General features: G+C 35.6%; 5 protein-coding genes across 28 annotated transcripts in view; 3 read left to right on the forward strand and 2 right to left on the reverse strand.

The window, feature by feature from the left end:
* Positions 1-18,522: 18,522 nt before the first annotated feature.
* LOC106057397 (MKRN2 opposite strand protein-like) lies at positions 18,523-33,322 on the forward strand. Of its 8 annotated transcripts, none has more exons than XM_056007913.1 (7): positions 18,523-18,653; positions 19,532-19,777; positions 19,923-20,025; positions 20,171-22,657; positions 23,632-23,681; positions 23,798-23,951; positions 24,535-33,322. In XM_056007913.1, exons 4-7 carry the CDS (start codon positions 22,440-22,442, stop codon positions 24,746-24,748), a joined length of 636 nt encoding a protein of 211 aa, XP_055863888.1. In that variant the 5' UTR covers positions 18,523-18,653; positions 19,532-19,777; positions 19,923-20,025; positions 20,171-22,439; the 3' UTR covers positions 24,749-33,322. The 8 variants fall into 8 exon arrangements, 7 of the variants coding, with proteins under 7 accessions (XP_055863888.1, XP_055863890.1, XP_055863887.1 ...); XR_008774302.1 differs by lacking the exon at positions 19,532-19,777 and having other exon boundaries at positions 18,544-18,653; positions 24,535-24,815; positions 29,947-33,322; XM_056007915.1 differs by lacking the exon at positions 19,532-19,777 and having other exon boundaries at positions 18,544-18,653; positions 20,171-20,254; positions 22,317-22,657.
* Positions 33,323-37,165: 3,843 nt separating this feature from the next.
* Positions 37,166-80,946, forward strand: LOC106057399 (activated CDC42 kinase 1-like). 3 transcript variants are annotated; one of them, XM_056007719.1, is made up of 16 exons: positions 37,196-37,317; positions 37,466-37,696; positions 43,350-43,473; positions 44,234-44,363; positions 44,596-44,781; positions 46,644-46,796; positions 47,394-47,579; positions 48,192-48,283; positions 48,947-49,073; positions 49,528-49,674; positions 49,836-49,930; positions 50,609-50,703; positions 66,896-66,992; positions 68,196-68,275; positions 69,580-69,775; positions 70,197-80,946. In XM_056007719.1, the coding sequence occupies exons 3-16, from the start codon at positions 43,358-43,360 to the stop codon at positions 72,457-72,459; spliced, it is 3,963 nt and encodes a 1,320-aa protein (XP_055863694.1). In that variant the 5' UTR covers positions 37,196-37,317; positions 37,466-37,696; positions 43,350-43,357; the 3' UTR covers positions 72,460-80,946. The 3 variants fall into 3 exon arrangements, with proteins under 3 accessions (XP_013070020.2, XP_055863694.1, XP_013070021.2); XM_013214566.2 differs by lacking the exon at positions 37,466-37,696 and having other exon boundaries at positions 37,166-37,317; XM_013214567.2 differs by lacking the exons at positions 37,196-37,317; positions 37,466-37,696 and adding an exon at positions 40,074-40,476.
* Positions 80,947-86,696: 5,750 nt separating this feature from the next.
* On the forward strand, positions 86,697-139,271 carry LOC106051222 (uncharacterized). Of its 2 annotated transcripts, XM_056007699.1 has the most exons (29): positions 86,697-86,940; positions 87,355-87,507; positions 91,484-91,634; positions 111,997-112,077; positions 113,166-113,329; positions 113,819-113,904; positions 114,199-114,285; positions 115,403-115,502; positions 116,069-116,135; positions 118,866-119,041; positions 119,244-119,322; positions 119,699-119,805; positions 119,922-120,075; positions 120,215-120,326; positions 120,485-120,542; positions 120,996-121,084; positions 121,258-121,358; positions 123,430-123,509; positions 123,792-123,868; positions 124,460-124,666; positions 125,224-125,330; positions 126,002-126,183; positions 126,874-126,987; positions 127,841-128,001; positions 128,934-129,059; positions 129,968-130,080; positions 130,327-130,471; positions 131,008-131,307; positions 132,148-139,271. In XM_056007699.1, exons 3-29 carry the CDS (start codon positions 91,537-91,539, stop codon positions 133,462-133,464), a joined length of 4,488 nt encoding a protein of 1,495 aa, XP_055863674.1. In that variant the 5' UTR covers positions 86,697-86,940; positions 87,355-87,507; positions 91,484-91,536; the 3' UTR covers positions 133,465-139,271. The 2 variants fall into 2 exon arrangements, with proteins under 2 accessions (XP_055863674.1, XP_055863675.1); XM_056007700.1 differs by lacking the exon at positions 126,874-126,987 and having other exon boundaries at positions 86,701-87,507.
* A 1,816-nt stretch (positions 139,272-141,087) lies between these two features.
* LOC129922456 (contactin-5-like) lies at positions 141,088-167,973 on the reverse strand. Its single transcript, XM_056008575.1, has 11 exons — positions 167,194-167,973; positions 161,040-161,204; positions 159,618-159,772; positions 157,452-157,575; positions 154,347-154,510; positions 153,724-153,850; positions 152,751-152,864; positions 150,892-150,988; positions 149,252-149,373; positions 144,075-144,152; positions 141,088-143,967 (listed from the first exon to the last, which is right to left on the reverse strand). Exons 2-11 carry the CDS (start codon positions 161,188-161,190, stop codon positions 143,924-143,926), a joined length of 1,176 nt encoding a protein of 391 aa, XP_055864550.1. The 5' UTR covers positions 161,191-161,204; positions 167,194-167,973; the 3' UTR covers positions 141,088-143,923.
* Positions 167,974-203,767: 35,794 nt separating this feature from the next.
* Positions 203,768-288,358, reverse strand: part of LOC106057400 (rap1 GTPase-activating protein 1-like) — a 508,422-nt gene continuing 423,831 nt past the window's right edge. For 10 of the 14 annotated variants that reach the window (XM_056007676.1, XM_056007682.1, XM_056007688.1 and 7 more), the window contains 21 exons: positions 276,646-276,733; positions 267,910-267,993; positions 227,115-227,207; positions 219,913-219,960; positions 216,546-216,746; positions 213,475-213,575; positions 212,810-212,885; positions 212,171-212,224; positions 211,604-211,687; positions 211,382-211,482; positions 211,119-211,248; positions 210,616-210,771; positions 210,052-210,123; positions 209,821-209,907; positions 209,257-209,514; positions 208,549-208,640; positions 208,260-208,367; positions 207,945-208,122; positions 207,582-207,672; positions 206,983-207,074; positions 203,768-206,203 (listed from right to left, as the gene is read on the reverse strand). In XM_056007676.1, the coding sequence (XP_055863651.1) occupies positions 206,060-206,203; positions 206,983-207,074; positions 207,582-207,672; positions 207,945-208,122; positions 208,260-208,367; positions 208,549-208,640; positions 209,257-209,514; positions 209,821-209,907; positions 210,052-210,123; positions 210,616-210,771; positions 211,119-211,248; positions 211,382-211,482; positions 211,604-211,687; positions 212,171-212,224; positions 212,810-212,885; positions 213,475-213,575; positions 216,546-216,746; positions 219,913-219,960; positions 227,115-227,207; positions 267,910-267,993; positions 276,646-276,733 (2,338 nt within the window). In that variant the 3' untranslated portion in view covers positions 203,768-206,059. The remainder of the gene's footprint in view (positions 206,204-206,982; positions 207,075-207,581; positions 207,673-207,944; positions 208,123-208,259; positions 208,368-208,548; positions 208,641-209,256; positions 209,515-209,820; positions 209,908-210,051; positions 210,124-210,615; positions 210,772-211,118; positions 211,249-211,381; positions 211,483-211,603; positions 211,688-212,170; positions 212,225-212,809; positions 212,886-213,474; positions 213,576-216,545; positions 216,747-219,912; positions 219,961-227,114; positions 227,208-267,909; positions 267,994-276,645; positions 276,734-288,358) is intronic. The other 4 variants (XM_056007677.1, XM_056007679.1, XM_056007681.1 and 1 more) reach the window with 4 other exon arrangements.

Raw genomic sequence — 288,358 nt, forward strand, 5'->3', positions numbered from 1 at the left:
GATAGCGCAGAAGGTGCGCACTGCCAGAAACTATAGACTAGGAAGGATGTTTACATGAACGATTTCCGCCCAAGCCTAGAGCCGAGATGAAGATGCTGTGCTCAAGGCAGATGTCCTATGTGTTTGTCATGTCTCCATGTAAATAAACATGTATGTCTCGTTGAGTTGCCTCCCTCCAGTTATTACAATATTTTTGCATTTAAATTACCTTCATTTGTGGAGAGTTGGTTTTTTTTATTTTATTCTTAACTAATTAATTGTAATACCGTGAAACGGGGTGACTTGCACACTTTTCAACTTCAAACTTAATTTTCACATATTTAAAGTACACTTAAACTGCTGTAAACTTGTTTTCCTACAGAGTGGATGCCTGTACTTTAATGAAACCATTAAATAAAGTCTGTATATTATATGGAAAATACTTTTTTTAAGGCTTGAATGACATTTTTTCCAAAATGGTAAAACGGGGTGACTTTGCCTTCCAATTTTATTTTCTTAATAAATGTATTTTAGAAAGTCAATAGATAACAATTTATACAGAAAAACATTTTATATGATTATCACAACAATTTAAATATAAAAAAGCACAGAAATTTTAATGTTTTAATACCAAAATTTATTTTTAACATGAAAAATCAACTTCGAAAATATTTTTCGAACACTTTTTTTTTTGCCTGGGAGGTAGCCACTCATCATCTGAATCAGTAATGATTTCTTCGCTACTGGCATGTGATGAATCAATGCCAGTACCAGTACTGGTACCTTGAATTTCATCTACCGGTACCACTACTTGTGTTACTGGTTCAACTGATGGTGTAGATTGTTGCCTCCTGGTATCTGAACTTGCATCAAGTTCTTCCACACTGATAGATTTGCCTGGTGGAACATGTATCTTTTTTCTTGTGTTACCAGTACTTCTCCCAGTGCCAGCTCTATAGACATTAGGAGAAAATTTACAGTTTTGTAAGTAGTTAAGAACTACTTCTGAAACACTTTGTTCAGTCAGGTTTTCTGCGGCAGGAATTTTTTTAAACACTTGATGTGGATCAAGTGGATGAATGCCACAGAAATTAAGTTTTGCGCACACCTCATCCCCATTCCATCTATTAGAGAGCCAAGCATTGCAGGAAACATTTTTTTGTCAAGTGAAGTGGATGAAGGATGTTTCACTTTATGAGATTCTTGCAATCTTCGCCATTCTCTTTTCAGAGGAGCGAAAAATGATACATCCAGGGGCTGGCATTTGTCAGTCGAATTAGGGGGAAGCAAGATGAAACCAATATTGTGTTCTTCACATTTCTTCAAGACTAAGTGACTGATATGTGAGCTGAGAATTAGGTGACTGATTTTTGCTTTCATTTTGTTTATTTTAGGTGAGATTTTAATACTAAATCATCACTTACTACAGCACGGCCTAGGGGTTTTTGAGTTAAAAACCCTCTACCAGGGGGTTTTAAGTTTAAAACCCCCTACCTAGGGGTTTTGAGATTTTAAAAAACCCTATCAGGGGGTTTTAAGATATAAATCCCTCTACTAGGGGGTTTTGAGTTTAAAACCCCCTACCAGAGGTTTTTGCAGTTAAATCGCCCTCTTCTATAAAACAAAACAAAAAAAGGAAACAAAAATCCACAAATTCCAACAGCACAGTTAAGGAAAATTTTGATTTTAAAACCCCTCCAAAATTTACGATAAACCCCCTCTTCAATATAAAAAAAAGCAAATTACACACTCAAAATTATATGAGCGTAGCCAAAGGGGTTTTGAGTTTAATTCCCCCCCCCCTCCAGTTGGGGTTTGAAGCTAAAAAGTACCTATTCAATATAAAAAAAAAGCAAATTACACACTATAAAATCTATGAGCGTAGCCAAAGGAGTTTTGAGTTTAAAACCCGCTGCCAGCTTGGTTTGAAGCTGAAAACTACCTCTTCAATATTTGAAAAAAAAAGCAAATTGCGCACTCAAAATGCTATGAGCGTAGCCAAAGGGAGTTTTGAGTTTAAACCCCCCTCCTCCAGATGGCTTTTCTTTAAAGTTTAAAACCCTTCCAGATGGTTTTGAGTTTAAAATTCCCCTACAGAGCGTTTAGAGTTGTAAACCTCTCCCTTCAATATTATTTTAAAGCAAACTACAGTCACCAAATTCTATGATCGTGGGTAAATGGGGTTTTGAATAAAAAAAAAAAAAAACTCCAGAGATTTTTTAGTTTAAAACCCCTCAACAGATGATTTTGACGAAAAAATCTTTCCTTTTCGATATAAAATCTAAAGCGAAATACAGGCGTATAATTCCAGGAGCGTAGTCAATAAAGGTTACAAATTTCTATCAGTGGCTTGGGCCCCATTAATAAAGTGTGAATAGTCTTCTGCCGAAATTGAAAAACACTAAATGTGGCTCAACAAAGATGGCTAAGACAGATTTTAGGAGTCAGTCATAGAGATCGGGACTAAATCAAAGAAATCCTATGCCGAACTGGAAGTCGACCCCTTAGTAAGGTTGTGACAGAGCGTCGCATGAGTTTTTGCGGGACATGTTCTCCGACAAAATGAATTACGCAAAATAAGAGTAGCGGAAACAGCTTGCCGGAAAATGCGCCGAACGTCGCGAGAGGGTCTAAGTCAGTAAGAATAGCACATTAGGTTTTTGAAATAAAACTTTTTAACAGCAGGTAAATGCTCTGTAGATACCTCAGAATATGCATTTTTTTTGCTTTCAAGACCAGAAATAGTGCTCGGCGGCGGGGCTTCGCCCCGCGCTGCGGGAGCGCTGCGAGCTCCCCTAGACCCTAGCAAGGGCGGGGAGTCTACACGTTTTCCACTAATTCCGAGAAGAATCTATTCTAGGGCACATTAAACGTCTTCTGAAAGGGTCAGAATGTAATAAAGATTAATATGTACACACACACACACATTTTTTTTCGCGGGGGGGGGGGAATAACCCCCAACCCCCCCCCCCCCCGGAAAAAAAATCCTGGCTACGCCCATGATATATATATATATATATACATATAAATTTTATTTCGAAAACGGCTCTAACGATTTTCTTTAAAATTTCAAGGTATGTGCATGTTAGTGAGAAAAAATTCTCAATTCATTGGCCACATCGGGAAAACTCGAGGTCGACCGTTATATCGGTTTGAAAATGCCTCATTATCGAAAAATTATTTATGGCTAGAATGTTTTATGAATGAAAGTTTTCCATTACGTAACGGGAAAAACGCTGCTTACGTCACAAGGCTTACCGCAGTACACTAAAATATTTCTTTGCAAACAAGAACGAGTTTTAAAGAATCAATAGACCTAATTAAACATTTGCGCACCATCTTATTGTAGATTGATTTATTATAGAACTATGAAAGAAAAGTAATGAAATTAAATGTGCTGATGTATGATTAGTTATTGTTTTTTAAATTGTTTACACTTTAATAGAGTGGTGTAGATACCTTTTACTTTGTTGTTTATTTTGCTGGTGACCTCCAGCTGTCTCGTTCTGAGGCCGCATGCAACCAGGTGCTCTCTTCTATGTCAGATAAGGCAAGCTGGCACCTAAGCTGGTCTTTTAAGCATTTCGGTGTTACCTCGACCACTTTTTAGCTCACTTTGGCATGCGTTCGTCTGAGATTCGTCTCCCATACAGGATACTGCTCTGCCCAGCGTAACTGTCGGACTTAAGGAATTACCTCTATTCAAAGCAGTGGCGTAGCTACCAATGTGCGGGTGGTGCGGGCCGCACAGGGCACCAAGTGGAGAGGGGCACCAAAATTCCCCCAGCGTGTATTAATTTCCTATTTCCATGAGATTTTCAGTAAAAACGACTAATTGTATGGACACGAACAAACATAAACTACTGTATTATAAACATGAACTAACGATTTATAAACTAGTCATGTCGCTATTTTGTTTCATCTCCTTGACAATTTTTTCAATACAATGTAAGCTATAGAACAGTTTGAATCTAATTTACTAGATTTATTTAGGACACACGGTACATGTTGTTACTTCACTGATCAATGCTTTGTTTTCTACGAGTTTTTTTAACTAAGTAGTTAATTGTAATACTGTAACGTAAAACAAAACGATGAACAGTGCTCAAGACTGACTAGTCTGGCTGGTGCCTCAAAACCCTTTTAAACTCAGACGGAGAAATCGGCATCTCTGGTTCTGTCCGGTCTGGGTAGACTATAAGGGCCCCATACCCAGATCTATCGGGGTTCCTCATTACCGACCCATTGGTATAGCAGAAAATGGCATCTGATGGGTAGGACTTTAGTGTAGCTGATGCCAAGCTTTGGAGTATGGCAGGCGTTAATCGCCTCTTGGTGGCTTCCTCTAGGCCTATAAGGGACATGTTTATTTGTGGGGCCGGCAATCTCCTCCACGTAGGGCAAGTACTAATCCTTCTAATTGGGATTCTGTCAGTGGAGAGCCCAGCTGATTTTGACAAATTGGCCGCAATGTGGAGGAACGATCACATTTTTATGCGGTTCCTCTCTCACCACTGTTGCACTAAGATTGTGGTGGGTACTGGGTAACCTAGAGTAGCCCCTTTGTAGCGCTCGTAGGCCGTAAGTACCGCCCTCTCCCTCCTTAAATGTAAAGGGGCCATGTTTGTTAAGATTTCAGCAGCGTTTGTTGGGCTTGTCCGAAAGGAGCCACAAATGAACCTTAGTGCCTGTAATTGTACTCGGTCGAGTGATTTGATGGCAGTTTTACTAGCATATACTTGTACTGCATAGCTGTACTCAATTTGTGATCTGACTGCCCCTAAGTACAATGTGCGTAGCATGTAAGCTTTGGCACCCCACTTTGTGCTAGCCAGCTTTCTTGGTAACGCTAACTTCTCCGAGGCTTTTCTTTCAACTTCCTGGACGTGCTGGAACATTGACAACTTTCTATCCAGGGTTACCCCTAGATATTTTGGCGTGTTTTCACGTTGGAGTCGCAGCCCACCGAGTTGAAGCTCGAATGGAGACTTAAGAATGTCGATCCCTAGGCTGAACAGGGACCAGGTCGTTTTGGTAACGTTTATCTGAATCTGTCATTTGTCGCAATACGAGGAGATGGTTTGGAGGTCTGCTTGTAATGCCGCCTGCATTTAGTCGGCTTTCTTCCCGGTTGACCAGAGGACAATGTCATCCGCATAAAGCAGTTTCTTTGACCGCAGTGAGGTGCGTTTCTTAAATTTCTAAAGTCTAAAGAAGCATCGAGACAATTTCAAGTCACATCATTGCCAGAGTCCATCGACTATAGGCGAGCTGTTATTGGGTATGAATTAACTGAACAATTAAAAGCAACAAAGCAAGATGAGACGGTTATCATTGAATCCAGAAAAAAATGATGAGGCCGTCATCCTGAATGATGAAAAAAAAAAGAAACTACTTCAATACCACAGGTTCTAGAGACTAAAGGACAGCCAGCACACAAGCATGTTTTTAGCACACTCCTCAAACATTCCTACTGAAGAAGCTGAACCATCAGCACAGTGTACACAATACAGTCATAATTAAACAACAGTCTCAAAGAATAAAATATACTAAAACATTTCAAAATTTGCAATGTAAAATCATACAAGATTACAAAGAGAGTTTGTGTTACACAAACTCAGAGGCGGCCCCCGTCGAAGTCGGATCCCTGTCGGATCTGCATATTCGCAAATAATATTCAAGAGGTGATTTAATTTTGATGTAAAATGTTTTACACGTTTCGGATGTTCCTTCAGAGTTGAAGATAATTACTTCCTAGTCCAAACCTCCCGCAGGGGATGGGAGCGGGCAGGGTTTGAACCCTGGGCCATCCATAAATCTGAACGACAGTCCAGCGCGCAAACCGCACGACCAGGCAGCCATCCGATGGTCATAAGTAATAATGTTTCAAAGATTCATTTGCCGTAAATTTAAATTTAAATTTAATAAAAAAAATAGTAGATTAGTTTTAGTATATTAAAACATTACAATATTGATCAAAACGTTTGGAAATGAAAATCTACACTTTTTTTTTACACTTTAAGTTTAGAAATTGAAATTCTACATCTTAATCTAGTCTATTTTAGTCTAAACTAGATCTAGAAATTCTAGATCTAGACTCTAAAATAATTTTAATTAGAATATAAATCCAGATCTAGATATACTGTAATAAAAATCTAGATCTAGTTTAAAAAATTTAGATTAGATCTAAATCAAGATATCATTCCTTTTTTAAACGCGAGTCACATAACGAGGCTTAATAAACATTACTATACCGAGTTCTTTTTTCATTTCATTTGAAGAATTAATTCTATATAACGTCAGAGGGAAAAAAAAACACTACGTCACACGGCCTAGCTAGACTAAAAATCGCCTTCATCTATAAGAGCCATTTATCGAGTGTTCATAGACTTTGGTGCACCGAGTGCGTTCTTTAAGCATTTCATTTAAAGAATTCATTCCATATGACGTCAAAGGAAAAAAAACACTACGTCACACGGCCTACCTAGAATAAAAATCGCCTTCATCATTACGAGCCTTTTATCGAGTGTTCATAGACATTGGTGCACCGAGTGCGTTCTTTTAGCATTTCATTTAAAGAATTCATTCCATATGACGTCAAAGGAAAAAAAAACACTACGTCACAAGGCCTAGCTAGACTAAAAATCACCTTTATCAACACGAGCCATTTCTCGAGTGTTCATAGACATTGGTGCACCGAGTGCGTTCTTTTTAACATTTCATTTAAAGAATTCATTCCATGTGACGTCAAAGGAAAAAAAAAACACTACGTCACACGGCTTAGTTAGACTAAAATATGTTTTCATTAATACAAGCAATTTTTTCGAGGGTTAATAGACATTGGTGCACCGAGTGCGTTCTTTTAACATTACATTTAAAGAGTCCATTCATATGTGAGCTTGTTCTCCCAGAGCTATATTTTTATATATTTTATTTTTATAGGCTAGTGCCAAACTTATTATTTCTACTTCCGCTTTTTGTGTATAAAAAGTGATGCCACGCTGTTTTAAAAACAGTTCAGTGTACAGTTGACCAGTGGTCAGTACCATATCTGTCTGTGTGACAGCTGAAGATATTTGTGGTCTGTCGTCTAATTATATTTGTATTCCTGTACCTGGGACGACCTGCTATTATTACTGCTGTGTTACTGCTTTTAACTGCTGCTTTTAGCTGCTGAATATTACTGCTTATAGGTCTAGCTGCTGTTTATAACTGCTATTGATAGTTTGTTATTGTTTCTGTAGATCTATTCTAGATCTAATTCCAGGGAAGCTTAAGCTAGTGTTATTTTGTTTCTTTATTATCGCCTTAGTAAACTTAGTTATATTTATAGCCTGTTTCTCAGTTCTGTTCTTAGTGAATAGTAAGGTACTGAGCGTAAGGATAAGATATTCTGGTTTTAGTGTTAGTGTTATGAGTGAAATAGTAGGATATTGTAGATCTAGACTAGTTTATTGTAGTGTGTTTATTGTAGATCTAGGTCTAGTGTAGTAGTTTTAGTGATTTAGTTAGATAGTTGTTTTGATCAGTTTGTGTCAGATAGTTGGTTTGGTTAGTTTGGTAGTGTTTGTAGTGGTGTAGATTTAGAGGGTAGTTTATAGTGGTTAGTGTATATATTATATTTTATTATTATTTGATTCCATGTAAATAAAGTTTCATTTTGTTTATTTATACTAAACTAAAGTTTGTTATCTTGTTTCTATTTAGTTTAGTTTAGTATGTTTGGTTACTTAGGTGACTCTAGCCCCTTGGTCGTAGACTGAGGTGTCACAGATGAGCCCACCCAGTAGCGCAAACATCTGCCTACTGTTGGTAAATTTTAATGTTGAGCAGCAGAGAATAGGCCCTCTCTCTATCCACTCGCGCCTGCCTGACCTGCTCACACATATGACGTCAAAGAAAAAAAATTCCATTACCTCACAATAGGCTAGTACCGGTACCATAAAAAAAAATGTCTTTATTTACACGAGATATTTAACGAGGGTTCATAGACATTGGTGCACTGAGTTCTAATAGATATTATTTAAAAAGGATCAAAGCCACATTGTTTTTGCGTTTTGTCTGTCAGTCGGTCTGTCCGTTATCTTGATATAAAAAAAACAACTAAAAGTTATTAAAAATTGATTAACCTTTATTTTACGTTTCAAAACATCGCAATAATTTTTAGGTATGAACACAATTGAAAAGTTTATATAATAGATTGTTCCGGATGTTTGTATAAATAGTAAAAGAAAAAGAGAATTTCAGATAAATGTAATACCGTTAATTAAATTTTTTGGATGGTCTCGTATAAAAATTAGATGTACTACAGCCACGTGGAGAGATTTTCATACCTTACTTTGGTGTTTGGATTCTGTTTTCCTTAAAAATCGGAACATATTATTAACGATAATTAGATTTTTTAATGTTTTAGGTAGAAAGTTAAATGTACTGTAAGAGAGTAGTGAGTTAAAATATTTTTCATAAAAATCCGTAAAAACATTATTTCGTAAATGAGAAGATTATTTGTTTATTAATTAGAAGAGGGAGTTCAAACAATTATTTGGCGTTAGTAGATTTTTAAATAAATTCGGAAATTTCTGGCGACGATTTGTAAGAAACAAAATCCGGAACTTTCTTTATCGATTACAAAACTTCTATGTTATGTTTTACAAGAAAATTAAATGTCTAAAAAGTAATTTTCAGTAATCAATTCTAGTAAATTACTTTTTTTAAAAGCCTTATGCGATTTCAAACAATCATTAGGCATAATTCATGTTTTATAAAACAATATCCGGAACATTTTTACAATTAATGAAATATAAGTCAGTATAGAGATTATGATTTAGCATTAATATGCTATTTACATAAAAAACGGAACAACATATTATTGATAATGTGTTTTTGCAACGTTTAAGCATGGAAATTGAATGTAATATAAGTTAGAAGAGCAAACAAACATTTGTTGGCGTTGATTAATTTTGCACAAAAAAATCCGGAACAATCAATTTTAGATACTTAAAACTATTGAGATGTTATGGGAGGAACATTAAAGGGTAAATCAGATTTTCAATAGCTTTTAGAGTTCTAGTTTTTTAAATCTAATCGTGACGGACAGACCGACCAACAGACAAAACGCACAAAAATAAGCTTCTTTTATTCGGATGGGGGCACTAAACAAAAAATAAATAAAATCTGATTTTTTAAAAAAGTTTAAGGAATTGGTTTAGCACCTGATCATGTTGCGACGTTACGCTACTGCACGAAAATCGCTGCATAAAAAGTCCATTTAAAAAAATGTGCGTGATATTTACATACAAAGTGCATTATTAGCCTTTATAAACAAACAGAAATGTTTTCTTTTAATTTTAGCAGCTAGTTGACCAGAAAAAACGTCTTTAACTATTATTTGTATTTGTTGTAAACATTTCCTGTACATTTTAAATATATATTTGACTTAGTGATACTGAAAATACACAAAAATTGTCCATCTTTGTTAGCATATTGTAACATTGCCTCCCTTACATTTACGTAATTGTTTTAGAATTGGTGTATTTTTATGAAAAAATCGCTTGCATAATTAATTTTATAAATTTAACGGTTTGCTTTTAGAAAACCAAAAGTAGCCGTTGCACCTAAACTTTTCAAGCCGGATTTAATGATGAAATAATATTTTTCATATCTCTTCTAGTTTTCGAGATCTGAGTGTGACAGACGGACATTTTGCACAAACCTAATAGCGGCTTTTTCTCCTTACGGGGGCCGCTAAAAATGCAAAAACATAAAGCACTGAATACAGATAACTTGTAATTCATCAGATTATTGTAATGTATCAACAATGAATCAAATAAACCTAAGAGCATAACATCATCTCAACCTTTCCCACCAAAGAAAAGAATGTTATTAAACTTTAGGCCTTGTCATTTTTTGGTACACTGGACCGTTCACACTCCTTTTTCTCAACTTCAACACACCGCTGGGATATCCTCATCAAAATAACCTGAACTAACCTTAAACGTTTAGTTGAGACCCGCTGGAGCGCCAGAGGAGAAGCCGTCAAGATGGTTAGGGATAAATTTTCTAAAATTAATATTAACTCTGGAGACATTAATTAGCATAGATGAATATTCATCGACTAGATCTGAAGCAGGTGGATTATTGGTTGTTATTCAGTCTTTTAATTTTCTCTCCTATCTTGGATTTTGGGCTCCTGTATTAACTGAAATTAATGATGCGCAATTCTACCTTCAAAAACAAGGATTGTTTATTTTTCAAGACTGCTCACTCAAACTAAAAACATTAGAGACATTTTTAAGTATTAATCGAGAGGACATCGCTGAAGCCAGCATTACCTTTGCCGAAAGCGTGTGTTCAGATCTGAGAATCAGTACAGAACCTCAAAAACGTATTGGTCATAAGAAAAAGATGCCTGGTGAGAAAAGTGACTACTCTGTACTTACACACAAAGAAGAGCTACGAAGAGAAATTTATTCTACCTTGGACAGGATTGTTCAAGAAATAATCACCCGATTCGAGCAACTTCATGATGTAGCAGATAGATATGAATTTTTGTCGCCTTCCCAGCTATTAAATCCTCAGGTCAAAATCAATCTCGATAGTACTACTCCGAACTTCCAAAACAAGGACCTGTTGAGCTCTTGAATTTTATAAAAAAATATCAGCTAGATGATTCAGTCCCGAATATCGTCATCATGATTCGCATATTTTTGACTATTGCGGTAAGCGTCGCTACATGAACTTAAACTGATCAAGAATTACTTGCGATCAACGATGACAAATTTACGACTCACTAATTTGGCCATTTTGTCCATTGAACAAGAGTTGGTGGAAAAAATTGATTTCGATAAAATTATTGATACTTTTGCCAGCAAGAAAGCGTAAAATTCATTTGTAGTATGTTTATGTAAAAGTGATTTTTTTTGAATTAACATTATTTGATTAATGAATACATATTATTTTGAACAAAAAAGTAAGGTTTTGCAATGTTATTAATTAGTTAGTTGTTTTTTTTTTGGGGGGGGGGGGGGGCATCAAGATGAGGTACCGCACCAGGCATCATATACTCTAGCTACGCCACTGATTCAAAGGCTGGGGATACACATTTGAGACCAAAAGAAAATCTGCTGCCGAGGACAGACGCAGACGCGAAAAGAAAATCTTAATCGACCACTGGCGGACAATGGTTATGTTTGCCCTGCAAGTGGCAAAATATTGTTATGACTCTACATTGCACGTTGTCATTAGGTGTGAGACTGCGCACCATGAGACACAGGACAGAGACAGGAAATAAGTGTGGAAGTCAAAAGATGGCTGATGTAAACAAGTGTTGTTATTATTCGAATGTGTAATTGTTATCCGACTATTAGTCTATTATTAAATTGCTGTTTTTACCTATCACTTTCGTTGAGGTTCTTTGGGCTTGCTGTAGGCAGAGCTACAGCAATATGTAGGTCACAGCTTGGGCTGCGTGGCCACGGGAAATACTGCAATCCTTATTTATCTTTGGTCTTTGGACTCAAAGACAAGCCTTAATATTATTATTATTATTTTGCTGGTGAATTATTACCATGTGTTCATGCTTCGGTGTCTACTGTCCCGTACCAAAAGAAAGGAAATGGTCATAACACAGCTTCTCCACGCCTTACTTGCTCACACTGAACATGATATCTGGCTAGCGGTCAACGAGTTTGCGTACGCTGCAGCCTCATTTGATTTAACTATAAAATCCAATAAAAAGATTGGGGTTAGGGAGTGGAGACCGAAGGCCCAGGAGAGATCTGAATGGAGGGATGTGTAAAAGCAGGCCATATCCCTCCACGGGCTGTAGCACCACTGGGATGGATGGTTGGCAAAAGCCGGTATAAACTTCTTATAGTCCGACTGTCAGGCTGGTCAGGGCACGTATCCCATATGGTTGACGAACATATTGTTCGGCGTAGCAGAGGTGCCCCACGGATACGTTTCTTTAGAAAACTACTGCAATGATTTAAGTCTATTAAGAAAAAAATGCGCCATTTTACTTTGTCACAAAAAGTGCCTGTTTTACCCTCTAACGTAGAGAGTTACTAAAGCCATAATGAATATACTAATTCCATAATTAAATGTCTAAACGTAACCATCTGAGAAGTTACACTACAAAGACTTTCTTCCAAGCCAATAATAATAGGCCTATAATAGTTTTACGCAAAAAAATGGATTGTAAAACTTTAAGACGGACGTAAGCTGTGGTTTGTCTAGACTGTAGGAGGACTTAAAGACTATATATTTAATCGCCATGTACAATTACATTTAATTAGTAGTATTTATCTGATCATTTATTTTCGTAATTACAAAAATGTTCCCTAAATGACTTCGGGTATAGATTTATAACCTTCCTTACGAAATTATTTAACCGAGCAAGGCTCGGCCACCTGATATTAATTGTAATACAGTACTGTAATGTAAAAAATATTTAGGGCACTGCTTATAACTGATAAGTCTGCTGGATCAAAGCACTCCGTGGGCATCACGAACGAGTTGAAGAAGAATTTTAAAGACAAAATCAATGTATTTTTGCAGAATTTAAGTCATTGGTTAACATGCATGACGCATAGGGCGTAACCATCTTCTTTTTTTAAGTAACGTCTGTATTATATAAGATAAGAAGATAATTTCTTGTGGAATAACATCCACTCATGAGAGAACATGTGCTTCAAACCAAGCTAGTATGTAGGCCTACGTATCTCAACAAATACAAAAAGAATTTATTGTAATATTGAGTAATTACGTTAAAATAATCATACCGCAACTAAAACAAGCCAAACGTTTTGGCAGTAAACCTGAAATCTCAAAGCAAGATCAAACTTTCCAAATTGTACTGTATCATGACTATGTTGTCTTGGATATAAGGACGGGGTAAACATTCGTGAGTCTTTCATTGATTTCATCTCAATTCATTGTCTGCTCTAGTTCGTCCGACTTGCAGAAATAAGAAAATGATCTTTCCTTTACTTCGTCCAAACTTTTGAGCGAAGAAGAGAATTAGATAGATAGATAGATAGATAGATAGATAGATAGATAGATAGATAGATAGATAGATAGATAGATAGATAGATAGATAGATAGATAGATAGATAGATAGATAGATAGATATAACAATGGGCGCACGTAGGGGGTGCATGGGGGTGCACTTGCACCCTCCTGGATTCTGAGTAGCCAAATTCTAGCCACTTTTTTGCACCATCAGGTCAATTAAAATCTAAGTAACAACTGAACAAGTAGTGCTTCCACTGGTGACTGAAGTACATTTGTAGTAGGCCTAGGCTTATCAAGCATTTTCTAATATCAACAACCATTACTTTGATATTTTTCATAAGTATTCAACGTACGGATTGTTGTGAAGATATGGTCTACATATACCTATATCATGGGCGTAGCCAGGGGAGGGTTTTTGGGGTTCAAACCCCCCTCCCCGAAATGAAATCCCCCCCCCCCCCCGAATGGGAGATCGGAATTTAGTGACTGATATTTTGCTTTGATTTTGTTTATTTTAGGTGAGATTTTAATACTAAACCATCACTTGCCCAAGCACAACCAAAGGGGTTTTGAGTTTAAAACCCCCTACCGGGGAGTTCGAGTTTAAAACCCCTACCAGAGGGTTTTGAGCTTTAAACCCCCCTACCTGGGGTTTTTGCAGTTAACCCCCCCCCTCTTCTATAAAACAAAACAAAAAAAAATGCAAACGAAAATCCCCTAATTCCAAGAGCACAGTTAAGGAAGATTTTGATTTTAAAACCCCCTCTAAAATTTACGATAAACCCCCTCTTCAACATAAAAAAAAAAAGCTAATTACGCACTCAAAATATTATGAGCATAGCTAAATGGGTTTTGACTCAGTTTTGAGTTTAAATCCCATTTCGGCGGGGTTTGAAGGTAAAAAAAATACCTCTTTAATAATAAAAAACAAAGCAAATTATACACTCAAAATGTTAAAAGTGTAGTCAAAGGGGTTTTGAGTTTAAACTCCCCTCCAGTGGAGTTTGAAGCTAAAAAGTACCTCTTTAATATAAATAAAAGCAAATTACTCACTCTAAAATCTATGAGCGTAGCCAAAGGGGTTTTGAGTTTAAACCCCCCGCCAGGGGGGTTTGAGGCGAAAAAAATACATCTTCAGTGTAAGAAAAAAAGCAAATTAAGCACTCAAAATGCTATGAGCGTTGCCAAAAGGGGTTTTGAGTTTAAACCCCCATTCAGAGGGGTTAATGCTAAAAATACCTCTTCAATATAAAAAAAGCAAATTACACACTAAAATTATTCGAGTGTAGCCAATCCAATCGGGGGTTTAGAGTTTAAACCCCTCTTCTACAGATGGCGTTTTTTTAAAGTTTAAAACCCCTCCAGATGGTTTTGAGTTTAAGATCCCCCCTACAGAGCATTTTGAGGTGGAAAACCCCCAACAGATGATTTTGACGATAAAACTTCTCTTTTCGATATAAAATCTAAAGCAAACTACAGTCACTTAATTCCAAGAGCGTATTCAAGAGAGGTTACACATTTTTACCAGTGGCAGGGCTCCATTAATAAACTGCATTGAATAGTCATCTGCCGAAATTGAAAAACACTAAATGTGGCTCAACAAAGATGGCTAAGACAGATTTTAGGAGTCAGTTATAGAGATCGGGTCTAAATCAAGGAAATCCTATGCCGAACTGTGAGTCGACCCCTTAGTACGATTGTGAGAGAGCGACGCATGAGGTTTGCGGGACATGTTCTCCGACAAAATGAATTACGCATAAGAAGAGTTGCAATGATATCCTAGTACAACTTGACGCCACTCATTCATGGAGGTCCTCATGGCAGGTGGGAAGAGGCTTCAGACTATACCAGTGACAGATTGTTATAGAAACAGCTTGACGGCAAATGCGCCGAACGTCAGTAAGAATAGCAAAATAAAATTCCCCTACAGAGCGTTTAGAGTTGTAAACCTCTCCCTTCGATATTATTTTAAAGCAAACTACAGTCACCAAATTCTATGATCGTAGGTAAATGGGGTTTTGAATTAAAAAAAAAAAAAAACTCCAGAGATTTTTTAGTTTAAAACCCCTCAACAGCACATTAGGTTTTTGAAATAAAACTTTTTAATAGCAGGAAAATGCAGTGTAGATACCTCAGAATATGCATTTTGTTGGCTTTCAATACCAAGCCCCGCGCTGGGGGAGCTCCTAGCGCTCCACAAGACCCCCTTGCTAGTAATGTCGGGGAGTATACAATTTTATGGAAACAGCTTGACGGCAAATGCTCCGAACGGCGCGGGAGGATCAAAGTCAGTAAGAATAGCACATTTTGTTTTTGAAATAGAACTTTTTAATAGCAGGAAAATGCACTGTAGATACCTCAGAATATGCATTTTGTTGGCTTTCAATATCAGAAATAGTGCTTGGAGGCGGGGCTTCGCCCCGCGCTGGGGGAGCTCCTAGCGCTCCCCCAGACCCCATTGCTAATTATGGCAGGGAATCTACAATTTTTACACTAACTCATGGAAGAACTTTTTCTAGGGCACAATAATCGTCTTCCGAAAGAATGAAGGGTCAGAATGTAATAAAGATTATGTACACACACACATAAATACATATAATTTTTTGCGGGGGGGGGGGGGGGGGGGGGCCGGGGTTCCCGAAAAAAATCCTGGCTACGCCCATGACCTATATATAACATTTTTGTAGAATCAGACAGAAATAAATCTATATAAATTGTAGATCTATAAATTAATTATTATAATTTAATAAACGTGACATTTTCGACTACACGTATTCTCTAGCTCTCTCTCTCTCTCTCTTTAATTTCCATCCATGGAACCTCTTCTTGTTTTCATAATTTGGATAAGACTCTTTCCTGCTTATATACCCCCCTCCACCCTCCCCCACACACACACTGCCTGCTAAATGCAAAAGGTTGTGACAGTACACCAGTGTTTCTCAAACTTTTTTGTCTGGCGGCACAGTAAAAAAACTAAAAAATTTCGCGGCACACTACGAAGAGCAACAGTTCTTTTATAATAAAAAAGAAAAAAAGATTTTACCTGTTTTTAAGTATACATTTAATGTGAAGGGTGTGCCTGTTTTTGAGAACAAATGCGATCTAATAGAGGCTCCAGAGCCGACAAACAAACTCGCATTTCATCGTCTATTGTAAGAAGTCTCTCTCTTTTCTTAGACTTGATTTCAGTCAGTACTGAAAATCCAAACTCACAAAACTATGAAGATGAAAATGGAAGAATTATTTTGATTGCTTTTAAACTGATTGCAGGATATAACTTGTTAAATTGAAATCCAAAACACATCCAGGCTTTTCTCGGCAAACTTGTTGACTTAAGAACTGCATCGTTTTTTAAATCTATGAGCTGCTCTGCTTCTTCAGTTGTCAGATTTGTAGCTTCATTGTTTCCAAACGGATAGCTGACCCATCTATATTCATTACTTCCAACTGTTGGAAAGTAATGCTGCAATGCTGACTGCAGGTGTGTCAAAGTAACTAGAATTTCGGAGGTGATTTCTTTATTTGAAGCACGTTAATTGTAAGTAGGAAAGCAGTCCTTTCGAGATCTTATTTTGCCACAAAGACAATTTTTCCCCAAATGATTTCAGTTTTGAGGATGCAATGATGATGGTTTCCGATGTTCCTTGAAGACTTCAATTCAATGAATTTAATTTGTCAAATAATCAGAGAGAAATGTCACCTTAACCCACCAGATCTTGTCATGAACAGACAATCCATTTGTAGTCTGAATCCATTGCTTCACAAAGCTCTGAGAAAAGTCGGGATGCAAGCGGTCAAGATTTAATGAAGTTAACAACTGACGAATCCCTTTCTATTTCCCTGCATGGAAGGACAGTCATCGGTGGAAACGCTGACACAGTTTTTCCACTGTAGTTTGAATAGCAAAATGTTTTCGTTCACCACTTTGAAAATATCTTCGCCTTTGGTCGTAGTTGGTAAGTCTTTGCAAAATAAGAATTCGTTGACACATTTTTCATCCTTTATGAACCGAATAAAACCCAGCAGCTGGGCTTTGCCACTAACGTCAGTGGATTCATCAACTTGAAGAGACCACAGAAGAGACACGTCATCGTCAGTCACGTCGAAGTGTTCGCAGATTTGATCTTGTAAATCTGACGATAAGTCTTCAATTCTGCGTGAGATAGTATTACTTTTTTAACTTTTTCGGCGGCATCGGGTCCAAGGATAGTTTCAAGAACTATTGCTAAAGCTGGTTCAATGACTGATTGAGCCTCTGTGTGTGCTTTCTTTCATTTTGCTAATAACTGAGCAACCTTATAACTTGCAATCAATCCCTTTTATGGATGCTTTAGGTAGTTCTTTAGTTTCTTAACTTGTTTATTTTGTTGAGCCCTGATGTTTTCCAAGTATTCCTTCGGTTGCGCTTTTACAGCTGGATGTTTTGTTTCTTCAATTTGATTGGAACAAGCGCCTCATTCGATAGAGTTGCATTGCAGATCAGACAGAAAGGCAATGGAGATTCTTCAGGTCCCGAAGATATGAAACCATATCTGGTGTAATTTTCTTTGTACCTTCGTTTGGTTCCTTGCTTTTCATTTAACACTTTCGCAGTTTCATTCTTACTAACGTATTTCTCCATGGATAAAAATGAGAAAGGCTTAGTGATAATTTGTTATTATTAGCATACACCTAAACAATTTACATGAAACACATCGCTTATTATTATCGTTACCAATTCAAGAACTGCTGTGCGTCTGCAGGCGGCCTACATTTGAGTCATTATAATAATATATGTATAGAGGACAATTCCATAAACTGAAGAGCTAACAGCCCTTTCCGTCACTATGGAGCGATCCACTTCTATTACTGGTCTTTGTAAGTGGGGATGTCATCGCAACGTAAAAAAAAACATTTAATAGTAGGCAGACTTGTGTGACGCTGCATATGTTATGTTCTGAAAACTCCCGCGGCACACCTGCAAATCTTCGGCGGCACACTAGTGTGCCGCGGCACACAGTTTGAGAAACACTGCACTACACGCTTAGATCACCTGGTGTGATGACCTGCAGAAGGCATATGGTCTCTGGTTTCTCTGGCAGCCCGCACATTTTTCTTTCAGTCATAAATTATATATTCTAGATATCTCGATCAAGGTCATGTTTATTCATTGAACAAATCATAGATTTATTAATCCCAATAATATTTCTAATTACGATTTTGTTGTGTTCAGGGAAGAATTCTGAGAAGTTTGAGTTAAATTCATTATCATTTGCAGAACACCCCCTTTTTATTTTCTTTAACAGCTAAGAGTATAAATGTGATTGAAATGTTTTTCTATACATGAGTGGAAGCTTATTTTGATATGCCCCATCAGCCTACGATATAACAGGCTCATTATTCTCCTTTATATGAGTGTGAGTTGCCGGAGGAGATTAAAACAATAGCTTTAGAATTTAGATCTACATAGATCTATCTACATTCTACATGTTTACCGAGAATCTAAAAAACTGCCATCTGCTTTGGAAAAACGGAACAAAAATACAGGAACTTATCTAAAATTGGACATGCGCAGTCCCGAAACGTCGATTTTTTATCCAAACATAAAAACAAATTGAAATGAATTAGACTATAAACAAAAAAAAAAAAGCGTGAAAGTCTAGTAACTATTATAGATCTATGTAAGGCAGAGAGTAAATAAAATAGATGCCTAAAATAGTTCTATCTAGATCTAGATATTCTAGACTCTATCAAATTTTATTTTAATGTAGACTAAATCTAGTCTATATTATATTCTGTAATATTCACTATGTGACCTATGTCGACTATGAGACTGTCACTATGTGACTATTGACTAATCAACTAATCACTATTAACTATTTTAGTATTTAGATTCTAGATCTAGAACTAGAATAGATCTATAATCTATATATATATTATAATATATAATAATTATTATATATAATATTATAATTATAAAATATATTATTATTATAATATATTTATATATAGATATAGAATAATAGATCTATATAATTATAATATAATATTATTATTATATACTCCATAATATATTATTATAATTATATGTTATATGAATCTAGAATATAATTATTAATAGAGAGACAATATAGAGTAGAGTCTAGTCTAGACTCGACTCCAGACTCTAGTACAGTACTCAGTATGAGTAGTAGACTAGTAACTCTAGTTGATTGAATCAGATGATTGTTATTGTAAGTTTTACAAACTTTTACCCCCCCTCCCCCCCCCCCGGCCGTTAGAACTAGATTTTACTAGAATTTACTAGATCTAGACTCTAGACTAGTAGATTACTAGATCTAGAATCTACTAGTTGGTAAATTTTGTTTGTAAGAGCAAGACCATTTGAATTCAAAATAAATATATAACAACAGTGAACAGAAACTAGACTATCTAGATTCTAGTTATGTTGAGCTTACTGTGAGGTTTACATCACAATGATACCAAATTTATCTTTCTATGACATATGTAAACTTAAAGCCAGATTATGATAGATATTGAATATTGCCTCCTTCAAAAGGGATGTGACTTCTTTGCTGTTGCAACAGAGCAACACAGACGTTCTCAGCAATTAGAATTTTCTTGCTTGAAAAAGTTGCTAGATAGCCATGCACCTCTTGTCACTCGTACAGTCTCAAGCCATTTGCATCCTGGATGACAGAAGACATAAAGACTGCCAAACTTATTCGCCGACATGCCAAACGTACATTTAAAAAAAACAGGTCTGACAATACATCGACAAATATACATCATAGAAAAAAACAAGGTTAGCCTATGATTAGAGATGCAATTTAAGCTAGTCATATTCAACAAAAAATTGAAACTTCTGATTCTTCAAAGGAGTTATTTATGATCACCACTGAAATGTTAAGGGGAAGAAAATAATGAACGTTTGCCGTCATCTATTCCAGTATCTGAACTCCCTGATTCCTTCAATAGATCATGGAGTGACTTCATTTAACATCATCAGGATGAGCCCAAACTTGACAAATATACATCGTAGAAAAAAACAAGGTTAGCCTATGATTAGAGATGCAATTTAAGCTAGTCATATTCAACAAAAAATTGAAACTTCTGATTTTTCAAAGGAGTTATTTATGATCACCACTGAAATGTTAAGGGTAAGAAAATAATGAACGTTTGCCGTCATCTATTCCAGTATCTGAACTCCCTGATTCCTTCAATAGATCATGGAGTGACTTCATTTAACATCATCAGGATGAGCCCAAACTTGCCTTAATAAGCTGAGTTCCTTTTATATTTTGTGTACCTAAGTAGAGAAAAAAAAGATTTCTAACACTACTCTATAATAGAAATATTAATTATAACACTATAGTCATGGATTGTTATGGTAGTAATAATTTTTCCACTTTCCCATTTCAAAAAATTGTCTAATTTGGCATCATTTATAACTGATAACAGCATGTTAGGGTAAGTTTTTTTTAAATTTGGAGACATTTGTTGACAATGTGGTATCATTTAAAAGCTTAGGAATCCTCCTTTAAGATTATCACAAGGGTTTTTAAAAAATGAAGCAAATGTAAAAACAACAATCAACCAACTAACACCATGGGTTTGGAAGTCTAGCCATGCTGTTTCAAAACTATATAGCAGCTAGTCTAGCAATTTATAGGTCAGTAGAGTAAGGATGTCAAAGTACCTACTAAAAGTTAAAAGGTAGATCTAGATTCTAGATCTAGAAAAATAGGTAGACTAGGATTAGTAAAAATAATAGTGCGAAGGTTTCTGTCTTACCAGGTCAGAAATTCTCGGGTCAGTCTTTGAAATAGCACAACTAATTATAATGTCATTTTCTGCATTGAGTCTACTTCTGCATGTGGACTTAATAATTAACAAGTTGAAAAACCTTGTTTCGCTAAGATTTGTTCTTGGAAATGGAAGAAGATGACGCAACACATTTTCAGACTGGACGGTACATGGCAGCAAAACACTTTGGTTCATCCAGAATCGTGCAACTGATATTGAAGAGAAATCATTTTTAGCTGCATGGCTATTGATGATTTCTATAAAAATTCCTCTTGACACGTCTCTGGGACATCTTCAACTTAAACTGTGAATGTTCCACTTGCTATCTAAAAGTACCCCTGTATCCTCTAGCAATATCTCCATGTTCCTAAAATTTCACCCCCATTTATCATTATATTCAATTGACATTTGACGATCATTTCATAAATCATCATATGGTATGGTAATGTGAGCAATGTTCCTTGTGTTTATTAGAAATATTTTGAATACCAACTATTGTTCAAATATGCTTTTTACAGCACATTTGAATGAAAAAAAACCCACCTTCCAATGATGAAAAGACAAAAATCCCAAATTTCCTGAGGTCTTAGGTGACCCCTAACAATTAGTAATTCGACTTCCAAGGTGGTCGCGATCTACAGGCTAACCCCTGCTGTAGTTCTAGTTATTGTAGTGAAATAATTATGACCATACACAATCTACAAAAGAAATCTATAGATCTAGACTTGGATTTTATTGGAAAATGAAATATATATGTCATTTCTCATTATTGTCATTTAATTCAACACAGTTTACTCTGAGTTATTATACAAACCATTAAAATAAAAGACACTTAAATTCTTTTTCATCAAACACAAAATATATATATAAATATATATCTCTATATTATTCTATATATATACTATATCTAGTCTAGTTTTATACCAATGCAAATATGAAATAACATATAAATTAGATTATCTAGGAAGGGCTCAGCATGATTATTTATGATTTATATAATTAATTATTAGTATATAAACCTTTTTTTTTACAAAGCTTATTCAAATTTGAATATTATTTTTATATCTGTCTGGGTGGATTCTTTTACACTTTTTCTTCTTTCACTTGCCATTCTCAGATCAAGTTAAAAATTGCACAATTATATATAATATTATCAATTGTCAATGACAACACATGAATGAATTTAAAAAATAATCAATTAGTTAATTAATTAGTGGTAATTAATCGTGTTTCATATCTCAAAAAGGATGGGGATACAAACCTTGAAATATTGAGAGATATCGCAGCATTTAAACAGTGATCTCCCTTCACTCAATAAAAGCTTTGTTTTTTTTTTAATGTATTTTTAATATTTTGCTTTGTTTAAAAAATACAAACATCCATATAGATCTATGTGACAAGACAGTAGTGAGCCATTTTCTAAATCTAGAAAAATTGATCTAATAATAGATCTCTATATTATATAATAAGTAACACATTATGCGCCATTCATTTCATGTTGAAAAATCAATTCATTACATAAGTAGTATTTTTTACAGATAAATGTGGTAAGCCATAACAGTAATGAAAGATTGAAGAGAAGTCCAAACTACACTACATCATGAATCATGGCAATTTTTGAAGACAGCATAAGCGTGGTGGTTAGAAAGAATTAAAAAAACATGGCCAGCTCTTATCAAGACCTCCGAAGTTTCCAGCATTGTAGAAAAGATGTGGACCTTGTTTGCTTCCTTCTGCCAGAGTATTGCCCCTTGTGTCATCAATCAACCGCAACAACAGAAAGTCGTATACCTCCATATGTCTTACCATCTCCATTCTGTTCATCTGTGAACTTGAAGCGTTCTATTGTACTTAAGCCAACACATGGAGACTTCATTAGGTAATTTTTTAAAATTTAAATGAAAGTATCCTCGATTTGTTCATCTCTGAACTTGAAGCATTCTGTTTTTCTCAAACACATGGTTCATAAGCCAACACATGGTGACTTCATTAGGTTAATTTTTAAATAAAAGTAGCTCTTGAGACTTTCTAAAGAACTCACTTCATCTGAAGGTACAGTTTGATTTATTGTATACATAGATCTATGTGAAGAGTTTCATGGCAAGACAATAGATGTATATCAAGAACTTCATGTCAAGACAAGGTTTTGGTTCACAAAGTAAATCGCAATAGATTTAGGTTTAAAGGTTAATACTTCTAATAAGTTAAGATAATTTATTACATGTGGTAAAAGTTTTGTCTTTTTCTGCTAATGTTTCCACTTTTTTTTTTACAAAGCTCATATTAACTCACTCCATCTGTCTATCTGGTTGGAACATTTTTCACACAATTTCTCCCACTTCCCATTCTCTGGTTAAGTTGATAACACATGAATCAATAAAAAAAATATTTAACAAATTAGCTTATCAATTAGTGTGATTAATTAATTTTGTTTTTTATATAAAAAATGTACTGAGCTAAGGGAAGATAAGCCTTATATAGAGAATTAGGTTGTTCACTACAAATTTTAAACCAACAATAAAACTTATTCTATTTTTTTAAAAAATATTTGAGTAGCTCAAATAAATCAACCATCCATCGTGAAGGCTAAATATTGGATTCAGAGACATAGCAACTTTTTTTTTTTTTTTTAAATTACTTTGAAAAGGCAGCCCAGATACCCTTTCCCCAACTGGTCCATAAAGTGATGGATCATAGCACACAGAATATGCTACAAGCATGAAAGTTGTGCTAAACAAAACAATTAATAAAAATATTTCCTATCACACAAATTTATTATTATTAGTCTAGATTTTTCTAAAAATTAATTAAATGATTGACTGTCTTTGAAAATGATTTTTTTTTTGTTTTTAGATCTTATACAAGAGCATGTAATCTTCACATAGGTGTCACTGATGAAACAGGTAAAAAACTATTTGTAGTTTTAGAGATCTTAAGCTTTACAGGTGTACAGACATAAACCTGGTATCAGCTTTTCCATAATGGGCAACTTAAATATTTTTTTTTAATTCTCATTTAGGTCAAGTTTATGATTTTGATGAAAAAGGTTTAAATCAAAGGTCTGTTTGGTCTGAATGTCTAGCTGTTTTGACCTGCAACATGGGTCAAGCTTTTGTTTGGGATCAGACTTTAGACATGTTATCTCATCAAATTCATTTGTGGGATAATAAAAGGTTCAAGTAACTTTTTTTTGTAAGCTTTTTTTTTAATGCATTTGATTATATATGATTTTTCTATGATTAATTTACATTTATGTGTATACTGTATATAAATCAGAGTTTTTCAACCTTTGGGGCATGATGTTCCTACAAGGTGATCATTTTTCAAAAGAATAATGTATTAGTATCGTAGTTTATAAACCGTATATGAGTACATGGGTATTGATCAAGTAAAAATGACATTATTACCAATGTTTTTTCCTCTTCTTAGACATTTTATATCATTTCTGCAAGAGGCATCCGCAACATGATTGGTCTTGAGATTGAAGAATACATTTAAATAAGTCTCAGCCAACCATATTTTGTCTTTGTTGTGTTTAAACTGCTGAGTTTTTCCCAAGCACCATACTATGTTATAACTCTGGTGGTGATGTGGCTAGGGGTAATTGTGTGTGTGTAATCAGCTGACTCAAATTACACAGGCCAGCACTAGAAAAATAAATTGTTGAGCAACACTGATATATACCATATCACATCATAACATAAAAGTTTGTTTTTTTCATGTTTTTTTCCCCCTCCCAAATTTTTTTTTTTTCAGATATCATGAAAATCAATGGAACTGCTTTGATTTTGTTCTGACCTTCTTGTCACATCTTGACCACTCTGACCAAATTGGACCAGCACCATTGTCAAAAGAGGAATTTTGTGAGAACTTTTTAGTGAAAAAGACCAAGAAAGCAGAGCAGTATATTCACCTCTACAGGCTAGCATCACAAAATGGTTGTGTGACTGTCCCCAAGAAACCACCATGATTGATGCCAGTTATGTTATCATTGTGCTTAATCTTATTCAATTACCCCATATTTATGGGAGAAAAATGTAAGGACTTAAAAATGTTCTGCTCACATATCACTGTGAAAATGTATAAAAATTGTATCTTGTTCCACCTTCTGAGCTAACAGAATACCAAAAATTAGCAAAAATATGAGTTGTTGTCTGTAACTGACAAATCAGCTGTTTATTAGGAGGCCATATTAGTTAACAACAACAGTTAAAAAAGGGACGTTACTCCCCAAAACTGAGTAGCATAACCTAAATGATTCACATACTAACATTCTTTCCTTAATAGAGCTATAAAATATTAACTTAAAAAATAATCTTAATAATTAACATAAAATATAATAAAACATTAATTTTTTAAATTATAATTATAAAAGCTAAAGATAAATTAAATTTCTTAATCTAATATAAAAAAATAAAGATAATAAATTAAACTTGATAGTTTCACATATAATCTGATTCCACAAATGGCAAGGATAATTAAAATCAGACACTGGAGCTCTTAGAATATAATGTACATTCTTTTCTAAAATTGTTTTTTTTTTTAGTGCCAGTCCTAGTTGATTTATTATGTATAAGTGTATCTGACTGGGTTGTGTTGCTTCTTGATGACATATAGTCTAACAATTTAGTCTATCAGTATCAGTTTCAAACATTTGCATCCTAAACAAAAATTGTTCCTTGGTTGAATGTGCTCTCTGTTGCAAATATAATATCCTCCATTTTATCCCTTGCTTTTATAAGATCAGAAAGTTGTTCTGTAATTATATTATTCCAAGATACTCTCCTGCCTCTTATGGGTTTCTATAATATATTGATTGCTCTAGATGGAAAATCATGAGTTTGTTTGTTTAATGTCTCTTTACTGGTCCTTTATATTTCACTTGCATAATTGTTGCAGCCTTATGTCCATAGCCAGTATGTATTGTTTGATATTAATGACTTCAAATTCTTTTGGAAACACTTTGGAGCTGGACTAAGTCCAGTGCCTTCACCAGGAGTGTTTCTAAGCTCCAGCAATGCTTCATCGTTCATCCCTATTCTGATTGGTCAGTATTATCAAATTTTTCACAATTTTTAAATCGGCTTCAAATTTAATTAGCTCTTGGATAACCAAGATCTGCTTTAATATGAGCAACACTCCATCCCTTGGTAAATTCATAGAATACATTTGAAGTAAATTGTGAACTTCTGTAGTGCTCCAACCAAGACTTATCAATCTCATGCAAGTCCAAACAGCTGTTCGGCTTCTCAGATGCTCTCCAAATAATTGAATACTATCCTTATTGTCACTACTTCTATCTTATTGTCACTCGTCTCTAAGCTTGTCCTATTTTCTTATTCAAACTTTAAACAAATGTAACATATGGAATACATTTAAATGCACAAAAATCTTACAAAGAAAATCATCAAATGAGCTTTTCTGCCAACCTGCCAATCTCCAGTCAGACTTAAACTGTTCTTATGTTTCTATTCAAACCATAGCACTCTGTCTACTGTGTGCCTCTTCTGCCCTACCTAATGTTCAGAACTACCTGAGTTTACATTAGCATGCCAAAAATTATTCTGTCTACTTTGATTAGGGAACCCATTTTTTCTTCTTTCTTTACTATCCCAATAGCTTTTCTGTTATTTCTCATTAGGAATTGCAATTTCTCACTCACTTGCTTTATGTTCAAATTTAGCTCAATTAAAACATCATAGTGGTTCACTTCTTTTTCTTAATGCTGCGCACCATGCCTCTAGCATTATTATATTTAAACCTTTGTTTAGCTTGCCAACTATCTACCTCACTTTGGGAACTGTTCTTAACCCCTACTACTTTTCCCATAACATTTCCAGTCATTGCATTACACTCAATAATTTCGCCTTTCATTAACTGAATCTTCTTGGTGTATCAAAGAAAATCTTTTTTATTCTAACAAATCACTTCTAATTACCACTGTCTCATGAACCAACTGAACCGGCTTTTATTCTTCACTTTCCATAAAAAAATACTTTATTGGGTCTGCCTTCAGTTCTATGATGATTAACTGCCATTTTACACTGAGCTGCCTCATGACCCTTTCCTCTACAGTTGAAACATATTACATCTCTCCTGATCTGTTTGGGGATTTTTCCTCCTTGTTAGCGCTTCTATTTCTTTCCTTGCTATCTTGTTTATATCTGTCACCGTATTATGTTCTGACACTATTACTGGTGAGGTTTATGGATGTAGGCACGGTGACATTGGGTTCATATTATGAATGTTAAGATAAACACTTCATGCGATCATACTTCACTTGCAAATGAGGAAATAACTCCTTGTATAGCAGACGCAAGTAATACGTTTAATATATACAACAACACCACATAGGGAATATGATACACAATTCAAGAATAATCAGTAGTAATCCTTTATAGAACACTTGGCAAATAAAAACAGTAACTGGTACAAGTCTCAATTGCTTTATAATAATAACTCCATAGTGGCTGCTTACAATAACTGACTTCTACTAACTCTTACTCATACATACTGTTCTTACTGCCTGTATCAACTGACTGCTTCAAAGCAATTCTATCAACTGACTATCACCAACTCACTGCCCTAAACTCTGGTTAAATAGTGGTTTAAAGTGTTCACCTTACTTGTGAATACCATTCATAATATTAAAATGGGGTATACACTAAATGGCACCAACTTTGAGGTGGTGACAATATCCTACAAAATCAGTCTGTTTTTTATCCTGATTAGATAGAGATTTGTTTGGTTAGGCATTCTTATATGTTCTCATTATCTCTACTATATCATCAATCACTGTAGGTCTTCTTTTTTTTTTATAAAGAATTGCAGTTGAGAGTGGCATTTGTTAACATAATTGTCAATTAATATAAAATTACGCAGTTCTTAATAAATTTGCCCGACCTTTTTGCACATCACCCATTTTGAAAAAAAATCTTTATCTACATTAATTGCAGTTTGAGGATTAGTTGTGTTAAATATTATATCCTGAATGTGGAGGCAGAATGTCCATACACATTTAACAATTCTTTCTTCAGCACTTAATAACTATCTGGTTGTCTGTGATTATTATTATGGCATATGGTTAGGGCCTAACAACCATTCTGCCCCATTTACCTTAAAACTAGATAGTTAAGATTCAAATCTCTTTACAAAATCATCTTTCTCTTCTTCAAATGCTGGAAATTTTTTCTCTAAGCAAAATTGGTTCCCTTGACTCCCCCTATTACTGTTATTTAGATAAGGATTTGTATGCTCTGCCTCCAAGCGCATTTTCTCTTTAGCCAACCATAGCTATCTTTCCACATCTTTCCTGGTTATCCTATCTTGTACCTCTACATCCTTATCCCATTTTTCTTCTTCCTCCCTCCTTAACTTATCCTTTTTTTCTTCTTCCTTCCTCTTTAGCTTATCTTTTTCCTTTCTAAATGTATCCATTTTTTCCATCCTCAACTGATCCTCTTTCCTTCTATATTCTCTGCTCCATATCATCCCATAATTATTTTCCCTTTAACTTAAAATTAGTTTTTCCATCTTACGTAATTATCTTCCTCAGCTTTTCTCTTGGCTGTCTCCATAGCTGTAGCTATGTTTATTACTGTCAAGAATGTTAAGGTGGCCTCTTGAGTCTTCTTTGTATGCTAACATCTCTTAAAAATGCCACAAACAAATCTGTCTCTTGGAGAGCTGGGCCAAAATTGTAGTGCTCCAACAGAGCTTTCATTGCTGTTATGAATTCATTTATTGTCCTCATTGTCTTCCTGAATTTTATTATGGAATTTGAATCGTTCCATAATCTATTGAGGAGGGCTATAATAATTGTTTAATAACTTACTTACATTATTATTTGTACAACTTTGTGATGGGTAACTCTGCAGAAGCCAACAACCTTAAATAGAGCAGGCGCCTATTGAGGCTAGAAAAATAGCTGTCTTTTTTCTTTTTTCCCCATGGAGTGCAGTTAGCAGTAAAATAGACACCTAACCTTTCTATATACCGTAGTTTGTAAAAGTTTCTGTACCATCTATGAAAGTGTCTAGTTTTCCCCTATTTGTCACCAGTTGTGGTGTTGTGAGCATTAGACCTAAAACAAATATGCCAGCATCAAGCAAAACTTTTAATTTAAAATTTGAACTTAATTAAAGCTAATATAAAACTTGATTAAACACTGAAAAAGAAATTTTAAAAATGTATGCTTGACACAAAATGTAAAAATACATGTACAACAGAAAAGAAAAAGAAATAAATGAAATGTTTTAAGTTGTATCTCAATTATTTATTCAAAACTATTATCTTAGAACTTTTGACTGGGGTTTAAAAAAAAATGTTGGACACAAGCAAAAATGGCATTTAATAAAAATGTAAATGCGCCTATAAGAGTAAAAATAAATCCATTAAATCTAAAAGCAAAACCTAGTTATCAACAAATCAGTGTGCTTAATGAACATAGCTTCTTTGAAAGAAAATACAAAATAAATTTAAAGACAATGTTAATTATAAATCTATAAATTTACATATTCAGAACTTACAATCTCCCCCATACTTGCATTTATTAACATACATCAAGGATACAATACAATATTAAAGTACAATAAAATAAAAAAAAAACACAAGCAAAATTTAATAATTTTTTTGAACTAAAGAAAAAAAAATATTTATACGTTATCAAAAAGTCATATGAATTATTTAAAAAAAAAAAATTATCTACAACATCAAATAAAATTTTTTTAAAAAAATTTAATATCAAAAGCTGAAAAATTCATATTATCACACTTGAGTTGTCTCTCTAATAGCATCTTTAAAAACAAAAAAGGAAGATTATGAAAATAATTTTTTTGCATATACAAATACTCATAAAAAAGAATTGACAAGGAAATTTGAAGCTAAAGCCTCAATGAATCTAATACTGTAAAGTAATACAATTGTTTTGACATAATTTAATACAAATGATTTTAATAAAATTGCCATATCTGTCTCCATTCTTCTACCTCAACCACCGTGCCTGTCACTTGCATTCCTAAGGTAAACTTTGATGCAAGAAAATATTTCTTCATCTGTGCTTGCTTCATAGTTTTTTTTGTGTGTTGAACAAAAGCTGAAACAAACAAAAATATTTTTTTTTTTTTAAATTTTATGACTTATCTCGGAAGTCATTAAAATATTTTGCAGGCATCCTGCCTAGAGAAGAAGCAATGTCATCAGCTATTTTATGTGAGAAAATTTCTACTGCTTATTAGATACAGGTATTTACTTAAAAAATTAGTGTTTAAATTATAAACTAAAATAATACTTATACTCATAATAGACTAAGCAATTCTTTACAAAGAGTTATTACTTTTTCTAATTAACTGACAAAATATAGCACACTAGATGAGTATTACACTGACCTGCAATTCCAATGCGAAGTTGACAATGTCGGAACCCTCTCCTTGCCACTCCGTTCCCTTTCCAGCCTGGTTTTCCTGCCCAATGGAAATCACATTGCATTGTTGTTGTCATCACATAGTCCAAAATTTTTTTATTACATGCTTCAAATTTATGCCATCAAAATGTGACAAAATATTTTTAAAACCATTTTCTAGTCTTGACTCCCCCGAAGAACTTAGTCTTTAAGAAACTTTGGTGGTAAAGATGCTGTGGCTTTTATTAACCATTTTTTTTTAATGGCTTGAGTTTCTTCATCTGAGCTTGAGAAAGTCCTCTTTTTCATTCTGGAGCAAAATAAATACATACTTTTACACACACACAAATATATAGACTATAAGTGTCTAATAAACTATTGATGGATTCTCTAAAAGCGAGACATTGCTTATAATAATTCATTCCATTAAGCATTATTTGGGCTGCTTTTCAAAATCATGCATTCTTTAAATGTTACAAGAGCTAAATTTTTATTTTCTTTATATGTTCTGCATTATATTTGTGTCTTTTCAGAATCAATATGACCCTAATCATTTAATCCTTTTGTAACCCGGTAATGTCTTTATTTATTTATTTCAAAAACAACCGACATTGACCATAAACTGCAGAATAAAGTGACTCGAAATACAAAAGCCATTGACGATGAAAGTATTTCAACGTTCAACTTTGGTAATGATTATCACGATTGTATTTTGGAGTTATCTGCATTCTCCCCACAATCATCTGACAGACGGATTCAGAGGTGCCTACAAATTTACCCAACACACCAACAGGTCAAAATGAAGCAACTCAGCGCTGAATATTTTTATTGAGTTTAATACAAAATACAATGACATGAAATACATCACATTAAGGTAATGTTTCTCAAACATATCCGGGTGGCAATCCCCTAGATTTGAGCCCCCCTTTGAAGCTGGGGACTTGAGGAGCGATGTAGGCTCCCACAGTTTGAGGTCTGTGAGTTTTTTAAAAGAATGTAATGAAAAATAAAAGAAACTTAGCCATAATCATAACACAATTTTTAGGTTTTATTTTTCATTTATATTAATTTAACGCTATGTATAGAATCCAAAATTACATAATGAAATTTCATTAAAACGAATCTGGGTTCTTTTTGGGTTTTTTTTGGGAGGGGGGGGGTTAGATATCGTTTTACCTACATAATTTTGTCAAAAAGTTCTTCCTGGAGATAGAAATGAAGGTGTTGCAGGTACTATTGGATGCCTAAAATTATTATTCTAAATAATATTTGTTGTGATGTCGTTTCCAGCAAAAAAATATTTTATATTACAGTAGAAGTGGTTGGTCTGCTGGAAATATGAATTAAGTGTATGTCTAAATGAATGCCAGCGAAGTATTAGGGTAAAGTGGGGCTAAAGGCCCGGCCCCTCTGTAGACTTAAAGCTAGGTTACTCATCTATCTGTAGCTTAAATTTATTTTTCAAGTAGTGCAATATGTCTATTATAGTTTGTTTTAAAAGTGATTTTGTGTCAAAGCATTTAAAACAATTATTCATGAAATTTAAAAAGTCTTACCCCAAAACCTTATATATTTTTATATTTATGTGTATAAATTCATACATGTAATTTTGTTTTCAAATAATTTAATTTGTAAACAAGATTTATAAAAGATAATTTATTACAAAATTATGCTGAAGCAAAATTAATGAAAATTAAGAACCTTTAAGATTATTTAATTCAGCGTTTTTCATCTGAATGCATCTTAATGTATTTGTGTATGTAATTATGTAAATATATGAATTTTTGTTTTTAACTAAATTTAGCTTGTAGTAAACAAGATAAATGATAAAAACAAATAAAAATGTAACAAACAAATTTGAAAAGTATAAGTGAAATAATTATACATGTAATCTGAGTTAGTTATTCATCTTCACAGCTGATGCAAAAAAAAAAAAAAATGATCCCACAAATTTTTCTTCTATGCCTTGGCTGCTATTATGGAACCAAGGATGACAATTGAGACATTCAAAACCAACTTTGTCCACTAGTTTCTTCATACTAAGTCTCCAAGGAGCTACTACAATGAGTAACAGAGCTTCTAAGGTTTTGTGGCAATGGTACCCAGCCAACAAAATTATGTACCAGCTGTCATTAGGGTTGGGTTTTACAAATGCTTCAACCATTTTAAAAAGAACTAGTTCCTGCGCCTTTGAAATCCCAGTTTTATCCATATTCCAGATTTTTTTTTCTGTATTAAAATTATGAGAATTAAGAAGATTCGTTTATCTATATTGAAGAAATCATTCACTTGTGGTCTGTTGAACCCGACGTCTTGAAATGGAGAAAGCCTCGAGAGGTTTGCTGTAGGCGTCTATTTAAAAACCTGTAAAGCCGGATCTCTTCCAGACATTTTGGCTTCAGTGTTTAATCAGTGCGTAATGCATAATTTTGTAGCGAAGTCGTAGGCTAATTTACGGACGGCAATAGTGCTTAGTCCGAAAAGGGATTGTTCCATTTTATTTGCCTAATGCTTTCCAATTCCTTCTCTTTGCTAAAGTTACTTCTATAACGGTCAAGTAGAATAGATACAGGCTTTAAACTTTGGCGCCTCTGTGTCGCCTTCATGTTTTGTATGCAATGTTGAAGTTTTGTGAGACTCTTTTTTTTAAATCGCATCCCACCAGCGATAGCTGCTAAAACTTCTGTTAGGTTTTGTTGTCCATATGAGCCCCTTTGGAGACGCGGTGGCTGAGCGGTAAAGCCCTTGGCTTCCGAACAGGGGGTCCCGGGTTCGAATCTGGTGAAGACAGTTTTTTTTTTTTAATTTCGGTATCTTTGGGTGCCTTTATTATGGGAAGTTATTGTAATATCTCGAAGCTAATTACTACAACCTTTTTTTTTGTTTTACTTGATGTGTAATTATGAGTATCATCTCGAATTTAATTTCCTACAAGTAAGTTATTTATTTAAGGCGTACATCACTTGACTATATATATGTGTGTGTGTGAGGGCGTGTATTTAGCTTTGTGAGTGTGGAGGTGTTGAAAGGGAACTAGTATTATTGTTACCTTCGGATTTTCTTTTTGTAATCGTGCACTTTATTTTATAAATATGTTATCATTGCAAAGATTATCATTAGGATAAAATAAATATTAACAATGGATTACATTTGTTCATTCTTCGTTTTGTTTTTATTTTTTATTTTTTTTTCTTCATTCAATTAGATCTACTACTATTGTAATTACAACCACTTGATAACTCACTCCAAGCTTTAAAGAGTTTCATTATTTAATTGATCACTAATTTGCTCTTTTATATTTAAATTTATGGAGTCACATAGGGGTGATATAACAGGACCTAAAGTAAAAAAAAAAAATTATTACATTTAATGAATCAGGACATAAATCTCGAGCTATAACAAATTCTTAAGCATATGAAACAATTGTCACAACAAATATGTAGGCATACATATAATTACAAAACTTATTTTGCAAGTTAAACATAGTTCACTCACACAAACAGATCGGGTCTAAATCAAGGAAATCCTATGCCGAACTGGGAGTCGACCCCTTAATAAGATTGTGGAAGAGCGTCGCATGAGGTTTGCGGGACATGTTCGTCGACAAAATGAATTACGCATACTAAGAGTTGCGGTGACATGGAGGCCATTACGAGGAACGCGCAAACAGGGACATCCTGGTATAACTTCACGTCACACTTTCATGGAGGTCCTCAGAGCAGGTGGGATGAGGCTTCAGACATTGCCAGTGACAGATTTTTTGGAAAAAGCTGCCGTCCAATGCGCCGAAAGGCGAGGGAGGATCTAAGTCAGTAAGACTAGCACATTAGGTTATTGAAATAAAACTTTTTAATTGCAGAATAACGCATTGTAGATACTTCAGAATATGCATTTTGTTGGCTTTCAATATCGGAATTAGTGCTTGGCAGCGGGGAGTCTACAATTTTTCACTAACTCCAGGAAGAACATATTCTAAGGGCACAATAAACTTCTTCCGAAATAATGAAATAATAAAGATTACTTATGTACACACACACACGCATACATAGGCTATATATTTATTTTTTTCTCGGAAACTCCCCCCCCCCCCCCCCCACACACACGAAAAATCCTGTCTACGCCCTTGCTCGCAGTTAAGAATGAACATGTCCCAAACTTTCTTAATTTAATTCTATTTGACTTGTTATCTTCCTATTATGAAAAAAATAATAGCCTGCGTCGTAGACGCCAGGAGAAACAGTTTTTGAAGCTCGGAAATGTACAAAAAAACGCTTGGCGCCCGGATGCTTCTCCCCGGATAAAGAGCTCCCTCAAACATCTGATCTGATCAGTTGAGTGGCGAACGTAACATTTTTTATTGTAAATGTTGAGAAACATAGAAATAAGTCCCTGATACGCCTTTCGACGCATAAGGCTGCAAGTTCTCTCCACAGAAATCAGCTAGGCGACTTTCACAGCCACTTTCCTTCTAAAAAGGAATTGATTAAACGTTGACGGCCATGTTTTTGCGTTCCTCTTTTCGGCTTTCATGTTAAGTCTGACTTTAGGACTTTAGTAAACGTGTTTGGTCTTGTCTAATGATATGTCTCACAAATGTCACTCGACGTTCAGTCGCCTCTTACCTTAGATGGCGAATGCCTGTGTGGAAATGATTTCTTTATTGGTAACATTATCTCGGTAAGTTATTCGTATGTTCATTCTCAGCCATCACTGATCAGCCTCTTTTCAACTTTCCACGTCTCGAAGCGCAAGTGGCCGTTGGGACAATGATTGTATTGAGTTGGTGGATTTTAATCTCCATGCTACTTGATTTGTTTGTTCAGATAGGCCTTGCGTTTTGAAAGACGGCTCCTGCTTTCCAATCCGACTTGCAACACCATGATATACTACTCGATTGCTTGTTATAACGCTGCCTAAATAGGTTAACATTTCCATTTGTTCAAGATCTGTATGACCAATGTTGATGGGGAACCCTAAACCTAACCCTAACCCTGCACCCAATATGCATAACTTTAAGGGCGTCTTTATCCGTCATATCGTGAATATATTTAATTGTAGGCCTATTTCGAAGTAATGCAAAGTCGTTTGCAAAATCAAACTCAGTTTGGTTTACGCCATGGGAACCCGAATGCAGCCTCTTCAATGTATTTCTATGACATCATTGTCAATGACTGCAAGAAAGAGAAATGGGGATAAGATAAATCCTAATCTCATATCCGTGTCGTGTTGAAGAGCTCCAGCATCAGTTGTGACACAACAGCTTGATTAGCTTTAGACATGTCGCTGAATCTGGACAAATTGTTGCGGGATGCCTTATTCTCTGGCTATTTTCCATTGTGATTCCTCTGGACGCTATCAAACGCTTCAAAACTGACTAACATCATTTGTTATTTCGCAAGACGTAAACCTGTATAGTGCTTAATTTGCTTTTTCGAAAGCAGCTGAGAAACACTAGTATAATTAAAAACCTTTTCGGCAAGGAGCTCTTAAATAATCTGTAGGCTTATTAAAAATGTTCCACTCAATGTTTCTCAAATCAGTTATTTTAAATGTATGTAATTAGCCTACTTTTGATAATATATATATATATATAAATGACATTTTAAAATACAATCGAAAACCATTTTCGGGTGTAAACAATCAATTAATTAGCTTACAGTTTTATTTTTCAACATAAAGAAACAAAAAAAAACATAGTTTATTTTTTCCTTTGGGAGGAGGGGGGGGTGACACCCTGAGCTTACCGCATCGGGTGACACCGACACTAGTGACGCCACTGATCTGGGATCGTGGTTCTCTTGAATCCTAGCGGAAATAGGTCCTACCCAACCCTGTCCCATGCGAAAACGTGCCAAAATTTGCTTGATCCTTTCTGTCTAGCTGCCATCATTCGTCCTTTCTCTTTTGGGCGTTTTAGAAACTTTCCGTCCCGTGCCACTTGGACTTGACCCATTCATAAAGCCTTGCTCTTGCACTCTCGTGTGTTTGCAGCTCATTTGGTGGGTTAAGAAGTGTTCCTACCTACTGTTGACCTTCTCGTTTCCATTGATTCCACAGTGCATCACCAAAGTACCTTGTGTTTTTCTTCTAGGCGCTCCGCGCACGCCTTAGTCTTTTCCAGTGAGGTAGGCCACGTCTCTCGATAGCTGGTAGGCATGAAAGTGAGTCTGTAAAGAGGATCACGTTGGGAGGAGCCGCCGTTCCTTCCTCAACACGTTGCTCTAATTATCTTATCTTTATCTTTAAAATTAAGGTCGGTATTAAAGAGTGTCTAATTTTCCTGCTCCTAATTATTCGTCTTATAAAAAAAGTGTCCAATTTACCGGTGCCTAAATTTCCGGGTTCCTAAATTTTCGGGCGCCTTAAAGTCCGGTGCCTACAATTAAGTCCAGTGCCAGACCAGTATTATAGGGCCTAAATAGATAGATTTTAGCACAATATCAATAGCTTCAGTATCTACAGCCAGCTAATTTATACCATAATGCAAACCGGTTCAGTAGTAAGAAAATGAGCTGGACATCCAACGCCAACAAGCGGCTTAAGCTCAGATTTTCACTTGTGGAAAAAAAACAAAAACAGTATTTCCTTGCCCCTGATGATGCCTCCAAAGTTTACACTGGCATTGTTTCCTGTGAATGCAACACACTTAACTAGATTCTAACTAGACCAATGAAAAAAGCCGGACATTTTCACACTCATAACTCATAAAGGAGGACGTGGCATCCTTTTGCCGGACGAATTGTTAACCTTACTCATACATAAATTTGAATTTTGAAAGTTTGGTAACAAACGCATTTTCTCTTGGTTAATAACCAATCATGGATTTATAACTGCAATTAATTTTTTTCCCCAACAAATATAAATTGAACGCCACTGCTCCACACTTCTTTAACAGAATGTGCCCCCCCCCCCCCCATTTCCCAAGGGAAGGCGCACTACACACCCCCGCTGATCCACAACCTACATTCAGTATTAACGGAAGTGAACCTACCTGTGTTGTACTTACATGAACTTTCAATACTTTTTTTTTTGGTTAGATCTAAATTCAAGATGGCGAACAAATGCACAGAAAGATACAAGTGAAATGTAAACAATAAAAAAATAAGCAAGACATTAACCTAAAAAACAAACAAAACCAGGTAATAGAGTTGAGATCTAGATCTAGATCTAGGTATATTTAGTCTAAATTTAGAAAAAAAGTAAATCATAAATGATTAAATGGGCCAAATCAAGGCCAATCATTTGAATAATATTTAAATATTAATAAAATACATCTCTGAATCTCAGTCTGAACTCTCACTGCTCTGTGACTTGTGTGACTGTGTCTCAAGTCAGTGCTGAGTGTACACTCAGTGTCAGAGTACTCAGACGACTCAGTCTTACTAACTCAGTTAGTAGTCTAACTGTATGGAACTCATGGCTCATGGATTTGTGTGGATGGTCACGCCAGTCACGGTGATGAACTAAACTTTCTAAAGTTACTAAAGTACTAAAGCCACCTACAGAAGAAAACTGAAGGTGAACCTGTTACTAAGTCGTCTTTAGAAGTGTTACCTTTACCTGGTCCTGAGTAAACTTTAAAAAAGTTAAATTCACTTTAGTCACTTAGTGACTTTAGAAACTAGATAACTATTTATTCTATATTAATTATTATATATATATATATCTAGATCTATAAATACTATGACTTACTATGACTATACTATTATAGGTTTAGATATAAATAGATCTAGAGTCTAGAGTAGGTCTAGTTAGTATGTAGACTAGAGAGTAATGATAGTAAATCTAGATCTAGAAATTTTATTATATTTATATTTTTAATTGTATAGTCTTAGTTTATTTTTATACTCATGATCTTAGATCTAGAACTAGAGTAAAGCATCCATATCAAACATGATCCCAATTTTGAATACCATATTAAATGATATTATTATCGGACATCTCACCTTATAACTTATAAATTTTTATTAATGCGTCATTATTTTGATCGTTAGTACTGAGTACTGAAATTGTGGTAAAAACTATTATGGTGCGTGATCCATTTTTCTATTTGTTAACACATCTAGTTTTGTATACCTGTGCAAGATCATTTTTCTACTAGGTGATAAAGTACACTGGTATGAAAGCGTGTTATTTTGACTTCATACACATAAATGGGGGCACTTCCAAAACTAAGGCTAAGGCTACTCAGTAGACTGTATAGCCCAAACGTGCATTAGCCAAGCAAGATCTATTTATTTGGATTCAAGATTGAGAGGAGAACTTTTATATTACACTTTCCTTACGTTCCATTAAGCCTATCCAGAGTTATAGGGGGTGTTCGATGAGGTTTACCATTTTAGTAAATGCTGCAATATCGAACTTTTATGTTCTGAGTGTTCATGTATTTTTATGCAATGTTTACTTTAATGTTTAAAGCAAAAATAAACAATCAGTAAATTTTTTAGTATCTAAAAGACAACACACAAGCAATGTTTATTAAACATTATTTTGACAAAAAACAAATTTTATTGGTACTAATTAAAAAAAAAAATTTTTGCAGATTTACTTCCTTTGCCCCCAAAATAATTTATAATATTAAGAATGCTCTCCCCTGCCATTGCTAAATCTATTTATAGCTTTGACTTTGACTAAATTTTGAACTATCTCTGTGACATGTGTCTGGCAAATAGTCTTTTCTTTTCTTTTGCACTTGGTAGTTCATCTCTTGCTTGACCAGAAAATACCCGGAATGAAAGAATTAGATGATTAAAACATTTTTTAAATGCATGTTGTCTGATATGGTTTACAAGGTGCTCGATGTTGTAGTCACTGAAAAATTTTGTCTGATGAAGTTTACATATTTACTTCCCCACCCTTCTTTGATTTTTTTTTAACTACGGAAGTTGAAACTGTGCAACAGATCTAATTTTATAGACCAATGGATGACAAGTTTATAGATGGTTTCATTTTTTTCTCTAGGTCTAGCCAATATGGTGCTTCGATTTGGCTAACTTGTTTGATATGGCAGATTTACTCTAGATCAAGTCTATATTATCTAGACTCTATATCACTATCATCATTCTATGATAAATCTAGATCCAGATTCTAAATCTACATATAAAAATATATAATTTTTATAGTAATATGTTTCTTACCTTTTCAAACAAGTTACAAGAACATACAATTTAATTCAAAAGTAAATTATTAATGTCTGTCTAAATTTTAATACTTTGTAATTTGTAACAATCACATCACAAATTCCTTATAAAAATGAATTTCAAACATTGATTACTATCACATCCATTCACTCATCCCAGTGGGGTGCCCTGTTCTGCTTTAGTACATCTCTCCATTCTGATCTATCCTGTGCTCTACGTCTCCATGCCAGAACTATTAGCTGTTGTAGATCTGCCTCTACATCATCAAGCCTTTGTACTCATGGTCTGCCTTTGGGGCGCCTAACTTTTGGGTTTTGACGGTGAACAATATTTGCTCCTCCATTCTCTGGTGACCTACCCAATGTAATTGTCGTAATCTGTAGCTTTTTATTTCCATCACTATGGAGGGGTCTATATATAGTTGGTATATTTCTTGGTTGGTTCGAATCCTCCATCCATTTTTTTTCATGTATGACATTGATTGCTATCACAGCTTACACACATATTGCTCTATGCATAGCAACAAACAAAATTTAACACACAGTAGGTCTACAGAAATAATTAATGTTGAAAATTTCATTTTGCCATAAAAATCTGTTATCTGCCTTATATATCATATAAACTTATAAAATACAACTCGCGCTACTTAAAAAAAAAACAAAAACTAGATGATATGGCCCTACTGGCTTACAATAGGAAGACTATGTTGTGTGACGTCAGAATATTTAAAAAGAAGAAAGAAAAATTTGAATGTAACCTTCCTCAGATATTGATCTAATAGAGGCTTTCTAATGACAAGTTGAACAACATAAAAATAATTACTTTTTTAGTTGTACACGCAGGTAAATGCATGATCTAAAAGATTTTAAATTTGAGATGATTCCAGATAATTGCAAATCAAATTGCCATTGACTTTCATTACGTTTCCTGTTAATTACGGGTCGAGTATTTATGAATTTGTTAATATATTAATGGTGCTAACTTGTTAATTTAATTTACTTTTGTCAGCAAACACCTTATTGAGTGAACTATTTTATGATAGTCACTAGCATACAAGAATGTTGCCATGAGCCAGAAGCTAGTCAGTCTGATTGTAGTGCCAAAGGCTATACCTTTGTCTATCCATATTGTCTTGAGTTTTGAAACTGTGAAATTCTGGTTAGTAATTCAGTTGTTTGCTTTGTCTGTAATGATGGCTCCTAGTTATTTAAAACTTCTGCCACTTGCCACTTTTTGCCTCAACAATGAGGTTGTTCCGGATTTCTGACCTACTTTAACCAAAGTCATGTTGAACAACAAAGAGGAGAATGGCCTTATCTTCCTATATTTCCATTGCTGTTGCTCCTCTAATTTTAAAAGATTTTACATTCACAAACATTTAAAAATATACAGAGTACATCAACGAACTTCATGAATGTTCAAATAATTATAAGAATGTTTTAATAAAGTGCTAAGAACTGTGTAAGGATGGGTTTATCAGTGATATTTCTGTATAGTCCATGACAAGCGTCAATGCATTGCCGATGATACATTCACATACAGAAGATGTTTTTTATAAATGTTCTTGCAAGATTTAAAAAAAGGCTTGGTGTAAACTACACAAACACACACACATATATATATAATAATAATATATATATGCAGAATTGGAGAGGAGGATCCTAGCCATGGAATCGAAATGTCATAGAAGGTTTTTAGGTATTATCTATGATAACTATACCTTGCTACAAAAAACCTTGCTACAAGGAACAATACCAGGGAAAAGAGAAGAGGCTGAGAGAAAGAGATGGGAAGATGACATCAAAGAATTGCTGGGCCTGTCATTGAAAGAGATTCTAGTCATTGCAAAAGATATATAGAGAAATGGAGAGAGACGGTTGACAGATCATGTGTGGTGCCCCAATAATCCAACAGACTTAGGGATATGTGAAGTTGATGTAGTTTATCTTGAAATTTTTAACCACTTCCAGTATCAATATTTCCTTTCCCCTTTTCTTTGATCCCTAATAATGGTCTTGTATTCACAGTTGTGGAGGCGCAGTGGCTGAGCGGTAAAGCGTTTGGCTTCTGAACCGGGGCAACCGGGTTTGAATCCTGGTGAAGACTGGGCTTTTTAATTTTGGGATCTTTGGGCGGTTCTGAGTCCACCCAACTCTAATGGGCACCTGAAATTTGTTGGGGAAAAGTAAAGGCGGATAGTCATTGTGCTGGCCACATGACACCCTCGTTAACCGTAGGCCACAGAAACAGATGACCTTTACATCATCTGCCCTATAAACCACAAGGTCTGAAAGGGGAACTTTACTTTTTTTTCACAGTTGTGAAAATGCAATTAATGTGTGACTGTGTTTTACATAATCCCATAATGTGTGAGTGCAACTCATAACTCTTTCTAGATTGTTTAACACAAAATCCATTGTCACAGTGTTGTATGTAGGATTTCATGTGTGTGCGTGTGTGTGTTAGAGAGAGAAATGTTGATTTAGTTTAGTTTAGTTTCTCATTGTTCACTTACATATGAGACAAGTCTGAAGTGCAGATCTCAGAGCAAATAAATTAATTCAACTCAACAATAAGCACTAATATAAAAATATGCTTTAAAGCTGCTTTGTTGTTTTAAAAAATGATACTGGCAGTTATGATAGTACCCCTTACATATAATTATAACCTTTTCATCAGGAAATGACTCAACCCCTCACTTGACCTCATTAAATGGCCATCCATTAACTTACAAAATAAAATAGCCTGTTGACAAAATCATTGAAGTGTTCTTGTTGTTAACTTGATGTGTAGACATTTAAAATGTTTCACAAATTAAAAAAAAAGCATCAGACATGTATGGCAGGCAAGTTTCAACCTTTTTTTTATCAGCAAAAGTGGTTTAAAAATAATAGATCTTTTAAAAATTCTTTTTGTATTCTTTGTTACCCTTTTTGAAGTTGGTTTTATAAATTCATTGTAAGTAATAAAAAAGCTACAATGATTTAAACTATATTTCCATATATATATATATATATAGTAAATAAAATACATTTTGTGTGAAATTCAGAATTTCTAAGTGCTATGTACTTTCAGCTCTAATGAATACTTAACAATAGTTAGGGGAATGGTGAATTACTTTGATTGATTTGCTAGCATGACACCTCTTTACCATTTGCCATTGACCTATGTCAACATCACCTGCTCAAAAAGCACTTTGCTTTTAAAAATATGAACACAGTTTACTCTGGTGTGTATCTGTTTTAAGACTTGCAAAGCTTCAGTTTTAACTTATGTAAATAAAAAGTACTTGATGTAAAAAGATGTGTTTTGTATTTGATTTTAAGTATAAGATGAACTAAAGATAAACACTTTATGCATACATTTAAAGGGCAATGTAGAGGTGTTCAAATAAACATTGTTCTATTAATTTTAACCTAACATTTTCATAGTTTATAGTGCTATTTATTTAAACCTAATGTTATTTTCTTTTGCTTATGTATTTAAACCTAATCTTGTTACCTCTGGGTTTCCAATGTCCTCTCAGCTTCATCTAGTACACTGCGTCGCCATCTTCTTTTTGGTCTTCCTCTACATCTTGTGCTTTGGGGGGATTCCACTCTATGGCCTGTCTAGCTCTGTTGTTGGTATCTTTTCTAAGGATGTGAACAATCTATCTCCACTTTCTAAGATCTGCACCTCAATATTTCTCTGTCCACCCATCTCCCACAGTTTGGTGTTTTCTATTTTGTTGTACCAGTGTATTTTTAAGATATTTCTCAGAGATGCAGTTGTGTATATTATGAAGATATGGAAGTAAAACGTTGCAAAGCTCACTGAACTTAAAAGAATACATGTATGTGTGTGGGAATATATTTTAGTTTTCTTTTCCAGCATTACTAACAGTAATTAAAACATGAAAGTGGTTTTAATATCTTAAGCTACAAACAAGGGGATGAATTTTGAAATCCTACATATTGTAGGCTATTGCTATTTAATTTGTTAAAAATTCGTTGTATTGAAAATTTAAAAAGCCCTTATTTTCTTTTCAGCTATCATCATGTCTGGGTCAGGTTTGGAAGAAGATGGTGGCTCAGAATGGCTGGTCAATCTTCTTAATGAGATACAGCTTGGTCAATTCTACATCAAACTGCGTGATGACCTTCAAGTCACAAGGTATTAAAATATTTTACTCCTAGAAAAGATTTCCTTTCTTGAAACAAAATTCTATGTGCCTCGTTATCTATTAATTTTAACAGTAAAAAGTTAACTTTTACTTAAGTATTTCGTTTATCTAGTTATCAGTGTTTCTTGCCAATGTTATTAATGTTAACATTTTTTTAAAGTCTTATGTTAATAATTTTACTGAATCTTTGTAAGATTTTATTGTATCAACAAATTGTGTATTGATCTAAACATGATTCAATTTTTTTATTATTTTTTTTTTGCATTGAATTAGCAGGGGAAAATGGAGTTAAAGGTCAGGGTTCTTTAATGGGCATAACAGTTGTTATGCTCATTAATTTCCTGACAGATTACTTCTAAAGTTGCTATTACATTCAGAATAAATAATTTCATGAACTGGTAAAGCTATGGTTACAAGTTTAATATGATGGACATTTGTGCTATGAGTTAGATACATGTAAGCCACATATAGGCATAATGTTTGTATGACATAATGACACATTAATTACATTTATGCTCATTGCTAGTAATGCAGTAAATTATATAATTCTGAACTCCACAACTTGTGACCAACACAGACCATGTCACTGACACTAGTATAAAACTGGTTGATAACTGGTTCCCTCTTAAGTAAAAGCAAAGTACTTGTAATTTTTGTAGTAGGCTCAGCATGAGATTTCATGGCAAAGATAAGTTCAAGTTAAGAATTTAAAAGTGTATTCCTCAACAAAACATGTCATTTTTTGTCCAGACTTGTTCACTTTGATTATGTAAAGACTGAAGACTTGGAAAAAATTGGTATGGGAAAGCCAGCTATACGCCGCTTGCTGGATGCTGTTAAAAAACACAAGTCTATTAGGAAAAAGAGCCTCCTTGATAAGGTGATCTTTTTCATTGTTTGATTTTAACAATATATCATTGCACAATAAGCACACAAAGAAAAAAACGTAAACATTTATTTACATAAAATTTTGAAAATAAAGAATTAATTTTATTCATATATTTTATCTCCCATTCAGATTAGACTAAGGAATATACAATTCACAACACATAATGTTTATATATTTTAAGCTTGAATTCTTTTTCAATGTGCATTTGTTCTTCTTCCCCTAGATCCTACCCAAAACTGGCAATGAAAAGGGCCCTCCGCTTCCCAACTCACCCACCAGTCCTGAAATGGGGGACATGGCATTAACTTGCCTTATAGACAAAAAAAGTGTGTTTCTGCTAGAGAAGATAGGAAATGGATCTTTTGGTGTGGTCAGGAAAGGTGAATGGCTGACACCAACAGGGAAAAAGGTAAAAACTTTTCTTGCAACACAGTCAAAGTATATGCTCACTTTATGTGAACAAAAAAATGCTTTCCAGTGTGTGCATTACAGTGTTTCTTCTTATTTGAGAAGTACTTTAAAATTGCTTTAAATCCAAACAATTAGGGGACCTATTATTTCATTAAAGACTTTCCATTATTCTTTAGAGTATAATGAATGTATGTATGGAAAGGTGTAAAACTTAGCACTGAATTTATTATTGATATGTGGGCTTGTGAACATATAAACGGCAAAAGCAACAACATGAACTGCTTAGTTTTTACCTATTTCTATAACTAGATTTAACATTAACTAAAACAAGTAACATACACATTTTTCTTTGTAAAATCAACCCTCTTTATGAAGCAGGATTAGATTTGCCAGTTCTCATTCTATTTATTTCTTGTAATGCTTCAATATTGCAAGGAATATTTCCACTGAGCTTTCACAATCATGTTTTTGTAATAATGTTTAGCTTATTTCTACGTAAGGTGGTGTGCAAAATGCTCATGATCATCTATTTATTTATTCAACTCTTTATTGACTACAAAGAAACATTTGAGTTGCTGTAGATAGCCAAGTATAACTTTAAGATGAAAATAATTTGAAAAATTATAATGGTCAAACCAGAGTTTTCACTGTGTGGGGAGCTAGTTTTCTCACATAAATTTGTCCGAAAATTGTTAGAACCATTTTTAAAATCCATGTCGACCCATGAGGAGTTTGTACACTGTTAAGAGAAATAGTTATTAAAACAACTAAAAAAGTTAGAAATAATTATGCTTTGTATTTTGCTAATTTTGTAAAATAAATCAAGATTATTAAAATTTAATGATCTGTTCTGTTCTGCCCTTTACTCTGTTAGACCTTTGGGGCACCATACATACTTCATTGAAATGTTGTTGTTTTTTTAAATGTCATTTAAACAGCAGGATTTAATACACTTCATATATAACTTATTGAATGAGTGCAAGACTACCTTCTACTTTTACTCTTATCAAAAAACAAAAACTAAAAACTATTGGTTACAGCCAAATTTAATACAGAATTCTTTTTTATGAGCAATGTGAATAAAATGCCTTAGAGGAGCATTATTGATTTATATTGTTGTAACTCCAGTGGCGGACTGAAAGGGTTAATGTGTGTGCGGCCTACTGATACACACGACTCAGGCCAATCACACAGGTCAACGGGTCAACAGCTGTCGATAGACAAGGGACAGTACTGCTAATAACCGAAAGTATGACCTGTGTCCTGGTCATGTGATCAAGAGCCTTCACGGTCGGGAGACAGTGTGTTTAAAAGGACAGTTGAGTCCAGGACAGCAAGGCAGTAAGGACATGTGGTACTTTTGAGTCCTCGAGAATGTAGCTGTACGAGCTAGAGAGACTAGTAATGTTTAGTTAGGCAGTTCTGTTAAGTTCAAGAAAGCATTTGAATTGATGTAGCCAATTGTGCTGAATTGGCTGTCGATGTATTTGTAATTAAACTGCCACTTTGTTACTTGAAGCTCTTGTTGTCAAGTTCTTGTGTTAGATGTGCTGTTGTTTGTTTAGCAGTGTTTGCAGAAGGCCTGATTAGGAGGGATCGTAACAATATATAAGAATTTTACTTGTGTGAAAAGCAATAATCTAAGGTATTGGAGATATTAAAATAAAATGTATAATAGATGTAAACACCAAAGCTTTATAAGCTCTTTCTGCTCTGAAGATGCAAAAGTTTCATTTATTGACCATTTCTTTAGGAGGAGGAGAGTGGAGCCAAATAAAGTATTTTATTAAATAAATCTTTATCAAAATATGTAGATTTTACACACATTCAAGCTAAAAATGGACTGATTTTTGTGCACAGAAACAAGTAGCTGTAAAAATACTACGTGTTGATGCCTTGTCCCAGCCTGGCTCTTTTGAGGATTTTGTGAAGGAGGTGAATGCTATGCATACTTTGAAACACAACAATTTGATTCATCTCTATGGTGTGGTGCTATCCACTCCACTAATGATGGTAGGTTTTCTCTGAAGGTTATCTTTAGTTTAAAAACATGTGAAACAAAAAAATAACCTCATTTGTTTGTCTGCCTAGTAATAATTCTAAGTGAATAAAAAAAAGTTAAATAATTAGATTTGGATATTATAAATAACATGATGTCTTTAACCTTGGAGGTAGTTGTCGGGTGTGTTAGACTATAAAGATTTTTTATTAATTTTTCTTAAGATGTTTCTTAGCCTTAGAGTTAGTTGGATGTGTTTAGACTAAATTTTAAAAAAATGTTAAGAAATTTTTCTTAGATGTTTCTAAGCTTGTTGGGTGCATTAGACTATACATTAAATTTTAAAAATATTTTTTTCTTAAGATATTTCTTAGCTTTAGAGGTAGTTGTGGTAGTTAGACTGTATGTGAACATTTTTATACATTTTCTTGTGTGTATTATTTCTGTGTGGCTTTTCTAGATTGAGAGTTCAGAACTTGTGTCCTTGTCATAAATTTGTCTTATTATTATCAACAAAATTATGATCTCCTGGAGCTGTTTTTTTTTTGTTTCTTGATTGTTTTAGATAAATACCATATAAAAATGCATCATATTTCAATGCTTTTCCCCAGGTGACAGAGCTGGCCCTACTTGGCTCTCTCTTAGACAGATTAAGACAGACTGATCAACCAATTCTGATTTCCACACTCTGTGACTATGCCATACAAATATCAGTGGGCATGGCCTTCCTTGAGTCCAAGCGTTTCATTCACAGGGACCTGGCTTGCAGGAATGTACTTCTGAAAACTAATGAATTGGTGAGTTGCTCGCTCAAATCACTCATATTGGTGCAAAAAGAAAACTTAAAGTTCTGAAGCATTTCAGAAACATAATAGAATGGAAATTGAACTAAATCATAATTACCATTGAACCAATTCCATTCTTGAAATGAGAAGACCAAAACTTCCTGTTTGTGGCACACAGCCAATGAGAATCTTTTTCTTTTTTTAGGTATAAGAAACAAAACACTGTATGGAAACAAATCCTTGAGATATTTTCTTTCAATCTATACCAGTTTTAAATTGATTTCTAGAGCTAGACTTCTGTATTTGCTAAAATTGATATTTGATTTTCTACATTTCAACTTAATGGGTCATGTCCACATTTGAAATCTACTAGAAACTCAAAAACAAAATAAAACAAAAAAATTGCTTGGGTATCTATTTACCATAATGTTTCCTCCTTAAAGGTTAGTTGAAATTATATTGTGCAGACTTCAATGACAATGATAAAAGTTAAATATTGTACAAAAGGAAACAAAATTGTGCTTAAGTAATACAATGTTTATTTATTTTCCAGAGTGTTGAAAATAAAGCTAAAATCAGTTTAAAAACCAAATCAAAAACTGTTTTTTTTTCTATAATTTGCAGATAAAAATAGGTGATTTTGGTCTGATGAGAGCATTACCTAGTCAAACTGATCACTATGTTATGTCTGAACAGAAGAAAGTACCTTTTGCTTGGTAGGCAACACAAAGTAGTAACAAATTTGATTTGTCACAGTTTCAGCTATTAACCAAATATATTTTTTCTGTATGTGTTTGTAAGCTAGACATACTGTTATGGACAAACTTTACGGAAGTATCTAGATCTCAATCACGTCTGAGATGCACTTGTTTTGCTCTGTTTTAAGATTTTATTTCAAATCAAAGTACATTTCTTTCACTTTAGTCTATCTTTTGTAATTTTAAAAACTGTATTAAGCTATCTCAGGGGAAATGCATCTCTTTAAAGATTGCTACGAAATTGTTGATTAAGCTTTTGCAGATAGGAAATAAAAAGTAAATGTGGGAGAAATGCTTCTGTTACATGAAGTTTTCTTACTGTGCAGAATTAGAATATAAATTCATGTATATAAAATAGCTCTATAGTCTTTTTAGTTAAAGGTTGATAATAGATATTTCGTTAAGCGAATTCTTTTTCTTACAGCAATATTTTATAACAAATTTTGCAATTATAATAAAGCTAAAAAATTAGTACTGTAATCAGAAGCATAGTATTAGGCTCAATAAAACTGTCTCTGCTTTTCTTTGTAAGAATTGTGAGATACTTGTGAGATTGATACTTGGGTTGATTACACTTCTTAAATTTATGATAACTGATGTTGGTTTTCTTACCCTCTCAAGGTGTGCCCCTGAGAGCTTGAAATCTCGACAGTTTTCTCATGCTAGTGATGCCTGGATGTTTGGCGTTACTTTGTGGGAAATGTTTACTTATGGACAAGAACCATGGTTGGGTTTCAATGGATCTCAGGTAGTTCAGTGTGATATGCTCCCTATCAGTGTACATTTCAGATTTATAGCTCAAAGCTAAAAAAAAACCCTTTTTTTTTTAAAAAATTTATTGTAAAAGTTCTGCTATATTATATTGAGATATTTCCTTTTTACTGTCACAGTAAATGGCTGATTCTGAGCACTAAGGACAACTTTCTTTACTTTTTCTAAATTTATCCTACTGTATTTTAATGTTTGCACTTAATACATAATGTTCCCATAAAAGAAATGCTATTTAGTTTTTATCTGCCTTGTAATATGTCCAGATTTGTTAGTGCTTTAGTAACATCAAATTTTTTTCTATTTAAAAGTATTATTTAAAAGAAAAATTATTTGCTGGCATCAAAAGTGTTATGTTAACATGGAATATAAGTAAAATATTTCTTATTATTAGTCTTAGTCAACATTGTATGTTGAAATTTCAACATCTTCAGATTCTACATAAGATTGATGTTGAGAATGAGCGTCTGCCCAAACCACATGACTGTCCCTGTGACATTTACCAGCTGATGATGCAATGCTGGGCTTACAAACCTCAAGACAGGCCATCCTTTGTGGCCCTCAAAGATTTTCTCTCTGAAGTAATTTTATTTTTCTTCACTTAAAAATCAAATTTTTAGCATATGTAATGTACATAATAAAAATCATTGAATGGTCCAAATATTTATGTATGCGTATGTGTGATAATTACATTTTCTTTGATGTTTTGTTTGTTATGCAGTTTTTGTCGTCAATGTTTCAGGTGATTCCAGAAAATGTGAGAGCCACCCGTTCACTTAATGAAGAAAACAGGCTTAAGTTAGAAGAAGGGGACTTAATCACTGTCATTGATGGGAAGTGAGTACATAGTAGAACAAATGCAGTTAGTTAAACTTACAGGTTTTTAAATTATTTTCTAATTACATTTTGTTATTGACGTTTCATTTTAATTGATTATGTGTTATTTGTAAAAAAAATAATTCCAATGGTTTTGTGTCCATTTATATATGAAAACTTCACTTCCAATAATAAAGCTACAACAAAATCAGAAATAATAATTTAAAACATATCCATTTATAGAGCCAGTAAGAATTATTATATACACTAATATTATTGAATAAACACAATGAATTAAATTGTTCAGCCAGACAGAGAGATTTAGTATTGCAATAACATTTTATATCATCAATTTACAAACTCAAGTAACCTCAAAATTACTAGAATGTAAATTTCACAAATCTTTTAATCTCCTACAATTATTCTCAATTATTCTATTTGTTACAAAAAAAATGAAACAAAAGAGTGAAATGGAAAATCTAGTTCAGCCTAGAGATTTTTCTTTCAAAATTTCAAAATTCATCTACGCAGTAGACTTTTTTTTCCCTTGACAGTCACAAGTCAATAGCAATTTTTTTAATGTGACAATCAATTAAAATCAATAAATTAACTAAATTCAACTTGACAGTTAAGATTTATAATTGAAATGTCAAATGATTTTAAATTAAAATGTTTTTTTAAACAAATTGCTACTTACAGACCAGATTGTTTTTGGTGGAAAGGACAAAATAGGAGAACAGCTGAAGTTGGAACTTTTCCCAGGACGATGGTGGAAGTGCAGAGGAAACTTGCAGGTACAGTGAAATGAAAACATCTTAACAGTAAAACTTTTTTGTTTTCTGATCTACTCATAGACTTGGATACAAAGATAGTTATGTGAGAAATGACTTCACAAGAAGATAGTAAACAAATCTGTGCCAAAGGTTTAAAAAAAAAAAAGCCATGAGTTTTTTTTGAGGTTTAGCTTTGAACAATAAACTTCTTTACATTCTGCATCCTTTGTGATGCTCATAGAAATATAGATATTATCTTCTAAGGTGAAATTTGTTTTTTAAATATCAAGTGAAACACGTGTTCACTGCGCACTATATACATAGCAACATTATCAAACTACGAGTATAATTTTTCAAAATGAAGTGTTTTATATGACCTCAATTACATTTTTTAAAAAACGTTATCTTAAAAAAAAAAGTAAATTCAAGTTTTATTTATGTAAAAATAAGAATGATATTGGACATTTTAAAACGTTTATGCAATAATAAAACAAGAAAAATAAAAATTATATATATAATAATATAATATATTTCTGCACCCCATTATTTATTAGTTGACAAAAAAAAATTAATTGGTTGATTTGTAAATTGACATTTAGTGTCATACTAAACCATGATTAAAAAAAAAATAATATGGAAATCTAATTGTTCGGTACTTATTCATGCTATTCTGTCAACTTTTATGTTTTCCTCTTGTGCTACTTCTTCGTCTTCTTATTGGTAGTGGACCATCCTTGTAGTGTCCAATATTATATACAGCATCTTTAAAAGGACAATCTATATTTTGATGCGTAAATCTATATCTTCTTCAGCGTTGCCTACAAGTACGCATCTTGCTTATTTTGTACGCAAATGGACACGAAAATATTTGAGTAGGGTATATCATCTGAAAATACGCATTTCCCCCTCTAAAGCAAAAAAAAAATAGAAAAAATTAAATTTTAAAAAAGTTCTTCTTGCTATTCATATATATAGATCAGTGTGTCATTGCCTGGAAGTAGACTATATTCTTATTATTGATTTACCACGAGACAGCTGTTTTTTTGCACGTGCTGCCGCACGAAAATTTAAATGTTTACTAGCTCTACATCTTACTGATCTAAATTAAGCGGGGTTCCTTTCAGTGTGTCTGTTTATATAAAGTCTTCAACCTGATTGGGAATTAATTGATTGATTAGTTCTAATTCATCTAGCATCTAGACTGGATCTGTCTGGAACTTGATCTTGAGATATTTTACATTGTCAGCCACCTATAATATAATTTACATGAATCTAGATTTAGAATTAAGATCTAGATCTAGACTTAATCTAAATTATATATAGATTATTCTAATAATTTTAGATTTAGATTCTAGAAGTAGATCTAAATCTAATTCGAGTCTAGACTAGATCTTGATCTAGATGTGACCGTGTGTGTAGGCCTACTTGACTTAGATTCACTGGCGGATCCGGGGGGGAAGGCGGTAGGGGTGATTCCCCCCCCCCCCCCCAACTCGCCCCCCTTCCCAGAAGGGCGGGGGCGGACGAACTTTAGTATAGAATTCACACAATTTGTATATATGAATTCATGACTTATGTTAATAATATATACTAATTATTTATATTTCAACCTATTTTTAGATTATTTTGCCCCCCCCCCCCCCTCCCACTCTAGTATGTTGGCCGATTTGGTGGGGTCGAGAAGGGTCGATGGCATCGATCCCGCCCCCCTTCCATAAACTTTCAAGTCGGGGGGTGGTCCAATTTATTTGTAGAAATCACAGCTTGCTAACAGAATCAGTTAAATATCTATATGATTAAAACTTGTTATTGGTGTTTAAACCAATCTTTATATTATGTTGTTCCCCCGTTGGCCGATTGGGTGGGAGAGGGCGAATACCTCTACTGCCCTTCCCACCTAAACCCATTGATTGATGGTTGGGGGGGCGGTCCTACTTTCATGAGGAAATCATAGTTTGTGAACAAAATTAGTTGAATTAAAATATAATTTTTATATTATGTCACTCTCCTTCTGGTATTTGCCGATTCAGTGGGCTAAGGGGGGGGGGATTGCATCTACTGCCCTCCCCACTCTAGCCCTCTGAGTTGGGGGGCGATCCTATATCTAGGGCTATATCTATATAATATAAGCTACGTATTGATCTGTGAACCCATTTGTATATTATGTCACACACATACTCTAATCTCAAATTTTATCATCAGTAAATATGAAAAAGGTTGTGCCCATCGAAAAACCAAAACATTTTCTTTTTGAATTATAGTTAAGAAATTACAAAATTAAAAGAAAAATCTGTCACTAATATAATTTATATATGCTATAAATTAAATTCTTATATCGAGTCGCCCCAGCCTTATTCTTTAAAGCCAAATGCAATCATTAGCAGAAATTATAAAAAGGAGCGAGGATTAATCGTTTTCACTCTACCGCCCCTCCCCTTTTCAGATGAAAACAGGATGTTTTAGAACAGAATAGTCAAATAAGTCGACAGAGTTTATGTAATTTCACATGAATTTATCATAATTTTTTAAAGAAAGACTTTGCTTTGGAAAATTTAGAATTCATACGAAATTTTTTGATATAAGAGACAATTGAGATGAGTTCTGAACCCAAATATTCTTTCTTAGTCGCCTTTTTCCAACCTCTACTCAATCTGCTAAATCTTGGTAAATAAATTTCGGACTATAGCTCATAATTCATGCTTCAATCCTAAAAATGCAAACAAATTTAGTGTAGAATCTAATTGGTCCACTTTATTTCTCCTCCCACTTCAGAAATTTTTTGTTAGAGCTTAGTTCTGTAACAAAACAAAGTTACAAACATGCCTATTGAACAAAATGTATCACTTGAGATGAAAGTGAGAATTGCAGAGGTTTTAATAGGAGAATTATTCGTTGAGCTTAATCTCTCTCTTAGCATGATAAAAGAAATCAAACTGATGTTCCCTGACTTGCAGAACATATCTTCTGTGGTAGCTACTGTTATATTCACTAGCGACTAGCTAGGTTCCATTACTTATGAAGGCCTGAATTCAAACAAAGAATTATGCTGACAAAAATTATTATATTCCTTGCACCTTCCTTCAACACATTTGTTTGTTTTATAAAACCACTTCAAGCATCAGAAACCAAATTGAATAGGCATAGCTCTATCTTACAAATATTCAGCAGACTCAATAGGCCAGCTTTTTTTTTATTAGAAACAAGTTCAATCACTAATTAGAATTATCTGCCTGAAACAAAATGTTTATTTATTAGTGACTGTAGAGGATGCCAAAGCTTTCATTGCTAACTCTGCAAAGAATTGTCTAAAATAAGAAATTATGAATTCTTTCAAAATGTTTCAAATATTTCCAGTGTCTGGATAGTTTACCTTGTAAAGAAATTTTCCTATAATTTATAATTTATTTATTGTTTATAATAAACAAAACTACTTTTATAGAATTAGATGTCACTGATCCAGCTAAGCAAACCATTACATCTGGTTTAAGTCTATTTTCATTTATAGCAAAAATCTCCATTCTTTTGAATGAATTTTCTGTTGCCGCTGTTATGTAATGTGGATTGCACTAGAGGCATTATAATCGTAAAATCATTGCAAAATGATAAGAACGGCCTCATTCTAACATTAACATATTCTAGAAAAGTCTATGACAAAGACAAAACGTGTAAATATTTTGACAAATGTCATAACTTTATGCTGTGTTAACTTTAGGATTGCTGCATTTCATGTATATTACGTGCTTGAATGATTTTTTAGTCTTTCCTGAGTATATTTCTTTATATTTAGGAAAATACACATTCGCCCCTCAAAATACACATTTCCATGTCTGGGAATACATACTTCCAATTTGGCATGTAGGCATCTCTGCTTCTTTTGTAATTCTATTGTAATTCTATATTGATTAATATCATATTCAATGTTGAATATATACGAAATCTGAGAATGCCCGGTAATTTTAGACATCTTTGCTATTACCTGCTTTGCTAAGGTATTCTATAGAATGACTAATACTTGTTCAGGCAATGCTTGAAATGTTGATTGATAGTATTTTATAAACAACATACATTTCTCTGACTAATCTATTCTCAATATTCTGAACAGTTTGGCTTATTCTTAAAAAGTGTAGAGTTCATTCTGAGTGTGTATGTGTCCCTACCACATTTTCATTATGCTGGGTACATTGTTTTGTATGCAATGGAATGATGTTGCCAATGTTAGGGGATGCATGGCTAAGTGGTTAAGCGCTTGGCTTCCACACTTGAGTTACTGAGTTTGAATCTTGGTGAAGACTGTTATTGAGCTGGTTTTTTATGGCACCACTGAGTCCATCCAACTCTAATGGGTACCTGACTTTAGTTGGGGAAAAGTAAAGGCGAATGGTTGTTGTGCTAGCCACATGACACTCTGCTCAGTAACTATAAATAACAGATGACCTTAACATATCTGCCCTGTAGACCGCATGGTCTGAAAGGGGAACTTTACTTTTTACCAAGGTTACAAAGAAGGAACCATGGGACTAGATCTTAACCTATAAACTGTTGAAACATGATGTGATGATAGTGGAAAACAGGAGCAAGCTCATTTATCCTGCCAAAGAATGCTTCAGTGTCTTTCAGTTTGAAATTGCTGCACAATTCACATTCTTATTGTGAACAATATGACTATTAACTGCTGAAATGTTTTGAAGTCATACTAGTGGAAAACCAAATGCAATTCATCATGTTAAATAAGGCATCGTTGTTTTGTAGTTTTATATCTGACATATTTAACATATTAAACAACACTCATTATGCCATTGAGGACAAGATAGTATGCTGAGAGCGCTTGCACCCAAACATAAAAACTAGTCCTAGAACTATTGAATTTTCTTGTGGATGCAATGCCAGGTGAAACAAAGAGCCATATAAAAACAGAAAATGTAAATAATATTTTCTGATTTTAATTCTTGCTGTTATTTGGATTCAATCTACTCTTGAGTCCAATCTTGATCTTACTATCTCAAGGCGTGCCCCATCTTAGTTTGTGGTTCTCAAACCCCTTCACACATCAAAAATAGTCTGAAGCTAGATTTACATTTATTACTTATTTGAGGGCTAACAAAGTTCATTTTATGAAAACAGTGGTCAACAGTCTGAAGTATTGCTGGCTTTTTAAAAATATTCTATAAGGAAAGCTGCATCACTTGCAAAGCCAGGGCAGGAAAAAAACAAGAAGAAGATAATGAAAATATGCTTAACAATTAGAGGCAAAAATATAAACAAAACTGTCTGCTGGAGTGAGTGAAAGGGGTTTGTCCTATATATGATAAACAAGGCATTTTATTCTTGTATTAAGACAATATCATAACATTTAGTCTATCCCAAGATATTTTGTAAGTTGCACAGACCAAAGCAGAGCAGGAAAAAGTTGACCTCTAAAGTTTATGGTCATTATTTTGTATTACACTTAGTAGGCTTAGTAGAAATAACAAATGAACTGTTTTTGCTGTTTCTCTGCTTCTGACTAAAAGGGTATAGTTGTGGCTCTTACTGGAGCAGTACTTGTGCTGAGTAGTGAATGTTTCCTAGTTGTTTTTTATTTCACAACATCATTGGTATAACCTACATATATTTTTGGAATAGGATAGCATATGTACTAAGAGCACAAAGGGGTGGGCTCTTATTTATATTACTTATCCTATATTCAAAACTGATTTGTCTTTGATAGTTTATGCGATGGCAGTCCTCGTCTCACCAGATACACTTTTATTTCAATTTCTTGTAGTGAGCAGTTACAATTATTATTCAATAATTCTTAAATGAAATTCTTTGTATTCCCTCTCCCCATTACCAATATTAAATGTTGCTGTTGTAAATCAATGGTGCCATCGTCACTGTTAAAGAATCTTAAAAAAATTCCTTTTGTATAGTGTAGATTTCATGATCATTGCACTATGGTTCAATCTCTTTTCTTTTGTGGGCCTGAAAAGGTGGGGAGAAATTTAGGAGAAGGTGCCATTGGGAACTTAGCAAACACAACTTTGCTTGAACTTGAGTTGGATTTGAACTCTAGCCCTCTTAATTTGTTGCCAAGCAATGTATACAACTCAGCCACACATCCAATTTGAACTATTGGTGTTGTTACCCATTCCTAACCTCCTCAGCAATATTCTTTGATCTATTGCCATTCCCAATGTTCTTTCTGATTCACTTCATCATCATCTTTGTCTCATTTTGAATTCATCATTCCATACGCTCAACTTTGCCGTTCCCACTGCTCATCATTTTGAACTATTTCTTCCCACTGTCTCTGAACTTGACCTCATTTGCTCATTTCCACTGTCACTTTTCATGACTTCACAGACTTGTGAATACTAAACTTACAAGGATTTCCAAAATTGAAATTATGAAAGTATTATAGGGTTCCTAGGTTAGCTACGAAGAAGTTCATATTGGTTTGGAATTGTAACCCTGACATTTTCTATTTGTACTCTTTCAATAAATTCACCTTCATTTTGTTACATTGTTGCAGTTGAGGAAACTATTGCATGGTTTATATTACACTTTGTGCTCAAGCCAAAGTTTGAGTTATTCTTTTAGCTTCAGTGTTTCATTAATTTCTTTTGAACCTGCACTCAGATACAGGAAAAATCTACCAACTCTGCCCATCTAATATGATGTACATTTATATGGTTGATCTTTCTTTTTACTTGTTTTTTTTTTTAGAAAAATCTCAGCACACACTTCCCCCACACCAATGTGTGGGGGAGTATTTGAGACTACTACAACTTTGCCATGTTGTTTCTTATGTTATAGTGAATATCATAACTTCAAAGTATTATTTTAATTCTTATTCATCCTCTTCCAACTCCTTAAAATATAATCTCTCAAATTAGTCTCATATTTGTTTCCTGTTTCATTTTGTTTGAAATATCTTCATCAGCTCCATATCTTATCAGCTCCATATGTCATCAGCTCCATATCTTATCAGCTCCATATGTCATCAGCTCCATATCTTATCAGCTCCATATCTTATCAGCTCCATTTGTCATCAGCTCCATATGTCATCAGCTCCATATCTTATCAGCTCCATATCTTATCAGCTCCATGTGTCATCAGCTCCATATGTCATCAGCTCCATATGTCATCAGCTCCATATGTCATCAGCTCCATATCTTATCAGCTCCATATGTCATCAGCTCCATATGTCATCAGCTCCATATCTTATCAGCTCCATATCTTATCAGCTCCATATGTCATCAGCTCCATATGTCATCAGCTCCATATCTTATCAGCTCCATTTCTCATCAGCTCCATATCTTATCAGCTCCATTTCTCATCAGCTCCATATCTCATCAGCTCCTTATCTTATCAGCTCCATATGTTTCATATGAAATAAATAATTCTGATCAAGAAATAGCATTGGTGTCCTATAAAAATGCTGCCTGTAGAGAAAATGACACCAAAACAATTAATTGATTATTAATTTCAAGTAAATATCTAATGTTTCATTTGCCATTTTATAAAAAAATGTTTAAAATAATGTTAGTTCAAGTAAGTGCATTCATTAAAAGTTTTAGTAACTAATTCTAAGGGTAAGGGCCTAATTAGGCTTGATATTTTTTTTTTCATAAATGGAGACAGCACTGTAATACTTAGATTTAATATCTTTCCTTATACATTACTGATACAGTTTTTAGGAATGGCCATTTTTTATTCTCATTTAATTTTAAAAGAAAATTTCTGGTTGACTTGCTACTATTGATTGCACTCTTTGCTCCTGTGAAGTATTTGCAATATCATAAAGTATTTCAGGTTTTACTAGAGCTGTACTTTATTTAACCTTTTGACTTGTTTAAAATCTAACACAAAGAAAGTTTGTTGTTTTTTTTTTTCCTTTTAAAAATGAAGAGAATGCTAGCTCACAGGAAGCTCATGAAGTGTATGTAGGTTACTTTATAGGCAGTTCACTTTTCAACATTTTTTATCATGACGTAGTTGTAAGTCCAGGACATATCACATAAATTGTGAAGAGAAATAAAAACAACAACCTAGGTTGGGCAGTTGTTATATTTTAGGCATGGCAGTCTTTCTATTGTGTGCTGTAGCTTCTATGATGTAGGCAGGGCAGACTTTGTACCAAAAGTACAGCTGTCTTTATATCATGGGCTTGTCTATTCTTCTCTATAGGAACTAACTGGTATTTTTGGCTCAAGTTAATCGCCTGTAACATTTGTCATGGGTTTGTAGTAGAACTCAAGACCTTTGTCTGGCATTTTGTTTCTTGTAAAATGTTTTAATATCAGCTTAGAGTGGCGCTAAGATTGTGTTTAATGAAAATAAATACGTGTGGTAATTGTGAAATAAAAAGAAATTTTAACTACAACCAATTGTGAAAATCCCAAACACATCTTATTATTTAGATGACAAAGTTTTCAATTTATTTATACTGTTATTGTGTAGGTATTTTTTTTCTCCAAATCTTTTAAAAATTTCTTTGTCACGCTTGACAGAGCACTAGCAAATAAACAGCAGCCATTGGTACACCCAAGCCTTCTTTCATTGTACTTGTACACTTATTTCCCCCAAAACATTGTCAGAGAATTGAATCAAGTTGTAGTTTTGTTACTCCCCCCTTGTTATCCTTTTGCTGCCTGCTGCAATTAAGTGCAATAAAAACTGCAATTTGTTGTAATGAAAATGTTCTTTAAGCTACATAGGAATCAGAGCCCCCCTCTAAAAGGAGGGGATTATGAATCAAAGAATAAAGTATGAGTTGGGTAGTGGTAAAGACGGGTAGTGATGAGGCTATTCTACACCAGCCCTAGATGTCAGTGGTTCTGAATTCTTCATGCTTTACTTCAAGTTCCTTGTTTAACTTCTGGTGGCAGTTTGCAATCAAAACTATTTGTTGCAATTTTATCATGAAGAATTTGATGCCTAATAGAAACATTAGTTAAAAAAAAAAAAAAAGGCCATGTCCTTAAGGCCAATAAAATGCTAACAAAACATATACTTAGGACCAATACAAATATTATTTTTAGACTTCAAGAAAATATGAAAAGCCTTTAAAAAAAAACAAAAAAAAACAGTGAATACTTTACACTTGACAACAGTTATACCTGAGGAAAATCTCTAGACTACAAGTCACTCAAGGACAGATGACACTAAGATGTAAAGTAGTTATTACACACAAAACAGTGTGACACAATAAAAAAAAAGAAAGAAAATAATAGCTTAATAAAATACTCAGAAAGTGGATGTTTTGTGTAGTAGAACTAATTTAGATAAGAACTCATTCATCTCAAGTGTTACAAGTTTCTTGAATCAGCCAGGAATACTATTGACTTAAAGGTGCTTAAATTTCTAATTAATGTAAACCAATTTGTATGGGATATGTGTAGGATGGAGTAATAGTTTTAAATGAATATCTTTAATTTGCAAGCTTCAGATTAAACAGCTTGCAGATGATCTAGTGGAGTTTCCAATGAGCAGAAAATAATCTCTTTCGAAAGATCTTTTGTTTATTATTTTTATTGCTGTCACACAGGGCGCGGTGGCTGAGTGATTAAGCGCTCGGCTTCTGAACCTGGGTACTGGGTTCAAATCTTGGTGAAGACTGGGATTTTGAATTTCTGGATTTTTAGGGCGCCCCTGAGTCCACCCAACTCTAATGGGTACCTGACTTAGCTGGGGAAAGTAAAGGCGGTTGGTCATTTTGTTGGCCACATAGCACCCTGCTTGATAACCATTGGCCAAGAAACAGATGACCTTAACATCATAGATCACAAGGTCTGAAGGGGAAACTTTATTTTTTACTTTACACAGCTGGTGTGTATAAACAAGTGCTTCTAGGGTGTAGAATGTTGAGAGTTGAGTGTTAGATAATGGTCATAGTTTAAAGGAACTGTTTTTATCAAACCCATTAGAGCTTGTATAAATAGTCAAGATTAAAGATTAATACTGAAAATAAACAGGAGACATGGTGGCTGTTTAGGAAATCACTGATCTGATAGGCAGACATAAAAGTGCAGGATAAGACAGGACTATTTTCTTGGAATTAAGGATTTTTCCCAGTTGTGGTGGGCACCAGATAATACAGTTAGTTGTGCATAGCCAGTGAGAGCAAGTAGCATGTATATTGTGTGCCAGTAGGCATGCTTGTTAGTTCTGTACTGTGCAAAGAAAAAAAATAATGTTCAAAATACTTCTTTAAAAAATATTCCAGACTGTAAGCTGGTCAAACTTAACACTAATAACCAGTGTGCCTGTTTGTCCAATGGCTGTCTGGTTGTGTGGTATGTGCCTCAGACTGTCACACCATGGTCTTTAGCTCAAACCCTGCCCACAGCCATCACCTGCTGTCCTGCAGGAGGTTTGGGCTAGGACTTAACAATCAACATCTCTGTAAGAATGTATGAAACTGATAAAACAAAACAAACTAATAAACTATTGGCCACAAAAAAAAATGAGGGAATCCTACTGCACCTGCAATTGCTATGTCCTGTAAACGGAGATATTTTCTGTTATGAACCATCCCTGTCCATGGCACTGCACCTTTAGAGATGCCCCCCCCCCCCCTCTCCGCTCCACCCTGTAGTTTAGATCCACTGCTCTATGTTACAGTTGTAGTGATAAGTGGTGAAGGGAAGTGGGGGATTAATTTCACAGATGGCTGCCCTAAGCTGTATTAGGTTATACAGAACCAATCCTGCCATAATCTCTCTCTCTCTCTCTCTCCTCCCACCAGCCACCTCTCCCCTTCTGTCACTAACCAGTGTGACACAATAAGCTTGTTTCCAGTCCAGTGTGAATGAAGTTTTAAAAAAAAATGAAGACAACAAAGGGTGTTGTCAGGGAGGGAGCCAACCAAAAAAAAAACAAAAAAATTCCCAGTTGAAGAAAAAAAAAAAAGATAACTGAGAAGAAACTAAAGTCAGACGAGTGGGTGATATTGTGACCTGGCTTGTACTGCAGAATATGACCTTTCACCCATTCAGTACCTAGTAGACTACACAATGGGTTAATTTTGTAAGTGAACAAAATACTTTTGTCACTGTGATCTACAACTCTGGGTGGCTGTGCATGTGTAGGAAAGAGGGACAGATAGAAAGAAGAAGAGAGGGAGACCAGTTTTCAGTGTCTTCATTAATTATACATGGTGCTCTGCACACACACACACACACAAAGAAATAATACATTTATATGTATCTCTAGTGTAGTGTGGTGTACTAGGCTTCAGGGGGAGAAATCAATAGTCCATACCTTTTTTTTTTTGTGATGACATCTGTGGCTGTCTCTCTCTCTCTCTCTCTTTCCCCTTTAGTCTCTTTCTTTTCACTATTCTGAGGACTGTTAAGTCTTGTGGGACCATATCTTGTTCATCTGGAGATTAAGATAACTATTGTAAGTTTTCACTTTGTTATAGTCTAATTTAATTCCAGTTTTAGTTTTTTTTTATATGTGCTTTAAAATTTAAAAAAAATTATACAAAGCCCATAAAATATTTTATGTAACTTGAGTGCTTTTTACAAATAACATTGTAGACAAAAAAATCTTTGGTCTGTAAGAATCTTTTGAATGATAAATGATAAAAACTGATCTGTGTGTGTCAGACATTGGAATAGTATATTATTGTTTCATTTATTATATTAGAAAAAAAAATTAACCCTCTAAAATGTTAAAATATAAAGCATTTTTTTTTATTTTGTTACTTAGATCTAATAGGTGTAACAAACAACAATTATAAAAAATAAGATTTATCTCATAAAAAGCTAATCATTATATAGTTTCCCTTGTGCATTTATGCATTCATCAATTGTGTTCCCTATAAAAAAAATGTTTCATTTAATCTGTCATCATTTATGTTTGTTATCAGGGAATGGATCAGTTAGAGATCATAAAACTGAAGGTCTTTATATGACCATCTACTCATAAAATGTATTGTGCCATTAACTCTTTCTCTCCATTACTATTTTTCCAATTTCGAAGGAATTCTTCATTTTGCTCATTACTATTTCGCTCCCCTGTTATGATTAAACTTCAATGGCTTTGTTGTTTGTTATCAGAAAATGTTTTATTTGGTATAGAAATAAAGGGAAATGCATACTCTTTTTATATAACACAAAGTCATGCTTATAAAATTAATAATTAATTTAATTTAATGAGGTCAAATCAACTATGGTATGATTGATTAGGAGAGAAAGAGTTAAGTTCCTTCATCTAAGTATTTACTGGTATTCTTAGTACTTTTATTGGTACAAATAATCCACACTAAGTTGACAGCTAGTTGTCTGTCCACTCTACTGACAGCTACTTGTTTGTCCACTCTTTTGACAACTTAGTGTTTGACCACTATGTAGACAGCTATTTGTTTGTCCAGTAAGTTGACAGCTAGTTTTTTTTTTCCACTTTTTTTGACAACTAGGTATTTGACCACTGTGTAGAAAACTATTTGTTTGTCCACTGTGTTGACAGCTAGTTTTTTGTCCATTTTCTTTTACATCTAGATGTTTGACCACTGTGGTGACAGCTAGTTGTCTGTCCACTCTACTGAAAGCTACTTGTTTGTCCACTTTTTTTGACAACTTGGTGTTTGACCACTGTGTAGAAAACTATTTGTTTGTCCACTGTGTTGACAGCTACTTGTTTGTCCAATTTTTTGTTTTACATCTAGATGTTTGACCACTGAGCTAGTTGTATGTCCACTCTATTGACAGATAGTTGTTTGTCCACTGTATTGATGGCTACTTGTTTGTCCACTTTGTTTGTCAACTAGGTGTTTGACCACTGTGTTGACAGCTAATTGTTTGACCACTGTGTTGACTAGTTGTTTCTCCTCTGTGTTGACAGCTATTTTTGTTGGTCATTGAGTTGGCAGCTTGTTATTTCTCCACTATTTTTGATAGCTAGTTGTTTGTCCACTATTTTGGGAACTAGTTATTTCTCCACTATTTTTTACAGCTAGTTGTTTGTCCACTATTTTTGACAGGTGGTTGTTTGTCCACTATTTTTTGACAGAAAGTTGTTTGTCCATTGTGTTGACAAGTAGTTGTTTTTTTTCCAAACAGATATTTACCTAACATCAGTTTGTTGTCCCTCTGTTATTTCTTTGATATATCATTGCCCTGCTGGCTGTAGCTTAGTTGTCTTTTTTTTTTTGGTTGGTGATGTCACACAGTTGTCCAGTGTTGGATTAATACATCAAGGTGGGGATAAAGTTAAAATGGACCAGTTTGATACTAGGCATCATTGTATATATAGTTTGTCTATTGTGGTTTGATGATGACCACTTTTGTCATCCCTCAGCCCTGTGCCTCCTCATGTATGTGAGCCCGGAATGTTCTACTGTACACTGGGCAGGTTATTCCAGCTGGATCTTGTGTCATTGGCCTTGCTTTTTTTTCTGACGCTTTTCTTTACCAGCACTGTTCTCTTGTCCTCTGCAATTTGTGTGCTAGTTTTCACTGTGCCATGCCATGATGCTCTATCATTGTAATTGTAGATTTGTTTAGTAAGGTACTGGAAAATCAAGGTTGTCGTATTCAAGAGGGGTCTACTCAACCTTTATTTCACTTTTAATCTTAGTTGTTTGTGTGGGGTCACCTCACAGCTTTTATCTCCTGTACTTTCTCTCCCATTCTCTTTCTAGTTATTTATTCTTTGTTTTGAAATGAGTTAAACTATTTGTTTACATTAATTTTATTGCCTCATTTGCATTTACTAATGAGCTTTTAATAATGTCAGATATAAAAAAAATATATATATGATTAGAAGAAATCTTTAGAACAGCAGATTGTATGTTACAGTTTGTCCTGCACCTTCAAACGCTGACGCATGAAGTATTTTGTTATCATTGATTGATTTGACATGTTTCAGATGACATCAGCTGACATGGCAATGTGGTAGTTTTTTTTTTTTTTTTGGTTCCTTTTTTTTTTCTCTCCCTTCATTGGTTATTGATTTGTTTCCCCACTGTGGAAATATTGACCGCTATCGGATGACCCTGGGCACAAGGCATTAAGTACTTGTCTTTTATATAGGGGCACACAACAGGGAGTTATCAGGTGTCATACCTGGTCTTGAAGAGTGTCACTCTAGAACAGTACTTGATACTTGGGTGTGAATGAAGACAAAACTGGAGATCAAATCTCATTCTTGTATTGGGGACTCAGTTTAGTTGTTATATACCTTCATCTCATATTACATTAGATACATTGGAACTACCCAGATGGCACACCTCTTTGCTCAGTAGTTTTAATTCTATGAGTCTTTTAGTTTTGAAAGAATAACTATAATATCATTTTTTGTATTTACTAGTCCAATAAATACTAATACTTGTAACTATTGTATTATTCCAAACTCCAGGCTCTGACCTATTTCAAGACATTTGATGACATATTCATTTTTCCTGAATATTTTTTTTTTACCCCTACTTAATTTGTCTTATTTTTGGGTGAAGCTAATTTTTTACCACTTTACTTCTGAGCTGTGCTAACTCAAGATCAGTGCCATTCTTGTTTTGAATCTCCATTAATAAAGTGCAACAAAAAAAGCATTAATAAACAAGAGAACCTGATAAATGTCTATACCTGTAAATACGAAGTTTTGTTTGAAGATTTCTTGTGAAATTCAAAAAGAAAAACTAAAGAAGCATGGTGGATTTCAGCATGGTGTTGCTAAACAGACATTCTAATGTAAAGGATCAAAGTTGAACCTTTTTGGGCAGATCCACCCAATTAAAATTGTTTAAAAAATCATAAAAAATTAGTGTAGATTATCATTGAATCTTACTTAATGATGATTTTTCAAACTCTGTAAATTGCTTCTACATAAATGTATTGTTTTATGAAATACTTTAGTGGAAAACTTTTTTATTATGAAATAAATTTCACTTGTTTATTTTAAAACTTTTTAACAAATTGAAAGTCCATTGAGTATTTTAAAATATATTTCTTTCCACTACATGATTTGTAAGTGTGCATATTTTGAAAATAAAATACTGTACAACCTAAATTCCCCCCAGTTAAATTAGTGCATTCATTTTATTTCATGCATTTCCACTACTGTCACTCACTAATACATTAATATTTTTTTTTTTCAAAAGGCCTAATTGCTTTAATTAATTAATACTGACCACCTTGACTGATTCACATTTAATCATTGTTGCTTATGTAAGGAGAAAGGTTTTGTGGGTAACATTCATTGAGTATAAAGAAAAGGAGAAGCAAAGTTAGTGAACAAACACTGTGACTTTGTAGATCCAGTTTTGGCCAGCCTGTATTTTGAAAGTTACTTAATTGAGTCCTTTCCTCTTTTTTTTTGTGTGCATACATCAGCATGGCAAGAAAAAGTGTAACACTGAGATTCTTTCTCAAACAGATCTTCTAGCATCGTTACAATCCTCAGAGACCACTTGCACTGGCTTGGTCATATCCTCCGTATCCCAAAAGTCATTCTTTTGCAACTGGCTCAAGAAAACTGGTTGTCCCCATCTCTGATATGTGGATGTAATCAAACAGGACCTCAATATTATGGTAGAGTGAAATAAACATTGTTATAAAAGCTACGTGCTTATTAAATAATTGTCAAATGATATCTTGCGCCAAAACGTCCCGTTGCCAAAACGGCTTGCGCCAAAATGGCGGGGCCAAAACGTCACGTACCGAAGCAGTGAACATTGATGCTGAATACTGGGAAGACATAGCCGTGAACAAGATAGCAAAAAAGCATTGGCCTCAGCTCTGGAAGAAAAGCGTGTCAAACCAAAAATGGCTGGCTCCTATACCACCAAAACAAATGCCACCTTAACCTGCGATACATGTGGATAGGAATGTCTCTTGAGAATAGGGCTCCTGTGTCGCATGAAAAAGTGTTCTACCAAATGATTTATAGTCATACTATAGCTGAAGGAGGCCAACTAATCAACATAAAATGTGTTGCTGCTTGTATATAATATATATACATATGTATGTAAATTAGTTTGCTGAAACACTTTTTTTTTGCTTCTTAAAAAAAAAGGAAGCATCATGTTGGGCTATTAAACATTTGTATTTTGCCTTTATTAAAAGGTGTTGGGAAGAATTAACGAAGTAAGACAATTTGAACCAATTGACTGCTGATAGTATCAAACTAGAAAAGTACTTAGTTGTTCCAGGTATATATATACATATGTATTGTATTTCTCATCATGTTTATGAACGTGTTTTTTTTTAAATTTTATTTTGTATTTTAGGTGCAGATATTAGTGTACCATTAAAGAACAGCTTTATACACACTGGTCATGGCGACATTGCAGGCAGCACCTGGGGAGATCCTGGGCAGATTGATGAGTGAGTTTCTTGTGGTGTGCTGCTTTTAGTGCTTGACAGCTAATGTAACAGTTAAATTCTCTCATTCTTCAGTCTTGGGGCATACTTTATTGTAAACATTATGTGACTTTTTATTTGATGGAAATTGAGATACATCATATTGTTCATTCTTCTCTCTATCTTGATTCTATTGTTTTTCTGTATTATGCTTTTTACACACTCACACTTAAAGGTTGGTTTTCTAGCTGGCTTCCATTAAATTGGCAACTTTGTAACAGTGCATCCATTGATACCATATTGGGACTACATAAGTAGGGTGAGGGCAAAGTTTTTCAATAAATTTTGTTCCTAAAGAAGAAAAGTATAGAAATAATAAAAATAAAGCAAAAAGATTAATAAGGGAGAAGGTTTTTTTTATTGAAAGGTATCTTTTTTTAAATGTTAAAAATAAATACAGGGTGGCCAAGTTAAAAGAGGCCCAGATTGCCCAATCTATCTGCTTGCGATTTTTATTTGTGGGGTAACTTAAATGGTACAGTGTATTGTAGCAACCTGCCTGTGATTAAAAAGTTAAAAACGAACATTCACAATACTATTGTGGAAATGACAACAAATGAACTGACAAAAGTTTTCCAGACCACATTGAGATGTGCTACTTTGTGTATCAAAGTTCAAGCTGTGTACTTTCAACATCTTCTATAAAATACTTAGTATGTTGTTATTGATAATATTCTGTTTTTACTGTTTGTATATAAAAATTTTAATATTTTTAAATTAACCTTTCTGTAAGTATCTGTACTCCTGTAATAATACAATGCCACTTTTATCTAGGCCACCCTGAAACATTATATTAATTAATGTAATAATAAATTTACAAATACCTTAAATGTTGATTTAATAACATTTATGTGTAGTGAATAATGAAGAAGAAAAAAAAACAACTAAAAATTTAAGTTTATCTAGTTTCCACTATATAAGCAAAGTTATATTTTATAAAGAAAAAGTTATATTTAATTTATTTTTCTTTAAAACCTATCAGCCAAGTGTGAAAAACTTTGTACACATAAAATCTATATATCGCAATCTAGCTGCATCAGAGTGCTATGTACCCCAAAATTTAAATCTTTAGAATATGCCCTGTGCTGTTATATTGAATACAATTTTTGTGTGTATTTGATGTCTTTAAACATGATGATCCAAAGTACTTTTCATTTTTACTTGCAGAGTCTACCTTAGAAATCCAATGGACCCTCCGGATCTCTTTGAAGAAGATAAAGGCCTAGCTAATCAGCTGCGATCAAAAAGTAATCTCCCTTTTCAAATAAAAATAAATAAAATGTAGCTTTTCTTGAAAAATAATCTTACAGTGTTTCATTATAAAGAAAATTAACTCCAGTCTACAAAGTTTTACTACAATGCCCCAGGGCATACTTGACCTGATTCTTACATTTGACTGTGTATTCCCCATTTAGCCTCCTGCTTGGTAGAGTCTGAAACTCTAAACCATGTCTTTGTATGGCTGTCACGGAGGAGACAAGATAGACCATTAATTTAATCTCTATAGGAACAGATGTGCAGTATTTTGTTATTAAAGGCTAGTCAAAACATTCCAGTTGTCTGATTAGTTCCCCTTTGAGACTTCAAAAGCCCTTGTGCAAGGGAATGTACTGCTCTCATGTTGTACACCATCAAGCACTCATACAGAAGTCATTTTGGATAAGTAGTCACCTACCAGTTCTCTTCCATTGGGTCTAAGAAATGTCAGTTACACATCATAATCAAACAGTAGCTATTTATGTATGTAGTACAAGATTCCTTCATTTCTAGCATGAGATGTTTTAGTGTCATGTTAAACCTTGATTTAGAACTTCACAATTTGATTAATATAATCTTATGCATAGGAACACAACTTGAGAATTTTCAAGGTATTTAAACTATTGAGAAGTATCATTTGGAATCACCTTCTAGAGTTGAGTCACTTCACTCCTAAATCTGACATTCCTTGGTTGAAATGTTGTACTCTGTGTAAAACACCACAGTTAATTTGTACAAACTGGTGTATGGTAGGCCAGTATTTCTTTCTTTTCATTAAATGGGAGAATTGCCATTTCAGAAATTTGATAAATCAATATTTATGGTTCTGTCTTTTCTATGGAGCTAGAAGAGATATTTTTCTATGACTAGTAAGTTGACATTTCTTGTGAACATGAAGGACTGGATGAATACATGGATATTTGTAGAACAAAATGATCATCATTGAAGCAGCATTTGCAGATTATAAAGCTTTAAAATTTCTTTTCAACATTTGATGTAATAAGTTACTGGAGTATTATTGGCTTATAAATACATCAGAAGTCTAAACTTTCATTAGTAATAATAATCATATTGATTATCCATGACGAAATTTCTTGGTAGATTTGTTCTTGTTACAGTTATTAAGTGAACATTGTCTGTGATATCAATGTGGTCTTTTCTATATGCCTGCATCCTGTCTGCATCCTAGATTAACCTGTAGAATGCAGTGGTGTTAAATATTGTTGAGAGCCATATGCAATACATATTGATAGTGACCTTGGTTTAAACACATTTTTTCTTTCATTTCTGTCAGTCCAATCCAGTAGTTTCCAGTTCAATTACAGTAAGTTGAAAGGTGATCCTGAGCAGAAACGTCCCACCTCTGATCCTATTCGCCAGCGCACACAGTCTCAGCGTCAACGGGGCACTAGTCAGAAAAAACAACAGACGAAGAGAGCATCCACCTATACCGTTAGGAGTGACACTCCATCAGTTGCTTCTAACATCAGGTAAAAGGCTCATTTCTCCTGTATGGTCTGTTGAGTTAGGCTTGCTAACCATGCTCCGTTTTTTTTATTATTTCACATATGTTTTGATAATATTAGGTGGATTGTGGGCTTTTTGGCTGCTGAGAAGAGAATGGGGATTTTATAGATTTGACTTGAGATTTGTTTGCTGAGTGCTTTAAAGCATCAGGAAACCTTTTCCAGTTATCCCCCTTCTCCTCATACACAAAAAGAGATTGTATGAGAGTGTATATGGAAGCATGTTGTCATTTATACCAAAAAGTGCTACTAATAATAATAGTCAACAGTTGAAGATAAACTAAAAAATCTTAACAATCAGGTAGAAATTTACTCAATTTTTTTGTTTAATATTTACAACTTAAAAAAATGTCAAAGAAATAACTTATTATGTTGTATGTTGCAGTGTTGAAATCAAACAAGAAGGCAAGTCAGATGCTCTTCTTATTGACTTGGCCACCTCACCTAAAGAAACTGCACCAGAAGTAGCTAAGAAACCCTCCAACTTGGATATCTTTGACTCACTGTGTATCTCCACTGAACAGCACTATGGCAATATAGATCTCCCTGAGCCCCTGTTTACCACGAAGGAACCAGATCCTTTTGATGTCAATGCTCGCTTCCATTCTGTGCCAAATAATGGGGTCATTAACTGGAACAGCAATAAGGAAAGTGTTAGCTCATCTAGCTTCGTCTCAACAGAAGATAGTATTAAGAACCTGAATAAAGCCGCAAGTGGTATAAACTTGTCATTAGAGGCCCCAAGCACACCTTCGTTTCCACAGTTGAAACCCCTTGGGAGCGCTGTGACAAACAGCCCAGTAGGGTGTGAAAACAATCTAAGGGGCAAGCAAAACTCTTCTCCAGTCAGTCAGTCTGCAGCTGTTGCATTGCTTCCCCCAAACAGCAGAGTGACACAAAATAGTGACCAAGCAAAAGAGTCTGCCTTTACTTCCATGAGTGGTGGACTACTATACTGTGAGCCTCCATGTGAAGATCCATCTTATCAACCAACTAGGTCTGTGACAAATGGTTTTGTTGGACAGAACCACAGGTTTAACTCCCCTGCACTTCCCAGGCCACAGAGCACAAGTAACAAGCTGAACAATTCTGAAAGAGACCTCCAACTTAAGCCTGCTGCTGGTCTTAACCCAGCATTCAGAGAACGGCTGGAGAATGTGGTACAAGCCAATGCTGGTCAGTTGTCCAACAGCAAAGTTTTAACGCAGCAACAATCTCCCCAGGCCCTGCCTTCTGGAGACTTAAAAAACTTGCAACAAAGCCCACGCAATCCTTTTCTTCAACAGCCCCCTGTCTCATCACACAATGTTGTAAAGCCCACTGCGAAAATGAGTCAGCCAGACCCAGACAAAATCAAAACAGAAAAGGCATTTGACTGGCTGAATGAAGCCTTAAAGAGCAATTTGACCATACAGTCACAGAAAATTATGACCAAAGACTTCCAGCTTGTAGGGGAGACAAGTAAAAAGGATCAAAACTACTTGACACATCCAAAGTCTGACTCTTTGTCACAGCAGAGCTCCAGCGGAGATGAAGGTGTCAGTTCATCAAAATCTTTGAAATCAGATAAAGAGATACGCTCATTTGACAAAACTTTGAATGCATCACGTTTACCTTTATATGATGATGTCCCTGCAGAGGCTGCTTGCCAATCAAGTCACTATTCTAACTTGGCCAATGAGCAGGAAATATACCAGAACAAAATGGCATCATTTATTGGCAATGGTAATGGTGCTGTTGGTCAAATGTATACAACAGAGCACTATGCTGACAGCTCTGCTTTTAGTGATGCAGCTTGGGACGATGAGTTTGATGATGATGAAGAAGAATTCAATGAGAATATTCTGAAGGAACTAAATGCCGAAGATGCTCAGTCACCTTCTAGCAAACCGCCACCTCTACCCCCCAGGACTTACCAAACTAGTGTACATAATAGTAGATCAACTACAATGTCAGATAAACCTTATATTCTGCCTTTAAAACAAGATGGACACCAGTTGAGCCATACGCACTACTTCCTAATACCATCAATAAATGAGCAGGATGTCTCCTACAAACGAGAAAAGTCTCCGCCCCAGAGAACAACAGCTACAGTGAAGCCATTTTTGGTCAACTCTGGCTTCGACATCAGTGATGAGCGCAGCAATGTCAGAGATTATCAGAATGTGAGCGGCCTGATGCGACAGGATGTCATACAGAGGTCTCTCTCGAACATGTCTAGCTCATCTTCTAAATCCAGTGGTGGGAGCTGCGGCTTAGGGGAATCCCCACCCAGATCACATCACCAGTACCATAGATCACAGTCCTCGCCTTCCAAACCACGGCCTATACTCTCTCAGCGGAGAAGTGTGGTGGACGATAGCCGCTACATGGGGACCTCACCTCAGGACCGCATTGCCCTTGTGCAGAGCCGTGTCATTGGTGTCACGGATGATGAGTGCTACACTGCGTTGTCCACCACACATTGGGACGTGGAGTCAGCCATTAAGTACCTAAAAGTAGAACAGTTATTTAGACTGGGTGTGGCATCCAGACCAATTTGCCATAGGCTCTTAGAGTCATTGAATTGGAACCTGGAGTTGGCCAGCTCAGTTATAATTGATGAAGCAAATAACATGAAAAAAGCACGTGTTGAAAGCACTGTCTAAATATAGCTATTCATTTTGTGCATAGATAAAAAATACTTTCAGTATGTATCTATTTTATGCATTTATAAATCATATTTATGGTAACGGGTGCAAAAAATGATGAGAAAGATTTGTTGTAATATAGAAAAATTGTATTGAATTTGTTGCTTCAACTAAGTTACTAGTATATTACTAATACAACTGTAGAAAAAAAAATCTGCCACATGTGTGTAAAATCTCTACCTAATTGGTTAGAGAAATAGTTCTAAAATATCACTTTGGTCAAATATTATGTTTTGTCAATTAAAACTATAGTTCCAATACAGTGGACTATGTTTTGAGCTTGGTAAGCCATGACCTTAGCCATTATATTTCAAATATGATTGATCTTTTTTTTTCTAGTTAATTGGCATTTGTGTTTAAATTAGTATAAAATTCAGTTGTAAATATTTGTTCATATCTTGTACCTGCTAATGTATAGATTTCACCTATCCGTCCATACAAGTCATAAGTTGAAAGTCATACATATAACTTGTCTTACGTCTAAGAGATCTACCCCATTTCTACATACTAGGAAAGTACAGAAAACAATTGTAGAATGCTGTGTCATTGGTGTCACAGATGATGAAATCGTGATTATTAAGCTCAGTTATCTACAAAAGTTACTCACTTGACCTGGTATCATATTGCAAATAATTGCAGTGTTTTTCCATGACAAAGACCAGTGACTATTTTTGTTTGATTCGCTAACACTCTTATTGATGTCTCCCATCTACTGGAAATGACTTGTTTATATAAATATTTCCAAATCATTTATTTTTGTTTCAATGAGTGTCAAGCAAAACAAAAAGCTTTAAACACAATTGTGAACAATCGGCATGTTTTGCCACAACTGCTTCTATCATTGAGCATTATTTGTATTTGTCTTCATTGTCATGTTCTTTCATGGACAATGTGAGAGAATCAAGTTGTTGTTTGCTGTGTCACAGTCAAGTGGAACTCTGATTGTTGCTGACGTGTAACATAGGTCACATTGTTAGGATAGATGATATATAGTGCTCTGAAAAATAAATAGCTTTATCACTGGCTCACTCAGCTACTCTTTGAGCATGGTCTAAGGTAAAAGTGTATCACAAAGTAGTTTCATTGAAACATTTTCTCTCATCAAACACACTCATGAATTTGTGTACACTTGTACTACCAATTGTTGTGGGAAGTCATATAGTCTTTTAGTTAAACTTCTGGTGTAATTAACATTTTATTAGATGCTCATATTTGTTTTAAAACCCTAGGGATTCCAGGCAAACTTTATTGACACAACTTCAAAGAACTGTTTGATTGTTAGAGGGAAAATTGTAATACCTTGAATCTATCTACCCCTGACACAAATCTAGGACAGAAAAATAGCTAGAGATTTTAATATGAATTCCTTCTATTTTGTGATTGGATATTCATCACATTCTTTTCTTTTGTTGACATGATTATTTTTTTTTTCAAATTTTCTTTTATATAGCATAACTTTCATCTATTTAAAAAAAAAAGGGGGGCTTTGACCATCCTTTCATGTGTGTTTGTCATTAAAATGATTTTAATGGTAGTTTCTTTAAATTTGATAGAATAGCTCCTTGTGAAAAAGAAATTTTTTTGTATACTTGCAATTGTTGGAAGTGATTTGTCAATCTGTGATGTAATGTCAGATGTGCCTCTTCCTAGGTTCAAAGGGAGTTTTAAGAGTTCATGGTCTAGTTCAGATTCACTCTAAGCGCTACATTAAATATATACTAAGATTACTTCAAGCTGTAATTCTTTTATTATTAATTGCAGTTAATTTCTATCCCTCTGTGAACTTTGAATAATAAAAATTTTAAACTGAGACATTAAAATGGTTTTAAAAAATTTATAAATCAATTAATTGTCACTGACAATACCTTGTACCGGTACTTCTAGAAAAAGTCTGGACTGGTATTAACCAGAAGTATTGTCTTTTATAAAAAAGAAAGTAATACTTTGACTAAAAATTCATTCGCAATAGTTGAAACAAAACCCAAAAATTTAAATTTGAGAATGACTTTGCTTTGATGATTTTTGCAAAATGACTGGTTTGGACAATGACTTTTCTTTCATCATTTGTGCTATGTGACTTGTTTTGACACTCACATAGAGTGAATGGTATCAATGACCTCCAATAGGGTCAGTTGAATATCTGTTATTATAAGAAACATCAGTGACCAGCATTATCACTCTGTGTTTCAAGTTTGTTAAGCAAAAAGATCATGTTTCAGTTCATCTATTTAGATATTTTGGATCATTTTTCTTCTTCATTCTGTTGTGTCCTGTTCCGAGGCAAACAAAAATATTTGTTGGGACATAATAGGCATAGATTTTCCTCAAATTTGGATGAGAGCTGGTCCATTTTTGGTTTATTCTACTCTACTTTCTTTTTAGATCATTCATTTCACTTTCTTTAAGATCAGCAGTACAAGGCTCTTTCATTGCAAGGCTTTCTCTTGTGCTTCAGGTGAAACTGGTGGCTGAACAAAGTGATACTGTATGCAACATGTTGAATGTTATTGTGATAACACAGACTGCAAAAAAAAACTTGACTTTCTCTTGTGGTCAAACTGTTTCTCATTGTGATGCCATTGTTGAATCATTGATAAATGTTAGTGGCCTTTAGAGTGTTTGGTGATGTACTTATTCTTATCACCTTTAAACTAATGTATCCTTTCATTTTGTTTGTTGCATACCGGTACCTATATATATATATATATATATATATATATATATATATATATATATATATATTAAAATAGAATCAACAATTTTTGTTATTTTAAGCATTTTGGAATGTTAAAATTAGTTTCTCTTTAATAAGAAATACATTGGTATACTAATAAAAATGTAAATGGATAATTTAAATCTAGCTGTAAATGTATTTTGATTTTTATGTTTCTAATATTTCTTTGAAAAATGGAAGAATAATTATTTTTTATAAAGATTGGTAAATTTGATGTTTCCATATCTTGACTTGTAAAGTACTGAATACTGTATCATCTGGAAATACTCTGCATGTTTTATTTATTTTTGACTAAATCATTCTGTATTAATTCTGAATTTAGTTTCCTTGGTTAGACAACATTTGAACATGTAGAATTGTTTATTCATCCATGACCAACAAGTGTAACACATTGCTAGTCAGTGTGAACAAAACAAATAGCATGACCATCCATCCAACAATAACCTGGTCTACTTTCACACATGTTCAAATAAACTTGCACCAGAATGATATTGTCAAAATGATCTTAACCAATACTACACATATTTATGTTGCACTATCCTCTATGTGTCTAGATTTGTGTGCTGAATATCTTTTTGTTGAATGTGGTTGTGTCTAGCATCTTTCTGCATTCATAGATTGTAGGAAACACTAGTGTTTTGAGTAACTCAATCATTTTTTGTTCACCCTATTTGTTGTGTACCCATATACAAATGTATCAAACATATTTTCTCTATCATGTTGTGACTAATAAATATGATTATTAATGATATGAAATGGGATTAATCATTTATTTTTGGAAATACACATCAATGTATCTATCTATGTAGCTTTATGAGATGAACAATTTGAAAAAATCAAAATTTGTATGTTGACTGTATTTGTCATTTGACTACTATTAGAATCAATGAAGATCATTGTAAATCTAGTCACCAAACATAAGATTTAGAACATAACTAAAAAATACATGGAGAAAAATGGAACATAACTAAAAAATACATGGAGAAAAATGAGCTAAGTTCCTTTCAGTGTTTGAATTTTTTAGTCTAAAGCATTATTCATGTGCTAGGATTCAATTTTCACACAACTTTTTTTGAAGAAATGTATATACCAATCATGCCTTATTTAAAAAAGAAATATTCTCAAAAATGTAAGCAGACTCCAGCATCTCTTTCCCCCCCCCCCTTTTCCTTTTGTTAACCCTTGTCTCAGTTTCACAGCTCATCTTCATTGTGATGTTGTTAAGTATATGTAACACAGAGGTCATAACCTTTAACCTTAATACTCAAAATGTTTCATTGCTAATTATTGCATTTTTAAAAATATATTGTGTCTGCTTGTTGTTTCAGTGGAAATGCACTGGAGATGAAAAAAAAGGAGGGGGGGGGGGGAGGGGGGATAACAACTAAATAGATGTTTCTTTTGATTTTTGATTAAACTGACCTATCACGAGTTAAAAAAATAATTTCAGACCCTGACATAATTGTGTAATGTCATTGTATACTGGAACATCATCAATCAAATCAGTTAGAGATTAAAAAAAAAAGAAACAGCCTTTGAAATACAATAAAAGATCCTCATTTGGAAAAATCACACCATTTAGTTTATTTCATTCTGTTAATTTCAAATTTTGCTATAATTTATGAAACAACACAAACCTAAAACTGTAAATATATTTTTTTTAAGGACATGGGAAATGGCTTTTATTATTAGAATGTCTAATGCTAATTGCTTGATAGAAAAGATACTTATAGTATAAAAACTTTAAAGTAAGGTAAAAGCTAGACAGTCCTAATATATATATATAGTTTAAAAATCACACTATATTTGATTCAGTTCAGAAATAGTATTCTAGTGCAAAAACAAAAATACAAATGCATAAAGAATATGTCAAGAACTATTTACAGCATTTTTCTAATTTTCTGTATATTTTTCCTGTAACTCAAATGACATTTAAACATAATTATCACCATCAGTATCTCTTTTTATTTGTTTCTTTATCTCAGTCATAGGATTTATTTTCTTATAACTATTTTGTATGACTTAAAAATAAAATCTTCTAAATACTGTATATTTTTTATTTTTTTAAAATTGGAACAGCTTTCTTAATTTTTGAATTTTATACTGCCAGAAAATGTTTTTCTTGCGATATTTTATTAAATAATGGAAATATTTATATTCTGTGTATTTTTTTCTGAGACGCTATCTTATTATGGTTTATGGTTGTAGCTTTATACCTTGAAACTCAGTTTTTGTCTTGCTTCCCTTTAATTAATTCTCCATTAAATATTTGCTAAAGCACTATATGTATTTTGAAACTTTATAATTGTTCACTTTTGCATTGATGTAAGTTGCACATGTATGTTAAAATGTTGCTTAGAAATAAGCCAAAAGTTAATTTTAATTTAATATAAAAAAAAAAGCATTAAATTATTTCACCACTACAATTTTTTTTTTCTGTTATTTCATTGTTTTCTATCTTCAGTAAGAATCACTTGTCTGAATTTATTTCACTGAATATGTTACAGCACTGTACACTGTACTTTTCAGGCAAAGTAGAAAATAAATTCAAAGCTTTTAGCTGTCAAAATGTTTTAGTGTTGATTGGATTTTTTTTTTTTAAAGGCATCTAAGGCAGTTAGTTGGTTTTTAAGGTGCAATTATTTATTGTATAGGCTAGTTAATGCTATCTTTGAATGCCAATGTTATTCACCTTATTCTCTGATATATTTTATTTATAAAAACAAAACAACGTGAATATTTTCAGCAAATAATTTTAAACTGTCAAAACAGGGCATAGTGTAAAATGTTGTGTTACAATATAGTTCACTTGTCTCTTTTAAATGTCATTTACATTTTTATTCAATGACAAAAGTGATCACACCTTTTTTGAGTTGAATCATTTCAACTTTTTTTCTTGACAATTAATTAAGCCAAGGACAATTACAATTTATATCTGCTATTATTGTAAAAAGGAAATAGATCAGACAACTTCAGAGCCCCATTACATTTACCCACACACACAAGAGGCCCTTATAATCAAATAGCACACAATTTTTCCTTGGCACAGTCTTCAAAAGAGCTGACAGCTCAGCAGCAAAAAGCTGGCTAGAAGAAGATAATTAATTGTATAAAATTATGAGCAGAAGGATGGCTTCCTGGTTGTGTGGTATGTCCTCTGGACTGACTTTTGGTGCTCTCGATGATCCCAGGCCATTCCCTATTGTCCTGTTTTGGGCACAGATGTCCTTATTTTCCAATCTGAAGGAACATCTGAAACATGTAAAACAAAACATTTTGACTAGGACTTGAGAAGGCTGAATGAAACCTTCCCTTATGTCAGATAACAATATTTGAACAATGTAAAACATCTGCTAGTAGCTTACTTGATGCTAAATGAATTATTAAAACCACTTGATCATGGACTGAATATACAAATTATCATTACTCTCGTTCTCTTCATATTGTTGTAAAAATAGATTTAGACTTCTCAACAATGTTTTCCTGTTAACTTGACAGTAGTTTAATGTAGCTGACATCTATTCTCCTTCAATAATTCTAAATCTATATTTACATTAACTCTGGTGTTACGGTCTAATTGCCTGAGTAGAAAAAAATTGACCTTTAAAATTATGTGATTTATTAATTTTTGTTTGTTTGTTTGTCCTTAGATATATGTGGTAAACACATGAAACTGCTTTAAAATGTACATATGTTTATAATGTACTATATATATATATATATATATGGATTAAATGTTAATAACTTTATACATGTCTTAAAGCATGATGTAGTCAATGTAGAGAAATAGTTGACTGACCAGTGCTAGTGCAGTGAGAATGCGGCTGTGTACTACAAAGAAATGATAAAATTGAAACTAGGTTGCTTATTTCTTTTTGATAGAATCTAAGTCTAGATATAAATTTAATACAAGTTATCTATATCTTTCCTTAAATATCTAGATTTAATACAAGGTATCTATAGAATAATATATCTGTCCTTGGAGATCTAGATTTAATAACCAGGTATCTATAGAATAATAAATCTGTCCTTAGAGATCTAGATTTAATAGCAGTTACATTTATCTATAAAATAATATATCTGTCCTTAGAGATCTAGGCATGGTCTGAAAGACATATAAATGGTGAGTTTGGTCTTTTGTGGCCTTGTGATATGCCCTTAGGATTGTCATGAAGTAGGTTTGGACTAGGGCAAAACTTTTCTTTCAAGAAATATCTGAAACATTTTTAAAAAGTCCATGGTAGATACTACCATAGTATAAATAAAGGCTTGGTATCAAAGTGATTGTGCACCTTGTTAGTGAACTGATAGTTTTGGATGTACACTTGATAGGTTTAATCAGCCCCTGAGTTTACCATAATGCTTAGCAGAGGAGAGTGAATATGGATGTTCTACTCACAAATGTTGGTCATAGAAACTGATCAATTCGAATGTTCTTCCTCTGCTATCGAACACATAGAAGAAACAGCCTGCATTCCTATGTGTTTAAGTATAAGCTGTATTGTGCATGCAACTTTCCTTCAGTTGATCAGGAAATGGAACAAAGTTGTGTCTCAACATGATCTGGCTGAGGTCTTGAACATTCAGTTAATGACATATCTGACTGGCTAATTTTGATTCAAATCTTTCAGCCACTGGTCTAGCTTTCTTTTTTGGGTATGATGTGTAATGACCATATTTGTATACCTCCAATAAAGACTAAGTCATTGCTTATGTATAATTATAAATACTAATGATTCTGAGGGTGCAATGCTTGTCGACTTTTTTTTTAGCATTTTATTGAAATTTAATTAACCTTTTTTTTTCATTTCTAGAAAGGTAAAAGTGTCCTTTCATTTTCCAAATGGGTGTATCTTCTATGTACAAATTGTTCAAACATTTCGTAACTCAAAATCATTGGTAAAAAGAGAAAATGTATAGCTACATTAATGTTGGTTCTAGTTATGTCAATATATTTTGTACCCTATCTGAATCTTTATAAAATTATTTTCGCAAAGTTACTTTCAAATGTGAAAAAAAAAGTTATTAGGTAAAAATTCTTATTTGTATTTTTGTCTTGTATGTGTAGGTCTATGTGAAAAGTTTATGTACGTGTAATATCATCACTGGTAACTTTAGAATTCATAGTACAGAGATGGTTCTAATCTTATGGGCTGTATTTGTTCTACTGATCAATGAATGAGTCACTATTCACCCTGGTCAAGTATTACTCTCTATGACCCAAACCCAGTCGGCATGCTCGCCAAGCAGACAGACAACCCATTTTGGTTTTAACTTCCTTTACTAACCATCACTAACTTCCCCTGTCTTCACTGTTAGTAGTAGAGTTGAGACGTGTACTTGTAGAATGAACAACAAAATATCAAAATAGTCATATTTAAATATTAAATGTAGTTGTTTTGTTCCTATCAATTACTTAGTAATTTATACATTCGTCACTTGATGGCTTGAAGACTTTGGATAGTCAAAGAGCCCCCCCCCCCCTTTTTTTTTTTATAATGATTCTTACCTTATATATGTTAGCTTTATCTTTTTAACAAAAATATCATGTTTTTTTTTTTTTTTTGCATAACAACAGTCACTTTTCGATTTATTATTTTTTTTTGTTTGTTATCAGCATTCATAACAAACATTTTTAGTACGATTACTAACAACAATATTGTTAAACCGAACTTTTAGATGACAGAAATAAAATTCAGAATGTAGGCCTATTATGGCATTAGTTATTTATGTTCGAGTGTGTGTGTGTTGCCATCCAGTGATGGTTACTTTTTGTTGTTTTTGTTTCAGCAAAATAATTTGGACTAGTACGAACATGTAGGCTATAAAATGTAATTTTTTTAAAGGCACAAAAAATACTGTAATTGGTAAATTAGAAAAGAATCTGTCTGGTTGATGCCGTATGCAAGACTCAGCATTATTCTTTAAAATATTAAATTTAAACAGGCTCTGGACTGGAACCCACAGGTGAAGAGAAAGGCTGGGAGACGAAGTAGGCGAAGTACTGTTGCGGCCATATGCTCCACTGGGAATCAAAAAGGTCGCAGGATAATTTACATACCAGCAATGAAATGAATACACCACTTTTTCTCATCCCTTGTTATTTAATGTACAAAGTCAAAGTAAGCATTTATTACCTCAGCTTGGACTAAACCAGCTAGTTCCGTTCAGGTGTTCCCTTCATTTGCAAGAAGATCTGCCGATATCGTCATAAGGAAATCAGCATTAGAATTTGTGTCCTAAGAATTAAGTTCTTATTGATTCTTTCTAAAAGCGTCAATTCTTTCTTTTCGCGCTTGCCGTATTGCCAGCACTTGGTCAGTGTGAGGTCACGGCACTCGTCCTGGCGAACATGTTTTGCTAATGACCTACATCAAAACTGACCTCTAGTGGCCTAATTCGTTGCTTAGATATCGGGAGTTCAGGAGGGATTCAGCAGAGACCTTCTAGCAGACTCCAAAAGTTTAGAGTAACTCCATTAGTAAAATCTCTAAAATTCCAGGACTTAAGACTAAAAAGTAAAGTAGCATATACCTAAATCAATTCCAAATACAAAAGCACAACCTAGTAAAATACAGAGAAACAAAATAAAGGCACATTTCTTATTCTTATGCTAAGACGAATTCTTACGAAGCTTATATCAACTCTGTCTGTCTGTCTGGTAAACAGTTTGTACACGATATTTCTCCCACAACCAATCTCGTATCATGATGAAATTTTGCACAATTATTTCTTGCATCTAACAAAACAAGAATAAAATAATAATAACCAATTAGTTAATTAACAATTGGTTATTAATTATTTTGTTTGGTATCCAACAATGGAAAGAAATCGTACTTGACAGATGCGGTGGTAGGTCTATAAGTTGAATTAGTCCCCTTGAGGAGACTTGAGCCAAGAGTGAACAAATTATTTTTTTTATGCTTTCAAAAAAACGATCTTTTTACACATCATGTCTCCAACCAAGACGTTTTGAAACGACTACGCTGGCTCGGACATGTCAATCGCATGCAGATGGAAGAATCCCCTAAGACATCCTATACGCTGAACTTACGAAGGGAGTCAGACCCAAGGGCCGCCCAAGACTAACCTACAGAGATGTCTGCAAGTCTGCAAGCGAGACATGAGGACCACAGGCATCAACCAAAGTATATGGCAGGAGTCAAGACAGCATGAAGACAGAAATTTCGCCGAGAGCAAAAGAAACGAAGCTACATCAGAAAGCTGCCTTGTGCTAGCCCAAGGACAAATGAATATACATGCACGAACTATGTCAAACTCTGCTGTTCTAGAATTGGCTTGATCAGTCACTCCAGATTTTGCCCGTCTCAATACGAAACCAATTTTAAGCCAGTGACTCATCTGGGCGCATCCATATATTTAAATATATTTTACACAGATGCCCCCCCCCCTTATTCTGTTTTCCCAACTGGTCTACCATGGAAAAAACTGTGGAGATTGTGAACAACTATATGTATTCACAGTAACAAGAAAAAAAAAACAAAACGTTGCCAACTAATCAGTGGCGGCTTCCGTAGATAGATATTTAAAGCCTGAAGAATTCATTATTATTGAGAGTAGGTGCTCTACGAGGCAGTAAGATGCAAGAATTAGCCAAGGTTAAAAGTGTAGACTTTAGCATCCTCGTAGAAATGTCTATGAGATGAAATGGATATGCGAAGATGGAAAAGATAGGCGAAGAAACCATTAACTCAAATGGACTTCCACAGTGACTACAACATTTCACTTTATGCGAAGTCATCATGGCTAGCTATGACCCTCGACCCATTCATCATACCGTTCCTCCCAGTGGGTAGGTGGGTGGAGGTTGCATGCTAGGAATACAAAGAACGCCCTCGTGTGGTTCGACATCCGGGCTCGCCGAGGCATGCGGTAAGACGTGATTTGATGAGCCACGATCCTACGAAACGGATCTGATTTAATGATAATCTAGTGGATGGGAGTCGATGAAAAGAGACAAGCTAGCATTCTTGGTCTATAGTAAAATCCTTTCCTTTGATCGAGGATCAACGCGGCTCAAATATTTTTGGACACACTGCAAAGACAAACAGGAGGAGCTCTTCCACGACGCAAAGAGACTGAATCTGGCATGTTTAAGTCACCATCATCATCATCATAAGACTCCATTTGAATGAGGGCTTGAGAGGCTCAAATCCTCTCTTGCAAAAGCCTTGGATAGAAACCCTGCTGTATTGCGTAGTGCATACATGTCACCATACAGGTCGAGAATTTTTGGTTTCCCAGACCTGTCGAGACGGGGATCAGCATATGTTTGTAAAATGTTTTACATGTTTCGGATGCTCCTTCAGAGTTAACGATAATTACTTCCTAGTCCAAACCTCCAGCAGGACGACGGGGTTTGAACCCTGGACCATCGATAAATCTGAACTACAGTCTAGCGCGCAAACCGCACGACCAGGCAGCCAGTCTGGGGCAGTCCAACAGAATATGAGGCACGGTTTCCTCTTCTTCCCCGCAGCGGGGGCACCGTGAGTCGAAATTCGACCATAGCTTTGAGAAATATGTTTTAGTCACAATATTAGACACGTCTCACACATTTTTTTTTATTCAAGCTAACTTAAAGAAAACATGCACATGAAACATGAAAACATATACAAAACAAAATGAAATAAAAGTAGGACTAATTTCTTATTTTGGTAGACGTAAGGGATACTAGCATTCAGGGTCAGTATTCATTGAGAAAATTGCAGTGCGAAAGATGCGAAACAAAAAAGGTAATAAAATACAACTAAAAACAAAGCGATTTTGTAAAGCGCATTTTTCATGCTTATAACAAATTTCATGTGGACCAGTGGGGAAGGGAGCATCTGGGAGAAGGTTATCTTGCTTCTTTTAGACGCTCAACAAACACAACTAAGCTGATTCGAACTCGACATCTTTAATAGGTAGAGCCCATAGACATAAATAAATATAGACTGGCCGATTAAAGAGTTTTATGAAACGAAAATTTGTGAATTGCAATTTTGTGTACTTTATTATATAGCATTTATGTGCAGTATAAAAGTTAAGTGCTTTTTTAGCGGCCCCCGAAAGGGGAAAAGACGCTATTAGTTTTGAGCGAAATGTCTGTCCGTCTGACCGTCTGTCCGTCCGTCCCGTTTAGATCTCGTAAACTAGAAAAGATATTGAAAAATCCGACATCACAATATTTTAGACCATTCAAAGTTCTGATGCAACGGCTACTATTTTTTTTCTTAAAGCGAAAAATCTAATTTTTAAAATCAGTTATGCAAGCAGTTTTTTAAAGAGAAAAAGCTAATTAGTATGCATTATAAGTTAGACCTAATTTAAATCGAATAGTAATATAAACTCCATTTTTCTGAACATTTTTTTTTTTATTGCAGATATACCTATTTAAGGATTCGAATAAGAGATTGAGCTTTTCAAAACAATTAGATCAATTATAAGACGTCAGTTAGGCCAGTGGAGGCGCGGTGGCTGAGCGGTAAAACGCTTGGCTTCCGACCGGGGGTCCCGGGTTCGAATCCTGGTGAAGACTGGGATTTTCAACTTTGGAATCTTTGGACGCCTCTGAGTCCACTTAGCTCTAATGGGTACCTGACATTAGTTGGGGAAAAGTATAGGCGGTTGGTCGTTGTGCTGGCTACATGACACCCTCGCTAACCGTAGGCCACAAAAACAGATGAACTTTACATCATCTGCCCTACAAGGTCTAAAAGGGGAACTAGTTAGGGCAGGTTCACATCTAACTTTACATTCACTTACACCTATGCTTTGATCTGCGGGACCGTTGGGGCACTACACAAGATCTGTTAACCTTCTTTCTTCATTCTTATCTCTCATTTGTCTTTGATATAATTTTATTTGGAAGTTCTTTCTGAAAATATTGAAGCCTGCCTGGGTGGACCTCTTCGGGGGCCAATTTTGAGTTTGTGTTTCCACACAAACTGTCTATTGTAACCTTGTTAACTTTGTTTTTAATATACACAATGATACTCTCCTATATATATATATAAATAAGGAGGCAGTGTAGTTTTATTTAATCTCTAAGAATGAAGATCATGCAACTTTTCATAATTCGGAAATCCGAATACACTAGATGTACATGTTTTCAAGTTACATGAAGTTACTTCCTTCGGCCAGTCTATATTTATTTATGTCTATGGTAGAGCCTAAATACGATTAAATAGCTGCAAGTGTATTCGTGTCAAAATGTCTACAAAGAAAATGAAATGTACCTTTGACTTAATATGAGACAAGAGGTAGGCCAACTAGAATTTACGTGCAAAAAGTATGTGTCTGTGTGACTGTGTGTGTGTTTGGGGGCGTTATATAGTATTATATAAGATAAGATAATAAGACCCATTCCTAATAGAAAGATAGTGGAATTCACTGAACACATGTAAGTGTGGGAGAGCGTTAAAATGAGTGCTGTCATACTGGAGGTGAAAAAAAAAAAATTGGGGCCTGTCAAATATCGATATAAAACTGAATTGAGATTATATAGGTAGGATTTTTTTTTTTTGGGGGGGGGGGAGGCGAGGTAGGCAATTAAATGATACTTGTGTGTGTGGGGGGACCATGACCGGAATTAGGCCACTGCAGCCTATGCAGTCGAATTGGGCCCCGCACTTTCATAGGCCCCGCGCTAATTCTAGGTGTAAATTATTAAATTAAACCATTGTAACCGGGTTTCCGCTGCCTCACGATTTTTAGGGCCTTCTTAAAATATACTGTGATTGTAAAAAATATATCGAAAAGTTCTGGAAATCTCCTGAAATTATTAAAATCTGATAACTCATAAAAATCTCCTGAAAAATAGACAATATTGTCAATTTGGGGCATTTTGGGGTGCCAATCCTAAGCGCAATTAAAAAAAAAAGTCATTGTCCACTTTCATTTAATACAAAATTATTGCAAAGACGAATGTATATATTCTAATACAAAATCCTTAATTTTGACATTATGCTTATCCCTACCCAGACTAGGCCCCGCGCATTCCATTTCGCATAGGGCACCGCAATTGTTAGGGCCGGCCCTGGGGGGGGGGGGGCGTTATAAAGCGGGCCGTACATTCCAATGCAAAGTTAACAAATACTAGAATTCTCAGGCCAAATGTGCGGCGGAATGTTAAAATGAAGGCCGTACTATTGGACGTGAAAAAAAAAAAGTAGCTTGGGAACAAATCGACGGGCGTAACCGGTGGGTAAAGCTAGTTAGAGTGTAGATTTAAATTGATCTGTTTACAAACATAGAACTCGTTAGTATATACAAAATACAACCACGTAAAATGACAAAGATTTCAGTAAAAAGAAAAAATCAATGCAGTTAGTATTTCCGAAAGCCCACGAACACGGAAAAGGCCGAGCTCTTCCGAGTTTCTCACGCTTTTACGCATGTGACAGAAAATTCACATTCACAGCAGGAAAAGTGGGCCGAATGTAGGTCACCGTATTATTAGTTCCTCAGTCAATATACAATCTCCATCCGTAAAATTTTATCAACAAGCACTCACATTCTTTATGTATCAGCATTTTCCAAATTGTTTCAACGTATTTTTTGTTCGCACTTGGACTTAAACAATTAATAACATACACCTGAAAAAAAAAATCGGTACCTTGTCCTGCCATTGGTTGTGACGTCACATGTTCCTGATGTTGCTATTTTTATTTATGTGATGTTGTTGTCGGCAGCGGTTTCAGGTGGTTTTATCTGTACCTGTGTTCTAATTATATTTCTTCCAACATTTAGTGTGTAGTTCTTCTGATGCTTAGAGCTGTTTGTTTGTATTGTTCTTAATACTGGACTGTGCACGGCATCGTTAAGCCCACCATTCATTATAATTATTATATTATAATTATACATTATTATTGAATATTCATATTTCATTTGCTTCTTGTCTTCATATAATATTATAAAATAGATCTACTAGAATTTAAGATCTATCTTAGTATCTTAGAGTATCTAGATTTAGATTTGATTATAGAAAAGAAACTAGCAGATCTAATATAGAATACAAGTCTCGTTCTTAGTCTTGGCATAGACCTATAACTATATAGTCTACTAGCAGAGTACCTAGATTCAGCATCACATAGAATATATTCAATATCGTTTAGAATCTCGAAGAAAACGATGTCTATGTTCTTCTATTGGAGTTTGAGAAATCGAGTTGAATTAAATTGCCAACTCGGTTAAAATCTTTAGTTTTTGGCTGGCTATTTTTTTGATGTACAAGAAGTTTCAACAACAGGCGAGAACGATTTTGTAATGTAAGTAAATCTAGTTTAGTAAGCTTATTATTATTATTAGGGCGGCCTAGAATCTATTCTAGCTAGAGTATAGATTAAGTCTAAGAGTATAGATTATTCTATATTTAGATCGGGTTGTAGAAAAGGCCTACTAGGCTCCTACTCTAAATCTAGATCTAGTCAATCTAGACCTCTAGTAGAATTTTTAGCTAGATTCTAACTTAAGTTTATATCTAGACATTCTAGATACCTATATTTCTATAGATTAGATTGATTAGATTTATTACCATAATTCATGATAATTGGCATAAGGCATATATATATAGCCTATATATATATCCTATATATCTAGACTTGATCTAAAGAATAATATAAAATATATATCTTTAATTATAGATCTAAGTGCAGACTACATCGTACATGAGTCATGACTATAATCTAGTTATAGATATTAATTAATATAAATTAATTATGCAAAGACTAAATAAGTAAGATACTGGTATTTATGAAAGTTATGTGAATTTGCACACTAGCCACTAGCATATTAAGGGAGTTCCCTTACAGTTAACTTGTTCTGTTAATTATGTTAATTAAAATGTATTGCAGTTATTTTACATGGTGTAAGAAGTGATCTTTTTTTTTTTCATTTATGCCGTTTATAAATAAAAAAAAACAACATTATTATAGGCCTACACATTTCCAAATTTTGACAATTCTATATAATATAGAAGTTAATGTTTTATCATGTTTTATTATGCATTTTATTTTAAGATTGTCTTTAATTATTTTTAAGTTTATTTATTGTATAGGTATATATATATAGTTCAGATTGTTTTTCACAGAAATACAAATCTGATTACATCTACTTTATTTGATTTATTGTGCATCTTATAATATATTTAGATCTCAATCTCTCTCATATATATTACAGTTCAGATTGTTCGTGGAAATAATCTAATTTATATTATAGGATTTAGTTGTATTTAAGCTTTTTATTTTTCACATTTGTAAGAAAAACAACTTTTCTTTCATTCTGCAATCCCATCATTTTGTTTGATTTTAGACGTTTATTCAGTTCAGGTTTAGTATAACACCTACAAGAATACTTTTTGGGTTTTACTGTAATACCCTAAGTCGCATGAATAAAAAAAAATTTGTTTGCAAATGTATATCCCAGAAGAAAAGAAAAGGTCTCCATATTTTGAGTGGGACATTCTTCAATGGTTTATTGCCATTCACCTGGATGGCAGTAAGTTGAGAAAAGGAAATATTCACACTTGATGAAATAATTTTTTGAGGGGCTCATTGACAATCCTGATTACTTAACCTTTGATAATTGGAAGCAAAGTGAATTGGTTGGCCCCAAATGAAAAAAAAAAAGAAACAACTTTGAATTAGGCAATTTATTAAAAACTTGTAGTCTATTTTTGAATTGACAAATAACTAAGGCCAGCCCTGACTAAGCAGCAATGATTACACCTGAGTTTCCTCCTTCCTAATATGGAAAGTAAATGACCAATATTCATTGAATTAACAAGTGTCAGAACAAACTGCTCTATCTATACATATAAAATATGTTTTTTTAGATTAGTAGATGACTCTTTCCTTCTTCCTGTTGTATGTTAAATTAAGAAAAGAAATTAAAAAAAAAGTTACAATATTTTAGCAATTAGACATTCTCTTTTATAAGATTAGAAGTTATATTATCTTTTACCTTTCATAGAGTCATAGAGGTGTAATAGAGTTTTGGGGACAGAGAGGTGCAAAGTAGATCTAGTTTTTAATTCTTCTTCACATTACAGAAAATTAATCTGTACCTTATTTATACACGCAAACACAAAGAGGCATAGGATTTGTTAGGGGTTTATATATATATGGCCTTGTTACTTGTGCCCTGTTTTATGCAGGTTTGGATATCTGTTCAAAACCTTTTTTTTTTTTATTAGTTTGTCATTTTAGCTCTCGTGTTTATGTTTTGTTATGTTATCACAGCGCAGAGCCTACATTATGTTTGTTAACAGCGTTCTATACATTAAATTATTTTTAATAAAATGACACCGGAAGAATAAAACAACTGGAACTTTAGGCCAACTTAGTTTAAACGCTGAGCTCTACAGTTGTAACATAAATATATTAATCAGTTTATTTTAAATGATTCTGTGATGTAATAAAATGCAATTAATTGAGGGAAACTTCATATTAGTATCACAATTAACTGGTTACACTTAGACCTAATTATAAATATATTAATCAGTTTATTTTAAATGATTCTGTGATGTAATAAAATGCAAATAATTGAGGGAAACTTCATATTAGTATCACAATGAACTGGTTACACTTAGACCTAATTATTTCTTCAATGCCTTATACATCCATAGCCATGACCTATATAGAAATCTCTACTTTCATAATCTTGACACCAATATGTTTTTTAGCTTTTGAGAACTTTCTGCTATTCAGAACTAGGTTGATATTCCACTCGCTTTTGCCGCGTGAAGCTCCTACTATTTACTTAGCAGAATATAGATTTAGATTTAGTATTCATTTTGAAGGACGATCATCTGACATAACTGACATAACATTTGTTATAAGCTACCTTTTTACATTCAACATTTTAGATTCATACATTTTGATTGTTAAGATAGCATTGCGCCTAAATGACATTAAAATAATTAAAACTATAACAAAGAATCCTTTTTTTAAATTTAGTATAGAAAGATGTTTATAATATTGACACGAAAGGAAATCACACGTAAATTGTTGTGGTAGGCGAAGCTATAGCTAAAATTAGCTAAAAGAAACATTAAGTTTGAATTGACGTGATCATCGACCATTAAAGGCTCTCTCAGGGGCGTCGTAAAATCCCTCAAGCTCAAAATTCCATGTGTTCACAGGGGCTCCTCGCAGCCACCACACCTCTATAAAGACTAAAGAAGATGTCAAAGCGCGGAGGGTTTCTGTACCATGGTAGATCATTATTGCTGCTCTTCTTTCTTTTCAGTTTCGTGTTTTCCTTCATCATTATGTCCTACTCTAAACCCCCTGCAGGATGGTTAGAAGCGGGCAAGATTTGAACTCGGGACCATCGAGAAAACAGTCCAAAGCGCGTAACTCACAACTAGGCAGCCATCCTTGTAAACCCTACACTTGTTGCTAGTAGAGTTAACAGTACTAGGATAAGGCTTGGGACTAAATTGTAGAATTGTATGGTCATTGCTTATTGTACTTTAAGAAGCTCAACTGGTCCGAAGTACTTTACGTTTTATAGAACGAAGGCCGAGACATTGAGTTTTTCAAAATGTTCTGACACTGTTTGAAAGTCTGGCATTGAAAACCAAGTGGATATATTAGGGCTTTTTTTTCACCTCTGAAAGCGTGGCCCTTGTCCATGAGACCAACTATTTCTAAATGGATGAGAAAAGTAAAAGCCTCATTGTCCTGGCCATACAATACGCTGGTAGTCTACTTCAAGTACAAAGCAGATCACATATAGTCTTATATGGACAAACGTACTAATACTTCTTCCATTCTAAACTTTGAATTATGGAACCATGTGATCAATACTATGTTAATATTACGATACATGAACATTGTTTTAAAGAATACGCACATTTGAGTCTCACTAGATAAAGTGTAATTGTAAATAATCAGTAGTACCTACTAATTCAGTACTTTATTTGGTGTGGTGGCCGAGTTGTAAAGGGCATGGCTTCCGAACCTAGGGGTCTCGAGTTTCAATTCTAATGAACGATGTGATTTTTGACTTTTAAGACACGCCCCACTCTCTACTAGATACTTTACCTACAAAACTGAACTGGGCTTCTAAAAGAAAGCTTTCAAGATGCGTTTATATAATTTTATAAAGAGTTGAAAACTAATAACGATTTTGTTGAATAGGCTTATACGCTCCTTTGAAAGAGAAGATTCCCTGAACTCTTACCAATGTTATTTCCTTATCAAGCTAATCTAATGTTCAATCATTGCCTTTTCTTTTCAGTTACGTTAATGAGTCAGTTTAGTCAGTGAGTTGTAAATCGGCGAGTTGAACCCATGGAACAACAACCACCGGAGAAAAGAAAGAAATTGAAGCAAGACAAGTCTACACGGTTAAACATTCATGATTCCAGCTATGGGTCAATGATTACTGGGTAAGTCTTAATAACGTTGTTCATCTTACTTGCAATCTTTAATGCACCGTGTGAGTTGACGCCCTTGCACAGATAAACATATCCTGTGGGTTGTACACCATCATTAAGTTGTAACATTTCATGTGGCCAATGTATGAAATCTGTGTCTGAAAATGTCAAGTAACAAGTCTCGATAATGCGACCCATAAAAAATATTTTTGGACTGTGAAACGATTGATTTTGCTATAAAACGACACACGGCCTCTTATAGATCTGCTTCCTACTGCAGTCACCTGACGTGATGTGGCAGAATACAAGAGTCGAAATAGAAAGATCTTTCATTGCAGGTACCAGCCAGTCTCTAGCATGCCATAGTATATCCGAGCATTATAAGATCAAAAGGGCCTCATAGTGACGTGGAAAGGCACACAGTTTCCTTGCGAAGCCTTTTCCCTCTGTGTTCTAGAAGTGGTCTCAACGAAAACGTTATCCATTCGAAAACAGAGCAAGAAAAATTTGTCTGATTATATTGGGAACGAATACAATACAATAGTGTGATATTCTAAGGTTGACCATCTGAAACAATAACAATAGGTAGGCCTCAACACTATGTGGGCAGTGTGTTGTTGCCACTTGTTGACTTGTAGCACTTATACAATTGCTGGTAGACAACTAAATCAGTGCAGGCGTATTGTATTTTAACTCGTAAAGCTTGAATAACTTCTTTGTGAACACTACTATGTATAGCGTTTAGAGTATAGAGTATAGACACATTATTTTAAAGTAATAATATAGAAATTATATTTTCTACAAAATCGAACTCGCTACAAAAAACACGTCTTTTCACTCTGACACTCTGGAGTCGATTGGCCTACCTAAGATAGCTTACGACAATGCCGCTAATTTTGCAGTATTCAGGCCTTCTGTGACCATTGGTCTCGTTCCAAGCGCAAGTGTTGGGGGTTGGTTATGGAGCGACGTACTGTACTTTTCTAATATTTCAACAAAAGTTAGTTAATACTTTAAAAAAAAATAAAAAATGTTCTTTTCAGACTTTAGCTCAATCTTAACTATTGTGTTGGGCGGCTTTAAAAAAAAATCTCTGGCGCTTCGGCCAGCGCTGTTTTCTTGTCCTATGCAAATTTTGCGCCAGTTTTTACAGCGCAGTGCCAGGATGCTCTATCATGTGCTTCCGTCTCCCAGGTTGCAGTGTCAATGTTGAAGGCTTTCAGAGATGCTTTGAGCGCGTCTCCTTGCAGCTCTTATGAACATGTTTTAGAATGAAGTATCTGGGAGAAGGCTGCTCCTTTTAAGTGCTCACCAAGAAGGGAGCTACATCTAAAAAAACAACCTAGTTGCCATCCCATTCAAACTCAAGCCCTAACAGTTTCGTAGCAATGCGGCTTATGCTGTTCGGACAACATTCTTATTTCTCATTCATATTTAAGAGACATTTTGAAGAATTTAAATAGTAAACTCTCATTGTTGATTGAGAACGCATGACGTTTTGGGGGCCCCAGTCTGTGAATATACCCACACAAAATCGCTCCCCCCCCCAACTTCTCCCAGAGCTTCAGAAAAAGACATGGGGCCGGGCGACTTTTAAGATGACCTACAGGACAAACGTATAAGAATGACTTGCTGACTGTCGTAATTTTGAAAAGGTTGAGTCAGGGAGACATTTTGAAACAACTGGCTGCACAGTGGATGCATGGACTAACGAGCTATTCTATTGCCCTAATCTGAAGATCAATATCGTGTTGACAACATTGACACGTTTCCTTTCGTGACAGTCAGGGAGATGGTATCCTAGTGGTTCTCAAACTGTGGTACGCGCACTCCCAGGTTCTACAACACGACCGAAAGGGGTCCGCAGAAAGATGAAAATTGTATTTAATTATTAAAATAACTTCTTCGTCAAAAGCCAGTTTATTTGATGGGATAATTTGAATAACAATTAACTCGCCCCTTACTACTTTTTACTTTGTCTATTACGTACTATTCTATGATGACCTGTTGAAAATGTTGTTTTGAACAGTTTTGTGCGTGGATAAACTTAGATGCCAATCACAGATGAATCTATTCTAATTAAAGAGCAGATTATTGAAATATCCACACACGAAGAAATTAAACCAATGTTTAAACAAGGTTACCACAAATTCTAAATACAAAAACATATTCGAAATCTATATCCTGAATTATTAGTCATTGTAAAGAATTTGTTGACCGCTTCAAGTCTTCTTGTTTGGTGGAATGTGGATTCAGTGCCGTCATGAACCTCAGCACAATTAAAAGAAACTGACTAGAAATTTGTGCTTGTTGAGCCGGGTATAAATACACTCATAAAATCTCACCAAACTCATCCAAGTCACTGTTTTAAAAAATAGTTATAATCTTAAAAAACACCTTGAACAAAAGTATTTTTTTTTAACCATCTGTTACTTATATAATATGTATTTGTCTACTATTTGTGTAGCTTTTCACTTCGGGGTCCGTGGGCAAGTTTGGACTATATAAAGGGGTTCCAGGGTAAAAAAAAAGTTTGAGAACCTCTGTTCTAGAAGATTCACTTGTAGACAGCATTAGATCTAATTAACTATCCGATAGTCCAAGTAAAAGCCTCTAGTGTTTTAAGAGCTTTTTATTGGGTTTTCTAAAGTAATGATTTTTTTTAAAATCACTTGGCAACCCTGGGGCTAGAATTTTATAAAGATGTGCCATCCATTTGTAGCCTAATAACATGGGCATTTCATCTTGTTCGTCCCGTCGCTTGTGTTGACTGAAAGATGTAGGCCTATAGGTAGTTAGGTCGATAGAATATCCAAACTGATGTTAATATTGACATTTTGCTGAGTGACCTACTAGCCTGGTTTTCTAATTACTTTGATATGATTATTTATCTTTTATAATAGTCACACTGCTCCCTATTATCTGAAATAATTGCTATAAATAGATCCTTTCTAATATTTTTTTTACTATATATATATATATATATATATATATATATATATATATATATATATTAAGAGAGACGTGTTATCGTTAAGCCAGAAGTATACAGTACAAATTACTATCGCGGTAGAAATAAATGGTAGTTGCAATAGTGCCGCGTGTTATCAAGGCGAGAAATTAATCACCAATTGATTCATAGTAGGCTAGTAGGCCTACGCATATTTATTTGTAAATTAGCATTAAGATTGTTTTAAAGACTGTTGTCTCTTTGAGCTATTAAGGGAAGTAACCCTTGTGGGATTATGGGCACGTCGACATGGCCTAAATTGTTCCGATGTCCCGAAATAAAGAAACACTAGAAGTGCAAGGATATTTAATTATTAATCGGGGAATCATTTTGATGCTTATGTTATTTAAGCGGTCTCGTAAGAGATGTGAGAGAACGTAAACAAGGAGCAAATGGAAACACACACAAACATTGTATATATATATATATACTAGACATATGTTACCCGCGACCCGCGGGTCTTTATTTGCGCATTACTGTCGATATAGTCACTGAGTGTTTTGTAAACAACTAAACGAAATAATAATGTAATAAGTAAAGCGAATGTGTCAATGTAAAAATAGTGTGAATGAAGCTATCAAATCAAAATAGCTAATCTTCTTAAATCCATTTTTTCAAATTAAAACATTTGCTTGTAGGCCTACATATATTTGATTAAAATTTGAGATGAATAGACTTAATTTTGTATGTTCATGCGTTAAAGTATAAAGTAGATCTTGAGTTAGACATAGATCTAAATCTACACTAATCTAAAGTTAAAAATTGGCTTTTATACAGTTCATTCTGTGTTGCGCATGCGTGACCTTTTTTCATGAATGAATATTAGGCCTATCTCAACACGGCTACGCAGCATTAGCGAACGAATGTATTAAAAATGCTTTAGAAAAACAAATTTGAATGTTAATTTGATTAAAATATGAAATGAATGGACAATAATTAGTATGTTTATGTGTTAAAGCATAAAACTATCTTTGCGAAAAGAAGTTTTATCATCTTAGAGTTCAATAAGAGTTTTAGACTTAGGCCTAGGAATAGACTCAGTAGAGAGATGTGTTAATGTGTAACCACTTGGTAATGTCTAATGAAAGAATGTTCGCCAGGAAATCTGTAGTCACAGATATCAGGAACTAATTTATGTAAATAATGCTTTTGAAACACAAAATTGAAGGTTAATTTTATTATGTAATGAAATCAATGGATCTTCTTTTGTATTTTCATGTGTCAAAGTAAAAAACTATCTGCCAAAGTGTATTTCTTAAAATTAGATCTAGGTCTAAATCCTTTCGATCTTTTCTCATGTCAACATTGTTAACCATGGCCTAGATCCATAAATACTATAGCTTTAATAGAGTCGGACAACTTTATTTTTTTTTTGAGGGTCTTAAGTTTGTTTTAGGGCTACAATACATACACTACGGTCTAAGTTAGTACCCAAGGAACATTCCTGCCTAGTTTTATCAAGATTGGTCAAGCAGTTTTGATGTCTATAAGTAACATACATACATACATACGCCTCACATTCTACTTTATAATATAGATATATGGTAGACAGGTCTATTTCGTCTTTCTTTATACAGTATGCATGCCTAGTGCTGCATTTAGACTTCAAAAAGCCATAAGCTATTAGAGATATGGGACTTTTATAAGTCCATATATTATATTTCTCGAGGGGCCCTAAGCTATAGCATGAGTGGCACATAGGTGAGGTGAATCAAACCATGTGTCATGTTCATAATAATAATAAATACGACAGACGACATATCATTCTACATTTGGTCTTTCAAAGTCCGAGCCAATCGTCTAAAAAATTCAGATAAAATGATTAAAGTGAAAGCCTCACACGACATCGACTTTAGCAGCTTCACTAAAATTAAGTACGGACCTTTAATCATCACAATGGCCTTTTCAGACTGAAGCTAACCTTGTCGAGTTTACTAGCTAGCAAGCTACATGTTTTAAAGGCTCATTATAAATGGCAGACAATAAAAAAAAATGCCACCGAATCATCAAATGTATTTATTTGACTAATTAATCTGACAATCACTCTAGTACTAAACTTAGCAGTACCCCAAGTTGACTTAAGTACCAAAATACTAACCCAGCTTCTAAGACGAAAACTATCGGTACCGGTACATTTGAAACCTTACTGTAATACATTATAACTTCAAATAGACATTCCTATGTTCAATTGTATTATACAGTCGTCCCGCCTCCACAGTTTTTGTTTTCTCTCTGCGTTATGTAAACGGATATTGATCGCGTGAAGAAACAACGACAAAACCATCATTGTAAATATAATAACAAAATATAGACACTCAGTCCAACACAAAATAGAAAGTCTTAATAGTTATCTAATTATCCGGCCGGAAAAAAACAAAGGAATGATGGGCGAAAAATAAAAAGAAAGCGGAGGGGGGTGACAGATACTAAATTCCGACAGTTAAGATCTAATAGTCAAATGGAAGCGTCTGTGACCTCAAGTGGCCGCAATACACTGTCTTACGAGCCGGATATAACCAACGGGCCATACTTTAGGCATCGTTGTTATATTACATCACTATTGAAATAGGCACTAGTAGCTGTTTGTACACTGCGTTAGAAAATTGAAAAGAAAAATTTAGCTGAAGCAATTTCAACCCATTCGTCAAAAAAAAAAAAACAACAAAAAAACAAAAAAACAACACAAGCGTTCAATTGATGTATCATTAGCTACTCCAGGGACAGCTGTAGAGTGATTGATAGTCTCGGTTTGAAACCATTTACAACGCAACGGCTTTCATGTTCCTGGCCTTGCTTGAATTGAGAGAGAAAAACATGCGCAGAACTTTCTAGAATGATTCTATATATTTAATTGAGAAAACACATTTTTTTTACCCATTATGCGGCGTAAATAGTGATGCACAAAAATGTGGCCGTATTCATCGTATGAAACAAAATATTCGATACAGTTTCTACGTAAAAATAGTATATATATATATAGACAACACAAAGCAATAGACGGGCCTGCCTGAGGGGGATTCTGTCCAAGGCAAAAAGAGAGGAATGGAGAAGGACGATAAGGAAATCTTGTATGGTGCCCCAACGGTCCAACAGACTAAGGGGTAGATGAAGCAGGTGAAGGCGAGTTTTTGAAAGCCTTGTGGTCTATGGAGCAGATGGTCAAAGCTCACCATTTGCTTTTTAAATGAAGCGTAAACGATGGTCTCGCGTAGCCAACACAACCACCAACCGTCTATACCACTCTCTTGTTTACACAATCCTTCTCACCCATCATCATTCATCTAAGTATTAGTTCAGTGCCGAGCTGCGTAATATCAAGATACCCTACCCTTCTACCCTACTCTCTGTCATTTAGAATTTGTCTCATTTCGTTTTTATTAATCATGCTTTAAAGTTTTAAGCACAAACGAGTCACGTTTGATAGTTGCTGCGCATGTCTTTGATTACATAATAGATTTAAATGCAGAAAGGCTCTATAGAAGAAGACATTGTTTACAATTCGTAAAACGCACATCCCAGAGCACATTCTGCTTTAGTTCTTGTCCATTATCAAAACTGTGCGTAGCTCTTTCTACTTTCCATTTCCAATGCAGACGACATAACAAGAAATAATTATCACTAAAGTTACATAACTCTGGAGTTTTTTAAATTCACTTCTTACTGTTTTGTTTTTACTATTCATTTATTCAGTTAAATGGTTTACATAATCTTGTCTCTTTCTCTCTCTCTCTCTCTCTTTCTCTCTCTCCTTCTGTTCTCAGCTATCGACGTATTCAAAGATAGAACATTGTTTATATAATGACAGGAAGAAAATAGTTTCAGTGACGTAAATATCGACTTGGTGCTGGAAGATTTTATGAACATAGCTCTTGAAATAGAACGCTTCTATGATCATAGTATCGCGTTCAGTCATTTTTTGGCGGTTAACTTTTCTTTTTTTTAAACGATCTCCGGAAAGTAAAATTATTGGTTATTTTTACATTCCCCAAAAGCAGCAGTTTGGCATAGTAAATAAAAAAGCGTAGACCTCGTCTAAAAATGTAGGCTATATTGTCGGAGATAATGCAAGTAGTTTAAAAAAAAAGTTATTTGGACAAAAAAGGTAAGTATTGACAGACATCCATTGATCCCTGACAATTTGTTTCGACATTTTAAAAGAAAATAACACTTCTTATTTGTATGCGCCGTTTAGTACACTGCCGCCATGGCAACCTTGCCGAATATACTGCACGAGTATAATTTGGTCCGTACCAATGTGTCTGGTCTCCCTCGATACAAACTGGAATTGGTGTTAGTTTACCAGCGTCCTTTGTGATACTTATTTGACTGCAGTTACGAGCAGTGCAGCTAAAATCTAAACAGTGATGCCCCCAACAGAGTACGACAAAAAATTATATTAATGCAGATTGTGGGAGGGGGGCAGCACAGGAAAGTGCAACGTAAATTTTAAATTAAAGAATTGAATGAAAATCGACCGCTGGGCATCCCGGTCTTTAGAACTTGATCGCTGCTATGTTTTGTTAAGTATTTTAAATGAAATACTTCAGTAGTTCGACAAGCTAAATAATAAAAAAAAATACATACTTTTTATTTTAAAAAAGAGCTTATCTAAGGGAAGAAAAAAAACAGCCACATATCTCAATACTGTTAGATTTATTTCCCTTTTTTGATATCAAACAAAATTACCACTATTTAATTATTTTTTGGTTAATTATTTAAATAGATTCATGTTTTGTTTTAAAAAAAAAACAATTGTGCAGAGTTTCAGCTTGATCCGAGAATGGGAAATGCGATAAATAATGTGTTCAAAATTGTAACAGTCAGACAGTTTTGTAACAGCTTTGTCAAAAAAAAAATAATTGAAATGTCAAGGACATTGAATAAAGTATCTTATGGGCGATGAGCCAATATATTATTCCTGGCCTTTGGGAGAAAGGTTTTCCAATAGTTAAGGGGATATGCCTGAGTCAAATTATGGACATTTTAATTTTGTGTTTGATATAGAGTCATTTCAATGTCATTGTTTGTTGAATGTCACTGTGTCTTGTTGTTTTGAACCCACACTCACCACAAGCCACTTGTCACCTTCAAGTGTGTGCTTCACTGATTGGCCACGACGTAACATATTACACAATACATCTGGCGGCCTGCGTCACGATTCTTGCCCACTCTCCTCTGCCTCGTTCTAGAACGTACTATCGACCTGTTCTCCCTGTCTTGTTGTTCAATGTGATCTCGGTAAGCATGCCACCCTGGCATCGGTTATGTCAGGTGGTGTTGGCGCACTCGGCTACTCCCTCGGGGTCTTGTCTGACACCTCCAGCAACAGACAGTTCAGTTTTGATTAAAATGTCTTTCAAAAGCACGAGGCTTCTCAAAGAAATGTTTCATATATTTATTTTTAAAGAAATTAGATGTATTTGAAAAGTATCACTTACCTCAGTTGCAGTCATCATACATAATGTATTGGGTATTTTCACAAAAAGTGCACACAAATTATCACATTCTTTTTGTTTTTTTTTCTTACACCAAAAGATTGCTGTTTATAGTTTTTCAGCTATAAATGAACATCTGTAATAAGATCCTACTTTCAAATGTATTGCAAAGTTAAGCGACTAATATTTTTGTTTTGTTTCGCCAAACGTTTGTTTAACTTGTGTTGACAAAAGATAATTTTTGAAATCAAACTACATGTAATTAGGTCAGCACCACAATTGGACACAATACAAAGCTTATCTCACATAGTTCTCTTATCAATGTTAATTTCTCTACAATACTTTACTACTATACTCCTCCTTTTTAAAAAAAAATAATTTTGCTCTAGCATTTTGTTTGCTTAATATATATCCATCCCAGTGGCGCTACAGCCCATGGAGGGGGCCCTGCTTTAACAAATTTGAACATACTGATCTATCCTGGGCTTTACATCTCCATGCCAGGACGTTTAGCTGTTGTAGATCTGCCTCTACGTCATCAAGCCACTGCACATCGTGGTCTGCTTTTGGGGCGCCTGCCTTTTGTTTTTTGTCGGTGAACAATCTTTGCTCCTCTGTTCTCTGGCATTCCTTCTAGGTGACCTGTCCAACCTAATCTGTTCCTATTTATTTCCGTCTCTATGGAGGGTCTTCATATTGCTTAATATAGAGCGAATCACATTATTTATTACGTAAATGACAAAATCTCAATCAGCAACGGACTGACAAAAAAAGGCCGAATTTTTTTTTTTTAGTTATATTCTCATTAGTTATTAAAAAAGTGAACTTGTTCAGACTGAATTCAAGAATATTAATTGGTCTTTTCAATTGGCTTCCCCCCCCCCCTTTTCCATTGAACGCTAGCAATCACGTGATCTTGTGCTCAAATGTTTTATTATTAAGTCAGAAGTTTTTGTTAATGTTTTTCTAACTTCTGGATACTTGATATTTAAATACAAAAATTAATAGTTGTCATAACTGTGATTAGTATTTCCCCATCCCACCCCATCTCTTTCCTTTAAATCAGTGGTTCCCAAACTTTTTCCTTATCGGAACACTTCGCACTTTCAGAGTATTTAGTGGAGCACTTTAATTATTTGAGGTTACTTCACGTGGTGGCCTACTATTCCAGTAGTTCGTGGACACACCTAGTTAGGTCTCGCGGAACACCAGGCTTTGGGAAACACTGCTTTAAACGTATAGGTCATTGGTTGCTGGCCACTAGCCCTGTAATGGTGTCATGAGCTCCACTTTGAGATGCTTCCTTTATGTCAGTTCATGTAATAGCCTGCATCTATTGTTGGTATTAACTTTAGAGTGCACTATGGTAATTAGTGATTGTAATGGAAGAGAATTCAATCAAAGAAAATGGAACCACCGGTTTGGAGTTCGTTGACGACATCATCTGAAAACACAAATGTCACGTTACATTATCAGGCCAATGGCCGTGTAGGCGCGTGACTGCGAGAGTGTTGCCATAACTTCTGCCCGCTACTGCACCTGTCACTTCAATCCCTCAATTTCCACGAAAATGGAAATGTAATGACACAGACGCAAAGAGTTTCTCATTAAAGGAATTAAGTTAAAAACACCTGTTTAGAATGGGCGCAAGATGGTATGGAATGTTGACCCAAACTTCTCCTAATGATTAAAGCTATACGGCTGCAAGGGAAAATGTGTGCAAATGCTCATTCTTCCTTAGTGCTTTTAGAGTATGGAATGAGTTGTCTGAGTCAGTCAGGAAATCCAGTGACTCGAAAGAGTTTAATCGTCCAAAAATATTTTGTGTTCCGCCTTTACATTTTGATATTTATCACTCTTACAACCAAAGAATTTAGTCACATTTTTCAATCATGCACTTTAAGAAGCGACGATGGCCTTTGATGACCATCTATGTTATCTACATAAGCCATATTTATGGACAACTCATTTGAAAAGGTCTCACAAATCTTTTCTTTTCGTGTTCTTGCCGTCTGCTCCTGACTTCCGCTTTGACTTTTCTCAAATGTGTGTCCCACCGTAGTCCCACGACTGTGTCAAATAGCATTTCTAAACAAAAGAATTTTAAAAAATGAGTTGTTTTTTTTTATAGTTCAATGGTTTTCTCTATGCAGATAAAATGAAACGCCATTTAATATTTCGTTTCTGACTCTGATATAAGTTCAGCATGCACCACAATGTGACTGAAGTGTAAAACAACACTGCAGGGACGTCAAAGTGCTACTGAGATCAATTGTTTAGTTTCTTCCGGTTAGTTTTAGGTGGATGACCGTTACACACTATCTTATTTAGTTCTCCCTTTCGATAAAAAAAAAAAATTACCAATATTATTTGACTAATTGGCTCATTTTTTAAAATGCATTCATATTTATTATTATTATTTTATTTTTTTGTTGTAAATGATCGTGGCAAAGTCTCAACTTGACCCGGGAATGGGTGTGGGGGAAAACAAAACGTGTTTAAAATGTGTACCAGACAGACAGAATTGATATAAGCTTTGTAATAAATCTAAAATCACTGAATGCTCGCAACAAGAAGTGATATCATTAGCAAGCTGGACTCATTTTTTAAAAAGACTACAGATACATGGGCACCTGTTTGGACAACCTTATTAAGTTCTGTGATGGACAAATGTCATATCCGTTTGTTTTTTTTAACATGCATATACTAACTTGTAAATACTCTTCGCTATGTTCACAAAAAAAAAATAAATAAAAAGTCGGTTCAGAGATTTTCTTTTACGTAAGTTTTAAAAAAGAATTATAATACTTTAAAATAGTGGTTCTCAAACTGTGGACCCGAAAAGACCGCTAAGAAGTTGAAGAAAGATGAAAACTGTATACAATAAAAATAACTTCTTCAGTGAAAGTCAGTTTATTGGATCGGATAATTTGAATAACAATCAACTCACCCCTCACTACTGTTTAATGTGTCTATTACGAACTATTATATGATGACCTGCATCAAAGTTTTGAAGACATTCTTCACTTGGATATTCTCCACTGGGTTATTAAACCTTTTACACGTAGACAAACTCAGATCCCAATCACAGATGAATCCATTCTAATACAGCAGCAGCTTATTGAATACAAAAAATGAGGAATTGAAAACCAACGTTTGAACACACTCTGGTTTCAAAAAACATATTCCATTTTTGTATCCGGCATTATGGGTCATCGTAGAGAAGCTGCTGATTAATTTCCCATCTTCTTATTGAGTAGAACGTGGATTTAGTGACGTCATGAACCTTAACAAATCAAAGAAACCGACTAGAAATTTGTGCTCGTGGAGATTTGTGGTTGCTATTTACAAACATTGAGTTGGGTATAATCTAAATACATTCATAGAAACTCATCAGGCTAATTCAAGTCATTTTTTTTTTAAATTTTATTTAAACACTCAATAAACACTCTTTCAACATTTTTTTTTTTTACATTTATAATTTATATACTATGCATTTATGTAGCCTTTTCAATTATGGGTCTGTGGGCAAATTTTGATTATTTAAAGGGATCTCAGGGTCAAAAACGTTGAGAACCTCTTTTTTTAAAGTGTATATGTTGTTTATTTTGATGAACCCATCTCTTCCTCTAACTGCAAAGCCTCCTTCTCATGTTTCGATAGGAAGTAATTGTACCTCCATCTACTTACCCCTACCCCATACACACGATGATTTTCTTTGGTTCTTCAGTTCTTGATTCTAGATAAATGTTAACAAACAAACAAGAAAAAAATATAAAAAATGCTTTTTTAAAATAAATTTTACGGTCCCAATGAAGTTTTAAAGTTTTTTTGTTTTGCTCGCCTCCATTCGCAATGATTCCCTAAGTACAACTTTTACCGAGAACTGATGGTTTGTATATTTGTATATCTACAATTTTACCCTAGGTCTGAAGATCTGAAACTACACTACACTATTCAGCCTTGGTCATTAAATCTTATTCTTTCTTTATTGATAGATTTTGTGTGTCTACGAAGTTATCAACGTAGAACTATTGCAATAATGGTTCACTGGTATGTGGACCAATGCTCTTCAGACGTTTCGTTGTATACTACAAGTCAGGTCCCGCCTCCTGATTGTAATCGCTATTGATATCTATCAGAGTCACTGCTGCATGCGGGTGTTCTCAAAGTCGCTTGCCAATAATTTCACATTCGGATAACGATGTCAATGACTGTAGCCACAATAATGACAGGAGCAGAGAACGTTACATAGCTTGAGAACCTTTGACTTTAGATAAACAATTGTAGAACTACGTAAACAAAACAAATGGCCTTGAATTGTTGTGTATGCCAGTATTAATTTATTTCTATTTCATCATTCAGTTTGCTTCATGGGCCTCTCTCTCTCTCTCTCTCTCTGTCTCTTTCTCTGTAGTATGAATTCAATATATATATATATTGTTATGGCTCTTCCGCGGTGTTGAATGTAATCAATGCAATGATCATGAGGTAACCTTCAACTAAATCAGGAACACCGGCGAAATGCCAAACAATCAATATAAGTAGTCGATGATAGTATCAAACAATCATAAATACTTTAATTACTTAAGAAGGGATCCGTCCAATGTCTTTCAGTAAAGCCGTTTATCTATTATTGGTTATCTCTACTGCTCCACACAAAGCGTCTTCTTTGTAGCGTCACTTAGAGCGTTCTTAGTTTTTAAATATCTGTCACGTCACTTGTCGCTAAGTAAAACTTTCCCCATATTCCCGAAACAAATACTAAATTCTAATCATGTCATAACAATATATATATATATATATATATATATATATATATTTATAAAATACAGTGTCTTCCTTCAATAGAGAAGATAACGCGCCAAGTGTATCCGCCATTTAATCTAGTCGTGCATGTTAATTAGAAACTTTAACTCTGCTTTACCATATGTTTTCCTGGCTGATTCAGGCAACCCATTCCATGCTCTGAAGGCAATAGGGAAGAAGGAGCACTTATATGAATTTATCCTAGCATATGGAATAAGAAAAGTGCCTCTATCTTTGTGTCTCTCTGAGTATTTTATGTTAGTGTTTCTATATTTGTAAGTTATAGTTCAGTGTTTTATGTATTATTGCTACTTTAAGACAATGGTTACATTTTCGTCACATTGAAACGTATTGGTGTGGATTGTCGTACAGTTGTTCCGTGAAGTCAAATATTGTTTATTGTATCATTTATTTTTGTAGTATTCTATTCTACAACAAACCGGACAGCAACTCATGCACATTTTGTTTGACGTTTTGGGTTAAATTTAATTTGAGGACTTGAGACGTCGACCGTGTATATATATCAACAGAATTAATTTAAAAAATGTTGATTGCAAAGAATATAATGTGTTGTTTATAAATGTCTAAAACTGAAGATTAAAATTATTATTTTTGGGGAACGGGCAAATTTACCAAATCCTTCGCGACAGTTAAAAAAAATAAATCTAGATCTAGATAACAGGAGTGAATGCAAAATCTTTTCGAGTTCGTATATTAATATGCCTAATGGTTTTCCTCTTTGTAGACCTTTCATTTTTTTTTTTTTTTTTTGCATCTCGACGCCATATACACTTATATATTTAACTAGTACTAAACTAGTCAACCAAAATCTAAATGCCCTTGTCTGAACTCTGTGACACATTAACACAGAACTGAACACAACTGTAACGTTACGTCTCAATGCCAGTTGAACACGTCATCTTTTTATTCAATGAAGTTGTTTGTTTTTTTATCATTTGGATCGAAGTCGAAATTAGGAAATTTTTGTAGGCCTTCTGTCTCATTCTTTTCTTTAATTGCTTTTGCTTTCATTTGTTACCTCTCTCTGTCTCTCTCACTCTCTCTCTCTTTCTCTCCCTCTTATCTTTGTATGCCTCTTATTCTTTGTCTAGTTCTGTATGCCTCTGCTTCTTTTGTCTATCACTTTTTGTCTCTGTTTCTCTTTCACAAACACACACACACACTTAAACCAGTGATGCCCAATCTACTTCCCCGGGCCATATCCGGCCCTTCAGTTGTGGCTAATTGGCACCCAACACCAGTATGGTAAACTGGCCCAACTACTCAAAGACTTTGACACCTGGACGTCCTTGGAATCTGCGAGATGCGGTGACCGTTGTTAAAAAACAACAACTTTTATTTATGATGCATAATGAAATATAATGAATCTACACAGGGTTGGGTTTTATTTATAGATGCGGTCCGTGACATATGTTGAAATTGTGCGTGCCCCCAAGGCCGAAAAACGTTGACCGCCATATGAGCTTTCTTCTTAAAAAAAAAAAAAATCTTCCCAGAGTTAGTGACAAACTTTGTTGTAGTGACCATCTATTAATTAGGCCTAGGAGTGTCCACACACCCACTGATAGTCCAAAAACTAACTAGACAAAAAAAAAAATCTTATGTCGTTGCCCTTCCTTCTTGTTTCTAAAGCGGCCCGCACCCATTGGAAGACTCAAAACTTGAATCTGAACTTTACTCTTTTGACACTCTCATTAAATGCCCTCCCTCTCCTCTCTTCATTCATCACATGTAGGTCTACACGGCGACGCCATGAGCACTCCACAGAAGAAAAAAAAAAGCTAATTGTGCCTGAATGTAACATGTGCCTTCAAGAAATGCGTGGGCATGTAAATTAGCGCAACCAGTTTTGTTCCTTAATTTGGTTAAAACTTAGTCACGAGAGCAATGTGGGCGACCTTCAATCCGGTAACACACTTTTGCTGTAGATTCCGCACTGATGGGATGAAATGACATCTCACTAAGCCCCGAGACAAGCCAGTCTGAGATTTGGCCTTGGGATTTTTTTTTTAAAAGATCAAATTGTGTAATGTCAATTTATTGGCCGCTGTCTAGGGTTTGATCGTTCTAGATCTATGAGAGATTTGTTCACTGAGTTAATGAGAGATATCCTTTCTTCTCTGGCAAGGTTTTTTTTAAGGCTTTTTAATAGGGTTCCCTAGTTAGTAGGTTTACCTTATCTTATATAATACAGACGTTACTGTCTATTGTTAAAGTATTCTTAAGTATTTCGAACATTTCAAACTAACATGATAACAATATTAGTTGATGCACACGTTCTTCAGATTTCTATCAATCTTGTATTTGTTGAGTTCATAATTATATTATGTATATATATATATATATATATATATATATATATATATATATATATATATATATATATATATATATATATATATATATATATATATATTTGAATGAGCTTCGGTCTTCGCACCGAAAACTGAGCGGTTAACCTAATTATTGTTATTATTATTATTATTATGCTAAAAATGAACTAATATTCATTCTGTGGCACTGCCATGGTCGAGCTTCTTTAGGAAGAAACAAAATTCATTGTAGTCCCTTTAACATTGTTCACTGAGAAATTTTCTGATGATGTGGCAGGTCGGCAGCAGTACCGCCCTCTGACAGGCAACAAGAATCTTCTTAGGGAAGTTTAAAAACTTGAAGGTATATGTAAAGTCAGTTGTTATTATCCCCTCAACTGACATAACAACAGGGTGTATTGTTATTTTAAACAACTTCCATAACCGCTAAATGTCGAAGCTTAAGTTCCCATGTTTTCTTTGTTGTTCCATTATTATTATTGAATTACTGGTTCAAACTTAGACGCATTGATTATGTAAAACATTAAGTATTTGCATGGAGGCGTCCATTCCATTGGGTATAGCCTATTACTAGATGTTTTCGTCCGTTAACATAAAACAAGAATAAACACACGAGTAAGACTAACTAATTGACCATTTAGACACAGTCTAGACCTGGAGGAGGGAAACAGTTGAAAACTCGCCCCCATTCAGTACAAAGAAACATAAACCAGATATCATAGTGGGTGTTATTTAGTCTTATGGAGAGTCACTGTTGATTTTTCAACAGTGGATGATGGTAGGGGAAGAACAGTGAAGGACAAGTTCGCTAATTATGTAGCCACGAATCTAAGAATGTGACAGAGGGGCTAGGAGACAGAAATAACTGTTTGAGTTTGTTTCAAAGGAAAGATGTGGGCTATATACTGTAGCCCTACTCGCCTTCACCCTCGATGTCCCTCTGATCATTACCGATTCATTGGCCAAACCTCCTCAAATTGTGTTTCCTATTTCTGTTCTGTCTGCTTGATATTTCGAATATCCCCTACCCCATGCCCGCTACACGAAGACATTACTCTAGACGTCGAGGTTACTGAAGGAGTGGTTGGCTATTGATTTTTGTGTCTGTTCTTGGTCTCTGTCGCTGTCAGTTCCAGCACTGCTTGGCATGCCAGGCAACGTGGGGAGCCTTTTCAGTTGACGCTATAAATGGAAGCCCTCCCGTGCTCTGGGCTTTAGGCCTCTCCATTTAATTAGCGAATATTCCTTTACAAAACGGTACTTTTGTTTTCCCGCTCCCCTCTCTTGGGTATCAATTAACGCTTAGTAAATGCGAACTTGAAACTCGTCCTTGTGATGCTGTATCTGAACAGATTGAAAAGAAGAACAAAACATTGTGACAGATTTAAAAATAATCTCTCGCTTTCTTTCTTGCCTGTGTACGTGCGAAGACACCACGTGGTCCACGTGCTCTGCTGTCGATGTAATATGCATAATGAGCGAATTGTCATGTGGGACTTTAGCGACCATCTTGGATTTCGTTTTTTTTTTTTTTAATTTTATTTTACTGACACAAGGGGGCCTTGAAACCACGACCATTTCGCATCAACACAAAAAAAAAATACTCCTAAAATGTCACGGTGTGCGGGGGGGGGGGAAGGTGCATTGAAATATGCTCGATATATTTTTTTTTGACATCTAAATGATAATTTAAGGATAAAAAAGTAATAGATATGTCATCGTTTGCTACGATATGTCATCAATTGCTACTATGTAACATGGTAATAAATCTAATCCATTAGTGCTCCTAGCGAGAACTAGTGCCACACTAGGCCCTTTACTATTTTGTAGTGCCACACAGGGCCCTTTACTATTTTGTAGTGCTACACTGGGCCCTTACTATTTTGTAGTGCTACACTGGGCCCTTTACTATTTTGTAGTGCCACACAGGGCCCTTTACTATTTTGTAGTGCTACACTGGGCCCTTTACTATTTTGTAGTTATACACTGGGCCTTTACTATTTTGTAGTGCCACACAGGGCCCTTTACTATTTTGTAGTGCTACACTGGGCCCTTTACTATTTTGTGGTGCTACACTGGGCCCTTTACTATTTTGTAGTTATACACTGGGCCTTTAATATTTTGTAGTGCCACACTGGGCCCTTTACTATTTTGTAGTGCCACACTGGGCCCTTTACTATTTTGTAGTTATACACTGGGCCTTTACTATTTTGTAGTGCCACACTGGGCCCTTTACTATTTTGTAGTGCCACACTGGGCCCTTACTATTTTGTAGTGCCACACTGAGCCCTTACTTTTTATAGTGCCACACTGGGCCCTTACTATTTTGTAGTGCCACACTGGGCCCTTTACTATTTTGTAGTGCCACACTGGGCCCTTACTATTTTGTAGTGCTACACTGGGCCTTTACTATTATGTAGTGCCACACTGGGCCCTTTACTATTTTGTAGTGCCACACTGGGCCCTTTACTATTTTGTAGTGCCACACTGGGCCCTTTACTATTTTGTAGTGCCACACTGGGCCCTTTACTATTTTGTAGTGCCACACTGGGCCCTTACTATTTTGTAGTGCCACACTGGGCCCTTACTATTTTGTAGTGCCACACTGGGCCCTTTACTATTTTGTAGTGCCGCACTGGGCCCTTTACTATTTTTTAGTGCCGCACTGGGCCCTTTACTATTTTGTTTTCTATTGATTAACGTTGTTGGAAAACAAAAGAAAAAAATTGTAAATAATTATATAATGAGTCCAATGTCAAGGTGACAGATGAGCAGATAATTAGATCAGTGTTTCTCAACCATTTCCACGACAAGGTACCCTTCAAAGGCTTTAATACCCCCTGTCAATCCAACATCCACAGTTGTCTACCCCCTCCCCTATTTTATTTTCACACACAATAAAAACAGCTGATCTAGAGAAAGCCATTGCCTTGAATGATAGTACTGTAATAGTACATGTATTATTTATAGAAAACTTTGTTCACTAAGGCCATAGAAAAGAGAAAATGGAAGAGGCAGGGGATCCCATTGGCTGCAACAAATTCTCCTGACTTTTCAGACCACATAACTACCACTACATTCTTTTGAAAACTTAAACATACTAAATTCATTCTGGGGTACACACTGAAGTACATGGTAGATTTAATCTCATTTTCATTTTTTTTTAAAAATATTTAACATGAATATTTTTTAAGGTTTTACATTTTGTTTTAGTTTGTGGAGGTTACTTTGATGCCCTTTGTAGCTGCGCTGAATGTAATCTTATTTATTTAAAAAAAAAATACATTCCTCATGTTAATCTACTCATGAATTCAAGATAGCGGTCTTACAGATGGCTGGCATAAATGATGAAAAGAAAGTTTAAGTAGACCCGCCTCTGCTTTATCTGCAGTAGATTTTGCTAAATATATAGGTCTCAACTGTGACAAACTGTAATCATCCTTAATTTTTTTTTATGGAAAACAATGCCTTATGCCAGAGACTTAAACTCAAACAAACCATTGTTTTTTTCCTGCTGGTTTAAGCAAATGATTACCATACTCTAATGGCACTAGGGAGAAAGACCACTTGTACTAATTAGACCTAGTATATGGAATAATCAAGATCTACTCTTGGTTGCCTAATTCTGTTTTCTTATGCAGATTGAATCTGTCTAATTTCCAGCAAGTTTTACTTAATAAAATTTGGGGTTGGTTTTATTGGTTAATTAAGTAATTAATCAAATAATTTGAGTTAATTTCTCTCATTCCTTTGTTATGTTGGGTTTAAATATTGTGTATATAAATGAAGGTACAACTTTTGATCTAGAATCTAGAGAATTATTTTTTACAACTAAAAGCTTTAAAAAAAACAACATTTGAATACATTGCTTTCATTTTCCACATTATTTACTTTGAACACAAAAGTACAATGAGCCACCTAACCAAGTATGTTAATCGATATATTTGAGATAAAAAGCAAATGTTTATTGTGGGGAAATCAAGAAGGTTAACTGTCATTATTTTCTTTGAACACAGAAGTACAATGAGCCACCTAACCAAGTATGTTAATCGATATATTTGAGATAAAAAGCAAATGTTTATTGTGGGGAAATCAAGAAGGTTAACTGTCATTATTTTCTTTGAACACAAAAGTACAATGAGCCACCTAACCAAGTATGTTAATCGATATATTTGAGATAAAAAGCAAATGTTTATTGTGGGGAAATTAAGAAGATTAACTGTCCTCATGTCTAATGGTATAAAGCAAAAGTGAATCTCTTTTGTGATTTCATCTATTTCTGTTAATTATAGAACTGATTTTTGTTCTTGCCCTAATTTTCATCAATCTCTCTTTAAATCAATAAACAAGTACATACTTTGTGACTGGATTTTATAAAATGCTTAAAACCACGTCTTTGAAATATTTTGACTTTGTTATGGTTTTCTTTCATTATCTGTTTTGAAATTATCACAAGAATGAAATTTTTTTTTCCCCTATTTTTGCAAAAGTTTGAACACAGTAACTTGCCCCTCACCATCATTTGTAAAGGGAAAGGTCAAAGGTGGCTGGGTAGCTTTTTTCTCATCATGTCTACTTTTCTTTTTGTCCCCCTTGAACTTGTAAAAATTAGTTGACACAGTTCTCATATTCACTTTCATCTGCATAAGTAAAAGCAGTTGATCAATTGATCATGTGTAGATAGATAAGAACTAATCTCAATTGTCATAGATGCTTTCAATTTATACTTTTTTTATGTTTCTGTTTTTATATTTCTGTTTCACTAGGACAAGTAGCAGTTCCTCCATCTCTCTATCCTTGTTCAGTGAAAGTGATCTAGCAGAAACTCCATCTACTAGTGGCTGTAGGTAAGGAAGAACAATAACCTCTGTATTTTTTCTTATTTGTACCTAGAATTATTTATCATAATGAGATGTCAAGGATATGTAAAAAATCTTCTTTGTTACTGACAAATTCATTTGTAAAAAGAGATTTTGTTTCTTAACAAATTTTTTTTTCTTAGCCATATATCCTTTAACTACACAGCTATATCACTATTCTCTAATTATTGACCACTTTTAATTACATTATAAAATCTAAAAAAAGTACTTTTCAGAGTTGTTTAAATATTTTTATTATAACATTTTCCTAGTAATCTAAAATATTATAAGAGAAACGAAACATTGTTTGCTGTATCTTATGTTATATTTAGGACATTTTCTTGAAATTGGAGTCTTTCGTATATCACTAAACTATACTAACTTTTTGTTTAAATATATACAAAATATAAATATTTTATATTGTTATTATAATAGTAATAATAAAAGTACAAAATTAAATTGAATTTGAACTCTTATTGATTTTTTTATATATATATTATACAACAAATATTGTTAGCAACAAATTTTGTCCTAATTTTGGATTATCCTTAAAATAAAAACATGTGTTTGTTTTTCTATTTCTATTTCATAAAAAAAAGTTTTGCTGCTGCATATTGAATGTGCATAGCTTTTGTTTCAGTTTATCATTCATTATCAAAAGTTTTGTAGCATATATTCACTCTATTCTAGATTGGCAACAACTATAAATTGAAACAGTTATGAGAACCTTAGCGAGTAATGAATATAAGTATTTAAAAAAACTATCAGGCATTAATTTTTCATTTTTAATAATAAGAATAACATCTTTATTATCCTTGAGGAAATTTGTCTTACACTTTATGCGTTACAAAACATTAAAACGATAGAAAAGAAAATATATAGCTGCGTGGTCGTGCAGCCCGTGCACTGGACTTTTGTTTTGTCATCTTGATGGTCCTGGGCTCATACCCTGGCAGCTGCCATACCCCGTTTTCTACAGGAGGCTTGGACTAGAAAGTAGATTATCTTAAATTCCGAAGGAATATCTGAAACGTAAAACAAACCTTTTTATTGTTCATAATAAAAATATTTTTCAGTTCTGAAATGGCAACTGCATTGCAATCTAAAGAGAAAAAGAAGGAAAAAGCAAAGGAGTTTATGAAAAAACTCAAGTCCATGTTGCCCATGAAGGAAAGAGCTGGCAAAATGGACACACTGTCTACTCTGGAACAGCTGGTCAATAACATGAGACAACTGAATGGTCAGTCAGGAGATTGAATTTGTACTTGATACCCCTTTTTGTTTTTAGATAATTTACTTACATAAAAAAATTTTTTTGTATACGCCTACATTAAAGTCTTCCCTCCTTGAAATGTTTGCTAAAACAGTCATTAAAATCATTTTTACAAAATCATGTTTTATATCAATTTTATAAAGTTTTTTAACACCTTATCAGTAAAAAGTTCTTTTAAAAGTGATTCCAAAGATCAAGGATGAGTGCAGTATTTGACATGACCACGCAATCCCAGTATATTAGATAGAACTAAATTACATTTTAAAATGTATCATTTATATTACATAAATAACATAGTTCATATATTTGAAATGTTTCTTAAAACAATAATCTTCTGTATTAAGAGAAATGGAATGACAATTAGCTACACTTGTTTTATCTACATTTCAATGTAAAAAAATCTCCATCATTAAGCAAAGATAAATTCTAACATTGTTATTGATTTTCTGTTATCAGAAGTTCAGAAGAGACAAAGTGAATTTAAGCATCCACCTCCACATAGTGGATCCTACCACGGCAGTGATACTGATAAAGTAGTCCAGGTAAAGCACTGTTTTCTTTAAAGTCTTAACAGTTTCATTCTGAATTCTTAAAGAATAATTTCTTTTGCTTTAGAGCTAAAATAACTTTAATAAATATCTATATTACTCAAGTTTCTCTTTAGTGTGAAGATCAATCCTTTTAGTTTGTTTCATTAAAGCTGATTCTGTTTTTTTTGAAAAAAAAAATATTGGAATAGTTTTGTGATGTTTTATTTGCTTATAAAGTAACTTGATTTGACATGTATTGTGTATTTTCACTGTAGTGATTAATTCATTTTTTGTTTTGTTTTTTAGAGTAATATGTACATATCAGTATCCCTCAAGAATCATGTAGTACAAACTGCTTCTGTTAAGTTAATGGAACATTTGGGGTACCCATTGGTAAGCTTTTTTTTTTATACCTTTGTTTACTATGTCTAGAAGAAAGAACTACATCTTTTATAAGGTTACATTGAACTTAAAAAAAATTACAGAGTTAGTGTAGGTAAACAAAATAATGTGCATTTTTACTTGTGTTTTTACATTACCAATGGGTTCAGTTTTTTAGTACTTGTATTCTAAACCAATAGGATCAATTGTCTTTAGTATTTTCATTCTACTTATCCAATAGGATTAATTGTCTTTAGTACTTGTATTCTACTTAACCAATAGCATCAGTTGTCTTTAGTACTTTCATTTTACTTATCCAATAGGATCAATTGTCTTTAGTACTTGTATTCTACTTAACCAATAGCATCAGTTGTCTTTAGTACTTCTATTCTACTTAACCAATAGGATCAATTGTCTTCAGTACTTGCATTCTACTTAACCAGTAGGATCAATTGTCTTCCGTACTTGCTTTCTACTTATCCAATAGGATCAATTGTCTTTAGTACTTGTATTCTACTTAACCAATAGGATCAGTTGTCTTTAGTACTTGCATTCTACCTAACCAATAGGATCAGTTGTCTTTAGTACTTGCATTCTACTTATCCAATAGGATCAATTGTCTTTAGTACTTGCATTCTACTTAACCAATAGGATCAATTGTCTTCCGTACTTGCTTTCTACTTATCCAATAGGATCAATTGTCTTTAGTACTTGTATTCTACTTAACCAATAGGATCAGTTGTCTTTAGTACTTGCATTCTACTTAACCAATAGGATCAGTTGTCTTTAGTACTTGCATTCTACTTATCCAATAGGATCAATTGTCTTTAGTACTTGCATTCTACTTAACCAATAGGATCAATTGTCTTTAGTACTTGCATTCTACTTAACCAATAGCATCAATTGTCTTTAGTACTTGTATTCTACTTAACCAATAGGATCAATGGTCTTCAGTACTTGGATTCTACTTAACCAATAGGATCAGTTGTCTTTAGTACTTGCATTCTACTTAACCAATAGCATCAATTGTCTTTAGTACTTGTATTCTACTTAACCAATAGGATCAATGGTCTTCAGTACTTGCATTCTACTTAACCAATGGTTGTCTTTGTTGTATGTTTGTTTATAGGATTGGTGGAAAGGGAGACTACTGAAAGATTTTTTAAATAAGAAAGACATCACTACTGTCAACAGTTGCATAGCCTTACATTCCAGTGATGAACATCTAGGTATTTTATTTTTCTAGTGGTATTTCTAAATAAATGCAAATGATGCTTTATCTTTTTAAGTGAAAACAATTTTTAGGTTACATATTACAGGATCACTAGAAAAAGGTCAGATACATTTAATACAAATCTTTCTTCAAATATTATGCATATACTTTTTCTGGAAATCCTTGTAATTATGATTATAATTTAAATGAGACTAGAACATTATTCATAGTGTATCAGTTATTGGTTAAGTTTATATATTTTATTTTATCTAATACATTTTATATCTCCTTAAACATGCCTGGATTTTGCTCAACCATCTTAGCTATTTGGGCATTTACTATTAAATCTTTTACAGTATTTGTATTAAATTTCCATCAAATCTGAAAGTTTTGATTTGTCTAATGATATTCCATTAATTATTTTTCTTTGAAAGTTATTAACATCTTAATATTAAATTTCTTTATAGTATTCTATGTGGTGAAGATACTTTAATTAATTTATGCATTTCTTTGTTTAGATTTTAATTAATTTATGCATTTCTTTGTTTAGATTTTAATTAATTTATGCATTTCTTTGTTTAGATTCAACAGCTGGTAAATCCACCAGTAGCATGAATGAATGTTCCAAATACTTCTACGCTAGAATAAGGTATCACTAATTATTTCTCAATATTCTCTTTTTTAATAATTTTATTTAGCTAAGTTCTTTTCTTCCTAACTTGATTATCTGAATTGTAAAATTTTTTTTTTTTTTTTGGTTTTGGTTATTTTTTAAAATATATTCTATTTTATTTAAGACATTTAAACAAAAAATCTTTAACACAATGAGTTTACTTATTAATGTATACACATTCATCTACTTGACAACTAATAAAGTAGACAACTGTGCTTCACAATTAAAATAATGTAAAGGAAAATTAAATACTGTAAGCATAACACTAGTCACCATGGCTACATTTATATTTACTGTATCTCTCATTGTTAGTCAAGAAATTTTCAGAACAGAGAAGAAAATCAGGACTCAACATTATTTACTATTGTATGCATTTTATGAAAGTGACCTGACTATGCCACTGACTTCTCAGTTGGTTGATTATAACAAAAAAAAAGGGTAATTACTGGTAACTTCTGTCTTTGTGTAAAGAAAAATAAACAAAATATCTCTTAATTATTATTAATGATGTCTTAATTAATTAATTATTCAATTTTGACGTTGGCACATGAAAAAAGTTATGGAATTGTGATGGTAAAATATTTTGTATTTGGTGAAAGGAAAATCTTCAATCATCTTCATCTGATCTAAATTATGATTGCTTGTTAAATACTAAAGCTCCATTCTAGACCTAGTGGGGCAGGTGATGTAAAGCTCAATTGATTCTGTGGTCATTGAATGACAGGGGTGTCATTTGGCCAACACAAGGAGCAACTAGGTTTACTTATTTCCAACAGATCAGGTATGTAATAAAGTTGGTTGACTCAGAGATGTTACAACTTGAGCTCCCCTAAGCAGCATCCAAAGCACAAGACCACAAAGCCCCCTTGCTCAACTCCTTATTATAAATATGTATATATACTTAAAAACATTTTCTGTTTTGTATTTTGAACAAATATCACTTCTAAATTTATTAGTTACCAATATTTGAAATCCAATTTTATAAATCAATTATAGAACCAGAAGGTTTGTTTTTCACATTATGTGATGATAGAAATCAGGTTTAATGACATCAGCACCATTTAATAGACTATTATGTCAGTTTGTTTATTAAATAATGTTTTAAGTTTTAATCCATATTATGAAGCAATGACAAAAGAATTTTCTTAAAATTGTCTTAATTTCCTCTATTGAGCAATTAGTGATTATTTATTTGTACAAATGCAAACAGTATATAGAGAAAATGATTCTTTGACAAATTAGAAGTCACATCAGTATTTTTTTTCCTTTGACTGTGAAAAAGTTTTCTTTAGCTTTTCTTCTTTAAACTGTGTTGTATAAACCCTTAGTTGCTTCACAACTTTGTTGGTTATTATGATGAAATCAAAGCAGGCTCCAAGGTTACATTCTCCTGCTCTAAATCTTAATTCCCCCCCCCCCCCCCCCCCAAACTCATTAAGCATTGTTATTATACCAGTTTAGCATTAGCAATGTAAACTGTCAGGTGAGTATGCAAGAAGATAGTCTGTAAAATGCCAACTTTTTCCTCTTGATTCAGAATGGATAATCTCGAGTCTCTGACCAAGGGATTAAATAAACCTTGGTAAGAGCCTGCTTTGTCTGTCTTTCCTCCAGTGTCTTTGACCAATGTTTATGAATAACTTTTATGAAGCTTTGATGTTTAGATATTGTTATTACTATCATCTGGTAGTAAAACTAGTTATTAAATCTAATTAAACAAAATATGCTCCTTATTTTAAATGACAAATATTAAAACAAAAGTGCTAATACAAAAACTAGTTTTTTAACTTTTGCTCTTTAAATATCTCTAATAACATAAGAAATCATTTAGTAAGAAGTAATCAATAAAAGAATTTTCATGAAAAAATGTTTTGAGTAAAAGTAAACTTTTTGTAGAAATGAAAAGAAATATTTGAAGAAAACAAAGTCCAAATTGATTCTCAATATTCTCGTGATGATGCCATCTCGGAAGGAGGTAAACATGACAAGCTTGTATGACTTTATTTACGGGAGACCAAGTAACATTTTGTAATTTATAATCCAAGTTTATAAAACGTCTTCAAAATATTTTTGAAGACCTTTATCAGACAATGCTGCAAGCATGTGTATACTATTTTTGAGACAGATGAGTTTTAGGTTTTGAAGATGATGGTATAATATTTGTTATTTTTCTTGCACTTTTTTGTTATTGTCAATAACAATATTGTCAAAAAATATTTGAGCCAATTTGTTTATCTAGCTATTTTTAAATATTTTCTTTTCTACTTAGAAACACTCAAATTTAAATGTAACAACCATAAAATGAAAATTATTATGAAGATTAAAAACAACTTATTAGTTAATTGTGTATATAAAACAATTTTTTTTACAAAATTGATGGAGAAAAGGAAATTGGTCTGGCATTTACACTTTATTTAACTTTCTTAGAGTTTTAAAGTTTTTTTTTAAAGCATAAGATAACTTGAAATAAATTGGAAATATCTTGACAGCTCATTTTGAAAAAGTGTTGCTATTATTTTGTTATGTGTTACATTGTATGAGATCTTAGCTTCTTTTGCTGCTATTTTCATAAAACATTCTTCTGAAATTTTCTCTTGTTTTTCAGTTTCATAATTACTTCTCACAAGTAGCCAAAATAACTACTTGTGAACCATTGGAGATAACCTGTTTCAGTTTTTTAAATTTAAAATAATTGTTTCATTTTAGGCGCTTCCGAAGGCTGGGAGATGGATTCAATATTCAGAATCTGATATCATACTGTCCATTCCGGATGGTTATCACCACAAAACAACCGGAACAGTCAGACTCCTCTGAAGATGAAAGTGTCAAGCATAAGAAAGCCTTAACTATCTATTGTCAGCCTTTGACTTCAGCATATATTGGTAAATAAGTTTTAAAAAGAAAATCATTTTTAAAGTCAGTTCTTGTGATAGTCAAATTTCCAGATATTCTATGATTTCAATAGGTAAACTATAGAGACTTCAGAAATTCCTGGATTTTGACTAATTCTAATTTATACTAACAGACATTTGTGTTAAATTTGTTCATGGTTCATTAACTTTAGAATTATTTTCTTTATCTTAGGTGGACAACTACTGCCAGATAAAAGGAACTTTAGCTTGAGACATTCTCTGTTTTGTAATTACACCTACGTCCATCCTAAGTAAGCTGTTGATTAATGCCTTTAATATCTTAGATTTACATTAATATTCCCCTATCTTGCCATCTCAGTACCCAAAGTGCATTGATTTAAGAATGTTCTTAACTTATATCTACATCCTATTTAACTGTTGACCAAGTTGACCTATTCTGTTTTATCTGTTTTGAAAAAGGATAGTATCAACTAAAATTAGAATATTACTTGGGAAAACACAACTCTGTCCAACTTTTATTTTAAGAATATTTTTTTTTATAACACACATTTTTTAGATCTAAAGAAAGGACAGCTCATTTTGTATATTTTTTGTTTAAACTTTAAAACTGGTCATTCTACAGCTTTTTATGTGTACTTATTTTGTTTTGTTTTGATCTTGAATCAGTGCTGTCAATCTTCTTGGTTTCCTGCCTCAAGATCTGAATGGAATGTCTATCTTTGACTTGTACCACCCTGAAGACTACCAGCAGCTTCTAGAAATACACAAAAAGAGTAAGATTACATGTCTACAAGTAGAGTTTGAGTAGACAGTTCTTTTAGATTTACAGTCCTATATTTAACTTTTTGCTTCAATGTAATCTAACCCCTTTGTTTCTGCTCTTATCTAGTTGTTCTATCTATGGGTCAGCCATTCAAGAGTGGTTCTATCCGCCTGAAGACAAGAAATAGCTGTTATATTGAAGTGGAGACAGAATGGTCAAGCTTTGTAAATCCATGGTCAATGCAGCTTGAGTTTATTATTGGTCAACATACAGTTATAAAGTAAGTGTTTGTGTGTGTGTGTTCTTTTGTTTTACAATTTTTCATAAAAACTGCTAGTAACATTCAAGTACACTGCATGTCTGAAGTTAAATGATGAGTACGTTAAAAAAATGGCTTTCTACTTTATTACTCTATCTAGGGGGCCATCTCGATTAGACTTATTTGAAGATCTTCCAAATAGAACAGAAAAGGTGGAGCTATCTAATGATGCTAAAGCCTTTCGGGAGAAAATATTAGAGGTGTTAAAGAAGGTATATTTTTTTTTTAATTTATAGTTTTAATGAATTGATTGATAAATCATCATTTGTTATATATTTTCTTAAGACTAGATACATAATTCATATATCTACAATTTTTATTAAACTTTATTTTTTGTTCCATGTTAATGGATTTGTTGTTTTTATTTCAGCCTATCCAAAATGTTTTCGCTGAGCCATCGCCTATTGTCCATCTTGTCAAAGAACCAAGTAGGTCTTTGTTTCAATGAATTAGTTTCTCTCTCCCTTCCCAATTAGTTTGTAACATGGTTATAAATATAGTACAACTGTTTTGTTTAGTTTTCTAGTGCTACTTCTAATAAACTAGGACTTTTGGGATCTCTCCTGAAATTTTTGGGATATCTCCTGAAACTGTTTGGATATTTCATGAAATTTTATGTTAAGAAAGAACTACGAAGTTTCCTTGTCGTTTATAAGGTGAAGGATGACAAGAATATTTGCTTACTTCTAAACTTAAGATCGTGGATATTTTCTAATTAAGAGTCTTGTAGGCAGGATTGCTCATGATTTAATACTTTGAAATTATGCTTATATATCTTTGGGAAACTAAAGCTCTGAATTTCTTGTTTCAACAAGAAGCTAATTGTTGACTGAATGTAACTTTTGTTTGATTATTACATAACTTGACATTATTTACTTCAGCACCAAAGGTTGCCCCCCCAGTCAGAGATGTTGCTTTGAGAGACATAGAGCCTGCTCCAAAATCAGGGACCCCAGTGGATAAACCAAAGGTAAATTTAAAACTGATAAATTACACTGACAACTGCATTAATAACTAATAGATTAAATTGGTAACTGCATTAATAACAAAAAATTAGGTCTTCCTTAGTTGAAAGAACTTTAACTGGCTTTAGTTGTGAAAGTTTTATAATCTTTCTAAAACATTGTCTTTGTGTTTACTTAGCTGTCAGAGTCTGGTAATCTTGAGACAAAGTCTGCAGTGATTGATGAAAAGGGAATCTCTTCCATCTACAATCAGTTAAACTATTCACACAACATAAAAAGGTAAGATTTTTATTCTTATGCTACTGACTGATGGGAAAGACACAAGTATTGTGTGGCTCAATATTGGTCTTAACAAACAAACTTTAAAATGAAAGATACAAGAAATGGAAAAACATTCTAAATTTTTATTGCTCTGGCAATATCTCACTGGAATGAAAAGATTACTTCATAGAATTGGTGGTCTTCGTATCAAGAAATATCCTTGTATAATTGTAAAGAATATATTAGATCTATATGTAATAAAAATATATTTAGGGAAAAGTACTTTGTTACATAAGAGTATAACAAGAAACCTATTTTTAGTGTGGAATTAATTACATTATGTATGGCAAGCAGCCTGCTGGTAATTCCCACTAAAATGTCAAATATTATGCTGGATTTGTGGAGGAGTTATTATGTAGGTCCATAATTGGAGCTACAATTAACTTTGACCTTATACTAGTTATACAATGTCTGAGAGTTTTGTTAGTGTACTGCATTGGTTCACATTCTCTCAACACTTAGTTTCAGTTAAAATTGACAATTGTATACAAAGACAGAGATAAGATGAAGTTTCATTGTACACATGAAGAATTATTTAATTATAAAAAAATTAGTTAAACAACAGCTTTTTTAATAGCCCTTTAAATTTCTGTCCAAATAGTTATTGCTATCCTTTATGTTAGTCAAGTGGGTGATTTCGGTCTTTAAAAAAAAACTTTATTTGAATGCTATTTTTTTTTCAAACTTCAAATCAATAAGTCTCGTCAAACTCAACATCACTGTATTTTATATTTGACCTGTGGGTTAAAGTTCTGAATAATAGGACATTTCTTGGCACAGAAACAACTGTGTACATTTATTCAGAACTATTATTCATTCCATAATTGACTTCCATAGGTCAGGCCTGCTGGTTTGACTGATCTACATTTGTTCAATAGACATTATTAGCTTGTAGTTTGTATCAAGCAAGTCAGTTAGTCTAACTAAGCTTTGAACTGCCACATTTGGAAACACAAAGTTGTTTTTTTTTTAAGATATGGTTCTTTCATTGTACAAATATTTGTACACATTTCTATCACTGTGTTGTGATTCTATCATGGAACTCATTGAAGCTCTCCACCAAAGGTAACAAGTGTATTTAACATTGGTTTTTAAAATGAACGTCTATATAGCATTTATAAGTTTGCTTGAATTCAATATAGGGTAATATTATTGTGATATTTAGTACTGTTTAATAAAGTAAGTTTTGAACAGTTGTCACTGCTGTTTGGTAATTAATGTCATTAAGTGCTATCAACCAACAATAGATTCACTTGATTTATGCTTTGATCATGAAGCAAATTTTTGTGCAAACAGTAAGAAAAGAAAATGAGCATCTGATGAATTGCTAACTTTGGACTGAAATATTATGGCCTCCTTCAGTCATGAAGCAACTATAGATCATGTCATGGAAATGAATGTCTAGGCATTAGCTAAGATTGGAACGATGCCATCCACACAACATTTCCTCCCTCTCCATGCAGCTCATGTATCCAAAGGAACAGCAAGTGCTAATACAGTTTTGGGTCAGCGGCCTTGCAGGCTCTGTCTGGGTGTAGCACGTGAGTGCTGCAAACTGCCTAAAGGTCGCTGGCTCCTGAATTTTCCTCAGAGTTGACTCCGATGCCTTTCCCATGATTGGGTATAGCTGCAAGGCAGCAGAGCTCATGTATCCAAAGGAACTGCAAGTGCTGATACAGTTTTGGGTCAGCGGCATTGCAGGCTCTGTCTGGGTGTAGCACTGTGTGCTGCAAACTGCCTAAGTGTCGCTGGCTCATGCTTTTTCATCAGGTTTGACTCAGATGCCTTTCCCATGATTGGGTATAGCTGCAAGGCAGCAGAGGTTTGAATTCAGAGTTTTCCTTCTCCTAGGTGGGTAGCCAGCCATGGCTAACAAGCCCCTCCTGCCCAAAGTTTACTGGTTTAGGTGCCAGTTACACACATTTATAATTAGTGTTAACATAAACTTTAATTTCACTTTTGTTGTTTGATTATTCTGTTTGACACTTAAATTTATCTTTAGTTAATGAAGTAATGTTGTTGCTTACAGGTTCTTAATGAGTCATCCCAAATCATTTTCTAATGTTTCTGATGAAGACAGTCTTATCACAAGGGAAGACAGTGAGGATGGTAAGAAATTCATTCAGTTTGATTAACATTAGATCAAACTGTTTCTTTGCATCTATTTTGAAAAAAGATTTGAAAATAGTTCTGGTCCCATAAGTAATGTTTTTAACACATTTCCTCCTACATAAAGATTTGTAATTTTTCTTTTATCAGTTATGAAAGTTAAATGTTACGTTATTTATGTTTTAGAGTGACCATGCTAAGTGTTATTGATATAAAACTGGCTATCCTAATATAGGAATTAATATTAATTTGTGTGTGTGTGTGTGCATTCTAACTATACAGAGGCCATTAATGATGAAGAAGAGATGCCTTTAGAAATACCTGTAGTGAAGCCACCAAGTTGTGGAAGCTCAACTCAAGTAAGTAACACCTGCATCCACTGACATAGAAATTATAACACAAGAATTAAAATGCCATTCGGTAAACATATATATGTATATTCTAAACTGTAAACTACACATACATTATGCTATAAGCTAAGATCTTAAAATTACCAAACATTAAAGTTTTTATAAACATTTTTTTCCTTAAGATATTTAGTTTCTAGTAATTTACTTTTAAAATTGGTGAGTTTTATTATGTGATCTTCTCATTCTACTGTCTTTTAAGATAGTTTGAAAAGTAGAATTTCATTTTCATTATATTTTAAACCTTGTCAAAGATTTTCTGTAAATAGATAATGCAAGGACAACTATATATAGAAGTTAGCCTAAATTTTCATTGTTGTAATAGATTAGCATGCATGAGTCTGCGTCTGACTGATTTGGACCATTTGTAAATGTAAAGCTCTGACACAGGCTAAAGACATCCTTATACATCCAGTCTAATGCCTTTTTTTTTGTGATATTTTTCTAAATTTTATTTTTAGATTTAATTTGATGTTCTGGACAACGCTAACATTTAATTTGATATTCTGGACAACCTTAACATTATTTCACTCGATGTTTCAGGTTCATGTCTCTGAACAAGGTCATGGGGAGGAGATGTTGGGCTTGCCGGCATTTGGGGATGAAGCCATGCCACCTGGAGATGCAGGAGACAATGTCCATCTCCTGACAGAGGAGGTCTTAAAGAAGCACACCAGGCTTCAGGAGAGGCTGTATCTCCAGACAATATCTGAGGAGCAGCCTCTTCTGTTGAACATGAGGCGATTAAAGGTCTGTTCTATTTTTATACTTTAGTATTCAAGTATTTTGATAAGATTATGAAAAATAGGTCCCAAGTTATAATTAACTTAAATTGATCTGTATGTATATTTTGTGAATAATCTTTAGTTACCATGAGAAATTTAGATTTGACCTATGTAGATAATCTTGCTCTCACCAAGTCAGTAGCCTTTGTTATACATTCCATGGAACTGATGATGAAAAATAAATTAAAAACAACAACTCAATACCTTTCTATTAATGAAGTAGTTAAATAATTATATTATTACTTTCAAGGGGAAATATGTTTTGAGTAAATGTCCTTTCAATCAAATCACAAGAATTGACTACAAAAACATATCTTCATAAATAAGGATCATTAATTGTAGCCAAGCAAAGAAAACATGTTTTCAGATAAACTATTTATTTATAAAGTATGTTCTATATCCATGAATTAAATGCACCTGTTTCTGTGACCAATGGTGAAGCAGTGTGTCATGGCAACATGATTTTTCACCAACAAACACCAAGTCAAGTTGTTATCTTGTTCAATTTTCCCCCTTGATCAGAGTTCCAGAAATGCACCCTTACAGAAGCGTCAGAGACCCAGAGAGCAAGATGAAGAAATGGATTTAGCTAAACACCCTTGCACCAACAGTGGTGTTTTTAGATCCAGGTAATTCAGTACATACCTATTTTATAATTGTCACATAGATATTGAAAGTTACAGTGTTCTATAATTAGGGATTCACCTTTTTTTTTTCAAAAGCTCTGTCTGTCTGTCTGGTACAAATTTGTACTCGTTATTTCTCCCGCTTCCTACTCTAGGATCATTTTGAAACTTTGCAGAATTATTATTTTCCCTAACAAAACATGAATCATTCAAAAAAATTATCCAGTTAATTTATTAGTGGTAATTAATTAATTGTATTTGATGTAGAAAAAAGGGAAGTGAATCTTACATTATTGAGATTATGGCTGTAAATATGCGTTCTTTCCCTTATATAAGTTTTGTTGTTTTTTTAATGTATTTCAGCCAACTATTATAAGAAACCTTCAGAATTATATTTGTACCCAAAGGAATATAAATTCAATATTAATTTCCACTTTTTCTTGTCAATTTTGTTGTTGTCTAGGAATATAATCAATTTAACTTTCACATTTTATATTTAAAAAACAATGTATAGTACTAATTGTTTGTTCAATTAAAAAAAAAAGAAATAGAAGATTTTTACCTTTAGGCTATTAACACTTGTTTGTATTAAAAGAATTTTAAAATTTGTATAATGTTTACACATTTACAGAAATTAACATTTATAAATACAAAGCATTGCTTCTATGTTTCAGCTCCAATATCTTCATGCAGAGTTTCCCAGCGGTTACATCCAGTGAACTGACCACTGTCACAACGTCCACTCAGCCAATGTTTCGCCAGGCAGAGATGCCACCAGGTTTATCCTATGACTCAAGGTTTATGGGCCAGAGTTCACAATTAGGATATTCCCAATATCAGCCAGGCTATCAGAGTGGTATGTTGTCATTTTAGATGTCAGCTCTGCTCTCCATTTCTTTGGCTCTGTCGTATTGTGTCTTTGTTGTTTATCCTTTCTTTATTTTTATTTCTTCATCAGCATAATAGTCTTATATAATGTTCTTATATCAGTCCAAACCAAACTTTATAATTTTGTGTACTAAACAGTTTAGTTTATAATAGCATAAGATGGTTAAAGTTTAATTATTGTTTTTCTTCCTCACAATTTCTAGTAATTTATAAGTCCATTTTATTTTCAATAATTAAAAAAAAAAATCTTCATTAATTAGAATTTTGACACTAAATAAGCTCTGATCAAGTTACAGTTAAAGTAGTTATGATGTTGAATTCCTGTAGTGATTTTACTTAGTCTACCTGATTAGATGTAATGCAGAACAAATTTAGTGATTAGAAAAAAGAAACCAGATCAGAATTTTTCAATATACCTTTCAAAAGCTCAATTAGAAAATTCCTCATGTATGGAGAAAAAAAAACTTTGTTCCCATTACAATATTGTCTACATTTCATCAATGTCAGTCTCTCTTTCTTGATGTATTCTTTTTTCCCACCTTGCTTGTTACTTGGGCATCTGTCTCTTAAACAAAAAAAGATATCTTGTCCTGCATTCCTCTATTATCAGTACCTTGGTGACTTGTCCCTTTAGGCTACCCACTTTTTAACCCCATAGCAAGCAGCATGAACCTTCATCTTCTACAAAGACCCTTCACTAATTTGAACTACTTTGATATGCAAGCCAGAAGCCTAAATCCGATCATACTGTGGCCATACTATCCACAGACCGGTAGGAAAAATACATAAATCATTTCTTTTGCTCTAAATTAATTATATTTTAAAAAATCTGGTCCAAACATATTAAAAATGATTTCAGTAATAAGCTATTTCTGACTATTAAAAAAAATATTATATTTTTAAAATACTAAAGATTTTAGATCAAATGGAGCCTCTTTAAAATAAAATCTATGTATCAGGGAAAAAAAGATTGATTTTTTTTTTAATTTTAATAGTAGTTCATCAGACTTCCCTTGATTTAGAAATAAAACTGCTAGTTTAGGAAAATATGATAAGTGTTTTATTATCCTATTATCTATAAAAAAAAAAAACTAATAGTATAGTTAATGTACAAGAAAATGGGAATGTCATAAAAAGAACTAATGAAAAAAAATGTTTAGGGCTTTTGTATGTCTATTTTTTTTCAAGCTAAGTTTCAGGACTTTATTTATTAAAAATTGTCATTAATGAATGGTGTAAAATAGTAACACAAGTTACAAACTATTCTGTGTATGACTATTCTGTGTCCATTTGCTAATATCTTTTTTAAAGTGCATTTGAGAATTTAGCCAGTTAAATCAAACACTTTGAAGAGTTCAAATATCCAATTAACACAATAGGAGGTTCAAACCTTCTGTTTTGAAGGAGCATTTGTAATTTTTAAGATAAGATAAAAAATATTTATCAAAGCATTTATATGCTTACATTGGAGGCCTTATTTACACCGCTGTTTTGCACTTTGGCAAGATGTTTTTCTTTCTTGTGTTTTGTGCATGAATTTATTTCTTTTAAAACAGTTCTGTTTGTTTTCCTACTGCTTATTGACATTTCTTATTTCATTTTCTTATTGTTTTAATCTTTTATAGGTTACACCCTAATGCCTCAAGTGATGTCTGGGTTTTATCAACCACATCTCCAGGATGTCCAGGCTCAGGCTGGTCAGCCACAACAGGCCACTTTTGGGAAATCCCCTCAAGGGACTATCTCCCAAAGTGCTGAAGTTAGGGGAGAAAACCTTCACCCTCAGGTACTATCTTTTTTAAATTGGCTTCTATTTGTTGAACTTTAAATAGATCTCAATTTTAGTAACCTTGCCATGTGGCAGGTGCAACGGGCTACTCTCTCGATGGTCCCAGGTTTGAACCCTGCCCACAGTTGTACCTTGGTGTCCTGATGGAGGTTTGGACTAGGATGTAATAGCTTTCAGTTGTGAAGGAACTGTATAAAACAATTACTTATATTCAAGAAGAGCAAGAACAAAAAAGAAATAGCTTTATTGCAACAGTTGAATGAGTTTAATATCTGAGGTCACTATTGCTAGAGCTAGGTGGAACCATTCAGTGGCTGAATGGTTAAGCCCTTGGCTTATGAACCTGGAGTCCTGGGTTCAAATCTCAGTGAAGACTGGTATTTTGAATTTTGGGATTTTTAGGGCATCCCTGAGTCCAACCAACTCTGCCTGACCTTAGATAACCATTGGCCAAAGAAACAGATAACCTTCACATCATCTGCCCTATAAATTGCAAGGTCTGAAAGGAGAATTAAATTATTACTTTCAAACACAAACTGGTCTTTCAGAATCTTTCAGCAGGGAAGTTGCTCAGCCATATGGCTTTACTGTGTAATAAAAGTCTCCTATATTTTCTGGATCTAGATTTCTCATTTCAGTAGTAAATATTATTCTCACTGAACATTCTAATAATGCAGCTATACACTTCAGCTTATGAAGACTAAACAATTTCTTAATAGGTTGTTTGCCTCAAAAGATAACTTTTATTTTTTGACCCTAGGATTTATTATGACTTTCTAATTGCCCAAAGCATCAAAAACTAAGATCAAATTATGAATTTGTACTATTTGACTGGCTTTAAATTATCTATGGGTCCTGAAGAAAATCTATTTAATAATGAATTCTTGGTAATCGTTTATAACTAATAAACCAATTACATTTTTTTTCAGCCCCAAAAGAAAATGAAGACGGATATGTTTAGCCAAAACAGAGACTCTGATCATCCTCCATCATCTGCAGATGACACAACATCATCTATATTGTATTTACTTGAGGCAGATAGTTCTACATTTGAGGTATATATTCACAAAGTTAGAACTAGTCTTTGTCTATTGAAACAATTTTTAGAATTATGTACATCTCTATTAAAAAATTATTCTTAACACTTACGGTAAAGTAGAAATTCTTATGAAACTTCTGTTTCTTTATTTAAACAAATATTACAATAAAAATTGTTGAATGGGACAAAACTAAAACAATATAAAACTTTTGAGCTGTTTATGGGAATTATTTTAGAAAAGTCTACTTTTATTTCAATAGTTTTTAACTGGGTTTAAATATTTTGTTTCATACTTTTATGTTTTTAATGTTGTTTTTCAGTCTAATCAAAAATCTTTTTTATAAAGCTTATTTTGACTCCCTCTTTCTGTCTGCTAGGTATAAAGTTTGTACACGTCATTTCTCCCCCACCCATTCTCAGATCAAGTTAAATTTTTTCACAAACATTCCTTGGCATATGCAAGACATGAATCAATAAAAAAAACAACAACAATTAATTAGTTAATTATAAGTAATTAATTATTTTGTTTAATACCCTCAAAAGAAATTAATCCTTCAGTATTCAAAGACATGGCTAAATATTAGGATTTTGTCCTCGTATATAAATTTCCACATTATTTCTCCAACACCCATTCTCAAATCAAGGTGAAAATTAAATTTTTTATTTACTGTACATAACAAGCATGAATCAATAAAAAAAATTAACCAATTAGTCAATTAATTATTAGTAATTAATTATTTTATTTGATGTTGGAAAAGGGAAATAACTCCTACATTATTGAGAGATATGGCTGCAAAGTGCCAAGTTCTTCCCTTTTTTTTTTATTTGAAAAAAAAATAATTTTTTATATTTTGCTTTTTGGTTTAATGTAAAGTTATAATGCAAAAAAAACAAATATAAGTACAATCTAATATCTTTTCTCAGGACTCTGACAACAAGGCCAGCTCTGGAATTGCCCCAGTCAGGACACATAATAAACGAACAGTTGAGCCACCCTGGTTGAGAGGTATTAAGTGGAACACTGAGATTAAAATGAGGTAATTTATTCTTTAAAACATTCCTTAGGACATTGATATAATGGTACAAATAGTAAACTTCAGAGGTCCCTGTTTTGATAATATATTTTTGTCAGTGACCAAGCCCAACGTCTTGTTAAAATTCTGAATTCTTCCTTTTTTAAATGCAAGTTGATGGTTTTTAAAGTCAATTTTCAGAATGTTGTCTTCAATTGTATTGAAATGTGTGTATGGATAGTCTTTGCAGTGTTATTTCTTGCTCTGTAGATACCAGATGCCACCAAAGAAAGAATTCTCAGTTCTGAAGATGGATGACAAATTCCTTAAAAAAAATCCCCAACCAGAGGTGTCTATTCAATGTTTGGAGCAACTGCTGGAAGATATTTCTTTACCTGGTCATGAAGATCCTATTGTAAGTGTAGTCAAAGAGACACTATTATAGGATAGAATGGGGTGTTTCACGTGAAGTTACCTAGTCAGATTGAAAGGTTTGATCCTAGTCAAGTAGATATTCTATCAGCTAGCATGCACATGTTTTAGCTTTAAAAATATTAGAATTTTTTATATGGCATTCCTGGGCCTTAGACAAAGGGGTCATGGGTACCCATGCAGCATGGTCCCTCTCTCGACCTTAGTGATGTGATACAAAGGAATGCTTTGCATTACATTTGGCAGCAGCTCATTTGCAGAAGCTGCCGGAGGGAATGTCATAGTTGCTATTCCCAACGCCTAAGGGGCTTCACTCCTGATTTTTTCTTGAGGTTGTCTCCTGAAGCCTCAGTGCCGCAAGGCAACTGGGGTTTGAAGTTAGAGTACCCCTTTCCTAGATGAATTGCCTTACTAGCTTCGAGCAGATTTGAATTTTTAATAATTAAAATTATAGGTAAACAATAAGATGGAGTAACTGTAGAGATTAACATTTACTTATTGACAAGTACACCTCCACAGGATGAAGAAGCAGACTATGTCATGTTTCTTGGTGACGAGGCACTGGATAAATTTGACCTTGATAGTCAAACTACTGAAGAGGTGTACATAACTGGTGAGAAAGGACAGCAGGAGGAAGGGGAAGCGAGTGCAGTGGAGGAAGTAGTTTGGACCTGTGAAAATGATGATGAAAGCTATGACACTCCTGTCAATAGTCATTCTGAGGATGAGAAAAGCCCTGCCACACCCACTGGTGCAGTGGTCAAAGAAGAGGTCAAGCCAGAAGAGCAGCTTGCTGTTAGTGTCAATAATGAGGCTAAAGTAAGTCTTTAAGTAATATTAAGACTACCAATACTAAGATATTAAATATTTATTATAAATATCTACCAAGTGTTTTTCTTAATAAGAACATTGAATCCTGAAGTTTTCTAGCATATATTTAAGAAATTTCATTCCCAATTTATAAATTCATTTTCCTTCCAATAACCTTGTTAAATTTGTATGTTGAAATTTTTTTCTAAAATAGTTACAATACAAAAGAAAAAAGAAATGCTCATTCTGAATAAGTTTCTAGTTTAATTTTAAAATGTCTACTTGTTTATTTTGTACTTTGAAATGTTATTTATGAATGGGACTTACCAGCATTGAGATAATTTGTACTATCTTTTACACAAGCCTTTTAGTTCCTAAGCAATGGGAGTTAAAATTAATTTTTTTTAAATAACAAATTACAAATAATAATAATAATGATCATTATATATATATATATATATAAAAGGAAAATACCTTAAAAATGAAAAATATTTTTTTCTCTTGCAAAAAAAATTAGCAAAGAGCTCTTCTTATACACAAGTTAAAGAAAAACACTATCAGTAACGTTATTCCTATTGCAATGTAAAGCATTAAAAGTTAACACTAAATACTGTATTGTATTACAAAAGCAGTAAATGTGTTAGTATTTCTTAAGCAACAAAGTCTTCAACAATTTTGCTGTTTGATATCTGTATGGAAATGGAATAAATGTTGTTGAAGAAATCAAAATAAAATTCAAAGAGGGATGACAATGTTCATTCAAACATTAATTAATTACCTGAAATATTTTTTATATTCTTATATTTTTTCTTATATATTGAAGACATTTTTGTGTTATCTCTATTTAAGGTAACTGAAGGGAGTGGAGATGTATCTATGGATACCCTGTTTATTAACAGTGGTCAAGCCTCGGACAATATTCCTTTAATAAAGAGAGGAAGTAGTCCTAAAGATGGATCACTGAGTGGAGATGAAGGCAGTGGAAGTGATGGAGGCCAGAAGGCAGAGATGGAGGATGCCCAATCAAACTGCTCTAAAGTGTCCAGTGATCTGACCCCTAGTGATGACCGCAGCAACGAGGAAGCGGGTAGCTCCATGAAGGAGTCTGATGCTTCCACCAAGAAAATGAAGGGGGTTTCTTCAGTATCCTCTTCCAATTCATCCAATGGCCACACGAGTCAGGAAGAAGGCTCCAGCGGTCTCCTGGTTAAAGATGCTGAGGTGCTCATTAAAAAGCTGTTTGTACCTCTCAAGGTGAAGGTTAGCAAGCAGCTGGAGACTTTTCGCTATCCTTACTGGCTGATTGAGGCCCACTACAGCCCTCAGGTAGCACTGACCTACAAGATTCCCACCCGTAATCTGGAGGAAGTCCTACGTGAGGACAAAAGAAAGATGACAGACTTTGTCCAGCCTGCAGCAGTCAAACAGCAGCTTTTACAGCTCTTGAGTGAAATTGATATGAAATCTGGGACAAAACTGTCTGTGAATCCAGCTACATCTGCTGCTTACACACAGACATTTACCTCCACACCCATCAACAAGCGTTCTTCTAATTCAGACTCTGCTATGGGAACATTGACTGAAGAAGATTTGTCCACTTCAGATGATAAATCAACAAAGGAGTTAAGAAGTGAGCAGAGAGCTCTGCCCCACAAGTCGATGTGTTCGTCTTCCTTGGCTAGTCAATCAAGCCAAGACATCACTGCCACTGCTGAAACTGGTCATGGGACCATTTCTAAAATAGACTCCAGGGCATCTTTGTGTGAGAAAACAATGCACCTGACCATGGTCAGTTCAGCTTCCAGCGTTTTCATGGGAAGTGTTCCTAGTGACAGTAGTGACGTGTCCAGACTCAGGCGGTGTCACAAATCAGGGCCACATACCTCATCGGACTCCCTTGTCGAGCCCAAGGCTGGTAACTCCAGAATTGGGTCAATGAGTGCTAGCCAATCAACGGGGACTTTAACTTCATCTGGCAGCAGCACAAATGTTTCCAGAATGGAGCTTCACCTCCAAGAGAGATTTCAAGCTATTGAGTCTAACAGCCATGCTGGTCAGAAGATAGAAGACATTATCATGAGTAAAGTGTTTGTGCCTATTGAAACAGTATCCACTACCAGCACAGAGACTAAACCAACCTCAAACATTTTTATTCTCAATGAATGAAAATCAGATGAATGTCAACTGGCTTGATGTCTCCTGTATCATAACTGTTGGAGAGGATGTGATAGAAAACATTAAAGAAATCATTTCATGTTGACTTCAGTTAAACATTATACTGAAATTTTGCTCTTGAGAGAGTTAACACTCATTTCTAAATTGTTGGCCTGTCCGAATGTTAACTGTGCTGAATTGTGCTAATATATTTCTTGAGATTATGTTAATATTATGTGCCCAGACATGTGGCACAGTAATTCTCTTCACAGACATATTGTTACAAAGCTTCTGATATGTTCCACAAAGAAACATTTGAAAGAAATATCTTGGGCAAACAACAAACTCAGTGACTCCCTGTTAATACATTTTGCATCCCTGAGACACCGCATCACTCATTTAGATTTTTAAAAGTGCATTTTAAGATACCTAAAAAAATATATTATTTTAAAGACTTATTTTTGTATTTCCTTTTTTATAACCTATAAAAAAATATTTAATATATTATAAAAGAACACAATCTCATTATCATAAATATAAAAATGTCTTTTGTGCCATACATTTTATTACATTTTTATTATTTTGATGATTAAAGTTAAAAATTGAAAGACATTTCTATTTTATTATTCAGTTTACAAAGTATCCAACATCTATGTCTGTAATGTTCCACATATCTGCATACTATGACTTGTTTTAAAGGTATTTCATTTGTATAACAGAATTAGTTCACAAATGAAGTGTTGGTATCTTGTGATAACAGGTGTGTCTAATTGTCTATTGAAAGTGGGGTGATATCATTTGATTAGCAGCAAAATATAAGAACTTACTAGAGGATTCAGTTGAGCATACTATTGTTGGGAAAGGGGGTGTGCTGGTAATAGAGACAGCTGCAGACCTTAAGTAAAACAAATAATTTTGTCTTTTTAGAAAATATTGGCATGCTCTACTATTAATTAGGATAGGGGTGACTGAGTGGTAAAGCATTTGGCTTCCTAACCAGGAGATCTTGGTTTCAAAGCTCAGTAAAGACTGGGATTTTGAATTTTGTTTTGTTTTCTTTAGGGTTCACCTGAATCCACCCAATTTTAATGGGTACCTGATATAATTTGGGAAAAGTACAAGTGGTTGGTCTTTGTGTTGGCCACATGACACCTTTGTTAACCATTGGCCAAAGAAACAGATAACTTTGACATCATCTGCCCTATAGATTGCAAAGTTTGAAAGGGATACTTAACTACATTTACCATTGTTGATGAAATTTATAGATGATACAATCTTTACAACAACGATGCTTTTTGTTTTACCATTAGTTAGAAATATTTTAATAGTATTTTGATTTTTTAAATTTTAAATATCTTTAAACAATTCTAATAAAACAATATTTATCTGATATTTTAAAGCTTGCAAACAAAAGGCTTTTTACCATTGGAATATAACTCAAAATGTTGATCATTTATAAGTTAAAAATGTTTTAATCTTTCCATTGCCTTTATCTTTTAAGATAGTTTGGGCTATGTAAGGAAAAACCAAGTTTCACTAGTCTACTAGTGATAAGTGAAATTAATTTCATAAATTTTATTTCAAACAGTTAATTGGGATGTGGTCTGGTCAAGTTAACTCAATTGGTTAACAGTTTATATGCTTTTAGTCTAGCCAGCTTTACTTATCCTAATAGCTTGAACTGGATGGGATCAGGTATGTTCCAGCCTTACCAAAGATTCAACTCTCGACTCATTGGGAATGTGACAATGTCCAACCTGTTTTCTAAGTGTATTATAATTTTTTTTAAAAATAACACAAGAATCTTTACTCTTGTCTCCATTGAGATATGCTAGCAATATTCATGCTTCCTTAAGCTAATCAACAGCACATTCTATAATTTAGATTGGTTAAATTTAGGTTATGTTCAGTTTTTTTTTTGTTTAGTGACTGGGTAATGTATAGAACATTATGCTTAGTTTAACATCCATGCACAATACAGCTGGGCAACCTCCTTTCAAGTTATTTCAACCTTGTAAAATGTTTTGAGTTTTCCTTCAAAGTTCAAGATAAACTACATCCTAGTCCAAACCTCCTGCAGAATGACAGCAGGCAGGGTAGAAACCCAGGACCATCCAGACGACAAAATGACAGTCCAGCGTGCATACCACATGACCAGGCAGCCATTTGGTTTCAGAAAGACAAGACTCTTAAAGCTACATCTTTTGTACCATTATTAATGTGACAGACAGGAAAAAAACAAAACAATGTTGTCTGTTTTTCTAATTACATTGACATTTTGATTTTAAAAGTGCTGAGTAAAGTGACCTTGACTCTATCCTGCATTGTTTCCCAACTGTCGTAAGTTTGAGAGATGACCACTGCATAGCTAAAAACATTGTGTGACTCTGTGTATGTCTTAGAATTTATGAACTGAACTATGAATTTATTTATTACAATGCTGTGTATCTTAATTGTTCAAACTCGGTGAATACATTTCACATAATGTGTATTTTTTAAAAATACTAAAACTACATTGTAAAAGTTTTTTTTTCTCTTGAATATTGTCAGACGTATCTATATATGACTCCTTTCTGCCTCGTACAAGAGTGTAGTGTTAATAATCTTAAGTAGCACAAGTGTGTTTCTCTAGTGAAATATAATACATGATGAATATTTTAATAAGATGATCTCCTTTACCAAAATAAGGCTTCACTTAGGTTTTTCCAAATTTTTATTTTTTCCAAATCCTCCTATTAGCTTTGCAAACTTTTTACAGGTGGACACTGCAGACAGATATATTGAATAAAACTGAAATAATTTGCCCTGGAAATTTGACAGTTTATGTATATCTTTAGAGAAAAAACTAATTGGCCATACAGGGAAAACCCTGGTTTAACCCTTATTATTTTTCAAATATAATCATCTCAAATTTAAATTTGTCCTAAATCTTTTTATTTTGAACACAGCTTCAGGGAGAATTGCTGGATTTGTCTAGTTGTATAGTGGAGGCGTTGATTTTTTAAAACTTTTTTTTATGTTACTAGTTTTAAGTTTGATTTGCAGTTCTTATCCATGAGTTATTATCGGGGTTCTTATCTGAGATTGAAGCCATACCAAGTTCATTTAATTCTTATCTAATTCAGGATATATTCTAATAGCATAGGACAAAATGGTTGTATTCCACAGAATAAAAGAAGTAATTTGATCTTTTTAACTTACTGAGTATTATTATGTGATTTATGTATTAATACCACTTTACTTCTTTACTCATGTCTTAAATTATTCACTTGTGATCAATCTTACAACTCTTTTACATTATGTTTCACTTTTTTTTTTTATGTATTCTTGAATGTGAGCTAAAGGCAACTCAAATACTTTTATTTATTTGACCTCTTCCTAGTATGTCAATAAAGAAAGAAGAAAATTTTTCTAGGCTTTGTATCTAACTTTTACAGTCACTGAAACCTTGAATTAAAAATGTTTTCCCCCACAGAAGAAAACAGTGACAGATTTATAGGCTAGTAAGTCTTGTTAGAATTAGTATTCCTTAGTAAATATTGAGATTGAAAGATATGTTTTGGTAAAGAAAACAAAGTAATAGGGGCTAAAATAGATTTTGAAATTCAGCAATAGTTATAAAAGCTATTTTATTCTAATCTTTCTCAATTCTTCAGTGTTAAAAAAATATGCATTTAATTTTGATCCAGTAGCATTAACACATTCTATATATCAAATTGAATTTGTAAAATATACTTTTAAGTGATATACCTTAATAAAGATCAAACTACATTTTAAATTATGTTTCCACACAATAGTTTTTAAAATAAACATTCATATTATGTATATGTATATTTTAAAAATTGTGAATTGAATACATTTTGAGCTCAAATAAAATAATCTACATTAAAATTTAGAAAATTTTCTTTTCTAGAAAAAAAGTAAACTAAAATATTTACTGTACAATTTGACTGATTATATTTACTGAACATGTGCCATTATTTGTATGTTTTTTTTGTTTTGTTTTGAATGTCTTTCAATCAGTTTTTGTTTCAGTGATTTTTGTATATAGATATTTGTTTAAATTTAAACCTCACATTTTTTAAACATTTCTGATAAATTTCTTTTGTTCTCATGAGTTTACAAAATTATAATAAAATTAAAAACAAGTAAATTTAATTTTGTGGCAGGCAATGTTCTCTTCTTTATACCTAACATGGTAGGGGTCCATGAAGTTGTCCTTCAACTGTGCAGTCAGGCAGTGTTTCTCCATAATGTTTTGTTTGTAAGAGGGGAGGCTCTTAAGTTGTTTGCTAATTGAATGACAACAAACTTAAACCTACACTGGAAAATGTCTTTGTGCTGCATAATGCTCATGTTTCTCCTCCTCCTTGATGTCTGCTCCACTCTGGAGCTAGTTAGGTATCCAATGAGATGTTAGATGCAGACCCCCTTGATGTCTGCTCCACTCTGGAGCTAGTTAGGTATCCAATGAGATGTTAGATGCAGACCTCCTTGATGTCTGCTCCACTCTGGAGCTAGTTAGGTATCCAATGAGATGTTAGATGCAGACCTCCTTGATGTCTGCTCCACTCTGGAGCTAGTTAGGTATCCAATGAGATGTTAGGTGCAGACCTCCTTGATGTCTGCTCCACTCTGGAGCTAGTTAGGTATCCAATGAGATGTTAGGTACAGACCTCCTTGATGTCTGCTCCACTTTGGAGCTAGTTAGGTATCCAATGAGATGTTAGATGCAGACCTCCTTGATGTCTGCTCCACTCTGGAGCTAGTTAGGTATCCAATGAGATGTTAGGTGCAGACCTCCTTGATGTCTGCTCCACTCTGGAGCTAGTTAGGTATCCAATGAGATGTTAGGTGCAGACCTCCTTGATGTCTGCTCCACTCTGGAGCTAGTTAGGTATCCAATGAGATGTTCAGTGCAGACCTCCTTGATGTCTGCTCCACTCTGGAGCTAGTTAGGTATCCAATGAGATGTTCAGTGCAGACCTCCTTGATGTCAGCTCCACTCTGGAGCTAGTTAGGTATCCAATGAGATGTTAGGTGCAGACCATGCTGTGACACAAAGACCTTCCCTTCATATCCCCTTAAGAAACAAACTCACCCAAAAAAACAACCACATAAAATCACTAAAGATACTTTGACCCAATGGCTTACTTACTGTAATATATTTGTAACTTATTGGTTACAGTATTACTGGCTCACAAATGCACCACTGACAAGCTACCCTACTGAAGTAAGGTGGGTTTTTTTTTTTTAAATATTGATTCATTATTTACAGAATGTACTTTGCTTTAGGACTTTCTGGTTTAGTTATTCAACATTGATGGTTTCCGATTCATGTTCATTTCTTGAAATGTTTGCCCTCCTGCTTGGTAAGATACAATGTTAAAAACATATCCTCTACCCCACCCCCTAATCTTCTTTCCTTTTGAGGTAAATACGAAGTAAACATCTGTTCATTGTCTGTTCTAAATTTAGTTTAGAGCTAATTCGATTGTCACTCTCTAATGCATTGTGTGCATGTTCCCTGCAGTGACGTAACATCAACACTAACATAATCAATGTTGTCTCTGTTCAAACAGTCTATTGTGTATCAAAGTTCCCCACGAAGTCTGGCACTTAAGGCTTAGTTCCACATTCTGTTTGCATTATTAAGTAAGCCGTATTGTGCTAAGGATACATTGTGGAACTTGTTTCATGTAGGACTGAGCTTGTTAATAGTCTCCTGGGCTATTAGATATTTTTGGTGTATATAGGCAGTTATAGAGCTATAATTGCAGCACTAAATGTACAATAAAGTTATATTAATATAAACTTGATCTTTTGAGTTTAATTTTGTTTTTCTTTTTTCATTTTATCGTATTATCTGTATATATAAATTTAGTCATGTTCATTTTCAATATCATATATAATCTTTTTTTCTGGAAAGTAACTTTGGTTGATGCAATAGTCTTCATGGGCGTAGCCAGGGGGGGGTTCTTGGGGTTCAACCCCCCCCCCCCCCGAAATGAAATCCCCCCCCGCGGGGGGGGGGGAACGGAATTAAGTGACTGATTTTTACTTTCATTTTGTTTATTTTAGGTGAGATTTTAATACTAAATCATCACTTACCACAGCACAGCCGAGGCAGTTTTGAGTTAAAAACCCTCTACCAGGGGGTTTTGAGTTTAAATCCCCCTACCAGGGGGTTTTGAGATTTAAAAAACACCTATCAGGGGGTTTTGAGATACAAATCCTTCTACCAGGGGGCTTTGAGTTTAAAACCCCCTAAAGGGGGTTTTGAATTTTAAACCCCTTACCAGAGGTTTTTGCAGTTAAATCCCCCTCTTCTATAAAACAAAACCAAAAAAATGCAAACAACAATCCCCAAATTCCAACAGCACAGTTGAGGAAGATTTTGATTTTAAAACCCCCTCCAAAATTTACGATAAACCCCATCTTCAATATAAAAAAAGCAAATTACACACTCAAAATTCTATGAGCGTAGCCAAAGGGGTTTTGAGTTTAAACCCCCCTCCCCTCCAGTTGGGGTTTGAAGCTAAAAAGTACCTCTTCAATAAAAAAAAAAAAAGCAAATTACACACTATAAAATCTATGAGCGTAGCCAAAGGGGTTTTGAGTTTAAATCCCCCTCCTCCAGATGGCTTTTTCTTTAAAGTTTAAAACCCCTCCAGATGGTTTTGAGTTTAAAATTCCCCTACAGAGCGTTTAGAGTTGAAAACCTCTCTCTTCAATATTATTTTAAAGCAAACTACAGTCACCAAATTCTATGATCGTAGCTAAATAGGGTTTTGAATTAAAAACAAAACAAAAAAAACTCCAGAGATTTCTTAGTTTAAAACCCCTCAACAGATGATTTGACGAAAAAAACTTTCCTTTTCGATATAAAATCTAAAGCGAAATACAGGCAAGAGCGTAGTCAAGAAAGGTTACAAATTTATACCAGTGGCTTGGGCTCCATTAATAAAGTGTGAATAGTCTTCTGCCGAAATTGAAAATCATTAAATGTGTCTCAACAAAGATAACTAAGACAGATTTTAGGAGTCAGTCATAGAGATAGGGTCTAAATCAAAGAAATCATATGCCGAACTGGGAGTCGAATCCTTAGTAAGGTTGTGACAGAGCGTCGCATGAGGTTTTGCGGGACATGTTCTCACACAAAATGATTACGCAAAATAAGAGTTGCGGAAACAGCTTGCCGGAAAATGCGCCGAAAGGCGCGAAAGGGTCTAAATCAGTAAGAATAGCAGTAAGAATAGCACATTAGCTTTTTGAAATAAAACTTTTTAATAGCAAGATAATGCACTGTAGATACCTCAGAATATGCATTTTGTTGGCTTTCAATACCTTGCTGGCAAAGGCGGGAAGTCTACAATAAACAATAAACGTCTTCCGAAAGGGTCAGAATGTAATAAAGATTAATTATGTACACACACACACACATATATATATATATATATATATATAATTTTTTTTCCGCGGGGGGGGGGGGGGTCAGGGGGGAATTCCCTCCCCCCCCCCCCAAAACCCTCCCCGAAAAAAAAATCCTGGCTACGCCCATGATAGTCTTTATATATCATATTTAATAGTTTTGAAAAGAATACGATACGTAAAAGAAAAGATAAACAAACTAAGGAAATTATTTTATGACATTTATTTTCATGAGAACAAAAACTTGATCCATTTTTAACATGTAGCAAATCTACATCGTACTGATTGACTGTTATGTTAATGACCTGAACCAGCCACCAATGACTTAGTAGATTGTAAGTCTCTAGTTCACATGCGCGACTAGATTAACACTTGGATAGGCAATGAAACAATTATTTTGTTTTTATGAAGAAAACTTGTCACGTATAAGATAACCGATAATTGAATAAATAAACATCGATTTAGTTCTTATTTGGCCAGTGGCATGTGGAGATACAGAAGCTCACCAAAAAATGTATATTAAAAAGTGTGTCATAAGAATGGGGAAAAAATGGTTTGGAAGTAACGAAGAAACTAATTCTAGTGCCACTAATTTAGGGTTAAATTGAAATCCATAGTTATTGTTTTGAAGCATTAAGAATATAGAGTTCGCATGATTAGTTTCACTAAATGGAAATTGTACAACTCAAAAAAATTCTCATTTTATTAAGGTTTTGAGCGATTTTGCGGAATTATTTGCGTTCATTTTGTTTTTCACCATTGATACCAACATTTTGTTTTTACAAACATTGACTTAATTGTCCAGTCTAAATATATCTTAACATAGTCCATAGTATATATCTAGGTATGTGATCCTGCGGACTTATTGCTATCATTAGGGCCTATTATTTTCTGCAATTGAAAACAAATAATAATCTCACATTTATTCTAAATACCTATTATTGTGGACGTACGTAGTCTCACTACAAGATCAAACCTTCATCCTCGCTTACGAGTTGAAAATTAATACATTAAAGATTGCGATAGGTCAAATTGATAAGATCATATAGATGTAGGCCTACAAGATTCGGAGAACCTACCAATGTTACAGTTACCTATTTCTTTTTCCCCTTTTAATATTCCACTTTGTACAAGGCTTATATGAACTCACTCTGTCGTTGTGTCTGTCTGGTACAAGTTTTGTATACGTTATTTCTCCCACAACCTTTCTCGGATCAAGTGGTAACTTTACACATTCATATGTTGTACCTAACAAAACATGAATAAAAAAACAACTAATAACAATTCGTTAATTAATTATTGGTAATTAAATATTCGCTTGGTATCAAAAAGAGAAATAAATGCTGCTTATTGACACGTGGCTGTATTTGTGAAGTTATTCCCTTTATTACGTTTTGTACACCTTTTTCTTTCTTGTTTCCCATTCTTGGATCAAGATAACCAGTTAGGTAATCAGTTAGTGGTAATTAATTATTTTTTTTATAGAAAAAGGGAGTCTAATCCTGCAGCATTGAGATATGTGGCAATGATTTTAAATTTCTTTCTCATAGAAAAGATTTGTTTAAGAAAAAAAAAATTTAATTTTCGGTCACGTTAGAATGAAGCGCCATGAAGAACAACTGTTCTCGAGGCTCACTTTCACAGACCAACTAACATTTACACTGACACTTGAACTAAAAAAAATGTAGCTGACAGAAGTGTCACACTAGACTGTCGCTGACACAGGTGCCACAAAGCAACTGTAGTTGACATAGGTACCACACTAATAAACTGTAGCTGACACAGGTGCCACAAAATAACTGTAGTTGGCATAGGTACCACACTAAACTGTAGCTGGTAGAGGTACCACACTAAACTGTAGCTGACACAGGTGCCACAAAATAAATGTAGTTGACATAGGTACCACACTAAACTGTAGCTGACACAGGTGCCACAAAATAACTGTAGTTGACATAGGTACGACACTAATAAACTCTAGCTGGTAGAGGTACCACACTAAACTGTAGCTGATTCAGGTGCCACAAAATAACTGTAGTTGACATAGGTACGACACTAATAAACTCTAGCTGGTAGAGGTACCACACTAAACTGTAGCTGACACAGGTGCCACAAAATAACTGTAGTTGACATAGGTACGACACTAATAAACTCTAGCTGGTAGAGGTACCACACTAAACTGTAGCTGACACAGGTGCCACAAAATAACTGTAGTTGACATAGGTACGACACTAATAAACTCTAGCTGGTAGAGGTACCACACTAAACTGAAGCTGACACAGGTGCCACAAAATAACTGTAGTTGACATAGGTACCACACTAATAAACTCTAGCTGGTAGAGGTACCACACTAAACTGTAGCTGACACAGGTGCCACAAAATAACTGTAGTTGACATAGATACCACACTAATAAACTCTAGCTGGTAGAGGTACCACACTAAACTGAAGCTGACCCAGGTGCCACAAAATAGCTGTAGTTGACATAGGTACCACACTAATAAACTCTAGCTGGTGGAGGTACCACACTAAACTGAAGCTGACCCAGGTGTCACAAAATAGCTGTAGTTGACAGGGCTGCCACACTTCAACGAGCAGCTCTATAAGATGCTTAAATGTTCGTAGACAAACAACGAGGAAAAGTAAAGATCCGAGAACTCTGGTAGACTTTAAGAAAACTATTGCAGCTGAGTTGGTGTCAAAATAACGATTAGCATTCGACTCAATCACACAGACAACAACAAAAAAAAACTGCGACAAATAAGAAAAAAAAGAATAACTACAAATTGTACAAAATAAATATCTTAAACTTTACATCCTAGTCCTATGTAAAAGTCAACCTCCCATCAACCATTTATCGCAGAAATGTTAATATATCAATCATTAGTCGTAACTTGGGCTAAAACTTCTAAAAGATGCCAACCAAAATTGTGAAGTATTGAAACAAATCGACCGTTGGTGATGTGTTTTTTTTTTTAACACCAGATTTTCTTTTTACAACTGGGTACAGCAAAGAAAAAACTTTTTTATAACATCAAAGATAAATTAGGAAATTGGATTTCGAGTCTTTTTAGTTTTTATGGGAGGTTCTGAAAAAGACAAGAAAAAAAAATGTCAAGAAAATAAACGTATTAAAACATTGCAATCTATGTGCAAATACCAAGTTCTATTTCTATCTATCTGTATGTCTGCTTACTTTTTTTCTTTTTTCTATTTTTTGTTTTACCAACTCGAAGTGAACGATGACCTTGGGCATTTTTAGATTGTTTTCTGTCTGTGAACAAGAATACAAATAAAATGTAAAAGTATTTTGTTTCCAAATATTAGAAAAAACAACAATTGACAAACAAGAAAACAAACCCATTGATGTAAGAAGTTGATATATATATATATGCATCTTCATATTTTTATTGTCTTATTTATTGAATGTGACTTATTGTGCTTTTTTTTAGAAGAGCCTTATTTCATAACACTTACGTGCTATTATTTTGTTAAAAAAAAAGATTTAATTAGTCACCACTTTGTCAATAGTTTAAAGATAGGCCTACTCTTGTATATCTTTGGCCTTCTACTACATCTTCCCCTCTCTAGTGGCGAACGAAAAAAGTATTTCAAGCGTATCAAAAAATGCTAAGCAAAAGCTCATTTCTGAAAAAGAATGTTGACCACATAGATTGAGTGAATGTTATACACATCTAATAAATAGCTATTCTGTTGGTATTTGTAGCCGGATGCTCGTTTTCCAATTTTCCGTTCCAATGAATTCTTCATACGTCTTTTAATATTCCGACTTTGGACTTCAAAAAAAAAACAACAACATTAAATTAAGTGACAAATTTCTATTTCATTTCAAGACAATTAGTTGAAAATAGTCGACAACAAAAGCATACAGTTTTTTGCTATTCAGTGACTAAATCGTCCCCATTTAACTAGTCAAGAAGAAAAATCCTCTACAATATTCAAGTATATCATTCGTCTGACACATTATAACAATTCCTTCATCTTGTCTAGAGCTTCTTTTACAGAAAAATGAAATAATATCGTCATCTTCAGAAATCTCAATGGTCAATTATTTACATTCCAATGCTACAAAATTGACATTATTTATATGTGAGATGTCAATATTTTATGCCTGAAGAATGTCGTCATTTGTTGAACAGTGACTATTGGTTGGCATCCTGATATTACGGTGCTAGCTACAAATTCAATAAATTCGATTAAAATCAAATCAAATCATAGCAGTGTTCATATACATACATGCAGCTGGTATACAATGGAAGGTAAGTTTTCACGTTTTCCTTGTGATATTAAATATGATATAGCATTTTAAACCTTTTGATAGAATTTCATTTAAAAATTCAAATATGTTTAGTCAAAAGGAAAAAAAAAGTATATAGATCTATTTATTAATTGTGAATAACATGTTCTAATATTTAGCCACTGTCGTTTATTTTTTTTTAAATAGTCAGTTATTCGCAAAGTGCTTTTTTTTTTACTTGGGTGTCACCCCCTAACGGGTGTAACCCGGTACGGACCGCACCCTCACGCACCCCCCTAGTGACGCCACAGCTCCTACAATGCACCATTTCTCCTAGTAACAAAATCGCAGCTAAAATAAAATTTAAGAAGGAGCAGGACATGCCACTATTGAAGTGCAAAAGACGTTCTTGGCAAGAGAGTGTACGTTTGTAATGATCTTGAACTTGTAGCTGGAGAAATGTGCCCATTGGGATGGAAAAAGATAGTTGAATGTAGAATCTTGGAATGTTCTTTTTAAAAAAAACTTTTGAATCAATATATAAACATCATATTAATATCATAATTTAATATGTAAAAGTCGTTACTAATGTCGTTTTTACTTGATCAATACTCAAATATGGAATAACTACAATGCCAATACATCCGTTATTTTCTACTACATCTACTCAGTCGCGCTCCTCTATTCCGCACGTAACGTTTTGGACACACAAAAATACATGTACACAAAATATAATGAAATATATTTAGATATAGATCCGTATATTAATCGTACATAAGTACATGGTATCTAGCTAAAGTTACCTATATTTTGAAGGTTGCATGCTTTTTAAAACCCCCTAGTCGATGGCACCAGGTGCTGACCGCTTCCCTCTAGTAACGCCACTGGTTCAGGCATCTCTGGTTTCCAACACAATCTTGTTGTAGGTGTTATTAACATACTTGTAATTAATACTCATGCTTATCCCTCTGGGTGATTATTCAGTAGCGTAGCAAGGTACCCGTGGCCCGGGTTCAAGAATATGTTGATGGATCCCCATCGTAAGTAATTTAAAGAAAGATTGTGATATTTTATTACTTAGAGTATTTGTTCAGTCATTCCTGTAGACTTCTGCTTCTCACAAATTTGAGAACCTAGAAATGATTCTCCAATTGCAATTTCTTTAAGTAGTTCGTCATCGGAATTCACTAAACAATTCCAGAAAATAATGTTCATTTAATAAACTTGTTAATACTTCTTGAGTGCAGTCAGCCATGATAGCGATTGGCACAGATTGGATCTTCTTTAGTATTTTTGCTAAAATTGCCCAGCAGGTCTATTATCTCGTTTTGAATGTATGGGTCGAGCTAAGGAGTTGTCCTTTATTTTCCTGAAGTCAAAACTAAAATTTCTATATGCGATGAATTACTTTCAGTCAGTAATTGTCAACTTCGTCAATGTGTTCTTTGCATCATCCACCGTTCTCAGTCGTTCATGTTGTCTGTCTGTTTGGCAAACTTGTTGATGAAGTGAAGTCATAAGTAAGCATATCATTTTTTTTTCTTTTACAATTCGGCTTGAAAACAAGCAGCAGTGATGCTGTCTCGGGATATAAACCCGGGACCATTGAGACCATCCGAATGACTTGTCCAGTGCACATACCAGACGACAAGGCAGTCATTCAAGTGAAAGACACTATTCCATGATAAATGTAATTATCGCTCTATCTTTAAAATATTTGTTCTAAACCTCCTCACCAATTCAGTCACGATAAGTAGCTAAAAAGTCAACATCTTTAACGTTTTCCGAAGTAACAGAATAGGATGTTTCTTTTTCTTGTTTAATATCCAAGAGCTCGTGTAGGGCAGGGCACGATTGGTCATTATAATTAGTCATGTGCCCAGGAGTAATGAAACCCTTACGCATCATATTATACTAAATGCATGACTCGTATCTGTATTATGAAAGATAAGATACCGTATTTAGAGTAGAAAAGGCCCTAAGCTATTTGAGATATGAGGCCCCATATAGTCCAGATATTATATGTAACTACAACAAGTATTTCTTGGAGTCCCTTTAAGCTAGAGCTTATGTTGCATAAAGGTAAATCCGGCCCTGGCCCCATGGTTGGTATGATGGTGTGGGCCCCTAAATGGTTGAGGGCCCGTGTTCATTGAACCCCTTCGCGCCTTGGATGCTACGCCACTGTGATTATTATTTCTTGGACGTATAACAGCAAACCTTAAAAACAACGTTCGGGCTGTACCAAGACTTTGTAAAACCTTTATAAGAAGTCCAAGAGTCAGTCTACAGTACACTTTGTAAAACCTTTATAAGAAGTCCAAGAGTCAGTCTACAGTACACTTTGTAAAACCTTTATAAGAAGTCCAAGAGTCAGTCTACAGTACACTTTGTAAAACCTTTATAAGAAGTCCAAGAGTCAGTCTACAATACACTTTGTAAAACCTTTATAAGAAGTCCAAGAGTCAGTCTACAGTACACTTTGTAAAACCTTTATAAGAAGTCCAAGAGTCAGTCTACAGTACACTTTGTAAAACCTTTATAAGAAGTCCAAGAGTCAGTCTACAGTACACTTTGTAAAACCTTTATAAGAAGTCCAAGAGTCAGTCTACAGTACACTTTGTAAAACCTTTATAAGAAGTCCAAGAGTCATTCTACAATACACTTTGTAAAACCTTTATAAGAAGTCCAAGAGTCATTCTACAATACACTTTGTAAAACCTTTATAAGAAGTCCAAGAGTCAGTCTACAGTACACTTTGTAAAACCTTTATAAGAAGTCCAAGAGTCATTCTACAATACACTTTGTAAAACCTTTATAAGAAGTCCAAGAGTCATTCTACAATACACTTTGTAAAACCTTTATAAGAAGTCCAAGAGTCAGTCTACAGTACACTTTGTAAAACCTTTATAAGAAGTCCAAGAGTCATTCGACAATACACTTTGTAAAACCTTTATAAGAAGTCCAAGAGTCATTCTACAATACACTTTGTAAAACCTTTATAAGAAGTCCAAGAGTCAGTCTACAGTACACTTTGTAAAACCTTTATAAGAAGTCCAAGAGTCAGTCTACAGTACACTTTGTAAAACCTTTATAAGAAGTCCAAGAGTCATTCTACAATACACTTTGTAAAACCTTTATAAGAAGTCCAAGAGTCAGTCTACAGTACACTTTGTAAAACCTTTATAAGAAGTCCAAGAGTCATTCTACAATACACTTTGTAAAACCTTTATAAGAAGTCCAAGAGTCATTCTACAATACACTTTGTAAAACCTTTATAAGAAGTCCAAGAGTCAGTCTACAGTACACTTTGTAAAACCTTTATAAGAAGTCCAAGAGTCATTCGACAATACACTTTGTAAAACCTTTATAAGAAGTCCAAGAGTCATTCTACAATACACTTTGTAAAACCTTTATAAGAAGTCCAAGAGTCAGTCTACAGTACACTTTGTAAAACCTTTATAAGAAGTCCAAGAGTCAGTCTACAGTACACTTTGTAAAACCTTTATAAGAAGTCCAAGAGTCATTCTACAATACACTTTGTAAAACCTTTATAAGAAGTCCAAGAGTCATTCTACAGTACACTTTGTAAAACCTTTATAAGAAGTCCAAGAGTCATTCTACAATACACTTTGTAAAACCTTTATAAGAAGTCCAAGAGTCATTCTACAATACACTTTGTAAAACCTTTATAAGAAGTCCAAGAGTCATTCTACAATACACTTTGTAAAACCTTTATAAGAAGTCCAAGAGTCATTCTACAATACACTTTGTAAAACCTTTATAAGAAGTCCAAGAGTCATTCTACAATACACTTTGTAAAACCTTTATAAGAAGTCCAAGAGTCATTCTCTACTGTACACTTTGAACAAATGAAATGTATCTAATAGATATTTTCATTCCACTTCCTTGAACTGTACAACCAGTAGCCGGTACTATGTGGGAAATGGAATTTTAGGCAAATGCTTTGTGAGAGTCTTTTGGAGCCGGCACAACTTACGAGTTAACCAATTTCCCGCTCGATCTAGACCACTTCTCGGCACCCATTGTGCCTTCTCTTAGACAACAGAGTATGACTAAAGAAATGATTGCCTGGTTTAAAAAAAAAACATTACCTATGCCTCCACAAGGCTGACACTCACAACGATGTAAGACTGGTATATAGGCCAGACTCTTCTGTCTTAATGGACACTCCATCTCTACTATTTTCATGGTTTCTAGTTTACCAATACAGCACCTAAGACAATGAATACATCGAACAAAAGAATGTATCTATTCGGCATACAAATATTTCATCATTGATCATTGAAATATTCTATACAACTACGCCCAAGGCTCGGATTGCTACTGTTTATATCCAGGCATGAGCAGAAAAACATTTGCCTTCATCTTGTCCTTTAAATAGCAGACTTTTTTTTCAAAATAGACTAGAACAACGTTGTGTGTGGTATCCATCCATCTAGTCTTAAATGTCAATAAGGACTTTAAAAGTCTTTTTTTTTCAGACAACACATTCTATGTTGTAATAACATCAGGGAAGAAGTTAACACGACTTTATTCTAGTATATGAAATAAGAAATGTGCCTTTGTTTTTCTGATTAGTTTTATAGGTTTGTCTTTGTACTTGAAAGTTATGGCTCAGTGTTTTATGTATTTTTATTACTTTAATTTTTAGTCTTCCTCCTTGAAGTGTCACTCCCCACTAAGTTTAGTGATTTCACTAAAGAGAATTTTTTTTATTCAAACTTGGAAAAAGTTTTTCTTACGAATATCAACAGCAGTTTAAAAAAAAAAGGATTGTTGTATACAAAGTGTATCCACCTAGCACGTCCAGCCAACATTTCATATTTTGTTTATTAGCAAGACGCAATATAATGAGTCATTTTTATATGATCTAAACGATACAATTTTAAACAAATTACAAAAATATTGATCACTTATTTCGATCATTGCTGTGGTATAGAGACAATCAAGACACTGGTTTCCCCCCTACCCCCCCCCCCAAGAAAAAAACAACTAGACAATTTGGTAGTTACTCATCAAATCGGTGCGATGATCGTTTTGGCGTGGGACGTATTAGCGCGTTTAGAGTCACATTATATATGTTCATTTTATTATATCTTTAAGAAGAATGGTGCATTATACATATCTATGTTTAATATGTATGTTTGTGTTCAAAGTATTTCTGATGTAATTGTAAAGAACAATACTGATAGTTATTTTTATTAATTAGATTTGAGATTTAGTTTGTTTTGTATTTATTGTTAAATCTCTAATATTGTAATGTTTGTGTGGTGGGGCCCGCAGGGTTCGAACCCAGAATCATCGAGACATGTCCCAAGCTCATACCACACGACCAGGCAGCCACCCAGAGTTCATGTCATGGTCAAAGTTATTAGTGAAAAATCAATGTTTATTAAAAAGATTTGTGTTTAAAAATTGTTGTTGAAACCCCTCGCGCCAAAACGGCAGAGACAAAAGGGTAGCGTCAAAACGTCGTGTACCCCTTCCTCCTAGATATTGGACTATTGATAGAACATTTCCAGTCCATTGGAAATACCTTTTTGTTTTCGAACCAAATGATTTAATGAAAAAAGTCGATAAGAAAACATTTGTCTTTCAGCTTGTAGCTAGAGGCCTAATGTTTCTGAAAAAATAAGCAGTCTAGCAAGTATAATGTGAGCCATAGACATTGCTAATTGATACGATTTAACCATAATTCTAATATAAAGAATTAAAAAAAAAAACAACTTACTGACAAGTCTGCGCAATGACATCATCAGCCCTTTCGGTTTTGCTAAGGTTCTCTGTAACAACTATTTTTGGCATAAAGTAACTCCGCCCGCATGTACCTAAGTCAACAATGAACAAAAAATGTAATACAAAACTTTCCTGTTTAACATTTGTTCTTAACTTTTAACCCTAACCCCTAACCCTTAACCTGGCATCATTCCAGATAACATTTCGTGTGTTTGCCATTATTGGTTTTAGCTGAAAGTTTGTCGATACATGTTCTAAGCTGAGTTATCTCAATAGAGTCTTGTATTCTCGAAAATTCTATATATTTCGAATTCACGTTTTCTTTCAGGTGATCAAGTCAAATCCACCAAACTTGTTTCCTTTAAATATCAGCTCTAGACAGTTGGGCAAACAGTTGCTATATGAGCTCTAGACAGTTGGGCAAACAGTTGCTATATCAGCTCTAGACAGTTGGGCAAACAGTTGCTATATCAGCTCTAGACAGTTGGGCAAACAGTTGCTATATCAGCTCGGCCTTAAACGTCAATATTATACAGGATAATGTTTTTTTGTGGATGAATGTCACTGTGGACAGTAGACAGTTTAATTATATTGACATATAGAAGAACTCTAAGTAGCAATGGACTTCAAGAATTCACAAATACCTCGGCACATGCATCGTGACAACCACTAGAGGATCCAGGAAGGGGGGGGGGAAGAATTTTAGTAGAGAAATCCCAGAATTAATATACGAATTCTTAACTTATGTTAATAATATATGACCTATTTTTGGATTATATCGCCACCTCCCTCTAGTATGTTGGCCGAATTGGTGGGGTGGGTCGATTGCATCAATTCAGCCCCCCCCCCCCCCTTTTAACTTTTGAGTGAGGGGGTGATCCAATTTTTCTGCAGAAATCACAGGCTGTTAACATAATTAGTTACATGTCTATATGATAAAAGCATCTTATTGATATATACTATAATTAATCTTTATATGTCGTTCCTCTTCTGGTATTTTGGCCGCTCCTGTGGCGTTGGGGAGTGGACGATTACAGCTGCTGCCCTCTCCACTCTAGGCTTTTGAGTGTGGGGGGAGGCGGTCCAATTTTCAAGCAGAAATCAGAGTGTATGAACAAAAAAAGTTGAGAATCTTAATAATATAAGCTACTTATTAATTATTGAACCCATTTGTTTATTATGTCGCACCACACTCTAATCTCAAATTAAATCATTAGTAAATATAAAATGAAAGAGGGTTTTACCAGGTGGTAGGGGCGATAGAAGAAATCACCTTCTCCCCACCGGGTAGACCAATACTTTTTCTTGCGTATTATAGTCAAGAATTAGAAAAAAAATCTGTCACTAATATAAGTTATATATGCTATCAATTACATTCGTATATCTTTAATGCCAAAATGCAATCATTAGCAAGAATTATAAAAGGAGAGAGAACTCTTACTGTCTTTTACATGATCGTTTCCCCTCTATCGGCCCCCCGACGTAAACATGACGTTTTAAAACAGAATAGTTCAATATGGCGACAGCGTCTATGTTATTGCTCGTAAATTTAAAATAATTATTTTAATAGAATATGCTTTGGTTAATTTGTTCATTTGCTACACAGTATATAAGTCATAGATTGGTCTTCAGGCGCACATTTCTCTTTGCAATATTAATAATCTTTTCGCTCTAAAAGACAGGAATGCTATTACAGAAATTACATTTCTTCGCTATAGATGTCCTTCTTATATGTAAGACAACTCTCTGCAAAAATTTATCTTACATCTGGACAAGCTCGCCATCTTCCAGCTGGTTCTGTGCCCAGGAGAATTATTTTAAAACGCTTTAGATTTTCTGGCAAGATACACTTACCCATACAATAATATAAATCAACAGCTTCTGATGTCCTACAGCCTGTTGCATGGTCAATGTAAGTCTCTCGTTTCAGATGCATTGAACACTTGGGCTCAAATGGCAAGTTTTCACCTGAGGAGAACAGACTCACATAGAAAATATGATCGATATTTGACTTAAAATTTTTTTTTTTTTTTTAAATAATAGTAAAAAAATAGTGCAAATTAACTTTTATTTTCAATAGAATACAAAGAAAAACGCAAAAAAAAAAAATCAACTGAGCAGACTTTCACAGTTTTAAAGCCATTAATATAAAAAAACACACAAATTAAACAAATATTTGTCATCAAAAGTCCATTTAAAGTTAATTCTTATAAATTTCATACGTTACTTCAAAAGAGAAAATAATTACATCTTCCATGTGTTAATCTAATCTAACTTATATAACATCTATATAACATGTAATATGGCCGATATAGATCTACGTTATGTTAAAACTATAATACCCTTCAATTTTTAGACCCAGAATCTACGTAAAGATCTAGAAAGTTCTATTTAAATGTACAATCTAAAATCATTAGATAATTAAAATCAATAGGCTTGAATAATGTAAATCAAGGTTGTCGAAACACGACCAATTTTGTTATCTTTATGGAAAATTAATAAGAATTTTTTTTTAAATGATTGATTTGATTGAATATATAGTTCAGTGGTTAATAGCATCTTGTATTTAAAATCCACAAAATCGGATTGTATTATTTCTAACTTTGAAGACAAAAGATCTTTACTTTTCAGAGACAGAAGAACGATTACCAAAATGTATAAGGCGAATTCCCTTAGAGCTTGAAAAAGAGTTACGTTCATATGTATCTGTTAAGAAATTTGGCTGTTTCAATCTATTAGTAGGCCTATATATATATATAGGTCTTTGGGTACACTTTATTCTGTCTATCCTAAACAGCCCTTGTGTCAGCCATCATGTCAGACCTACCTGGCTCTATGACCCGCAGTGATCCTACAAGCTCCACCCGTGTCTTGGAGTTCTCAATGTTACATATGTACAGCCCCTGGTCCTCTTTCTTCACGTTTTCAATCACAAGTTTCTTCTCTTTATTGCTCTGTCAGAGAGTCAGGCGGTCAGAATAGGGGAAATATACTAGAGCTTTGATCAGAGAGAAAGAGTGAAAGGAAGAATGAGAGAAAGGACGAAAAAACAAGTGGGGATAGAAGAGAGCGAGAGAGAAAGAAGAAGGGGGACACAAATAAAAAGACTCAAAGGCAAGACAAAAAAAAATGAGACCGAGAAAAAGGAAGAAAAAAAAAGAAAGAGAAGAGAATGAAACGAAAAAAAAAAAAGAAAGAAAAGAGAATGAAACGAGAAAAAAAAAAGAAAATCTTAACAGAAAGTGAAAGAATAAATACAAGTTAGGAAGAAAAACAAATAGCATTCAAAAGAAAAGAGTCAATGGGGGATACATAGCTTAGGAAGAGCCATAGAGATACATAGACACATAGACATAGGCCTATCTGTTAACACGAGTACGCTGTTACCTCTAAAAGTCTCAATGAAATTCTAAGGAAAAACAGACAAAAAAATCCTAGTTGAAAACTTACATGGACAACCTCCAATCCATGATGACCATCTCTCTGGCGTGTCCAAGAGATATTTGGCTTTGGATAGTCATCAGAGTTACACTGAAAAACAACAGTGTCGCCAAGTTGAGCTGTTTGATTCACAGGCTGGTCCACCACAGCAATGTCATTTAATGGCATGTTCTCTGGGCAAAAAAGAAAAGGGTGTCAATATAGTCTCCGTTTTTCTGATAGCGTTCTACCAGTGATGCCCCACCTTCTTCATCCCGTGAGGTAAATTTACCACATGCGGGCCGCATCTGCGCTAACAAAAAGAAATGTAATACAGCAGACACCATTTGTTTTACAAACACATTTTATCCAGCATTAATTCATTAGCAATTAGTTGAATGTTTGAAGTTGTTGTCCCGAGACCCACTTCTGAATGTCCAAATGTATCGTAAGTACTTCAGTTCTTAGCACTGAGACGAAAAATTCATACTCGATGCAATTACAAATAAAACTAACCCTTTTTATAACTGAAAATCTTTCTTTATTAACAAAAGTACTTGCAAACATCGTGTGCAGACATGCGTAAATATATGAAATAGAGAACACAACATATCAACCAATTATCTGCAATGCTCAAAAGTTGCCAAACAGGGAAGCCTGGTCTTGAAAGTCCATCAGTTTTAGCATGTAGTAGCACTTGACAAATCGATCGCAAATGGATCGTCGGATAGACGTAGGCGATTTTTATTTTCAAAGGAAAAAATTCACAAAACTTTCCTTCAAGAGCTTAATAATTTATAAAATTCTTGCTTTAAAGACAGTTCCATTTAGTAAATTATTTCTTTCCGCCTGATGAATGTTGCAATTTCACTTGGAAGAAGGTTATATTGCGGGGTGAAAGCGGGACACAAGTCGATCATGTGACCCGCAAGGAATAGACTTAGATTTTTTTCGAGCAATATTGCTTTCAACAGCTTAGACTTTATTACAACAGTAAGTATAAACACACAATGTAGGCCTACACACACACACACAGATTTAAATATTTTCAGGCTTTCTGAAACGTTTTCCAAGACAGATCATTTTTTTCTGTGCGATCCATCTGAAAGCGTTAACCTGTCGAATAGACGCCCCTGTATCTGAAACACTCGGAACAAAAAATCTGTCCAGTTTAAATTTCTGTACTCTGGCATCAAAACGCATTTTTTTTCTTAGTGAAAAATAGCGCATGTAAAAAGGTTTTGGAAAGGGTCGATAGTAAAAGTGTTTTCTTACTATCAGAGAGAGAGAGAGAGCTATTCATCCTAGTCACAAAAGTCGTAGGTCAAATTAAGTCAAATAAAGAATAAGGCAGATCTGGCATGTACAGGGAAATTCTATCATCTTCCTCTTAAGTAAGACGTCTTGCAGCAAACTAAACAATATAAGAATTTAAGAATTTGCACCCATTCTGACACAAGAAAGTCGTGAAAAATTACATCAGAGTTGCTCTGAAACTTCTTTAAAACGTTCTAAGTCAATACTTTCGTTTAACTGATCACGACAAAGGTATACAATTGAAAAGATCCTTATTATAAGATGAAACCACGTCTCTTGCTTCAAATATGGTATTTTTAAAACATCGATAATAATGTCATTTTAAAATATTCAAACATGGATTGAGAACTACAATGAAAATACATTTTTATTTTGCCTTTTGCCCCCTTGATAAATAATTCAGCCCGCTTCGACCCCTAGAGATAGTCGCCCGGGGTGGGGCTTTCCTTCCAAAAACAAAAAGAAAACCCCCCAAAAAAGTAGGGTGCAGTGACAAAAAGAACATACCAGGTAAAAACTTATTTAAAAAAAACATTGCTTCTTCAAAGGCAGATAAGCGTGAAGCAATGTTGACAAAATAGGTAATAATTTTGTACCTTAAAAAATAGAGAATTAAAAAAACATTAGCTTTAGTTAGAAACCAATCTTAAAACATGCACTCTAATAGTTAATACAAACTTAGAATTAAGTAAAACACGCTGTAATGAGGATTATGTTAGCATGTTGATTACTGTTATGGTGTGTATGTACATGTTGCTGATGTAACCAAAAGGAAAGTTGAGCGGATGTTTTTGGTTGTATAGACTGAAGAGTTTCAGATGAACCACGAGGTGGTCTGGCGTAATTCAAATGAAAAAAAAAAGCTGGTGTAAAAATTGAACTACAGGCTAATCAGAGACGCCAGACGTGTATGTAGTTTGTTAGACTTGTTTTAATTATTATTTTAATTGTCTAATCACTATATTTCGTTTAAAGTCGAAGTTGCATATTTATGCATAAATAACAAATAAAAGTTATATTCAGGTTTGTTTTAAAAGTGGCTTGTTTCATTTTATTTTATGTTAAACATTAAGTATTAAACACGCCTACATCAGTTTAGTTGTACTAGCTGTCTGGAGCTACAAACAATTTGTGAGTCTAATCAACTACTCACCTAATACTCTAATCTCAGTCTAATCAACTACTCACCTAATACTCTAATCTCAGTCTAATCAACTACTCACCTAATACTCTAATCTCAGTCTAATCAACTACTCACCTAATACTCTAATCTCAGTATAATCAACTACTCACCTAATACTCTAATCTCAGTCTAATCAACTACTCACCTAATACTCTAATCTCAGTATAATCAACTACTCACCTAATACTCTAATCTCAGTATAATCAACTACTCACCTAATACTCTAATCTCAGTCTAATCATCTACTCACCTAATACTCTAATCTCAGTATAATCAACTACTCACCTAATACTCTAATCTCAGTCTAATCAACTACTCACCTAATACTCTAATCTCAGTATAATCAACTACTCACCTAATACTCTAATCTCAGTATAATCAACTACTCACCTAATACTCTAATCTCAGTCTAATCAACTACTCACCTAATACTCTAATCTCAGTATAATCAACTACTCACCTAATACTCTAATCTCAGTATAATCAACTACTCACCTAATACTCTAATCTCAGTCTAATCAACTACTCACCTAATACTCTAATCTCAGTCTAATCAACTACTCACCTAATACTCTAATCTCAGTCTAATCAACTACTCACCTAATACTCTAATCTCAGTATAATCAACTACTCACCTAATACTCTAATCTCAAACGTAAAGTTGAGTTGTCCATATTGGTTCTCCGCCACACAAGTGTATGGACCAGCGTCGATCCACTTGACATTAAAGATTTTCAAATGTCCGTCTTTTAACCTATACTAGAATAGTCATATACAAAATACAATAAATGACACTTTCTCAGGTATACATATAAAGCGTTCTGAAAGTCGTTTTTTAAAATAATAAAAAAAGGATCTAAAAGTAGTTTCTAGGATACCAAAGTCATCAAAATAAGTCCAAACGCTGCAGAGTTAACATTAAAATTGCAACTTTGATGTACAATAGTGAGCCAATATTGAAATCAATCAAACTACATGCCATTGCACGCTATTAAATTGATTCTTCAAGAAGCATCCGAAGCAGAAGTCTAAGGGCATTGGGTCCCTAAAACCAACACACATACCACTGGAATAAGGATATAAAATATACAACTGTTTGACTAAAAAATTCACCGACCCTGCCTGTTTGACAAACGTACACATATTTTTTTTTTACAAAGCTTATGTCAACTCACTCTGTCTGTCTGTCTGTCTATCTGTCTGGTAAAAAGTGTGTACACGTTATTTCTCCCACACCCATTTTCGGATCAAGTTGAAACTTCGCACAATTATTCATTGGCGTAGACAAGACATGAATCAATAAAAGAAAGTAACCATTCAGTCAGTTAATTACTGTGATTTAATTATTTGTGTTTGATACCAACAAGGGAAGCTAATTATTCTATATTCACAGATGGGGATTAATTTGTTGTTTTTAGTTCCCATAAATCATTGTTAACGGTATTTCTCCCTCAAGCGTTTTCATATCAAGTTGATCCATAAAAACATTTATTTACTGTACCTAGCAGAACATGAATCAATAAAAAAAAAAAAAACAATTAGTCAATTTTTGGTAGGCCTAATTAATTATTTTGTTTGATATTGAATAAGGGAATTAACGTGTACATTAATGAAAGACATAGTGTAAAGGGCTAAGTTCTTTCCCTTAAGATAAGTTTTTGTTTGTTTTTTGAAAAAGGATTTATAAAACTATTTAGCTAGTTAGATGAATTCTTTGTCTTCTTTTGTTCCACTCTACTAGAGTTTAAACTAAAAACCCACTATTGTTTATTTCAACACTTTAAACAAGAAAAACATTTTTAAAAATATTTTTTAAAGATAATATCTCCATTATACAACTTTAGATAAAATAATATATATAAAATAAACTAATTACAATTTTTGTTTAGCTCACATGTCAGCTTCTTGAACGAACCATTCTACCAATTAGGCCAGCGGTCATTGTATAAAAAGCTAATTATTATTGTTACCTTCATTACAAGTATTTGATTTAGAACTTTGAAAGTTTAGTCTAGATCTACATTTAGATCTAGAATCTAGACATAATGTACATTAGATTTACTTTAAAAAAAATATAAGCAAAGCTTTAAGTAGATTTAAATTTAATAAACAACTTAGTTATCGGTACACTACGCCCGACTACGCCGTTTGTTATTTTTACTTTACTTTACTTAAATTTCTTTCTTTTGAAAAATTAAAAAGGTGAAACGAGAGTTTTCACCTAATGGTTAACAAACTAGTCATTCTTTTCGATTCTTTTCAACAGTTAAATTTCTAGAAAAATCGGTAGAGCCGTTTTTGAGATCAGTATCCAGGTTCCTCCACGAAGTTATGACTTGAATAGAGGTATTGTAATAAAATAAATCCAAAGAACTATAGAATCGTAAATGATCCAAATCAATTGACATACAAACGAAACAAGAGAAACTAAGACATTCAAGAAACTATTTTGTCTGGCCACTCGCAGTCAATACATCACAAACGAAGAGATATAGAGACAGAGTTACTGAAGCCATTGGACCCTACGATGACTTGCTAACTAGTGGAAAAACAAACGGAAACTAAAACTCTAAGGTCTTCGGGGCTTGCAAAGACCTTTCTTCAGGGAACAGTACCAGGAAAAAGAAGAAGAGGCAGAAAGACAAAGCGGAAGACAAAATAAAAGAATGGACGGGCCTGCCTTTGAAACAGGTTGTATCCAAGGCAAAAGACAAAGCGGAATGGATAAAGATGGTTGACAAATCTTGTGTGGTGCCCAACAGACTAAGAAATAGATGAAGGTGAAGAGGTTATTCACTCACTTTGCTTGTGTTATTGGAGTCTATCCGCTTTCTTCCGTTCAGCCAATACAACCCAGGCTCTGGCTGACCTCGGACAGCACACGAGAGATCAACGTTAGTGTTCTCTCTTATGTCCAAGTGGCTCTCTGTCGGTTTCGTTTCCCACTGGGGCGCCGCTGTAGAAACATTTCAGTTCAGGGTACATCTATTTTATTTTTTTAATTTGTCCATTTTGTCATTCGTCTTCATTAGCTCACGGTCTGTATGTGTGTGTGTGTGTGTGTGTGTGTGTGTGAGAGAGAGAGAGAGAGAAAGAGAGAGAGAGAGAAAGAATATTTGCGAGTGGGTGTGTGTGTAGCTATTGTTTGTATATCTAAAAATGAGTGATTATTTGTGTAAGAGTCAGTGTGTGTGTGAGTGATTGTTTCTGTGTGTGTGTGTAAATTAGTGATGGTGTGTGTTTAAGAATGAGTGTGTCTGTAAAAGGTGAGGGGTGTGTGAGAGTAACTTTGTGTGTGTAAGAGTGTGTTTGTGTAAGAATGAGTGCGTGTGTGACAAATTATGTGTGAATGAGTGATGGTGTGCGAGAGAAAGTGTATGTGTCTGTATGTCATAATTGTTGTTTATGTGTTCGTGTGTAGTCATTCTTCCAACAGGTTCTAAGAGTGTTTAGACTTAAATTTGCAAGCCTTTAAAATGACTTTAAGTGTAGCAGTTTAAGTATTCAATATATATACATATATATTCAATATATATATAAATATACATATACAGTGCTTTTTTTGTGACGGTACGCACCGGTACGGCGTACCTGCACCTTTTTGAAAAAAAATATGACTTTTCTTGTATTTTAACGTTTAATTTAATAATAGTTAAAAGATAGGGAATTCATCACTGAGTACCGGCACCTATTTATTTTGTTTTACAAACAAGCACCGTATTTATATATATTATTTATTTATTACTTTAATTGAGGAGATAATTGCGTCCTACGCATTTCATGTATCAATCCAGTCACGCATGTTAATCAATGACTAAAACTCTGCTAAGTCGTTTGCTTTCCAGGCTGATTCAGGCAACCAATTCCTTTCTCTAATGACACTAGGGAAGAAGGAGTACTTTATAAAGGAGAAATAGTCTGAAAACAAATTGCTTTTTGTATGTCATTGTTTTTAGCAGGCATTTTTTCGACTCCGAGTTCCAACAATTTTTTTTTTTCGGCATCGCCTCCAGGTTTTGTAAAACCCAATATCAATGTTTGAGTTCAGGCCCATTTCTAAATGCAGATTGTATTAGGTGTCAGAGATGCATTTGAGTTGATTATCTTCTCTTAATTGATGGAAAGCTGTTTTGCTTGACCAAATCATAACACTGCCTTGCAAACAGCTTTCAATTACAGGAAAAACTTATTTTAAAATGAAAATAAGAGGAAAAGGAACTTACAGTGTTTCGGTGAATTTTTTGACCTTTTCCCGCCTTTAGCAGTGTTGCACTGCACAGCTCGGCCCTCTGTTTTGTCACATTGCTTGGCACAAACAGCTAGGACTGCGCATGTCAAGGCAACGACGACTGACATATGAGTCAGAACTTTCATCTTTTTAACATTACCTAATGAAATAGGGGATTGGAATACAATTTTGTTATTAAACTTTTATTCAATTAGGGTTTTAGAAGCTCCATACACTTACACTTTCAAGCCAGTCAACTTTTATGAGTCTGTTGTGAAGTCTGGTGTAATGATCACTGTAATGTCTGTTGTGAAGTCTGATGTGAAAGCTGGTGTAATGTTTGTTTTGAAGTCTGATGTGAAGTCTGGTGTAATGTCTGTTGTAAAGTCCGGTGTAATGTCTCTTTTGAAGTCTGGTAATGTATATATATAATGGCGAGTAGATTAGTTTATTATTTATAATCATTCAGAAGAAAAATTCCATCTAATCAAAATTTGTGAAAAAAGTGTTCTCCGTAAAAACCCGAGACAAGTGATCTTCACCAGGACGCGGGGGAAATCAAAGAAGTTTGGGAGAATCGCCAAATACCTGGACCGAAATAAAATAATAATAATAAAAAAAAGATTACAAAGAGATTTTACGTAAACACAAACTCAGAGGCAGCCGCGTCCATCCATGGGTCATCTGTTTGGTAAGCAATGCAGGTAACAAGCAGATTGAAACATTTTTAGGTCGAATATCAGAAGCTATAAAGTATAAAGTATAAAGTATAAAGTATAAAGTATCAGCTAAGTTCTTCTCTCCTCCGTACAAAATAGACGTGTACAGGGCGAACGTGATTGTATCATTGTGTTACTTTGTTAATATTCAAAGCATTCCTGACTGTTACATTGAATATGGTTTAGTGTGAGCCTGGCCCAGCAGGTGTGATTGAATGTTCATCTAATTTATGGTTGAATACGGACAAAGTTTGTTGGTTATTGTCCAATCCATCATTCAAGGCCTCTGGATGAAGTATTTCATTGAAGTAGAGTGCACACAAAACAGTGGCACATTGTTGACCGCTACTAAATAACACTCAAACACTCATATTAAAATTGTTTAAAAAAGATAAAATTAATATACACATACCAAATGCATTATTTCTTTTACAAAAATAAAATAAAATCATACATTGAAATATGAGTTAACTAATACAATTTTATTTTGCAAAATAAGAAAACTTTATGAATGCTTTATGATAATTAAAATTTAAAAAAAGCATCGATTTAAGACCAATTTACTTGATAAACTGCAGATATCTGTTGCTAATAAAATCATTGGTAGCAAAAAAACTCCATTCCGACAAATACTCGAGAGCGAAATTCATAAGAAAGCTAAAAAAATTTAAAAAAAAATAACACCCTCTGGGCCAGGATTTTGAGATTTTACCCAAACAAAGAGATACATAATACCGTTTACAAAACCAGACAAACTCCTCTGTTCCCCAGGCAATCATACCACTGAATAGAATTGTTCTGATATAAACATTTCGCATGTTATGTTTGAGTGAAACTAGTGTCAACATATATTTTGTTTCTATAGTAATTATGTATTTTTAATGTACACATTGTTAGACGAATTTCCTGATAAATGATAAAATTATTACTATTATTATTATTATTATTATTATTATTATTATGTTAGAAATGAACAAGTAGTCATTCTCTGGCACTGCCAGGGTCGAGTTTCGCTAAAGAGAAACAAAATTCATCGTAGTCCCTTTAACAGTTTCCACTGAGGAATTTTCTGGTGATGTGGCAGGTCTGCAGCAGTACCGCCCTCTGACAGGCAACGAAGATGTTCCTAGGAATGTTAAGGGCCTTGAAGGTGTCTGTGAGGTCAGTTGTTATTATCCCCTCGGTTGATATAACAATGGGGTATATTGTTATTTTGGACAATTTCCATAGACGCTTAATCTCCAAGCCTAGGTTCCCATATTTTCTTTGTTTTTCTATCTCAGTTTTTCTTAAATTATGAGACAGTGGTACGGCGATATCGATAATGGTAGCGGTTTTTTCTTTTTTATCGATGAACAGCAGATCCGGGCGATTGAAATCTACCGTTTTGTCGGTCAGAATAGGCCTATCCCAGTACAGCAGATGTTCAGTAGACTCGAGAACCTCTTGCGGAGAGTATTTATAATAAGGGGGAGTGTCCTTACCGATCAATTTGTACGTCAAAGCCAAGTGTTGGTGTATTAACTTTGCAACTTGCAACTTATTATTATTATTATTATTATTATTATTATTACTATCATTATTATATTACATTCAATACATTGCATCGAAATACAATGATTGTAATAGGACAAATATAGGTGTCTTGAATATCCACGGGCACAGATATATGAGTCCATACACGTATGAGCACTAATAAATATCCACGCCAACAAGTATCCATACATATGTATAAATGATAAATATCCACGCCAACAAGTATCCATACATATGTATAAATGATAAATATCCACGCCAACAAGTGTCCATACATATGTATCCATGATAAATATCCACGCCAACAAGTGTCCATACATATGTATCCATGATAAATATCCACGCCAACAAGTGTCCATACATATGTATCCATAATAAATATCCACGCCAACAAGTGTCCATACATATGTATCCATAATAAATATCCACGCCAACAAGTGTCCATACATATGTATCCATGATAAATATCCACGCCAACAAGTGTCCATACATATGTATCCATGATAAATATCCACGCCAACAAGTGTCCATACATATGTATCCATGATAAATATCGACGCCAACAAGTGCCCATACATATTTATCCATGATAAATATCCACGCCAACAAGTGCCCATACATATTTATCCATGATAAATATCCACGCCAACAAGTGTCCATACATATGTATCCATGATAAATATCCACGCCAACAAGTGTCCATACATTTGTATCCATGATAAATATCCACGCCAACAAGTGCCCATACATATGTATCCATGATAAATATCCACGCCCACAAGTGTCCATACATATGTATCCATAATAAATATCCACGCCAACAAGTGTCCATACATATGTATCCATGATAAATATCGACGTCAACAAGTGTCCATACATATGTATCCATGATAAATATCCACGCCAACAAGTGTCCATACATATGTATCCATGATAAATATCCACGCCAACAAGTGTCCATACATATGTATCCATGATAAATATCCACGCTAACAAGTGTCCATACATATGCTTCCATGATAAAGTGCCAATAAAAAAAAAATGTATCCATGATAAATATCCACGCTAACAAGTGCCCATGATAATAGTCTATGGTAACAAGTTTCCCTGCGAAGGGCCCATGCTGAAAACGTCCCAACAGATATGTAAATAAGACAAGGTCATGCTGACCAAATCGTCCATACAGAGAAACGTCACGACCGTACTCACAAATTTTAATTGAAATGTAATACCGTACTCAAACTCACCTGTTGGTGATTAGTCACTTACAAATTCGTGGACATAGATTTCCTATAAATTTGACAGTTTATGTATTTAGTAAAGAGTTTAATAAATAATTTATATTCAGGAACATTATACCCAACACCTTATGTATAAATCATTAGCTGGACTGTAAGAATTTGTGATTTGTGACAATATATATATTACTTTTACAATTTATTAATACACAATTTCACTCTAGTATAAGACTAGATCCTGTATTCTAGTCTAGACTAATGTCTTCTATGTATTCTAGTCTAGACTAATGTCTTCTATGTATTCTAGTGTAGACTAATGTCTTCTATGTATTCTAGTCTAGACTAATGTCTTCTATGTATTCTAGTCTAGACTAATGTCTTCTATGTATTCTAGTCTAGACTAATGTCTTCTATGTATTCTAGTCTAGACTAATGTCTTCTATGTATTCTAGTCTAGACTAATGTCTTCTATGTATTCTAGTCTAGACTAATGTCTTCTATGTATTCTAGACTAATGTCTTCTATGTATTCTAGTCTAGACTAATGTCTTCTAGGTATTCTAAGTTTGGATCTCTATCACCAAACATTAACACTGTACTCTCTGATTAGATATATGCATGGGCTTAAACATGATTTTTTTCATAACAGGGGAAGGGAATAGGGGCGGACACAAAATTTTGCTTTTTTAAAAAAAATATCATTTATTAGTTATTAAGAGCCAAGTAGTAGACGCCGTGGAAATGTGAAACCGATTCCGCATGGTCGTGTCCCGCAAAGATATTTTGTCGAGTGATCTGATAGAAGACAGGAGAGTCGTACACATAAAGCTCGGAGAAAGAAGAGCTGAATAGACCCACATAGAGGGCATGCATACAGAGTCCAGGATGGTGCACACACCAGAAGTAGAAAGAAGAGCTGAATAGACCCACATAGAGGGCATGCACACAGAGTCCAGGATGGTGCACACACCAGAAGTAGAAAGAAGAGCTGGATAGACCCACATAGAGGGCATGCATACAGAGTCCAGGATGGTGCACACACCAGAAGTAGAAAGAAGAGCTGGATAGACCCACATAGAGGGCATGCATACAGAGTCCAGGATGGTGCACACACCAGAAGTAGAAAGAAGAGCTGGATAGACCCACATAGAGGGCATGCATACAGAGTCCAGGATGGTGCACACACCAGAAGTAGAAAGAAGAGCTGGATAGACCCACATAGAGGGCATGCATACAGAGTCCAGGATGGTGCACACACCAGAAGTAGAAAGAAGAGCTGGATAGACCCACATAGAGGGCATGCATACAGAGTCCAGGATGGTGCACACACCAGAAGTAGAAAGAAGAGCTGGATAGACCCACATAGAGGGCATGCATACAGAGTCCAGGATGGTGCACACACCAGAAGTAGAAAGAAGAGCTGAATAGACCCACATAGAGGGCATGCATACAGAGTCCAGGATGGTGCACACACCAGAAGTAGAAAGAAGAGCTGGATAGACCCACATAGAGGGCATGCATACAGAGTCCAGGATGGTGCACACACCAGAAGTAGAAAGAAGAGCTGGATAGACACACATAGAGGGCATGCATACAGAGTCCAGGATGGTGCACACACCAGAAGTAGAAAGAAGAGCTGAATAGACCCACATAGAGGGCATGCATACAGAGTCCAGGATTGTGGATGGTGCACACACCAGAAGTAGAAAGAAGAGCTGAATAGACCCACATAGAGGGCATGCATACAGAGTCCAGGATTGTGGATGGTGCACACACCAGAAGTAGAAAGAAGAGCTGAATAGATCCACATAGAGGGCATGCATACAGAGTCCAGGATTGTGGATGGTGCACACACCAGAAGTAGAAAGAAGAGCTGAATAGACCCACATAGAGGGCATGCATACAGAGTCCAGGATTGTGGATGGTGCACACACCAGAAGTAGAAAGAAGAGCTGAATAGACCCACATAGAGGGCATGCACACAGAAAGAGTCCAGGATTGTGGATGGTGCACACACCAGAAGTAGAAAGAAGAGCTGGGTAGACCCACATAGAGGGCATGCACACAGAAAGAGTCCAGGATTGTGGATGGTGCACACACCAGAAGTAGAAAGAAGAGCTGGATAGACCCACATAGAGGGCATGCATACAGAAAGAGTCCAGGATTGTGGATGGTGCACACACCAGAAGTAGAAAGAAGGGTAAAAATGTTGCGGCGTCTGGTGATTATAGATGCCCAACATGTGACCGCAGCTATGTATTAAGGCTTGGTCTCAGTGGGAAAGGATCGCTTCTCGAGACGTACAGCCACAAAAGAGTAAAGCAATTGCTCTTACAATTTGTGATCGGTTTAACATGGAGAATTATCTATTCTACTAGTAATTTATTAATATCTTGTCCATTCTAATTTAATCTTGAGTTTTTTGGGTCTAACTTTAAAAAAAAAATTATATATTCCAAAACTGTTTTTGACCTGACAGTGTTCTGTTTGATTACATTTCCCATTCTACTTTCATCCTTTTTATTTCTCAATTGTTCATATCCAAGTATAAGAGTTTAAACACTTACAGTTACTTCTCTTTAGAAATAATAAAAGAGCTCTCCTCACGTATGAAATAGCGAAAGAAAGTTAAGTAACATACTTGAAGATCATATTACCTTTCTGTTTCCTGATTCACCTGTTCATAAACACACGTGTAGATAGGATGACCGACGAGGAATTGAAATGTTGAAAGACTGCCCATAGTCCCTGTGCCGCAGGCATTCTGGAATCAAATCGGAAGTTACATTGACGTAAAACAAAAGACAAACTAGATGTCCAGATGAAAACTAGATGTCCAGGTAGAAAATTTGAAGTCCAGGTAGAAAACTTGATGCCAATGTAGAAAACTTGATGTCCAGGTAGAAAACTTGATGTCAATGTAGAAAACTTGATGTCCAAGTAGAAAACTTGATGTCCAGGTAGAAAACTATATGTCCAAGTAGAAAACTTGATGTCCAGGTAGAAAACTATATGTCCAAGTAGAAAACTTGATGTCCAGGTAGAAAACTTGATGCCAATGTAGAAAACTTGATGTCCAGGTAGAAAACTTGATTTCCAGGTAGAAAACTAGATGTCTAAGTAGAAAACTTGATGCAAATGTAGAAAACTTGTTATCCAGGTAGAAAACGTGTTATCCAGTGAGAAAACAAGTTTTTCTTTGATATTCTCTTTTATCAAACCTTGCCTACTTACGGACATAAACATACACACTTATATATAGCGTCACTATGTTACAGCGTTCTAAAAGTCATCCAAGATTGAACAGGTTCACTTATTGCGGAGTGCTCTGTTGATCTAGATCTCTCCACAAGTTCGAGCATAGATTCTGAAGTCCACGTTGGGGGAACGAAAACTGTGCATAGAACGTTATGGAAATAAAAGGCAAAAAAAAATGTTTCAAGCCTAAAGACGAAAGACTGGAAGATGGAGGGGGGGGGGGGGAGAGTGTCTGGACGTGATTTTTTTTTTTGTGTTCATTCATTTCAACGCAGGTGATATGAAACTACGTCTTTCTGTGCGTGTGTGTGCGTGTGCGTGTGTGTGAGCACTAGGGTAGCAGACAGGACGATAAGACTGGTGAGTGATAGAAAGGCGAGAGGGGGCGGATGGTGGGGATCAGTTTAGTTGGCACAGATTGATAAATAATGTGTAAGAAATAAAGTCGGATGGAAAGAAAAGAGAGGAAAAAAAAAGAATTTTTTAAAAAGATAACAAAATGAGAGACGGTGAACAAGGTGTGAAGACTACTTTGAGTTTGATGTCTGGTCTGTAGAGAGAAAGAAGAGATCAGGAGGAATAGAATATTTGGTTGGAGATCTCAAGAGTTCAGCCTTTGATCTGTTCCATGCAACACAATTGTTAGGTACTGTAAGTAGTAAGTTAATAACAGCGACCTTTTGAATCTAATAGTTTATATAGATTTCAATCTCTAGACACTTGCAAAGGACACGTCACAAGAGATAGCTCAAGTTCAGAGTGATCAATTGTACACTATTGAATACTTGTGGTGTCAGAAACTTGAAGAAATATTGTAGACCTACTTTTATTTGGCCAGGTTTATTACAATTTGATGGATTTAGCCACATTTTATTTAACATTAAATTATATGTTATGTTCAAAAGAAAAGCACAACATTTTAGTATTGATCTAAAAATGGAAACATATGAAACATGTCAAACAGATAAAACAAACAAGCCTCCTACCCCCCCGTTAGAGATTTCTTTATCAGCTTCTTTTGCCTCCTACATATATATCTCGCACTAATTAGTAATACAATATATATATATATATATATATATATATATATATATATATATATATATATATATATATATATATATATATATATATATATATATATATCATGGGCGTAGCCAGGATTTTTTTCGGGGGAGGGGGGTTGGGGTGGATTTCCCCCCCCCCCGGCGAATTTTTTTTTTATATGTATTTATGTATGTGTGTGTACATAATCTTTATTGCATTCTTACCCTTCATTCTTTCGGAAGACGTTTATTGTGCCCTAGAATAGGTTCTTCCACGAGTTAGTGGAAAAATTGTAGATTCCCCGCCATTACTAGCAAGGGGGTCTGGGGGAACGCTAGGAGCTCCCCCAGCACGGGGCACTATTTCTGATATTGAAAGCCAACAAAAAGCATATTCTGAGGTATTTTCCTGCTATTAAAAAGTTTTATTTCAAAAACCTAATGTGCTATTCTTACTCACTTAGACCCTCCCGCGCCGTTCGGAGCATTTGACGTCAAGCTGTTTCCATAAAAATCTGTCACTGGTAATGTCTGAAGCCTCTTCCCACCTGCCATGAGGACCTCAATGAATGAGTGGCGTCAAGTTGTACTAGGATATCATTCCAAATCTTCTTATGCGTAATTCATTTTGTCGGAGAACATATCTCGCAAACCTCATGTGTCGCTCTCTCACAATCTTACTAAAGGGTCGACTCCCAGTTCGGCATAGGATTTCCTTGATTTAAACCCGATCTCTATAACTGACTGTCTTAGCCATCTTTGTTGAGCCACATTTAGTGTTTTTCAATTTCGGCAGATGACTATTCACTGCAGTTTATTAAGGGAGCCCTGCCACTGGTAAAAATGTGTAACCTCTCTTGAATACGCTCTTGGAATTAAGTGACTGTAGTTTGCTTTAAATTTTATATCGAAAAGAGAAGTTTTATCGTCAAAATCATCTGTTGGGGGTTTTCCACCTCAAAATGCTCTGTAGGGGGATCTTAAACTCAAAACCATCTGGAGGGGTTTTAAACTTAAAAAACTTTAACTTTAAAAAAACGCCATCTGTAGAAGAGCGGTTTAAACTCAAAACCCCCGATTGGATTGGCTACGCTCAAATAATTTTAGTGTGTAATTTCCTTTTTTTTTTATTGAAGAGGTATTTTGTAGCATCAAACCCCTCTGAATGGGGGTTTAAACTCAAAACCCCTTTTGGCAACGCTCATAGCATTTTGAGTGCGTAATTTGCTTTTTTTCTTACACTGAAGATGTATTTTTTAGCCTCAAACCCACCTGGCGGCGGATTTAAACTCAAAACCCTTTTGGCTACGCTCATAGATTTTAGAGTGAGTAATTTGCTTTTATTTATATTGAAGAGGTACTTTTTAGCTTCAAACTCCACTGGAGGGGAGTTTAAACTCAAAACCCCTTTGACTACACTCATAACATTTTGAGTGTATAATTTGCTTTGTTTTTATTATTAGGTATTTTTTACCTTCAAACCCTGCTGAAGTGGGGTTTAAACTCAAAACTAAGTCAAAACCCATTTAGCTACGCTCATAACATTTTGAGTGCGTAATTAGCTTTTTTTTTTATAGGTAGGGGGTTTTAAACTCAAAACCCCATTGGTTGTGCTGGGGCAAGTGATGGTTTAGTATTAAAATCTCACCTAAAATAAACAAAATCAAAGCAAAAAATCATTTACTAAATTCCTATCCCCAAGGGGGGGGGGGATTTCATTTCGGGGGGGGGGGGTGAACCCCAACCCCCCCCCCCCCTGGCTACGCCCATGATATATATAAGATTGTGAATTGTGTGAAAAAATAAGATAATTAGTTGATTCCATATAAGAGTTGGATGATGCTAGAAAGAAGAAATAAATTGAATATATAACTAGCATCTAGATTTGGACCTAAGAAATTTCAACATTGTTTAGTTTTAAATATGATATCGCTTATTTTCATTGACATTGAACATATTAAAATGTTTAATTTTACAACTTAACATTTATGTAGGCTAACTACGTGCCAGTAAAACCAGATGAGCTATTACGAATTCAGATCCTAAAAGTAATTACACATATCTGGTGTAAAATACAAGAGATAGATAGTACTGTGGATGTAAGAGATAGATAGTACTGCGGATGTAAGAGATAGATAGTACTGCGGATATAATGTCTCCACTTTTCGTGTATTGGGTTTCATCCCAACTCTTTGTATTTTGTATATAATCTTTTTCTCTATCAGTTACATTGATATTTAATGACGAAATTTCATTAAAAAAAAAATGATTTTCCAAAGGCATAGAATATAAAAGAAAAAGGAAATAAAAAAAAATTACTTTAAAACAATTTATCTATAAATTACAATTAATTGCCTCTAATTGATAAACTAATTTTTTTTTCATTGATTTCATGTATTGTTATCGACTATGAATAGTGGTGCGAAATTTCAACTTTCTAATTATTTTAGGGCATTTTAATTTCAGAAGCAGATATATGGATACCGGTAGTTGATGTTTGTAAGTCAATGTATTTTTGTAGAAAGAAAATCATTTGTGAAATGGTGATTAAGAAAACTTAATTAACAAATCCAATACAAAGTTTTCTCATGATTAATTAATATACATACAATCTTTGATATAATTTTATATCAACATACAGTCTAAAATATGATTTTTACATTAAAATTTAACTATTATATTTTACTTTGGCTATTATTTAACAGCCAACATGCCGTAGCCAGCCGCATTACCGTAATCCTATACTCTTAAGCGAGCAATTCTTGTATGTATGTATGTATGTATATATATTTATATTTATATATATATATATATAAATTTTATTTCGAAAACGGCTCTAACGATTTTCTTTAAAATTTCAAGGTATGTGCATATTAGTGAAAAAAATTCTCAGCTCATTGGCCACATCGGAAAAACTCGAGGTCGACCGTTATATCAGTTTGAAAATGCCTCATTATCGAAAAATTAATTTTGGCTAGAATGTTTTATGAATGAAAATTCTCAACTCATTGGCCACATCGGAAAAACTCGAGGTCGACCGTTATATCAGTTTGAAAATGCCTCATTATCGAAAAATTAATTTTGGCTAGAATGTTTTATGAATGAAAATTTTCCATGACGTAAATGGGAAAAACGCTGCTTACGTCACTAAGCTTACAGCAGTACACTAAAATATTTCTTTGCAAACAAGAACGAGTTTTAAAGGATCAATAGACCTATTAAACATTTGCGCACCATCTTACTGTAGATTGATTTATTATAGAACTATGAAAAAAAAGTAATGAAATTAAATGTGCCGATATATGATTTATTATAGAACTATGAAAAAAAAGTAATGAAATTAAATGTGCCGATATATGATTAGTTATTGTTTTTTAAGTGCTTAATAAGTTGTTTACACTTTAATTGTGTAGAGCGGTGTAGATACCTTTTACTTTGTTGTTTATTTTGCTGGTGACCTCCAGCTGTCTCGTTCTGAGGTTGCATGCAACCATGTGCTCTCTTCTATGTCAGCTAAGTCAAGTTTGCGCCATAAGCTGGTCTTTTAAGGGTTTCGGTGTTACGTCGACCACTTTTTAGCTCACCAAAAAAGACTGCCTTTGGCATGCGTTCGTCTGAGATTCGTCTCCCATACAGGATACTGCTCTGTCCAGCGTAACTGTCGGACTTAAAGAATTCCCTCTATACAAAGGCCGCGGATACACATTTGAGACCAAAAGAAAATTTGCTGCCGAGGACAGACGCAGACGCTAAAAGAAAATCTTAATCGAGCATCGCGGACAATGGTTATGCTTGCCCTGGATGTGGCAAGATATGTAGGTCACAGCTGCAATCCTCATTAATTTTCGGACTCTAAGACAAGCCTTATTATTATTATTATTTTGCTGGTGAATTATTACCATGTGTTCATGCTTCAGTGTCTACCTCTCCTGTACCAAAACAAAGGAAATGGTCATAACACAGCTTCTCTACGCCTTACTTGCTCACACTAAACATGATATCCATCTAGCGGTCAACGAGTTTGCGTACACTGCAGCCTCTTTTGATTTAACTATAAACCTCGGTAAAAAGCTTAGAGTTAGGGCCAGGAGAGATCTGAATGGATGGATGTGTAAAAGCAGGCCATAGCACCACTAGGATGGATGGATGGCAAAAGCCGGTATGAACTTCCTATAGTCCGACAGTCAGGCTGGGCAGGGCACGTATCCCGTATGGGTAACGAGCATATTGTTTGGCGTAACAGAGGTGCCCCACGGAAACGTTTCTTTAGAAAACTAATGCCATGATTTAAGTCTAATAAGAAAAAATGCGCCATTTTACTTTGTCACTAAGTGCATGTTTTACCCTATAACGTAGAGAAGTTACATTGCAAAGACTTTCTTCCAAGCCAATAATAGTAAGCCTACAATAGTTTTACGCAAAAGATGGATTGTAAAACTATAAGACGGACGTGAGCTGTAGTTTGTCTAGACTGTAGGAGGACTTAAAAGACTTTAAATTTAATCGACATGTACAATTAGGCCTACAATTAGAACTAACAGAACACTAAAGCAACTCTTCAGATTAGTAATCTTTATCCGATCGTTCATTTTCGTAATTACAAGAATATTCCCAAAATGACTTCGGGTATATAACCTTCCGAAATTATTTAACAGAGCGAGGTTCGGCCACCTGGTACAAAAATATTCTCAAAATGACTTCGGGTATATATCCTTCCTTAACAAATTATTCATCCGAGCGAGGCTCGGTCACCTGGTAATTATGTCATAACTGAGTAAATTTAAAGTTGCTTCAATTTTATTGAAGTGTATAAGCGTTGCTTCTATTTTGACGTAAATCTAATAGAGATGACATATAGATACAGAAGTAGATTCATAGACTAGATCTTCAGTTTTCTAAATCAGAACTTGAGGTCTAGTGTTATATCTAGATGTCCATATAATGAATAGGGCTTCCACTCTGGCTGAATCAGAAAATGTGTACGTTCTAGCAGATAACGGTGTCAAGAGTTGAACCAAAAATCTTTTTTAATATTTTTAAAAAAATTATTTTATTCTATTTGAAGTTTAATAATGGAGGTGTTGTCTTTTTAAAAGATATTATTTTGAAAATGTTTTTTCTTGTTTTTTACCCGCCTCCTTCGATACCTTCGCATCTATCCACTCTCGCACATAGTTCTCTTGTCTTCCTTTCCAACGAAACAGCCAGAAGGATTTTGTCGCTTACCAAAAACAAACAAACAAAAAAAACACTTTTGGCATGTAAATTGCAGTATGTTACGTTCAATCGGAACAATGCAATTTATATCACCCCCCCCCCTCACCTAATTTTAACCATTGAATTCTGTTATCCCTTTTGCCTCGGACCCCCCCCCCCCTTTTTTTTTTTCTATATTCGCTTATGAATCAGTTTATTCGGCACAATGTTTTATAGGCGGTCTAGATTGTCAACTCGATTATCCATAGATCGAACCTTGCAGCCTTAATCTTTCGGAGCTATACAATTCTCATTAATCTCTCAAGGACTATATCTATTCTTCTACCCAGAGAAACCTAAACGGGATAATAACGTAATCATGAAACCCCCGCCCTCTCCTTATTCTTCGGCTTCTCAGGTCATTGTTGAAAACTTGGATAGACTTTATGTTGCTTTATAAAAACAAAGTTTAGATCTAGATTTATATGCTTTATATTTACCGTGAGAATTTATTGAATTTTTAGTTTTAAATCTATGATACATGTCGATCAAGAACTTATCTTGTATTATACATTACAGACGTTCCTTTCAACAGCAGATAATCGTAATAAAATGGTACTTCAGATGCTAAAGACTTCTTATCTTAATTTATGCATGTATAAAAAAAAGAATAAATGCGTAGTGTTAAAATTAGGCCTATATTCTGGAGCAAACAGGAAGTAGAAGTGTTTTTTTTTTCACAAAGCTTTTATTAACTCTGTCTGTCTGTTTGTACAATTATTTGTTTTTTTACAAGAATCAATACAAAATTAGTTAATTAGCAATTGGTTATTAATTATATTTGTTTGGTATCTCGAACAAGAGAAAGAAATTGTACTGAAATACTGGTTTAAACTGCATTAGTTCCCTTTAAAGGTCGTCGTCTGAGTCTTAGTGAATACAAACATGAAATACGACGAGACTATAGAAACAATACATGACTATACAATCTTCTATATTTATTGGAACATCAACGTAGTTGATATACTAGAATTCGCTGGCCAGAGGAATGTATATGGGATGTATATGGGAGCGTTTTACTTTATATCATTATATTATTTTTTAAAACAAAGGTAGGGTACAAGGCAAAATAAACAATATTTAGCCTGGGAACAAATGAACAGGCGAAGCCGGTGGGTAATGATGGTATTTAATATTTCTACTTTTTTCTACTTCAATATTTAATATTTCTACTGTTGTAATACACGTAGTCTATATTTCTTTCTATTTTTATAAGTACTCGAATAGCTCAATGGCTAATACCTCGGCCTTCCATCATTGAATTTCGAGACCTCATGTTTTAATTCAGACTAGAGCAACTTTTGTTTTTAAATGGCTTTTAAAAAAGGCAGCATAGAAAGATTCTTTCAAATACCCCCCTCCTCACCAACTGGTCAATAAAGGAATTTTACTCAAGTACACTGATTATGCGGTCATTATTCAAAAGGTTCTTAAAAATTAGGCATTTCGCGCGCGTCAAACAAACGTTTACAAATTATTTTGTTGGGGTCTTATTTTGACTAAAACAAGCCTACTTCAAAACATGAAGATAATAATATGATAAATACTCATAATAAAAATATACGTACGCCACTTGTGCCTCGATTGTGAGTCACATTTTAGCCCTTGCCCCTGCATTACTTTATTTTACTTGATTTGATTTGCCGTTGTTAATAGGATGAATAATGAGCTTTAGATGTCAGGAGAACGCATTTTCGCAGCTAAGAATGCAAGAAAACGCTTGGAGTAGGGGCTAACCCCGCTGTGAGCTTACAGTGCTGCTCCAGACCACGAAGATGATGGCAGTTTAGACCAATAATTCGTTGTCATGTCAAAGGTCTGTACTACATGGCCATGAGCCATTGGTCTAAACTGCCTACAGGTTGTGACGTTGCAGGTCAGTATTCAGGCCTTCAATAAAGACTGGTCTCGTCTTGACACGCATACGACGCCAAGAAACTTTGCACCTACCGTTTTGGTGTGGGTGACGTCAACAAGGCCCTTCGCAGGTTGTAGTCAGGTTTTAGTTTGACAGTGTCAAGTTGCCCTTTCTGTACATGCTATTTACTCACCCCACCTACCTTTCTCTGCCCCTCAGGCACATGCCAACACACACACACATCGCACACGCACAGAGACAGCCTGCCCTTTCACTACATGGGTTCAGTAAGTTTAAAATTAGACATCACTGTCTCGACTTACCCTGGGTAACCTTCTTGAAAAAGCATCCATTACTTTTTATCGCTTCAAGAGAAAAAAAGCGCATTTTTTCATTCTTTAACTTACTTCTCTCTTCTTAATAATAAAAGATAAACCGATTCTGGCACTTCGAAATCAGCTTGCAAGACGTAAACAGAGGAACTCAGTTGAAACTTAAAGGAAATCCTCTTTTTTTTAGGCACAGTTTATCTACGAACCTCTTCGGTGCAGGAGATAAAATTAGCATTTATCGTGACTCCTTTAATTTAACGATCGCAGACTGTAACCGTTTTTACTTTTGAAGTTTGCAACTTGAGAAAAGGTCCTATTATAAAAGATGACCATATATCAGTACCTCACCTAAAATAGTGTTTGGTAGTTGAGACAGAGGTTTTGGTACGCTGTACAGTATTTTCTTTTACTTTCCATAGAACTATAGTGTCAATGTCGTAAAAATTATATTAAAGTATACATTGAACGATCGTGAATTAAGTCTATGTAACAATGACATCTTTTTCTGCTCTTATATACTTGTTATAATTGTGGAGACCGATCATTGCTTTGTAAAGCTGACCACAGAGCACTTGGTCTTTTAACCATATACGTCGCTGGTACTAAACATAGAACTGTCGATGTTACGACATGAAAGAGTAATAATACAGACACAATGATCGAAAGTGAGCATAATTAAACAATATCTCAAACCTTAGTTATAATTTAAACTAATATCCAAATTTGCATGTAAAAAATAATTTCTAGAAAAGCACTTCAAAATTTGATGTCTACCTACCTCTAGTAGCTACTTATTCTGTTAACTTATGCTTTAAATTAAATTGTGTGTATTTATTATTTATTAGCCGTATATGACCCCAAGGCCTGTGGGCCTTAGTTTGGGGCCAGTGTCTTGTTCGGGCCTCTTGGTAAAGAATGCAGTTTTGAAGCACATGGTCAGCATTCAAAGGTAACTCTCCACATTGACAGATTTCACTGGTTCCAAACAAGCAGAAAGATAAATAGTAAATATTCTAAAGCACTTCAAACTAAACTATAGTTCATCTGACAATGATAAACACTTCACACTATTTAACCTTTTCATCACTTACAGCATTATGGGGAAAAAAAAACATTGAGCATATTTCTTAGTCATTATCTATCTGTAGTTATTGAAAAAAAATACGCCCAAATTAAAGAAGCCTAAATATAGGCCTATATTCTATTTCTCATTAAGTAATGCGAAGAAATGTTATATGCAAAGTAATGTAAAGTAATGTAAAGAAAACATGATATTTGGGGAAACTTACAAAAACTAAATGTTTCTGTTTATAGTAGAAAGTTTCTTTGTTTTCTGTGAAAAGACTAGAGCATCATTTCTTTCCCGCTCTATAGGCCTTTAGTTTTTTTTTTTTTTTATATCAGCAAATGTCTACAAACGAGTTAAATATCAAAAAAGCAATGACGCAAACATTCTAAAGTACTTCAAACTAGACTTTATTATTTTTGGCTCACAAAACACCTCACACTTTTAGACCTTCTCATCAGAGGGCATTGAATGGCTAAACAGTGTTTGTGTAAGAATGTTCAATGTATCCTTTACAAACCCAAATGTAGTCCTTTACATGTGTTTTTATTTGAGACAGCCATCTCAATCTCCCCAGCCTGTTTCATTCCAATCTACTTTTTGCAAACGTTTACTTCCGACGCCGAAGTTCCTATCCACAAACTGATAGCTAATCGTTGAAGAACGCAGACTACATTCAGATAATACCTGAACCTGGTTATGGATTATAACGTGGATTTCTTTTTTATGAAATTGGGTCACCCAGTGGGATAACGATATGTATGTGTTTGCCAGAGTTTTCCTCATCCCTATTTAAAATTTGAAAATGTGCCAAAACACAAAAGACAAAACACAAAAGAAAGTGAATAAAAAAAGATGAGGACTAAAGTGTTTTATAAACAAAAATATTATGACACTGCCTGGTTCAATCATAGATCTACACGAGTTACCAAATACCATTGATCGATCATGAGGTCTCTTAAACTATCGTACGTATCAAATTTCGTACACATTTTCCTTTTACCTCCTAGGTGCTCACTAAGAACTTTTTTTTTTGACAGATCCGCTATTTGAAGGATACAATTCGCGAAAAACCGCAAGCTCTATCAAACCTTTATATTTCATTTAAGGTATTTCCTCCAAAGGTCGCAGTTAGAAAGTATTTTTAAAATGTCAAGAAAATAGGACTTCCTGAATATTATTTCTTTTCCCCTCTTTTCCTCCTTTATAAAGCAGACGATGTAAAGGTCATCCGTTTCTGTGTCCGACAGTTAACAAGGGTGTCATGTGGCCAGTACAACGACCAACCGTCTTTACTTTTCCCCATCCAATGTCAGGTATCCTTTAGAGCTGGGTGGACTCAGAGGCGCCCAAAGATCCCGAAATTAAAAATCCAAATATTCACCAGGATTTGAACCTGGGTCACCCGGTTCAGAAGCCAAGCGCTTTACCGCTCAACCGCCTCGCCTCCTTGTTTATTAATTGCATCTCTTAAAAATTCAGTGACATCCCTTGGACAGTTACTTTAAGATAAATACACACTCGTATTCATATCATCTTGCCACAATAGTCATAGCGCTGTTCACATTCATTGTTTCATAGACTTTAAATCAACGCATTATTGTTGCTAGATACGTTTCTTGTTCCATATGCTAGTATTAATTCGTACAAATGCTCTTTTTTTTAGCGAAAGGGGAAAAGACGCTATTAGTTTTGTGAGGAATGTCTGTCCGTCTGTCGGTCCGTCCCGTTTAGATTTCGTAAACTAGAAAAGATAGTGAAAATATGACACCATAATATTTTAGACCATTCAAAGTTCTGATGAAACGGCTACTTTCTTCTTTTCTGAAAGCGAAAAATTAAATTTTTAAAATCACTTATGCAAGCAGTTTTTTCATAAAAATACATCACTTTTACAGCTATTCACTATTAATAGTAACAAACACGAGAGGCTCTTTGGAAGGGGAGATTACCATTTACCATATTTTTAACATATTTATACAAATGGTTTACCATTTTTTGTAAAAAAAATATTTTGAATTACATTTGTATTGCTAAGTTATGTAAGTTCTGTCATACTAACTATTAAATTTACATGAAAAAAAGTTTTCGTTTTTTTAAAGAGAAAAAATTATTTACTATGCTTAGTATGCTTAACTATTTTCTTATGAAATGTTATTTTCTTGAGGATTTGATTAAAAGATTGACCATTTCACATACTCGCACATACAATTAGATATTCATTATAAGACATCAGTTAGGCCAGGTTCACGTCTAACTTCACATTCACTTTCACATATCCGTTGGTCTGATGGACCAATGGGGCACCACACAAGATCTGTCAATCTTCTTTCTCCATTCTTCTCTGTCATTTGTCTTTGATAGAATCTCATTCTAATGTTCTTTCTGAAAATATTGAAAACTGCCATTTTCCTGCCTGGGTGGACCACTTCTGGGGCCGATTTTGAGTTTGTGTTTCCACACAAAATGTCTTTGTAACCTTGTTTTCCTAGAGTCTGGTCGTGCTGTTTACGCGCTAGACTGTCTCTCGGTCGTCTCGCTAGTCTCGGGTTCATACCCTGCCAACTGCCATGAAACTGTGTGAGGTTTGAGCTAAGACGTAAATTATCTGAAGGAATATCCAAAACAGGTTAAAAAAATATTTCTTTTTACAAAGCTTATATCAACTCACTCTGTCTGTTGATATGTCTGTCTGTTGATATGTTTGTCTGTCTACCTATCTCTGGTAAAAAGTGTGTAAACGTTATTCTTCTGACACCAAAGCTCGGATCATGCTGAAATTTCGCATAATTATTTCTTTTACCTGACAACACAAAAAATCAATTTAAAAAAATAGTTAATTAACTATTAATATTATTTTACTTGTTATCTCGAACAAGGGAAAGAAATTGTACTTGACTGAAGTGGAGACAAACGTTGAATTAGTCCCCTTTGTAGGTCGTGTCTGAGTCTTAGTAAACACAAACATGAAATAGGACGAGGCTATAGAAACAATAGATAACTAAACAATCTTCCATATTCATAAGCTCTTCACAAGCAGTGTGGTTACTGTGTTGGCTTGAGAAGGCTTTAGCCCACGTGTTCGAATTCAGGTCGTTCATGTATTTTTTATAAATACATTAAAAAGCGAAACTGAGAGAAATTAATTGATACAATTACACTTATTGTAAGGTTTTTGGTGGGTTTTTTTATTTTGCTTATTACAAACGTGGAATGGGTTGCCTGAATACGCCATGAAAACCAAGACTTAGATGAGTTTAAATCACTGATTAACTTGCATAACTAGATCAACCCCTGGATACGCGTAGGGAATAATTATCTTCTATTTTGAATGAACATCAGTAATTTTTTTAAGATGCAAATTTAAGACACTACTTTTTGGAATAAAATTAGAGCCACTTACTTGTTTAAAAGCATCGGAAGTTGAAGGTGAACATACATACTCAGAAATTTGAGAGTTAAGGCCTGCATCTTCGTGGTTATGAATTAGTGTTTCTTCGTAAGTTAACGTGCTTCTATCTGCTGGAGTCAATACAATTTGAACGATATTATCGTAAGGTTCACCAAGGTTCTTGAAACGTTTGCGCCAAATGGCAAGAAATATATTACTATTGCATTTCTTGGCATTGGTTTCCAAAAATTTTTCGCTTTTCATTTTCCTAATGTCTTCTCCTTCTTTACGCTTCTTTTTCGATCCATGTTTTACACATGCTTTCAAGTGCTTAAGATTTACGATTGATTAGTGAATGACTTCTTGGCAGGGAAATCCTGGGATCTTGCGTCATGCTGACCAACCCAATAATATAACACAAATGTGACTGGACATGCCGGTGCAGCTATAGACTACTACATACGATACTAACTCATAACAAGGAAAATAAAAGTACTAATTTACAAATTCAAGGGCCCCATTATAGATTCCCCCAAGTAGGTTCACAAGACTTTGTATAGGAAATAGGCATTATGTTGTTAGACTGAAGCTTACCAGATGCACTGTAAAGGCATACAGGAAGAACCATATGTACAAGAATTGTGGCCAGTATCGCAAAATATAACCTGCTAAGATCACGTTGACAGAACTTGCTGACATTCAAAAGTTGCCCGTTTGACGGTCCCACCGGTCCATGGGATACCCGAATGCATATATAGCCAGTCCGGCCCTGATTAGAAAGATTCACTAGAAAATAAAATGTCATCTAGGCTTTGGTTATTTAAAAATGAAATGACTTTTAATTAACGCATAGTTCATACAGTATAACACAGTCAGTGTTGGGGAGGGGTCAATTGTAAGAATGTTATTATATTACCTTTAGGCGCTTAACAAACATAACTCAGCTCGAGTCGGGATTCTAACTCAAGCCCCCCCCCCCCTTTGATAGGCAGCATATCCGCTTATGACACTTAGTCACACGTCCCTAAAAAAAACCTAACCTTAAAACGATAAAAAAACCTTTTAAAGCAGTTTCGTTAACACATCCAACCAATAATAAATAGGAAACATTATCGAAATTATTGTACTTCAAAGAGTTGCAGCGGCTGTTTATAGCTTTCAGAAAGTTTAGTCTTTAGTTTTGCTTGTATGTTTATGGTCAGCAGGATGGTGTTACGTTATTTTCAACATGCAATGGGTTAATGTGGAATTCAATGTCACTATTCCTTATCAGCGTTCTCCAAAATAGGTGTAACACAATGTTTTAAGTCTACTGCAGAGATGTCCAGCTTACGGCTTGTGGTGGTTTCACACTGCCCGAGGATTACAGCTTTCGTATCCTCAACGTGACGCCTTGGTGGAAAAGTCTGATGGCAAAGATAAATAAGGCAAAAACACGAGCAGTAAACAGAGCCCTTCTTTGTTTTACCTGGTTGAAAATGGGACCCAGAGTTAGACCTGACAATCTTGTCCAACAAGCCTGTCAAGTCCTTTTACAAGGGGGCCTCATAGGAAGACCAGTAGGAGTGTCTGCCCTTACATGGTACTGTGGTAGTTTCAGAATCGGACAATGAAGAAATTGCCCATAGTTAGAGCTGCCATCGGCCGCTTATAGCAAACGGAAAACGTACCGAGGCGCGGAGCGCTACGTACATGGTAAGACAAAATCCAGTAATTTGTTATTCCAGTGTGGAACCTTCAGACAGGACTTGTTGTCAAAAGCTCCCGTTCCAGCCTGTCCGCTGATTAAAATCCTTTCGATTTTCGACTAGGTCCACAGTGCAAGATGAAGCTGCGGCGGTTGCTTCTATTCAGAGGCGTAGTGAGCAAAACGTGCGCCCGGGGCAAGAAACTTTCTTGGCACCCCCCCCCACAACTATTTCCATGAACATCACATAGAAATATAGGCTTATAAATAAAATTATTTAATAATAATCTGTGGCATTTCACGTCTCGAGAGACGATCTTTTCCCTTTGCAACTTCTTGTGTGACTAAAGAGGCCAATCCTTGATACAAAGCTGCGATCGCAGGTTGGGCATATTTAATCACCAGGCGCCGTTGCATTTTCACCCTTCTTTCTGCTTCTGTTGTGTATGACATCTGCAATCCGTGACCCTTCCTTTATGCTCTCTCTCCATGTGGATCTATCCAGTGCCACCTCTTCCCAGTTGCCAGTGTCGATTTTGAAGAGCTTCATGTCGCGTTTGCATACATCCCTATAACGTAAAAGTGGGCGACCAGCGGCTCTCCTGCCTTCTATTAGATCGCCATACAGGATGTCCTGTGGAAGTCGAGCAAGGTGCTCAACACACAGGTCCGGTAGACTAGGGCTTTAGTCCTGCTAGTCAGCAATATGTTGTCCCAGACTCTTTTCTGCAACCGTGACATGGTGGCCATTGCCTTGGCTATCCTGTTGTTTATGTCTTTATCCAGTAGAGTGTTGTTGGATATGATGGAGCCAAGGTAACAAAAGTGATCAATAATTTCTAGTGGTTGGCCATTAATGCTTACTTGAGGTGCAGTGTTTGTGTTTTGGACAAGTATCTTAGTCTTGCTTTGACTGATGTTGAAGCCGAACTTCTGGCAAGCAGCATATAGTTTGTCAACCAGGGACTGTAGCTGAATATCAGAATCAGCCACAATAGCTGCATCATCAGCATACAGGAGTTCCCTGATGAGCAGCTTTCTAACCTTGATACCTTAAATAGTTTTCCAGAGGATCTGGTATGGAGAAACACACCTTCGTTTATGTCGTTGTACGCATAATGCAGTAGACAGGAGAAGAATATGCCAAACAGATTAGGTGCGAGCACACATCCCTGCTTGACACCACTGCGAACCTCAAAAGGTGCTGATTGGGCTCCATTGAATTTGACAGTACATTTAGTTTCCTCGTGAAAGCATTCAATGAACTTCAGTAGTTTGGGAGGGCAACCTATTTTCCTCAAGAGTTTGAAAAGACCACTTCTGCTGACCTTGGAGGCCTTCAAAAGTGCTAATAAAGAGGCGAAACAAATGGCTAGACAATGTGCTAACAACTTTTGGAGGGATACCTGCAACAGAATCCAAGACAGTCTCTACTCAGGAAATAGCAAAGCTCTGTTTGATGGCATTAAAGCGGCCCTGGGTCCAACAGTGTCTAAGCCTGCCCCCCTTCTATACAAATCAGGAGAAAAAATTACAGATCAAACCAAGCAGCTAGAACGATGGACAGAACACTACCTCGAAGTCTATGCCACACAGAATACAGTAGACGATGTCGCCCTGGCTTCTCTACCAGATCTTCCAGTACTGGAATGCCTAGATGAGCTTCTGAGCCTTAGTGACCTCAAAAAAGCAATTTGAGAGCATAAAAAATAGAAAATCTCCAGGGAGTATCCCAGTGGAAGTAGTTAATAATAAAATAATAATATAATACAAATAACTTTAGTATGTATTTCAGAAATAAAATATTTACAATAATTTTACTTTTTTTGGCGCCTCTATGTCTGTGGCGCCCCCTCCCCCCCCCGATCTACATACTAGCCAATTTGTTTCCTTTTTTTTACGGAAAACAAAATATAAATACTTTGTTTACTATATTATTTGAACATAAAGTAGGAATCGGTTTCAAGTAAGCCAGTCATTTTAATATCTGTTTTTTTTTTTTGTAGTGTATTTTCTTCTTTTTATAGTAGTCATACAGTCATAGAGTCACATGACTAATTCAAATATTAGTTGGCCCTAGACACTGTGCATATTTGAGGTATGTACACATTTGTAGAAATAGTATTCCATAAGTAAAAAAAATATATCTGGGTACCTAGTATTACGTAATTTTTAAATATATAAAAAGTCTCGAATAATTTAACAATTTTTTTTCATTTGATGTTTCATTTCGGCATGCAGTAACCTAAGTTTCTGTTTTTTTTTCACCTTGTTGTAAATTAAAGATTGGTTTTCGTTTGAGAAAGATCTTAAATTACTTTTGATAAACATTTTTTGAAGTTATCAGCTCCTTTTCCCGATATATCCAGTTGCACTTTAAGCTATGTATAGTTCAACAAGTATTGTTTTCAAACTCAGCCTTGGCCGCAATTATTTGAGCGTTTAATAGAAGTTTAAATTAATTTTTTTAAAATAAATTATTGTTGAAGAGAGAGAGAGAGAGAGAGAGAGAGAGAGAGAGAGAGAGAGAGAGGGAGGGAGGGAGGTGCACAGAGCTTTTTTTTTTTTTTGTCGTTGTGCTCCTGTAATAGTGCTGCATGTGTTTATCTGTTGTAGCTTTTTTTTCTTTTTTTTTTAACTCAAGAAACACGTCAGTAACTTAATCAATACTTTGGCAGTTATTAAAAAAAAAAAGATTACCATCCGTCTGCTAATGTTTCGTTGCATTAAGTTAAAATTACATTAATTCACACCAGAGATGCAACTAAAAAAAAATTAACAAGATTACAGACAGGGGTTTGTGTTATCACACAAACTCAGAGACGGCCCCACACAAAATCTGCCCATAGACAAAAAATATTCAAGCCATGTCGAATCAATACAGAGAGTTAACTTTGACCTCATTCTGCTTCATTCTAGAAACGATCAAGTCAAAGAGGGTCACATAGGAATCAGTTGTTAACTATATATGAAACATTCAGAGAAAGATGCCAACAAAAAAGCCGCCAACAAAAAAGTTTCTAGAAGGCGGGAGTTAAGAGAAATATTTGCGATAGAAGTTTTTTAGGATTCTAGAGAAGATTTAAAAAGGTATAAATTGGGTGGAATAGATTTCTTCAATGTCCTTGAGTTGTAGCAGGTCCTTGTGTTGTGAGTCCTAGAGTTGTTGCAGTTCTTTGAGTTGTTGCAGTTCTTTGAGTTGTTGCAGTTCTTTGAGTTGTTGCAGTTCTTTGAGTTGTTGCAGGTCCTTGAGTCTATGAAATACTTGAAATATTTGAAGATAAAGTTTAATTTAAGTAGATGGAAAGCTCAACTGTTCAATAGTAATTGCTATAAATAACTTTTTTTTGAATTCAAACCGTGAGACTTTGACTAGTAAAATTACGTGACAGGGACATTCATTTGGGGACACCGGGAAAATGTTATTATTGTCCTTTACGCTTGAAAATGATTGTCTAAAAACAAAGTTTTATTACTTGTCGTATGATGATGCTAAAAAAAAGGTAACACTTACCAAAGGTGCTGTATCTATAATTCAAAAGCTGAAATGCATATCGTGTGGCTCGATCAATTGGACGATGTTAGAAAAAAAGTATTTTTTTTTAAATTATTATTACAAGCAATAAAAAAAGAATACTTTTCCTAAAATAAGGTTATAAAAGATTTTATTACCAAAGCAAGTATTTTATGTACAAGATATTTAAATTCCTATAAGAAAGTTTTTTTTTTAAAGAGAAAAACAGTTCACTTGGTATGTACATAAGAGGAGTATAATTATAAACAAAAATTAATAAGAAATATTTCATTGTGAACATTTGATGTCTTGGCGAGGATCAATGTACTACTAGAGGCTACTTCTTGGACATTTGATGTCTTAGCGTAGAACTACGTAATACTAGTGGCTACTTCTTGGACATTTGATGTCTTAGCGTAGAACTACGTAATACTAGTGGATACTTCTTGGACATTTGATGTCTTAGCGTAGAACTACGTAATACTAGTGGATACTTCTTGGACATTTGATGTCTTAGCGTAGATGTACATACTTCTAGTGGCTACTTCTTGGACATTTGATGTCTTAGCGTAGAACTACGTAATACTAGTGGCTACTTCTTGGACATTTGATGTCTTAGCGTAGATGTAGATACTTCTAGTGGCTACTTCTTGGACATTTGATGTCTCAGCGTAGATCTACATACTACTAGTGGCTACTTCTTGGACATTTGGTGTCTTACTGTAGACCTACATACTACTAGTGACTACGTCTTGGACATTTGATGTCTTAGCGTAGATGTACATACTTCTAGTGGCTACTTCTTGGACTTTTGATGTCTTAGCGTAGAACTATGTAATACTAGTGGATACTTCTTGGACATTTGATGTCTTAGCGTAGAACTACGTAATACTAGTGGATACTTCTTGGACGTTTGATGTCTTAGCGTAGAACTACGTAATACTAGTGGATACTTCTTGGACATTTGATGTCTTAGCGTAGATGTACATACTTCTAGTGGCTACTTCTTGGACATTTGATGTCTTAGCGTAGAACTACGTAATACTAGTGGCTACTTCTTGGACATTTGATGTCTTAGCGTAGATGTACATACTTCTAGTGGCTACTTCTTGGACATTTGATGTCTTAGCGTAGACCTACATACTTCTAGTGGCTACATCTTGGACATTTGATGTCTTAGCGTAGACCTACATACTTCTAGTGGCTACTTCTTGGACATTTGATGTCTTAGCGTAGATGTACATACTTCTAGTGGCTACTTCTTGGACATTTGATGTCTTAGCGTAGATGTACATACTTCTAGTGGCTACTTCTTGGACTTTTGATGTCTTAGCGTAGAACTATGTAATACTAGTGGCTACTTCTTGGACATTTGATGTCCCAGCGTAGACCTACATACTACTAGTGGCTACTTCTTGGACATTTGATGTCTTAGCGTAGAACTACGTAATACTAGTGGATACTTCTTGGACATTTGATGTCTTAGCGTAGATGTACATACTACCAGTGGCTACTTCTTTGACATTTGATGTCTTAGCGTAGATGTACATACTTCTAGTGGCTACTTCTTGGACATTTGATGTCTTAGCGTAGATGTACATACTTCTAGTGGCTACTTCTTAGACATTTGATGTCTCAGCGTAGATGTACATACTACTAGTGGCTACTTCTTGGACATTTGATGTCTTAGCGTAGATGTACATACTTCTAGTGGCTACTTCTTGGACATTTGATGTCTCAGCGTAGATGTACATACTTCTAGTGGCTACTTCTTGGACATTTGATGTCTCAGCGTAGAACTACGTAATATTAGTGGCTACTTCTTGGACATTTGATGTCTTAGCGTAGATGTACATACTTCTAGTGGATACTTCTTGGACTTTTGATGTCTTAGCGTAGATGTACATACTACTAGTGGCTACTTCTTGGACATTTGATGTCTCAGCGTATATCTACATACTACTAGTGGCTACTTCTTGGACTTTTGATGTCTCAGCGTATATCTACATACTACCAGTGGCTACTTCTTGGACATTTGATGTCTTACCGTAGACCTACATACTACTAGTGGCTACTTCATGGACTTTTGATGTCTTAGCGTGGGTCTACATACTACTAGTGGCTACTTCTTGGACATTTGATGTCTAAGCGTAGACCTACATACTACTAGTGGCTACTTCTTGAACATTTGATGTCTTACCGTAGACCTACATACTACTAGTGGCTACTTCTTGGACATTTGATGTCTTATCGTAGACCTTCATACTACTAGTGGCTACTTCTTGGACTTTTGATGTCTTAGCGTAGATGTACATATTTCTAGTGGTTACTTCTTGGACATTAGATGTCTCAGCGTAGATCTACATACTACTATTGGCTACTTCTTGGACTTTTGATGTCTCAGCGTAGATCTACATACTACTAGTGGCTAATTCTTGGACATTTGATGTCTTACCGTAGACCTACATACTACTAGTGGCTACTTCTTGGACTTTTGATGTCTTGGCGTAGACCTACATACTACTAGTGGCTACTTCTTGGACATTTGATGTCTTAGCGTAGATGTACATACTTCTAGTGGTTACTTCTTGGACATTAGATGTCTCAGCGTAGATCTACATACTACTATTGGCCACTTCTTGGACTTTTGATGTCTCAGCGTAGATCTACATACTACTAGTGGCTACTTCTTGGACATTTGATGTCTCAGCGTAGATCTACATACTACTAGTGGCTACTTCTTGGACATTTGGTGTCTTACTGTAGACCTACATACTACTAGTGACTACGTCTTGGACATTTGATGTCTTAGCGTAGATGTACATACTTCTAGTGGCTACTTCTTGGACTTTTGATGTCTTAGCGTAGAACTATGTAATACTAGTGGATACTTCTTGGACATTTGATGTCTTAGCGTAGAACTACGTAATACTAGTGGATACTTCTTGGACGTTTGATGTCTTAGCGTAGATGTACATACTTCTAGTGGCTACTTCTTGGACATTTGATGTCTTAGCATAGATGTACATACTTCTAGTGGCTACTTCTTGGACATTTGATGTCCCAGCGTAGACCTACATACTACTAGTGGCTACTTCTTGGACATTTGATGTCTTAGCGTAGAACTACGTAATACTAGTGGATACTTCTTGGACATTTGATGTCTTAGCGTAGATGTACATACTACCAGTGGCTACTTCTTGGACATTTGATGTCTTAGCGTAGATGTACATACTTCTAGTGGCTACTTCTTGGACATTTGATGTCTTAGCGTAGATGTACATACTTCTAGTGGCTACTTCTTGGACATTTGATGTCTCAGCGTAGATGTACATACTACTAGTGGCTACTTCTTGGACATTTGATGTCTTAGCGTAGATGTACATACTTCTAGTGGCTACTTCTTGGACATTTGATGTCTCAGCGTAGATGTACATACTTCTAGTGGCTACTTCTTGGACATTTGATGTCTCAGCGTAGAACTACGTAATATTAGTGGCTACTTCTTGGACATTTGATGTCTTAGCGTAGATGTACATACTTCTAGTGGATACTTCTTGGACTTTTGATGTCTTAGCGTAGATGTACATACTACTAGTGGCTACTTCTTGGACATTTGATGTCTCAGCGTATATCTACATACTACTAGTGGCTACTTCTTGGACTTTTGATGTCTCAGCGTATATCTACATACTACCAGTGGCTACTTCTTGGACATTTGATGTCTTACCGTAGACCTACATACTACTAGTGGCTACTTCATGGACTTTTGATGTCTTAGCGTGGGTCTACATACTACTAGTGGCTACTTCTTGGACATTTGATGTCTAAGCGTAGACCTACATACTACTAGTGGCTACTTCTTGAACATTTGATGTCTTACCGTAGACCTACATACTACTAGTGGCTACTTCTTGGACATTTGATGTCTTAGCGTAGACCTTCATACTACTAGTGGCTACTTCTTGGACTTTTGATGTCTTAGCGTAGATGTACATACTTCTAGTGGTTACTTCTTGGACATTAGATGTCTCAGCGTAGATCTACATACTACTATTGGCTACTTCTTGGACATTTGATGTCTCAGCGTAGATGTACATACTTCTAGTGGCTACTTCTTGGACATTTGATGTCTCAGCGTAGAACTACGTAATATTAGTGGCTACTTCTTGGACATTTGATGTCTTAGCGTAGATGTACATACTTCTAGTGGATACTTCTTGGACTTTTGATGTCTTAGCGTAGATGTACATACTACTAGTGGCTACTTCTTGGACATTTGATGTCTCAGCGTATATCTACATACTACTAGTGGCTACTTCTTGGACTTTTGATGTCTCAGCGTATATCTACATACTACAAGTGGCTACTTCTTGGACATTTGATGTCTTACCGTAGACCTACATACTACTAGTGGCTACTTCATGGACTTTTGATGTCTTAGCGTGGGTCTACATACTACTAGTGGCTACTTCTTGGACATTTGATGTCTAAGCGTAGACCTACATACTACTAGTGGCTACTTCTTGAACATTTGATGTCTTACCGTAGACCTACATACTACTAGTGGCTACTTCTTGGACATTTGATGTCTTAGCGTAGACCTTCATACTACTAGTGGCTACTTCTTGGACTTTTGATGTCTTAGCGTAGATGTACATACTTCTAGTGGTTACTTCTTGGACATTAGATGTCTCAGCGTAGATCTACATACTACTAGTGGCTACTTCTTGAACATTTGATGTCTTACCGTAGACCTACATACTACTAGTGGCTACTTCTTGGACATTTGATGTCTTAGCGTAGACCTTCATACTACTAGTGGCTACTTCTTGGACTTTTGATGTCTTAGCGTAGATGTACATACTTCTAGTGGTTACTTCTTGGACATTAGATGTCTCAGCGTAGATCTACATACTACTATTGGCTACTTCTTGGACTTTTGATGTCTCAGCGTAGATCTACATACTACTAGTGGCTACTTCTTGGACATTTGATGTCTTACCGTAGACCTACATACTACTAGTGGCTACTTCTTGGACTTTTGATGTCTTGGCGTAGACCTACATACTACTAGTGGCTACTTCTTGGACATTTGATGTCTTAGCGTAGATGTACATACTTCTAGTGGTTACTTCTTGGACATTAGATGTCTCAGCGTAGATCTACATACTACTATTGGCTACTTCTTGGACTTTTGATGTCTCAGCGTAGATCTACATACTACTAGTGGCTACTTCTTGGACATTTGATGTCTCAGCGTAGATCTACATACTACTAGTGGCTACTTCTTGGACATTTGGTGTCTTACTGTAGACCTACATACTACTAGTGACTACGTCTTGGACATTTGATGTCTTAGCGTAGATGTACATACTACTAGTGGCTACTTCTTGGACATTTGAGGTCTCAGCGTAGATCTACATACTACTAGTGGCTACTTCTTGGACATTTGATGTCTTACCGTAGATGTTCATACTTCTAGTGGCTACTTCTTGGACATTTGATGTCTTACCGTAGACCTACATACTACTAATGGCTACTTCTTGGACTTTTGATGTCTTAGCGTGGGTCTACATACTACTAGTGGCTACTTCTTGGACGTTTGATGTCTTAGCGTAGACCTACATACTACTATTGGCTACTTCTTGGACATTTTATTTCTTAGCGTAGAACTACATACTACTAGTGGCTACTTCTTGGACATTTGATGTCTCAGCGTAGACCTACATACTACTAGTGGCTACGTCTTGGACATTTGATGTCTTACCGTAGACCTACATACTACTAGTGGCTACTTCTTGGACTTTTGATGTCTTGGCGTAGACCTACATACTACTAGTGGCTACTTCTTGGACATTTGATGTCTTAGCGTAGATGTACATACTTCTAGTGGCTACTTCTTGGACATTTGATGTCTCAGCGTAGATCTACATACTACTATTGGCTACTTCTTGGACTTTTGATGTCTTACCGTAGACCTACATACTACTAGTGGCTACTTCTTGGACATTTGATGTCTTAGCGTAGACCTACATACTACTAGTGGCTACTTCTTGGACATTTGATGTCTTAGCGTAGACCTTCATACTACTAGTGGCTACTTCTTAGACTTTTGATGTCTTAGCGTAGACCTACATACTACTAGTGGCTACTTCTTGGACATTTGATGTCTTAGCGTAGATCTACATACTACTAGTGCCTACTTCTTGGACTTTTGATGTCTCAGCGTAGATCTACATACTACTAGTGGCTACTTCTTGGACATTTGATATCTCAGCGTAGATCTACATACTACTATTGGCTACTTCTTGGACTTTGATGTCTTACAGTAGACCTACATACTACAAGTGGCTACTTCTTGGACTTTTGATGTCTTAGCGTGGGTCTACATACTACTAGTGGCTACTTCTTGGACATTTGATGTCTCAGCGTAGATCTACATACTACTAGTGGCTACTTCTTGAACATTTGATGTCTTACCGTAGACCTACATACTACTAGTGGCTACTTCTTGGACTTTTGATGTCTTAGCGTGGGTCTACATACTACTAGTGGCTACTTCTTGGACATTTTATGTTTTAGCGTGGGTCTACATACTACTAGTGGCTTCTTCTTGGACTTTTGATGTCTTAGCGTGGTCTACATACTACTATTGGCTACTTCTTGGACATTTGATGTCTTGGCGTAGACCTACATACTACTAGTGGCTACTTCTTGGACATTTGATGTCTTAGCGTAGATGTACATACTTCTAGTGGTTACTTCTTGGCTATTAGATGTCCCAGCGTAGACCTAAATACTACTAGTGGCTACTTCTTGGACATTTGAGGTCTCAGCGTAGATCTACATACTACTAGTGGCTACTTCTTGGACATTTGATGTCTTACCGTAGATGTTCATACTTCTAGTGGCTACTTCTTGGACATTTGATGTCTCAGCGTAGATCTACATACTACTAGTGGCTACTTCTTGAACATTTGATGTCTTACCGTAGACCTACATACTACTAATGGCTACTTCTTGGACTTTTGATGTCTTAGCGTGGGTCTACATACTACTAGTGGCTACTTCTTGGACGTTTGATGTCTTAGCGTAGACCTACATACTACTATTGGCTACTTCTTGGACATTTTATTTCTTAGCGTAGAACTACATACTACTAGTGGCTACTTCTTGGACATTTGATGTCTCAGCGTAGACCTACATACTACTAGTGGCTACGTCTTGGACATTTGATGTCTTACCGTAGACCTACATACTACTAGTGGCTACTTCTTGGACTTTTGATGTCTTGGCGTATACCTACATACTACTAGTGGCTACTTCTTGGACATTTGATGTCTTAGCGTAGATGTACATACTTCTAGTGGCTACTTCTTGGACATTTGATGTCTCAGCGTAGATCTACATACTACTATTGGCTACTTCTTGGACTTTTGATGTCTTACCGTAGACCTACATACTACTAGTGGCTACTTCTTGGACATTTGATGTCTTAGCGTAGACCTACATACTACTAGTGGCTACTTCTTGGACATTTGATGTCTTAGCGTAGACCTTCATACTACTAGTGGCTACTTCTTGGACTTTTGATGTCTTAGCGTAGACCTACATACTACTAGTGGCTACTTCTTGGACATTTGATGTCTTAGCGTAGATCTACATACTACTAGTGGCTACTTCTTGGACTTTTGATGTCTCAGCGTAGATCTACATACTACTAGTGGCTACTTTTTGGACATTTGATATCTCAGCGTAGATCTACATACTACTATTGGCTACTTCTTGGACTTTTGATGTCTTACCGTAGACCTACATACTACAAGTGGCTACTTCTTGGACTTTTATGTCTTAGCGTGGGTCTACATACTACTAGTGGCTACTTCTTGGACATTTGATGTCTCAGCGTAGATCTACATACTACTAGTGGCTACTTCTTGAACATTTGATGTCTTACCGTAGACCTACATACTACTAGTGGCTACTTCTTGGACGTTTGATGTCTTAGCGTAGACCTACATACTACTATTGGCTACTTCTTGGACATTTTATTTCTTAGCGTAGAACTACATACTACTAGTGGCTACTTCTTGGACATTTGATGTCTCAGCGTAGACCTACATACTACTAGTGGCTACGTCTTGGACATTTGATGTCTTACCGTAGACCTACATACTACTAGTGGCTACTTCTTGGACTTTTGATGTCTTGGCGTAGACCTACATACTACTAGTGGCTACTTCTTGGACATTTGATGTCTTAGCGTAGATGTACATACTTCTAGTGGCTACTTCTTGGACATTTGATGTCTCAGCGTAGATCTACATACTACTATTGGCTACTTCTTGGACTTTTGATGTCTTACCGTAGACCTACATACTACTAGTGGCTACTTCTTGGACATTTGATGTCTTAGCGTAGACCTACATACTACTAGTGGCTACTTCTTGGACATTTGATGTCTTAGCGTAGACCTTCATACTACTAGTGGCTACTTCTTGGACTTTTGATGTCTTAGCGTAGACCTACATACTACTAGTGGCTACTTCTTGGACATTTGATGTCTTAGCGTAGATCTACATACTACTAGTGGCTACTTCTTGGACTTTTGATGTCTCAGCGTAGATCTACATACTACTAGTGGCTACTTCTTGGACATTTGATATCTCAGCGTAGATCTACATACTACTATTGGCTACTTCTTGGACTTTTGATGTCTTACCGTAGACCTACATACTACAAGTGGCTACTTCTTGGACTTTTATGTCTTAGCGTGGGTCTACATACTACTAGTGGCTACTTCTTGGACATTTTATGTTTTAGCGTGGGTCTACATACTACTAGTGGCTTCTTCTTGGACTTTTGATGTCTTAGCGTGGTCTACATACTACTATTGGCTACTTCTTGGACATTTGATGTCTTAGCGTAGGTTTACATACTACTAGTGGCTACTTCTTGGACATTTGATGTCTTAGCGTTGGTCTACATACTACTAGTGGCTACTTCTTAAACATGTGATGTCTTGGCGTGGGTCTACACTTTCGTTTAGCACTGCGATCATTCGTCAAGGTTGTTTTTTTCATTAGACTTATTAAAGGACCAAAAAAAGAAAACATTTGAATAAAGTTTCGGTCGCCCCCCAAAATTTGGCCGCCTGCATGCAATCCACACATTGCACAATATGTAGCGGCAGTCAGCAGTGGCGTAGCTACCAATGTGCGGGTGGTACGGGCCGCACAGGGCACCAAGTGTGTATTAATTTCCTATTTCCCTGAGCGTTTCATTAAAAACGACTAATTGTATGGACACGAACAAACATAAACTACTGTATATTAAACATGAGCTAACGATTTATAAACTATTTTGTTTCATCTCCTTGACTATTTCTTCAATACAATGTAAGCTATAGAACAGTTTGAATCTAATTTACTACATTTATTTCGGACACACGGTACATGTTGTTACTACACTAATCAATGCTCTGTAATATAAAGAAGAAGAAGTAGATAGGCCAACCTTTTTTTACTTCATTGTTTAGTCCACTGGTTTAATCTAGATATTGAGTTTACAAATATATTTCTAAACTCTATCTCTAAACAATTATCTTAGTTTATTCATTTCTTTATGATTCTTTATAGTTTAATTTTGGAAATAATTCTATTGTAATGTCAATATTTTTAAATAAGCTAACCTTTGTTTTCTACGAGTTCTTTTTTAACTAACTAATTAATTGTAATACTGTAACGTAAACAAAATGATGAACAGTGCTCAAGACTGACTAGTCTGGCTGGCACCTCAAAATCCTCTAAAGCTCAGACGGAGAAATCGGCATCTCTGGTTCTGTCCGGTCTGGGTAGACTATAAGGGCACCATACCCAGATCTATCGGGGTCCCTCATTACCGACCAATCGGTATAGCAGAGAATGGCATCTGATGGGTAGGACTTTAGTGTAGCTAATGCCAAGTTTTGGAGTATGGCAGGCGTTAATCGCCTCTTGGTGGCTCTCTCTTGCCCTAAAAGGGACATGTTTATTTGTGGGGCCGGCGATCTCCTCCACGGAGGGCAAGTACTAATTCATCTAATAGGAATTCTATCATTGTAGAACCCAGCTGATTTTGACAAATTGGCCGCAATGTGGAGAAACGATCGCATTTTTATGCGGTTCTTCTCTCTCCACTGTTGCACTAAGATTGTGGTGGGTAGCCTAAAGTAGCCCCTTTTGTAGCACTCGTAGTCCGTAAGTACTGCCCTCTCCCTCCTAAGATATAAAGGGGCCACGTTTGTTAAGATTTCAGCAGGGTTTGTTGGGCTTGTCCGAAAGGTGCCACAAATGAACCGAAGGGCCTGTGCTTGTACTCGGTCGAGTGATTCGATGGCAGTTTTACTAGCATATACTTGAACTGTATAGCTGTACTCAATTTGTGATCTGACTGCCCCTAAGTACAATGTGCGTAGCATGTCAGCTTTAGCACCCCACTTTGTGCTGGCCAGCTTTCTTAGTGACGCTAATTTCTCTGAGGCTTTTCTTTCAACTTCCTGGACGTGCTGGAACATTGACTACTTTCTATCCAGGGTCACCCCTAGATATTTTGGCGTGTTTTCACGTTGGAGTCGCAGCCCACCGAGTTGAAGCTCGAAAGGAGCCTTAAGAATGTCGATCCCTAGGCTGAATAGGGACCAGGTCGTTTTGGCAACGTTTATCTGAATCTGTCATTTGTCGCAATACGATGAGATGGTTTGGAAGTCTGCTTGTAATCCCGCCTGTATTTGGTCGGCTTTCTTCCCGGTTTACCAGAGGACAATGTCATCCGCATAAAGCAGTTTTTTTGACCGCAGTGAGGTGCGTTTCTTACATTTCTTAAGTCTAAAGAAGCATCTAGACAATTTCAAGTCACATCATTGCCAGAGTCCAGAATTAACTGAACAATTAAAAGTATTAAAAGCAACAAAGATTAGATGGTTATCATTAAATCCAGAAAAAAATGATGAGGCCGACATCCTGAATGATGAAAAAGAAGAAAATACTTCAATACCGCAGGTTCTAGAGACTAAAGGACAGCACACAAGCATGTTTTTAGCACACTCCTCAAAAATTCATACTGAAGAAGCTTAACCATCAGACAGTGTAAACAATATAGAAAGCAGGATAATAAACTCTAGACTGAACGACATTGGAGATTGGCCTGATGTCATCACAGATAATATTCGCATACACCTTGTCACTCAAGGATTTTAAACAGTTCAGCGTATAGACAGTCAATTCAGAGAGACGTATAGACAGTCAATTCAGAGAGACGTATAGACATCAAGAATCAGCAAAAGGAAAGGCTAGAAAGCATTCATAGACTTGATTTTTCCGGCAAATGTCAAACGGCGAGAAAGTTCTTAGAAAGTGGATGTGTTATTCGTTAAAAAAAAAGAATCCTTAGTTTGCTTCCCCTGCATACTCTTCTCAACAAGATCAAGTACCAAATCTTCATTTAAATCCAAAGATGGATTTAATGAGTGGTGGAGGTTATCCCCGAATATAGAAAAACATGAGACCAGCAGAGCTCACATTCAGTCATCGCTTGCTTGGAGTTAAGTTGAAGTTAGCCTGAGAGTAGGAAACAATATTGACAACAAGGCCCAAGATTTGATTATACAAGAGACAAAAACCTGGAGAGTTAGTAAAATTACTATCAAAGTACGATCCACTCTTGAGGGAGCATGTGCTTCGAACTAAGCTTTGTTCCAGACCTAATACATACATGTCTCCACAAGTACAAAATGAATTTATTACAATATTGGGGATTACGCTAAAAAACAAATCATACAGCAAGTAAAACAAGCCAAATATTTCTCTATTATTTTTGACAGTACACCTGACATCTCAAAGCTGGATCAAACTTCCCAAATTTTACGTTACGCTGTCATGGATAATTACGCGGTGCAGGTTCGTGAGTCTTTTATTGACTTCATCGACACGAAGGACAAGCATGCTGCTGGAATAGCTGAGATGATTCTAGAGAAACTGCGTTCGGATGGCTTAGACATAATGGACTGCAGGGGTCAAGGCTATGATAATGCTGCGGTCATGAAAGGTCAAAACTACGTTGTCCAAAAACGTATTCTAGAAGTCACTATTTATTGCCTGCTCAAACCATTCTCTTAATTTAGCAGAAATTCGAGCTGCTGAAGCTGAAGTCGATTCGGTAACATTTTTTGGTACACTGGACCGTTTACACGCCTTTTTCTCAACTTCAACAGACAGCTGGGATATCCTCATCAAAATAACCGGAACTAGCCTTAAACGTTTAGTTGAGACCCGCTGGAGCGCCAGAGGAGAAGCCGCCAAGAAAGCGCGTAAAATTCACTTGTAGTATGTTTATGTAAAAGTGATTTTTTTGAATTAACAATATTTGATTAATGATTACATATTATTTTGAACAAAAAAGTAAGGTTTTGCAATGTTATTAATTAGTTAGTTGTTTTGTTGTTGTTGTTTTTTTTTTGGGGGGGGGGGGCATCAAGATGAGGTACCGCACCAGGCATCATATACTCTAGCTACGCCACTGAGCGGCAGCCCTGGGTTTACATACCTTTAGGGGCTATTTACATTTTTAATTAACTTACGTTTTAAATTATATTAATATTTCAATCATTTTCTCTTACAGCTTTATGGAAAAACAAAACAACAAAAAACATATTTCTTTGTCATCATCTATCTGGTAGTTATAGAAAAAAAAAGTCCAATTTAAAAATGTCTATATTATAGGCCTTTTTCTTCTTCTTCTCCAAAGTCATAAAAAGTTTCGTAAAGGAAACATGAAATTTGAGGAAACTGACGAAAACTGAATCTATACTAAAAGTACGTTTCTTTGTTTTCTGTGGAAAGATTAGGACAGTTCTCTTCCCTTTCCTATAGGCCTTTAGTTGTTTTTTATTTTTATATGGGCAGGTGTCTCCAGGCGAGTTCAATAGCACAAACAATGAAACAAGTACGTACACACACACACACTCACCCAGTCCCATACGAGCAGACGTGAATATCAAAAAGCAATGACGCAAACATTCTGAAGTACTTCAAACTAGACTTTATTATTTTTATCTCACAAAACACCCCACACGTTTAGACCTTCTCATCATTGGGCAGATAACTCACTCTGATTTAACAATTGTATAGGTAAACAGTGCTGATGTAAGAATGTTCAATTTAACCTTTACAAACATCTCACATTCCTGTTTTTAAACCTAGATCTAGTTCTTTACAGGTGTTTTCATTTGAAACAGCCATCTCGTTTTCTTCAACCTGTTTCATTCCTACCCACTTTCTGCAAATGTTTATTTCTGACGTCGACTTAGAAATAAAAAAAAGGCCTGATAGCTAATCGCTGAAGGACGCAGACTAAATATAGGCTACATTCAAATGATACCTGGACCTGGTTCTGCATTCAAAACGTGCAATTCTATTTATAAAATTGGATCGCCCTATTCGGATACCGACATGTATGCGTCTGCATGCATTTTCCTCCATATTTCAAGTTTGAAACTTTGCCAAAATGCACAAGAAAATGACAAAAAATAAATTGATAATGACTACAGTCTTTTTTTAAAAAAAAGAAGACACTGAGAAAGCCTGGTTGAATCTACATGAGTTACAAGTTAAAGAATAGAACATCAAAAACATGGATGAGTTGTAACAGAACTTGACTGTATAGTACACATCAACATGTAAGGGTGGGATGTGTGGCTGAGTAGCTGAATCCACTTGGCCACCTTTTAGAGGGACTTGAGCTCGAAACTAGACTCAAGCGTAGTTTTATTTGTGGCACGCCTAAGGTCAGCACAGAAACCTTCTCCCTGTCTCTCCCTTTCTTCTCACACACATCTACAAAAGAGATTGGACTCTAGCATAACAATTGCGCTATATAAATGCAATTTAATTTTAAAAACTTGAATAACATCAATATGGAGAGGTTATAACTTGACTAAATAGCACAACATGAAAACATGGAGAGGTTATAACTTGACTAAATAGCACAACATAAACTCGGAGAGGTTATAACTTGACTAAATAGCACAACATGAACTCGGAGAGGTTATAACTTGACTAAATAGCACAACATGAACTCGGAGAGGTTATAACTTGACTAAATAGCACAACATGAACTCGGAGAGGTTATAACTTGACTAAATAGCACAACATGAACTCGGAGAGGTTATAACTTGACTAAATAGCACAACATGAAATCGGAGAGGTTATAACTTGACTAAATAGCACAACATGTACTCGGAGAGGTTATAACTTGACTGAATAGCACAACATGAACTCGGAGAGGTTAAAATTTGACTAAATAGCACAACATCAACATGGAGAGGTTATAACTTGACTAAATAGCACAACATGAAAACATGGAGAGGTTATAACTTGACTAAATAGCACAACATGAACTCGGAGAGGTTATAACTTGACCAAATAGCACAACATGAAAACATAGAAGTTATAACTTGACTAAATAGAACAACATGAAAACATAGAAGTTATAACTTGACTAAATAGCACAACATGAAAACATAGAAGTTATAACTTGACTAATTAGCACAACATGAAAACATAGAAGTTATAACTTGACTAAATAGCACAACATGAAAACATAGAAGTTATAACTTGACTAAATAGCACAACATGAAAACATAGAAGTTATAACTTGACTAAATAGCACAACATGAAAACATGGAGAAGTTATAACTTGACAAAAAAGCACACCAACACTGGGAAGTTATAACTGGTAATGTTAAAAAGTAGAATCTTGCTTACAAGGGGGCTATTGGGGGTGACAACCACTGCCCACATGTTGGGACGTTGCAGGTCAGTGGTGAGGCATACAATAATGATTAATCTTGGTTCTTTCTCCATACTGGTGAGTTTTCTTTTTCCTTAATTTTTCGATTACAAATAAAATATGAATATCTAGTTGACCATAATAGAAATTCAGTGGCGGACTGGCTATATGGGAGTTAAGGAAAATGCCCTGTGGCCCAGTACCTAAATGGGCCGTTGGGGCTTCCGAGTGGGTCACATTAAATGTCAGTAAGTCCCGTAAACGTGATTGGCCTCGCCGTACCTTTTATAAAAGATATTTAGAGACTTTACTTTTAGCCACATATTCCAAAATAATGGATTCGTCTATATTCACATACTGTGCATCTGTGAGTTTCAATCCTCTATACATATTAAGAGATTAACAAACAACATAAAACGGTAAAACCTATATTTGTTTTGTCCTATTAAAGTCAAATTTGTGGGTTTATGGTGTGACCATACTCGAGTGAATCTAAAAGTTTAAAAATTAGTATTTCTTGATGTTATGAGTTATTTGGGCTTAAAAACAAATTACCACTTCCGGCGATAAAAACTTCGGGAGCGATGAAATAATCACCCTTAATATATATATATATATATACAAACTTACATACCTGTAACATGGCAACCAGCGATTGACCTCCACTGCCCACAGGTTGTGACGTTGCAGGTCAGTGTTCAGGCCTTCTATGACGATTGGTCTCGATGTGGGTGAGGTCACAAAAAAAAAGGTGGGAAAAGGGAAGGTGAAGGTGAAAATAGCCTGGGCGTCAGACTGATAGACAACATTTTGAAGAACGTGCTCTGAAAACTCTTAAAGACATTGGACTGGACTTTGATCTGTGCAGAGGTCAAACCTATGATAACGCAGCCACAATGAGTGGCCGTCTGTCTGACCTTCAGAAACGCCAAAGGCAACATTTCTCAACTGTGATAATCAAAGCAATTGTCACCTTTTTTTTTAAACTGTACATGAATTGTTCAACTTTTTTTCCAATTCACCCTAGATATGGGCCAAACTGAAAAAAGCTGGAGCCTGTAGTTTAAAAAAGGAAAGTAATACCAGTGGTCCGCAAGAGAAGAAGCGCCCAATTAATATAGTTAAGAAATACAAACGTCTTGACTGCACATAGGGGAGCTGCTGAAGAAATTAAAACCCTTTCATGCTTTCTACAAAATGATGAGAAACGGACAAAACTGATCACCCAATCCTTCGAAAAAGAAAAGAAGTTAGTGAATGCTATAGAGTTCTTGTAATCAAAATAACCAGAAGAAAGAAAAGACTTGATGGGGAGTTGAATTCTGATGTAGGACTATCAATAGAACTGCAATTCAAACGTGATGCGACAGAAGTGCTGGACAGACTTCATATGGAGATGAAGGACAGGTTTTAAAGGTTGGAAAATCATTTGGGTTTCTTCTTGAACCAGGACACCTCTTGGAGTCAATGATTGATGACACGCTGATTAAAAACTGTTTGATGGCAAATCGCTTGTTCCATGATGTCATCGATGCACGAGCACGTTTCATCAACAAAGCAGTGACACAATCATAAATTGACATATTGAGGAAGCTGGCTTTAGATGGTAATGATGTGTGCTCAAACCTTCCAACCTCCATCCGAATACTGCTAACTCAGGCCACTTCCTTTGCGTCATGTGCGAGATCATTTTCAAAGCTCAAGTTCATCAAAAACTATCTCAGGAGCAAAAAAAAAAAAAAAAAAGAAAGGCTTAGCATGGCTTTAATGTCAATGGAGTCACTTCTTCTTCTTCTTCTACTTGAAACTGTCAGGTAGAGTTGAGCCTTCGGCTCTTGGAACTCTAGGCCAGCAAAAGTGAACAAGAACTCCCTCTCACCCTGAAAAATGGAGTCACAAAATACTAGACAGCATCGATATAGACGATGTTATAGATGCTTTTGCTGCACACAAAGCACGACATGAAGCGATATAAATTGAGATTTGTTACTTGTGTATTATTTCGCCAATAAACAACGGTATTATTCATTAATAGTTTGTAAATGATTATTTCTTGTTTATTTTACCAACATACTGGACCAATTTGAATGTAGGTTTATGTATTTATTAAGTAGATTATCACATGTCATGATGTAGAATGTCAAAATGCAAGGGCCCCCCCCCCCCATAGAAGTCAGTCCACCCGGGCCCCCAAATCCCTAGCTACGCCCCTGTGGGAGGAAGGTTATAGAGGGGTTGAGATTATAAAGTCATTGGCAGTTAGGGTTGGTGTTAGGACTTATAGGGCGAGAGCTACATGTAGGCTAGTTTAAAGTAAATAGTTGGTTGGTTTATTTGATTATTTCTAATATTATAGTATCATGAATCTAGACAGTATTTACTGTGTCTTTATTTATTTTTTGAAGTTTGAGTAGAAGAAATAAACTGAAGAAAATTATCTACACCGTGTCAGTTTATTGCAACTAAGTTTTAGTGTTAGTCAATGGAAGCTCCGAATCCGCGTGTCGGATGAGTTGGTGAAGATTCAACAAAAACATCATCGAGACAAATATAAATAAGGCTCATTTTAAATTGGTCCATATTGGAATTATGAACTATACTATTTATCAAACACTGACAGTTTTGCAAACTCTACAAAGAATGAGACATGGAAAGTTGATCTTTCTTCTTTTGCAGCCCTTGTTCAGCTTTGAAGGTATTAGAAGTAAAGTTCCCCTTTCAGACATTGTATTCTATTTGGCAGATTATGTAAGGGTCATCGGTTTCTGTGGCCTATGGTTAACGAGGGTGTCATGTGGCCAGCACAACGACCAACCACCTTTACTTTTCCCCAACTAATGTTAGGTACCCATTAAAGCTGGATGGAGTATGAGGTGCCCGAGGATCCCGAAATTAAAAATCCCATTCTTGACCAGGATATGAACCCTGGACTCCCGGTTAGGAAGCCAAGCACTCCTTAAAGACATTTAAAGAAATCACAGACATTGACAAAGATTAAAGCCAATAGTTCATGTTTATTTTCTCTGGTCAATATTAAAACCTGTACAAAGTGTCAACATTTTACTTCATACATGCAAATATACAGAATTATTTACGTAGGTATAAACACAAAGCATTCTCTCCCTTAGACAGCAAGGAAAGTTCAATTATAATTCCCTCCCTTGAACTCAAGAAAACCAAATTATATTCAAACACACATAATTCCGTGTTAGTCTATCACAAATACATGAACACAGTTACTTCCCCATGATGTAAAACATTAAAAAAAAAAAGGACTATTGCACAAAGTAGATCAAAAACAAAACCTCTGGTCAATAAAATTTTTTTTTATAGTAGTTAATCTAATAATAATATTATTAATAAGCATAAAACTAAGTCCATGTCTTTTATTCAGGCAAAATAATCTATAGTATGACAAAAAATGCTAATATTAATAGTATAGATCTTGTATGAATTTGATAAAGTGTAAATTGCTGATGGACTGCAAGGAATGTTAAGGTTTTAATTTTTCTGTTGCACTTCCCTCATGATAATACAAAAAGTCACTAAAATTTGAGCAACATTAGATGTGAAAATATGGAAGTATTAAAAGGATGTGAAAATATATATAAGTATTAAAAGGATGAAATCTAATTCTGTAATAGGTTACATTTAAGATGACTATATTTAGAAAATGAAATCATTTTTTTTAAAGGTATGAAAGAAAATGTTTTTAATATGATCAGTTCTACTTCTACAGAACAAGAAGCAAGAATGAACATGTACCAAACTGAGGGGAATAACCCAAAACACTGTCCTATTCAAAGTACTGTTGTGAAGCCAAGTCAGTCATTCTACAGCATAAAGTACAGGATTTGTAAGAAATAGTGACAAAATTAGTTTTTAAGATTTTGTAGACTAGTTGATTCATAAATTGTAAAATGCTTTTTTTATAAATGAACTAAAAAAATATTAAAAACTTTACACCAGAAGTAAATGTTTATCTCCTAATGATACAATATCAAACAAATTCATGCCTGCAGCAGCTATTTCCAGAAGTATTTCTGACACCAATGTAACAAAAATTCAGATTTAAATTAAACAAATACCCTAATGATCCAAACTGAACAGTTCAATATGAAAATATATGAATATATGGATTTCTCTGCTGAAGACCACTGATATACCAACAAGGCTGGTGGATGATAAGTACATTAAATTATCACATAGTACATACAACATCACAGCAAATTGTTACTGACTAGAGACACTATGTACATGTTGTAACTAACAGTGAAACGTGATCAATACATACGATGTTTGCTTTTGTATTTAAAATCAAACTCTAGTATTGAACACCTTGGCTACAGACAACAATTAAAACCAAACACATAAACAATAATTAGTTTCAGAAGTAAAGCATATAACAATTTATAAAACTACATAAAATCATACAAAACTTGGAACAAATTTAATAGGTGAATAAAATCATTAAAAAAAATAGAATACATTTCAACAACACATAACAAAAGGGGGAGATGATAATGTGAATCAGGTTGTGTTGATGGGTCAATGTCTAGAAGTAGCTGAACTGAAGCACATTGGGTTACTGGATATCACCCAGATAATAAGACAAACATTTCATGGTATACAATAAAAACAATGATTGATATTGGAGCAATCGTCTAAGGCGCTTAATGAATGAACACTGTTTTGGTATTGAAATATTTATATGTATACTACGGTACCAGTAAAACCTTCTTTGTGTGTGTGCATATGTATGTAAGTGTTTAAATGATTGTGTATATGAGCATTTTCAGTCGTTTTTTTGTGGTTTTTCAAGTAAATAATGCAGGTCTATTTTGGTATTATCACAGACAGCACCATATAACCACACAATAATAACAGAGTTAATACTAATCAACAACATTTTATCATTGACTTTCTGATTTTTGTACACTAAGAAACTGAGGTGCAGGAATATAATAAAAAGATATCTAGCTCATGTTACAAGTTTCAAATTATTTTTAATAAATCCAAACCAGTGCAGAGTAGGGCTATGAATATCTAACTTAGTGTCCATAAAAAATTGAATCGTCAAAACTTTGAAATAGATATCACCAAAACACACATTGTAACGTTTTTTGTTTTACAGAAGCTCCTGTCAACATTAAAATATTTTAAAACAATATTTTATTTTCAAGTAGATATTTATATATATATATATATATTTATATATTATATTTATATATACTACATTTTTACAGTTCAGCAACATTAACTACACAAGATTTCTAGGTCTTTATGCTACGCAGAGGATGAATCCTCCATGACAATCTGCGTAGGTACTGAGCCTTCTTTATAAGCAGAGAGTTCATGTAAAGCACTGCGCAGTTCAGTAGTAAGAAGCATTTCCTGTTCTTTGAGGGACTTGATTTCTTTTTGTTGGGCCTGAAGATACAAAATAAATACAAATTGTAATATGCTTAGCAAACAGGTTTTTGCTGTTTAAAAAGAATTAAAAATTGTATTATTGAGGATATAAAATATTTTTAAATATGATTATATTCAATAAAATTGATTGGCTTTCAATTATGTTTTTTTTTCTTTAAAATAAATATGTTTATTCATAGAATAAAATGAATAAATGTTTCCACTACTAGTATAATTTCTACTGTTGATATAAGAAAATTAGGATATTTTAAGCAGTTTTATAAATGTTCTGAAAAATTCTTATAAAATAGAAAGTCTATTAATAAAATAAATAATAAATTATAGCTTTTATATACAGCACTACTTTCATGCTTATAGCATGCTCAGAGTGCTATGGTCCTATCTCATTTGTGGACCATTGGTGGCAGGGGGTAGCTGGGAGAAGGTTTTCCATGCTGCCTTTAGGCGCTCAGTATTTATAGATTAAGATTAATATCATTAGGATTAATGAATTTATAGTAAAAATACCAAATTATTTAAAAAGTCAAATTAATTTTTTGTGTAACTAAATTTAATTAAATTCATTTTCTTGTCATAAAATAATAAAAAAAAACCCAGCAGGAATTCTATACCTGTTAGTCTATAAAGTATGTAACCAAACAAAGCATTAGGAAACACAAAAGAAAATTTTTAAAATTGATAATTTAGTAGTTCCAAAACCTAGAAAAGCAAAACCTAGAAAAAAAAACTAGAATAAACAAAACCCTTCAAAATCACAAGTAAATAAGTTATCTTACCGCATGCTGACGTAACAGATCATGTTTTTCACTCTTTAGTTTGTGTACTTCCCCTCTCAGTTGGTCAATTTGACGCTGGAGGTGGTCATGCACTGGATAGCACAGAGTGGGAGGAGAGAGAAAGAGAGAATTATTCATGCATAACTTCAGAAAGCCTAAGAGGAAGTAAAAGCAAGATGATTATTGACTTAGAATAAAAAAATATGATTACAATTATTAACTATGGATTAGTATATCATATGTAAATTTAATTTGAAAAAAACTATTTTCTTTTAACATTTTCTCTATAGCAGCTCTATGTTAAATAAGAACCAATTTATTTTTATTATCATTTTCCAACAGAAGAAATTCTTTTTGATAGAGTAAGTATTGAAGATTATTAGTCTAATATTAACTGTAACTGGATAAAATTTCATTTAAAGAATATATTTTTTAAATTCTTTGTTTATTTTAATGTAAGAACTAAAAATAAAATTCACTAAAAAAAATAAAAGGTAAATTATGCCGAGATAGTCATGCCAAAGTTGCAGCTTGGTTTTTGAAGCTAAAGGTTTAAAGGATAAAAACAACAACACAAGTGCACTTATAAATCAACTTACCATCACTTTCTAATGAAAAAACATACTCTCCAGTGTAAGGAGTTGAGTTGTGTGTAGTTATATTTGGTGTTCCTGTTGAGGACATACTTTCCTGAAAAACAACCAAGAACAGTTTGATAAACTAAACCAATTTCTTTTAAACAGTGACACATACTCTCCATCAAGCACACATAAACACAAAAGGATTCAATTATAATTAATTAAACATTCTAAATGATATGATATTTTTTTTTATGTGGAGATTGGTATTTATGTTGGTTTAATAGTTATACATTCCTAAAAATAATGTTAAACATTAAAGTCAAAATGTAAATGCTTAACAAATTAGGCCTATTAAAAAAGTTTGAAGAGTCAAATGCTAACCATTACCATGCCTGTATCCGAATCTTCAAGGTTGCTGTTTTTGATATTATTGGCTCCATTGTTGCCAATATTGTTATTGATATTGCTGTTATTGTTGTTGTTTGCTGCAGGGAACTCCTCCATGCTGTTAAAACTGCTTTCAGAGTTGGAGCGTGATATGAGGATCAGTTGGTTTGTTCTGAGAATAAAAATTCACTTTTTAAAGTAAATCTAGAAGTATAGAAAACAAATTTTAGATAATAATACATTGTAATTCCATATGGACAAAAAAGTTTATAAAACTTTTTTTTTACATACAGAGAGAAGATAACAAACCTTGTTGTTGAAGACACAGAGCTAGGGCTTGATTGTGGACTTGGTGGTGGACTAGCACAAGCCTGATAATTGAGACCTGTATGTGTGCTGTTATCTAGTCTCAGATTCCTGCAAGATAAATAACAACTACTTAAAAACATTGTAGACGATTTTCTGCCCAGTCCATAACATGAAATTTTAATAAACAACATGACAAAATATGATAAATGTGACATGTTCACAATGATTTAGAATTATTATCATTTAAATGAATCTTAAGATAAAATTGAACTTGGTCAAAAATACATACCCTTTACTATCCCTGTTAGATTTTGGCTGCTTTTCAAAAGAAGAAGAATATTGTCTGACTAAATTTCTAGGTGTTGATGGTGACTTGCGTACCTTTAAAGTAAAAAATATGTCAAAAACTTGAATAATTAAAAAAACAACAACAAGTAAATTATAAAAATAACAAGTATGATATAAAAAATCCTTTTTGAATATCAAAGCTTATATTGAATGAAATTGCATCATTTATTTTGAATCAATCCTGTAGTTAATTTTTTAATAAATCTAGACTAAAATTAATACATTTGTGCTATTGAAAATATTTATCACTTTTGTATAGCCTAACTTCATGCTTATAAAATGCTCAGTGCAATGAGATATAAAAGTACTTATAAAAATTGAAGGTTTTATAGTCACCATAGTCCAAAAAACTCTATACCCCTTAACTAAGCACATTTTTTATAAAACAAAATAAATTAATTACAACTTATTGATGAATTAAATTTGTTAATTTTTTTAATGATTCATGTGTTGTCATCATAAATGAATAATTGTGCAAAGATTCAACTTAATCAGAGAATGGCAAGTGGGAGAAATAACTGTTACTAGATTCCAGACAGAATGAATTGATAAAAGCTTTTGTATAAATGCTCACAATTTTTCTTAACATAGAAAAATGACAATTTAAAAGTATGTGCTAGTTCAATGTGAAGTAAGTTGAGAGACTTACTGGTGAGTTGGTTCCCTTGTCATCTTCACCTACAGTTGCTAATGAGCCTTGCAAACCATTCAGCTTTTTCTGTGCTGTGAGAGCACTTGATTCTAAGCTCGGACTCCTGCCTTTGCCACTAAAAGCTCGCTTCACAGAGTCTAGAAGTCGGCTTCCTTCTTGTTTTGGATTCTGTGCTGCAGTGATGCCATAGAGTTCTAGATTACGTTTATGGAGATCATGGTATAGAGATTCTAGTAAGGAGACCCGAGTTCGGTCCTGTGACAAATACAAATCCACTTGGTATAAGATATAAGTTATATGGACTTAATAAAATATTGGTTTTTAAAAATAATTAAATATAATTTTTCCCATTTTTTAATAAGTAGCATAAATTGTGTCTATATGTAGGCCTAATACATTTTTTTTTATAGTGCTCTTATGAAAAATTGTAAATACAAAGTTTAAATTCAAAATAAAAAAATTATATATAGGCCTATATATATAAGTTACCATATTGCAGTATATGTAATTTAATTATATATGAATGAAGAAAAAATTCAAAATCATATCAAAATCACTTACTCCTAGTTTAGCAAACTGATCTGCCTTGTAACAGGCCAACTCAGCATTGATAAGTTTAGTTAGAAGAAAGTCTCTAAAGTCTTCACCCTATGTCAAATACAAGTGAAAAGACAATAACAGTTTTGCATTAATAGAATTTTGTAGCTGACGTTTTATAGAACTAAGAAGTATAATGAAGACTTTCAAGTTATTGGGACATTTTATGGCTTAGTTTAGAACTTAACCACTTACAGATACAAATTCTGCCGGCTGCGGCAACAATGGATAAAACCTTGGAACATCTTTTCTGGCAGCAACAGAGATCTAGAGTAGGAAGACAACATTGTGTGACTATGAAAAAAAAAGGAGAAATTTCAAACAAGACAACTAACCAAAATAAATCCATAAATTCCCTTATTTTATAACTCATCAATTACTATACCTACAATGTTTATAACTAAAGAGTACCTCAGAAATTTTAATGCTCTGAATTTCATTTATATATATATATTTTATAATATATATATATATATATATATATATATATATATATATATATATAATAAAAGTTTAGTATAAACATTAAGAGCCTGTCTCTATGGAAAAGCTTGATGCAAAGAAGTAGGCCTAGTATTCCAAATTAAATTAAATGACAGCAAAATAGAACACAAAATGTTTGTAAGGTAAAAACTGAGACCTTTATAAGAGTTTCCCATTGCACAGAAGGGTTGCTTTAATTTTTTATTTAAAATAGATTAAATTAAATTTATTAAATAGATCATGGCTTAAAATAATGTTTTATTGACTATGATTTACCTTATATCTAGGTGGTTCAGACTCAGAGTTAACAGGCTGGACAACAATAAAACAGTGAAGGAAATGAGAGGCAATCATATCTGGCACAAATGGAGTATTTTCCTCTTGGAAAACCATAGCTACAATATCATTTCCAATGTGGCGCTTTCGTTGCAACTGAAAAAATAAACAAATTATTCAACTACAATATCTTGCTAAAATTTTTTATCTTTTCTTCTATAATATTATATTTTGTAGTTCTATTACTTATATTATAATAAGACATAATAAATAATTATATTAAGACGTAATAAATAATTATATAATCTGAAATAAATTAACTCATTATGCTTGACACAGAAGATATCTATAACAGTAATTATTATAATAGTGTAGTAATTAATTTGAAAAAATGAATTTCAGAAGACATATTGTGCAGTTAGGAGCTACTTTTCAGAACCTTTTTGAAAAATTATGAATTATGAGAAAAGAGAGAAGAGAAAGTGTACATCGAATATGTTTACCTGTTGAGCATCACCCTCTGTATATGGAAGTAAGGTGGATACATGAAACATTATCTCCTTTCCATTGTATTGAGTGTAAACAGATTCAGCTCCTGTTTGGCAGTGAGTTGTGTCTAACCCTCCTCTAAACCTGAGATATTGTAAGAAAAACATGACATAAATTCATTGAGAAACAAAAATTACTTTAAAAAAATTGCTTCTACCAATTGTGGGCCTTATTTTAAAAAGTCCTAATGTGATCATCATTACTTATGTTTTCTCACCCTTTGAAATTTTTCAGTTGTACTCTGTCACCAATGGTATCAAGGAAAACATCCATTGCAGGACTGTGTGTTTTGTTTCCAAAGAGTTCTTCCTCACTAGTCTATTAAGACAGAAAAACATAAGATAGTTATGAAACCTACAATAAACTTCTAGCAGAGCACATTATTTTTTTGTTTTAAAGAGGAGAGAGAATTTCAATATTTGTAATGACTGTAACTGACCTGTCCTTTTCTTTGGTAAATAATTCCAAATTTAAATTTATGTGTCAGTACATGCTCATCATAGCTCATCACAAGCTCTGAGCCCTGGTGGAAATACATGAGAAATACATTAATAAGAGCTAACATTGGTTTCAAAGATTATAATTCTGAATCAGTGTTTAGTTAAGACACCTTTTACATGATTTTAACTCTTTTTGAAAGATGAGGCATACAAAAAAAAGTTTATACTTTCAAGTTTCTTATAAAATAGATATAGCTATACATTATTAGTAAATAACAAAATTTAGCTATAAATTATTTATAAATAAAAAAATAAACCCACAATAGGTGGCCAACTAATAGCACAATTTACCAATTTTAATCTCATTCAGCCAAATGTAAATTATCTTATAAATGCTTTTAATATTGCCAGATAAAATAAATGTATTTCTACATGCCATAGAAAGTAGATTTAATGTAAGCTTTATTATATAAATCTATAGATTTGTAGTTTTGATTGGATTTTTTTATTGTTGTAGTTTTTTTTCACTATGATCTTATCTAGATTGAAATTTCAGTAAAACACACCTTCAATGAGAGAACTGGGTGGAATCTATCAGTAGTGATTTCATCACAAATACACTGCAAATGAAAAGATATAGATGACAAATACTTCTAAATTAATAAGTAGATTTATATTCAAATCAAAGATTAATATAGAATCTAAATCATAAAATTAAGCACATTCTTGATCAAGATCATAACAATATAAGAGATGGATCTACATAGAGTTAGACTAGACAATTTTACACAGTAATTCTAAAAAGAAAATAAAAAACATAAAAGTTTAATCTAATGTTTCATGTAGGCCTTGATATTTCTTTTTTTTGTAAAATTAAACATATTTTTAAAAATAATTTCAATTTTATTTTTATACAACTTTATACAATTAAAAATGGCAGCTTAATCTTTTCAATAGCAAGTTTATTTGCTTTCTTTCTTATAACATGAAGTATTTTTAGCAATTTTTTGTGTGTGTAAAACTGTGGATAGCCTACAAAATGTAACACTTTGCACAAAAGATATTTGCTTGAAATTGTTATGCTACTTAATGTTTTCTTAATCATTTAGCAAAGGAAACTGTCACCATGTGCTGTTAAATAATTATTTTAGATATTATAATATAATGCTAAATCGAGATTTGTTTGGAGTTATCTAAATAAACACCTTGGCAATTTTGGCAGGATTTGGTGCTTCAATGGAAACAGAATGTAAAATTTCTTGTCTTGTACAAAATCGAGTTCTGTTAAAGAAAAAATAAAATTTAAAAAATAAAAATATTATAAAGCTTTTCATAATATTTGATCTAATTTAAACTTAATATGAATATTTGGATACCATTATGACACAGAGTTATGTCTTGAGCTTAATTAAATACAGCCTATTTGTCAATAGATCTAAATCTATATATTTTGTGAGTAATATGAGGTATTTAAAGTTTTAGTTTAAACTACTTTAACTAGGAAACATTTAATTGTTTTTTTTGTTTTTTTTTCAAATTTATTTAATATGAGAAAGAAATGAAATATCACCCAATGTAGGTTATTTAAAATTATTTGTAAAGTGCAGTATGCTATTTTTATATAACCTAATGAAAAGTTTAAAAAAAAAACAACTACACATGGTTCTTGAGATTCTATTACTGGTTCCAATGAAATTCAAATGTTGACAGTTTCTATGCCAACTTGGATGAAATGTACTTTAATGAAATAAGGTCATTGTGTTTTTATAGATCAGTGAGAAGTCTAGAAGTCGGTTTTATTTCTAGCACATTCTTTTAGCTGGAGCTGGCGTTTTTTATTTTTCAGAAACAAAAAAATCAAATAACAAACCTGACAATGGCGTTAATGCAGTCCGTAGTCACCGACTCTGCTTTTACAGACAGCACTATCGGACCCACAACTTCATCAAAGGCGTAGTAGTTAAAATGTTCCTGTTAAAAAGATATAAGTTATTAACAGAGCTAGAAGAGGAAACAGGTTAGAACTAAACAGCAAAACAAGACAGTTCTTAGAAAAAAAAATGCTTAGAAAAAAATACTTTCAAAAAACAAAACAACAAAGCTTATATTAAGTGTAATTGTATCAATTAGTTTGGATCAGTCATATAATTATACTTACTATTCACTTTGACATAATAAATCTGTGCGATTAGAAATAGTTTTACCAAATGTTTCTGTTTTGCTTTTAGCATTCTCAATGTGCTTTGACCCTATCACTTGACTGGACCAGTTGGGAAAGTGGGAGGGAAGAAGGGGGGGGTATCTTGGTGAGTGTTTACATGATCGCTTTTTTTAATGCATAAAAAAAAGTTCAATAAGGGTTCAATAGTCCTCAGGGGGAATAATTCAACATATACCACCACAACGGTCAAGTAGGCTACCCATGCGTCTCCCTCCGCTAACCTTTAGGCGTTCAGCAAAAACATATAGCATTCATTTGCCCAGAAGTTTGTTGGACCGTGACCTGCACATTAGCATCCTCCTTTTTCGATTAATTAATTAGGTTTCATTTTAATTTCAAGAAAAAAAAATTGACATAAACGAAAGTTATACTTTTAAGACATTACTTCCTAATGAGTATTGGTGAAGTTAAAAGTTTCTCTGAACTCTTGTGGCAATATTCATAGACCACTGAAGCGAGTGACGTTAAGAATGTAATGAGTTAATGTTATGAGTACATGATTAAGAATGTAATGAGTTAATTTTATGAGCACATGATTAAGATTGTAATGAGTTAATGTTATTAGTACATGATTAAGATTGATAGTTTGTAATAGCTGCAATCTTTCTTAATACACGAACTTAAGAAACAGTAAGATTTTACAAAGGATCCTCCAACAGAACGTAATGTTGACGTCTGATATTTTCTATCCGTATTTGTGAAATGATAACATTAAATCTACTTAGTTCTTTGTTTTCTTGAAAACGGAAAAAAATAAAGTGAACTGTTTATTTTTTAAAAGAAAGTGTTCACATTAAGGCAAATTTGTTATGCTGTCCAGTGGTCAGACACGTGACTTTTAAATAGCCTTTTTGGGTAAAATTTAATTATATAGTTGGGAGTCTTCTTGAAATTTGGGAAAATGAAGGGAGATGAAGAGAGAGAGAGGAGAGAGAGAGAGAAAGAGAAAGAAAGAGAATGATACAAAGAAAGAGAGAGAGAAAGAGGAGGAGAGAGAAAGAATGAGAAAGAGAGAGAAAGAGAAAGAGAGAGAGAAAGAGAAAGAGAGAGAAATAGAGAGAAAGAAGAAGGAAAAGAGAGAGAAAGAGAAAGAGAGAGAAAGAGAAAGAGAGAGCCAGAGAGAGAATGATAACAAGAAAAGTGTATGTTGAGTTGTGATGTAGGCGATAATTAGATAAGTCTAAGTCTACACGTTACAGGTCATGTTTACCCGCATTTCGCAATTAAAAATTTTACTCGGTCCAGATATAAAATACAGGCCATAGACGTCATACACGTTAAAACACGGGATTTGTGACGTCCAACATCCATGACATCCGCGACGGATGACGCAATAAAACAAAAAAAACAAAACATTAACAACAAAAAAAAACAACCCAGTAACTCCTAAGAGCATTAGCAAACTCCATCAATGACCTGGGAATGAATGCAAACAAGGCAAAAACTGAATAGCAAACTACGATGAAGTGAACACTATGGACCGAGATTTGTGGCAAAGGTTTGACAACAATCTTCAGTCAACTCCGTGAAGTCTCATCAGCGAAAGTGCATGCAGTATCTTTCCTTCTATAGTTGAACTCTAGACCTAATAATGTCTGTGTTTGTACTTGACAGTAAGGGGATGTTTCCGCTGCCTCAATGTTTTCAAGACTTTGTTTTAGAACAGCTAGACTAGATGGACTCAGTCTTTGTCATCCTATACAACAATCCTAAAATGCCTATTCAATGGCGAACAGAGTATGTTGCAGCCTATACACTTAGCTTGACGACAGGTATATGCAGTGGCGTTACTTCTGGTGGGAGAGTGCCGAAGCGGGTAACATCATTCAGTTGGAGACACCAAAGCGAAAAGAGATGTTTATTTTAGTAAGCAGACTTTATTTAAAACAAATTTACATAAATTATAAACTTAAACAAGCTTCAGCACGTGTAATAGTAAAGGTTGCTTTTATTGGAAAGTATTTTGGGAGAAAGTGATTCAGGGATGACACTAACCCAGCAACCCCTCTGTGTATGAGTGAATACATTGCTAAGGTAGGCGAATGTATACAACAATAATTTTGACTATGCATATTACTAATAGGTTAGATAAAGATAATGTCTACACATGCAGAGTTACTATTAACATATTGTAGAGAGGCGGCCTTAAGGGGTGGCAAGTGGGGGGTAACCACCTCAGAGGAGGCCCCGCAAAGCAGAAAGGTTGTTGATTTCTCCATGCAACATGTTTCTGAATCAGTAGTTACGTTGATTAAAGGCGTAACTTTATCAATATCAGAGGACCGTGGACAAAATCAGGCAAGCAAAATCCTACCTGCAAACGGCCAATAGTACAGTACCAACGTAAGGTACTCGGCCAATAGTACAGTACCAACGTAAGGTACTCGGCCAATAGTACAGTACCAACGTAAGGTACTCGGCCAATAGTACAGTACCGACGTAAGGTACTCGGCCAATAGTACAGTACCGACGTAAGGTACTCGGCCAATAGTACAGTACCGACGTAAGGTACTATGTTCTTTAACAATAAGACGGACGAGGTAGTAGTCCTATTTATGCTCACCTGTCTGTTAGCGTGATGAGGTACGGTATAAATAGTCTAGGCTGGGCTCACCTATTTGCACTCGCCCTGGGCCCAGCGCATGGTACTCGCTCCACGTACTGCTAAGGCCGCCTCTGACACATAACATGAACATACATCCATTGCATTGCATACATACCTTGCCGTAAAACTCACACCTATAGCACTGCGCCGTGAAGTCAGTGTCGATGCTCAGTTCACTGGCGCTAGGGTGCAAGGAGGAGATGGACTCGTGCACATTGTCCTCTTCAGAAGTGAAGAACCCCTCGCTCCCTTCCATCCAGTAACCGCCCCTAGGTGGTAGTACAATCATTGGGTAAGGTGGACCTGCCTGGAGAATCTGTTGAATAGAGACATAGACAATTTTAGAAAAAGACCAGTGCAATGATGTAAATATTGTTGTTAAAAAGCTAGTGTTTAGAGAACTTCCTTTAGACTCCACAGAGTGACGTACATTTTGAAATCGCAACATTTGCAGGTACATTACAAAAACTAAATCGTCATAAAATGACGTGCAGTTTCACATTTAGGAGACCGACGTCTACATTCACTCTAGAGAGGCCTAATCTCATAATGGCCACACAGTTTTGTGTACATCAACTGTTGAAAGAATGGCCCCACAAAATTATGTAGGCTTTCTATAGCATTGATCATTGAGGAAATACTTTATTTTACCACAATCAAAATTACATATGAAAAAAAAAAAGAGATTATACATATCGCATATGAAGGAAAGATAGCATGGACGGCTGCCTGGTCGTGCGGTATGCGCGCTAGACTGTAGATTGGTTGTCTCGATGGTCAAGGGTTCAAACCCTGCCAGCTGCCATCCCATTCCCCGTTATCCTGCTGGAAGTTAATTGACTTAGAAAGTAAGTTATCTTGACCTCTGAGGGAACACTTGAAACTTGAAACATTGGACAAACAAACATGGTTTAACATTGTTCATATGTAAAGGATCTTGTTACACATATTTAGTAGCGGACCTTTCACTTTTTCTCTCTAGAAGTGTATACCACGTTCTCATGGAATTCTTCATTTTCTCATTAGTATTTTTTTGTTCTCCTGTTATGGTTAAGCTTGTTATCAGAAAATGTTTTATTTAGTCTAGAAGCAAAGGGGAATGCAGGCTCTTTTATAGATCACAAAGTAAAGTTTATACAACCAAACATTAATTTAATTTAATGAGGTCAATTCAACGATGGTATCGTCAATTAGGAGAGAAAGAGTTAAAGTCACTGTAAGACAAAGTGTTTTCTCAACCTGGGGAGAACTGGACAGAGTGGAACAAAACATTGTACTACTAAGATGTGACTAAACAATACATTATGTAGGCCTACTGTACACTTTGTTTTACTGTTTCTCTACCCAGTCTAGAAAGATATATAAGCCTCGATATGTGTCTTATAGTTTCATTATAATTCGACATTAACTGTATAGAAAAGCAAACAAACCACAGCGAGAAGTGTGTACTGTGCTCAGCATGAAGACTATACACAAGCCGGTCCAAAGTCATAACTCTGAATTTCAGCACATATTATCAACACGTCAATATATGTGAGCTGGGCTCTATGACTATTTACCTACTACACACAACACACACATAACCTACGAGCACGTCAACACCTATTGAGTAATTAGACTTATGTGCAATGTAGTTTTTTTTTCTTTAGTATGCATCAGCGTTAAAACGCCATATGACTCCTCCCCACCCCCCATCTGATTTGTATATCTAGTTGTGATATGTTGATGTGGGTCTGCGGTCCTCTATTGATCACATACGACCCGATTTACGTCAAAGAAGGAAAAAAAGTTTTTGACTATCTCCACCTGTTACTTCCAGAGGCGAGCAGATAGCTGCAGTGACAATGGAAATTTATACTTGAATAAAAAAAAAGTTCCCCTTTCAGACCTTGCGATCTTTGTGGCAGATGATGTAAAGGTCATCTGTTTCTGTGGTCCACGGGTAAGGAGGGTGTCATGTGACCAGCACAGTGACCAGCCGCCTTTTAATTTTACCCAATTAATGTCTAGTATACATAGCGCTGGGTGGACTCAGAGACGCCCTAAAGATCCTGCAATTATTAATCCCAGTCTTCGTAAGTATTCGAACCCTGGACTCTTCGGTTCGGGAGCCAAGCGCTTTACCACTCAGCCACCGCGCCTCTAATATATAAAAAAGGGGTTCGGGTAATATTTTTAACATTATGCTGGGAGGTGAATCCTATAAAGAAAATTTATTTATCTATAAAAACGCTTATTAAATAAATAGCTTTACAATGAAATACATATTGTCCTTCTCGTACATCGCCCCTGCTCATTTTAAGATTATATCTTCTTATCACTGAGGAGAGAGAGGGAGGGAGAGAGAGAGAGAGAGAGAGAGAGAGAGAGAGAGAGAGAGAGAGAGAGAGAGAGAGAGAGTATAATAAAAGAAATTTAACATAATATTTATAAATATAACAATGAAAAATCTTCATATGCAATTTCATTTGACATACCCTAGTACATACCCTAGTACATACCCTAGTACATACCCTAGTACATACCCTATGTTACAAACCATAAACTACACACTATATTACAGACCATATGCTACATACTGTTGTGGTGGTTTACAGATCTAGTCGACTTTGATGTAGAACAAGATGATGTTGATTCTTTGTAGATCTAATGTTATCCGTGAGTACGTAATTTCAACCTCCACCCCAAATAAACCCAACTTCTATTTCTTAAATCATTCTCTACGGGCAACCTGCGACTGGCACAACAAAAACTCGACGTCTCCACCTTTGATATGTGGATGTAATCAAACGGGAACTCCAAGCAGTGGACATTGATGTTGACTACTGGGAAGACATTGCCCTAGACCGCACTATGTGGAGAGAGATGGTGAATGGTGATATAAAAGCTATGACATCAGAAGAAAAGCGAGTCACACGAAAAATGTCTGGTTTTTCTACCACCAAACCAAATGCCACCTTTACCTGCCTTGTATATGGACGTGAATGTCTGTCCAGAAAATAGCTCTCACAAGGAAAACAAAAGTCTAAGAAATGAACCATTGAACTGAGTCCGATATATATATTTACTTCACACGGAATAAGAAACACATTTCAGATATAACCATGCAGTGTAACACAAACAAAAGGTGTTCAAGTTGATACGCGGTGGCTGAGCTGTAAAGCGATTGACTTTCGAACCGGGGATCCCGGGTTCGAATCCTGGTGAAGACTGATTTTTATTTCGGAATCTTTGGGCATCTCTGAGTCCACTCAGCTCTAATGGGTACCTGACATTAGTTGGGGAAAAGTAGAGGAGGTTGGTCGTTGTGCTGGCCACACGACTCCCTCGTTAACCGTAGGCCACAGAAACGGATGACCTTTACATCATCTGCCCTATAGACCACAAGGTTTGAAAGGGGAATTTTACTTTTATTGTTACACACATCCCACTACCATCACAGTAAATGTAATGATACGCATCTATATAGATCTAGTCCTTACCTGTTGAATATTTTGTCTTTGATCTTCATTGACGACAGGTGCAGGTGACTGGGAAAAAACAAAGAAGTACATTAACTACAATTGTTATATAAAAAAAACAAGGGTTCTTTTTTAAAACGTTTTATTGATTGAATTAAACGAAATATAGGAGAAATAGATTCTTATAAAGAGGTGAAGTGGAAGAGGAGCATTTACTGTTGATTAGGATGACTGAAGTGACGCTGAAAGGAATTACACAATTAGACTTTATTTTCTCGTTGTGTTTTAGAAGGAGTATCTTTACAGAGGCAGGGGGAGAGACCAGGAAGGGAATAAGGGAGAATAGAGAAACTAGTTTGGGAGAGGTATAGAGATGGTAAAGAGAGGTATAGGGAGGTAAAGAGACGTAAAGAGAGGTAAAGAAAGGTATAGAGAGGTGAAAAGAGGTATAGAGAGGTGAAGAGAGGTATAGAGGATTGAAAGAAAGTGGAAGAGAGCGAGAAAGAGAATGGGCAGAGAAGTGTGGGAGAAAAAAGAGACTTGAAAGGAAAGGGGAGGTATTGGGGAAAGTGGTGACAGGTTGAAAGCGGAAGAGAGAGAGGAGAGAGAGATACAATTAGAGATAGGAGCCATTGAGTGAGAGGTGCAAGAAACAAAATGAGAAAATCGTACTAAGAGAGAGAGAGAGAGAGAGAGAGATGCATAAAAAGGAATATACTACAGTACATGTTTAAAGATAATTTGGTAGAAATGAATGATAACATTAGTTTTCTAAATTATTGGCTACAAAAGTCAACGTACAGATTAGGAATCAAAATAAGATTGAAACTTCTCCTAGACGTTTGAGAACTACACTAAAATCATGCAAAACTATTCTGTAGAAAATGCAACAACAAACGTCACTTAAACTCAAAGTTTAGGAATGAACAATTTCAAATGTTGTTCAATAACCTATTACTAAAGAAATGACTTTAAAATCGAAAGGATTTCCGCTATTTGCATGTTTAATTTCAACATCGCAATTTATAATAATTAGAATTCAGAGTAAATATTAACAAAATGTCCCTGCTATTCAACCATTGAGTTATTTGGAGTTAGGAATTTTCTGTAGATATTATGGGCCATGAAACTCACTCTTGGCTTTTTTGTCTTGTTCAGCTGTGTACATTTTATGTTTTAATATGTTTGTATCGGTATTTACAGAAGAAGGTGACATATTTCTATGTGCAGATGCAGGTGAATGGAACAAAATTGTGTATGACGGGTGTGTTGCATTGTATGTGCTGTTATGTGTATGACGGGTGTGTTGCATTGTATGTGCTGTTATGTGTATGACGGGTGTGTTGCATTGTATGTGCTGTTATGTGTATGACGGGTGTGTTGCATTGTATGTGCTGTTATGTGTATGACGGGTGTGTTGCATTGTATGTGCTGTTATGTGTATGACGGGTGTGTTGCATTGTATGTGCTGTTATGTGTATGACGGGTGTGTTGCATTGTATGTGCTGTTATGTGTATGACGGGTGTGTTGCATTGTATGTGCTGTTATGTGTATGACGGGTGTGTTGCATTGTATGTGCTGTTATGTGTATGACGGGTGTGTTGCATTGTATGTGCTGTTATGTGTATGACGGGTGTGTTGCATTGTATGTGCTGTTATGTGTATGACGGGTGTGTTGCATTGTATGTGCTGTTATGTGTATGTGTTTAAAAGCGGCGTAGCTAGGAATTTGCCTTCATTTGGGGGCTCGGAGTCTGTAGGGGCCTCTGCATTTGGGGGCTCGGAGTCTGTAGGGGCCTCTGCATTTGGGGGCTCGGAGTCTGTAGGGGCCTCTGCATTTGGGGGCTCGGAGTCTGTAGGGGCCTCTGCATTTGGGGGCTCGGAGTCTGTAGGGGCCTCTGCATTTGGACATTGGACATTATGATATGAGATAATGTACGTAATATTTAATGTAAAAAAAATTGGAACACTCATTTGGGGACCCCCTTCAAGTGTGGGTCAAGGGGTGATTTTCAAATTTTCCCCCTCCACCCTCCTCCATAGCTACACCACTGGTGTTTAAACAGGGGTAAAACTGTTAAACGTAACAATTCAAAGCTAGAACAAACCTATAATTAGACCATCCTAAATCTAGACTCAACCCAGAATAAGACCAGAATCCAACCTTAAATAAAGCTAGAATGAGGCAATAAGACATGTATCTGGAACTTGTTAAAAACAAAATGAAACTGAAGACCTAGATTAACTAACTCTGCACAATGTACGTAAACCCAACCAGGACATCTGTAATTAAATCTGAACTAGCAACCTTGAAAGGATTCTCTTTGTCTTCTTCAGAATAATACAGAACCAAAAAAAAAATCAAAAAAAACAATTTGTCCACGCAAAAAAAAATCATTGAACTATTGAGGTGAATGCTCGACTGATCATGCAAACATCACGTTGGAATGTGGGTCATAGAGCTGGTATTGCCTGGAATAGAGGCTTGTTACTAGATCTAGACCCAGATTTGCACAGGTTGTATTTTAAAAAAATGTTTGGTCAGGAAAAATGAATAGGCTAAAGCTGTAAATTATTGGAGTAATAATAAATGTAATTATTCAAAAAGAGGAAAACTAATTAGAAATGCGACAATTTAAAAAAAAAGAACAATTAAATGATAATTTGGAATTCTAAAAATTTCTTATTAAAAATGATATGTCACTATGCTTTATTTTGATATCATTATTTAAGAACAATATTGTAACTTTAGGTATATCTTACAACTAAACAAGAAACATCTAATAATCCTTTAATATTAAATTAATTCCGAATGCTATGAAGCCAAATATATTTCTACTTGCTAGATTGTTTTTTTTTTATTACTCTAGACTTTTAGTCAATACATTTGTTTATTTGTTGGTCAAAAGTAGGCATATTTTATTTCATTTTACCAGCATCGCATCGATTTTTTTCTTGTGTGTGTTTTTTAATATTATAAGTGTTTTAGTTTCCTTTTCTTGAGTTGTTCAGAATGCACTTTTCGAAGAGTTTAGTCCATAATCCTAAGTCACTTCACCCCATTTCCTTGCTTCAATTATTCTCTAAATATTCAGCCCCATTCTTCGGAGATTAGAGCTCAATCTATAATATCATATAAGGGAAATGCACTTCTGTCAATGAACATAATTATGGAGTATTGTAAAACTTTTAAGAGCCTTACAGCAGGGACGCCCAAACTACGGTCAGTGGGCCACATCCGGCTCGATGCTAAACCGGCCTCTCCAAACGTCTGCTAAAATGTCTGATAAATCAGCTGAGCATCGGTTCCATTTTTTTTTTTAGACTCAAGTGTTATAAATTGAAATCCCCCCCCCCAATGTTTTGGTGTGTCTGTGTGTTTCTATGACGATGCTAGGAAGACGTTAGCGACTGGTTGGGAATGATGCAAGATAAGCGACATTGTCGTCAGCGGTCTTAGGTAAGGGAGATGACTCCAGGACGCTAGATTGAGAAAACGTGTTTTTGTAATGAGATCTACGACATTTATTTAATTTTAGCTCAAGTTAAATCTGTCAGATACATTTATATTAAAAATAAATACATTTGATTACATCATCGGTCTACCAACTATTTTGTTCCAAAGGTTTTCAGTCACATACCTTTTTATTGACGAGAAAGTACTGACATAATTCTACAGTGACATTATTATTAAGATATCAAACAAAGGGCTATTGTTATTCAATTATCCATACTTTCATTCTTAAGATTACGTAGGTTAACAAATGTAAACAATATGTCGGTAAGACCCCCTGAGAAACGCAATTTAATTACGATATTTGTTTTCGATTGTAAACAAGGATTCATCAGTATTATGCTAATATGTGTCATTTTATCATGTACTGATGTTTAACAAAGATTTATTTACGATTCTTTTTTTGCTCTAATAAATCAATTACCAGTTACAGTGTGTGCTAGCTGTTTTGGCGGGAAAGTTTTGAGTACTTCCCGATTAAAGTACATCTTGTCTCTGTTGGAAAACAAATAAAAAAAATGAAGGTAGCTTGATCTAGAAGCAGACGGCTATCTTGTAATTTCTTATCGTTGGTGATACTAAATACTGTACTTGTTAATGTACTATTAGCGGCCTTTAGTATTAATATTGATCAGGGGCTTGTTCAGGGAGAAGCCATTAAGGGACAGCACTCTTTCCCAGGTGGGCCAGCAGGACCACAATTACAAAAAGAGAATGAGGAAACTATTTAAAATCGGAGGGTGTCGAAAACAAAAACAAATAAATAAAAAAACAAACACAAGGTAACAAGGTACGACTCATACGCGTGTCAACACGCCCCATCTATTATTACAACTTCTATGGCCGAGTGGTAAAGCGCTTGGCTTCCGAACCGGGGTCTGGGGTTCGAATCCTGGTGAGGACTGGGATTTATAATTTCAGGATCTTCTCTGAGTCCACCCAGCTCTAATGGGTACCTGACATTAGTTGGGGTAAAGTAAAGGCGTTAACCGTAGTCCACAGAAACAGATGACCTTTACATCATCAGTCCTATATATCACATGGTCTGAAAGGGGAACTTTACTACTTTATGTAATTATTACATCTATAAGTCAATAGTAGCTATTGGTATTAGACCTATTTATGCCCAGTAAGCCTAACTACGTTAACCTCAGCCAAACTTCGTGACCACGTTATTTATCGTATACAACAATATCTATATCTATATAATGATGTTTTGCTTTTGCATTGTTAAACTGCATTCCTGATGTTTTCAAGCTGACTTAAAGATCACGTGCTTGATGCTGGGGAAACGAGAAGATGACCCCAAAACATTTTCTGGATTCTTTTGTTTTTGATATTTTTTTTTTGCAAGCTCCCAAAGTTTCGGTACATTAATGTCACTAGGTTGACGCTTGAGTCTTTTTCTTGTCTACTTTTAGATACGCTTCTAATTTTACGATGATTACGTCGTACGCGTCATGCATCTAATCATGCATGTTAACCAATTACTTAAATTCTGCCAAGTCATTGGTTTTCCTTGCTCATGCAACCCATTCAATGCTCTAATAGCACCAGGGAAGAAGGAGCATTTGAACAAATTTGTACTAGCATTTGGAACAAGGATGTTAATGTTTTCTTGCGTTGAGGGGTCCCAACAGAGGATGTATATTCTAATATTGGCCTAACCAAGGTTAAATAACATTTTAGCTTTATGTTCTTATTTGATTTGTAAAAAATTTCTTTTAATAAACACTAATGCTTTGTTTGATTTTTAATAGTTTTATTAATATGGGGATTCCATAACGAGATGTATGTGTGTGTGTGATGATGTGATGTGTGTTTGTATATAGAGACAGCAAGCTTAAATACAATCTAAAAATTCTACACATTAAATAAATTGATTACTTTGAACAAATAAGAAAATCTTTTAGAAATATGTAAAGATCTATATAAAAAAGATAACCAAAAAAAAAATACGGCCTAGTTTCAAGTTGTTTGGGAAAAAAAAATCTATTTCTAGGGTCATCCTCAGCTCTGTTTACTCTAGGATTCTATTTATAGCACTAAGTTGTTTTAAAGAATCGATAAAAAGGTTGAATATGGTGGTGATTATTTGATCATACGTATTCATCGTGATATATATTTATATTTTTCTTATATTAAATAGGTGAATAAAGGTATAAATAGAAAGCGATTCCGCATAGATTCTGTAGAAAAACGTGAAAAACAAGACTGTTATTTTTTTTTTTTGTCCTGAAATATCAGTTAGGTTTTAAGAAATATTATTTTGTTATCGATTGTAACCCATGGAGTATAAACAGCAGACGGAAAACTATGACTAACGCACGAAACGAAATATACCAGCTTTTTAAAAACATTGAATGAAAAAAAAAGTGGAAGTTAAACATCAACGGCTACGTAAACAAAGACAACAAAAAATCGATTCAAATGAAAAATATAACAACTTGTTTCTAAGGACATGGAAATCTACAAAGAAAAGTCAGATGCAATTAAAATAAAGGAGGCCAATTAAAAAAAAAAACTTACAACATATGAAGTATTACATAATACATATTTAAATATCATGAAACAAAACACGATTCGTTGACTATTTTTATGTGCATATTAGCAAATGACCTTCTGAAAACTAAAACTACGAATAAATAACATTACAAAAGTGAAATCATGCCAAGGCCGTTATGTTTTAAACCAATGTTTATCATGCATAGTTGAATAATTAAATTTCTTAACTATTTCTTCATATAGAAGCCATAATTAACGATATTTAATTTTAGAAAAAAAAAACAGGTTGAAATTTCGCAATTCGTATAAATTTGCAGTTAAATTTTATGTTTTTAAAGCATTACAAGTTTTAATGAGCGCCATAAAAAGCATATTTTCTAATAGCACTTAGAAGTGCCCTCTACGTGTACGGTCAAGTCTAATGTGTTTTCAGTTTTAAACTAAGATAGAAAGCAGGTTTTATTAAAAAGAATTTTTTTTTAATGATTAATTACTTAAATATTACAATTTTACAGAAATAAAGGCTAACCGAATTAAGTACTCTAAAAGGATATTTTATTAAAAGGCTAACTAGTAAAAGAAATATCAAGTAAATAGGTCAGTGGTTTTTAGACCAACATCTCAAGTAAATAGGTCAGTGGTTTTTAGACCAACATCTCAAGTAAATAGGTCAGTGGTTTTTAGACCAACATCTCAAGTAAATAGGTCAGTGGTTTTTAGACCAACATCTCAAGTAAATAGGTCAGTGTTTTTTAGACCAACATCTCAAGTAAATAGGTCAGTGGTTTTTAGACCAACATCTCAAGTAAATAGGTCAGTGGTTTTTAGACCAACATCTCAAGTAAATAGGTCAGTGGTTTTTAGACCAACATCTCAAGTAAATAGGTCAGTGGTTTTTAGACCAACATCTCTCTATATTAGAATAACAATCAGATACACAAAAAGAAATTCATTCCTGTCAAATAATTGTCTTTGTTATCTAGAGCAAAATACATTTTAGTTAAAGAAAGAAACCGAATTTTAGTTTTTGATAAACACATCTTATGTTAGTTAAAAGCTCTTATATGGCTTCCTGGGCTAGAGACAAAAGAATACACATAAAATTAGACAGTAACTTAAATAGGCAGCAAATAAATGGTTTGAACAAAACGTTTGATAACCAACAGATTTCGTGCAAGACTAGATCTAGAGATGTTCAAGAACCTGGTCAGGTTTTGTCGGGGAAGGGAGGAGGCATCTCTGGTCCTCATATCGTCGAGACTGGAGCAAGAGTAGAGAATCCAAGAAATCTGGGCCCTGCGTGGCGTGGAAATAACAGTTGTCAATAGAGAGAGAGAGAGACAGAGAAGAAGAAAAGTCGAATATGGAAGAAAAATAATAGATGAAAAAAGATGAGTTGAAGTGCAGGAAGAATGAGCGAGAAAAAGTTAAAAGAAGAAAGAAATGTAGTGAGAATGAAAAAGAAATTAATTTAAATAGCTACATTTTTACTATGGATATCTCTGATTATTTCAATGTGCGTATTTTTTTTCAATCAATTTCTTTAAAAAAAAAAAGGTGGCTATAGATTTGAATAAAAGTGTTTTTGTACTGATCGTTTGTGGCTGACAGTTTCTCGCGTGTTAATGACGTCATTGTTGGCATTTTCAATGACTTATCGCTTAGCGTATACACCAGATTATACGTATGGTGTGATAATTAACTGGAAAATAATTGATCAACATGTGCAAAGGGGAGGGAGTTTATAGAATAAAGTCAGGAGGGGAAGTGAAAGAAAGAGACTGAATAAAAGAGAGAGAAAGATAGAAGAAAGAGAAAGAGACAGGGAGAAAAATAGGGCGAAAGAGATAGGCAGCATCAGCTAAGAGAAAGAGAGAGAGAAAGAGAGCGATTAAGAGAAGGAAACCAAAAGAGATAAACAAAAGGAGAGATACATACATATATTCTATCACATTTCATACAAGATACCGAAGTGTAAATAAGTCAAAAGCTCAAGTGTTTGTTAAAAAATAAAATATTTATGAAAGTCTACAATATGACATGTGTGTGTTTTCAAGTCGACCAGGTTTACAAACAAACAACAACAACTTCCTAAATAGAGTTGGGATGTCGTGTTAGGTTATAGGTAGTGCGAATAGAGGGTTAGGGTATACCAGTAGTATAATGTACCAATAGGGTCATAGGGTCTTTTACAAAGACAAAAGCACTAAACAATTTTCAACAAGATTCACTTTAAGTCTTCTTCGTCTCTGAGATGGATTTACAGGAAGTATACTTCACATGAGGTAGATTTACTGTAAGACTTCTCAGTCTCTGGGGTACATAATGTGAAGTTTTTTTCTATTTCTGTGACCAACACAAACATCCCCGCCGCTCTATAATTCTACAGATTCAGGCCAAAAATTAACTCCTCGAAATGCCCTCAAAAGGTGAGATTCCTCAAGCTACCAGAGGACACATTATGTGGAGGTCGTCGGAAACTGTCTCATCTACTCTCGGTAGATACCTCTACATCAGGACAAAAAAGAATGATTAACATTGTATGGACTTGGATAGTGATTCTTTTCAGAGTTCCATATGTAAATCAGTGTAGAACAAGACTTTGATATACATTCACAAAATTAGCTCAAGATTGGTCATAATGTTAATGAATGTGCTATGTAGTTACAAAGGAAACTTTATGTGAAATCAGTCAAGATATATAACGAATCCTAAAATAAAGATAATAAAATAAAATGCGTGAAGAAGACAAGTATGTGTGAATCAATATCTTGAAATCTTCATTAGCACAAGGGCCGCTATCGCCGTCGCGGAATAAAAGTCCTATCGATTCCTTGATGATGATGTTGTTGACAGGTCGCTGGTTCCCGAGTCGTCAATTGAAACAGAAAGCTTCCAGGACTTGAACGAAGTTCAAGGATTATGTCTGACACTAGAGTTGGCAGGATATGGTAGTTAAAGACTATGATGCCAATCAGGCTCGTCTGGAAGCCGTGGAAGAAAAAGGTATTAAAACGAAAAGTGGCATTATGCAAGACGCTAACTTAAAAGATGTCAAATATGTCACTGACAGTCTAGATAAGTAGGGCAAATGACGTAGAGGCAATGCGGTTAGTCGGGCACGTGACTTATAGCCAAACTTATTTAATAGGTTAAGGGTCTTATACATTTATTAGCTAGTCGGGCATGTGACTTATATAGCCAAACTTATTTAATAGGTTAAGGGTCTTAGACATTTATTAGCTAGTCGGGCATGTGACTTATATAGCCAAACTTATTGAATAGGTTAAGGGTCTTAGACATTTATTAGTTAGTTGGTCATGTGACTTATATAGCCAAACTTATTTAATAGGTTAAGGGTCTTAGACATTTATTAGCTAGTCGGGCATGTGACTTATATAGCCAAACTTATTGAATAGGTTAAGGGTCTTAGACATTTATTAGTTAGTTGGGCATGTGACTTATATAGCCAAACTTATTTAATAGGTTAAGGGTCTTAGACATTTATTAGCTAGTCGGGCATGTGACTTATATAGCCAAACTTATTGAATAGGTTAAGGGTCTTAGACATTTATTAGTTAGTTGGGCATGTGACTTATATAGCCAAACTTATTTAATAGGTTAAGGGTCTTAGACATTTATTAGCTAGTCGGGCAAGTGTTTTACATAGAAACTTTATACCAGAACAAGCGATTTACAGCCTGGGCTAAATACGACTTTATGTCATAATAGATATGGCAATGAAATATAATACAAGTATTGCAATTCACAAATAAACTTTCATTGATGTCTACTGAGACTTGAGAGAACTGGAGATAACCTTTCCCTTTCTATTCCTCTCTCTCTCTTTCTTTCATTATCAATAGGTCTAGATTACTTTATAAAGGTGGCGAATTAGTAAGATGACACAAGTATGAAATAGATTAGTATACTACTACAGTATTAGTTCCCTCCTTCCTACCTAGTCTTCTCACTTTCAACAAGGACATGCCTTTACATCTTGTACACTCATCAAAGCTAGATGACGCCCTATCTCATGTGCGCCTAAAGCTATGTGACGCCATATCTCATGTGCACTTCAAGCTATGTGACGCCCCTATCTCATGTGCGCCTAAAGCTATGTGACTCCTCTATCTCATGTGCGCCTAAAACTATGTGGCGCCCTATCTCATGTGCGCCTAAAGCTATGTGACTCCTCTATCTCATGTGCGCCTAAAACTATGTGGCGCCCTATCTCATGTGCGCCTAAAGCTATGTGACTCCTCTATCTCATGTGCGCCTAAAGCTATGTGACGCCCTATCTCATGTGCGCCTAAAGCTATGTGACTCCTCTATCTCATGTGCGCCTAAAACTATGTGGCGCCCTATCTCATGTGCGCCTAAAGCTATGTGACGCCCTATCTCGTGCGCCTAAAGCTATGTGACGCCCTATCTCATGTGCGCCTAAAGCTTTGTGACGCCCTATCTCATGTGCGCTTAAACTTCCCTAAAGCTATGTGAAGCCCTATCTCATGTGCACCTAAAGCTCTGTAACGCTTTATCTCATATGTACATAAAACTCTGTGACGCCTTATCCCCATGTGCACTTGATATGCACTTATCGAATGCTCTATGACGTCCTAAACACATATCTTATAAATTACAAACAGACAAAGATGTAACTTGTGAAGAAGTTTCTATTTTTAGACAAGGAAGAAGTGTAAAGATAGAGTCAGATCCAGATCTTTGTGATAATTACCGTAGACATGGGCGAGAAGTGACACGAGTCCTCGCTGTCCGACTCAAACGACTCGTCCACATCAAGCTCGAGTTTCCCAGCCGAGCAGATAAACATCCGTTTGAGTGTCGGCGTCCGACACGAGATGTTGTAGATGTTCAGCTGGTCCAGTTTGGGCCTCATTTTGACCTTGGCCTCCAGAAACTTGAGAGCAATTCTCCAAACCGTGGTGAAGTTTGAACACGTGATCCCCCACACACAACGAAGAAAGAAATGCAGCGAGCGGGAGGTTTTCACAGTCTAACAGTTCAGGACTTTGGAAGAGTGGCTAGCCTCTAATCGACGAGAACATTGCTCTGAATGATCTAACTAAGCTCATTGTTTAAATGTGAAAATAATGTTTTCAAGTTTATAGTTTGTAAACTGAAAAAAAAATAATTGATACAATAATAACTTTTAATGTTGTAGTAGTAAAAAAGAATCCCTAGATAAGCCAAATAAAAAATTGTGACCGGGTTAAGCGAAACAAAACGTCCGCACAAGAAAATCAGCAAGTTGAAAGTAAATAACATCCGCTTCCTGAACCAAAGCTTCGCTAGAGATAACAAAAAAAAATGTACAGATCCTCCAAGTTTCCGAAACAGTGGCTTATAAAAATAACCACAAACTGAATACTGACTAACATGCCTACAAGAATTCTGCCTTTTAAAGTTTACGTTTGAGTACAGGAAACTAAATTTATGAATACATAAATAAACGCTTAACCTTATTAAAATGCTGATTTTTTAAATTTTAATGTCAGTACGTACACTTAAATTTTAATTGAACGGATGTCACAATATGCTGACGACTTAATATAAAATTACTTCCTTACTTGGATACCAGCCATAAAGCAAACACGCTAGACCTAGACCTAATCTATAGTCATCTACAAAGAAAACCGGTTTTCCTATAAAAATGAAAATTTTTATAAAACTCAAAAGCCAGTAGATCAATGCATTAGCACACGTGAACAAAGTATTTCAAAATAACATGAAGGAAAACAAATAGACAAATAAAGCGAATTCCAATAACTCTTGCATGTTTTTCGCCCGATTAGCTTTAAGATTTCTCGGGTCGACCGGAAGTTAGAATTGCAGACGCGAGTCAATAAAGTAAAAGAAAGAAAAAAAACTATTCAAGGAGGTCACTAAGTATTACGTCTAGATCCAAAACAAAACAATTTTCTGTCTGTTACATGCAATGAGTTCAGTAGCAGACGTCAGAGAAAGACACCACAGCAGACGAACAGTGAATGCTAGTGATTGCCAGTGAGCAGATTTCGTTGGGGGGAAACAAAAAAAAAAAAGCGTTGTCAATGAATCTGTGCCATGTGACAGAGCGCCGCGCGGCACTCCACTATTAACCGAGTAACCAATAAAACGAACTCGCCACTACGGAGTCAAGATGTCGTCTTGTACGGAAGTGAAGCTTGAAAAAAAGAAAACTACATAATGCGTGGTAGATTTCTCAGCAATTCTACGAGCAAGCGAGCGAGAGTTTGAACAGCACAAGAAGGCCAGAGGTAACAAAGAGAGAGACATGAAAGATTGGATATGATGCAACGGATCAATACCCAAGAAGCAATAACAGACACCCACTCCAACTGACTTATATCTAGCAGGCCTACGTGTGTATACAGTGGGAAGAAACAACAGTTTACTTACTTTTCATTTTCTTATTTCCAGAAAACATTTCTTGGTGAATGAATAACTGTACACGTAATTTGTAACATATTTTTTCAAACGTATGTAGTCGACCGAAATATTTGTTACTTTTATACAATTCGGACGTTTCCTCAGAAGTCAAGATTATTACGTCCTACTCCGTCCAGGTCCAAACCTCCCGCAGGACGTCAGGGGATTGGATTCGGGAGCAATGTGATGACAGTCATTAATCGTTCTAGCAGGCCTTAACACTGATCTGCTACGTCACAACCTGTGGGCAGTGGAGACAAATAGCTCGTTGCCACGCCAAAAGTCTCTACAGAGAGACAGAGAGACAGAGAGAGAGACAGTGACAGAGAGAGACAGAGAGACAGAGACAAAGAGAAAGAGAGACAGAGAGAGACAGATACAGAGACAGAGAGAGACAGACACAGAGACAGAAAGACAGACAGAGAGAGACAGAGACAGGTAAGATTTGTCTGCAGGGAACAGTACCAGGTAAGATTTGTCTGCAGGGAACAGTACCAGGTAAGATTTGTCTGCAGGGAACAGTACCAGGTAAGATTTGTCTGCAGGGAACAGTACCAGGTAAGATTTGTCTGCAAGGAACATTACCAGGGAAAAGAAGGGAGGTGGGAACATATCATGGAATGGACGGGCCTTGCTAATGAAAGAGAATCTACGGTAACAATGGCAAAAGACGAAGTGGAGAGAGACGATCATGTGTGGTGCCCCAACGGTCCAATAGACTAAAAGACAGGTGAAGGAAATAGTCTATATTTGTAATAATATAATAGCGACGCCATTTTTTAAAGCTAAAGACCGATAATTCGCTAACATAAAATATCTATAAATTTTTATTTTATTTAGGAAATAGAACTTGTCAAAAAGAAAAAAAGCATATTATATCTTTTGTATTATATACAGTCTGAAGCTACGCACAAAGAAATCTACATTTAAAGTCTAGGCGCCCCGACATCACGTGGTCCAAGAGTTCGTGATTCTAATAAAATAACACCAAACACAACTTTGTATTTCTTCATACTCTTATTGTTATTGTTGTTAGTATTAACAAATTATTTCAATGGACGTGCTCGTTTCCATGGAGATATATTCGAATCACTTTTATATAACAGTAAATAAAAAAAAAAAGTAATAGCAACAACAAGAAGCAGTAGACGTAAAAGTAAATAGAATGAACCAAAAAGAAAACAAACAAAATCCACATAAGTAGACAGGTTGAAAGTATAATATGTGTGTGTCCAGATTACAGCGCGCGCGTGTGTGTAGCGTGTGCGTGTGTGTTTACGCTTGTGAGTTGTCTGTAAGAGTAAATATGAAATTTGATTTCCTTTATTATCTGTGCTGGCGAGCTCTCCAGTGAAATGAAACGTTATATGATAGGTTGGTTTACGAACAGAAAGAAAAACGCAAACAAGCAAATAAAAAACATTTTGAAAATTTAATTCGGTGAACTGTAGAGCATACGTGACGTCTTGAAATGTCTCCGCTTCTTGTGCGCGCATGTGTACTGAACTGGTCATTTGTAATCTTATTCCGATAGTTTTAGCCGGTTCGACATTTAGTTAAAAGAATGCCAAATCTGTTCAAAGCTCAAATAAACGGGAAAAGCAAAAAAAAAAAAAATATACTTTCACTTTTGACAACACATTTTTAAAAAAAAAAACGCCATTTTAACTCTTAAGGATCAAGAGTCTTAAGTGAGTGAGTGCTAAGTTCATGTCAAAATGTCCACTAAATGTCCACTCTAAACCAATCTGTTTGCTACTTAACATGTTAGTTGAAGTTAGCGAACAAAGCACTTTAAAATAGTTTCAATGATAAGAGTAAGATTTAAGATTTCTCAGAATTAAGATGAAATATCCTAGAAACATTTACTTTAACAACTGTATTTATAAAAGCAGACACAAGCTACTTTATGAAGTGGATGGCACAATAGTTCAAGTAGTCATATTGTTTACTTAGAGGGGAGAAAGATATTTAACTAACAAAACTATAAAAAAAAAACAACTAATGGACTAAGCAATTTTTTGGAGGGATAAGGGGGGGGGGGGGTGTTAAAATATAAAATTATAATGTCGAGAATTATTATCATTTCTTAGAGGCAGTATTGCAGTCTCTGGTAGCTTGGAGTTCATAGCTGCTGCTAGTCTAGCTGAAAATGTCGAAACCTGTCTTTCAATGTGGACCCATGCGTGGACGTTCTAGTTACAGGGGAGGGGGGGGGGGGGAAAGCAACAAAAAAGCAACAAAAAAAGCAACAAAAAAGCAACAAAAAAGCAACAAAAAAAGCAACAAAAAAAGCAACAAAAAAGCAACAAAAAAAGCAACAAAAAAGCAACAAAAAAGCAACAAAAAAATGAAACAAAAAAGCAACAAAAAAAGCAACAAAAAAAGCAACAAAAAAGCAACAAAAAAGCAACAAAAAAGCAACAAAAAAGCAACAAAAAAGCAACAAAAAAATGAAACAAAAAAGCAACAAAAAAAGCAACAAAAAAAGCAACAAAAAAGCAACAAAAAAATGAAACAAAAAAGCAACAAAAAAAGCAACAAAAAAAGCAACAAAAAAGCAACAAAAAAGCAACAAAAAAGCAACAAAAAAGCAACAAAAAAAGCAACAAAAAAGCAACAAAAAAGCAACAAAAAAGCAACAAAAAAAGCAACAAAAAAGCAACAAAAAAAGCTTACACAAGGGATGGAACCCATTCTTTCACTTTGTCTATCTCATACTCTTAACCGAGCAATTCTTGTCTGTCTGTCTGTCTGTCTGTCTATCTATCTATCTATCTATCTATCTATCTATCTATCTATCTATCTATCTATCTATCTATCTATCTATCTATCTATCTATCTCTCTCTCTCTCTCTCTCTCTCTCTCTCTCTCTCTCTCTCTCTCTCTCTCTCTCTCTCTCTCTATATATATATATATATATATATATATATATATATATATATATATTTATTTATCTATATCTATCTATATATATCTATATCTATATCTATCTATCTATCTATCTATCTATCTATCTATCTATCTATCTATATCTATCTATATCTATCTATCTATCTATCTATCTATATATATATATATATATAATGTTGTTTGTTGTAAAATGTTTTACATGTTTCGGATGTTCCTTCAGAGTTGAAGATAGTTTACTTCCTAGTCCAAACCTCCCGCAGGACGACGGGGGATGGGAGCGGGCAGTCTTTGAACCCGGGACCATCTATAAATCCAAACGACAGTCCAGCGCGCAAAATGCACGACCAGGCAGCCATCCATATATATATATAATATTGTTATGACTTTGCCATGCGCACCACCATCCAGGCTAGTGCAGAGATGCGCACTTCTAGTAACCAGACTAGAACAGGATGTTGACATGCAGAGACTAACGATTTCCGCCCAAGTAGAGAGCCATTATGGAGATGCTGTACTCAAGGCAGATGCCCTTTGTGTTTGCCATGTCTCTATGTAAATAAACGTCTATGTCCTCGTTGAGTTGCCTCACTTAAGTTATTACAATTGGTGTCAGAAGTGGGATTATAGGCAACTCAACGAGAGGAGGTAGGCTTTGATTACAATGACATATTTGAAGCTATTGCATCAACTCTCAATTGAAGAGCTACGACAAGAGCTTCGGGACCTAGGTTTAAAACCCGTCGGTAGCAGGGAAACGCTCACGGATCATCTGCGGCAAGCCCTGATCGATGAAGAAGAAGATCCGGAAACCTACACATTTGAAATTGAACTTGGGATTGTTGAGTTCTTTGACAAGATACAGGAAGAAATTGTTGCAATGCGTGAACAAATTAACAGGATGGGGAGTAAGGTAGATGAAAGTGTATTGCAAGTAGAAGGCCAAATAGACCAAAGTGATAAAATTGTGTCGCTAGCAAAAGGAGGAATAAACTCGTTAGGGAAGGAGCAGTTGCCTGGTTAGGACTGTGGCTGCACAAACAGTGGTGATGGAGGCGCTGGGGATTGGAGCGCTGTCTGTGACTGTGTTGTGGGCAAGTCTGGCGGGGATGACTTTCATGGCGAGAAACGTGACAACGATTGTTGCGGTGATGGGATATACAGAATTGAAAGAAAAGAAACAAATGAAGAAACTAGAGAAGTCTGTTATGTGCCTGAAACTGTTGTTCCTGGTATACCTGCAACGAGCCGGACAGATCAAGACAACGTTGGGTCTGCGTCCAAGCTGGCTGCTGTGGACCTTAAAGACCTCTGTTTATCTGTCAGTACCTTTGATAAGAACTCAAACCATGAAAGCCTCAAGACCGTTTCTGATTCCTTGCTTTGGATGTCGTCGAGTAAAATTGCGAATACGGGCCCCAACAATGGCCGAGGCAGAAACAACGAATTTGACTTTGGCAGCGGCATAAGAGAGAACTCGATGCTTGGCAACTGCATCCAGGCGATTGACATGAACTGTATATGCGGCGTCCTGTGAGGACAGTGCCCATGCCAAGAAACCCAGCTACAAGATCTGAACTTGACAGAAATGTGTACTTCTGCCCACTTCAGTGAGAATGACTTGAACGGTGGTGAATTAATCCCAGCGAAACCTGATGTAGTGATGGATGAACATTACAAGGATGCTTCATGGGCATACCTTACAGATGAAGCTGAGAAAGACTATGTGCTTGAAACCATGGCTAGCTGTGGGCCTACAACTGTGTCACGACACGTCCATGGAAAAGGTCCGCTGACTCAGCGTCTTAGAACAACAAACCTGGAATCAACGGTGATCACCACAACATCCAATTGTGTTACGTGGCTGGCAACCCTGACCTCCACTAACTCTCCCTGTGTCAGCTGGCTGGCATCAGCGACTATCGTCATGAGGTCGAAGCAGCGACCACGATATCGCCTCAAGCGAAGACTTGCCAACTGGAAGAAGAGGAAGCGACGACCACGGGAAACTGTGCAGATGGCTTTGTGGGCAACAGACACACGAAACGTCTGTGGTTCCCACCGATCGACCTCCACCTGAACTGTCAAAGCTCCACTGCAGTGTTTCTTTTCGGGACGAAAAGTGCTAAGACGGGGGCAATGTTATGACTTTGCCATGCGCACCACCGTCCAGGCTAGTGCAGAGATGCGCACTTCTAGTAACCAGACTAGAACAGGATGTTGACATGCAGAGACTAACGATTTCCGCCCAAGTAGAGAGCCAATATGGAGATGCTGTACTCAAGGCAGATGCCCTTTGTGTTTGTCATGTCTCTATGTAAATAAACGTCTATGTCCTCGTTGAGTTGCCTCACTTAAGTTATTACAATATAAATAAATTTAAAAATCAGCTCTAAAGATTTTCTTTCAAATTTCAAGGTATATGTTATATAAATGATGAAAAGTGTAAACGAATCCCGCCAGACAGACAGACAGATTGGTAAATAAATTTTTGAAAACGCCATTAAAATAAAAAGTAGAGATGCGCTTAGAAAATGTAAACTACACATAAACATTTTTTTTTTAAGTCGAAACAAAAAGTGTTTTATGACAAAGTTTTCTGTCCAATCAAATTATGGCTAGTGGATCGAGTTACTGTCCTACAGCTAAATGGCAATCTGACATTCTTAGGTCTCAAACTTTGAGTGATCCATAGCAAGGCCATTGCAATTCAGTTAACACACTACACTCAAGATGTCAATGTGCTTGCTTCTATTCTATGACGTTTTTAGCACCTTCAGGTTTTAGTACCTTCAAGTGTTAGCACCGGTTAGGAGATCACGCGATATTAGCACCTTAAATAATTCCGGTTATGGGATCACGCAACTTTAGCACCTTTATTCATATACCGGTTATAGGATTGCACAATTTTAGAAGCTCAAAATATGCCAGTTATGGGTCACAATCCATTTGCTAGCACCTATAATCACATACCAGTTATGGGGTCATTTAATAGCTTTTCTAATCATATACCAGTAATGGGGTCACATAATTCTAACACCACAAATTATGCAGTTATAGAATCACACTTTATTAGCACTTCAAATCTTGCTTGTCATGGGGGTCACACTTTATTAGCACCTCAGACCTAGCCTGTCATGGGGGGATCACACTTTTTAGCACCTTAGACCTAGCCTGTCATGGGATCACACTTTATTAGCACTTCAAATCTTGCTTGTCATGGGAGATCACACTTTATTAGCACCTCAGACCTTGCCTGTCATGGTGACTTTATTAGCACCTCAGACCTAGCCTGTCATGGGGGATTACACTTTATTAGCACCTCAGACCTTGCCTGTCATGGGATCACACTTTATTAGCACCTCAGACCTAGCCTGTCAAGGGATCACACTTTATTAGCACCTCAGACCTAGCCTGTCATGGGGGATCACACTTTATTAGCACCTCAGACCTTGCCTGTCATGCGGGATCACACTTTATTAGCACCTCAGACCTAGCCTGTCATGGAGGATCACACTTTATTAGCACCTCAGATCTTGCCTGTCATGGGATCACTATTTATTAGCACCTCAGATCTTGCCTGTCATTGGATCACTATTTATTAGCACCTCAGACCTAGCCTGTCAAGGGATCACACTTTATTAGCACCTCAGACCTTGCCTATCATGGGGGATCACACTTTATTAGCTCCTCGGACCTTGCTTGTCATAGGATCACACTTTATTAGCACCTCAGACCTTGCTTATCATGGGATCACACTTTATTAGCACCTCAGTCCTTGCTTGTCATGGGATCACACTTTATTAGCACCTCAGACCTTGCTTGTCATGGGATCACACTTTATTAGCACCTCAGTCCTTGCTTGTCATGGGATCACACTTTATTAGCACCTCAGACCTTGGCTGTCATGGGGATCACATTTTGTTTAGCACCTCAGAACTTGCTTGTCATGGGGATCACACTTTATTAGCACCTCAGACCTTGCTTGTCATGGGATCACACTTTATTAGCACCTCAGTCCTTGCTTGTCATGGGATCACACTTTATTAGCACCTCAGACCTTGGCTGTCATGGGGATCACATTTTGTTTAGCACCTCAGATCTTGCTTGTCATGGGGATCACACTTTATTAGCACCTCAGATCTTGCTTGTCATGGGGATCACACTTTATTAGCACCTCAGATCTTGCTTGTCATGGGATCACACTTTATTAGCACCTCAGATCTTGCTTGTCATGGGATCACACTTTATTAGCACCTCAGATCTTGCTTGTCATGGGATCACACTTTATTAGCACCTCAGATCTTGCTTGTCATGGGATCACACTTTATTAGCACCTCAGACCTTGCTTGTCATGGGATCACACTTTATTAGCACCTCAGATCTGGCCAGTTACAAGGGATGACACGGTAGTAGCACTTCAAGTTATAGTCTACAACACTTGAAGCACACCTTGTAGGTCATTATGCGGAATTCAATTGAATACAAAAGAAATGGTTGCTCACAAAATGTATCAAGTAAAAGAAAAAAAACAACAAATAATAGGGAAAACGCCATGTCGCAACACATTTCGATTGAACGCAACACAATTGACTTCCTGATCTGTTATCACGCGGCGGTCTTATTCAGACCACTGACCAGCAGTGAGTTATTTTTTTAATTTTTTTTTTTTTTACAATCTTTTGCAATGAAAACAGGACATTAACACGGCTGTCGTCTGCTCGCAAAAAAAAAAAAAAAATGTCGCCGGTGATATCGTAGCAGACGTAGTACAAGATAATCGTGGTAGGGAAAAGATGGGGGGGGGGGGGGGTGGCGGTTGATAAGGAGGACATGATGGCGGAGTGTGTGTGTGTGTGTGTGTGTGTGTGTGTGTGTGTGTGTGTGAGAGAGAGAGAGAGAGAGAGAGAGAGAGAGAGAGAGAGAGAGATGGAGATGATGTGTACCTTAATTTCGTTTTCTTTATTCAAATACCGATGGTTCAAGAAAACTGTAGGCTTGACAAGGGAGAGAACAAAAGACTTTCGGTATTGATTGTAAGAATCACGAGGAGTTATTCCTCATGTCTTAGAACGACTCATAAATCAAGGGTACAAAAACAAGATGGCTGCGCAGATGAAGAGATTGGGGGGGGGGGGGGTATTCCAATTTTTTTTTTTATGAATATCAATGTTATTCAAACATGTTTGTTTGTTTTTTTTTGCTGTTACATTTTCCTGTCCACGTTGATGTTTCGGTTTAAGGCTTTCTCCTAACTCGATTAGTTTGAGTTGTGTAGATCGGGGCTTCTAATGAAACGGGAAAGAGAGGACACACGCAAGCCAGTGAGAGGGAAAAAGAATTGGAGAAAAAGTGAAGAAATTAAAGTATAGGGCACTAGTTCTCAAACCTGATTTCTCCTACCTTGTAGAAAAAGACGAGGGATTATTATTACTATCGGCCTCATAATGACTTGGTCAGATTGAGCTATCACATGAATATAACATTCATAAAACTATTTCATTAGCTGTGTGAGGAAATAACAACGGGGTAAAAACTTGGTATGTTCCATCACATGTCATCACATTTCTACAAATCGCTTTCCATTCTTTTTCTCATGAACTGTATTTTATTGCTTAGAATAAAAAACCTTTTGAATGTAACCCGGATCTTAAAACTTAAAAAATCATTTTAAAAAAAAAGCAGACAACTGTGACAGACATTATCGTGTATACACATTACACATATACTTATTAGGTATGGAGAAAAAAATAAAAACACAAAATATGAGAGAAAGCCTTTTAAAAAACAAAGTTTAATCTTAGGGGGGAAAGTGCCAAATCATACCCATATCTCTCAGTGCTGCAAGGTTCGACTCCCTTTTTCTATACAAAACATAATTAATTAATTGCCACTAATTGATGGAGTAATGGGTACATTTTGTAATGAATCATGTATTGTCATTGTCTATGAATATTGTTTCAAGTTTCAACTTGATCCAAGAATGAGAAGTGGGAGAAAAACGTGCACAAAATTTATACCAGACAGACAGACAGACAGACAGAGTTAATATTAATTTTGTAAAAAAAATAAAAAAAAATTCTCTTATTTTCGTAATATATATTACTATTGTCTTTGATGACAATGTTTCGCAATCCATACAACATGAGGTATACAACTCTTTTGTTAGGTAGATATATGTAGCGCTAGACATATGAAATAGTAACAGAGTTATGCGCTAACGAACCAACAAACTGAACTCCCAATTATTGTGGACAAACATTGATGTGCAAAATATAAAAATACTTTAAAAACTCTCTCTCTTAATAATGTAATTTTTTCCTTTTTTCGATATCAAACACAATATTTTGTTATTCATTAATATTTTGTAAGGTACAATAAATAATTGTTAAATGTTTCAACTTGATCCGGGAATGGGTGTGGGAGAAATAACGCGTACATATATCTAAGGCAACAAATCCTATAGATTTAGCCATATCTGAATACTGAAAGATAAGTTTCCCTATTTGGTATAAAACACAGTATTTATTTACCAGTAATCAATTGAATAATTGCTTGATTTTTTTTCTTCTATCTTATTACGAATTGTCTTCGCCAATAAATATTTGTACACATTTTTACTTTAACTGAGAATGTGTGGATAGATATAAAGTGCACAAGTAATTTTTTTTGTACCAGATAGAGTGATAGAGTGATAGCTTTGTCAAAACAAGGGAAGCAATCCACGAATTATATAAAAAGCTCATAGTTTTAAACATATACTGTTAGTACTAAGTATACCAAGTAATTGATCTAACTAGCTACAACTCAAGAACCAGCATAAGAGGACATTGACCCCATCAATTTGGAGAAACTTAATAATGGCCAGGGAACATGGCACACTCTTACACTCACACACACACACACACACAATTAGAAAAAGAAAAATGACAAAGAGGAACAAGAACCGTAACTCAATAGAAATTACACAAATATGTTTTCATACAATTTGCCAAACACAAACAATTTGATTTGTATTTTTTGTAACAAGATTTGTAAGATGTAAAAGTCCAAAAGCATTGTTCAATAGATCATCAATATCTACATTAAACCCAAGTTTGCTCCAAATAAACATAGACAGGTCAATGTAATGATAAGTTATAGTTTTGTTTTGTTTTGTTTATTTGTATGTGTGTGAAGTAGACGTAATGTCCTCTAGGGCCATTGGGGTTTATACTAGAGTCTTTGGTGTATCCGGTGTACACAATACACAAGTCTTGATAAGCTGGGTATTTTCACAAGTGCTGTTTGTAGCAAGCAGAATCAAAATTCTAATCTCTTCCGGTTATTCAATATTTAGTTGGCAACAGCGATCTTTCAGTTTTAGCTTGTTTAATTATGTCTATTTATTGAACAATACCTGCCGATTTTGATCTTTTCATATTTTTACTATTGTCTTTAGCTTTTATTAATTTCCATCATATTTCTCCTTATCTTCTTTTGCTCTCTTCTGTATTCTATGATTTGAGAAAGTAAAACAGATCTTACTTGTACTAGTGATACACTTTGATTACTTTGAATGACTTAAGTATGAAAATCTACAACTCATTTTTAGTGACACAAATTGGAATATTTGAAGCTAGATGACAATAGGATCTCTTGCTTCATACAACGAGTCTAGTTAAAACAAGGTTACAAAGACAGTTTGTGTGGAAACACAAACTCAAAATCGGCCCCCGATGTGGTCTTCCCAAGCAGGTAAAAAGGCAGGTTTCAATATTTTCAGAAAGAATATCAGAGTGAAATTCTATCAAAGGCAAATGACAGAGAAGAATGGAGAAAGAAGGTTGACAGATCTAGTGTGGTGCCCCAACGGTCCAGCAGACCAAGGGATAGGTGAAAGTGAAGAAGTTCGATGTGATCCTGGTCTAATTAATGTCATATAATGATTATCTAATTGATCCAATTGTTCTGTAAAGAATCAATCTCTTATTGAAAGCCTCAGAAAAAAAAAATTCTCCCCTTCCTTTAGTTCAGTATTCTAACTATGGAGCTATGCAATGCAGCTCATATGATTTGAAAAATTACTTATTAATTGTTGTTTTACATTATGTTTCACTTAACTGCATACTAAATAGATTTTTGTCTCTTTAAAAATAAAACTAAACATCTTTTTGGAAATGTACAGTTAGTATCACAAAACTTACTTAACTTAGCAATACAATTGTAAAAAAAATAATTTAGAAAATCTAAAACTGTTTGCATAAATGTGTTTAAAAATATGATAAACAGTCATCTCCATTACTAAATAACCTCTCGTGTTTGTAAAAAATGGTGTAATTTTATGAAAAAAACTGCTTGCATAGTTGATTTAAAAAAATTTAATTTTTCGCTTTCAGAAAAGAAAAAAAGTAGCTGTTGCTGTGGTCAGCACAACGACCAACTGCCTTTACTTTTCCCCAACTAATATCAGGTACCCATTAGAGCTGGATGGACTCAGAGGCGCCCTAAAGATCCCGAAATAAAAAAATCCCAGTCTTAACCAGGATTCGAACTCGGGATCTCCCGTTTAGGAAGCCTCACATTCTAAGACTACGTTAAATGAATCTTATTTGCTCTGTTAGATTTGGTTAGCTGTTAAAATGATTGGTACACATTCTTAGGTTTATCCATTAGACGCCATTTAGTATAGCATTAATAATGAACATATCTTTACAATGATTTAGCATCTGAAACTCCAGAAGCCCACGACAATACACACCTTTAAAGTTTGTGAAGCAAAAAAAAAAGGTAAAAGAACAAAAGTGACTTGAATGTCTGGAACTACTACACCATGACCTTTCGCCGTCCCAAAGGTCAGTGTCATTTTACTGCTCAAAAGTCCCAGAGCAAATTATCAAAAGACTCTGATACGGAATAAAATAATAGACGGCGCGGGTGATAAATGAATGCCAATTAGCTTAGGGCGTCTCATCGGCCTTAAGATTGAGTACTGCTGGGCTTGACCTTGAATATAATTAAATGAATGCTGGGTAATCCCAGACATGACACTATAGAACAAACAAAAAAGTTGGTCAATTTTTTTCTTCCTCTTCCAAAAGTCTAAAAACAGATTTTGCAAAACTAACTTGTCATTGAATAATTAGTACCATTGATTACCGTTATATAACAGTAATTAGGCTGAATGACATAAGTTGGAATGGACAACATGTTTATAGAAAGATATTGTAGTAGGTGTCACACTATTGTGGTAGTCTCCCATATAATGCTAAGGACATACCTCAAATCTATGCATTGTACCAACACTGATAGTTTGCCCAAAGCTTGAATTCTTTGGCCAATATCAGAGCTGGCAGGGTTTAAAACACGATGTGAAATATGGAAGGAGAACTCTATTGATACCACCTGTGCATGGCCAACCGATACAGTACTAGTTTTCAAGAAGATGTTGACTCATTTCAGCATTTCTTCTAGTCCCTTGACCTGGACCCTGAACCTGAAGAGGGTGCAAAGATCTCTGTTCTTTTCTTAAACACGATCGATGAAGGCTCTGCTCCAGTGTTCAGAAGGAGGCCAGGAGGTGCCGGGAACTAAGCAATATTAGCCTTTTTTTTTTCAGAAAATTAAAGACTCACTCCATTGACCATCACGTAAATGTGTGTGCGCTAAAGATTAAGTAAAGACTTTGTACCTATGACTAATGTTCTTTTCAGGGGCAGGATCGTTTCTTTGGGTTCTAGCGATGTGTATTGCGGTCTTTGTTCTCTAGATGTTCCATTCTGATTTTAGTTGCTGTCAGTAAGAGAAAGATGGCGTCTTTTTTTTTTTTTTTTGTTTAATTTCCGGGTTTCGTCTTCCACTGAACTTGAAATAACTTGAAATAACGTCTTTGGGAACAATACTATGTAGGGTTTGTATTACAATATAGACAAATTGAACTTAATGTGAAATTAAATAAATGTAGTAGACTTTTTAATAATATAAAAGTGATATGTTAAACAAAATCTAACAATGCAAAAAACACATCTTTTCAGTCTAGCACTCTCAAGTCGTCTGGCCTACCCATGACAGTGCCGCTTATCTAGTATCATTCACACTACATGGCCACCAACCAATCACTAAGTTCTTCTCACCGTCACCCAAAGAGACACACACATTCACACTACATGGCCACCAACCAATCACTAAGTACTTCTCACCGTCACCCAAAGAGACACACACATTCACACTACATGGCCACCAACCAATCACTAAGTTCTTCTCACCGTCACCCAAAGAGACACACACATTCACACTACATAGCCACAAACCAATCACTAAGTTCTTCTCACCGTCACCCAAAGAGACACACACATTCACACTACATAGCCACCAACCAATCACTAAATTCTTCTCAGCGTCACCCAAAGAGACACACACATTCACACTACATGGCCACCAACCAATCACTAAGTTCTTCTCACCGTCACCCAAAGAGACACACACATTCACACTACATGGCCACAAACCAATCACTAAGTTCTTCTCACCGTCACCCAAAGAGACACACACATTCACACTACATAGCCACCAACCAATCACTAAGTTCTTCTCACCGTCACCCAAAGAGACACACACATTCACACTACATGGCCACCAACCAATCACTAAGTTCTTCTCACCGTCACCCAAAGAGACACACACATTCACACTACATAGCCACCAACCAATCACTAAGTTCTTCTCACCGTCACCCAAAGAGACACACACATTCACACTACATAGCCACCAACCAATCACTAAGTTCTTCTCACCGTCACCCAAAGAGACACACACATTCACACTACATAGCCAGCAACCAATCACTAAGTACTTCTCACCGTCACCCAAAGAGACACACACATTCACACTACATGGCCACCAACCAATCACTAAGTTCTTCTCACCGTCACCCAAAGAGACACACACATTCACACTACATGGCCACCAACCAATCACTAAGTTCTTCTCACCGTCACCCAAAGAGACACACACATTCACACTACATAGCCACCAACCAATCACTAAGTTCTTCTCACCGTCACCCAAAGAGACACACACATTCACACTACATGGCCACCAACCAATCACTAAGTTCTTCTCACCGTCACCCAAAGAGACACACACATTCACACTACATGGCCACCAACCAATCACTAAGTTCTTCTCACCGTCACCCAAAGAGACACACACATTCACACTACATAGCCACCAACCAATCACTAAGTTCTTCTCACCGTCACCCAAAGATACACACACATTCACACTACATAGCCAGCAACCAATCACTAAGTACTTCTCACCGTCACCCAAAGAGACACACACATTCACACTACATGGCTACCAACCAATCACTAAGTACTTCTCACCGTCACCCAAAGAGACACACACATTAAAACTACATGGCCACCAACCAATCACTAAGTTCTTCTCACCGTCACCCAAAGAGACACACACATTCACACTACATAGCCACCAACCAATCACTAAGTTCTTCTCACCGTCACCCAAAGAGACACACACATTCACACTACATAGCCACCAACCAATCACTAAGTTCTTCTCACCGTCACCCAAAGAGACACACACATTCACACTACATAGCCAGCAACCAATCACTAAGTACTTCTCACCGTCACCCAAAGAGACACACACATTCACACTACATAGCCACCAACCAATCACTAAGTTCTTCTCACCGTCACCCAAAGAGACACACACATTCACACTACATGGCCACCAACCAATCACTAAGTTCTTCTCACCGTCACCCAAAGAGACACACACATTCACACTACATAGACAGCAACCAATCACTAAGTACTTCTCACCGTCACCCAAAGAGACACACACATTCACACTACATGGCCAACAACCAATCACTAAGTTCTTCTCACCGTCACCCAAAGAGACACACACATTCACACTACATGGCCACCAACCAATCACTAAGTTCTTCTCACCGTCACCCAAAGAGACACACACATTCACACTACATGGCCACCAACCAATAACTAAGTTCTTCTCACCGTCACCCAAAGAGACACACACATTCACACTACATAGCCAGCAACCAATCACTAAATTCTTCTCTCCGTCACCCAAAGAGACACACACATTCACACTACATGGCCACCAACCAATCACTAAGTTCTTCTCACCGTCACCCAAAGAGACACACACATTCACACTACATGGCCACCAACCAATCACTAAGTTCTTCTCACCCTCACCCAAAGAGACACACACATTCACACTACATGGCCACCAACCAATCACTAAGTTCTTCTCACCGTCACCCAAAGAGACACACACATTCACACTACATGGCCACCAACCAATCACTAAGTTCTTCTCACCGTCACCCAAAGAGACACACACATTCACACTACATGGCCACCAACCAATCACTAAGTTCTTCTCACCGTCACCCAAAGAGACACACACATTCACACTACATGGCCACCAACCAATCACTAAGTTCTTCTCACCGTCACCCAAAGAGACACACACATTCACACTACATAGCCACCAACCAATCACTAAGTTCTTCTCCCCGTCACCCAAAGAGACACACACATTCACACTACATAGCCACCAACCAATCACTAAGTTCTTCTCACCGTCACCCAAAGAGACACACACATTCACACTACATAGCCACCAACCAATCACTAAGTTCTTCTCACCGTCACCCAAAGAGACACACACATTCACACTACATAGCCACCAACCAATCACTAAGTTCTTCTCACCGTCACCCAAAGAGACACACACATTCACACTACATAGCCACCAACCAATCACTAAGTTCTTCTCACCGTCACCCAAAGAGACACACACATTCACACTACATGGCCACCAACCAATCACTAAGTTCTTCTCACCGTCACCCAAAGAGACACACACATTCACACTACATAGCCAGCAACCAATCACTAAGTACTTCTCACCGTCACCCAAAGAGACACACACATTCACACTACATGGCCAACAACCAATCACTAAGTTCTTCTCACCGTCACCCAAAGAGACACACACATTCACACTACATGGCCACCAACCAATCACTAAGTTCTTCTCACCGTCACCCAAAGAGACACACACATTCACACTACATGGCCACCAACCAATCACTAAGTTCTTCTCACCGTCACCCAAAGAGACACACACATTCACACTACATGGCCACCAACCAATCACTAAGTTCTTCTCACCGTCACCCAAAGAGACACACACATTAACACTACATAGCCAGCAACCAATCACTAAGTTCTTCTCACCGTCACCCAAAGAGACACACACATTCACACTACATAGCCACCAACCTATCACTAAGTTCTTCTCACCGTCACCCAAAGAGACACACACATTCACACTACATGGCCACCAACCAATCACTAAGTTCTTCTCACCGTCACCCAAAGAGACACACACATTCACACTACATGGCCACCAACCAATCACTAAGTTCTTCTCACCGTCACCCAAAGAGACACACACATTCACACTACATAGCCAGCAACCAATCACTAAGTACTTCTCACCGTCACCCAAAGAGACACACACATTCACACTACATGGCCAACAACCAATCACTAAGTTCTTCTCACCGTCACCCAAAGAGACACACACATTCACACTACATGGCCACCAACCAATCACTAAGTTCTTCTCACCGTCACCCAAAGAGACACACACATTCACACTACATGGCCACCAACCAATCACTAAGTTCTTCTCACCGTCACCCAAAGAGACACACACATTCACACTACATAGCCAGCAACCAATCACTAAGTTCTTCTCACCGTCACCCAAAGAGACACACACATTCACACTACATGGCCACCAACCAATCACTAAGTTCTTCTCACCGTCACCCAAAGAGACACACACATTCACACTACATGGCCACCAACCAATCACTAAGTTCTTCTCACCGTCACCCAAAGAGACACACACATTCACACTACATGGCCACCAACCAATCACTAAGTTCTTCTCACCGTCACCCAAAGAGACACACACATTCACACTACATGGCCACCAACCAATCACTAAGTTCTTCTCACCGTCACCCAAAGAGACACACACATTCACACTACATAGCCACCAACCAATCACTAAGTTCTTCTCCCCGTCACCCAAAGAGACACACACATTCACACTACATAGCCACCAACCAATCACTAAGTTCTTCTCACCGTCACCCAAAGAGACACACACATTCACACTACATAGCCACCAACCAATCACTAAGTTCTTCTCACCGTCACCCAAAGAGACACACACATTCACACTACATGGCCACCAACCAATCACTAAGTTCTTCTCACCGTCACCCAAAGAGACACACACATTCACACTACATAGCCACCAACCAATCACTAAGTTCTTCTCACCGTCACCCAAAGAGACACACACATTCACACTACATAGCCACCAACCAATCACTAAGTTCTTCTCACCGTCACCCAAAGAGACACACACATTCACACTACATGGCCACCAACCAATCACTAAGTTCTTCTCACCGTCACCCAAAGAGACACACACATTCACACTACATGGCCACCAACCAATCACTAAGTTCTTCTCACCGTCACCCAAAGAGACACACACATTCACACTACATAGCCAGCAACCAATCACTAAGTTCTTCTCACCGTCACCCAAAGAGACACACACATTCACACTACATAGCCAGCAACCAATCACTAAGTACTTCTCACCGTCACCCAAAGAGACACACACATTCACACTACATGGCCAACAACCAATCACTAAGTTCTTCTCACCGTCACCCAAAGAGACACACACATTCACACTACATGGCCACCAACCAATCACTAAGTTCTTCTCACCGTCACCCAAAGAGACACACACATTCACACTACATGGCCACCAACCAATCACTAAGTTCTTCTCACCGTCACCCAAAGAGACACACACATTCACACTACATAGCCAGCAACCAATCACTAAGTTCTTCTCACCGTCACCCAAAGAGACACACACATTAACACTACATAGCCAGCAACCAATCACTAAGTTCTTCTCACCGTCACCCAAAGAGACACACACATTCACACTACATAGCCACCAACCAATCACTAAGTTCTTCTCACCGTCACCCAAAGAGACACACACATTCACACTACATGGCCACCAACCAATCACTAAGTTCTTCTCACCGTCACCCAAAGAGACACTTACATTCACACTACATGGCCACCAACCACTAAGTACTTCTCACCGTCACCCAAAGAGACACACACATTCACACTACATGGCCACCAACCAATCACTAAGTTCTTCTCACCGTCACCCAAAGAGACACACACATTCACACTACATGGCCACCAACCAATCACTAAGTACTTCTCACCGTCACCCAAAGAGACACACACATTCACACTACATGGCCACCAACCAATCACTAAGTTCTTCTCACCGTCACCCAAAGAGACACACACATTCACACTACATGGCCACCAACCAATCACTAAGTTCTTCTCACCGTCACCCAAAGAGACACACACATTCACACTACATGGCCACCAACCAATCACTAAGTTCTTCTCACCGTCACCCAAAGAGACACACACATTCACACTACATAGCCAGCAACCAATAACTAAGTACTTCTCACCGTCACCCAAAGAGACACACACATTCACACTACATGGCCAACAACCAATCACTAAGTTCTTCTCACCGTCACCCAAAGAGACACACACATTCACACTACATGGCCACCAACCAATCACTAAGTTCTTCTCACCGTCACCCAAAGAGACACACACATTCACACTACATGGCCACCAACCAATCACTAAGTTCTTCTCACCGTCACCCAAAGAGACACACACATTCACACTACATGGCCACCAACCAATCACTAAGTTCTTCTCACCGTCACCCAAAGAGACACACACATTCACACTACATGGCCACCAACCAATCACTAAGTTCTTCTCACCGTCACCCAAAGAGACACACACATTCACACTACATGGCCACCAACCAATCACTAAGTTCTTCTCACCGTCACCCAAAGAGACACACACATTCACACTACATGGCCACCAACCAATCACTAAGTTCTTCTCACCGTCATCCAAAGAGACACACACATTCACACTACATAGCCACCAACCAATCACTAAGTTCTTCTCCCCGTCACCCAAAGAGACACACACATTCACACTACATAGCCACCAACCAATCACTAAGTTCTTCTCACCGTCACCCAAAGAGACACACACATTCACACTACATAGCCACCAATCAATCACTAAGTTCTTCTCACCGTCACCCAAAGAAACACACACATTCACACTACATGGCCACCAACCAATCACTAAGTTCTTCTCACCGTCACCCAAAGAGACACACACATTCACACTACATAGCCACCAACCAATCACTAAGTTCTTCTCACCGTCACCCAAAGAGACACACACATTCACACTACATAGCCACCAACCAATCACTAAGTTCTTCTCACCGTCACCCAAAGAGACACACACATTCACACTACATGGCCACCAACCAATCACTAAGTTCTTCTCACCGTCACCCAAAGAGACACACACATTCACACTACATGGCCACCAACCAATCACTAAGTTCTTCTCACCGTCACCCAAAGAGACACACACATTCACACTACATGGCCACCAACCAATCACTAAGTTCTTCTCACCGTCACCCAAAGAGACACACACATTCACACTACATGGCCACCAACCAATCACTAAGTTCTTCTCACCGTCACCCAAAGAGACACACACATTCACACTACATGGCCACCAACCAATCACTAAGTTCTTCTCACCGTCACCCAAAGAGACACACACATTCACACTACATAGCCACCAACCAATCACTAAGTTCTTCTCACCGTCACCCAAAGAGACACACACATTCACACTACATAGCCACCAACCAATCACTAAGTTCTTCTCACCGTCACCCAAAGAGACACACACATTCACTCCGTAACACCATTGCATCCAATCATTTGTCGTCTTACTTACGCCAACATGAAGGAAAAGGTGTGTGTGTGGGGGGTAATATAGTATAGAGCAGAGAGCATCAGGAGATAATACCAAAGCGATATGATGTCAGCATTAACAAATTTAAAAAATCGGTACAATTGACAGTTGTGCACCATACAATGAATGTAGGGTAATTAAGTGTATGTATCGCTGTAACTTAGCCAAGAGCGAGCTCAAAGAACCTCAACGAAAGGAGTATATAAAACACTAATTTAATAATATAACAACAGTAGTTCATTAAGTATTCAAATATGGTACTAAGTAAGAACAACACTTCTTGCTTGTTTACAACCTAAGTCTCGACCGTCTTCCACTTCCTCTCTCCTGTCGTGTCTCTGTCCTGTGTCTCATGGTGCACAGTCTCGCACTTAATGACAGTGTGCAATGTAGAGTCCTTACAGTATAATGGTTCATCAAAAGAATATAATAGCGTCAGATTTTATTTGGAAGATATGTTGGAGGTAATACTCTTAGCTATTCGCACAGAGTGACACCAATGCTTACGACGCCTCTGCTACTTAGCTTCTGTAAATGATTTTCTTGCAGATATCTCATGGAGTTAGCAGAAAATGTGGATATTCAATAATATATATTGAAACTATTGAAAGCTATTAATAGTGTGATCAGTTGCGTAGACTGTTTGACTAAACATCGGTTCCGTTTCTTGACACATTAGTACCAGCGACCCCAGATGCGTGGGTTACTTGCTTGGGGTTAGGCTGGGTAAGGAAGAAAACAAAATCACAATGTCTACACAATGAAAGGAAATGTAACGAGAAGGTGGTCATGTCGATGTGCGTAGCCTAGGTAAATGTGGACAAACTTTAACTATTACTAGTTGTTTTTTCATAAATTTACATATGCATTTTAATTAATTTTATTATTTTGTTTCATTTACAGTCTTTACCTGAAGTGCATGGGACTTCTTCCAGCAAGAATATTAGTTTCCCCGTGGGGGGAAAACACGGATTCTTATTTGATTGTGTGATTGTGAGGGATTGTGAAACTGTGAATGTGAGTGCTATTGGGAAGGAGTGTAGACGTGAGACAGTGTGTGTGTGACGTGAAAATGTGTGAGAGAGTATATCTGTAGAGGCGGTGTATGTACTTTTCTAATGCAGTTAAACAAAGCTTTCGTTTCAAAAACTTAGTATTTTTGTTCGCTGTTATGTAACGTCAATGATAAAAGTCTCAAATGTCGAGGGCTGGGTCACGGAATTTAAACACTTCCAGGTAGATTGTGTTGAAAGACTCTCACTGTCTCTTTGTTCTCTCTCTTGTTATACATCTTTTATCTGACTCTATTGTCTCTGTTGGTTGTTCTCTTTTCGTCGTTTTGTTTCTCCCATATATTCTCTCTCTCTCTCTCCCTCTTTGTTCACTTTCGACAAACATGTCTAACATACTAGCACACATCGGTCCAGTTCGTTTGTTTTCCTCAATCTTTTCCAACCCTCTCTCCCGCTTTATCTAACTCTAATTGTCTCTCTATTTTTTTTTCAATCAATATTCACCTCTTTCTCTTTAAAAAAGAAAAGTAAAGTTCCCTTTCAGACCTTTTGGTCTATAGGGCAGATGTTGTAAAGGTCATCTGTTTTTGTGGCCTACGGTTAACGATGGTGTCATGTGGCCAGCACAACATTCAACCGCCTTTACTTTTCCCCAACTAATGTCAGGTACCCATTAGAGCTGAGTGGACTCAGAGGCGCCCGAAGATTCCGAAATAAAAAATCCCAGTCTTCATCAGGATTCGAACCCCGGACCCCGCTTCGGAAGTCAAGCGCTTTACCGCTCAGCCACCGCCCCACATCTTTCTCTTTAACTCACTCTTTATTTTTCTTTAGTTCTCTTCCCTCTATTTCTCTTTACATTCATATCTCTTTTCTTTCATCTCTATTTCTCTCTCTACCACTCTATTTGTCTTTCCCTGTCTATTTCTCTTTACATGTCTCTGTATTTTGTATCCTTCTCTATTTCTCTTTACCTATTTACCGCTCTTACTCTCTTTCTCTGATATTTTTGTTGCACTATGTGTCGATTCTTTCCTGTTGAATTATGTCTGTATGTATTTCTCTTCCTGAGTGAGTGTGTGTGTGTCTTAAGTTGTGAGTCTCGATGACCTGAATTTATGCATTACGTTACATTGGATGAAAAGTCATTTGATATTAAGAACATTTGAAACAACACAAAGCTGATACACGAACTCCCGAAGGGATTCAGGCACTGATTGATTAATCTCTTCAACTCTCTTTCTCTCTGTCTATCAGGGATTGAGGCATTGATTGATAATCCAACTCTCTCTCTCTCTCTCTCACTCTCTGACATCCTATGCACACTGACAGCACGGAAAGCTGTGGATGACATTGTAACTGAGTTTCATGTTCACACAGAAACAACAACAAACCATTGAGAGCTCAATCAATAGTGCACATATTGATCCAAGTACGCCATCACACAAACACACACACACCAAACTAAACACACACACACCACCAAGAGAAACACACACACACCACCAAGCTAAACACACTCACCTAATCACAATAACAAAATGACAGTAATGGTATGTTAAGCAGAACAAGTTTTTATTTTTACTATTTGTTTATTTATATCATGCGGGAATTCCCTGCATGCCAACTGCGATCATTAATGGCGAGCTTAATGCAGGACGGAGCAAAAGAGGTGCCTCCCCCCTCCCCACAGGAAGAGCTATGCCCTCACTGACATACAGGAAAGCAAATGGCTACATTTGGCCTCAAAAAGGAAATCTGGTGAGATCTTACAGGACACACATTTGAGACCTAATGAAAAAAAAAAACTTACCTAAGTCAGCGGCGGTAAAAGAACTTACATAGACCACCTGCGGACTACGCTTTATCTGCATTTGATGTAGCAAAATATGCATTCCGAAACTGGATCTACGAGGTCAACAATAGCTAACATTAAATAATATAGACAGGTAGAGTGGACAGAATGAAAGAAGAGAAATGTCTCAAAAATGTCCTAAACTGGTTAAAAGCTGGAACAAAGAAGATTAAACAGGAACGGAACAAATCGTGCAGTGAAAATAAAAGCGTCAACTGTAACGACGCTTAAAGTTTCGCGTTACGATAAACACTTTGGAATATGTTTTAGTGAACAGTTAGTGCGTACATCGTCAAGTGGAACGGACACACATGTATGTGTATATTTAATATACATAAAACTAGCACATCCTTTAACTTTCTGTATATTTATTGTAATTAGAAATCTGTGTCCCGCATTAGAAATGCTAGTATAGCTTCTGTAAACATTCATTTGTTCACTAAATTGGATGGCAGGGGGTTGCTGAGTGAAAAAGCGTTTGGCTTCCTAACCTAGGGGTGTCAGGTTCTAATCTAGTAGGGACTAGGCTTTTATATTTCGTGATTTTCCGGACGCACCTGAGTGCACCTAACATTAGCTGGAAATCGTAAAGGCGGTTGGTCATTGTGCAGGCCGTAGAAACAGATGACCTTTACATCGCCTGCACATCGCAAGGTCTGAAAGGGTCACTCTATTTTACAGTCACCACATGTCAATACGTTTGAATCTACGTTACTAAAATGTACTATGTAATTGGAAATAAAAAGGAGGTGCTGACCCTAACCCAAAATCCACTTAACCAGTGCCTCTTAACGTACGCATTTGTATACTGCTAACAAGCTAAGTACTGCCACCAAATGGCTACATCTAGCTAGGGATTAGGGGGCACTGGGGCTTGAACTCTTTAGGCGGTCCCTGCATTTTGACATTCAACATCATGTCATGAGATAATGGCGTAATATTTAATGTAAAAACATATATCGGACACTCAAGTAGGGGCTCGGGGGGGGGGGGGATTTTCAAATTTGGACCCCCAACCCCCATCTATCTACTCCACTGCTACTGCAAACATTTACTGCTATCTTCCTACTGCATGTATCCACAGCGACCTAATAAGTGTATCTATCTACAGTCACCAAACTACAGCAACTACTTTCTTGAACCTAGCTACTGAATCTAGCTACTAGACCTATCCACAGTTATGAAAATATTCCTAACTATGCCATCTATTTCCACTAGTTACTATAGAAACCAGGTGAATATCCGCTGGTTGAACAAAGGAATGAGAACGCAGTGGATTGATCTATGTTATATAAAAGTATATCATTGATTTTGTTTCACCCTGAAGATTCAAAGGCAACAAAAAATGTTATAACAAGTTCACACGTAGAAATATTTTTTTAATTATTAGATCTACCATCGCAGAATTAAATCCTCGGGATAATTGTCATCTTGATTTGTTTTGTCCAATTGATTGCTGTTTTTTTTTTTTTTCATTGTTTCATCCTTAAATTATTTTCTTGTCATTCACTAAACCTCATCCCATTAATTTTTCATTATTTTTTGTTTCAAAACAAGAACTGTTAGAAAACTAGGCCACTAGGTCACAAAGCCATCTGTTACAGAGGAGGTCACCTTTGAAATTGATTTCTGGAAACCATAGGGGGAAACAAGGAAAACAGAAAGATGGGTGGAACTAAATTACAGGAGGTTTGGGGGGGGGGGGGACATTGAAATCTATTCCAGTCGAAGACAGTTTAGAATAGTGGAAACGAGCATCTAGAGACCTCGTGCCAGGAACGTGGGGAAGAAAGGTCAAAAAGGCCTAACAATTATGTAAAGCATGACGGAACAGAAGCCAGAGTGAATTCTAGTTCAGCAAGGTTGACAATCAATGCTTAGAGTTCAATTATTTCTACATTGAAAAACGAGCAAACTAAAACAATACTTGGAAAAAAAACACAAAAGCTTATATAAGGGACAGAACCGCACAATAACTACCATATTATCTCAATTACTGCATGGCTTATCTCCCGTTTCTATATAAACCAAAATAAATTATTAATCGCTTTTTTAATTAACTAATTTTGTTTTTTTACTTGATTCATGCATTAGCATTGTGCAAACTGTTCACTTCGTCCGAGAATGGAAGTGAGAGAAATAACGTGCACATGGTTCATACCAGACAGACACAGTCAGTTGATAGAAAATAACGTGCACATGGTTCGTACCAGACAGACACAGTCAGTTGATAGAAAATAACGTGCACATGGTTCGTACCAGACAGACACAGTCAGTTGATAGAAAATAACGTGCACATGGTTCGTACCAGACAGACACCAGTCAGTTGATAGAAAATAACGTGCACATGGTTCGTACCAGACAGACACAGTCAGTTGATAGAAAATAACGTGCACATGGTTCGTACCAGACAGACACAAGTCAGTTGATAGAAAATAACGTGCACATGGTTCGTACCAGACAGACACAGTCAGTTGATAGAAAATAACGTGCACATGGTTCTACCAGACAGACACAAGTCAGTTGATAGAAAATAACGTGCACATGGTTCGTACCAGACAGACACAGTCAGTTGATAGAAATAAACGTGCACATGGTTCGTACCAGACAGACACAGTCAGTTAATAGAAAATAACGTGCACATGGTTCGTACCAGACAGACACAGTCAGTTGATAGAAAATAACGTGCACATGGTTCGTACCAGACAGACACCAGTCAGTTGATAGAAAATAACGTGCACATGGTTCGTACCAGACAGACACAGTCAGTTGATAGAAAATAACGTGCACATGGTTCGTACCAGACAGACACAAGTCAGTTGATACAAGTTATCTGAAAAATAAATTAAGTTCAATACAATTCCTGTAGGCCTAAGCCATTGAAAGCGGTATTTACCCCAACCAGGTCGGATTCACTGTTAACTCTTTCTCTCCGTAATTATTTACCCTATTCTGTTGGAATCAACGCTGGTATCGTCGGTTAGGAGAGAAAGAGTTAATATTCTTAAGAGTCCTCCCGATGTGTCGACACAAAGAACGAGTAAAGTTTTCCTCAATAAGCAACTGTATGGATTGGTCAACATTTCCCTGTTCTGTGCACCGGACCCCCAAAAGCGGATAGCTGCTTGGTCGCACGCTATGTGAGGTGCACAGTCGTTCGGTCGTCTCGATAATCCCGGGTTCAAACCCTGCCCGCTGCTATCCCCCGTCCTCTTGTGGGAGGTTTGGGCTAAGATAAAGTTTATCTTCACCAAAAAGGAACATTAACCCTTTAAAACATGTCAAACATTGTAAAACAAACATTTTACAATACACCAGAACATAGACTGGTCCACATTACGAGGTAAATGTCCCGCTGTCTTGAATAGAATAAACATAACTGAACTAGTAACAATGTTAAATGTTAATCCTCCATTAAATATGTTTCTTTTTGAGAAAATTCGGACGAATGCATTCATTAAAACAGTATTAACATTTTTCAATACGCGACTGTGTCAACATTTATTTCAAACTTTTGGGTAGAATATTTTTGATGTATCGCAATTGTAGGCCAGAGTTTCATTAGAGTGTGTGCAGGCACCTAGCAAATAGATTGGGATGGCTTGAAAGATGGCAAGATAAAATCATCAAATCATCATAAAATCACGTCTAATTTCTACTGATGGTATTGTTGTATAGAAATCTGTCGAAAATAATATTACCTGTTGTTATATTTTAAAATAGCAATTTAAATAAATCACGTGACTTTGTCAAGAAAGAAAAAAACTACATAATTTATAGTTAACTGACAGACAAGTTCGACAATCTCTCCCAGATACTATAAGTTAGAATTACATCTATAGTTTCTCTCCCTTTTACTCTTGTACACCCCCCTCCCCCCACTGAATTTTGCTCTCGATTCTAGAAATTTCGATCCATTTCCCAGAATAAAAAATTGGCGTGAAGGTCGTTAGGGCGTTCTATTCGTATGCCCGCCTATTAAACGATCTATTCACTACTAGGGTTCAGAAATAAAAGAATAGATCAATATATACACGGTGAAAGGAAAGATGCGACGGATGAAGTAAAAGATGCGACGGATGAAGTAAAAGATGCGACGGATGAAGTAAAAGATGCGACGGATGAAGTAAAAGTAAAAGAAGTGATGAATAATGTGAAGGATGCTATGCAGAATGTGAAGGATGCTATGCAGAAAGTGAAGGATGCTATGCAGAAAGTGAAGGATGCTATGCAGAAAGTGAAGGATGCTATGCAGAAAGTGAAGGATGCTATGCAGAATGTGAAGGATGCTATGCAGAATGTGAAGGATGCTATGCAGAAAGTGAAGGATGCTATGCAGAAAGTGAAGGATGCTTTGCAGAATGTGAAGGATGCTATGCAGAAAGTGAAGGATGCTATGCAGAAAGTGAAGGATGCTATGCAGAATGTGAAGGATGCTATGCAGAAAGTAAAGGATGCTATGCAGAATGTGAAGGATGCTATGCAGAAAGTGAAGGATGCTATGCTGAATGTGAAGGATGCTATGCAGAAAGTGAAGGATGCTATGCAGAATGTGAAGGATGCTATGCAGAATGTGAAGGATGCTATGCAGAAAGTGAAGGATGCTATACAGAAAGTGAAGGATGCTATGCAGAAAGTGAAGGATGCTATGCAGAAAGTGAAGGATGCTATGCAGAATGTGAAGGATGCTATGCAGAAAGTGAAGGATGCTATGCAGAAAGTGAAGGATGCTATGCAGAAAGTGAAGGATGCTATGCAGAATGTGAAGGATGCTATGCAGAATGTGAAGGATGCTATGCAGAAAGTGAAGGATGCTATGCAGAATGTGAAGGATGCTATGCAGAATGTGAAGGATGCTATGCAGAAAGTGAAGGATGCTATGCAGAATGTGAAGGATGCTATGCAGAAAGTGAAGGATGCTATGCAGAATGTGAAGGATGCTATGCAGAATGTGAAGGATGCTATGCAGAAAGTGAAGGATGCTATGCAGAATGTGAAGGATGCTATGCAGAAAGTGAAGGATGCTATGCAGAATGTGAAGGATGCTATGCAGAATGTGAAGGATGCTATGCAGAATGTGAAGGATGCTATGCAGAAAGTGAAGGATGCTATGCAGAATGTGAAGGATGCTATGCAGAATGTGAAGGATGCTATGCAGAATGTGAAGGATGCTATGCAGAAAGTGAAGGATGCTATGCAGAAAGTGAAGGATGCTATGCAGAATGTGAAGGATGCTATGCAGAATGTGAAGGATGCTATGCAGAATGTGAAGGATGCTATGCAGAATGTGAAGGATGCTATGCAGAAAGTGAAGGATGCTATGCAGAAAGGGAAGGATGCTATGCAGAATGTGAAGGATGCTATGCAGAAAGTGAAGGATGCTATGCAGAAAGTGAAGGATGCTATGCAGAATGTGAAGGATGATATGCAGAAAGTGAAGGATGCTATGCAGAAAGTGAAGGATGCTATGCAGAAAGTGAAGGATGCTGAAGATTTGTTAAGTTTCATACAATAACCCAAATCCTTTCTTCTGTAGCTTCTATTTCTCTCTCTCTCTCTCTCTCACACTCTTTTTAGGGTACGTAAATAAACTTAACCATTTTGTTCATTTCTGTCAATAAATTCTGCAGACTTTAATACAAGGATCATGAAGGATGAACAGAAAAAAATAAACCAGGAAGATGTAATATTCAAAGCTTTGTCTTGTATTCAGTTAGTACTATAAGACCATCTGTAACTATGTGTGCGTGAATTGTGTGGAAGTGTATAATTTCAGAAAAATGCTGATTGCCTTGACCTATACAATATAATATCAATTAACAAGAAAGCTTTGCAAACATATTATTATCTTTACAGGACGTGATCTAGACAAGACGCAACTTTATGATGTAGCCTACTACATTGATTGTGGAAAGAGTGAGAGAAAGAGAGAGAGAGAGAGTAGAGAATGAGAGAGAGTAAAGAATGAGAGAGAGAGAAAGTGAGAGAGAAAAAGAGAGAGAAAAAAAGAGAGAGAATGAGATATGAAAGGGGAGAGTAGAAGAGAGCGGAAGAGGCTGATGGAGAGATGTTAGTTTAGGGAAAATTCGCCTTAAAGCTCGCCTGTGAAAGAAGGGAATAAAATAGAGAAGAATACTGGAACCGATATACACCAGACACATAGGCAGATAGATAGATAGATAGACAGATAGATAGATAGATAGATAGATAGACAGATAGATAGATAGATAGATAGATAGATAGATAGATAGATAGATAGATAGATAGATATAGATAGATAGATAGATAGATAGATAGATAGATAGATAAAATAATTGTTATATAATTATTATACGTGTTTCTGTGACAGAGAATCAATACATCTTGCTAGGAGGTTAAAGGAAACTAGAGTTGCCAGATAATCACCCTCTTCTCACCTTTCTCTTTCTACCTCATTTCCTCTCTCTCTCAAATGTATATCTCTACCTCTCTATGTAAATCTCTACCTCTCTATGTATATCTCTACCTCTCTATGTTTATCTCTATCTCTCTATGTATATCTCTACTTCTCTATGTATATCTCTACCTCTCTATGTATATCTCTACCTCTCTATGTATAACTCTACCTCTCTATGTATATCTCTACCTCTATATGTATATCTCTACCTCTCTATGTATATCTCTACCTCTCTATGTATATCTCTACCTCTCTATGTATATCTCTACCTCTCTATGTATACCTCTACCTCTCTATGTATATCTCTACCTCTCTATGTATATCTCTACCTCTCTATGTTTATCTCTACCTCTCTAAATCCCGGAATGTCAGTCTATCTGATCGTCTTTTAGTACGTCTGTCTGTCGGTCTGTCTGTCAGTCTGTCTAACCGCTTTTTGATATTTCTATGTCTATCTGCCTGTTTATCTGTTTGTCAGTTTTTTGACAAACACACACTGTCATACACAAGTACAGTCCAACAGTAATACATAGACTCATATACACATGGAATCAGAAAGACTGTAAAGCAGGTTATGGGATCTTTGAATAGATGTTAATGTTGTGTTATTCAATTAAACCTCACAAGAACAAAATTATTAGTTAATTTTAAAACCTGCATCTAAGCACTTTTATTATTAAAGAATACTTGCTTTCCTTTTAAGGTAATCAGAAATAAATGTATACAAATTAAATTTCTTAAGTATTAATATCTGCAGTTGACTATCTCGACATCATATATAAAGATAGATAGGTAGATAGATAGATAGACAGACAGATAGATAGGTAGATAGATAGATAGGTAGATAGATAGATAGATAGATAGATAGATAGATAGATAGATAGATAGATAGATAGATAGATAGATAGGTAGATAGATAGATAGATAGATAGATAGATAGATAGATAGATAGATAGATAGGTAGATAGATAGATAGATAGATAGACAGATAGATAGACAGATAGACAGACAGATAGATAGATAAATAGATAGAGAGAGGGAGGGAGGGAGAGAGAGAGAAAGAGAGAGAGAGAGAAACTAATTCTCAAAATACCAGATCGTCATATTGTTCATTTAGTGCTTCAAACCAAAGAGATTTTCTTGACTAAATGCGTATTTACCTCCCCCCCCTTCCCCCCAAATTCACAGGGTGATTTTTTTTCTAATGCATGTTACATCTGCATGGCTAACATCTGCAATGAGCTCCCACTGGGCCTCAGTCGTCTAGACCATCTTGTTGATCAAGAACTTCTGAACACGGTACAGTTTAATAACCTCACCTAATTACATTTGTCAGCACCACGGAGGGACGTCAGAACGGAAGCTCAGATCTGAGATAAAAGTCATTTCGCCTTGGAGTAGACGATGAATTGTTCCGACAGAGTTTCCTATTCTTTTTTACATTGGTCGATAGGCTATGACGTCATTGTAATGGGGTTGAAGTAATGTTTTTTAAAAGAAATATTTACCGGGTGAAGAGACATAGTGCACTGATGGAAAGTATAAATAAGAAAAAGGGAGACAAATCGATCTTCAAGATAGTTGACAAAGAAGAGAACTCTTATCTAAAGATTCATTGACAAATGTCGTACCCTTGTCCCTCAAAACACGTCAGCACTTCATCACGTGCTAATTTTTTTCTTATTATTGCAAAAAATTAAGGGTAGAGTTTACATGCCAGCAGGAGCACTCGTGCCTTGTCGACCGTGGCATTCTTGTTGGAGCAATTATGGAGTGAAAGAAAATCGAGCGATTTGTGCAATTATCTTTCCAAAATTACTTCAAAAGGAAAGTCTGATCTCGATTTTGTTTTTCAAACTTAGTGGAAAAGAGGTTCTTGGACTGTATGTTTTATTTCTGATATGTTCCAGATGTAGTGTTCGAAGCAATTACGGAACCCTCGTTGGAGCAGATGAAATGTACGAACTTGAAGCTATTACTGAGACCTCGTATTAATGTATCTGTAAATACTGAGTTCGGTCTTTAGCTTCCCCATCCTCAATCTCATCTGAACTGTGCCTTGGCTTTTGTGGGGTGCTGGGACAGTTCGTGTCACCAAACCCTTACACTATTTCTGGTCAGAAAGCTCTCTTAGCAGAATATCAAGCGAGAGGCCGGTCCATTCTTTTACTCCTCCATGGGCGTCTGGAGGCCTAGTGGCCGAGTGGCAAAGCGCTTGGCTTCCGAACCGGAGGGTACCGGGTTTGAATCCTGTTTTATTTCAGGATTTTTAAGGCGCCTCTAGTCTGTCATTAGTTGGGGCAAAGTAAATGTTATTGGTCGTTGTGCTGCCCCCTAGTTCACCGTGGGCCACAGAAACGTATGCCCTTTACATCATGTATAGACTGCATTGTCTGAAAGGGGAACTTAACTTTTTATTTTACTCCATGGTTGTGGTTAGGGTTAGGATGTTCCCCTTAACGTTCTAGAACTAAACTAAAGTACACGTTGGTGGAAACAAGCAAAAATGTGAGAACCGCTGTAATGGATGTCAACTCTATGTGGTCGTTTGTTTTTCAGTGGGAGGGGAGAAAGAAGGAAAAGGCATGGAGCTATTTCAGAGCCATCAGCGTGGATGTCATATTAGCGCGGATGTCATATGAACGTGTATGTCAGATAAGCGTGGATGTCACGTCACGTGTTTAATCTTGAAGTTCAGAAAAAAAAATATACATACTCCTCTTCCCCGCCCATTCGATAATTCTTTTTTAACGCTAAGTACAACAGAAACGTAATCTGTTAATTTTTTAGTCACACAATGAGTGGTCCCCAGTTGATAGTATCAGTATAGCATAATCAAACAGTCAGTTAGCCATCGCTAACAATACTACGACATGGGTCTAGCTTGTGTACCAAAACTCCTCATTTAAATGGATCTTCATCATAAGTGTCTAAAGTACAAGGGAAAGATCCACCTTTTCTTTTTCAACATTGATGTAGCCTCCTTTACATATTTTGGGGATACAAAAACAAAAATAAAATAAAATAAATATAAATAACAATATTCTAGAAACGAATATAAAATCACGATTTTAGATCAAGTTACATTCAAATTACACATTTTTTGTTCAATTCTATTTTAGGTCATTCTGTAATCAAATTTTGTAATTGTTTCTTTTAAAAAAATCTGTTTTTCAATTTCCTCTTCCAGTGAAATCTTTTTTTTTTCTCTTGGGTTTTCCCTTCACACATAAAACCCAAGCCCACACGCACCACCTCGTACAAACCCACGCATACAATACACTTTAAGAAAACTTTTCTCTATTCATTCTATAGTCAAGAATATTTTTTGTCTTAACATAAATTAAAAAAAAAAAGGTGAAAATACAAGATGACTAATTCTTAACGAGACAGTGTCACGTGTAAACTGTGACGTCATCCCGTCCCGCCGTCAGGGATTCAGACTAAACAATATTTTAATAAGATATTCGATCTGCAGTAAGCATTAGACGATTAGAAATGTCAATAGTTTGGACAAGTGCACTATTCTTCAACTGTCCACTATGTACTTGTCCAACTTGTGACATTTTTAATAGCGTACATCTTACTGTAGATCGAATTGTTTATCTGATTAAAACATTTAAATGTGTAGATCTCCTTCAGTCCTAGAGCAACTAAGGCTTGACTAAGGCTCACCTCGAAGAACACTTTCTCATGTGACTGTAGAGCCCTACTCTGGGGAGACATTCCCATCCGCATATAAAGATGGAACTTGTTTTGATGGATGTCAAGGAACCATCCAGCGTTTGCGTTTCGTTCACTTTTCTTACAGAGCTGAACTCAATTATTTGTATTTTGTTGTTTGGACAGCGTACGAGAGCAGAGTTAAGTGTAGTACGATCTGCAGTGACCATAACTACAATTTTACTTCCACACTATGACCCATCACTTTGGTACTGATCCTTAACAACAAAATAATACTATCTAGGAAAGTGGTGTTCAGATTATAACCCGCGGGCCGAATCCTGCCCCAATGAACTTTTTTTTCCCCACAGTGCATAAGGAAGATGCAGCGACTGAGTTTCATTGAATGTGACGACCTTTGATGTGAGCCGCCAGTGTAGGAAGTGTCTAGGTTACCGAATAGTTCGACACTATTGATAAGAGTACATTTAGGGTAAGAAGTTATGGACAAACAGTACTCTTTCTCCAGTCAAAAACAACAATACAAAATTAGTGTATGGCAATTACGTATGAAGCATTAGTTTTATCGCGTTAAGAAACATTTAGTGCGGATAATTTGAAAGCTTAAATGTGTATATTAATAATTATAAAATAGTATCTCTAAAATTTCTAACTGCAACAATTCAAAATCACAATTGCAGAGAGACAGAGAAAAAAAGAATTGGTTAGTTAGTCAGATAACGAGAGAGAGGGAGAGAGAGCCAAGATAAACAGTTTTGTACTACTCATCATTCAATGCAAAGGGAAACAATCTGCTTTTTTTTCTATTAGTTTATATCGTTATAAATTACTTGCCCATGGAAACTAAAACATCCCGTGTAATCTCACTTAAAACATGAATCTTAAGTTTTTAGAAGCTCAAAGCTTTCAAGGCGCAGTCAGATAAACATATTTTTTAAATGAGCTGTATCGCTTTATCAATTAGAATGTGAAGAGAATTTCAAATATTTGGATTAGAGCTTCATTACAGATATTCGTATACTACGTAATTTGTATTGGTATTACAACTTTTGGTCATTTTAATTCTCAATTTTCATTTCATATTTATTACATTAATCAAATACATAATGTCAACAGAAAATTATTTAGAAGAAAGGTGTTCTAACAGAGAAAACAAATTAACAAATTGAACAGGGTTTGCAATATACTTTACAAATAAGTAGCCTTTAAAATTAATAAAGGAAGATAACTTTTAAAATACCAAAAATACTTAATTGTGAAAATGTAAAGATACCTTCCCTTTAACCTATTCTAAATATATATTCCACTTTTACATTTGATAGTTATTGCTATAGGTTATAATATCTTCTTGACTCTTTTAAGTGCATTTATAAAAGTGTTTTGTCGACTTTATAAATAGAAATGCGTTTTTATTTATAGTACACAAAACGACAGAACTGGAATTTATTCATCCGGTGTTTCACGAAAATAAATAAATCAATCCGGTATTTCACTGAATGTGACGACACAGTGGTGTAGTGTTACGACACAGTGGCGTAGTGTTGCGACACAATGGCGTAGTGTTGCGACACATAGATAGTTCCAAATTCAAACGTCCCTACGTCCCCACTTGAAGGTGGCCCCCAAATGAATGTCGAATGGCAAAATGAAGGGGCCCCGAAACAAGTGAAGCCCCTATCCCTAGCTACACCACTGTGGCAACATCTCATTGAGGTGTACAAAACTAGGAAGACAGTTCCAGATTGTGACGGGAATGAGCATTGAAAGAGTTATTCATTAATAATAGTTTGATGGATTTAATGGGATTCAAGTTTCTGTCGTATTAAACTCTAGAGTTGTTTCTGAATCAATGAAAATGTAACTCGACCTCTCCTCCCTACTTTCTGGTCAGAGTTATTGTTCTTAACGTCCTCGTGCGTTGCTTTCAAAGACGTGTGATGATATTTATTGACCTATCCTTTCTAGTCGACTCGTGCTGCGTAACTCAACATACTGACATGAGTTACTTAGTTTGAACATTAGCGAGGGTCAGGCGAGTGACAGGCGAGTGACAGGCAAGTGTTTCGATAAGTAGGAACAGAAGAAAGATGAAAAGAGAAAAACTAGGATGAAAATTAAAAGCGAGAAATGGAGAAAGAGAGAGAGAGAGTGAGAGAGAGAGTGAGAGAGAGAGAGAGAGTGAGGAGGAGAGACAGAATGAAAGCGAAGACAACAAAACACAAAGAAAATGGAGAAAAAAGGGAGATAGTGCGAGAAGTAAGAATGAATCAAGAAAAAGAAAGAAAGAAAGAAAGAGAGAGATAGAGAGAGAGAGAGAGAAAGAAAGAGATCGCGTATAATGTGATACAAATGTTATGACATACATTTAACACATTTATAAAAGTGAGCCACGTGACTTCACATACTAAAAGTGATCTCTAGCCATGAGACATTGACATGAATTGTGGACATTTTGTGTATAGACATTATTAACCAGACATCGTGACTTTTGTGCTGTTAAGTGGGTCACAGGTGAGACATGGTGAGTTATTCCAGACATCAACAAAGAACAGTAGGAGAATACGGAGGTGGGTCAAATGCGCCTACCTTATAGAAATTGGTCATATCACACCGCTGGTCATCAATGCGAGTACCTTGTAACCTTTCCAGCATTTCAAAAAGATCAGAGTTCTGAAATGTAGACAAAATAATTCAATAATGTTATCTCTTTGAAATAGTCAAGGCTCATCAGTGTATTGTGTCAATGACTTTACGATCGAATAGGACTAAGGTTATTTTATCGCAAGGGAAGCAACCAATTATTTTCACTTCTAGTGTTGCTCTGAAGTTACCACTCTTTGAATTGTGACGTGCATAGGACTACTGTTCAACAACATCTGTTGAAACACTAAACGTCTTTGTTAAGACTGCTTCTCGATACAAGCAAAACACAAGTATACTTTTAAAAACAAAAGCTTATCACAGGGAACAACTGTACATTTATAGCCACATCTATCAATACTGTAGATTATAATCCATTAATCAATATCAAATAATTGATTCAACACCTTCACCTATCACTGAGTCTGTTGGACCGTTGAGAAACACAAACAGAGAAATAAAAATTATGAGCATATATTAGGAATCATATTTAAACATTCCTTTAGTTATACTCCCCCAACCCAATAATTAACAAAGTTACAAAGACAGTAGATGTGGAAACACAAACTCAAAATCGGCCCCCGAAGTGGTCCACCCAGGCAGGTAAAAAGGCAGGTATCAATATTTTCAGAAAGAATATCAGAATGAAATAAAGTAATAATATTTCTCTTTATACTTTAAAAAATCATTACGGTCAAACTGGTGTTTTTACTGAAAAGGAATAGTAAAAATAGCTAGCGTTTCGGTGTATCCGGTGTATAGACTATACTAAATATTATTATATGTATTATGATAAATGTATTTTGTTTAATACTGTAGAATCAAACTTCTAAAATCTAACATTCATCATGGGGCTTATGGTGCTGCTGATCCTAAACCAACCCAGTACAATCATGTTTTAAATTATAATAATAATAATAATAATAATAATAATAATAATAGTAATAATAATAAGGCTTGTCTTCGAGTCCGAAGATTAGTGTGGAATGCAGTATTTCCCGTGGCTACTAAACCGGCTAAAACCAATAGCTTACAAAATTATATCAAAAGAACAAGCGGCTTTTAGACAAGGTCCAGTACAACAGAAAAAATCTTAAACCTCAGGATACTCTGCGAGAAATACTTTCAACACCTACAGAATCTTTTCCATGTCTTTATTGACTCCACGCAAGCTTTCGACAAAGTATGGCATGGGACACTATAGGCGAAAATAGAGTCACAAAAATCAAGAACCTCTAAAAGCAGGCCTCTAGTGCGGTTTACTTCAACAATAACATTAGGGACTGGCTACCAACTCTTTTCAATATCTTCCTTGAAAGGATAATGGAAGATGCTCTCGAGGGCTACGACGGTTCTGTAAGCATTAGAGAAAGACAAATTACTAGCTTGACCAATGGCCAACAGGGCTTTAAAATAAACATCAGCGAAAGGCTGGCAAGTGTCTGTAGTTTTAAATAACTTGGAGCTATTGTCTCAAATGAAGGCACCACACCTGAACTACTAGCCAGAAATACACAGCAGTACTTGCAAAACTCAAAATCTTGAAAGACAAAGGTATGGCCCTCGACACTAAAATCAGATTGTCGCGCTCCTTCGTCTCGGAGGAAATGAGATGCTAGGTATCACCTAAAAAGACCGAAGTAGAAACTAAAAGTTTAGAGACGGCTATCTTTCCTCACGACGACCTGCTAAGACTACTGTCAAAAACGTAAACTAAACTTTATGGCCATATCACAAGGTCCTCAGAGCTCGTTAAGATGCTACAGAAAGATCCTAGGAATCACTTACAAAGACAGCATCACAAATGAAAAGATTTGAGACAGCTATTGGACCACACGATGACCTGCTAACGCAAACTTAAACTCTATAGCCACGTCACAAGGTCCTCAGGGCTCGCAAAGACCTTCCTTCAGGGAACAGCACCAGGAAAAAAGAAGAAGAGGCAGAGAAAGCAAAAGGATGACACATAACAGAATGGACAGGCCTGTCATTGAACAAAATGCTATCCAAGGTGAAAGGCAGAGAGGAATAACAAAAAAAGACGTTCAACAGATCTGATGTGGTGCCCCAACGGTTTAACAGACGTTCAGCAGATCTGATGTGGTGCCCCAACGGTTTAACAGACGTTCAGCAGATCTGATATGGTGCCCCAACGGTTTAACAGACGTTCAGCAGATCTGATGTGGTGCCCCAACGGTTTAACAGACGTTCAGCAGATCTGATGTGGTGCCCCAACGGTTTAAAAGACGTTCAGCAGATCTGATGTGGTTCCCCAACGGTTTAACAGACGTTCAGCAGATCTGATGTGGTGCCCCAACGGTTTAACAGACGTTCAGCAGATCTGATGTGGTTCCCCAACGGTTTAACAGACGTTCAGCAGATCTGATGTGGTGCCCCAACGGTTTAACAGACGTTCAGCAGATCTGATGTGTTGCCCCAACGGTTTAACTGACGTTCAGCAGATCTGATGTGGTGCCCCAACGGTTTAAAAGACGTTCAGCAGATCTGATGTGGTGCCCCAACGGTTTAACAGACGTTCAGCAGATCTGATGTGTTGCCCCAACGGTTTAACAGACGTTCAGCAGATCTGATATGGTGCCCCAACGGTTTAACTGACGTTCAGCAGATCTGATGTGGTGCCCCAACGGTTTAACTGACGTTCAGCAGATCTGATGTGGTGCCCCAACGTAGAAATACGTGAAGGGTGAAGCAAGGCTGAGGTGGACATTTGTTTTCTAACGGAATTGTCATTTGTTTGAACCAATACAATTATTTTATCTTATATAAAAAGGAGCTAGCATTGTTTTATCCACCACCTAGATGTGATCTATATAGAAATCTAGCTATTTCGTGGAATAATATAGATCGTAAGAACAGTCGCTGAATATCGAATTTCTCTGAAGTATCGCAATTATAATTGTCTACTGGGGATCATTCATTATTCAGAAATAGTCATTTTCAAAACCTTAAAACCTACATGTAAAATTCATACTCTGCCAGAAAAAATGGTGTGGCGTTATCTGGAATGCACAGGCTTAGCCAATTAACCAGAATATTCTAAACATAGATCATGTAAACCAAATCACTTTGTATACACATTATAAACTAACCCCCTTGCTTAGTAGGCCTACTACTGACATCTAGACTAAACAAAACATAAACACATGTTATTAAATCAACCCAGACCTGGGTTTCACTTCTGTAACACGTTCTAAAATCTCTGTCTCAAGCCCTGCCCCCGGCTACATTTCGTCCTAGACTAGATGATTCGACACCATCACCGTCTCTTGTAGCTCCATTATCCTTGTTTTTCTTCTCTCCCTTGCGTTAACGAGCTCTTCTTTCATAGTTAACATGTGGCCAGATTTTATTGAATCTTACTGTTGTGTACTTATCCTTGAACTAAATCACTTGGATTTTATGTTCATTTCCATTAACATATTGGTATCACAATTATTATGCCCAGTAATCTTTTGTGACGCTACGCACCGGTACGACGCACCGGCACCTTTTTAAATGTGGGGAAACAATTATTAATTTTCTTGTATTTTAACGTTAATTATTAATTTATTAGTAGTTAAAGGTTAGGCAATCTATAACTGAGTACAAGCACCTATTTTGTTTATAAAAACAAACAAACAAATAAAATCACTGATTATGCCCATTGGGAATCATTGTGTAGGACATGCAAATCAATGACGATATAACACAAACTATGACCAATAACCAACAGGGATTTAAAAAAGGAGATCAGTATTGAAGGCGAAACGCTGGCAGCACCAAGTATCAGTATTTTTAAATATCTGGGAGCTATCGTCTCAGATGATGGAACTAAACCTGAACTATTGGCCAGAATTGCACAGTCAAAAGCAAAACAATTGCCTTCGACACTACAATCAGACTTATGCGAGGCCTGGTCATGGCCATACTCTAATATTTTTGCGAATCTTGTACGTTACATGCAGAATTAGAGAGGTGGTTCTTAGCAATGGAATTGAAATGCTACAGACAGATCCAAGGTATCAGATACAAAACAGTGCATCACAAACGAAGAGTTTAGAAACAGGATTAGAACGAGACAATCGGTCCATATGAATGACATGTTGGCCTGTTAAGAACTACCAAAAAGCGTAAAATAAACTTTATGGCCATATCACAAGATTCTCGGGGCTCGCAGAGACCTTCCTTCAAAGAAAAGTACGGGGCTCTCAAAGACCTTCCTTCAAAGAAAAGTACGGGGCTCGCAAAGACCTTCCTTCAAAGAAAAGTACGGGGCTCGCAAAGAGCTTCCTTCAAAGAAAAGTACGGGGCTCGCAGAGACCTTCCTTCAAAGAAAAGTACGGGGCTCGCAGAGACCTTCCTTCAAAGAAATGTACGGGGCTCGCAGAGACCTTCCTTCAAAGAAAAGTACGGGGCTCGCAAAGACCTTCCTTCAAAGAAAAGTACGGGGCTCGCAGAGACCTTCCTTCAAAGAAAAGTACGGGGCTCGTAGAGACCTTCCTTCAAAGAAAAGTACGGGGCTCGTAGAGACCTTACTTCAAAGAAAAGTACGGGGCTCGCAAAGAGCTTCCTTCAAAGAAAAGTACGGGGCTCGCAGAGACCTTCCTTCAAAGAAAAGTACGGGGCTCGCAGAGACCTTCCTTCAAAGAAAAGTACGGGGCTCGCAGAGACCTTCCTTCAAAGAAAAGTACGGGCTCGTAGAGACCTTCCTTCAAAGAAAAGTACGGGGCTCGCAAAGACCTTCCTTCAAAGAAAAGTACGGGGCTCGCAAAGACCTTCCTTCAAAGAAAAGTACGGGGCTCGCAGAGACCTTCCTTCAAAGAAAAGTTCGGGGCTCGCAGAGACCTTCCTTCAAAGAAAAGTACGGGGCTCGTAGAGACCTTCCTTCAAAGAAAAGTACGGGGCTCGCAAAGAGCTTCCTTCAAAGAAAAGTACGGGGCTCGCAAAGACCTTCCTTCAAAGAAAAGTACGGGGCTCGCAGAGACCTTCCTTCAAAGAAAAGTACGGTGCTCGCAGAGACCTTCCTTCAAAGAAAAGTACGGGGCTCGCAGAGACCTTCCTTCAAAGAAAAGTACGGGGCTCGCAGAGACCTTCATTCAAAGAAAAGTACGGGGCTCGCAGAGACCTTCCTTCAAAGAAAGGTACGGGGCTCGCAAAGACCTTTCTTCAGAGAAAAGTACGGGGCTCGCAGAGACCTTCCTTCAAAGAAAAGTACGGGGCTCGCAGAGACCTTCCTTCAAAGAAAAGTACGGGGCTCGCAGAGACCTTTCTTCAAAGAAAAGTACGGGGCTCGCAGAGACCTTCCTTCAAAGAAAAGTACGGGCTCGTAGAGACCTTCCTTCAAAGAAAAGTACGGGGCTCGCAAAGAGCTTTCTTCAAAGAAAAGTACGGGGCTCGCAGAGACCTTCCTTCAAAGAAAAGTACGGGGCTCGCAGAGACCTTCCTTCAAAGAAAAGTACGGGGCTCGCAAAGACCTTCCTTCAAAGAAAAGTACGGGGCTCGCAGAGACCTTCCTTCAAAGAAAAGTACGGGGCTCGCAGAGACCTTCCTTCAAAGAAAAGTACGGGGCTCGTAGAGACCTTCCTTCAAAGAAAAGTACGGGGCTCGCAAAGAGCTTCCTTCAAAGAAAAGTACGGGGCTCGCAAAGACCTTCCTTCAAAGAAAAGTACGGGGCTCGCAGAGACCTTCCTTCAAAGAAAAGTACGGGGCTCGCAGAGACCTTCCTTCAAAGAAAAGTACGGGGCTCGCAGAGACCTTCATTCAAAGAAAAGTACGGGGCTCGCAGAGACCTTCCTTCAAAGAAAAGTACGGGGCTCGCAAAGACCTTTCTTCAGAGAAAAGTACGGGGCTCGCAGAGACCTTCCTTCAAAGAAAAGTACGGGGCTCGCAGAGACCTTCCTTCAAAGAAAAGTACGGGGCTCGCAGAGACCTTCCTTCAAAGAAAAGTACGGGGCTCGCAGAGACCTTCATTCAAAGAAAAGTACGGGGCTCGCAGAGACCTTCCTTCAAAGAAAAGTACGGGGCTCGCAAAGACCTTTCTTCAGAGAAAAGTACGGGGCTCGCAGAGACCTTCCTTCAAAGAAAAGTACGGGGCTCGCAGAGACCTTCCTTCAAAGAAAAGTACGGGGCTCGCAAAGAGCTTCCTTCAAAGAAAAGTACGGGGCTCGCAAAGAGCTTCCTTCAAAGAAAAGTACGGGGCTCACAAAGACCTTTCTTCAAAGAAAAGTACGGGGCTCGCAGAGACCTTTCTTCAAAGAAAAGTACGGGGCTCGCAAAGACCTTCCTTCAAAGACAAAGAAGAGGCAGAGAAAACGATGGGAAGATCATATTAAGGAGTGGAAAGGTTTGTCATATAAAGAGGTTCTATTCAAGGCAAAAGACTGAGAGGACTAAAAAAAGACGATCAACAGATCCTGTGTGGTGACCAACGGTTTACAGACTAAGGGATAGATGAACGTAAAGGTGAAGGAAGTCATTAACAGAATGTATATAAAAGATCGTTATTACTGTCTAGCCCCAACTGTTGGACTATTTATTTGCACATATACCCTGGTACCAATGGAAACATGAAGCATAAGTAGTACATCCTTGTGCTAATCCCCCCCCCCCCAAAAAAAAAAAATCTATTTCTCCAAACCAGATGCTCCAGATTATATGCCCCAAGCAAACGAGCTAATGCCTGCAAAGATTTTGGCCTCACCATAAATGTTAAAAAGACAAGTGCTGCACCAACCTCCTCCAAATAAATCTGTCACAGAACCAGACATTCTCATAGATGGCTAGAAATTAGCAAAAGTCAAAAGGTTTGTCTATCTCGGAAGCACCATATCAACAAACGCCAATCTAGATGATGAGGTTGACTTCCGTGTTGCTCGTGCCAGTGCTGCTTTTGGCAGACTTCAAGGACAAGTGTGGCAACGAATAGGACTCAGCATATCCACAAAACTGAAAGTCTACAGTGCTGTAGTCCTCATGTCACTCCTATATGCATCAGAGTTCTGGACCCTAAATTCCCGCCACACCAAAAAAACTAAACTCCTTCCACTTACGCTGTCTAAGGAGTATCCATAAGGCCACATACCAGACACAGAAATCTTATAGCTCTCCAACATGTACAGTATCAGCGCGACATTAAAAAGGTCCCAACTTCGATAGGCGGGACATGTAGTCCGCATGCCAGACAAACGCCTTCCCAAACGACTTCTGTACGGGGAGTTGTGTGCAGGAAAGCGCTCCCAGGGGGGCCAATACAAGCGCTACAAAGACACTCTGAAAAGCGCCTTCAAGGTATGTGACATCACGTCTGGGAAGCACTAGCTCTCGATCGCTCCTCATGGCGTGAAGCTGTGAGTCTCGGAGTCTCAAGATTTAAAGCAAGAAGAGTGGACTGGGCGAAAGAGCACCGAACCAACAAAAAGTTGAGAGAAGAAGCAGGCCTATCTGCAACTGACCTAGCCCACCCATGCCACGTATGCGGCCGGCTTTTTAAAGCGAGGTATGGACTAAACAGTCACCTTCGAGTGAATAGGAAATGTATTCATCTTCGACCACTAAGGAGGAGCTATATAAATAATTATCAATAATCGTGCATGTTGTTTTTTTTTAAATTTAAAACACACAAAAAATAAATAAAATACTTTAAAAAAACAAGAACAACAAAACTAATATGTAGTGTAATTGTATCAATTAGTTACGATCAGTCATGTCATTAGTTGTATGGTAGAACTAGACATATAAATATGTGCGATAGAAATATTAGTAGCAATTGCTTTTGTTTAGCTTTTAGCGTTCTCAGTGCGCTATGATCCTATCACGTGTCTGGACCAGTTGCAAAAAAGGGGTATCCTGTGAATGTTTACATGATCGTTTTATAAATGCATAAAAATTATCTCAGGGCTCAAGATTTCTAAGGGGGACTAGTTCATCTTATGCTATCACATCTGTCAAGTACGATTTCTTTCCCTTGTTCAAGATACCAAACAAAATATTTAATTACCAATAGTTAAATAACTAATTGGTTAATTTTTTTATTGATTCTATTGATTCTATTGGTTTAGGTAAAAGAAATAATCAAAATTTCAGCTTAGGAGAAATAACGTGTACAAACTTTTCAATATACAGATAGACAAGACAGACAGAGTGAGTTGATATAAGCTTTATAAAAAAAATCGGTTAACAAGATTTGACATAGGTTCAGGTGCAGTAACCTATGGACTTGTAAATGTTTAAATAAAAGGATGATAATCTATGCGATTTGACTTTCCCTCTTCCTTCCACATCTATTGATATCTTGTCTATAAATTGTTTAATGAAACCCTAAAGAAGCCGCCTCTAAAAAAAGGACTTTAATTTAAACAACGTCGAGTGTCGCAATTATCTTCATATTAACATAGTGAGTCCCAAAATTTTATATAGAGATAACATCATGTATGGGTCAGGAAGTAGGTAAGAGTTACCGTTCGTAATATATATTTATACTTCTTTTTTAATAATAATTATTTCGCAGACATTGTAAAGACGTTTTCAAACATCGTGGTTTGGCCAGCTAATTACAGCTAATTAAATCTAGAGGCACGGCTGTTGCTTTACATCATTAAACACAACCACTGGGTTTTAAGATGATATGCCAAAATAAAAGCAACAACAATGAGTCAAACATCATATGCCATAGAAAGTACTCACCTTTTCGTCCGTCTCTGGACTTGGGGTGGAGCCTTGAGACGGGGGCGCATGCGCCTCACAGTACAGCTGGCCTTCCATACTCTGTTTCCTGGAAATGGAAAGAAAGATAAAGTAAAAGTTAGCACAAGGCCATGATATTCTAGAGTGATAGTAACGTTTAGCGTGATAAAAAGGTCGTTATATTAGCATGACAAAAGATCGTTTTTGTGTATACTTGAAGCCGTGCGACAAGGTCTCTTTATCGTGTTATACCTTTCACTTTTGTATCTAGTGTCAAAGTCTTATAACGTGACACAAGGTCGTTAGGTCGTTTTAAAACGTGACACAACGTGGTAAAGTGGTGTATTGGCGTGATATTCGGTCGAAAGGTCTTCATATTAACAAACAAAAGAGGATCTTTTACTTTTTTTTGCTGTTTTATACATTTCTAAAGATTTCTAGTGTGATTATGTTTTCTAATGCTGTGTTAGCCTAGGTGTGACAATTTCTTCATATGAAACAGACTAGATTTTAAAAAATATTTACTCGATATATAATAGGCCTATAGCTAAATCATATACTAGTCTAGAACTATAAATCTTTTAGAATAAAAAATTTGCAGTTCAGAAAAGAAAGTGAAAAATTAAATTAACATCAGGTAACCTAATTTTTTTGTTAAAGTTAACATCAGGTAGCCTAATTAAAAAGTAATGCCAATGTTTATACATTCTGTTTAATTTATGGCTCTCGCCATTAACCTTGTTTCCAAATATTTAATCTAAAAATATAATTAACGAAACAAACATAAATCATACATTTTAATTATCACTGTTTCAATCCAAAGCTAACATCTAGGCCATCTCTCTCTCTCTCTCTCCCTTTCTTTCTGTTTCTCTCTCTCTCTCTCAAGAAAAACGAAATTTCACTAAATGGAGAGATTATAGGGGATCTTCGCTCTTCATCAAACATCTGCTATTGACATTTCTCCGGGAATTTCCGGACTTACAAATATTTGCAATGCGCATGTTTCACATAACATGAGCAAGATGAAGTTCCGTACTTGAGATTTCAGAACACAAAAAAAGAGGGGGAAAAAACACAATGAAAATCGTTGCGTGGTCATGGTAATGGCATTACTGGACATTCCGTTGTCTGAAAGATAAGAAGTCACTTGTCAATAGGAAGTGTGTGGAGGAAAAGAGGGGGGTGGGGATGAAGGGAGTCCCGGCACTAGGGATGAAACAGAAAGGGTTGAGGGAGCTTTTATCGGAAATCCCTCATGGGAGATCAAAGACGATATCGTTACACGAATTTTGTATTCTTCAAACCAATATAAATCAGATTGGTCTCCTGTGTTGATTTTGTGTGTGGGGACATTGTTGTCGTCCGCCATGTTGAGGATGTCCCGAAGCAACAATTGGAACTGCTCTAACCGGAAACTAAAAATGCGCATGATCAAGCACACTTCTGTCCAATCACTGCTCTTCTTCACACAAATTGAGAATGTGATAGAATTTTTTTGCCCGTTACAACATTTTTCATGCGGCATTTTTTTCTCTCATTAAGTAAACAGATAACTTTTACATCAAGAAAAAATCCATTTTATATCAGGCAGAAGCTTAGATAACAGACCTTTCAGTTCGGAAGTCAAGCGCTTCATCACTTGGCCACCCATAACCCTGTATAGAGCTTTTTAATTTAAAATCTCTTGTTTCTAGTAATAAGTAAATAGAAAATATATCTCTTACAAGCTAAACACCATCACTACAGATGTAGATGTTGCTGTATGTATGTTATACTCGTGTGAACTCTCCTATTGCATCTTAAAATTAAAATATATGTAGTAAATATGGTCAGCTAGTTTTCCTTTAGTATTAACAGGCCAATGGGTGAGTGCTGTGGTCAACGATTACTGTGTTTATTATGTGGCTGGCACAATGCCTATTGTCTTTATTTTCCCCACGTAAGCTAAGTAGACCTAAGGAGGTCCTAAACATCCTATTCCTAAGCCCAGCCCTCACTGCCACATTTCACCATCTGGTTCAGAAACAGAGCGCTATACTATTACGTTCCTTGTTATAATTATTATATTACATACAATTAATAAAATTTTCTGATCTCATTTGCATAAAACAACGTTGTTAAGATACTATTCTTACTGTATACAAAGGATCAAGCGCGTTGGAGAACAATGATAATATTGGGCTTGGGAACTGGGAAGCTAGACAATAAAAACAACAACCTGTATTTCTATGTATCGCGTTACTTTCCAGCATCCACTCATCCTGCAAGACCCTGTATTTCTATGTATCGCGTTACTTTCCAGCATCCACTCATCCTGCAAGACCCTGTATTTCTATGTATCGCGTTACTTTCCAGCATCCACTCATCCTGCAAGACCCTGTATTTCTATGTATCGCGTTACTTTCCAGCATCCACTCATCCTGCAAGACCCTGTATTTCTATGTATCGCGTTACTTTCCAGCATCCACTCATCCTGCAAGACCCTGTATTTCTATGTATCGCGTTACTTTCCAGCATCCACTCATCCTGCAAGACCCTGTATTTCTATGTATCGCGTTACTTTCCAGCATCCACTCATCCTGCAAGATCCTGTATTTCTATGTATCGCGTTACTTTCCAGCATCCACTCATCCTGCAAGACCCTGTATTTCTATGTATCGCGTTACTTTCCAGCATCCACTCATCCTGCAAGACCCTGTATTTCTATGTATCGCGTTACTTTCCAGCATCCACTCATCCTGCAAGACCCTGTCATTACGACTTTGTTCCCTAGTTCTGATGTCGTCTTGCAAGTCACGTGACAACATACAGACAGCAGTAGTCTGAGACTTTCATTAAACGTGTAGTCCAATCCCATCAAAGTGTCCTGTTAATGGAGTGACCATCAGGCTCTCAACTCCGTTAGCCCCCTAGCTTATAAAGCTCGCTGACGTGGATTATGGCAGCTTTGGGTGCACTTGTATGTGTTATTTCCCTTTGCTACACAAAGGCAGTCAGTCCAGTGATTTCAACACTACCTATCATATATATATAGTGTTATGTTTTTGTTGTGGTTGTTATCGTCCTTGTTCATACAAATATCAGGTTGACCACTTTACAGTTCAATACGCGCAGAATTGAGTCTATGCTTTGTGGGAAATAATGACAATTTGAAAAGGTAGAGCCCTTTCAGACCTTGCAATCTGTGGAGGATCATGATGGGAAGCTAATCTGTTTCCATGCCCAACGATTGGCGAGGATGTCATGTGGCCAACACAACGACCATAAACGCTTCATAAATCAGGTACCTATTTCAGTTGGGTGGACTCAGGGGCGTAAAAAAACCCCTGTCTTCACAGGGATTTAAACTCGAGACTCCTAGTTTCGAAAGCCGATTGCTTTATCACTCGGCCACGAAAAGTGTTTGCTCTTAACATCATTAATGTACTTCTTAAGTCTCAAGAACATCATTAATGTACTTCTTAAGTCTCAAGAACATCATTAATGTACTTCTTAAGTCTCAATTACCGACTTTCCTTCTTCTTCTGTAATATCGAGCAATCGACTCAAGAAGATGACCCATTGACCTAATTCTTACGTACCATATCATATATTTCAATGCAATTTATTTGAATAACCTAAAAAAAAAATCGTTACCTTATCCACAATATAGTTGAACAGGTGCTAAATTTAATTGAATGTTAGAGGCTATAACGTGAGTATATTTGTTTTTTCAGCTTTAGCATTTATTGAAACATGAAATAAACTAAACAAAACGGTTGGGATCAAAATACTTTCACATGTTGGAGTGAATACACCGAATGAATAACATTTATACCTGTCAGATTAATGTATAAGTAAACACAATTATGAAACAGCTCAGGTTGTCAAGCAATAGAATTGCTTCTTAATTCAATTCGTTCTCCATAGTGAGATATCAAATTATGCTAGAGCTCATAACAGATAGAATTGGATTAGAGACACTAGTCTACATATTTTTACATGGCCGAGAAATAAATGACATAAATAATTTGAAAAATATGGAATGGAAAGGCAAGAGTGCAAAACAAAAAAAAAACATGGCGGATTGAGTTAACATATAGGCGTATGACGTAGACAGATTTTTTTTTCTAAGTGTCAGTTTCAAGTTTTCTTGTAAGCAACACAGGCAAGTTTGAAATATAGTAAGTAGATAGTAAAGTTTCCCCTTTCAGACCTTGCGATCTATAGGGAAGATGATGTAAACGTCATCTGTTTTTATGGCCAAAGTTTATGAGATGGGTGTCATGTGGCCAGAACAAATACCTACTGCCTTTACTTTCCCCAACTAAAGTCAGGTACCCATTAGAGTTGCATGGACTCAAGGAAGCCCAAAAAATCCCAACATTCGATTTCCCAGTCTTCATCGAGATTCGATCCCAGGATACAAGGTTCAGAGGCTGAGCGCTTAACCACTCAGCCACCGCACCCCATAGTTTAAAATATAGAAGTACGTAATGTGTACAAAGGTGTCACGTACGCATTGTCTATTTTTGTCTCAAGGTTTGCCGGCAAGATTTCAGTTAGCTCGGGAAAGACCAAGCGTTCTTCATCCTTTTAATAGAATAATTGTGATTGGTCAGAAATGTTAATTATTGAACGTTAAGCTGTATTTTATTGGTCAGATTAGTTGGCCATGCAACAAAGAGATATTAGTCACGTGGTAACGCTGGAGGTCTGAAAGATATTACCGCCAGTCTCGAGTGGAATGTGTTAAGGTTAAGACGTGAATTATTTGAGTCTCGAGTTGGAATTCAAAGGAAGAAGACATACATTATTATATGGTGTAGATCGTCTAATCAAGTAGAGATATATTACCATTTTATTTAATTAAAGTTTACCATTGTAATTATTGTGAATAGCTGTTCCAAGTTTTGAATTAAAGTTTTTGTATTTGATGAGAAGTTTCTTCATTGAATATATACGTAATATACTTAGATCATCTTATCGACTAGCAAGTTTTTTTGTTTTTTTAAAGCTTAGGACCGTCTTGACTTAAGAAGATATCCACACAAAGAAGATGTCAACACAAAGAAGATGTCAACACAAAGAAGATGTCAACACAAAGAAGATGTCAACACAATTCTTTATAAAAAGAAAAATCAACTTGAATATTGTAAATTGTAAACTAGCGAAACATGCCATTGTGTCGTGTCATCATAGAGTGCAGACCGTGGTCTCCATAGCTGCATTGTAGGCCTGCTAAAGACCAAAGTGACTGAGGTTCTAACACTATTGTAGGCCTGCTAAAGACCAAAGTGACTGAGGTTCTAACACTATTGTAGGCCTGCTAAAGACCAAAGTGACTGGGGTTCTAACACTATTGTAGGCCTGCTAAAGACCAAAGTGACTGAGGTTCTAACACTATTGTAGGCCTGCTAAAGACCAAAGTGACTGGGGTTCTAACACTATTGTAGGCCTGCTAAAGACCAAAGTGACTGAGGTTCTAACACCATTGTAGACCTGCTAAAGACCAAAGTGACTGAGGTTCTAACACTATTGTAGGCCTGCTAAAGACCAAAGTGACTGGGGTTCTAACACTATTGTAGGCCTGCTAAAGACCAAAGTGACTGAGGTTCTAACACCATTGTAGACCTGCTAAAGACCAAAGTGACTGAGGTTCTAACACTATTGTAGGCCTGCTAAAGACCAAAGTGACTGGGGTTCTAACACTATTGTAGGCCTGCTAAAGACCAAAGTGACTGAGGTTCTAACACTATTGTAGGCCTGCTAAAGACCAAAGTGACTGGGGTTCTAACACTATTGTAGGCCTGCTAAAGACCAAAGTGACTGAGGTTCTAACACCATTGTAGGCCTGCTAAAGACCAAAGTGACTGGGGTTCTAATACTATTGTAGGCCTGCTAAAGACCAAAGTGACTCACGTGCCTCTCAAAGGTATTAGATTTACAACAAAAAAAAAAACCTAACAAAACAACAACAACAACAAAAAACTACACATGCTACAGAAATAAGTATAATTAATCCGGCTATAGTATCATATAGGGATTATAGGCCAGAGACAGACGCGCTCGCTATTTAGCATAAAGAAAGAGCTTAACCGAATTCAGTCTATAAACATTTCCACTTAGGAGAATAATTGAAGGCTTTTGATTTAACTTCATTTAACCAAACAGATCACAGACAATGCTATAAACTTAGCATTTATAAATGGATTGATGACACACTGTGGTTTTAAGACTAAATTCTGTAATTCAATTTTTTAAAGAGACAAAGACGATAACATACTTTTGGTCATAATTATGGTTATAGACATTAACTGTTATATTTTTTACAACCGTTATATTTTTATGAGGACATTTATTAAAGGATATATTTATGAATATACCTATTTATAAATTGCTATGATGATAAACATTTATAACTTAAATCGATAAATTGAAGAAGTCCTTTAGGAAACTTTAGGTTTCCGAGAATTATACCCATTTTGTGATTCATAGTTGTAAGAAGAAGAATTGTGTGAAATTCAATGGTAAAATATAATTCAAAGTTCAAAGGATCTTGTAGCAGTAAACATTGTAATAAATATGGTAGCAAACTTTTACATTTTACTGAGATTGTAAATAATTACGCAACAGCTGTAGTTATCGAGCTGTATATTGTGAGACATGTCATATTACAATCAAGGCTTAGCTAGATGGCGAGACCTCGGGTTTTTGATGAGACTAACGAAGCGCGTGTTCAAGACCTTAAAGAGATTTATTCAAGCTCTTGCACTATTTTCTATTTGCCCACCTCACGTTCCTGAAGTTTCTATCAATCTATCAAGTTTACAGCTCTTGTTGAAAAGAATAATACATTTAAACTGCACCTCTGAGTTTATTCTAGGATCGGAAAAGGCTAAAAGAATGAGCAACTTATCATCAGAGGATGTCTTCGGAGGCCACTGAGGGGGGGGGGCACAAGCACCCCAAGCCCCGTGATTCTTGTGTCACCAGAACTTCATCATCCAAATAAGCGGTGCTCGAGTGAAATTCACCAGCTGTCCGTGCGATTCTAAGCCCGCGCATTGGCCTATAATTTAAATCTATGTTTAACAGTCTGAGAATATTCATTGTTTTCACCAAAATGGCATTATTCACAATTTACAAACCTTTCAAGTGGTAACATATTTAAAAGGAATCGATCGTGGATTTGAAAAAAAAAACACAAAACAATTTACATTTTCTTTAGAATAAATAAGAATTACATTTACATTAAAAAAAAGGAAGCCTAACCTATATTCTAGGCATACAAAACCGACGTGAAAAAAAAAAAGGTCAACAAATCACTTTCTTCACTGAAGTCCTGTCAATAATTAATTTGGCGGGGAAAAAGGAGCGAGAGTAATCTTTCTTAATTGTTTTCTTTTTGGTTGGAGGCTAAATTAAACGTCAGACAGGAAGTGTGTAATGGAGGCTAAAGATGAAAACACTGCCCGCGGTGCTTCAAGGCGTTCGTTCATGGGAATAAGCAAGAAGGTGTCTACAGCTAGAGTTCTTTTTTTTTAAAGTCTAAATTATGATGATGGATTAAAGTAATGACATGCGGGTCGATAGAGTGTGGATGTAAGGTTAGGGTTTCTTTTCTGAGTTGAAATATAGTTGAGAATGAAGGGTAACAACTAACACGGAAGCAAAAAAAGAATAATTTTTTTATGTCAGTGAAGTCACATTTTCATCTTCAAACAATCTCGGTGTACACCCTTTAAACACTGTCATATATCCTCTGACATACAATAGTGTATTTGAAACCTGCTCCTCAAAGATAAACTATTATGGTAATTATTCCTTTTATTGGTTAGTCTTAAATAGCTAAATTTCAAAAGATTTTTTTTCTCTTAACAATATTAATAACAAAATAATACTAATAATAACCGTGCAGTTTCCCACTAATAGTAAAATAGCTATATCTTTATATAATAAACGATGTGCAATCTTTTAGTAAGTTGTTAAAAAAAAGATAGATGCATACACAAATAGACGGATGAACAGGCTGGCGGTTTTATACAATCAGAAAGACAAGACACAGAATTTTTAATTGTGAAAATTCAATTAGACGAGGACGACATTCTTAGCAATGTACAAGACTTGCATGAGCAGGGTTTTCACTCTGTTAATGTACAAGATAGACTTGCATGAGCAAGGTTTTCACTCTGTTAATGTACAAGATAGACTTGCATGAGCAGGGTTTTCACTCTGTTAATGTACAAGATAGACTTGCATGAGCAAGGTTTTCACTCTGTTAATGTACAAGATAGACTTGCATGAGCAGGGTTTTCACTCTGTTAATGTACAAGATAGACTTGCATGAGCAGGGTTTTCACTCTGTTAATGTACAAGATAGACTTGCATGAGCAGGGTTTTCACTCTGTTAATGTACAAGATAGACTTGCATGAGCAGGGTTTTCACTCTGTTAATGTACAAGATAGACTTGCATGTGCAGAGCTTGCAAAGGGAAAAGCGGACTCGTAAAGTTCCTACCCACACCACACCCTCACCGGCTGACAATGCTCCTGTTAATATTAATTAGATCTAACAAACTCACATTCCACAAGTGAAAGTGTAATAAAAATTCTGTTACAATATTTGTTTATCTATATTTTTTTTTTGCTAATTTACATTTCAAAGGCAACTCGTAGACTGCTTATGAGATAGCAAGTGAATTCCAACTGATTGAGACAGTGTCCTACTGTATGGTTCTGAAACATGGAGAACAACTGAAGCCACAACAAAAAAAAATACAGACCTGCATCAACAGATGCCTGAGAAATATCCTCAATATACACTGGTATGACAAAGTAGAAAACACCAAACTGTGGGAGATGAGTGGACAGAAAAATATAGAAGTGCAGATCTTAGAGAGGAAGTGGAGATGGATTGGTCACAGGCTTAGAAAAGTTACCAGCAACAGAGCTAGGCAGGCCTTAGAGTGGAACCCCCAGGGAACAAGACGCAGAGGAAGACCAAAAAGAACATGGCGACGCAGTGTACTTGAAGAAGCAGAGAAGACAGGAAAGAGCTGGGACACCATCAAAAAGCTAGCAAGAGACCGTGGAGCGTGGCGTGTTTTTGTCGAGGCCCTATGTTCCATGAGGAACTCAAAGGAGTGATGATGATGATGATGAGACAGTGATTGAATCTCACCAAGTTATCATTAGTTACACATTATTGCTCGGACGTTAGGATATAAGCCTCTAGTTTCACAAGATTTCTATCATCATTCTTATCTTATACATTACGGACGATAATTACGACCTACATAATCTGATTGAATAATGTTTTTAAGAAAAATGGTTTGCCTTGAAATTATTGAAAAAGCAATGAAATCACACGTGGAAGTCTCGACCTAATTTTGATGACTCGCCCGTATTTTATTTTATGACCTTTTGTAGAATGCGGTGACATTTTAGAATCTCACTCTCTTAGTCTGATATAATTGTCTATAATTATTATGTACACACACATTTGCTGATTTAAACTAGAAATGACATGTCTTAAGAAATGTTTTTTTTTTAGTATGTCAGTGTCTGCTGAGTTAGTTTATTGACCTAGATCTGTCGATGGGAGAGAAGCAAGCCCTTAGCTTGTCTGGAGTGCCAGTTTATAGACCCTGATATGTCGATCGGAGACAAACAAGCCCCTAGACTGTCTGCTCAGTTTAAATTTGAGAAATCAACTTGATGTCGATCTAAAAGTACTGTGAGACCTACTTCCGTCCTCTAAGCTCATCTAATGGATTCTGCCTGATCTGACATTATAGGGATAACAGTTTCTTGACGAAGTGACTAAACTGCAGTTAGACAAGTTAGTTGACGTAACGAGATCTTCGTATGTCAAGAGAATATTCCAGATTCGTATTCGAGGATAAGGACAAACTATTTTTGTGACTGAAGTCATAAGTCATGTGCACTTGTGCTCACATATATTTGGGTAGACCAGGTTCAAAAACATATTTAGTAAATATTAGTACTAAATCGTTCGTCAAATCGCAACCTGTGTAAGGTGTCCAGAATTCCATAGCAAAGGTTAGCACAGGTCGATGCACAAGCCAAATACTTAATATAAGAGTCGTGATGTCTGGACTATAGATTTTATGTTGCATATACATAGTATTTTTTCTTGTATACCAGAAGCTTAGAGAGATGATGAATGCACCGAACTCTGATGTGCACATGACATCCTTTTTCACATGTTCAATGTCAGTCATAGAAACAGATAAGCTTTTTATAGTCTGTGTCATAGATTGAGAAGTCTTACACTTAATTGTAAAGAGACATTTAAAATGAGCTTTCATCGTCTCAATGCTAGTTATTGCTAAGCATTTTGGGGATTTAATTGGAAGTGCGAGTTTGTTTTCTTTGCTTAGAAGTTTGTTTGCAAAGTTGTTTTTTTCGGACAAAGTATTGAACTTTTTTTTTTTTTACAACGCTTATATCATCCCTATCATTCAGTTTATTTCTCATAGAACCATTAGCAGATCAAGTTAAAACTTTACGCAGTACGTAATGAAACATGAATACAAAAAATCAACAACCAATTAATTAATTATTGGCTGTTGTAGATCTAGATCTGTGTTTTTGCATTTTAGGCCACAGGAATATAATTCGTAATTAGCAATGCATTTTAATAATAACTGAACATTTTTTTCAAATATTATTTAGGCAGGAATTAAAAGAACCATTTTAAAACATAGTGTTAATCCCCCTAGATCTGTGTTTAAATTGCGAAACTGTTTTTATCTTCAGTTGGTTCCTAATTCTAGAAGCTGAACAAAAAAAAAAGGAGACCAGAGACTGATCAAGGTGAGCAAAACCAAGGGTAGCTTTATTGTCATCCAGGCGCACTTCATAAAGACCTCGCGCCTTGCGCGTGCAGATGGTGCACAATAATAAACAGTCTGACATTCAAAGCCGTTAACAGAGTCAGGGGAATGAACCCATTTTGTTTGGGGAATCCCACATGATGTGACCTTTTGCAGAGATTTTCAAGGACCCCCATTGATCATGATTTGCATCGAGATCCCCCCCCCCCTCCAAAACACTCTTCCATTTATCTTGGGATCTGCTTCAGTTTGACTTACTTTGATGACCTTACAACAATGCATGTAACAAACAGGGTTTGATTGCTAGAGATTGAAAGGTAGGGTAGCTTAGGTTGAGCAGGAGTACACTGTTCCCTAAACAGATTTCTGTGCAGAGGCCTTTGCTATGCATTTAATTCCCCGTGTATCAGTGTATAAACTTTAAAGTTCTCCTTACCTGACACCCTGGTAGGAGCACTCAGTCTAGAAACGGATAAAGTCCCCTTGTTTTCAACTTCTAACGTAATTCTTGTAAAGTGAGTTAAGTTAAAACGTCCATATAATTCTCTGCCTTAAAAGTTTGTTTTTTTTACTGTTAAGAGAATTCATTCCTGTGCTTAATATATATTCTCTCTTAAGTTGTATACAGTAAACAAAAAAGAGAGAAGTCTACGGAAGACCATGAACTAATGTCAAGTCTATTTCGATCACAATGATTTCTATGTGAATTTTGAGAAGTAATACTCTACATTTCCTTACGATGCATGCATAACATACAGGTTGATAAAGTGCCCGTCTTTCAATGGTCTGGCATTCGTTAGTTTGTTTTGGTTCACGTAACAGAATTCTATAATCTCTATAAGTTTCACTTTGTTTTAAAGTCGCAGATT

This window comes from Biomphalaria glabrata, chromosome 13 (assembly GCF_947242115.1).
Source record: "Biomphalaria glabrata chromosome 13, xgBioGlab47.1, whole genome shotgun sequence".
NCBI lineage: Eukaryota > Metazoa > Mollusca > Gastropoda > Planorbidae > Biomphalaria > Biomphalaria glabrata.

Coding starts and splice junctions, on each gene's coding strand:
- LOC106057397 (XM_056007913.1), top strand. CDS start 22,440: ATGGCCAGCTCTTATCAAGACCTCCGAAGTTTCCAGCATTGTAGAAAA. Junction 22,658..23,631: donor ACACATGGAGACTTCATTAG/GTAATTTTTTAA, acceptor TTTTGTTTTTAG/ATCTTATACAAGAGCATGTA. Junction 23,682..23,797: donor AGGTGTCACTGATGAAACAG/GTAAAAAACTAT, acceptor ATTCTCATTTAG/GTCAAGTTTATGATTTTGAT.
- LOC106057399 (XM_013214566.2), top strand. CDS start 43,358: ATGTCTGGGTCAGGTTTGGAAGAAGATGGTGGCTCAGAATGGCTGGTC. Junction 44,782..46,643: donor TGACACCAACAGGGAAAAAG/GTAAAAACTTTT, acceptor TTTTGTGCACAG/AAACAAGTAGCTGTAAAAAT. Junction 48,284..48,946: donor AAGAAAGTACCTTTTGCTTG/GTAGGCAACACA, acceptor TACCCTCTCAAG/GTGTGCCCCTGAGAGCTTGA.
- LOC106051222 (XM_056007699.1), top strand. CDS start 91,537: ATGGAACAACAACCACCGGAGAAAAGAAAGAAATTGAAGCAAGACAAG. Junction 113,330..113,818: donor TAACATGAGACAACTGAATG/GTCAGTCAGGAG, acceptor TTCTGTTATCAG/AAGTTCAGAAGAGACAAAGT. Junction 116,136..118,865: donor TACTTCTACGCTAGAATAAG/GTATCACTAATT, acceptor GTTTCATTTTAG/GCGCTTCCGAAGGCTGGGAG.
- LOC129922456 (XM_056008575.1), bottom strand. CDS start 161,190: ATGAAAGTTCTGACTCATATGTCAGTCGTCGTTGCCTTGACATGCGCA. Junction 159,773..161,039: donor AAAAAATTCACCGAAACACT/GTAAGTTCCTTT, acceptor ATGTTTCTACAG/CGGCGCCCCAGTGGGAAACG. Junction 144,153..149,251: donor TCAGCCTTGTGGAGGCATAG/GTAATGTTTTTT, acceptor TCTTGTTCACAG/ACAGAAAACAATCTAAAAAT.